Below are 288358 nucleotides of genomic sequence, written 5' to 3' on the forward strand. Positions count from 1 at the left end.
TTGCTTCACTTACCAGACACAGGCACAGGAACGTAGTGATTCTGAGAGCATTGTCAATGATTGATTGATCATTTCAAGCCGCATTGTAAGTCTGCCTCCCAAGTCAGGGTCTCCTGAGAAATCTAAATTATTAGTACATTCATTACACATATCATATCAATTAATATGAAAATCATAATTCCCTTCATACTGCTAACTCATCTCCCCCCCTACCATCCTTGTCATAAAATAAATCAACACATTGACTGTATCTGAAAATGTATATCTTTCTGTACCTCAGTAGATGAATGCCTTGATAATTCTTGTGTCTTCTGTACAAAAGCTCACCATAGACTAGAGGACAGTGTTGGTAGAGAACACACAGAATTTTCAGCAACATGGCACCTAAGGAGATTACCCTGAACCCTTCCATCCCAGGGATGGATCCAGAGTCATTTTATTTTAGAGATTCTCTTGTGTCTGCGGCATGGAAAGATGATCTAAAGTGGGGGAAGAGAAGACTCATTTTTAGGGTTGAAATGCTTTCACTTCACAAACAGGACCATAAGATGGGCTAAGGAGCTTCTACACCCAATCCATCTCCATCCTGTTTGAGAGAAATCTCAGAAATTACTCTGGAAGATAGAAGACCACAGGAATAAACTTATTCATTAATCATCACAGAGTGTCACTGTTGGTTTTCCTGCCCCAAATCTTTCTCTATTCCTATCCATTTTCCATAAAACTGCTAAGATGATTTTCTGACCATGCCATTCCTCACTCCTAACTCAATGAATTCCAGTAGTTCCCTATTAGGATGGCTAGGTAGTACAGTGCATTGTGTCAGGCCTGGAGTCAGGAAGACTCCTTTCCTTGAGTTCAAAATCCAGCCTCAGACACTTACCGGCTGTGTGACCCTGGGCAAGTCACTTAACCTTGTTTGCTTCAGTTTCCTCATCTGTAAAATTACCTGAAGAAGGAAATGGTAAACCACTCCAGTATCTTTGCCAAGAAAATGCCAAATGGGGTCACAAAGAGTTGGACATAATTGAAAAACAACTGAACAACAACCATCAGTTTCCTGTGACAGAATATAAAGGAAAGACAGTCTTCATCTATCCAGTGGGGTTCTTCCAACTTGAGAAAATGTCCCGAAGGGCTCCTGGGTCCCCAGCCACTTCTCAGCAGTCCAAGGAAGAGGTAGCTAGGGATGTGAACTGTTTGGAAGAGTTGGTTTATCTAGATGATCCCATTGCTTTTGTGAAGTTATTGGAAGACCATAAGGAGAAACTACTGAAGATATTAAGCCAAAGCTGCTCTTTTAAAACGAGTAATTAATGAGTGCCAGTTCCATGCAGGTCACATAGCAACATGACAATCAGTGATCAGTGACTGGGTATTGCCTAGTCATATCTAAAGAATTATGAGGGATTTAGGACACTTTGGGCATTTGGTGGCCCTAATTAGAGAGAATTACAGTCCTAGCACTGCAGATATAGAGCAGCCATAAGCAAAAAGGCTAAAAGAAACAGTTTGGATTGGACTCTGGCACTTTTTGCACTTCTCTCTGACAAGTAATGTGACTAGACTTTTAAGGACTCTATTCGAGGCCTCTTATGTACACTAGCACTAGTTTCCATTAGTCATGAGCAAGCTATTCCCATGCAAAATGCAGCCTAGAGAAGCTTGGGGCAATTTCACAAGGGCCAAACTCCTAGAAAAAGTTGTCTACTTTTGGTTCTTCTACTTTCTCTTCCCTTCCTCCTCAAGTCTCAAATCTAGCTCCTGATCTCCTCACTCAGCTAAAACCACTCTACCAATGATCTCTTATTGTCAGTTCTGATGACCTTTTGCCAGTCCTTGCTTCTTGATCCATCTGTGATATCTGATACCATTGGCCACTTCAACCTCCTGGCCACTCTAAGGTTTTGTGACTGCTCTGTCTCGGCTCTCCTGTCTGTCTTCTCAGTCTTCTTTGTTGGAGCATCATCCACAGAATGCCTCTGAACTATGAGTATACCCTAGAGCCTCCTCCTGGCTCTATTATCTTCCTTTTCTATACATACTCTCTCTTTATAACCATATCAACTTCCATGGGCTTAATTATCATCTCTATGAAGTTTATCCCATATTTGTATATCCAGTCCCCATCTTTCTCCTAGGTTCCAGTGTCACATCACCAGCTGCCTATCAGACATCTTAAACCTTAAGAACAAGGACCCTCCATTCCCTAACTGTCTAACCAGTTGCCAAATTCTGTCATTTCTCCACTCACATTTGTTCCCTTTTCTTCACTCAGATAGCCACCCTCATCACCTCTCTCTTCAATGATTACAAATAGACTCATAATTGATCTCCTTCCTTCAAGGCTCTCTCCATTTCGATCCTTTCTTCACACAGCTGCCAAAATTATTCTCCTAAGGCACCGATCTCATCAAGTCAGCCTCCCTACTCAATAAACTCCAGTGGCTTCGAATTACCTCTAGGATGAAGTAGAACTCTGTTAGGCATTTAAAATCTGTCACAACCTGGCCCCAATCTACCTTTATTTTATTATATGTTACTCCTCTTCACAAGCTCTATGGCTGGTCTAGCCAAACTGACTTTCTTGTTTCTCATACATTATATACCCCTCACCTCTGTACCTTTATGTAGAATTTCCAATAAATCTGGAAAACACACCCTTCTCACCTCTGCCTCTTAGAATCTCTGGGTTATTTCAAGACACAACTCGAGCATGACATTATTCATGAAGCCTTTTCTGATACTCCTTAACTGATGGTGCCTTCCAAATTTCCATGTACTATATTGTGTCATGTATCTGTAGATATGCATGGTTGAACTGTAATCCCCCTGAGGTCAAGGACTGTTTCACTTTTGTCTTTGGCACCCTCAGAACTTAGCACAATATCTGGCACATAATAAGCGTTTAGTGGATATGGATTGACTAGAAGCCTGATGCATTTACTAGTAAAGAATTCAGTGACAGTGAAAACCATGATCCCATCCACAAGTTGGAATTCTTGGCTTTGAAGTGAGCTATGGATAAGAAGGGGTGATAAGCAAGGATGTCACCAATTTAGCTCATCAGGATTTGCTGTTACTGGACAACGTAATATATTTAAAGGAAGATGACACATCTCACATTCTATATTTTTGTTGTCAATTTAAAATCTTTTTCTATATTTAAAACCATTATATACTTGAGTATTTACAAGGGAACTGATGTCTCCTTATCTAATATCAGAACACCTTTCTTAACAGTATATTATTTACCCCAAATTTATCATTTATCTTGACAGAGATTTTGTGAATGACACTCCAAATTTGTATGCCATCAGTGTTCTCATATCATAACTGTATTTGTTTTTTTAAAGATTTATTTAGTATTTTACATTTCCCTAGTGACATGTAAAATAATTTTTAACATTGGTTTTTAAAATTTTGCTTTCCAAATTATCTCCCTTCCTTCTTCCCCACCCCTCCCCCATTGAGAAGGCAAGTAATTTTATATAGGTTACCTGTGTAGTCATACAAAATGCTTCCATAATAGTTATGTTGTGAAAGAAAACACAGGCCAAAAAAAATCTCAAGAAAAATAAAAAAAGTAAAAAAAAATGTTTCAATCTGTATTCAGACACCATCAGTTCTTTCTCTGGGGATGGATAGCATTTCTCATTATAAATCCTTCAGAGTCGTCTTAGATCATGGTATTACTGAGAGTAGCTAAGTCATTCACAGCTGATCATCCTACAATATTGCTGTTACTTTGTGCACAGTACATTTCACTTTGCCATCAGCTCATGTAAATCTTTTCAGATTTTTCTGAGAGCATCCTGCTCAGCATTTCTTATAACACAATAGAATTCCATCATAATCACCTACCACAGTTTGTTCAGTCATTCCCCAATTGATGAGCATTCCCTCGATTTCCAGTTCTTTGCCCCCAGAAAAGAGCTGCTATAAATACTTTTTGTACATATAGGTCCTTTTCCTTTTTGCTTTTCATCTCTTTTGGGATACAGACCTAGTAGTGGTATTGCTAGTTGAAAAGGTAGGCCTGGTTTTATAGCCCTTTGGGCATAGCAGAACTATATTTGCTGAAAAAATACTTATACACTGAAATTTATATAGATAAGCTCACTTTTCTCCTATGGGGGAAGAAGTGATTTCATGCTCCTAGACTAGCACCCATGGCTTTCATGAATATATTTCAAGCATAGATCTGGTGATGTCAGTTCTCTGGTCAGTCCTCTTTAGGGACTTCTGGACCATAAGGTTTATGCTTCTACAGTGGGCATTTAAGGTTCTGTACAAACCTAAACCCATCTTTTTCACTCTCAATTCATGTTACCTCCCTGCCATACAATGTTCCAGTCAAACTAGATTACTTTCTGAACCCAGAACAGCATTTCTCAGACATCAATTATTGACTGACAGATTGTTCCTAGAGTTACTGTGGCCCAGGATTTCATTTTCTTTCACCATAAATCATCCTGACTCTCTGTACTCTGACCACCCCCAGTACCCTCAGGACGTGCAGAACCATGGAAAACAGTCAGACAAGCAGTATTCTGGGGGACAACCTTTCCCTCAGGGGATCTCAAAGATCACCTCTGCACAGTAGCTGCTGAGGCCCTGGGAGTTAAGGAAGCAACTAATTATCTCTGCCTTCAGTTATAGTTTAAAAACCTGGCATTTATTCTACCAAGAGTCAAGCTTTGTACTCCTCCCAAGGAGAGGTAAAAATAGACTCCTGAATAATGCTAGGTGGGATGACTATCCAACAAGTCCAGAATCTGGCTTCTCAATATTCAAGACTCCGCTAAATTCCCACCTCCTCCAAGAAGCCTTATAATGAAATGAATGCTTCCTTTTACAAACACCTAGTACTCATTAATTTCTATTCCATGGTATATGATGCTTAACCATATTGTGTCATCTTGCTTTCTATCTTGCATTTTTACTTACTATACGTGATTTCTTTCCTCCCCAAATGGAGTGTAAGCTACTTAAAGGCAGGAGTCATAGGTTATAATTAATATTCTTATGTTTACATTACTTTTAATGGAGAGTTTTTAGTGGTCCTACCAAGCTGGAAGAGTTTCAAGTATGGGCCCTGTAATATACTTTTACATCTGTTACCTGAGGACTGACTTTGCTAAGTTTGAAGAAAGTTGCAACCCTGTAGGATGATAAATTTTCTCTCACCACAGCTCTAGAAGGCCATCTACTAAGTCTTATGGGAATTGAGGTAGATGGAAGAGGTACTGATGTACTGGTGGAGCAAGTGATTTAAAATATAAAATATTCCATATTCATTTCAGTTGAATAAATAGTCCCTACCCTCAAGAGGCCTCTAATGAGGTAAACCATATGGAAATACCAATGTACATTCAAGATATACACTGAAAACGGAAGGTTAAATTCATGAGGAAGGCATTAGCAGTGGGGGTGGAAGGCAAAAATTTCCTGCAAAAGGTGAGATGAGCTACTATCTAGAAAGAATCTAGAGAAAGCAAAAGACAGAGATGAGGAGGAAGAGGAGGGACAGTCAGCAGGGGGGTTAGATAGAGCACTTTTTTTAAAGGAAAAAAGCCAGTATCCCTTATGGAAAGAGGGAAACAAGTATAAGAAGCCTGGAAAGGTGGGAAGGGTCTAGGCTGTAAAGGGCTTTAAAGACCAAAACGGGCATGTTAGGAAGTGATTGCTGGACTAGATAGGATCGGATGGGACATGCATTTGGTCCTCAAAGAAATCCAGAGGCTGGGGAAGAGCAGCTGACCCTGTGGTGCTCCCCATATGGGCACATCCCTGGGTCACTTAGCTTCCCGAAATGAGTGCTAGGCACCCAATGGAGTCTGAAGATCCAAGCTGTATCCCAGCTCTGGGATACTGTGCAAAAGTCCTCTGGGCACCTTTTGCCGCCACCTGCAGTTGGGGCCAAGAATTGCACACGGGCACCTGGAACAGTAAAAACAGAGAAGGGGAAGACAGTGGCCAAAAACAGAGAAGGGGAAGACAGTGGCCAGCATTTGGATGATCTGAATGACTAGAACAATGGCCCAAATCTAATGAAATGGAATTCAACAGAAATAAAAGTCAAGGATTACATGTGGGTACCTAAGAAATCAATGGTAAATAATCAACTCAAATTTACTCCACACCCTCAGTTGCTGATTGGATATTTCAAACTCAATGTCTCAGAGACATCTTAAATTCAACATCTCCAAAATTAAACTCATATTTGTCCCTCAAACCTCTCTTCTTCCCAACTTGCTAATTTCTATCAAAGGTACCACAATCTTTCCAGTCTCCCAGGTTCATAATCTTGGCAAATTCTCATTCTTCCTCACTGCACCATATCCAAACAGTTGCCAAATATCATCATTTCTACCTTAACAATATCTCTTGCATCCAACCCTTTTTCCTCCACTCATTCAGCTACCACCTCAGATCTTAGATTATTGCAGCAAACTTCTAATTGTTCTCCCTGCCTAAAGTCCCTCCCTCTCCTATTGCAGTCTATTCTACATACGACTGCCAAACACACAGATCTGACCGTGTGACTCCCCTACTCAAGCAGTCCTATTTGGCTCTAGGATCAAATGTTAACTCTTCTTTTTAACTTCTAAAAATTCTTCACAATCTACTCTCAACCTTTCTTTCCAAGTTCATTGGATTTACTCAGTCTTCTGTACTCTATGGTCCAACTAAACTGGTCTTCTCTGCTCCTCACACACGACATCCCAATTCCTACCTTTGCCTTTACGTTGGCTGCCCCACATTCCTAGAATGCACTTTCTCTCCTTCTGCTCTCTTTCTTGTTCTTTCCTTTAAGTCATCTTCTAAAGGAAGCCTTTCCTGATCCTGGCAATTGCTAATGTCCTCCCTCCCAAATTACCTTATATTTAAGTCCTTTGCATAAACATATTTATTAACTTTGTATTGATGCTACATATTTTTGTACATGTACTTTTCTCTCTCATTAGAATGTAAGATCCTAAGTGTTCGGTCATTTTTCAGTCATATCTGATTCTTTGTATCTTCTTTTGGGGTTTTCTTGGCAAAGAGATTGGAGTGGTTTGCCATTTCCTTCCCCAGCTCATTTTACAGATGAGGAAACAGAGGCAAACAGGGTTAAATGATTTGCCCAGAATCACACAGAAAGCAAGCATCTGAAGCCACATTTGAATTCATAAAGAGGAGTCTTCCTGACTCTAGGCCCAGCACTCTATCCACTGCACCACCCAGCTGCCCCAAGATCCTGACAAGTAGAGTTTATTTCATTATTTGTATTTATAGCCCCTGTACTTGGCATGGAGTTGGCACTTAATAAATGTTTATCAATTCATTGAACTGGGGAAGGCAGTTTACAGTTCCTGTAAAAGAGATATTGAATTTGGGGGCACTACAAGTCCAATATGGTTCAACTGTATAATATGCCAGCCAAACTAGCTAATGTTATCCTAGACTGAATTAATAAAGGCATGATTTCCAAAACATGGGAGGTGAAAGGCCTGCTGTCATCTCTCTTGGTTGGAATTCCTTTGGAGTATTTTCTTCAGTACTGGGTTCCTCCTTTTAAGAAGGACATTGACACACTGAGAGTACATAGAGGAAGGTGACCAGGATAGTTAAATGATTGTGTACTATACCATGACTGGTTAGTCACTGGAAAGACTTTGTTCTTGTAGAGTAATTTTTCAGTCATGTCTGACTGACTCTTTGTAACTCTATCTGGAGTTTTCTTGACAAAGATACTAAAGTGGTTTGCTATTACCTTTTCCAACTCATTTTACAGATGACGAAACTGAGGCAAACAGGATTAAATGACTTGCCCAGGATAACACAGTTAAGTGTCTGAAACCAGTTTTGAACTCATAAAGACGAATCTTTCTGACTCCAGGATCGGCACACTATCCACTGTGCCATTTAGCTGGAAAGACATGATAGATATAACTGTCACCTTCAAGTATTTGTCATGTGAAAAAGTGATTGTTTATTCTGTTTGATCCCAAAGGGCAGAAGAACTAAGGGGTAAGGGAGGTGCAGGGAGACATATTTAGGTTCCATTTAAGGAAAACATTTCTTTTTTTTCTTCTCTTTATTCATTTTTTTAATGTTCTACAATCAGTACCAAAAAGTTTATATTTTTAACCCCCCACCTGCCCTTCACCAACCCCCTCCCTCCCCAAGACACCATACAACTCTACATAGGATCTACATATACTTTCCTATTGAATACGTTTTCACTATAGTCATGCTGTAAAGATGAACTAAAATAAATGGAAGAAATCATATAACAAATCAAAACATAATACACACACACACACACACACACACACACACACACATACAAAGAAGATCTGCTACATTCTGCAAATGAATTCCATAGTTCTTTCTTTGAGTGTGGAAGGCATTTTGCCTTAGAAAACCATTGGGCATTATTTTTTTTTAAGTTCTTGCATTATTACAAAGTCCAAGTCTGCCAGAAAAAACTCTCGCATGCTGTGGTCATTGCTGTGCACAGATTTCTCTTAGTTCTGCTCCTTTTGCTCAACATCAGATCATATAAGTCCTTCCAGGCCTCTCTGAAGTCTTCTTGTTCATCATTTCTTATGGTACCATAGTACTCGATTACATTCATATACCACAACTTATTCAGCCATTTCCCAACTGATGGGCATCCACCTGATTCCCAGTTTTTGGCAGCTACAAAGAGTGCTGCTATAAATATTTTTGTACATGTGGGACCCTTTCCCATTTTTATGATCTCTTGGGGATACAGTTCTAGAAGCAATATTGCTGGGTCAAAGGGTATACACATTTTTGTACCCCTTTGGGCATAGTTCCAAATTGCTCTCCAGAATGGTTGGATCAGCTCACAGCTCCACCAACAACGAATTAGTGTTCCAACTCTCCCACATCCTCTCCAACATTTATCATTTTCCTGTTCTGTCATGTTTGCCAATCTTATAGGTGTGATGTGGTACCTCAGAGTGGTTTTGATTTGCATCTCTCTAATCAAAAGTGATTTAGAGCATTTTTTCATATGAAATATAGATATTTCAGAAAAGACATAGATATCTTTAATTTCTTCCTCTGAAATTGCCTATTCATATCCTTTGACCATTTATCAATTGGGGAATGACTTGTATTGTTATACATTTGACTGAGTTCTCTATATATTCCAGAAATGAGGCCTTTATCCATGAGATTAGCTGTAAAAACATTTCTAATAATCAGAGCTATCCAAGAGAATAACCCACTGCTTCAGGAACTCACTGGATGTCTTTAAGTAGAGGCTAAATAATTACTTCTCTGGAAAATTGTAGAGAAGATCCCTGTTCTGGTTCGTGTTGGAGTAGAAGGTTTTTTGAGATCTCTTTCAATTCTCAGCTATTGTGAATTTCCCAAGGACACATAAAAAAGCAGAATCAGGATAGTAACCTAAATCCCCCAAATCTATAGCCAAAGTCCTCCCCATAATACACAATTAGCCAGACCCAGCTGGAGTATTGTGGGTGAATTAGCCCCACAAAGCGTCATCCTTTGGAATTAGTGTTATTTCTTTGAATTCACACATTTTTTCTTAAAATGTAAAGAATTGTTCAAGTCTATTTTAATTCCTGCATTTGAGGACAAATGCCTCTCTAAATGGATGCTTCAGCATTGTATGGGAAAGGGAAAAAAATAATCTCCACAAAAGCTACATAATTCAAATGAGATTTAGTAAAGGATATTCTTTATGGCCAAGAGACTTCCAGAGGTCTTTCGGTATATGTCTAGAGCAATTGATTGGACAGGGGTGGGAGGTGAGGAGCAGTTCAGCAAACATAACTTCCCACTTTTCTTCTTTTGTACAAGAAAAATCCCTTCTCTGAAGTATGTTTATTTCACTGGTTTTCTGGGGATTCTAGTAGGACAATGAAGTATTACATAATACCTTTTCTCTTCCACCTGTGCTTTGGGATCTCTGAGAAGTGTGATTGGTTGGGGGCAGGGCGGAGGTGGCATAAAGGAGAGGGAAGAGGGAAGAGAGCTTGACTCATTCCATGGATGACTTTGGGCCTTTTCTCTTGGAGATATTAATGTGCTCTTCATGGCATTGGCTAGGCTTCAGAGAATCTCTCCTCTGCACAAGGGGTCAAGAATTGATACGAAGGCAAAGATGCTGTTTATTAAATACCTCAATTTTTTATTTAACTTAACTCTCCAAACTCTAAAGCAGAGGTTCTCAAGTTTATTTGGTCTACGACCCCTTTAAAAAAAATTACTTAGCATTCCCCTGGAAATCTTTAACCCCTTAATGGTTACTTTTTATTTAATTTGGACCATTTCAAAAAATATATAATTTTTTAAATGACACATTTAACAATTTATTGTAAATTTGTGGGGGTTTCCCTGCATTAAAATTTTGATGATGCAATATTGCTTCATGTGACCATACAGTATTGTATTGTAAACAAGTCATCACACCCTTGTATTCCTGCCAATGCATGCTAGACTTCCCAATAATGTACACTTGCCTACCAACGCTTGCTAAGACTTGTCAGACTTGACCACTGGATCAGTTATAACTTGCATTTTATGTGTTTATTTGGAAAATAATGTAATCACTATGACTTTAACTCTGTTATACAATGCATGAAGTACGAATGTATGTATGAACAGTTTTTCAAAATTTTCTTCTTTCCTTACACTTCCACTGCCCCTTTATTTTTTTCAACACCCCACCAACTGCAACCAAGGCTACTACCACCCCTCCCATCATTCCAGTTCCCCCAGAGGCTCACTGCAATATATAAAGCATACCATACAGGCTGTAAGTCATTCAGGTCCTTTTGCTCAGTACTATATATATTAGGGTGACTTGTATCTATGATAGACCATAAGAAATTGCCTAGAGCCATAATAGCCCCAAGAATTGGTTTTCCTTGTGTCTCAGCATCAAGGCAAAGTCACTTCAGTTTAGTAATGTATAATTTGATCTTATTTTCCAGAGTCAGACTTAGTTTCTGCTATTCCTTTTGTACTTTCTTTGCTGAGGCTAGACTCCTCACTGCCAACCCAGCTCACACATCCGGCAGGATCATTCCTGCCTTCCTACTTCTGTGTGGCTGGTGACTTGCACAGCCCTCCCTCACTCAAAACAAAGTCAAATGCAAGTCATGTCATCATTTCTCTAATGGCATGGTCTTCTTCGGCAACGAAGAATGAAAACACTTCGCGGTAATATTTGGTCTTGCCTGCTTTTCCATTCTTCCCAATCCTTTAAAAGAACTTTTTCCCTGCTGCCTACAAACATGTCTTTGCTTAAAGAAGCCTCACTAGAGACGCTGGCAGCTCCTTAAGTTATCTTACTACCTATGTTTCTCTTCCCACTATTAGTTCAACTCCCAGAAAAAAAAAACTATCTAAACTCATTGTCTGCTTTTTCTCTTCTCTCATTGACTTCTCCATCCTTATCATGTCTTCTTCTTTGCTCAATTAAACCTGCTCTCTCTCTAACTAATCTTTCTTTTTAAAAATTGGTATTATTGATATATTTTGTTTTATGTAACTTTTATTTCCAGATATATCCCTCTCCCTCCTAGATTCATCCCTTATAATATGGAATAAAAGATTTTTAAAAGTTTACCAAAACTAGCCAATACATCAAACAATTTTTACACTCATGCTATATTGCAAACCTATAATCCCTCACCATTGCAATGAAGGGATAGAGATGGATTCTAATATCTCTTTTTTATAACCAAGCTTGGTCATTATCATTTCATAGCATTCAGTTTCGATTCTGAATTGTTGTTCTTTATATTTACATGCTATAACTATCATGTATATTGTTTTCCTGGTTCCTCATCTGTCAATTTATATTGGGTCATACGTCTTCCCATGCATGACAGCATAAAGATCCAAGGGTTTGGGCCTTTTAGCTACTTTCTTAACATAATTCCAAACTGTTTTCCAGAATGAATGAACTCATTTAAACCTCCAGTGGTGTATTCTCTTTCCATAACCCCTCAATATTGACTGTTTCCATTTTTTCATTTTTGCCAATTTGATGGTCATGAGGTAATATCTCAGAGTTATTATGATTTATAATTCTTTTTGCTAGTGATTTGGAGTACTATTTCACAAGTATACTAATAGTGTTATTATTCTTTTGAGAACTCCTTGTTCATATCCAGTATGAAGTGGTTTTTGGTATCATATATTTGTATTAGTTTTCTATATATGTTGATAACAGATCCTTAAAGAAATTCAATACTAAGTTGTTTTTTGGGGGTAACAAACTATTTCCTTTTTTAAATATGTTATGTTGCTTTTATTAGTGAAAAGACTTTTCAGTTTCATGTCACTGAAATTATTGTTTTTGTGAATGCAAAGTGTGGGCTGGATTGGAATATACCTCATGGAGTACTGAATCTCAGACAATTCTAAGAAAATAATTCAATGTTAAAATACTTAGGCACATTGGGGTGACTAAGCAGTACTCTTGCTGCTAACTCAGAAGATTTTTAAAGGATCCTCACCCTTAGTCAACCTCTCTCTTCCACTCTACAGATCTTGTCAGGGTCATTAGAATCTGTCATCCTTCTTGAGGTTGGAAAAATAAAATGGTGCCCTTTCTCTCTTCACCCACACTCCCCAGAAGAAATGATCTGTAAACATGGCTTAGGAAGCTTGACTACCTGTTCTATTCTATTTCTTTCAAGGAGTGAGGCGACCTATCAGCAATCCTGAATGAGATGTGCCCAGTCTTTGACAGAAGCTTGTGAGGTGGGTTTAGCAGCAGTTTTATCATTACACTGCTTTATCTCTCATTTGGTTACAACTTCTCCCCCTACTGAACAAGTGGTGGCATATGATTGCAATGAAAACTATTGTGCTATAAAAAATGATGAGCAAGATAGTTTCAGAAAAACCTGGAAAGGTTAGAAATAGCATAAAAATCTAGAGAAGAAAGAGTATCCAGAAGGATATTGTGATCAACAGTGTCAAATGCTACAGAGAGGTCAAGAAGGATGAAGACTTTTTAAAATGCCATTGGATTTGGTAATTAAGAGGTCATTGGTTAAGTTCAAAATAAACACATGGCCTGAATATTAAAGGGGATGTCATACCCAGGTACCACTTGCAGTTATGACCAAGGACAATTCTTTTTTTTCCTCCCCTTCTCTTAAATGTAGGTAGTCTTTTTAAAAAACATATATTTTATATTTTCCCAATTACATCTAAAACAATTCAAAACACTTTTAAAAAACAATTTGAATTCTAAATTCTCTCCCTTCCTTCTTTCCCTCCTCCCTGAGAAGGTAAGCAATTTGATAATAGTAAATTGACATGTGCAATCACACAAAACTCATATTCATATTTGTCATGTTGTCAAGGAAAACACAGACCAAAAAAACAGGAAAACAAAGTGAAAAATGGTATGCTTCAATTTGCATTCATACTGCATCAGTTCTCTCTCTGGAGGTGGATAGCATTTTTGATCATGAGTCCTTTGGAATTGTCTTGGTTCACTCATCAGAGTAAGCTAAGATTTTCACAGTTGATGATCATTTTAGTATTACTATTATTATGCACAATGATCTGGTTCTGCTCACTTCACTTTGTATCAGTTCATATAGGTTTTCCCACATTTTTCTGAAACCATCCCCCTCATCATTTTTCATAGTACAATAGTATTCCATCACAAATATGTGCCACCAACTGTTCGGTCGTTCCTCAATTGATGGGCATCCCCTCAATTTCCAACTTTTTGCCACCACAAAAAAAGTTGCTATAAATATTTTTGTACATATGAGTTGTTTTCTTTTCTCTCTCATCTCTAGGATACAGACATAGTAGCGGTATTTCTGGGTCAAAAGGGTATGCACAATTTTATATCCTTTTGGGTATAGCTCCAAATGATTCTCCAGAACGGTTGGACCAGTTCATAACAACACCAGCAGTTCATTAGTGTACCTATTTTCTCTTATCCCTTATAGCATTTGTCATTTCTTTTTAATTATTAATTTGTTTTCAGTTTTCTACAATCATTTAAGTCTTAGATTTTTCTCCCCCTCCCTAAGACGGTATGTAATCTTATGTGGATTCTACTCATACATTCTTACCAAACACATTTTCATATTAGTCATGCATAGAAGAAATAAAATGAATGGGAGAAACCATGAGAAAAAACAAACCAAACAAAACATAACACAAGAGAAAACATTCTGCTTCATTCTGTGTTCCAATTCCACAGTTCTTTCTCGAGATGTAGATGTCATTTTTGCTTCAAGAGTCCTTCAGGAATGTTTCAGGTCCTTGCATTGCTGTGATGGGCTAAGTCTACCAGAAAAATTCCTCGCGCACTGTGGTTGTTACCGAGTACAATGATCTCCTGGTTCTGCTCCTTTCATTCAGCATCAGTTCATATAAATCCTTTCAGGCCTCTCTGAAGTCTTCTCATTCATCATTTCTTATGGCACAACAGTATTCCATTATATTCATATACCACAACTCATTCAGCTATTCCCCAACTGATGGGCATCCCCCCTCAATTTCCAGTTTTTGGCCACCACAAAGAGAGCTTCTATAAATATTTTTGTACACATTTTTTGATTTCTCATTTTTGTGATTTCTTTGGGATACAGCCCTAGAGGCAGTATTGCTACATCAAAGGGTATGCACATTTTTATAGCCCTTAGGCACAGTTCCAAATTGCTCTCCAGAATGGTTGGATCAGCTCACAGTTCCACCAACTATGAATTAGTGTTCAACTTTCCCACATCTTCTCCAACATTTATCATCTTCCTGTTTTGTCATATTAGCCAATCTGATAGGTGTGATGTGGTATCCCTGAGTTGTTTTGATTTGCATCTCTCTAATCAATAGTGATTTAGAGCATTTTTTCATATGACTACAGATAGCTTTAATTTCTTCCTCTGAAAACTGCCTGTTCATATCCTTTGACCACTTATCAATTGGGTAATGACTTGCATTCTTGTAAATTTGACTCAGTTCTCTATATATTTTAGAAATGAGGCCTTTATCACAGACACTAGTTGTAAAAATTCTTTCCCAGTTTTCTGTTTCCCTAACCTTGGTTGCATTGGCTTTGTTTGTGCAAAAACGTTTCAACTTAATGTAATAAAAATTACCCATTTTGCATTTCATAATGTTCTCTATGTCTTGTTTGGTCATAAATTCTTCTGTTCTCCATAAATCTGACAGGTAAACTATTCCTTGCTCTCCCAGTTTGCTTATAGTATCAGCCTTTATATCTAAATTGTGTACTCATTTGGACTTTATTTTGGTATATGGTGTCAGATGTTGGTCTATGCCCAGTTTCTGCCATACTATCTTCCAGTTCTCCCAGAAGTTTTTGTCAAATAGTGAGTTCTTATCCCAGAATCTGGAGTCTTTGGGTTTATCAAACAGTGGATTGTTATAATCACTGACTGTTGCGTCTTGTGTACCTAACCTATTCAACTGATCTACTCCTCTATTTCTTAGCCAGTACCAAGTAGTTTCAATGACTGCTACTTTATAATGCAATTTAAAATCTGGAATGGCAAGACCACCTTCCCTAGTATTTCTTTTCATTAATTCCCCTGATATTCTTGATCTTTTGTTCTTTCAGATGAATTCTGATATTTTTTCTAGCTCTATAAAATAATTTTTTTGTAGTTTGTTTGGTATGCACTGAATAAGTAAATTAATTTAGATACAATTGTTATTTTTACTATATTAGCTCAGTTTATCCATGAAGCTCCCAGATTCCTGAATTCAAAGGATGCCACTGAGGCATCATGGCTTGGAAATTAGCTGTTTGATCATCCATGCTCAGGGAAAGAAGGACAAAGCAAAAAAAAAACCAAAAACAAAAAAAACACTGTGAGAGCCTTGAGAGCCAGTTACAGGCTTTGCTAGACCAGCACATACATACCCTTCCTGCTTTGTGTAAACAGTTTCCAAAGCCAAGGGAGGGGATGGGAAGAGAAGGAAGGGAAGGAAAAAAGCACTCCCTCTCCTTCTGAATGAAAGTCCAAAAAAGAGTCCCAGCAAGCTTAACAGACAGGAATAGAGGGAGACTGGAAGTCATCTTCACTTTTCTAGTCTACTCAGTGTTCAAATCTCTTTATCATGGTAGCCCTCTGTTTATGTATTCCTTTCAGCAAAACACCAGGACACATGCTCAGCTTCAGGGAAGGTGTCCCAGTCAGAGCTGAGTGAGGAATTCTTCCCATTGTCCCTTAAATATATGGAAACTGAGGCCAAAGAAGAACCAATGACTTACTCAGGATCACATAGTAAGTAGCAGGAGTGGGGATATGAATCCAGGTCCTTTGACTCCGAATCCAGCATTCTTTTTCCTATACCATATCATAATACAACTCCTCCTGTGTAGATCTGAGGAGAATGCAAAATTCCTTTTCAACAATTATCTTGTACTTATATTGCATATACCCATAAAGGTATAAAGACAGCTAGGTGCCCAGCCTACAGTCAGAAAGACTTATCTTGCTGAGTTTTCAAACCTGGCCTCAGACACTTATTAGCTGTGTGAACCTGGGAAAGTCACTTAACCCTGTCTGTCTCAGTTTATTCATCTGTAAAATGAGCTGAAGGAAATGGGAAACCACTCCAGTATCTTTGCCGAGACAATCCCAAATGGGGTCATGAAGAATCAGGAATGACTTAAAAATGACTGAACAATAACAAATAAAGGTACATGTTGTCTCTCCCCTAGAACATAAGCTCCCTAAGGGCAGGATCTTTTTAATTTTTGTCTTTCTATCCCCAGATCTGGCACAGTGCTCAACACATGTAGATGCTCAATAAATGCTTTTTGACTGATGTACAAATGAAGACAACATTAAAAGTTTAAAAAAATCCATGTCCAATACAACAGACAATATTGGATCCAAATGATTAAGGTTAAAACATAATTCTTCCTTTTAAGAAATGGCAGTTTTTTTTCACTGGCTGTCAACCAAGATTCAGTGTTCTTCCTCCTTACCTTTGCCTCAATTTCCTGAAGATTCAGCTCAAGGTTTAACTTCCGCAAGAGGCCTTCCCTGTTTCCTCCCACAGCTAGTGCCTTCCCTCTGCTATTATCTTCCATTTACTCTTTCTTTTCCTTTTCTTTCAGTCATTTTAGCTGCTATCTTCCTTATTTCCTTCCTTTCTTCCTTATTTTCTTTCTGTCTCTCCCTTTTTTGGAGGCATTTTGTGTTAAGTGACTTGCCCTGGGTCACATACACAGGTATTAAATTTCTGATTTGAACTCAAGTCCTCCTGACTCCAGGGATGGTTGCTCTATCCACTGTGCCACTTAGCTGCCCCATATATATCTTTAATGTACATAGTTATTTGTGTATTTGTCTCCCCAACTAGATTGTGAGATCCTAAAGCCTAGGGACTGCATTTTTGCCTTGTCTTGGCCTTTCTAGCCATTAGCACAGTTCCTGGCACATAGTAAGTGGTTAATAATGGTTACTGACCAAAATAACGAGTAATAGTAGTCACTTCAAAAGAGTGTTTTGCTTGTCTTTTAATGTGAAGTTTACATGGGTATATATAGGAGCGGTAGTCAGTGGAAGTGATTCAAAAATTAAAAAAAAACCCTCATCCCTAGAATGCCCACAATGTCAAGTTAATGCCACTGTGAAACTGTAGTTCTATGATATGAGCACTAGAGGGCACACCTGTGACTTTAACAGAAAAAGCATGCTTCAGGAACAGATGGAGTTTTTCCTGAACCTCTAGTCAAATCAAGAGTTAAGTGACTCACTATGATATATATTAAGTGCAAGAAGACAAAAAGATATGCTATGCTTTTACCTAATTGCAGGCCTTCAAAATCCAGTCTAATTTAGGAATTCTCTGAACAAGCTCACCCCATCAGCTTGAGACATTATTCTATTTCTTGGTAGATATTGTGGCATTTTCTTTTTCCTTGACCCCAAAGCACTTTCTTAAGTAAATGTGCTAAAAAAATTATTCCAATACAAAATTAATCTGAAGAATAAATTTAAAAATCTAAAAGCAGTGAGTCATAATCTGAGTATTATTCTCTTTAGCTCTAAGGCAAGGATGGTCTTACTTTTCTATGTGTCCACCCATGGCTTAGCACAGTTCTTGATACATAATAAATAACAAATGCTTTTTTCCTCTTCCTTCCCTCCTTCCTTCCTCCCTTCTTTTCATTCATTCATTCATTCTAACTGGGTTTGAATTATAGCTGTTTCTTCCTAGCTGTATAATCCTTGAGCAAGTCACTTAAAACCTTTCTTGGAGCTCATTTTCTTCTGCCCTCTGTGTTACTCCATTCCTATGAGCATGGAACAGTGAAGGTGTGCTGCCTAATTCTCATATTAATGTACAGGCAGTACCGCTGCTTCCAAAATGCCAAGGGATAGATCTAAACAGTTGGACCCTGGGGATTAGGAATCTCAACCTGAACTCCTGGCCATTTTAGCTGCTGTCTTCTATCTGAAACCAAACACTCTTGAATAAGATCACAGGATCATAGATTTAGAGTTCAAAGTAACCACAGATGTCACCCAATCCAATTCTCTTATTTTACAGATAAGCAAACTGAGGTCTAGAGAGGGTGACCTGTATTAGTAAGCATCTAGCCCATACAAGATGGTCTACTAGCACAGATTCTTTCATCTGCTTTTATAAAGGAAAGACAGCTTCAAAGGGGTTAACAAACAATGCAGACTTTATTCTATTTAACTTTCTCATAAAGGGTTAACAATCTTTCTTTAATTAGAAAGAAGTGGGGCAGCTAGGTGGTGCAGTGGATAGAGCACCAGTGCAGGAGTCAGGAGGACCTGAGTTCAAATCTCACCTCAGACACTTGACACTCACTAGCTGTGTGACCTTGGGCAAGTCACTTCACCCCAACTGCCTCATCCTGGGTCATCTCCAGTCATCCTGATGAATGTCTGGTCACTGGATTCAGATGGCTCTGCAGGAGAAGTGAGGCTGGTGACCTGCACAACCCTCCCTCACTCAAAACAAAGTCAAGTGCAAGTCATGTCATTACTTCTCATGATGGCAACGAAGAATGAACATACACACAATTAGAAAGAAATGATTATAGAAAATACAAACAGAGAAATTAGCACAGAAAATCAATTCAAATTTAGCTCCTACTGTCTAAACAAAGTAATACAACCCTACACACACCACCAGATGAGAGACCACAAATCCCAAAGTAGTGTGGGGGCTCTTTTTTTTAAATTTTATTTTAGACTCAAATGCCAGAATACAAATACAAAATAGAAAAAAGAACCAAAAACATATCATAAACTTAAATACAAAAATTTTTAAAAATCATGTCATGGGTATAGCAGAACATGAGAGGATTCAAATCGTGTAACAATAAATTTTCATTTCAAGAGAGCCTGTATGATAAGTAAAACTTGTGTTGAAAATTGTCCATTTTTTCTTTGCTTCCTGGTGAGTTCTTTTGTTCTCTGCTATATACTTTTTTACTTTGCTCTTTTCTCCCCTTCCCCTACCCCCCAGGAGGCTATAATAAAATTTAGATATGTTTCTTTATAGCTATAGATACATACATACATACATATGTATATATAGACATCTACTTTCCCATATTTTTTTTTATGTTTGTGTGTATCTCGTTTCCTATCTCTCCTGCCTCCTCTACTTTACTTCTACCCACTACCTTGCCCTGCCCCCCCCAGGATCTCTCCCCTATCCTCCCATTCGCATAAATCTAAACTCCCTCCTATACTCCCCTTACCTATTCCCTCCCCACTAAAGATCCCTCCCTTGTCCTCTCCCCCTTCCTATTTCCTTACTCTTTTATTTATTCTGAATTTAGAAGACTTTTATATTCCTCCAAATATATATGCATTGTTCCTTCTTAAACCCATTCCTGATGAAAGTAGGTTACCAAAACTATCAGCCCTCCTTCTCCATCTAATTCCTTTGCATCAATTCTTCCTCTTGTACCTCATTTGCATAAGTGACTTTTTAACTGTTCCTAAATGGCTTTACTTTAAAAATTCATATCCTACTCAAGTTTTCCATTTTACATTTTATATATATGAAAAATAAAAAGTAAACAATCTGTCCTTATGAATCCTTTATAATCAGTCTTTGGTATGTACCTTATATTTCTCTTGGTTCTTGTATGTCAAATTTTCTATTAAGTTCAGGATTTTTTTTTTTTAAACAAAGTCTTGAAAGTCTGAGAGTTTGTGAAATGTCCATTTTTTTCCATTCAGGATAATACTTAACCTTGCAGAATATGATATTTTCAGCTGGAGGCCTATTCTTTAGCTCCAAGACCTGCAGTCCTTCAATGTCTCTGCTGCCAGGTATTGTGTCAATCTAATTGTGGCACCACCATATTTAAATTGTTTTAATCTTGGTGGTTTTAATGTTTTATCCTTGAGCTGAGGGTTTTGGAATTTGACTATGATATGGCTATGAGTTTTCCTCATAGGATCTCTTAAGTGGTGATCAATGGATTTTTTTCTATTTCTACTTTTCCCCCCTTGTTCTAATGTTTCTGGACAATTTTCTTTAATTATTTCTTGTATTATTGTATCAAGATCCTTTTTTTGATCATAACATTCAGGTAGGCTGATTATTTTTAGATTTTCTCTTCTTTATTTTCAAGTTTATTGTATTTCTTATAGATATTTCTTATCTGTATTTGCTTTCTCTTCTATTTTTTCATTATTTATGTTTTGGTTAATTATTTCTTGATCTCTTATAATTTTCCTGGCTTCACTTTACCCAACTCCAATTTTCAAGATATCATTTTCTTCCTTAAGATTCTGGATTTCCTTTTCTAATTGGTTGACTTTCCTTTCATAACCTTCTTGTTTTTCTTGGATTATTCTTATTTTTTTCTTTAGTTTTTCCTCTATCTCTATCAGTTGATTTTTAAAAGTCTTTTTAAAGATCTTCTAAGAATTTTTTTGGGGCAGGCAACCATTTGACATTATTCTTTGCGAATTTCTTTAGTTCAATATCTTAGTCTGGAGATGAACCCTGGTCATTTCTATTCCAATAACAACTTTCTATGGTTGGAATATTTCTCCTTTGCCTGCTAATTTTTTTGTGGTTATAGCTTAACTTTTGGAATCACCTCTATCCCAGGGGTATGGGAAATGGTGCCTCTTGCCCCACAGCTTCAATTCTCCCCTCCTACCTAGAACCAAAGCCAAACCTCCAGCCTGCTGTTAGTGTTCACAGCCAAGGCCTTTCTGCCCCACCGCTTCTGCATTCATTTGCCATGGGCTGGCTTCTTTCCAACCCCACTGCTCTTCGAAGCACAGCTGCGTCTGATCTTCCTTATCAGCAGAGGTTCCTTCAACCTTCTCAGGCTCAAATGCCCAACTCCCCTATCTCGAGGTAAAGTTCCTGTAGCTGGGGCCAAGGCAGACTCTCAAACCAACTAACCCCAGAACTTACTGCTTGTTGTTAAACTGGACCCTAGCCTGGAGGTGTTTACTTTTCCCAGAAACCAAACCTTGCCCTGGGATTTTTCTTCCGATTTTCCCAAATTGTCCCAGAAGACCTGGGTTGTGCCCCTATTCTTCTGTATTTCCACCCACACTTTGTTCACCCTAAGGTGCTATTTTAACTCTTTTGTGGGGGAAAATCTTGAGAGTTTCAAATTTTCTGACCTTCTCTGCCATCTTCCCAGAATTCTCTCCCTAGTCTAGGGGCTCTTAACAGCTACTCACAGTCCCATCCAGGGAATCAAAAGGTCCTTCTCACAAACAAAACCCCAAAGCAAAATACTAACCTCCCAGTATATATAGTTTTCAACTAATAGGTTAGGAGCCAGAAGACATCACAACCCATGTGACTCAGCACAGTTAGGAATCACTGAGGTCATCCTTCATATGTTTACAATTTGGCCTGAGCCTAAGAAACCAAACTCCAGAAAACAACAACAAAAAATCCCACTTTGCTTGGGTTTAGATGACCTACCAAGGGTCACACAGATGAAAAACCACAAGGCCAGCATTCAGATTCTAAAGGTGGCATTCATCCCACTGATCTTGAGTTCTGTAACAATGACAGGCACTATTTTGTGCCCTCTCATCCAAGCACCCATTCTTTGTGTACCCTTGCCCACTCCCTGGCGGCATGTACTATAGATATGGCTATCAGCTCATCCACATACTTTATTATCAGCTTCTAATTTCCCCAAAGCTTGAAGAGGGAGCAGTATCTTTTAGTTTGTCATGGAGGAGTCTATTGTTCTTCAGGTATCAAGTAAGCAGGTGCACCTAATGTAACTGTTCTCTCAAGTGTTTTCGCCCATCGCTCTAAATGAAATGATGAAGAGGTAGGGCATTCCATTGCTTTGCTGATGATTTTGACATGAATCCAATTCTCTGATCCCTCCATATACACTTACATGCACATCACCACTTGCTCCTAATTGTAGCCCCATCTAGATTTTCTGTCCATTTGTTTCTCTTGCAGTACTTTCCCCACCATGTGCAGAGATTGCTCACGGCTCAGAATTTTGCCAATTAGATAGTTAAACGTGCCAGAGCTGTGACGCCACAAATCCCCAAAGGCTGGTAGTATATCTAGTTCAAAATGTACAAGAGCTAAGTTGGTTACACCAGAGCTTAGAAGAGCACTGTCTTAGGGTTTGAAGCACACCTGTTTCTGTCTGCCTCCCCCTCCCCATATCCACTTTTTCTTTTCACTGTCTTTTTAGAGATTCCAAAATGTCTCATTACTCACACAGCCACACCCTTCCTCAATTCACATCACCATTCACTCAAATGTGCCTGAGGACTCATATACTCCATCAGCTTTTTCACCATTATAGTACTTGTAATGTTAATGTAAGGTTAAGGGGGGAGGGGAGAATTAAAGATCTTTCCTGCCCATTAATAAGCCTCAATCCTCAATACCTTCTGTTAATTTCTATTGAGGCACTGGGTCAGAGGGTGGTGCCATCTGGTTCTGAAAAGCCTATAAATACTCTGAGGTGAGGTTCTGCTTTAGGGGTTATTCATCAGAAGTGTTCCTTTGGCCAGCCCACCAGTGTTCGTGTTTCTCTCTCTGGTAACTATGTATGTATGTAATGGTCAGGCAGCTGAATCTGTCTGTCAGTCTTTATTTTTCTGCTTATATTTTCTGTTGGTATATGTAATCAAAGAAGATTGCTGACCCCTCAAAAGTTGCTTTCCTTTTAGAAAAGCAGATGTAAGAACCTGTACAGCAGGCCCTCCTATGTCTGCCAGGGTCATTGCTGTTACAATACCGCATCACTATCTTCTTCCGTGTGGCACTCAAGCCCAACCTTGTCCTTCTACACAAACTCAGCTGTTATTGTGTCAACAATACCCAGAGGTTCACTTTTCAACATATGAACTCCACTAATCAGCACTATGGAGAGATCATCTTGACTTTTATACAAACCTCATCAACAAGAAAAAAAATTGCTTTGGATTGAGATGGGAGCTGAATTAATGTAATAAGTATGTTTATTTTTAATAATATTTTCTCCCAATTACATGTAAAAAACAATTTTTAACATTGCTTTTTCAAAAAATTTCAGTTTCAAATCCCTCTCTCCTCATTCTCAAGGCCAATATTCTTTCCACACCACACCACATAGTACGCTTAATCAGAGTTTTCTTTTGTAATGACGTCTCGATTCTAACCCTGATACCTACTTAGGTATATGAAAATAATTCCCAACAAATTCTTTTAGCTACAACATTTCTAAGGAAGGCAAGGGGTTAATTCACCTCTGAGACTTAAGATTTTTATAGGATGAGAAGAAGGTGGTGAAGTAGAACTAAATGAAAAAACACTGGAACCTTAATTTGCTTCAGCAGTAGAATTTGAAACTATTTTCAGATTTGTTAGTTTTTGTTTTGTTTTGTTTTGTTTTTATCTAACCCTGTGTGTATAATGTCACTTTGGATCTGTGAAATTCTATGGCGCTAATAAATATAGTAGTTAGCAGGGCATTGAACACAGCAAACTCTTCCAATCATCTCTATGGAAACGAAATTTGAGCTCATAATGAGGAGGCGGCTCTCCTGCCCCGAATGTAGGCAAGATTGTAAGGCAGGCACAATAATGCTGCTTAGATCATTTCTAGGTGAGCAGGTAAGATATTTTTTGGAGGACTTATTTTGATACTGTATTTGTCAGTCTACTTATCTCCTACCCACTACTGGCTCACTGAGAGCTTCCTTTATCTCCTGTCTTTGAAGTATTTAATCCCTCACATTGCACTGGCTTCTTCCCCCTTGGTCTACTAAGTCTTAAAAATAATTTTCTCTCAAGCCCACTCTATCTCATCAGAATCAGCTGGTTCACAACTAAAGTCAAGGTCCTCTTCTCCCCTCTAACAAATCTGGTCCTCCTCCCAACTTCATTCATCACTCTTGTTGCTGGCAAATTAGCCTCTAATCACTCAGGCTTAAAAATCTGGGAGGTGTCATGAATTTTCCCTCTTCCCTCATCAGCCTCCCACCCCATAGCTGTCAATCCTTGTCTGTAAGATCTCTTAAGTTTCAAGTTCACCCTTTTGTCCCTCCTCACACTGAAGAGGAAGATGATATTTGGAGTTGGGTTGTCCGGAAAGAATTCACAGGACAGAGGTTCTCCTAGTCAAAAGGGCTTTATTGATGCGAAAGCAGCAGGTGAGTCCTTAGGAGCACTATCAGTTTGAAATAAGAAAGGGGCTTAACTTTATACACAGTTTTGGGCACTCAGCTAGGGGCACCAGTTAAACACAGGGAAGGATGTTGGGATAGAGGAAGCAGGTGTGTAAGGTGAAGAAGTAAAGGAGAAGCAGGTGTGTTGAGCACAGTTCAGGGATATGGTCACAAAACAGGGAACTTGACTTGCAACATTCAAGGATATGGGCACAAACCCATAGGAATGAGTCAAAAACACTGAAAATAATAAGGTTTTCTTGTCAACAGAGTCCCCCATTACTGGGCAGATTTAAGCAAGGCTCTCACTGCTGCTGGACAGAAGTCAGCCACATCAACACTACCACTACAACTGCTCAGACCCTAAATATTTCTTTTTTGGGCCCAGTTCTGAACCTGAGATAACAAAGAGCTCTTTTGTCAAGTGGAATTCTTATTACACTTCTCATCCAGACAACCTCAGGTATGTTACTTTCAGTGGTGCTGCTCAAATGCTGTTCTCTTCAACCCTGCAGTGTGCCACTGTTCATTATCCAGAAAGGGAATTTAATTAGCTGAATGCAATATCTAAATTATCCAGAAGGTAGGTGTCTTTACCTCTGTTGATTATCTCCAATTTCTTCAGTTTATACATAGTTTGTACATGGTGTCTCCTCATTAAATTGTGAGGTCCTTGAGAACAAGGACTGTGTTCTGCCTTTCTTTGTATCCCCAGCACTTAACAGTTTCCAATACATGACAGAAGCTTTGTTGCTGCTGTTCAGTCATGTCTGACTCTTCATGACCCCATTTGGGGTTTTCTTGGCAAAGATACTAGAGTGGTTTGGCATTTCCTTCTCCAGCTCATTTTACAGATGAGGAAACTAAGGTAAACAAGACCAGGTGACTTGCCCAGGGTCATACAGCTAGTAAGTGTCTAAGGCCAGATTTGAACTCAGCAAGATGAGCCTTTCTGATTCCAGGCCCAGCACAATTTCCCCTGTGCCACCTAGCTGCCAACTAGAAGATTAAACATTGACTTAATAACTTAAAAATAATAATACCTTATTATTAACTATCACTCCACCAGTGCTCTGTATTTTATTTTGCCAGCAGAGAATGCTCAGTCTACAAATGCCTAGGCTGCAGGAAATAAAAAGAAATCTATAAACCTGCTTCATTATGCCTCCCCCCACTCTGTGCCCCCTGTGGTTCACAGAGGAGAAAGTTCATGGGTTTAAGGAAGGAAAGATGGGGAGGAAGATATATATTCTCTATCCCTGTAGCTGACTAGTCCCAGAATTGCAGCAGCTTGGGTCTTCATCTGTCCATGGTACTTATTCAGGTGTGTGTCTCTCTCACGCCCAATTTCTTTGTTCTCATAGCCCTGCAGATTCTGTCTCTGCTTCTCATGGTACTATTTCCCAGAGAAAGTCTAAATTAGAGGGACCGAAGAAGGAAAAGAGGGTGCAAAAAGAGGGTACAGACTGTGTCCTTTATCCCACAGAGTAACTTTTAGCTTCTGCTGTGAATGAAAGTCTCCTTGAGACCTCAGATAAGAGGGCAAGAGTAATCAATTTTCTCCATTTCATGGTCATCAGAAATGGCTGTGCTAGCCTCTCTCACTTTAAGAATCATTTCCCTGGTCTCAGGAAAAATAATTCAAAGTGAGATAAACAGGATAAACAGGGGTGCATTAGGATTACTTTCAAAATGAGGTACTTAGACTCAGTTGCTTCTAAGGTCTCTTCCAGCCTGAAAGCTATAATTCTACAGTCCTTCTCATTCCAGTTGATTCTGTGACATCCAACTTAATCTTCCTAAAATACAAGTATAAGCCACTCTTTTGTTCAACAACCCTTAATGGCTCATTACCCTCTAAATAAGGTCCAAACTCCTTAATATTTAAGGTCTTCTATGACCTGGAACTAATTTGGCTTTGCTGCTTTATCTCCAAGTACTCAGCCTACAGTCTAGGGAAAAATGGCTACTCAATAAATGCAATGCCTATAATAGTGTCTGGAAAGCTGGGTGGCACAAAAGATAGAGCTCCATGCCTGGAGTCAGGAAGATCTGAGTTCATATCCGACCTCAGACACTTACTAGCTGTGTGACCCTGGGCTAGTCACTTAACCCTGTTTGCCTCAGTTTCCTTACCTGTAAAATGTGCTGGAGAAGGAAATGGCAAACCACTCCAGTGTCTTTGCCAAGAAAACTCCAAATAGGGTCATGAAGAGCTGGACACAACTGAAATGACTGAACAACAAAAATAGCGAGATAAGTAAAATACTGAAAGACAATCAAACTCTGATGATCAATTTTTAGGATCAATGAGTCTAGGACAGTGCTTCTTAAACTGTGGGTCTCAATACCATATAAGGTCATGGAAAAACTTTAAGAAGCCCTGGTCTACGAGAATCCATAAGTTCCTATAATTAGTTTTTAACTCTCTTTTCCTTTGTAATAAGTGAAGGTTAAAGGGAAGGGGGCCGAATGGGGTATATACTGATAAGTTACTGTGGACTAAAGAACAAAGAGCAATGTTGTTGGTGTTCACCCTTCATTTTCGAAGATGACCAAGGACACCATGGGGTGATGTTCTAAATTGCTTGTGAATTGGATTTCATTGAAGCAGTTTCACAAAGTGTCGGTCTCACTTTCTCTTTCAGATGCTTAAGTCCAGTGGCAAGACAAAAGTTAAGATGACTGGCAATGACCCCAGATGCAGTGGATGGAATGGTGAAAGCCCAGGTTGCAGTGGATGACCTTGGCATCTTCAATGTCTGACCCAGCTCTAAGCTCCACAGCACCTGCTTCAGTGTCCTTCATCGCCATTGGAACAAATTGTTCTCTTCTGCCCTCTGCTGGGGGAAGTCTTCATGTACTTGGAGTAGACATCCCTCTAACTCACTGACAGTTCTGAGGCCCTTTGATTAACCTCAACCTGGTTTAGCCCATCTGCCAAGGCAGTTTTATAAAGGTGTGGCCACTGTGCATGCTACAGCTTCCTGGAGCCACAGGTGAGAGCTAAGTGCCAGGTAGACCCCAAAGGTGGATGAGCAGCCCTGAAAAGAGCTCTTGGCAAACCCCCACAACAGAGGTTCAGTCCTCCCTCAACACCCCACTCACCCCAAAAGGCAATGATAAAACTTTTTTAAAAGAAGAAGATGGCTACTCATCATTTGCTGGATACACTAGTACTTTGAATTCCACACATACTTATTAACTATCTAAATATATAGAACTATACTAAGCACTGAGGATATGGATATGACAAAGTCTCTGGCCTCATTTTAATGGATATATACAACATGTAAACAAAAAAATCAATATGGCTATCCAGACAAAGGGATAAAAATGTGAGGAATGACCACCTTCTCTCCCAGATGAGAACCAGAGAAGCCTTCATACTGGAAGGAAGGAAGAGAATTTCAACAGGTAGAGATGTGGAAGATCCTAGGCATTCATGGCCCAGATTAATGTATGTGTAAAGGGGGAGGACACTGTGGCCCTTACATTGTATATTAATGTCCTGATGGGAATGCACTTGCTCTACTTGTCACACAGGCTGATGTGGTTACGGACTGAAAATTTAAATAGACAGGTACTGAGATGAATCCAACAGCAATTGGAGGCATGAGACAGCTTCTCTCCCACTGCTGGTGTTATCTTTACGATGGTAAGGCTGTGCCGTATGGGTATCAGCCCCAGGGACACTTCAGTAATACTATTTCAGGACTGGGGTGCAGACAGGCCAAAGGCTGTAGAAAGGTTAATTCAATAAACATTTACTAAAAGTCCACTGTGTGAGGCCTCATGCTAGGTGCTGAGGATGCCAAGATAAAAATTATGCACTCCTTGCTCTCAAGGAGCAGGTTTACTAGGGGCATACAAGTCAAAATCAAGTAAGTGGATCAGGAGATATTGGGAGTCTGGCTAGTGATCCTGTGTGCTTATGTACCTGTGACCACGAGAATCATGATACAAGTGAATCATGACTTAATTGCATGTATCTAGCTCTCATTTTTTGGGAGATTTCAAATAAGACACTGAGAAGGAAGGGCAGCATTTGCCTTGGTTTTGATGAAGTAGATGGGGAACAGGCAAGGAAACTATTTGTTCTGGATATATTAAACCTGCTGGCAACACATCCAGCAGGCAGTATGAATGAGGCACAGATAGACTTTAGTGCAGGAAATATAGATGGAAAGTCATTCAAATAAAACTGAAAAGTGAATCCATGGGAGCAGATGAGACCACTCACTAAAGGAGAGAAAATACAGAAGAGAAATCTGATGATGATAGTGCCTTTGGGGGACAGGAAGAAAGTAAACTAAGGAAGGAGACCATGGAAGAGGAGATGTAGGAGAGAGCAGCTGTGGAAATCATGGAAGCCAAAGGAAAGAATATTCAGAAGGAAGGGTTAGTCCCTAGGCCGGACCAAGGTTAATTCAACGGACATTTACCCAAAGTCCTCTAGGTGTAAGATGCTATGCTAGGAGCAGGGGTGATTCAAAGATAAAAGAGGTATCCTCCTTGACCTTGAGGCGCTTATAGTCTACCAAGAGTATGCAAGATAACATCAAATAAGTACAAAACAGTAAGTGATGGGGACAAGGAAGATGGACCCTGAGAAAAGGCCACAGATATGGAAACTAAGAAGTGAAGAGCAGTTTCTATAGAGGAGAGAAGACAGGAGCTAGACTGCAAGAAGGTGAAGTGGATGGATGGTGACACACAGAAGCAAAAGTGTGTCTACTTTTTCTATGCTTTTGGCAGTAAAGGGCAGGAAAAGAGATAGAACAGTAAACTTGAAAAGTGTGAATGGTGAGGAGAAATTTTGTTTGTTTCTTAGGATAGGAGAGACCTAAACAAAGTGAGAGTATCTGATGGGGGAGGGGGGGGAATAGTCCAGGTGTGAGTAGCTATCTTGATAGGGCTCACAGGGAAGCAGAAATAGACCTGCTTCCTGAAAACTGTTAATCTAAGAGCAATAATTTAAGGGTCAAGTTAAAACCCCTGATTACTGTTTAGTAATGGAGAAAAGAAGGGCCCCAAGCTTTGTATCTGAGGTTTGACTTCCAACAACATACCAGTTCTGCAATGAACACTCACAGCAAATAGCAAAGAAACTCATTTATCCAAGTCAACAGCAAAACAACAGTGAACTGATCCAACTGGTCCACCCCTAGTCCATCCAATCTGGAAAGTAGTTTAGAATTATGCTAAGCCAGTGACTAAAATGTTCATGATTTTTGATTCAGAGATTCTATGTTTGATCCAGAGATACTACAACAACCGTGAGGGGGGATGGATAGTAAAGAACTGGAAACAAAAGTAGATGTCCATCGTGGGGAGTGACTTAACATCATGGTACATTAATATGATGGAATGTTACTATACTATAAAGAGTGATAAATATGATTTCTTGAAATAGGATGTTACTGTTGTTCAGCTGTGTCTGACTCTTTGCTGTGCCATTTGGGGTTTTCTTGGCAAAGATGTTATTTTCCGATAAAGTATCTGACTTCTGGGAAAGTTTCTAAAAATCGCTCCACCCTCCCAGCTTCCAAAACTCTCTCCCTCTCCTCCTCCCAATTTTGAAAGTCCCTAATCTTTCCTCTAATTAGAAACTAGATTACCTCGTCTTACATCCTCCTTTGTACTCTATTGTTTTCTTTTAAAAATGTCTTCCCCTGTACTCTGGGTCCTTGGGTCCATGGAGGAGTCTATTGATTTATTTATGCATGCTTGGCTAATAAATTACATAGCTCAGATTCTGCCACCTCACTTATCGATCACAACAGTTTTTCGTGAGCCAGTCAGGTCAAGACAGGACTTAGACCCCTGAGATGGGCCCTAGAGCACTCCAGGATTTTTACCAAGTGGTGACTTCTTGGGAGATTGCTTCAGAGGTTGAGCTCCTCCTACCCCTTGATCTCAAATTTTTCCAAGCTAAGGTAAACCCGGAACTACTGGGAATGGTTAGCTCCTACGTTATTGGGAAAGCTCCTCTCTGGGAATGATGGGATCTGGTATTACTAGCATACCAACTGAAGCCCCATTCCCTCCCCTACCTCTAGAAAAATTTCTTTTGGTTTGGATCCTGAGGAAGCTCCTGGTTCAATGGGGAAAAACATGTGCTACTGAATTATGTGCACTTTGGTCTAAAAATGCTAGAGACTCAGCAGGTAATTTGTTTTGGTTCCAATTTGGCACCTGTCACTCCTCTAAATTTCAAAAATTGAAGCTGGCCATCGTAAATCCTCATTCTGATCAGATGAGTTATTGGTTTTGCTGTGCCACCTTCTCTGATGTCCCGTATCCCCCACTGTCTATGGGACAGTCTTCTTGGTATCTTTGTCTTATCTGTTCCTCTTCAGCATCTTCCTTCTAGCAGCCCCCTCTCGGCCACTTTGGCTTGTCTACTTCAGATTTGTAGGCAAGCTGCTATGCCAATCTTCCCTTCTCTGCTCCTATCTTACTTCCTTCCTACTGTAACAGGAGATTTAATCTCTTTTGAACACAAGGGACCTACTGCATGTGTTTTTCCTCTCTGGGAAAGAATTGTATGTGATCCTGCTAACCTGGAAATCTTTTTAATGGTAGAAGTCATCAACCTTTCAGCTTCTCTGATCTCTCTACTTGAGATACTTCTAAATTTGATGAAGATTCTGGAGCTGTCATAATCCAACTTTAAGCCATATTTAGGGGTTATAACTCCACCTGAGGAGGGGTAACCGATTTAATGGAGACCAGCTTTCCCTGGGGGGGATAACTGGCATTACATAGAGGCTGCAAACAGACAAGCCCCAGCAGTGGGAGAATCTGAGTGCCTTCCTAATTGGCTGTTGCAAGACCCTTATTGGAACCCTCATGTCCCAGCCGACTACCCTAGGTTACAGCAAACTAGGGAATCATTAATCAGGGGCAACAAAGTGTGCTCTGTGAGATCGGAGACCTGGAGTAAGTTCTAAGAAATTATCAAAGAAGAGAATGAGACCCCTAACCATTTTTATGATAGGCTGCTGCTAAGTAGCATACAGGGTTAGATCCAATCAATCTGATACATGAATTATTAATATAGAGTCTGTTACTCAATCATTAGCCAGATAGAAGGAAATATTTTCAAGAGTTGCCCTAGTTGGCATGGAAAGGGTGTTGGTGAGCTTAAAGGCATCACTCAATATATTCATGAAGGGAGAGATAAAGAGGAGAAACCTAAGCCAAAACCTCAGATTATCTTGGCCGCTGCCCAAACTGCTCTGGCCCCTTCCAAGCTTGGGCCCCTGTCCAAGCAGTTCCTGTTCTCATTCAAGTTGTTCTCAGGATGCTGAGGACTATGCAAATGCTTCTATTGTCACAGAGGGGACCCCGCTGCCAGGAAATGTATAAAGAAAAAGTGGAATTTAAGGTATGGGAATAGAAGAGGCCATAGAGGAACCTAGTTAGTATCTACAGATCTGGGGTGGGTGGGTTCAGGGGAAGATGAGGACAGCAGGGATCACAGATTCTGATGAGGACTTCTTTGTTTTTCCTGACCCTGATATCCTTCCCCTAGCTATTCCAGTCTCTACCTCCCACCCCCACACCACCCATGCACTGGTGAGTCCAATGTCACCCTCAGTCAGTGACACAATTTATAACTGCTTACTAGACAGAGCTTCTAATTCCATGTTAATGAGTCAACCAGATTCTGACTGTTCTTCTATTGAATCTTTAGTTGTTGGGACCTTGGGAAATCTTAAGTATCTTTAGGTTGCTCCTGAATATAACTGTTGGGTCTTCTTTCAGTGGATCATTTGTTTCTCTTTATCCAAGAAATCATAATGAAACTATATGGAACTAAAGAGTTCATTGTCCCAATTTTTTTTTTAAAAGTTAGAATAAATAAGTAGGGAAGAGAAAAAAAAATCTAGCCCATAAATCCCAAGATATCTTGTGAGGTTTCAGCAATCAAAGTTTATATTCCTTTGGACAAAACACCCACAGATATGAGTATGGGACAATTAACTCTTTTGTCCCATGTAGTTTCATTTATGATTTCTTGAAATACAGCACTGGAAACCCAGGCTTTGATAAAGACCATTGGGATTCAAAGGGAGCTACCTGACCATGCCTCAAACTGGAATCACTCTGGCTCTCACTGACTGGCCAACAACAGGTCCCAGCCCAAACCTCAGTTGGTGATTGTTTGGATTTTGAGAGCTGAGTAAATATATATATATATGGATATATACATGGATATATATATATATATATACATACATATATATACATTTAAATAAATAACAATCATTTCTGTTTTGGCCAGAAACTCTGAGGGCCTTCCTCTCCTAAATTTTTTTTTTAACTAAGTAAAAGAGACCACTTTTTTGCCTTATTTCTTACCTAGCTTTAATCACTGAATGGGCATTGCCTCAGACAAAATGAGACCTGGGAAAGACCTTAGTTTAAAAGGGCCAAGGTCTCCCACTGCCTCTAGAGCCATTTCCAGTCATTCTGATTCACATCTTGTCAATGGACCCAGATAGTGACTTTGCACAGCCCTGCCTCACTTAAATCCAATTCGCTTGCAAGTCAAGACGTCAATTCCATGATGTCATTGGTCCTCTTTAAAAAACAAAGGTCAAACACATCAACCTTCCTCCTTATGTCAGAGTCTCCCATTAACCCGCTGGGTCATAATCTCCTTTGTAAACTGCTCCCCTAATCAATCTCTGTCCCTGCAACTCCCTGAGGAGTCATTCTCATCCTTTCTTTCCTTCCTAAATTGGTTCAGATTGCCCGAGAGTCTGGTGGATAGTTCTGATATTCTGTCAGACACCCCTGATTCTCTCTGTGGGCTACTTTATCCTCAGATGTGGGATTATTGAAATCTACTGTCCCAATCACCACCAGAACTAAGGGAGGAGCCCCACCATTCATTCCTCAGTATCCTTGGTTTAGGTAGGTCATCAAAGGTATTACACCCATTTTTTACTCTCTGAGGGATCAATTCTATGTAAATCCTCTCCTAACTTGTCTATCCTCCCAGTTAAAAAAAAAAGCCAGATCCTGATAGTAAACCTGTTTTATCACTGTGTACAAGATTTACATGCTATTAATGCTTATGTTAGAACCAGTATAAGTAAGGTGAATTTTAGTGTAAGGTGGATTTTAGTTGTTTCTTAGAGTTCAGTTTCCCAGGGTCTATAGCCCTAAAAGCTCTTGTTCCCAGGTATTAGATATGAATTCCCACAACTATGGTTCAAAACATCTCCACCACACTTGCATAGCATTATATAAATAATGAAAACATCCACTGTGGCTACGCACAGTGAGATACAGGAATGGGGGGATAAAAATTTTTGAGGCTATTGCTGGCAATATGCCTTCTTTGTCTGTTACCCCATAAAGCACGCAGTCACTGGTCAGTCAATGGGGAACCTTAGGGTTGAATGCACAAGCTGGAATGCCTTGATCAGCCCCCATCAAAGTTTGGGGGAAATCTGTGTTTGCCTCAACTGACCCCCATTGAGGTTTGAGGTGATTCAGGGGGATGAACAACTCATCAAGAGGCAACGGTAGCTGCTCCCATGCCCCCCTTCTTGCCGGCCCCTTCGAGAAGAGTGATCAGGGGATGCTGTAGGAGTTTCTGCTCTCATCATCAGCAATCCTGTTCTGAGAAAACTAGACCAAGGTAAGATTATTAACCCCTTCTTGGTGTCCTTCCTGTCTGACCAGATCGAGAGCGAACTTGAGCTAGCAGCCCACCTGTGCACTGTGTTTATCTGTCTTACACCGAGGAATCCAGTTGTTCCCATTCCTACTACCAACATCTCAATTCGATGTGAGGCCACCTGTTTTATTTTGATGGATCTTTGCCTAGCTTTCTTTAGCATCCCAATTCACCCAGACTCCCAATACCTGTTTGCTTTCACCAGGCACAGCACACAAAGCATATGGACTCATCTGCCTCAAGAGTATGTACAAAGACCCACCCTGTTCTCTCAAATTTTGCCACAGGATTTTGTGAAGGTTGGAAGTTCAATTCCGTGTGGACGGTGTCAGGCGGGTAAAGGTGGGAGCTTCTAAATCTTAGAGTTCTTACGAGGCCCCCCAGGAAAACAGCAGGGAATCGAGAAGGTCAGACCGAGCTAGCTCGGCTAGTTCGGGTATTTCCGCCTCTTCCCGGGAGATACGTGATGGGTGGAGCCTCCCTGCTCTTGAGGCTGTCCCGGATTGGACACACCTGTTGTCTCCTAACAGGCTCGATATTGATATGTAAACTACGCGACAGAGGGCTTAAGTAGGTCCAGGAAAGCCCGAAAAAGCTCTTGGGCGGAGCGGAGCGGTGAGGACAACAAGGCTCCGCTTTTCCTCTCTCCTCTCTTCCCTCCCCCTCTCTCCCCGCTTATACTTCTACTTCCAATCTCTTATTGTAAGATCTTTGCCTCCTTGGGAGATCTTTCTCTTTCCCTCCTAAGGAAGAATTCCCCTGCACTTGTAACTAGACCCTGAAATAAAGCTCAACCCTTGTTCGACTCTGGAATGTCCTTTCTCTCATATGCACACCCGGCGTGGCCAGCCGAAGACCTCGGGAGGTGAGGTAAGAAAGACTCAGGTAGCCCACAGGCCTCTAGGTCTGGCAGGATTTGGCTACCAGTACTTTTAAAGACCCCTCACTGGCTCAGTATGTTGATAAGCTCCTACTAACTGCACCCAGTGCTGAGATTTGCCAGAATGACAGTCATCTTCTCCTCCAGCTTCACCTGAAAGGCCTCAACATTTCTAAACTGTATGCACAGGTGTCTTCCCCTAAGTGGAGTACCTCAGTTTCATTTTGTCTGCTAGCACTCACTCCGTTTATCTTAGGTGTATACAGGCTTTCCAACACTTGTCTGTGCCTATGACCAAAAACCAATTGCATGTTATTTGGGGAGTAGTTGGATATTGCTGACAGTAGAGTTCATCTTTTGGTGAAATCACTAAACCTCTAATTTATCTAACTAAAGACTTGAACTACAACACATGACTGCACTTGCAGACCTCAAGACTGACTGAGAAGCTCCTGAGTTGGGACTCCCAAATTACAGTAAGCCCTTTTCTCTTTGCGTACACAAAAACAAGGAGGCAGCTTCTTCAGGGTCTTGTTTGGGTGTTCACTCGATTCCCTTCTTTGCCCTGTGGGGCATTACTCCGCTCAGTTAGATTCAATAGCAGCTGACATTAGAAGGGTGTGGGTGGCCCCAGTTACATGTATTTGTGCTTCCTGTCCTGCTTACTGGGCATTTTAATCAACATGCATTTTGTGCTATTGCTTTTGGCAGATCGCTTTATATTCTTTTTGGATGTCTGCAAATTGATTTTGTTAATATACCTACATATGGCCACTATAAAGTTTGTCTTCTAATCAAGGGTCAGCTGACTTGCTAGAAGCCTTTCCTAGTGCAAAAGCTACTGCTGGTTTTGTTGCTAAGCTCATCCTAAAAGAAACTGTGCCCCATGGGTTTGTTTCTGGGTTGCAAAGACCCTCAGAAAGAGGGTCTCATTTCATTAGCATGATCCTCTCCCAAATTTATTGTCCTGGGGTGCCTCCTAGATTTCATACTCCTTACTAGGATAGCCCCAGAGTTCAGGCCAGGTCAAGTGCAATTTGAGACTGGTTGTGCTCAGAGAATCACCTTAAGTGGCCTGATGTCCTCCCCCTGCTTTGTTTTATCTCAGGAGCAGACCACAGTGGGAATTAAATGTGTTTCCTTTTGAAATGCTTTTTAGGCACTCTCCTATAAAAGTAAAGCCATTCTCCACAGTCTATACATGAATACTAGGAGATATTTCTATCGATGCTTATATACAGGAACTACAAAATAGACCAAGGAAACTTCATGACCCAGGAGCCTCAGTATAGACTGAGCCCTTGCGCTCCTCTGTTGAATGATTTTCAGCCTGCAAGTAAGATCTACACTAAGAACTTCCTGTGAACCAGCAGAACTCAACCCACTTGGGAAGGCCTGTTCCAAGTACTGGTGACCATTCCAACTGCAACTGAGACTGGAGAAAAGGACTCTAGGATACACTTCTCCCATGTAAAGCCTGCCCCTTATTTACATACAAGATGTATTTTTTGCTTTGTCTAACCTTAATACGTCACACATTTTTCTTTCTTCTTCACTCAACTCTTTCTGAAAGGGTGGGGAAGTGAGAAGCACCCATTTTTCCTGGAAAACTGGTAAATATAGGAAGATGACTGCTTTTTGTTTTACCACTTGCTTAATTTCCTATTGCACTTCCTGTTAAACTATTTCGATCCCGATATTAACTGTTCTTCTCTAGACTCTTGTCAGATGACTTGAGAACAAGAGGCCCTAAAAATAGTTTGCTTTTTCTTTAAGGGCAACTCGGCAAATTTAGGAATTTGGACAATTTTTAAATGGATGCTTTTTAGTGTGCCATCTGTTTTATGCTTGGTAATCCTTTGTATCATGATGTGCAAATCTAGCTGGTCTTGTTCATTCTAATGCTGTTGCCCACTGTGCTCTCCTCTCTGGAGGACTGGAAAAGGCTTTTACACTGTTAGCAACCTTCACAGTGAGGCACAGCATGACTTAAATCACCTCATAAATGGTGGGTGTGTCATCACATACACCAGGGAGCCATGACCTATGGGAAGTTGTCCCTGTCACAAATAATGACACAGCCAAGGTTGAGTTTTGCCCTTATCTATGATAGAACACTTTGAAGTTGTAGTTTAACTCAGTGGAAAGTGGAAGCCCCTAACAGAAAGATAATAAAATGAACCAACTCTAGACAGTCAGGTGGTACAGTGGATAGAGTGCTGGGCCTAGAGAAGGGAAGACTCATCTTTCTGAGTTCAAGTCTGGCCTCAGATACTTAATAGCTGTGTGACCCTAAGCAAGTCACTTCACCCTGTTTACCTCAGTTTCTTCATCTGTAAAATGAGTCAGAGAAGGAAATGGGGTCACAACAAGTCAGGCACAACTGAAAACAACTAAACATCAACAGAAGGAGGAGCTGCATCTTTCTACAATATCCTCTGAGATCCAATGCTAGGCAAAGAGCCCAAGGATGTCAAGAGGTGAAAAGGAAAAGTCCCATCTACACCAAAATATTCACAGCAGCACTTTTCCAAGGCAAGAAATGGAAACAAAGTACATTCCCATAAACTGGGACATGAATATAAATGAAATATTATTGTGCTATAAGAAATTATGAACATAAAGAATTCATTGAATCATGAACAAGATCTATATGAACTGATGCAGAGTGAATTAAGTAGAATCAAGAAAACAGAACTGAAGGTTAAGTTCTTAAATTTAAGATCTCCTGAGTTTGAAATTTTGGGCACCATTCTTCTAAGGACAAGAGTTCTTATTCTTTTTTTTTGTGTCATGAGCCTCTTTAGAAGTCTGGTGAAGACTATGAACCCCTTTGGAGAATGATGTTTTTAAATAATTGAAAGAAATACTAAATTTTAGTAAAAATAAAACTGCAATTTTTTTTCACATCCAAATTCATGGATCACTTAAAATCTAGCCTCTGATTAAGGAGGCTTTTCAAGGAGATTTCTTCAACAGTGTGCTACTGAGTGGAAGAGACTTGCTAGCATGATCCAAGCAACTGAGAATAAAGACATATCATGATATCACATTGAGGGGTGGGGAGAGAGGAAGAGATCTGGTCTTTAACATACCCTATTATTTTGCTGATTTACTTGGACAGTATAGGTATAATGAGGAGACTGCTTAACCAACAACCTCTAAAATTAATTTTCCTTCTAGAATGAGTATAAACCATAAGGGAAGAGATTACAAGTCTTAGGGGAATATGTAGAACTCTGTAGGAAAAAAGAAACTCACTGGAACATCAAAGCGTTGCCCACACAGCAACTCCAAGTTTTGGTCCTTTCTGGGGGAAGTTTTACATGTGATTCAAAAGGCTTCTGTGTTTTATATATCTGTTTCCAGGTTCCTGTAGGAACTTAGCATATTTTGTGAGTTCAAATAAAGGCCATCCTCCACCTGATTTGCAGTTGCTACACTGAGTGATCATATGGGTGCTGGGGAGTCCTTTTACCTACTTTTGGAGAAATCTAAATGTGAGCTATAGTTAAATCTTTATTTACAGAATTTCCTTGAGTAATTTCTCTTGAGGACAATGAGCTAAAGAAAGAAAATTTGGCATCAACTATCAGGACTGAATTTAGTCCAGATGAACACCAAGTCTTGAAGGACAAAAAGCTACAGGTGACATAGCCAATTAACATTAATTTGACAAATCTTGAAAGATCGGCTAACCTCTCAGATGCATGCCTCAGGAAAACAGCAGACTTTATTACTGTTGTCAGATCAACAACTAGTCTTTCTCAGGTGGGAAGTATCAGCTAATACTATTTCATTTCTTCTTCTTCAGACACTGAATGATTTTTCACCTGACAACTTTGGGCAGGTACATCATCGTTTTTTAAAAGATAAGTAGCTGCTTTCACATCTAGTTCCGTTGTTTTAGGAAAAGCCTTGATTCTTCTTTCTTTTTTCCCCCCTACATGTCATCTACTCTTCTACTTTCTAACATTCTAATACATATCAGGATTCCAGTCTGGATTCTTTCAATCTCCTAAGTAAGCCAGAGAGTGGGAAAGTGTTCTTTGAGTCCCTTCATCTTCTATTTTAAGAGGAAGAACTTTGCAAATTGATAATGGTCACTTAACTAGAATCAGAATAAAAACACTGCTCATTTTATGCACATCATCACAAAATTATGCTCGTTCTTCTTACTACAATCTTGATTCTGTTTCTAAACCCCTATCTAAGTCTTTTAGACATTTTCTTTCACTGACAGAAAGTCTAACCACAATGTAATGACATCTTCAAACAATGCAGGCAATACGTAAATACCTGGAAAAATAACAATTGCAAAGTAATGGGAAAAACTATGATTAGTATCCTGGCTACCATCTTCAGCATTCCTGAGTCCATGAAAGCACATCTCATTTTATTTAACAGATGTATCTCAGAAAAGCAGAATGAAAACTCTTTTTAAAAATAAAAGCAGGAATCTTTTAGGAGCTGTTGCAAAAAAACCTGTGTTGAAGCTTTTTCTGAAATAAATAACGATCTTCCACCTTAGACCTCCTGCAGCACTAATGCAATTATTACATAATGTTGTTTATTATAGTGCCATGTCATATCTGACCTTTGGTACTTAGAACGAATAATCATTGTCGTTTATTGGTTTTTCTTTATTTTTCTTAAAGTTGCAAACATTTGTGCTTTTCCTACTAAAAAAAGTGGTTCACAGCAGTGACTTTACCTCATGACTTTTATTGTTGTAACATAGCTACATCAGGTAAAAAGTACTGTCACCAGTATGTGACCTAAGAAGGAGGACCTGAATGAACACAAAGTACACAAAACAAAAGTTAGCCTTAAAAAAAACACATTTTTCTTCCTCACAAAACAAAAATTAGAATGTGCCATAAGCATTCCAGAACTCAGATTTCCCTCCATGACAACCCAAGCTTCATAGGCCTTGTATCTTGAATAATGCCATTAAACTACTGAAATAACAGAAAAATACAACCATTTTCAGAACAGCACATTAGCTACTCTGTTCACCTCATACTATCTGAATTAGCAGCAGAGTATAAAGGAAATAATGAGCTCTTTTTAAAACAAATCTTCTGAATAGCTTTGGCAAAAATGTTATTTTCTACACTGATTCTTCCCTTTTTTATGGAAAGGCTGGATTTCCCATGCTCCCACTATAGCATCCTATTCCCACCCCCAGTCCCTCTTACAAGCTGTTGAAGCCCTTGGATGTTCCTCTTTCCAGTGCCTGAAGGCCCACTGGTTACAATTCTGGGCAAAAGAAAAGTACAAAGAACTTAAAACCCACTTTTACATAACTTCCTTTATGCTGAATCCTGATTATGATTTGATGAAATATCTAGGTACTTAATACAATCAGTTTATGAAGCTGATAGAGGAATGTATGTTTTCCTCTTCCACTCTCCCTGTCAGACTGTTCCATGATCAGCTTTTGATCTACCTAAAAAAAAAAGTACAATAATAAGGAAATTATTTATTACTTACTGATGGTGATTCTAAAATCATGAATATATCTTTGTTTCTTAAGCTATGAGAAAAATGTTCTTGGTCATTCAAAATATTTCTATAAAATTAAATCTTGTTTTTCTATTCTAAAACATTTCTTTGTCATCTTCTAATAGCCCAACTAAGTGTCATCCTATTCTCAGGTTATTCCTTTAGAACAGTGTGCTGACATGGGTATAAATCTAATTATTGAGCATTGAGAACTCCCTAAAAGAAGGTTTTTTCATGGAAAGATGAAGGATAGGAAGTATGATTGTACTCAACATCAAGATTTGGAAATAATCTGAAGGCCAGCCTTCTGACCTAAGCTGCAAATAGGAATGAGAATTAATACGTTAGCCGAGTTCCCTCGAATCAATAATCTTTTGGGCTTAGAGGTTAAGGTTAAAACACCAAATTGAAGCCTGAGTTTTAATAAAAAGGACTGTTTCTGTTACATTTTCTAAGCATTTCAGCTACAATTCCCTGTGTCTGTGATACTGGGAAATCTTAAAATCACAAGAATGAATTCTGCTACAGAATGAAAACTGGGAAACTATACTTCTCAAGTTTCCTTATCTTTCAAATGAGGATATGAGGTCTAGATAATTTCTAAGGTACCCTCCAATTCTAAGATTTTGTTATTCTCTCTATGTAAAGTGACAGGCTTAGTACAAGACATTTTGAAATGATCCCAAGGTAATATGGTAATATATCCCATGGTAATCTGCTTTTCAAAGGTATCAGATTAGTCTAATCTGATCTAGTGTCCCTGCTTATTCCCAAAATATTAAGTACAGAAATGACCTTCCTATGAAGCATCTACTTCTGAGAAGTCTGTAGGTACTACACTCAGTTAATACACTACCAAATCAGCTCTCCAATTTCTTTTCCCTTTCTAATTCCCATTTTCTTACAAATGTTTCCTGACATCTCTGGACACCAGTTCAACCTAAAGTGACTCCTTGTACCCTAATCAACTGGACTCATCCCAACCCTGTCTCTAACAAACACTTCTGAGTTCAAGTCAAGAAGGATCAAGTCAAGCCTATGCTTGTAGGGACATGAAGACTGAAAAAAGAGGACCACTGAATTCAGCAGTCACTGATGACCGTCAGTAGATCAGTTTCATATATGTAAAGGGTATGGCAGCTGACTAAAGGAGTAAATCTTGTAGAAATAGAGGTCATGAGTGTCTTCATTTGTCAGTAAAAGGAAGGAACTAATCAGGGATTGGGATACAAAAAAGAAAACACTTACTTCCACCATATCCCTAACCCTTTTCCAAACTTCTTTTACCTTAACCAATGATCTAATCCTAACTCATCCCTACCATAAGCTGTTTCACTTGTTTAACATCATAGGAGCTTACCTGATTCCAATCATATGTCTTTTCATACCATGTGGGAACAATTATTTCTCTTGGTTTCAATTTGCAGAACAAACTGAAAATTAAAAAAAAAGTTATCAAATATTAACAAGCACTGCAAAACTAAACAGATTTAAGAGTCCTTACTTGTGAAGAGACAGAATGTGTTCTATTCCTCTAAAATGAATCATTTCTATTTTAAAGTATCTGTATCAATCACTTGGGGTTCTCAAAGGTTACAGCTGGAGAGGGCAGGCCCTCTAGGTCTTACCCAATGAGAAAGGCTTAAACACATCTTGGACCTGTCATTGGAAAGCTAGGCTAGTGAAGTTCAGAAAGGCTCACTGCTTAAGAGGTGGGAATTTTTTTGTCCACAGAAATTCATGAATCTTTCTACTAAGCTGTGTTGGAATTTCAATCTCTTGTCAGTTGAGGTGGCATCCACACAAATTAAGCCATAGTTTTGTTTTGTTTCTTGGTGATACTGAAGAATTAAAAGTATGCTTTGTACATCATAGCAGGCAGGAGGAATGAGGACAAGCCTATTGTGTGACAAAGGACAGTAGGCAAGGCAGTGGAAAGAATCGTGGATCTATGCTGGAATCAGAGAACCGGTGTGCAACAGCTATGTCTGTCACTAACACCTAATAAGGGACCTTAGAGAAGTCACAACTTCATCACTTGGATATGAGGGGCCAGAATCCTCAGGTCCCTTCCAGTTCTAAATCTACGATCCCACGTCCCTTTGGAGCATGGACCTTTGTAAGTAGGGAACTCTTGGTGAAGAAAAGTGTTTCCTGTGGTACAGACTGGCAACTTGTTTCCCACTTGTACTCCTAATGACTGGAGGCTTGCCCATGGTCACAAAGCCATTTCATGCAGAAAGTAAAGTTCAACCCAAGTCTTCCTGACTCTAAGGTCCACTATTTTCAAGCTGCCTTTTGCCTTCTCTAATTAATACTTTAAATCGTTTCTGTCTGCATCTACTCAATTACTATGGATTTTCTGCCAGTCCACTGCAAGCCCTCTGAAACACAACCATACGTTTTAATTACTTGTTTCTGAACAGATTTTGCAAATACATACTTTTTGCCTTAAAAAGAAGTAATATGTTATAAATATAATTAGCTTGAAAGCTGATACCTTTATATATGGCTATTCCAAATAGCTTTATGTAGTTCATACTTTTAAAAAAAAGCCATTCCAAAACTGAGCAGTAAGTTGGAAGCAGAATGACTTTATCAGCAGATATTTCACACCATTACAACAGCCAATCCTTAGCAATCAGTCCAGTAAGTGTTCAAAGGCCTTGCTAAAGTCCTGGCCTATTTGACCCAGCAATATCACTCCTAGGACTATATCCCAAAGACAACATGAAAATGGGAAAAGGTCTCAAATGTACAAAAATATTTATAGCAGCATTTTTTTGGGGTGGCCAAGAACTGGAAATGTCCATCAACTGGGGAACAGCTGAACAAGTTGTGGTATATGAGTGTAATGGAATACTATTGTGCTATAAGAAATGACGAACAGGCGGACTTCAGAAAAGCCTGGAAAGACTTAGATGAACTGATGCAAAGTGAAATGAGCCGAACCAGGAGAACATTATACACAGTAGCAACCACGGTGTGTAAGGACAGCTTCTGGGAGACTTAGCCCTTCACAGTAATGCAAGAGCCTAAAACATTCCCAAAGGACTCTTGAGGCAAAATGCCATCCATATCCAGAGAAAGAACTATGGAATTGGAATGCAGAATGAAGCAGACTATTTTCTCTCATGTTATGTTTTGTTTTTTTCTCATGGTTTCTCCCATTCGCTTTAATTCCTCTATGCAAAATGAATAATGTGAAAATGTGTTTATTAAGAATCTATGTGTAGAACCCATATAAGATTGCATGCCATCTCAAGGAGGGAGGGGACAGGGAGAGGGAGAACATTTAAGGCTTATTGAAGTGATTGTTGAAAACTGAAAAAAAATTAATTTAAAATAAAAAAAATAAAGTACTGGCCTATTCATGCTATGAAGAGGGGAAAAGGTGGTGGCTCCATACCTCACAAATGCTACTGGGTACCATGCCCTTCTACATGACCAAACTATGACAACTGATGACAAATGTTATTTTAAATAGCCATAATGTTCTCATATACATATCTACTGACATTATAAAAATATATCCATATTCTTTTTGTTAATTATCTATACAGAGCCTCGATATTTCAGTCACAAATTATGGTAAATATGTCTTAAACAGTTTTTAATAGAAATTTTTGGTTTTTACTTACGAAAATTTGTTAGGAACCAAAACAGCGATTCAAACCCTAAAAGATGAGCTAAGAGATGATACTCAAAATAGGAGAGAGGGAAATATAAGAAAGTAAACAAAACCGAATCAGAAAGATTATTGTAACAGAACTCACCCTAAAAGTTTCTGCCGAGCATTATCTTGTAGCTGTGCAATTCTTTCAGGCCCAAGATACATACATCCATTTGGTCCATCACAAACTATCTTGTTAATAGCTGCCCGAAGAATGTTAATCTGTACATAAATGATAACACAAAAGAATAGTATCAAGATTATACTATTTTGACTTATACCTAAAATTGAAACAGTTCACTTTAAATGTTACTTAATTAAAATTATATAAGTAACATGAATTTTTAGGAAACTTGACAAAACCACAATTCAGGAAAACCTATACATGTTATTATATATGAAAACACTAAATTAAAAAAAAAAAAAACAAAGCACTTTAAGAAACCATCCTTGACTAAAGTTTTCATGGCATTACACTGACATTTTTACATGTCTTCACAGGTGTTCTCCTTTCATCTATTCTTAAAGGATGGGGCTGTCCCTCTACTTGTTAAGGCTAAAGTCTTGATTTGTACCCTTGATACAATTCTCTCTTGTACAATCACTTTTTTCTTTTTCATTATTAATCTCCCTTTCTGCTGATTGTTTTCCCAGTTTCTACAAAGTAAAGAAGTGAAGGAAAGTCCAAATATTCCGTATCCTCAAAAAAAAAAAAAACCAAAACAAACAACCTTCACCAGCAACCTGCTAACACTTCAAAGTTATCATCTTAATATCATCTTAAATTCCCTCTCCTTCATGACTAAACTTCTAGAAAAAATAGTTTATACCAGCCATTTTTAAAGAATGGTCTGAGTGTCCCCATTATGCTTTCAGGGGGTCTACAAAGTCAAAACTACTTTCATAATACTAAGATGTTTTAAGATATCTACCAATACACTCCCCCATAAACACAAGTTCTTTGGAGCAGCAGGATTCTCAATAATTAAGAGTTAAGGAGTACTCAAACCAAAACATTTGTCTACAATCACTCCTCAACCCTCTACAATCTTCACTGTATCCTCACAAATGCTTTCTTCAAGGTTATCAATAATGGCCTTTGGTCAAACCCACTAACTATTTTTAGGTCTTCTTTTAAAGTTTCACATTCTGACATGGTTCAATGCCTATTCCCTGACACTTTTTCCTCACATGGCTTCATGACAATCTTCTCTCCTCTCCCTGTCTTGGTATCTTTTGCTGGCTGTCTTCTCAAACTCTAAGTGTCTCTAGTCCCTTCTTTTGTCTCTGTAGGTATTTAATAAATGCAGGTTGTTTGATATACACCTCCTAGTGTCAATCTTATTCACTCCCACAGTTTTAATTACCAGAGTCACTGAAATCTCTATCTCTAGACTCAATGTCCTGCTATGAATTCTCACCCTATCACCTATAGCTTTGCTGTACATCTCCACCTGAAAATTTCCTTGGTTCCCTGAATTCAGCTGTCCTAAACATCCAAATATGTCCCCCCTTCCAACTTCTCCATTTCTGTTGAGAAAATCCTTCAAGTTACCAGGTAAAAAAGATCAATGATCTTTGCTTCTTCCTCTTCCACAATGATCAGTTGCTAAGTCCTGTCAATTTTCTTCTTTAATACTCTCCAAACTAATTTAAAAGTGTCCTGTTTTCCTGACTTCAGTCTTTCCCCCAAAACCTATCAGATTAATTTTCATGATGTATAGATCTGAACCTGAAACTCTCCTACATAATATGTCCAGCAGCTCTTCAGTGCCCATAGCATAAACTACAAACTCGTTAGCTTGGATTTAAGTCCTTTCACAAACTGGTTCCAACCAACCTTTCCAGTTTTATAACAGTTCTCTTTCACATATACTACTTTTTACCAAACTGAACTACTAGCTAGCTATTCCTTGTTTTTTTTCCTAACCCTGTCCTGTACCCTATGGGTTTGAGTAGTTAGACCCCACGTCTGATATATACTCCCTCCTCATTTGGATCTACTGAAATCCTTTTCCTTTCATTCCCAACTTCTCTGTAGAAGTTTCCCTGGTCTCTTCTGTTCTCTCTCCTCAAAGTTTCTTCTATCACTTCATCTTGTTCTCTCTTTTGTCCTTATTATGGTACACTTTTAATCATATTTTAAATACATGATGAAATTTTATGTTATATATATTTATATATATAAAAATATATATAAATATAATTTCCTCATGCATTCTGAACCCTACTGGTGGGACCATTACTAGAACTAAAGGACATGAAAAACCAGAGACTCCTGATTGGTTAGCAATGGAAGGCTGTATCAAAGACTACTGGTGGTTAAGGCAGGAAGGGTTGCCCATTCAAGAGGCTATATAAGGAACTGAGAAGAAACAACTTCTTTCTCTCTTTAGTCTTTGTTGCGACTCAAAAAGGGCCCACTCTCTCTTTGACTTACATCAAGTGGGAATGGGGAAGGCGGGCAGAGACGGGAATACAGCATTGGTGACTTTATGAATAACGGCAGAGGAATCTCTCCACTGCTTGCTGGAAGTCCAAGAGCTGGTTATGACTGTGCAACATCAGACCTCTTCCAATGAAGAGGTATCTTGAAAGAGAAAGAGGGAAGAAAGTGTTTCTCCTTAGTTCCTCTTACAGGGTATTGAGTAAGTGGATCTTCCTGGCTCACTCTACAGTAATTCATATATATATATATATAATATTCCCCTCCCCCCCCCAAGTGTCCATCACAGGGAGAAATATGACTGATGAGCATGTCACATATGTCCTTTAGCAAGGGATCAGCATGTTTGGCTCACTGGAAGAGGCCAGTATGTATACTCAACCCTATCAGCTCTGTTATAAAAATTTCTTCAATTTCCTCTAACAAACATTTCATAAACATCTAAAATGTGTAAGGGACAATTGCCTCTTGAGAGCACTAACTGGGTCAATGCATTTAACTTCCTCCTGTAAGAGACAGAAAAGAATGGTATCAAAGAAACAAATGAGAAAGTTAGCCTTAGCAAGTAGGAGGGCAACCTCATACTCTGAATAGATGTAAGAGGAAGACATATGAAGACACCGACTGGCATCACAGTTACTCTATGAAAAAAATCAAGAGAGTTTTTAAAGGTTTTTTAAAAAATTAACTATTAAATAATATTAAAATTAAATAAATTTTATGGATTTTTATGCTTGCACTTATAATTTTTATCTTTCTAGCACAGTGTCATGTACAAAATAGAGATTTAATAAAATGTTTATTAAATTGAAAATCATAACAGAACCTGAGAATTCATGAAGGGAATCCAAGATGATATCTAGTCCAAACCATGCCGAAATCTTATATTCTTCTGTTCAGCATGCTGAGCAAGCAATTATTTAGCTTCCACTGAAAGATTTCCATGACAGGAAATTCACTATCAACAAACTACTTTTAGACAGCATTAATCACTCAGAATTATTTCCTTAAGATAGCAGAGTTAAAATCTACCCCTCTAACATGTTCATCTACTGGTTCTGGTAGTGCCTTCTGGATCCAAGAAAAATAAATCAAAGCTCTTATCTCCCTCCCCGCCCAAGGCTATCCAGAATTTCGGGGGTAGAAGGGACTTCAAAGCCTTTCTGGTACAACTCATATCTGAAAAAGAATCTTCTCCATAACATACCTGACAAATTATCCATTTTTGCTTAGAAAAAAAAGTCCTCAGGTGAGAAAGGGATCCACTATCCCTTGAGGTAATCCATCCCACTATTAAAGAGATCTATCAAGAAACTTTTCCTTACATCAAACCTCCCAACTTTGTGACAATTACAAAGTGCAGGAATATTCCACCTATGCATTTATCTAGTTTCCATCTATCCTTGTTTCATCATTTTCTTGGCAAAAGTATTGTAGTGGCTTGCCAGCTGATTTTACAGAAATTAAGGCAAAGAGGGTTAAGTGACTTGACTAAAGTCATACAGTCAATGTCTGAGACCAGATCTGAACTCAGGAACAGGAGTCTTTCTGAATGCAGGCCAAGAGTTCTATTCACTGTACCACCTAGCTGCCACTCTTCCACTCCCTTCTGTCTAAGTCACTGATAAAAAAGATTAGACAGAATAAGGCCCAGCACAGAAAAGAACAGGAGAGGGCACGGGGAGAACAGAAACCTTCTAAGATGACATCAAACTATTAATAAAAATAATTTGGATCCGGTCATTCAAGTAGTTCTCAATCTAACTTCTCTTTATTTTCCATGAGACTAACACAAGAGATTTATCATCTTTTGCTGCCATCTTGGTATAAAATCAACAACACTTACTTGACCTCTCAGTCTAGTTAACATGTCAGAAAAGCAGATGAGGTTAGTCTGAGGTGACTAGCTACTCGTGATGCAGTCCTGCTGCCACACTTTGAGATCACTCCACTGTTTCCTAGCCGTCTCATTAATAACTCATTCTTGGACTTAACTAGTAGCTGACATCAAACTCACTGGTCTGTGTGCGTAAAGCCTGTTCTGAAAACCAGGGCCACAGCTGCCCTTCCCTAATCCGGAGGCAGGAAGGGAAGTGGCTTGCCATTACTCAGAAGTTACGACTCCTCTCAGAAAAGAGCAGTTCAGAATTACAGACCAGATTTCATCCACAGTCCCAAATGAGGCAGCTGGTTGTACAGAGGACGGAGCTTGGAGTCTGCAGCTTCAGGCATTCACGAGCCGTGTGACTTTAGGCAAGTCACTAAATCTCTGTTTGCCTTGATTTCCTCATGTGTAAAGCGGGGATATTAACACCCACCTAGCAGGGTTGCTGTGAGGCTAACATGATACAATATTCGTAAAGCACTTAGTACAGTGCCAGACACAGAGGAAGTACTTGCTTATTCTCTCTCCTTTCCCCTTCCCAGCCACAGCCTACAGACAAGTGCCGCAGATCCATCTACAAGGAAAGCCAAGCTCAGCAGTGATCTGCCACTAAACCCACCATTTTCTCCTTTTCCCAAAAACTGACTTCTAGACTCATTATCTCCAAATGCATATCCTGTAAATGTCTTAAACTCAACATATCCAAAACTGAACTTCTATGTCCCTGCAAAACCTTCTGTTCTAACTTTTCTACTACCAAGGTCCCAGGCTTTCTCCCAACCACCCAGGCTAACAACCTAGGCGCCATCCTACACTACCCACCTCTGCACAATGCCCACCCAGGCCTCCCCAATATCCAATCTGTGGTTAACTCCTCCTATTGATTCTGCTTTGGCAACATCTCTCATGTACATTATCTTCTCTCCTCTGACACAGCCACCACCCTGAACAGCTCAGCATTGCCTACCATAGCTTTCTGCTTCGTTTCCCCATCTCAAATCTCTCCCTACTCCAGTCCATCTTCCACTCAGCTATCAAACTGGCCACTGCCCTATTCAATAAACTTCAGTGGCTATTACCTCTGAAATCAAATATAAAATCCTCTGGATTTTAAAGCAAGTAATAAGTTGTCCCTGTCTCACCCTTCAAGCCTTCTCATACCTCACTTATCCCCCAGTGACACATCGGCCTTCTTACTGCTCTCTGTACATGACTCTCCATCTTCTGACTCCATATATTTTCAGTGGCTGCGCCCCCTGCCCACAATGGCTCTCTCTACTTACTTCCATTTCCTGATTTCCCTTAAGTTTCAGCTCAATTCCCACCCTTTAACAGTCTCCAATTTACCCTATAAATATCTTGTATGTACAAAATTGTTTGCTTATTGGATCTTGAGCTCCCTGGGGGAAGGGACTGTTTTTGCCTTTCTTTGTATCCCCAGTACGGTGTTGGGCATGCATACATACATACATATATATGTATATACACACACATACATACACACATATACATATATATACATATATACACACACACACATATATAGTAAGTACTTAATAAATACTTGTTGACTGACAAGATACATATTACACACACATATAGACACATAGACACATAGACACACAGACACACACACACACACACACACACACACATATATAGTAAGTATTTAATAAATACTTGTTGAGTACAATTTCCTAAATGCAAATTTAGGGAGCTGTACTTCATGATCTGTAGACCTTAAATCAAATAATTGCTGTGGGGAAAAAAAGGATATATCCAGCATATTGAAAACATCCCTCCAAATTTCAGGATAGAGTAAGTGCTTTATCCTTTAGGAAAGGAAATAAAAGGGCCAAGCGCCTCATTATCTTCTCCACAGCCATGTGGGTCCAGTGGCAAGAGAGAGAGACACACACACACACACACACACACACACACACGCCTATGGTCTTAGACTTTCCAAAGTCCCTTCCATCTCCCTCCTATGATCTTACCTCAACAATGTCTTCCACATTTAAATGGACATCAAATGCCAACTCAATGTCATGCTCTGGCAATATTGGTGTTCCAGTACTTGGATTCCATCCCAAACCACAAAGGGCACCAGTGTAACATTTTCCACTCTGATCGACCCTGAAAAATACAGGGAAAATTTAATACTAGGTACTATTTGACAGGAAACTGCAAAAATAAAGTGCTATTTTTATTCTAAAGTACTGTACACATTCCTATTACAACTTCTTATAAACAGCAATACTTAAATTCCAGTGCAGAAATTTAAACTTACAGTGCATAAAATCAGTATAAACTTGGAGAGATCACTAATAATAAAACAGAACATTATGAGAAAGTTGTGAAATGACTAACCTAGAAGACCTAAAACCTGCAAGTTCCCAAGTTTTGAATTTTACGCATTATGATAGTACTTGAGATGATACATGCATCACTTCACATCAAGAACTTGGCCATATATAAGCAGTTATTTCTCTTATACTTTTGAGTTCCATTTAAATAAAGCTTTAATGTCTTTGGGAATTTAATTCAACTGTTTAACTGAATTAAATTCGACAAACATTTGTTAAGACTCCTCTGTTGTACATTCTCTGCCAAAAGCCAGATACAAAATTTATATAAACATTAGTCACTGACCACCTCAAATTACAATATAGTAGGGGAATTTAACATATACACAAACACAAAAATGCCATTCTAAATAAAGGGAGTAGTCTGACCAAGGGAATGGAGATGAGAATTAAAAAGTGCCCCTATGGGGAAAGGAAAGTATGGTTTGACTGTGATGTAGAACACATGCATATATGAAATTAACTCTAAAAGTCAGGTGATGCTAGAATGTGGGGTGCACTAATAACTAGCCTACAAAATTTAAACTTTACTTGCTGAAATACGAAGCTAAAGAAAGGTCTTAAACAGGAGTGAAATGATCATATCTATGCACAAGAAAAGTAAGTGTGCCAGTGCTACAAAGACTGGAACAGAGCATGTAAGAGTGTAGATGGAACAACTTTCTAGGAGACTACTTTCACAGTCCACGTTAACTGGCTAAAAAAGTCTTGGATTAAGATAGTAAGAAAAGAAATAGAAAGAAGACAGGTGGTTGCCAGATGATACAAAGGTATAATAAATAAGATTTAGTAACATATTTGTGGTGCTAGAATGAAAAATGACCTGCATTTAGAGTCAGCGGACCTGGGGTTATATTCCAACTCTACTACTTACTATATGTAAATCCTTAGAAGTTCACTTCATCTTGATCTCAATTACCACCTATATATAAAATGTGGAGGCTGTACAAGCTGACCTCTAAGGCTCCTTCCTGTTCTAATGTCTGTGGTCCTGACTCAAGCTTCAGAAATGGGAGAATAAGCAAATAATGGTGCCACCAAGAGCAATGTAATGAAGTCACAAGAAAGAGCCAACCAAATATAATTTATTAATTATTAAAAGCTTGAAGGTTAGTGAACACAGAACGGATCATATCCCTTTTCATGAAAATTTGTCATACTGAAAGAGTAAAGGAATGCTATGTAACTGTATCTACATAAAACCTACCTAAATTTTAGCAAAAAAAAAAAAAAAGATAAAGACATTCATGTAATTCTTGGAGAAGATGAAGGAATGTGAGGTAGGTGACAGTTCACTTGGGTAGACTCAGAAATGGTTGAATGGCTGGACCCTGAGAGTAGTTTTTAATGATTCAATGTCATTTCCGAAGGTAGTCTCTAGTGTTGTGTCTACAGGGATTTATGTTTGACCTTGTGCAATTTAATATTTTTCTCAGTGTCGCGGATAAAGATACAAAGCCAGGAGTTAACATACTAAATGACAGATTCAGGATTCAAAAAGACAGGCCAGAACAACAGGTAAAACATAGTAAGATGAAAAGAGGCTCAAAAAATGAACTTGATAGATACAAGATGTGAGAAGTATAGCTAGACACAGCGGTCCAACTGGAAAATACTGGTGCTGTTGTTTTTTTAAGCTCAACATTAGTGAACAGTGTTTTATGGAAGTCAGGAAAGTTCACCGACTATTAGGCTGCCAATAAAGAGGCATTCTAGGGAAGTGATAGTTCTGCAGTACTCTGCCCTGGTCATACTACACTTGGAGTACTGTATTCAATTTTGGGCACCACATTTTGGAACATACACTGATAAGAAAGCGAACATTCAGAGGTGGGCAACCACGATGGTCTAAGGTTCTCAAGTTCTAACATATGAAAGAATGTGGGACAATTAGTAAGGAGAAGGTAACCTAGGGAAGACATGCTAGTTATCTTAAAGTAATTCCCTCTTCTGTCTCCGTAACAACCAACATTTATTTGCCCTTTCAATACTCCACATAACATGCATATTTAACCCCTTTATAACAAGAGGGAGGAGTAGGCAAGCTTCAAGCTAGAATCTGGAAGTGCTACTAAAAATAGGCTTCTACGGCTTCTTTACAAATTCAGAAATGAACTTTCATTTAAATAATGGACCACTTCATGAGGTAGTAAAGTTACCCCCACCACTACATGTACAAAGGACTAGACAGTCACCTGTTAAAGCGGTTCTAAAGCAGATGCATCTACCACATGTGGGACTCTGTCATACATCCAATGTTCTTTTTTAATTCCAAGATTTTATGAGGCCAATTTAAAACATGTATTTCTTATAAACAGTATGCTCCATTTCATCCTCTTGGGTTTTCTTGACATAATATGAACTTCTTAAATAGGGTATGAACCACCACAGCCCTCTATGATGGCAGATGAAACGTCTGTTCTAATACAGAGTCAAATTCACAACCAACCCCTGAGGCTTGGTCTCTGCAAGAAAGCAGTACAGGCTGTATAGAAAAAGGAAGGGGAGCTACTTTATACTCAGATGTAAGTCTTTTTGCATTTTTGTCAAGTTTAAATTAACCAGTCTCATGTACAATATTTAGTCCATCTGAGGGTTTACATGGGAGCAAAGGGAATACAGAAACATGAGCCAAATTCTAGTACTCCTAGGGAAATGGGATAGGGAGAGAATCAACAAGTTATTCACATTTTAAGTTCCCAAAATTAAAACTGGTCCACGTAATCCAAGAATGATGGCTCTAAGCCACAGGTTACATCCAGAGAAACTTATATAGGTCGACAATTATTTCTTATGCATCCATACCTCAGTTCCATAACTGGGGCAAACAACATACTAAGTAACGCTGGTAGTCCCGGGATATGAGGCATCAGAGAGGTTTCTCTCAGTAGCATAGTAGATCCTATAACAAGCACAATGACAGCAACATTAGGAGAAAGTAAATGAAATTAGCAGTGTTCTTGTATGAAGAGAAAAGCAGTGGACAGAACTAAATTAGCTTTGCTACACGCTCCCATCTCACACTGAACAAAGCTTGAAAAAGAGATATTCAGCACAGATATTCACTGTTCATAGAATAATTATGCTCAGCAGTTAATGATAAGCATATAAGGAAATACAAGGTATAAAAGGGGTAGACAGAAACATTTAAATTACCAGTTGCATTTACTGAAAGAGAAGCAGCAACCAACATCCTCTGGTGGAGGTCTTCAGGGGCATCACTAATAATAACAGAATTTATACTTTCTTTTTCAATCCATACACATCTAAAATAAATAATGAATACTAATAAATTTCAGTTTACAGATTATTTCTAAGAGAAATATCAACACAAACATCTTGAAAACATATACAGATGATGAAATGCAGTGTATAAGAACTCATAATGCAACTAAATTAATCACCATTCATTACCTATTATTTGTATCCAACTGGATACATTGAGATCAGCCCACGATATTATTCCTACAATACAATAATCAGAAAGGTGACCACACTAGGGCATGAGGCTTTTGAATAAAGCTATCCTGACTGGATTGGGTGAATGATTAGAAATAAAAAATATTTCTGATTGCTTTACTTAATGAAAGTTTGTGGTACTGACCGCCTGGAAAGAACAGCCCTTGAGGGGTGGGATCATATGGGATTGAACAGTTTTAGAAATATGATTCTCCAAGGGCAAGTGAAAGAGTAAGTGATAATTCTATTTAATGAAACAAACCGTTAACTGAATGTTACCTAAAACTGATCAACCCTTCTGTGAAATATTCAAAGAATATTTAAATGTTCAAAAAATCTTATAAATTAGGACTTCAAAATGATTTATAAGGAGACACGTCCAAGGATAGTTTGTCAGTTTAGACACTTCTTACCTCAAGCATAACAATTACTAGATTAGAATAATGATGAATTAATGAAATTGTATCTATCAGAACAGGGTCATAATTCCAGCCTCCAAACCAGTCTGTAGACTGCAATGGAATAGCCAGAGCAGGAATCCTAGATCAAAGGCAAGCCAAAAGTTCTATTGTTCTGAACCCACAAAGCTTCTCAGCTCAGAGTGAACAAGTCCAGCAGCAGTCGATGAGGACTTCCAATAAGGGACAAGCGTACAGGAAAGTTACTCAGACCCAAATCTGAGTCAGTAATTTATGGAACTCGGATCAGGAGAGTGACCATCAGACTGTGCCCCAGATCACAGCACTTTGGGAGCATGGAAAGCTTGCAGGTCTCCTCAGCCTGAGCTGTGTCTGACATCCTAGAATAACTGAATACTAAATTCCCAAAGAAAGCAGCAAAAAGACACAAGATTGGACCAAAGTTCAGTGCAGGTATCGCCCCCATCCCCCCAGTGCCCAGAAGTGTGCAGAACCCAGGATTTAACAGAAAATCCAAAGCTGATCGTTAGACTAGATGTATAAGCAAATGAAAAAAAAGAACCTCACCATAAAGAGTTAATGTGATAGCAAGTATCATCAAAACACAAACCCAGAAGAGGGGAATGCCTTGAAAATGTCTACAGGCAAAGCTCTGAAGAAAAACATAGCTTGGACAAAAGTTTAATCTGAATTCTTGGAAAAGAAACTTTACGAAAAAGAATTAAAATTATTTTAAATACTAAATGAGAGCACCAGAGGAAAAGCAGTCAAAGAAATGAGAGTTATGGGGGAAAGATTTGAAAAGAGAAAAAACAACTTAGAAGAAGAGGTATAAACCTTACTGCAGGGGGAGGGGAAGGGGAGAAAGAAACTCCCCTAAAATTTAGAAACAACTCTACAGAAGTTCAGCAACGACAACAACAAAATCACAGCAAGACAAAAGACTGGGAAAAAAAGGTTATCTCACAGCAAAATCAAGTGACTTAGAAAACAGATGAAGAAGAGATCATTTAAGAATCACCGGATTACTTGATGAAACACTTTCTCAATGGGTAGGGGAGGGGTGAAAGGGATAGAATCTGGAACTGGAAATTTTAAAAATGAGTGTCAAATACATAAATGAATAAAAAAATAAAAATTAAGAAAAAATAATCATTGCTACCTGAAAGGAAAGGCATGACCAAGATGACATATTTCAAGAAATCATGAAAGAAAACTGGCCAAATATTAAATGGAAACAAAAGGATCTACTGGTTACCTCCTAAAGAGAAAAGAGAAAGCAAGAAAGAGGGAAAGGAGAGGAAGAAGGGAGGGACTGAGGGAGGGAGGAAGGGAAAAGAAAGCCTCCCGAAACCTTACAACCAAATCCCACCAAAATCCACAGTTTCCAGGTCAAAGAAAAAGCACTGTAAGTAGCCAGGGGAAAAAAAACCCTCAAATATCCAGGAGCAAGTCAGAATCCTAACAACTTTAGCAGACACCATCATAAAGGACCAAAGGGCTTGAAATATGATATTTCAAAAGACAAAAGATCTAGGTTTATAACCAAGAATAACTTACCCAGCAAAAAGGAATACAATCCCATAGGGGAAAAAAATGAATCTTTAACGGGTAGAGGAATTTGAAACATTCCAGATGAAAAGATCAGAGGTGAGTAGAAAACATGACACGAAAAAACAAGAGTAAAAAAGAAGCATAAAAATCTAAATGAGCAATCTTAAGTTACTAAACAAGGATAAAGTACATTCTTATATGAGGAGATGACATATTAATGCCCTCAAAACTCGACCATTATCAGGGTTTACAGAGGGAGACAAACTAGATGAGAGACCTGTAGTGTTTCTATTATGCTCTGATGATCTTAAAATAACAGTGATCCAATAACTGATGATCTTAAAAAAATAACAAGTAGAGGAATACACTTGGAAGAGAAAGGGAAAGAGAAGCATGAGGAAAATTATCTGACAAAACTGGGGTGTGCCAGTAGAATTCTATACAAAGAAGAGAAGGTAGGGGGAGCAAGTAACACTTAAATCTCATTTATCTGAACTAGTCAAAGGAGGAGAAAATAAAACATAAACTGTAGGTACAGGAGTTCATTTCACTCAACAGCAAAACAAGAAAGAAAGTGGAATAAGAGAATAACGTAAGGGAAGAATTAGTCTTAAGCAAAACAAACTCTTAAAGAGGAAAACAAAGAGAAAGAAATGCATAAGAGAACAGGATGAAGTGAAATAACAAAATTAGCAATCCTAACTATGAATGCAAAGGGTACAAACTCACCCCTAATACAGAAGAGGATAACAGAATGAACTAGGAAGTTGAACATACAAGAAACACACTTGAAACCTAAGGATGTAAAATAAGTTAAAATATGTGGCTGGAATAAAATCTATGACATTACAGCTTAAGTAAAAAGAAAAGGAGTAACAATCATGGCCTCAGGTAAAGCAACAGCAAAAACAGATATAGTTAAGAGAGATAATAAAGAAGACCTTTTACTGAAAGGTACCACAAACAATGAATTAATATAAATACTAAACATGTATGCACCAAGTGGCATAAGCATCTAAATTCTGAAGCGAAAACTTAAATGAGTTATGGGAAGAAATAGACAGTAAAATTATAATAGTGAAGGACTTCAATTTGCCCCTCTCAAACCTAGAAAAATATAACCAAAAAATAAGCAAAAAGAAAATTAAAGGCCTAAATGGAATTTTATTTACTTTTTTGGTGGGTACCAGCAATTTATTTTTTAAAAGACTTCTTAAAGATTATTTTATTCTTTCCAATTACATCTAAAGAATTCATTTTAAAAAATTTGAGTTCAAAATTTTCTCCCTCCTTCTCTTCCCCCCTTCCTAAAAAGGTAAGAATTTTAAATAGGTCATATATGTGCGATCATGTAAAGCATACCTCCATATTAATCATGTTGTGAAAGGAACATAATAAAAGGGGGAAAAGCACACAAGCACACACACACACACACACACACACACACACACACACACACACACACACAAAGTGAAAACAATATGCTTTTATCTGCATTCAGTCTCCATCAGTTCTTTCTCTGAAGGTGGACAGCATTTTCCATTTGAGTGCTTTAGAACTGTCTTGGATCACTGTATTGATAAGAAGAGCTAAGTTATTCATTGTTGATCACAGTACAAAGTTACTGTTAATATGTATGATGTTCTAATGTTCTCCTGGTTCTGCTCACTTCACTCGGTTCACTCAGTTCACACAAGTCTTTCCAGTTTTTCTTAAACCCATCTGTTCGTCATTTTTTTAAAAATTATTTTATTTGTTTTCAGTTTTCTACAATCACTTCCATATATCTTTTTTCCCCTCCCTCCCCATTCCCTCCCTGACATGGGGTGCAATCTTATATAGGCTCTACACATACATTCCTATTAAATACATTTTCACCTTTGTCATGTTGCATAGAAGAATTAAAATGAATGGGAAAAACCATAAAACAAAAGAAAACAAAACATAACACAAGAGAAAATGATCAGCTTCATTCTGCATTCCAATTCCACAGTTCTTTCTCTGGATGTGGATGGCATTTTGCCTCAAGAGTCCTTTGGGAATTTTTTAGATCCTTGCATTGCTGTGAAGGACTAAGTCTACCAGAAAAATTCCTCACACACTGAGGTTGTTGCTGTGTACCAAGTTCTCCTGGTTCTGCTCCTTTCACTCAGCATCAGATCATATAAGTCCTTCCAGGCCTCTGAAGTCTTCCTGCTCATCATTTCTTTTAGCACAATAGTATTCCATTACATTCACATATCACAACTTGTTCAGCCAGTCCCTAACTGATGGGCATTCCCCTGATTTCCACTTCTTGGTCACCACAAAAAGAGTGGCTATAAATATTTTTGTACATAGAGGTCTTTTGGTGTTGGTTAAATCTTTTTTTTAAATTTAATTAATTTGTTTTCAGTTTTCAACAATCACCTCCACAAAGCTTAAATTTTATCCCCCTCCCTCCCTGAAATAGCAATCTTATACAGGTTATATACATACATTCTTATTAAACACATTTTCACATGTTGCATGGAAGAATTAAAACAAATGGGAGAAACCATAAGAAAAAAACAAAACATAACACAAGAGAAAAGAGTCTGCTTCATTCCACATTCCACTTCCATAGTTCTTTCTCTGGATGTAGATGGCATTTTGCCTCAAAAGTCCTTTGGGGATGCATTGCTGTGAAGAGCTTAGTCTATCAGAAATAGTCCTCACATACTGTGGTTGTTACTGTGCATAATGTTCTCCTGGTTCTGCTCATTTCACTCAGCATCAGTTCATATAAGTCTTTCCAGGTTTTTCTGAAATCTGCCTGTTCGTCATTTCTTATAGCACAATAGTATTCCATTACATTCATATACCACAACTTGTTTAGTCATTCCCCAATTGATGGCCATTCCCTCAATTTCCAGTGTTTGGCCACCACAAAAAGAGCTGCTATAAATATTTTTGTACATAGAGGTCCTTTCCCATTTTTTAATGATCTCTTTGGGATACAAACCTAGTAATGGTATTGTTGGACCAAAGGATATGCACAGTTTGATTACCCTTTGGGCATAGTTCCAAATTGTTCTCCAGAATGGTTGGATTGGTTCACAACTCCACCAACAATGAATTAGTGATGTAATTTTCCCACATCCTCTCCAACATTATCATTTTCCTTTTTTGTCACATTAGCCAATTTGACAGATGTGAGGTGGTACCACAGAGTTACTTTAATTTGCATGTCTCTATTCAATAGTGATTTTTTCATATGACAACAGCTTTGATTTCTTTATCTAAAAACTGCCTGTTCATGTCCTTTGCCCATTTATCAATTGCAGAATGACTTGTATTCTTAAAAATATGACTCACTACTCTATATATTTGTGAAATGAGGCCTTTATCAGAGACTCCTGCTATAAAAATTGTTCCCAGCTTTCTGTTTTCCTCCTAATCTTGGTTACACTGGTTTTGTTTGCACCAAAACTTTTAAATTTAATACAATCAAAATTATCCAATTTACATCCCATAATTCTTTCTATTTCTTGTTCGGTAAAAAATTCTTTCCTTCTCCACAGATCAGACAGATAAACTATGCTTTCTCCTACTCTGCTTATGGCATCACCCTGTCTAAATCATATACCCATTTTGAATTTAACTTGGTATATGGTATAAGATATGTTGGTTTCTACCAAGTTTCTTCCATTCGGTTTTCCAGTTTCCCCAGCAATTTTTGTCAAAGAGTGAGTTCTTAGCCCAAAAGCTAGGGTCTTCAGATTTATCAAATGCTAGATTACTAAGATAATTTACTATTGTGTCTTGTGTAACTAATCTATTCCACTGATTCACCACTCTACCAAATAGAATTTTAGAAGAGTTAGACATGATAGACTTCTGGAGAATACTGAATGGAAAGAGGAATATTTCTTAGCTGTGCAATGCATCTTCACAAAAACTGATCATGTATCAGGGCATTAAAAACTTTGCAAATAAATGCAGAAAAGCAGAAATATCAAATATATCTCTTATAGATCATAATACAATAAAAATTCTATTCAATAATAAGCTTTTGAAGAAAAGATTCAAAACTAAATGAAGACTAAATAACTTCATCCTAAAGAATGGATGAGTCAAAGAACAAATCATAGGAACAATCAATTATTTCAGTAAAGATAATGCAATAATAAGAAAACATATCAAATTTCTTGGGATGCAGTCAAAGCACTACTTAGGGGAAAACATACGTCTTTAAACATTTTTATCAAAAAGAAAGGGAGAAACTGCAGATAACAAGTTAGGCAGAAACTGCTCATAAACAAGTTAGGAATGAAATTTTAAAAAGAATAGGAAACTAACAAATTAAAAACCTTCAATTAAATACCAAAAGGAAATACTGAAAAATAGAAGGAGAAATCAACAAAACAGAGAACAAAAACCATCAAATTAGCTGAACTAGGAACTGGGTCAGAAAATTTCAAATGCTCAAGACTTTTCCCCATAAGAGAGATAAAATAGCACCTTAGAGAAAAGAAAGTGCAGGTAAAAATAAATAAGAACGGTAGAACAACAGATGTCTTCCTGAGACAATTTGAGAGGACCTGAAGAAAAATCCCAGGATGAGGTGTGGTCCCTGTGAAAAGTAAACATTTCCAGGCTAGGGTCCAGTTAAACAACAAGCATCATGCCCTGGGGTTAGATTTGGGAGGCTCCCTCAGCCCCAGCACAAGAACTCATATCCTGAACTCATATCCCGATAGTGAGGAGAGTTGGGTACCTGAGCCCAGGAAGACAGAGGTAGCCTCCACTGACAAGGAACACTACATCCAGCTGTGCTGCAAAGAGCAGCAGGGGAGAAGGAAAGAGCACATACCTAGGGAGTACAGAAGCAGTGAGGCAGAACATTCCTGGCTGTGAGCACTGTTGGAGGTTTGGCTTTGCTTCCAGGCTAGAGAGAAGAACAAAAGATCTGGGGCAAGAGACACCATCTCCCATACCCCAGGGCTAAAGGTAATTACAAAAATTAAGCCATTATCACAAAAAATGCACAGGCAAAGGAGAAAGAATCCAACCACAGAAAGCTATTTTGGGAGTAGAGAAGACCAGGGTTCATTTTCAGAGGAGGATGCTGAAGCAAAGAAATCCCCCTTCTATCCCAAAGAGTAATGTCAAATGGTCACCTGCCCAAAAAGAATTCATAGAAGATCTTAAAAAAGACTTTAAAAATCAAATGACAGAGAGGGAGGAAAAACAAAAACAAATCAGAAAAAACCCCAAAGATTATAAAGGGAAAGTCAACCAATTAAAAAAGAAGATCCACAATTTTAAGAAAATGACCCCTTGAAAATTAAAACTGGACAAGGGAAGCAAATTACTAAGACATCAAGAAATAATTTCTAAAAATATGAATAATGAAAAAAATAGAAGAGAAAGTAAAACATCTTCTAAGAAAAACAATAGATCTGGAGAATAGAATAGGAAGAAAAAACATAAAAATAATCAGACCAAGGGAAAGCTATGATCAAAAAAAAAATCTTGATTCAATAATACTAGAAATTAAGAAAATTGTTCTGAGGCAAGGAGGTAAGTAGAAATAGGAAAAATCCACAGATCACTGCCTAAGAGAGAAAAATGAGGGAAAAACTCATAGGAATATTATAGTCAAATTCAAAAACCCCAGCTCAAGGATAAAATATTAAAAGCAACAAGAATAAAATGATTTAAATATGATGGTGCCACAATTAAAATCATACAAGACCCAGCAATTGGGACATTAAAGGATCATAGGTCTTGGAATACAACCTATTGAAGAGCAAAAGAACTGGGGCTGCAGACAAAAATATTATACCCAGAAAAATTAAGCACAATCCTGAACGAAAATAAAAGGACATTTGATCAACTGTCAGACTTTTAAGACTTTGTTTAAAAACAGACATACAAGAGCCTAGAGAAACATAAGGTACATATCAAAGATTAATTATAAAGGATTCAATAAGGACAGACCATTTACTTTTTATATATGTAAAATGCAAAATGTATTATTATGAATAAATGGGTAGCTCATATGAAGACTGGAGAAAACCTATTATGTGAACTTAAAAAGTAAAACCATTTAGGAGCAGCTAAAAAGAGTAATTATTTTATACAAATGAGGTACAAGAGGAAGAACAGATACAGAGGAATTAGATGGGGGAAGAGGGCTGGTAGTTCTGGTAACCCACTTTCATCACGAATGGGTTTAAAAGGGAACAATACATACATATTTAGAAGGACATAAAAGTCTTCTAAATTCAGAAGAAATAAAACAGTAAGGGGATAGCGAGAGGACAACGGAGGGATCTTTAGAAGGAAGAGTAAGGGAATAGGTAAAAGGGGAATACAGAACACTGTTTAGATCAATGGGAGTGGGAGGATAAGAGAGGGATCTCTAGAGAGGAGGTTAAGGAAATAGGTTATAGTGGTTATAGAAAGGTGTTTAGATTTATGAGAAAGGAGGATAGGGGAGGAATCCTTGAAGGGGTTAGGCAAGTAACAGGAGGGCAAGATAGCAGTAGGGACAGCTGTACTAGAGAAGGAAATGGCAAACAATTCCAGTATTTTTGCCAAGAAAAGTGCAAATAGGGTCATGAAGAGTTGGACACAACTGAAATGACTGAACAACAACAACATTTATCTAAAACCAAGTGCCAGTGTTGCGTGTAATGCAGATAAATTAGAATTCTTTTCATAAGTATGAAGGGGTAAGCAAGAATGTTCATTATCACCATTACTATTCATCATAGTATTTTAAAAGCTACTTATAGAATTAAAAAAAAGAAATCTAAATTATATAGATAGATATAGATACATAATACATGTAAAGAGGCAACAAAACTTTTACTTAGGAACACCTTAAAAAATCAACAAAAAAAATACCTGAAATAATTACAACTTCAGAAAACTTACAGGAAAATCATCGGTATTTCTGCATATTCCCCCCTGCCAAAAAAAAAAAAATCTAGCAGGGAACAGTAGTAAAAAGAAATTCTATTTAAAATTATTACAGGTGGGGAAGCAGAATCAAAATAGCAGAGTAACAGCAGGGACTCACCTGAGCTCTTCCCCCCAAATACTTCAGAACATTTTAAAATAATGCCCTAAAATAAATTTCTGGAGTGGTAGAACCCAAAAAAGGGGAAGATAAAAAAAATTTTCAGCCAAAGACAGCTTAGAAGATTGACTGGACTATCTCCAGTTGTCCTGATCTATATCTGGCCACTGGATCCAGATGGTTCTGGAGAGTGAGGCTGGTGACTTTGCACAGCTGTCTCTCAAATCCAACTCAATTGCAAGTCACAGCATCATCTGCCTTATGTCATGGTCCTCTTGGAACACAAAGGACAAAAAAACCAAAGAAGGTAAGCAGAAAAGGTCTTTTCCACCTGAGTGAGAGTGGAACACAATCCAGTGCAGGCCACACCAGAGCAGACCAGGCCCCAGCAAACTAGAAGCAGGCTTTGGGAGTGACTGAATCAGTAGTGTCTGTGGTTGTATCCAGAGCTCTCAGCCCAAATGGTAAAGGGGTTGAACAACTGGTCAGAAGGAAACTACAGGTGTCTCGTTGCTGGCACTGGGGATTGAACTCTGCTGCTTTGTATAAAATTACTTGGATGTAGGTCGCAGTCCTGGGTGGCAGTCCCAAGGAGGAACTCTAGCACACCAGAGCTTGCAGTTGCAGTGGAGCAGGGAACTTCATCACAATTTCAGGGCAGAAAAGGGTGTTTATGGTCACCAGAGCACAGGCCAGGAGAGTAGTAAACACCTCTCCTTAGATCATAACACCTTGGAAGAACTGAAAACTTACAGGTCCCTAAGAGTATCTCTGAAAACAAATGAACAAAACCCTTTAAGCTTGGAATAGCGTACCCCCCACCTTAGAAGCAGAAGTTTAATTTAGCAAAGAGTTAAAAATCAAGGAATAAGCTCAAAAAATGAGTAAACAGCAGGAAAAAAAATCTGACTATAGAAAGTTACTATGATGACAAGAAAGATCAAAATACACACTCAGAAGAAGACTGTTTAACAGAGTTTCAAAACTCCTATATCCAAAGCCTCCAAGAAAAATATGAATTGGACTTGGGCCATGGAAAAGCTCAAAAGGGATTTTTAAAATCAAGTAAAAGAAGCAGAGGAAAAACTGGGAAGAGAAATGAGAGTGATGCAAGAAGATCATGAAAAAAGAGTCAACAGCTTGGTAAAGGAGGCACAAAAATATACTGAAGAAAGGATGACCTTTAAAAACACTGAGCCAAATGGTAAAAAGAGGTACAAAAATCCAATGAGAAGAATGCCTTGAAAAGCAGAATTGGCCAAATGGTAAAAGACAAATGTAAGTTTATTGAAAAGAAGAACTGCTTAAAAAGTAGAGCTAGACCAAAGGAAAAGGAGGTACAAGAGCTCACTGAAGAAAATAATTCCTTAAAATTTAGAATTGGGCAACTGGAAGCTAATGACTTTATGGAAATCAAGAAACAATAAAAGAAAACCAAAAGAATGAAAAAAATAGAAGACAACGTGAAATATCTCATTGGAAAAACAACTGACCAGCAAAAGAGATCCAGGAGAGAGAATTTTAAAACAGTTGGATTACCTGAAAGCCATGATCAAAAAGAGAGCCAACCCCATCTTTTAAGAAATTATTAAGGAAAACTGCTCTGATATTCTGGAACTAGAGGATAAAATAGAAATCGAAAGATTCCACCAATTATCTCCTGAAAGAGATCCCCAAAAGATAACTCCCAGGATTGTTATAACCAAATTCCAGAGCTTCCAGGTCATGGAAATAATAGTGCAAAGCAGTCAAAAAAAAAACCAATTCAAGTATCATGGGGTCACGGTGAGGATAACACAAGGTTTAGTGGCTTCTATATTAAAAGATCAGAGGGCCTGGAATATTATATTGGAGGGAGGGTTGGGAAAGGAGCTAGAATTACACAAAAGAATCACCTACTCAGCAAAATTGAGTATAATTCATGAGAAGAAAAAACAGATATTCAATGCAACAGAGGACTTTCAAGCATTCATGATGAAAAGACCAGAGTTAAACAGAAAATTTAACTATCATTTAACTATCAAATACAAGACTCAAGAGAAGCAAAAAGGGTAAACAGGAAAGAAAAATCGTAAGGGACTTAATAAGGTTAAATTGTTTACATTCTTACATGGGAAGAAGATACTTATAACTCTTAAGAACTTTAGCCTTGTGAGAAAATATTCTAAATCACTACTGACTGAAGAAATGCAAGTTAAAAGAATTATTAGGTACTACCTCACACCTATCAGACTGGCTACTAGGACAGAAAAGGAAAATGATATATATTGGACAGGATATTGGAAAATGAGCCACTAATGCACTGTGGTTGGAGTTGTGAAGTGATTCAGCCATTCTGAAGAGCAATTTGGAACTATGCCCCAAGGGTTATAAAATCATGCATGCCCTTTGACCCAGCAATGCCACTAGTAGGTCTCTAATGCAAGAGATAAAAAACAAAAAGGAAAAGGATCTATATATACAAAACCATTCATAGCATCTCTTTTCTGGTGGCAAAGAATTAGAAACTGAGGTGATGCCCATTAGTTGGGGAATGGCTGAACAAGTTGTGGTATATGATTGTGAAAGAAAACTATTGTGAAATGAAGAGGCAAATGCTCTCAGAAAAACTTGGAAAGACATACATGAACTGACACAAAGTGAAATGAGAACAAACAGGAGGACACTGTACATAGTACCACCAATATTTTAAGATGATCAACAGTGAGTAACTTAACTATTCTCAGCAACATAATGATCCTAGACAACTCTGAAGGATTTATGATGAAAAAATGGTGCCCATCCCCAGAGAAAAAATATGGTGTCTGAATACCTATCAAAGCATACTATTTTTACTTTATTTTTCTTAGCTTTTTGGCTACGTTTTCCTTTATAACATGATTAATATGGAAATGTTATACATGACTACACATGTATAAACTATATCAAATTGCTTGCCTTTTCAATGAGGGAGGTGGGGAAGGAAGAAAGGAGAGAATGTGGAACTCTAAAGTTTAAAAACAATAATTAGAAACTATTTTTACATGTAACTGGGGAAAAATAAAATAGTAAGTAATTTTTTAAAGTTTTAAAAATTAAATAAAATCACTACAGAAAATATAAAGTATGTGGGAATCTACCTACCAAACATAAACAGTAACTAAATGAACACAATTACAAAATGTTCTTCACAATAATAAAGACAGCTCTAAATAACTGTAGGCATTTTAATGCCCATAGGTAGGCTGACAAATACAATAAAAAATTATGATACTACCTAAATTAATTTGTTCCTTAAGTGCTATACCAATCAAACTACCAAAAGGACTAATTTAGAGAAATGGAAAAAAATAATAAAACACATTTGGAAGAATAAAAGATCAAAAATGTGAAGGGAATTGATGAAAAAAGTGGGAAAGGAGGAGGCCTATAAGTACCAAGTTTCAACTATACTACAAAGCTATAATCATAAAAATAATTTGATAATGGTTAAGAAATAGAGAAGTTCATCAGTGGAACAGACTAGGCACATGATATGTAGAAGCAAATGAGTATAGTAAACTAGTGTTTGATGAACTTCAAAATTCTGACTATTCTGGGCATGAACTGGGAAAGTGAACAGAAGTTCAGCAAAACCTAAGCATAGGTCAATATCTTGTATTATAAACCAAGATAAGCTGCAAATGGGTACATGATGTAGACAGAAAGGATAGCATCATAAATAAATTAGGGGAATATGGATGAAATTGCCTGTCAGATCTTTGAATGAGAGAAGAGTTCATGACCAAACAGGAGATAAGAGAGGTTTGTAGGAGGTAAAATGGACAATTTTGATTACATAACATCAAAAAGATTTTGCATAAACAAGATGAGTACAATTAAAATTAGAAGAGAAACAGGTAATTAGGGGGAAAATTTTCTGATAAAAGCTTTATTTCTAAGATATGTAGGGAAATGAGAATCAAATTAAAAGAAGGAGAGTCATTCCCCAATAAACAAATAGTCAAATGATATGAATAGGCATTTTTCAGAGGAAGAAAATCAAGTTATCAAGGGTCATATGAAAAATGAGATACCACCTCATATTCATCAGATTTGCAAAATTGACCAAAAGAAAGAAAATGACAGTTGCTGGAGGGGACATAGGAAAGCAGGTACATTGTGCACTCCTGGAGGAACTATGAACTGGTGTAGTTATTTTGGAAAGCAATTTGGAACTATGCCCCAAAAGCTATTAAACTGCAAACCTTCTGATGGAGTAACACCACTAGTCTTATACCGCAGAGATCAAAGAGAAAAAGCTCTGCCTGTATCTGGCAAATAAATGAGAGAGGGAGAGAGAGAAAGAGGGAGAGAAGGGGGAGGGGGGAGGGGGGAGGGAGAGAGGGAGGGAGGGAGAAAGGGGTAGAGAGAGAGACAGAGAGAGAGAGAGAGAGACAGAGAGAGAGAGAGAGAGAGTGTGTGAGTGTGAGAGTGTGAGTGTGAGTGTGAGTGTGAGTGTGTGTGTGTGTGTGTGTGTGATACAGAGAGCCAGGAGAGAGCACACACCTGTATTGTGGTGGAAAAGAATTGGAAATTGAAGGGTTACTTATCAACTGGGAATGGTTGCACAAGTTATGATATCTACATGTTATGGAATACTATTATATGTAAGAAATTAAGGAGATAGTTTCAAGGAAATATGAGAAAACTTGCTTGAACTGATAGAAAGTGAAGTAAGCAGAACCACAAGAACAATTTATCTACCAACAATATTGTAAAGAAAATTTTGAAAGGCTTGAGAACTATGATCAACACAACGACTACACTTAGAACCTTAATGTTTTCAAGTTTTATTGAAGACTTAAATAAGAAAAACAGGATCTAGGAGTAGATCGGCTATTTTCTGAGGGTTCTAAAGAGAAAGGAAAAGGGAGGGTAGAAAGGAGTAAGCATCAATGAATCTCACTCTTACATGACCTGGACAAGAGGAGGACTGAAAGCAGTCACACGCGGTTTGCTGTGGTTAGTCAATAAACATTTATTAAGTGCCTACCATATGCAGGTACTATGCTTAATGCTGGGAATATACAAAAAGAAGCAAAAGACAGACCCTCCTCTCAAAGAGCTCACAATCTAATGGGTGACATAAATAGGGATAAACAAGGAAGGGAAGAAAGAGAAAATAATATTAGGAAGGGAGCAGTCACAAGAAAAATAAACTTCTTGATATCAAAAGAAAATGTAAAGGGAAAAAAACAAAATCAAAGATCTGGAAACTAAAGGGATGCACATCAATTAGAAAATAGCTGAATGGCCAAAGTATGATAAGTGAACATAACAGAATATTATTGTGCTGCAAAAGATGACAAAAGAGAATTTCAGAGAATCTTAGTAAACAGGAACTGACGTAGGAGTAAATAAGCAGAATCAGAAGAACAATTTATATTAGAACAACAACAACATAAAGAAAAACAACTTTTAAAAGACTGAAGAACTCTGATCAATGCAATGATGTCTTGAGAGGATCCATAAGGAAGCATGTTTCCCACTTCCTGAAAAAGAAGTGAACAACTCCAGGGGTGGAAGGAGACATACATTTTTGGGTATGGCCACTGAGGACTTGAATCTCCTATGTTTTTTATTACAGGATAGTTTTTTCTATTTTTTATTATGGATGTAGGTTAGGGGAAAGGAGGAGGGAGGGAAGGCAAAATCCTTCTGCCCTTAACTCTCTAAAAAAGAGGAAAGTCACTGAAACATTTTTTAAAAGAGCAGGAGTACAGAAAGTAGTTCAAAAGGAAGAATGAATAAGTAGGAGAGTTTTCAAAATAACAGGCAGGAATTTATTATATCTTAAGTAACATGAAAAAAACTCATTTTCATATCTTTAATGAGCCATATTTTGTATATGGAAATTTGGGGGGGGGTTTCTTTGATGCTTGTTATGTTCATAATAAAGAAAAATTAGATAAATCTACAACTCTATCCTTCCGACCCCTCTTCCCCACCTCATCCCCCCTTTTTTAAAACAAACAGCAAAACTACTATCATGTAAGTCTGCCAAGTATCACCAAAGGTAATATTTTGAGGTATTAGACTGACTACCAAACTGAAGGTCTACACAGAGCCATTGTGCTGACCTCATTGTTTGCCTATGAAATGTGGACAGTATATCCGGTGTCATGCCCAGGAAACTGAATTGCTTCCATTTGAATGGTCTTGGGAATATTCTGAAGATCACCTGGCAGTATAAAGTACCAGATACTAAGATCCTTTCTTGAACTAAACTGTGAGGCATTCAAACTCTACTTCAGAGAGCACAACTATGATGGGCTGGTCACAATGTTCAAATGCAAAACATACACTTGCCAAAAACACTATTTTATGGAGAATTCACACAGGGCAAGCATTCACATGGTGGTTAGAAGAAGCAATACAAGGACACTCTCAAGGTCTCTATTAAAAACTTTTGAACTGATTGTGACACAGGAGACACTCAGACAAGGACTGCTCTATGACCAAAGGAGAACTGCAGCAGCTCAAAAGAAATACAAGATGCAAATTCAGAGAATATACCCCAGATGTTGACACAGACTGTTCGTGCCCAACCTGCGGTAGACCATTCCGAGCTCATACTGGTCTGAGCCGCAGTCAGATACGCTGAAACTTGACTCTAGAATAGTTGTGTCATTTTGATCCTCTTCAAGAACAAAGGACAACAACTGACTATACTGCTTAACTGTTTTCAGGCCCTATGTATTGTGAGAAGTGTAACTGTGAATTAGATGGGATTTTATGCTGTTTAAACAAAATTTACAGATTAAAAAATAAAGGAATAATGAGCAAATCAGGAAGAAAAGAACAAAGGAAAATATCACTTGGAAGATTTAATTTTATCATACCTGAACTTAGATATTCGGGTCATACTGTGACACTTGAGTTCATAGGGATTAAAAGGACCATGAAGTAGTACCTTGACATGAAATGATAAAAAGAAGCAGAATGTCAATAAACAAGATCACTTCTTTTCATTATAATTTTTCCCCTCTCCCTATCACTACAATCCAGTATCTCAAAAATATCACTCCCAGAAATTACATTTTGAATTTTCAACTACAAAAGACCCTCACATAAATCATATATATAATAGGAGACAACTAATAATGCATTGTTTGGAGGAAAAAGGCCTCAATTCACCGAATCTTTGTTTTAAACCCTTTAACAAATTACATGAGCATTTCCACACAGGCTTTTTGGGGGATGTAATTGATTACTTCAACACAAATTTTTTGGGGGGAAGATCATTAACCAACATCCCTAACACCTTCAACAGAAACTTTGTTGAAAATATTGGATAATCAGTGAATTTTACATTTTAGTGGAACTAGTATACAAAATGTGTAATAATAATTCATAGAACAGCAATTCCCAGGCCCAACCAAAATCTCAAGGCCATGGAGTTGATAGTTAATTCCCCTGAATACGGAAAGAAGCAGTACTGCTGAGTCCATTTTCCTCATTACTGGAAACCCCAGGAAATGAAAAAAGGGTAGTAAAGTAGCAACAACCAGGCAAGAAATCTTCCAAGTTCTAGGAGCTCAGATTTACTTCTAGATCTCAATCTATTGGTTAAGAACTTCCTTTGCTAAAGAGGAGACAAAACATTTGCTGCCTGGGATGGAGTCACAAAGTTTACTGACTTAGAAAATATTACTGATTAAGCCTGACCAACAAACCATACTTCTTCTGAAAAGATGTTCTTTACACAAACATATTCAACAAACAGATACTATGCTAGAAAGTATGAGAATACAAAAAGAAAAATGACACAATCCATGTGGCACTTGCAATCTAATAGAGAAAAGGAACTGATACAGATTCAAATAAGTATGATACAAAAAAGAAATAGAGGTGAGAAGAGATCTAAAGTGTTCTAGGAACATTTGAGAAGGAATAAATTACTTCCAGCTTGGGGGAAGAGAAGGAGCTGGAATTAAGTAAATCTCCACGGAACTTAGAAATTTCAAAGCAGTAAGTAGCAACTTGTTGCTATAGGCTTGAAATAAAAATTTTTTTTTAGTATATTCGAAAGACAATCTCTAAAATTACCTTACAGTTTGGGGCACCAAGTTTGTTAGCAGAAAAGCTGTCTAACAATATTCGGATCAGGAACTTTTCATCCTCTTTACTGTGAGTACATGGTGGTATAGTTGCACTGGCAGCATTTTCCACTGCCTTGGAAAAGAATTCCTTCAGCATTTCATTGCTTTGCTAAACAGAATTACAAGAAAAGATTACCTTTTAACTGGCATCAAAAGGAAATGACTGTGATCCCTCTATTCCCAACAAAACTCCAGGCCCTGTTCCACAGTGGCCCAGTTATGTGAGACTAAACCAGGCACAGTCACATCAAGCTGGGGAGGGGTGACAACAACACAACCTCATGGGGTAACATGTTTGCAGTGTATCCCTCATATGCTCACAAATTACTGTGCTCAAGGGCCACACTCCCTTGCTGGCTAAGTTGCAGAGGGATTTGACAGTATGCTTATACCTTGGGTAGCTTCATTTTCAGACATATGTGCTCCCTTTCCTATGCTCGCTTCCTCAGGTGTATCAACGTAAACGCCTTACCCTGTGTTATATAAAATGTGTCTATTTTAAAATTTTGTTGCTTTAATCATTACTGGTTGGATTGTTTCTACGGAAGTGAAGCCCAAAAAAGGAGCTGCAACAGGCAGGGATGCCTTCCCCTTCATATCTATTTAGCAAATGGTTTAGAGACACAGGCACATTAATTTTTGTAAACAGGAAAATTTCAAGGAACAATAAAACTCATACTTGCATAGCACTTTTAAAGTTTTCAAAGCCCTTTGTCTATAATAATAATACTATAAAGTTACAATGATTCTATTTTGCAGATTAGCATTACTATTGAGGGGCTCAGAGAGGTCATGAAGACTTATCAATGTCAAAACTGGATTCAATCTTGAGTATTTTGACTCCAACTCCTGTCTTTTAACTACACGGGAAGTATCGCTTCACTTCTCTGGGACTCAGTTTCCCCATTTGTAAAAAGAAGGGCTTGGATTAGAGGATGTCTAAGGACACTTCTAATGCCAGATCTATGATCTTAGGACAAGGATTTACAATCCAGGATTCCTGACACCTTCATGTTACAGACCACAGAATTTTGAGAACTTTAAGGGACTGTGTATGTAGGTCACTATTCATTTTACTTTGTCATTTTATACATGAAGAAACAGGTCTAGAGAAATGCCAGACTCACTGTTAAATAAACTATTAATTACCATTCAGAGTCATGTCAGCTAAGATCATCAACTAAGAAAAAGACACAAGACCAATTTAAATAAAAGTGGCATCCAACAAGCAGTTAGCAGTTCCCCTGGCAACTGAAAGAAAGAATCATACCTCCAGCAAGTCTCATAGGAAAGGGTAATGTTTCAATGACTTGTTTGTTAGTGCTAAGGAACTACATAGGCATAAAATGCAGTTTGGTCTCCCTCAAAATAAAAATAATGAAATCAGAGATATAGGATTAGAACTCAGGAGAGTCTAGGCCTGGTTACACAGATTTAAGAGCCATCAGCATAGATAAGATCATCAAACTATGAAAGCTGATACAGTCAACCAAAAGGGGGAATGTGTGTCCAGGACAGAACCTTGTAGCGTTCCTGCAGTTAGGTGACAGAATATGGATGATGATGTGACAACACTGCAAGATAAAGACAGGTACATGGAGCTAGGTAAGTGGGGCCATTTCTCTTTCTATGAGAGGGCTGAAAAGAATGCCTTCTTCATAGGATGGAGGACCTCTGTTACAGATCATTCATGCTGGGTTGGATACAGTCACTGTTCTCATCCACCTGCAGCAGACTTCTTTGTTTTGGTGCAGTGTTTTGGCCAATGGAAAAACCTCTATTTCTCTACAAAGAAAAAAGCTCTGAAGGTAAAGAAGGAATTTAAATTATAGAATCATAGATTTAAAGGCAGAAGGGACGTTAGAGGCCATGGGATCCAACCTCCTCATTCTGCAGATCTGCAAACTGAGGCACAGAAAGGTTAAGTGATTCACCCAGGAGCCCACAAATTAGCAAGTGTAGTAGGTGCATGAATTGGATTGAATTCAGGTACTCCTGACTTCAAATCCAATGTTCTACTCATTACTTAACACAGCGATTTTGACATATGTGAGGTACTTGGAAAGAAGACTGAAACAGAGGTAAAAGGAGAGAAAGAATCTCATCCAAGGAAATGCAATTGTGATCTGGAAAGGTCAAAACAAAAAAAATGGTGGTAAAAAGTTGATACCCAAGATAAATAAAAGATAGTAAGATAGCACCCAGCTAACTGCCTTTGGTGAATTAAAGTCATCAGACTCCAAGGAACTACCTCGAGGGCAAAAAAAACCTGGCAAATGGGACTGCTGAGCCAATTCTAGTGGTCTCTGGAGTATCCTGAAGACATCCACTGAGAGGTCAAAGACAGAAAGAAAGGTTCCACATATATAAAAATATTCATAGCAATAGGGCAGTGAAAAAATGGATGTCTATCTACTGGGGAATGTCTAAACAAACTGCGGAACATGAATATAAATGTCTATCTGTAATAAACAACAGATATGAAGAATTCAAAGCAGCATGGGAAGATTTATATGAGTTGATACAGGACTAGGAAAATAATATCCACAATGAAAATGATAGAAGTAACATAAAACAAAAAGAAACTGAATGCTGTGTAATTATAATGACCTAACCCAGCCTGGAGAAGAGGTGACAAAATGTAGCTTCCTCTGTTCTTTGTATATGCCATCAGACACTGCTGATGTATTGGTTAATTTTGCTACAACCACCTTCCACTCCCTTTAAAATAAAATTTTTTTGTTGGCCCAGTAGGTAGGGGAAGGGAAATATATCAAAAAATGAAGAGGACGTAAAAACAAAAGATTTCACTAAAAACTTTAAAAAAAGATCGCAAAACCCAGGAGAAGTGACATAGGACTGGATAAGGGTAGAGGTTTTTCTGATTTTCAAAAAAGAAAAGGTAAACAGAGTTTACAAATTATAGACCAGTAGGCTTGACTTCAATTACTGGAAAAATTTTGGAAAATATCATTTAAAGGACAGTAAATAATAAGAAAAGGAAGTGATGATCCCAAAGAATCAGCATCACTTGGTAAGTGTTCTAATATGTGGGCATACCACATTGATCTAACTTTCTTTTTTGACAAGTATCTCGAGACTGGTTGGTCAGAGGAATGCTGCAGATGTAGTGTGCATACTCTATCTCTCTTAATTATAATCTTCCAATATCATATTTCTTGGATTCCTCTCACCTTTTTCCCCCCAGAAAGTCTCAATATTTTTGAATCTTCAAATTTTCATTTAAATCAAATCAAAGATGCAATCCTTCTTGCCTTTTGCCTATCACCCAACTTTGCTGTCATACTCTAGACAAGTGCTAAATAAAGTTCTTAAAAAATATACCTACTTTAGATTCATAGGACTCCTCTGCTAACTCAGCATAGCATTCTTTGATAAGCACATCTCGAATGTTCACCACTTCTTTAATTCCAGAGTAACGATACACATCTACATGTAGAACACTGTGTACAACCGAATAAACCTTCACTATGAGAGCACAGCCATTGACTAACACAGCAAACCTTTGGCTGGCCCCATAACTCCAGTGTTCTCCACATACAAGAGACTTTGCAGAAGGACGCATCTTGCAAATCTTGAATTCCAGAGCCTATGAGACAAATATAGGAGCAATAACATTTTATAAACTCAGTTATTTAGCAAACATTTATTGAAGTTCTGTGTTGGTGCTAGAGAGGGAATACTAAGAAAAATCATGATTCTTTCTCTGTCCTAAAAAAGAATATACAATACCTCAACTGTTAACATCTCAAACAAAGAAATAAGACCTTTCGACTCCTGCGCTACACAAATCTACATTAAAAACATCTGCCTAAAAGAAACTGCTTAGAAAAGCTACGGTTTCACATTTCAGTTCTGCATTTATATTAGTATGCATGGTTACGTTTCTTTAACTTTAAAAGACTCATGATTTCATCAGTGTGAGGACAGCCTTTAATTAATGTGTATAACAACCCCTCTAAGGTTTAGTTTCCTGAATATATGTCCCACTTTCAAACCATTTGATAGCCAGTCTTCTGGTGATGAACCTCTTCTTAATACACAAGGTAGGCCCTTGAATGACAGATAAAACATCCATTGTTAGGTTCGTACTCCATAAGTCTTTGCAGGCATAGACGTGCAGAGAGCAAGCACACCCATCACAGACCTATCCCTGCAGACAGAATCTTCAAGATTCACTGGGTCATACATGCAGAGCTACAACAGATCTCAGAGGTCATCTAGTCCAATCTCCTCATTTACACAAAGCAAAACTGAGCTTTAGAAAAGTGACATGACTTGCCCAAAGTATATTGTGAGATTCAAGATCTGAACTCTTTAACTTGAGAGATACTGCACAGAAGTCATCATAAAGGGGATTTTAGTAGTAGGTTATGCTAGTATAGTAATGAATATAAATGTTTGACATTTCCCTGTAAAGCACACTTAAATGCTGTCTGATTCCAAGATAACATAGTAAAAAACATAAGAACAATGTCAAAGAACATTACTTTGTCTTTAAAAATGACAATTAAGCTGAAGAGTGAAGGCAGAAAATGAACTCCTACATTTGACAAACTCCAAACCTTACCTCATTGATATAAATGGTATGTGAAAACATATCTGAGAAAATTTTTTTAACTGTGGAGAAAAAGGGAATTTAAGAAGTCTTTTCATCTTACCTGAAATGGAAGCTCTAGAAGATGGCAAGGTATTTCCATTAAAAGGTCTAGGCTTACATGAGACCTATTACCATAATCTACAAAAAAGACCTAGACAATAAAGAATGAGAAACAGAAGAGTAAACAAAAATCATTAAAAGGCTGTAATTCAGGATCAAAACCAGAATGCACTATAGCCATAACACTGAATTGTGACAATGGTGATTCAATGACTAAACATAACAGATCAAGAACAATCACAGATTTCTGTAATGACTTACCCTTCCTGTAGAGAGCCACCAACACAACCAATCTAATTTCATTAACATTGTTTTCCAACTAATTTCTGTCACTTGTATTAATTACAAAAGCTTTTTTCTAATGTCAAAATTTTGTCTCATTTAGTGAACCACATACCTCAGCAGAATTTCCAGAAACATATAGGATTTGAGCTCTAAAATAGGTTTCTTTATTCAAATTAGCAAATGGTGCCAGACAAACTAAATCAGGATATGGACGAATCGGCAAAGGCACCAATTTCAGCTGGTTTATTTCCACTGTTAGCTTTTTCAGAATATTTGTGTTTTTTTCATCAATCCTATAACCCCAGAAATGACCAACTTCTACAACCTTAAAAAAAAGGAAAGAAAGTAATCTGAGATTTCTATATCAAACCAAGCGTGTTCAAAAAGCTTTTAAATCACAAAACTTTATGTATCACTATCTTTAACCTAAATATAACTGTATTTTAAAAGTCCCAAATATAAAAATGAAAATGCCAGTACAATACAAGTTTAATTATCAACTTCACTGACAAGTTTATTATTTGACAATGCAAAAATAAGCAATCACTAAAGGGAAGTAGTTATGATCTGTATATTTGGGGAAAGTATTCATATCAATAAAATAACATTATCCTTTGAAATAATATTAGAGTGAGCCACCCTATATTACATATCAATCACTAACCAATTTAATTAGAATCTAGAGCACCTAATAAAATACACAGTTTTCAATACAGTTGATTCAACTCAATTTAAAGAAAAACTATTATAGTCATCTCAGTCAAATTCACCATACCTCAGTGACCTCAATGGTTAAGAGAAGGCTTGTAATTGCTTGTGACTGCTCTAGAGCATCTAATGAGATCTGCATAGTATCAATTGTCTGCTTCTGGAAGTCCACGTTCACTCTAAATAAATACAAAAATTTTTTTTAAAGCAGTGTTACAAAATCATCTTCACATGCTTTAAATTATCATTATGGTCTATACATGTAATCATGAAATGCAATAATACCATTGAATGTCACATATTAATGCCAAATTCTAAAATTCATGGTATTTGAAATATTATTTAAATTTTAGTTTCTTTGTCAAAAAGCCAGACTAAGTCACAGAAATCTAAATAAATTCTTCCAGGGCAACATTACAAGACAGAACCAAGTATTTTCATGCATCAAAACAAGAGACCCATGTGCAGGAATTTGAAAGAGAAATATAATATAAAATTCAACAGTTAGGATTCCTGGTTCATAGCAGGTACATCTAAGCTGCACAAGTGAAATCTTTATCCTGTGAAATTAAATTCAGAAAATGAAAAATAAGCCTACTTCTATTGATCATGCCTTTCAGTCAGAATGTAAGCCAATTAGATTTCAAAGATTTAATATACTCTTAAATAAGTGATTGTCCTCCTACAACTAGAGCTAATTATTAATGGCCATTGTGCTTCTTGGGCATAAAGAGCCTCCAATCTAGAGTATGAATGGACTTTGGTGGTCATCTATTCCAACCCCACTCCTTTTACACAGAAGAAAACTGAAGCTCAGAAAGGCTAAATAATTTGCTGAGGGTTATAAAAGTAATTTGGTAGCAAATTTGGAATTAAAATTCAATGATCCCAAATACAATGCATCATAAGCCCCAGAATATGGTAAGAGACTTAATATCTATTGAAAAACATTAAAACTGTGGTTGAATAGGTTTTTAAAATCATGGTTGAAAAGGTTTAAAAATAATCAAGGGAAGTGTCTGCTAGACCTTAAGCCCCTCCTCCCATTCTGTGTTCCCAGTGATTCTTACCTCCCAGCTGTTCCTCACACAAGACCCTCTCCTATACCTGGAATACTCTCCTTCGTCATTTTCACCTCTAGGTTTCCCTGGCTTCCCTCAAGTCTTAGGTTAAGTCCCACTTCAAAGATTTCCTATCAGACCTTACCCAATTCCCCTTAATGCTAGTGCCTCCATCTACTGATCATCTCCAATTTATCATTGGGTCCCTATTTTATTTGTACATAGTTTTTTGCATACTGTCTCCTCCGTTACATTGTGTTCCTTAAAAATGGTGACTGTTTTTTCTCTTTTATCCCCAACGCCTAGCACAGTGCTTGGCATGTAGTATGTACTTCATAAATGTTTGCTGACTACCTGACCAGTCACATAAAGAGCAAGGTTTAACAACTGGACAGTCTAAAAATTGTACTGGTATTTGAGGTATGTTAAAAGAATTATAGAAGTCCTCTAGTAATTCACTGGCTAATTCTCTATAGAGGATATATGGAAGAATGGGAAGGTGTGGACAGCTTGAGATCTATACCAATGAAGGAATATAGATCTCTTAAAATATCTGAATTCTAAATCACAGCCACTCACTACAATGTTGATTAGTTTTTGAGATTTCCAATATTATATATTACAAACTTCTACTAAAGTTCTCTTCCAAGGCTTTATCATGGCTTAATGATGAGTTGGAAAAGACCTCGGCAGCTATCTATACTAACCTAAAATCAAAAGGAATTCCCACTTAAACATACCTGAAAAGTAGTCATAACCTCTGCCTGAAGAACTGTAAGGAGGGGAAACATACTTCTTAAAGTAGCCCATTCCATGTCTATAGTTGTAATTGCTACTGACATCAAGGCTACATTTGCTGTTCTGTAAATTTCATTGCTACTGGTTCTCCTTTTTGGGACCAAATAGCATCCAATCTGTTTTCCCCAGGACAGTTCTTCAAATAGTTGAACACAACTTATCAAGTGACTCCTGAGTCTTCACTTTTTTAGGATAAACCTTTTCGTTTTGTTTAAACGATCCTCATACAACAAACTCAAGGGTTTTCACTATCCTGGCTGTGATTTTCTGGATGTTCTCTAATGTATCAATGTACTTTCTAAGATGACAGGTAGAATTAAAAACACCCTTCCCACTGGGGTGGAGAAGAGGGGAAGCCTCCTTATTCCATGAAGTCATGCTTTTGTTAATGTAGTCCAAAATCTCATTAGCTTTTTTTTGGCTATTCCATCACATAGCTGGCTCATACTGAGCCTACAGTCAAATAAAACCTCAAAATCTCAAAACAATTTGTGACCTAATCATGTCTCCCCCATCCTATGATTAGGAAATATTTTTTTTTTCAATTTAAGGACAAGACTAGGGGTGTCTTGAGGTACAAATGAGATCATGGGTATAAAGCATTTTGCAAACCTTAAAGGGATATAAAGGTGGACCATGGGGAGCTGTGCTGCGAGTGCAGACCTGAGGTGGAACCAGATCAGGGTTTTCTCCCCTTGGCTGCACAAATGTTTTCCAAGAAAAAAGCCTCTGATTGCTCAGAAAAAAACCATCAAAATATTCTTGAAGGCAGGGAAAACTTATAAATGGTGTGTGTGTGTGTGTGTGTGTGTGTGTGTGTGTGTGTGGGTGTGGGTGTGGGTGTGGGTGTGGGTGTGGGTGTGGCCAAAGTGAGAACCAAACCTACTGTGATGGCTCCCACCTCCTACAGTGAATGGGCCTGTTCCCCCTCAGGTTCAAAGTTGAAGAAAACCATTTGCCTCTTCTTTGCACCTGCAAGGCAACCCTGAAGCCCCTGTACTATGATGGCACTCACAAGAGTGAATGAATACAGAATGCCCAAGAGGGTTCCCCACTCTGACCAGCATACTACCCTGAAGGCCTTGGGTTTGGGCTGTCAGCATTTCCTCTAACATGGGCACCTCCCTTTCTGGTACTTTTGGAGGACCTGACTGCCATCCCACTAGAAGATCCTCCCAAGACCTTTGTATTCCTCCACACCTGAGTCTAGACTCAGCCTGTGTCTCCTCCACAGGTGGGAAGGAGGCTTTTGATGTCACTCTATGGATTTGATCTGTTGGTTCTTATCCCCCTAACCCCCAAACCCAGGAACATGTATTCATCCCTGTCTGGCACCATTAAATATACCTAATATTGATTTTTTTCAACAAAAAAAGTGATATATAAATGTCAGTTATTATTAACAACCTCAAGTCATCAGGCCTCCATCTGGTAATAACTTCATTCCTGAACTCCCACTGAGCTCAAGAAATTGCTTTATATAGAGAGTGCAATATAGAAATGTGCTGGTATATGTTTAATAATTGGGCTCTCTAGGGGAAAAAATGTATACACACTTAAGTTTATTTGCATTAACAACAATTAAAAAAAACACAATCGTGTCATTTCTGCAGAGTGAATGCTCACACTGAAAATTAAATGGGCTCTCATTTGCTGGTTAGAGCTGGCTCCAGCACATCTCTGGATAAGATTTTATGCTTAACTCTACTGAATTCTTAGATTCAGTACAAAGCTATATAGTCTGTCAAGATCTTGACTATGTTATTCAATGTACAGTCTATTAATTATTCTTCAGGGCTCTGTGCCATCCACAAATTCGAGAAGGATGCCATTTATGCCTTCATCTAAAACACTGGTGAATATGTTTAATAGGCACAGGGACAAGCCCAGATCCCTGGGGGCATTCTGCTGCCAATCTCCTTCCGTTGTGATAATGAACCATTAGATCAGTCATCTAACCAATTATAAACCCATTTAATTGTATATTACTATCCAGTCCACCTCTCTGCATCTGCTCCATAAGAACTGACAAATTACATTTCACCATTCTCATTATCTACCAGTTTAATAACCCTGTTAAAAAAGGAAATGAACTTTGGAGGGAGAGTAACCTAAAGGTTTTCAAAGTGTTCTATTCACAACAACCCTATGAGCCAAGTAGTTTCAAGTATTATTACATTCATTTTACAGATGGAGAATCTCAGGCAGAATTCAAACCTAGATCTTCTGACTTAAAAGTTATCACTAGACCATGCTGACTCTCATTTTAAGTAATTTTCTATCACTGTACAACAAGAAACAGCGAAGAGCCTTTCTTCTCATTGGTTAAGGACACAGTCATGATCAACTGATTCAACATGATGAAAATTCCGAAGTCTAAAAGTAGTCTAGAACTTGAGGGGTTTTTTTGTTTTGTTTTGTTTTTTTGCCAAATAAGCTCTTTGTGAGGTCTACACATGGATTTAAGAAAGCTTAAAAAGTTCAAGGCAAAAAAAAAAAGTTCAAGACTGTTTAACTTCTACTGACTCGAGAACACAGGATTTAGAGCAAAAAGAGACTTCAAGAGATTATCTCAAACAATCCTCCTCAGTTTATAGATAAGGAAACTAGGGCCCAGAGAGGTTGAGTGAAAGCTGCCTATTGTCCCACAGGTCTAAAGAAACAAATCCTGAATACTAACTCAGGCCCTCTGACTTTCAAGTAGAGTACCCTATCCATCATACCATATGGCCATTAAGATCTGAAAATTAACAAGCAGGCAGAAAGAAAAATGCCTCACCAACCTTACCTTGTGTTCCTCAGCTTTGTAACTGTGCCTCCTTGCACTTTCCCTTCAATTTCTTCACCAGCATGAACGTTAAGTTCAAGTGGAACTTTTAGCTGAGACATCTTAATTGCCATATATACAGCAGGAAGAGTTTTAAATCTTTCTGTTGGGTTGCGAGAAAATTCCACAAATGCCCTGTTCCCAAACAAAAAAGGAAATAATTATTTATTCAAAAAAAGGATTAATTATATGTACTAATATCAGCCCAGATCAGTTAACTAGTCCCTGATAAATCTTTCTTTGTGAAACTCACAGGAATCTTTCATTCTACAATTCACCAGAAGTATGTACTAAAGCGAGGGTGGGGAGGAGGGGTTGTTAGTGACTGAAAGAGTAACGAAAAAAATTTACCAGGAGATCTAATTACTGTACGTAATCCTTGTGCATTTCTCTGCTTCATGCATGCTATGCTTCTGGATGATCAGTTACACATGTAAACTGAGTTACAGTTTCTACATTTTCACCTTCATTACTTAATCACAACATGTCTGTGCAGGGATGTGGCAGATGTTATCACCATTTGACATCTGAGGAAACTATCTCAAAGAAAGCCAAAACACCAACTTTGAGGTCAAACACTAAGTAAATGCCTGAGCCATGACTACATGGGAAGTAAGAAGGCTCTGTTGTCCACATTCCTAGGTGATAAAGGTTGTGACCTAGCATGGGCAGGTTAGAGGTCAGAGACTAATGCGCAGACCCAAAGAGCTGTCTGAGAAAGAGCCTATCAGAGAGGAGAACATGGAGTCACATGGCCAGGGGACAGTGTGGCGGGAGATTCAAGTTCAGAAAACAGTATAAGAAGCCCCATCTTCCTACAACCTTACCGGGGGAGACTATCCATCCATTCAGGGGGAATGGACGTAAAGATTAATAAAGGCCTTCCTGATTTCACAACAGGTATTGTTCTTTATTTAAGGTGAACATGTTTCTCACTGTTGGGGGCTTGTCAGACAGGTTCACTTCTAAGAACTAGAACCTACATGTTTTGCCTTCTAGTTCAAAGTTCTTTCCACTATAACACACTTACTGCCTCCCCAAAACCCTTAAAGGGATAAAATATTAGGGTTAATGTTTAAAAGGAATCTTTCCTTTACAAAGCAAATGGCAAATTTAGTCTCACAGAAAACTCAGGTAGCAGAGGTTTCTGCTGAGACCTTGTGCCAAGGAAGTTTTGCAACTGAAGTTCTTAGAAACTGCCTTTGCTGTTAAAATGAGATTTTTATTTAAATGAATATACAGTACATTATTTAAATGTACTATAATTGGAATTACTAGTGATTTACAGTTTCACTTTTTTTTTTTAAAGGAATGTAGGCAAAAATTATTAATATAGGCCTTGTAATTCTCATTTCCTGCGATCCCTGGATCATATTCTCAGGGTAGTAAGACTGAGGGGTCATATATCTGAGGCAAAATTTGAACTCAAATCTTTCTGACTTCACATGGGATCTATGCCACATTATCTGCGTAAGATCTGTGTAGGGCTTGTCTGCTTGATCCCAGAAAATAGATCTCGGAACCAAAGGACTGAAATTGCAAAGATAAGACTTACTTCAAGAAAAGGATTGCTAACAATTAGAGCTACAAAGGAGAATGGAATTGCTTAGAAAGCAGTACATTCCTTGCTCTGGTCTTCAGGCTAAAGCTGGATGGTTATTAGTTGGGGATATTCATTGTAGAGAGAATTCTTGTTCTAAGAATTGACTGAAGCTGCTCTGGTCTCCTTTCCCAGGCCAACAAATTGCCTGAGGCTGACCAGACATAGTCACTTACAGTCTCTGATTATTTTGTAGATCTCTCAAACATATCCCACCAGAGATTCTCAAGTTTTCTCTATGAACTTTTGCTTGTTATGCAAAACAACTTGCCTAGTCTACAGAAAGGGTAACATGCCTAACCCCTCCCACCTGCCAGTCATTCTCTCTGTCTTAGTACTTTGTATAAACCCTGTTCCTAGCCCCCTCCTTAGGTACTCCAGCACTTGCTGTGTGGTACCTGAAGCTACAACTCACTTGTCTTTAATAAAGACTTCAATTTTGTTGTATTGACCATTTTCATTTAAAATTCACATTGACAAGTCCCTTCCAACTCTGAGATTCTGTAATCAAGTGTGATCATGTACATGATAAAGGGACTATAGAAATTATCCAGTTATACCCACTCATTTTACAGGTATGGAAATTGAGACCTAGAAAAGTAAAAAGACCTGCCCAAGGTCACACAACAAGTAAATGGTCAAATTATGAATTGAATTCATTTCTTCTGAGTGACAAGTCCAGAGATCCTTCTACTACACAATGCTATCTCCGAATTTGCAAACTAAGTATTATTACCTGTATCAGGAATTAAAACTCATCCATAAAATGAGGCTAAAATTGCTTTTCTTCACAGGTATTCAAAACATACATATGACAATATTCTGCTACGAAAGCAACAATCTCCTAGTAACTAGAAATTAGGCCAGTCATTCTTTAAGGCTTTAGATGTACTCCACTGCCCGCCCCCGCCCCCCTTGCCCCCTCAAGTCCTTCATCCAGAGCTCCTTCCCTCCAGTTGTAAGGGGAGGCCTCCTAGAATCTCCACTGGAGCAGGGACTGTACTAAGGGTGTGTCCTTATCATTCTCCTATTCTGCTTCCCTTTGGGTGAGGTCTTTAACTTTTAGAGTAAAAGTTCCTTAAGGAAGAGAACTGTCTTTTCATACTACTAAGAATGTGTATTACCGAGCTCAAGTGATAAGACTAAATAAATGTTTATTGTCTTTAACTGGCTATTTGTCCCACGTTCTCCCTGAGGACTATGATGAGATTAGGGAAGTAAAGCCAAGGAATGCAAGTGAATTGGATTTAAATAAGGGAGGGCTGTGCAAAACACCAGCCTCACTTTCATCTCTGGAGTCATCTGGGTCCAGTGGCCAGATGTAGATCTGGAGATGGCCCAGATTGCCAAAGAAGTAGAAAGCCCTAAGCCTCAAAAGGAGGCTATTTCTGTCTCCCACTAAAAAAGCCAAATGTCCAATTCCTCAAGAGATGTTCAGATTATTCAAGATTGTGAGAGGAAACATAAGGAGTTGCTAGTTTCCCAATAAAAGGAATGGTACAGTTAAAAATAGCAACAAAACCAATAACTGTTTGCACCAGTCTTCTAAATAAATATTCTGTGTGAAGGCTAATGCATAAAAATATATTCCCTCCCTTCTTCCACTACTATAACATACAGGGTCAGTGAACCTTTATTATTTTCTTATATCATTATATATTTTCATATGTGACTATTATTTTCCTATATAACTATACTATCAAAGACAAAAATAAACACTACTTACTTTGTACCATCAAATACAATGGATTTTACTTGACCACACTGCCTAAAGAGAGACTGAAGTTGTTTGTAGTAGATAAATCCATAGGGAGGAATATGCTTCAGCTGTTTAAAACATAAATGACAACTTCTTTTAAAATTTATCACAGTAAATTTCTCCACTCAACAATTCACTAATATTTATTAAATGCCTACTATGTGCAAAGACATAGTACTGAATGTTTAAAGAATTTAAAAATAAAAGTTTATTTTCAGGTTCCATGAGTAAAAGTTTATTTAATGCAATAATGACTTTTTAAAAATTATAATCAAGTTTCAAATTGTAAATTAAGTTGACTTTTCTCTTTAAAAATTACAGAATTCTAAAACAATAAAATCCAAAATTGGACACAGGGATAGGAAAATCTTGAAATTCTATTTTAAAATGTACATATGGGTAAATTTCACCCTCACACCAATTAATGTGAAAAAACGTCCAGACACCTCAACTAAATCAATTAATGAAAAATCCATTCTGGGTGTAGATTTGTCACTAAGAAGGCTGCCTAACCAGATGGTGAAGAGCCTTGAAACAACAACCATTAGCAGCATCCTATCAGCCAGAAGCCAGAAGGCCCCAAGAAAGGGGGCAGCCAGCAGAACTGGAAGCAGCAGCCTCCTCAGGGCAGCAAGGGGCCAGGCACATGCAGAGCCTGCAAGACTCCGGGCTATATCTACCAAGAGCCAAGGGCTTCCCAAGAAAGGTCAGAAAGACTCAGGATAGAAACCTTGGAAGCCCCAAAGGGAATTCCAACAGGAAAGGATTCTCAAATGTCACTGCCCAATCCAGAGCTCCTATATCAAAAAATATTTTAAGTGTCAACCTCTACAAAAAAGTCGGTCCAACTAGATGGTCAGTAAATAAAGTGAGGCATTTATTCTGGATGAAGGAATCAGAACTCAGGGCAATGTGTTGCCTTTTAGACAGAGACATCCAAGAAGGGAGGGGAGAATGAGGATTCTTATATAGGGTTTAGTGTAGACTGAACACACGAACAGCCAAATTGCAGGAAGATTCTCTCTCTAGGAACACAGGTACTTAGAAGCTTGTGTGGGAGTCTTCTTGGGTACAGTTACAAAATGCTAGTCAAAGCAGAGATTCCCAAGAGTTGAAAGAGTGCACTGATTAGAAACTGCTCATTTTAACAGTAAAGGGACTCAGAGATTTGGTTAAAGCTTCCAAAAGGAAATTCAAGTACCAAGGACCCATAGTCAAGAATACTACAAGACTTGGAAGCTTCTATTATAAACAAGAAATCTTGAGATATAATATTTTAAAAAGCAAAAGATAATGTGCTTACAATCAAGAATGACTTGCCCTGTAAAACAGGCTACAACAAATCATTAATAATTGGACAGAGAAGTTTCAAGCCAACTCTTCCCAAGTATCTGTGTGATATGTGGGAAAGTAAACCACAAGCTGGGGAAGGGAAAGTCAAGACTAAAGCACAGTTTTACAAATATTAACTCATTTTAGACTCACAACAACTCCAGAAGGGAAATACTACTATTAGGATTAGAGTTGAAATTCAAGCAAACAAGGTTAAGTGACTGCCCAGGGTCACAAAGCCAGTAACTGTCTGAGCTGGATTTTAACTCAGGTCTTCCTGACTCCCAGTCCAAACCTCCATTCACTGCCCTATCTAGATACTAAATCCTCTCAGTAAATACCTTTTTCTAAAAGCTGAGTCAAATGGCTGATTTTTAATGGGAAACACAAAGATGGGGGATTGTAAAAGACAGCATTAGAAATCTAACCCCTCAGGGTTATCCCTAGAATTCAATCAGTAATCAGTTGTCTTCTCGGGACACTAAATCTGGAGTGCCCATGCAGGTTATGGGAGTGGCCTAAATGGAGGACCATATCTACATGATGACTTCAAAATTCTCAAACATAATTTCTTAACGCTTTCTTCTAAGGTAAGAATATTTAGAAAAGGGAATGTGATGCTGAGTTACAACCCAGCAATCCCCCAGTGAAAGGGGGAAATTAGCTCTAAAGCCCAGTCTTTCTATGAACCACATTCACCTATTTGCCACAGAGTCAAGAATCATAGCCAAGTATTCGAGAAAACAGATCAACAATCTTCCTTAGTAACAATGCTGAGTAGATACTGAAGGATATTTTTGACACTGACATACCACTACAGTTGTTTTAGGATCTTTGCCAGCAAGCTCCCTTATTGCCATTTCTTCATCAGGTTGTCCAAAAGTAAAGTAATTTGGGTAGAAAGCACCAGCCAATACAACCTATAAAAAATAGATTTCCTTTTGTCAAATAGAGGAATAACAAGTAACGAGCATTTTCTAATCTATTCCTTAAACTTTATAGATATTCTATTAAAGTTTAGAACTTACACCATTGAAAGAAAGCTTCCTATTTCTTAAGTTAAAGATAAAAGTCTTTGCTTTTAAGATTCAGATGAATTATCAAAGTGAAAGAGCTTAAGGAAGCACACAATGATAATAAACTACAAACCGTCTTTCCCTAGAGTTTAGGTCACTGAAGTATGGAAACCAGAGGAAAAGGAATAAACAATACCAAAAAGTTTGGACAATTCTGGATGTGATCTAGGGGTACCAAGATTCTTTCACATCCCTCTCCACCCACCCCCACTCCTTTTAGATCAATAAATGCTATAGGTAAGACATCTCCTCTGTCCATTCTGTTTACAGAATACAAATAGACTCAAAATAAGTAAAAAAAGTTTCTTCTACTCATTTCTAAGAGGCATTTTTGGAAAGGTGTCACCTTTAAGATATTCCTCATTTTTAATTTTATATTTTCTGATCAAGGATCTAGACAAATGCTCTGTGTCATGCCAAATTCCTAGATACCCACTTCTTAAAACCAAACTTTTTGAAAGGTACCAGAGGATACTACTCACAAAGAGAAATAAGCTACATTATTCTTCTAGAATATACACTCCAGTAATGAGACATTTCCAAAAATTCCACATGGTCAAACTTCCTTCATACTCTGGTGCCTAATACCCTAACAATTCCCATCCACTCTGGAATTTCAGTGTTTTATGGATATTAAAAAAAGTATTTACTGTTCAGGTACATACTGAGCACCTGATTAATTATAAGAGTTTGACAGAAAGATGGACAGACAGGTAGATAAACTGTGCAATAAAATGGCCCTGAAATTAATCATTCAATTACAGACAGTTGTGGGATACCTAAGCCATAAAACTTTAATCTCCCAATTATAATGGAAGTTCCTTGAGAGCAGGACTATTTTTGCCTTTCTTTGTATTTCCAACACCTTAGCACAGTGCCTGGAACTCAATAAATGCTGAATAAATACTTGATGACTCGCTATTACTGACCCCCAGCCCTCTCCAAAAATGTTCCACATTCAGTCTCTTTTACGCTCATATCTGAGGGGCAGGTAAAGGGGTTAGAAATTCCACTAACACAAATGCCACAATACGGAAGAAAGCAGTAATGTACTGGAGACAGAGTCCTAGGTGAATACTCGTTTGAGGAATCAGCAATCACTACAAATCAGAATTTGATTTACTGTTTTGTTGACTGCCCAGACTTAATAAAGTGTAAGTGTGTATGTGTAAGTGTGTATGCATACACTGACCTCCCTTCCTTAGTTAAAATATTTATCAGCATACCACTATAAACACCGCATCACCTAAGACTGGAGGTCTGCTAACTGCAGACAACAACAAGAAGCAGCAGCAATTATACGCTGCTTTAAGGTTTACAAAATGCTCTACATCTATTATCTCATTCAAGCCTTACCACACCCTAGGGAGAAGAGGACAAAAATAGGATGCCCAGAACTGTTCCAAGCATACCTGCAGAATGAATCTTTGTTTGTAGACATATTCATGGTCCATCACAGGTCTCTGAGTGTCAACACACATGTTGAACTGTGTGATTCGATTTTTCAGTTCTTCATATAACTCAGCCACCTAAAAGAATAAGGTTATATTTAAGAATAATTTTCTTTGAATGAAAATCCTTAAGATACACAGTTCCAGGGCAGAGCCAAGATGGTGGAGAAAAGACAAGGACTCTTCTGAGCTCTCCCTGAAACCCCTCCAAACACCTTTAAATAATGCCTTAAAACAAATTGTGAGTGACAAAACCCACAAAAGGAAAGGGTAAAATAACTTTACAGTCCAAATAACTTAGAAGATCAGCAGGAAAAGTCTGTAGCAGCAGGATGAGAGTGGAGCACCATCCAGAACAGGCTGGTCCCCCCCCCAAAAAAAACAAAAAAAAAAACTAAGAACAGGCCTTAGGAGCAACTCGATCAGCAGTGCAGAAGCTGCTTCCAGAGCTCTCCCTCGACAGACAGTAAGGGGGCCTAACAGCAGCTCAGAAGGAGAACACAGCATTCTCTCTGCTGGCACTGGGGACAGGACTCATTCATATTTGGATCTGAGCTGCAGTCCTGGGTAAAGAGGAGGCTGCAGGGAAGCAGGGACCCTGGTCACAGTTCCAGTACAAAAAAGAGTGCTTGTGGTCACCCACAGACCAGAACACAGGGCAGGAGAGCAGTAAATACACCTCTTCCTAGATCATACCACCTTTCAAGGTGAACATTTATAGACCTACAGAACTAGCTCCAAAAGTAGCTGCACAACACCCTTGAAGCTTGGGACAATGCACACCCCACCCTAGAAGCAGAGCCCCACTTTAGCAGAATTAGAAGTCAAAAAACAGACTGGAAAAATGAGCAAACAAGAAAGTTCTGACTCTAGAAAGCCACCATGGTGACAAAGAAGATCAAAACACACACAGAAAAACACAACAAAGTGAAAACTCCTGCATCCAAAGACTCCAAGAGAAAGATGCATTGGTCTCAGATTGTGGAAGAGCTCAAAAAGGATTTTAAAAATCAAGTAAGACAGACAGAGGAGAAACTGGAAAAGAAATGAGTGATGCAAGAAAATCAAAGAGTCAACAGCTAAAGGAGGTACAAAAATATACTGAGGAAAAAAACACCTGAAAAAAAGACTAGGTTAAATGATAAAAGAGGTACAAAAATCCAACGAGGAGAAGAATGCCTTGGAAAACAGAATTGGCCAAATGGAAAAAGAAGTACAAAAGCTCACAGAAGAAAATAATTCCTTAACAATTAGAATTGGGCAACTGGAAACTAGTGACTTTATGAGACATTAAGAACAATAAAGTAAGACTTCAGAAAGCCAGGATGGTAGAGTAAGCAGTGAACTGCTGTAATCTCATATATTCACTTCCAAACAACCACAAAATAGTGCCCACGAAGAAATCAAGGAACAGCAGAATCGTAAAAAGACGGGGTTGAAATAATCTTTGAGTCCAAGAAACTTGGAAGTCAGCAAGGAAGGTCTACCTCACTCATGTAAAGGGGGAACACAGGACAAGAGGGGAAGCATCCCAGTAAGACAGTAGCAAGCCCCACTTCAGCAAACTAGCAGTAGATCCTAAGCCCCAGTGCAGTGAAGTAGGCAAACACAAGCACAGGACCTCCCATGTGCCTTAGCATAGGAAGGGGAATGGGCAGACTCCAGCTCAGAGAACTACCAAGTGCTTCAGCATAGCCCCAGACAAATAGGCAACATCCAGCGGCTAGACCTGCATGTGTTTCAACGTACCCCTGGGAAATGCAGAAACACACCACCAGCCGGAACACTAGACATTGGCACTATGACCCCAGCTCAGCACCAGGTAAGCTGTCAGATCCCTATGGTTTCCAGCAGCACCAGCCCCCTACCCCCACTTCACTCCCTCAGCGCCAGCACCAGATAAGAGGGTACCCCTTGGGTCTCACAGAAATTTCAGGGCAGCATCAGGTAAAGAGCCAGGACCTGCAGTCCTTGGCACAAAAAGCCCTTTCCATCCTGGGAACAGAGGGCAAAATTAAAAGAAATTAAAACAAAGGAAAAAGACCAAAAAGGATGAGCAAAAACCAACAACAAAGAATCTGACCAGAGAAAGTTATTAAGGTGACAGGGAAGATCAAAACACAAACTCAGAAGACAACAATGTTAAAATATCCATGGGCAAAACCCCAAAGAAAACTGGGAAGTGGTCTCAAAATCATGGAAGACTCAAAATGGAGCTTAAAAATCACATAAGAGAGGTACAAGAAAAATTGGGAAAAGAAATGAGAGTACTGCAAAACAATTATGAAAAAAGAGTCAACAGCTTGGAAAAAGAAAATAGTTGTTTAAAAAGAATTGGCCAAATGAAAACGAGACAGAAAAATCCACTAAAGAAAACTCCTTTAAAAAGTACAACTGGCCAAATGGAAAGGGAAGCACAAAAGTTAACTGAGAAGGACAACTTCTTAAAAGTAAGAAATTGGCAAGTGGAAGCTAAGAACTCTACGAGACATTAAGAATCAACCAAACAAATTCAAAAGAAAGAAAATGTAAGAAATATGAGAAAATGGAAAATACCTCATAGATAAAAAACTGACCTGGAAAATAGATCCAGGAGAGACTAAGTCAGAATCACTGGACTACCTGAAGGCAAAAGGAGAACCTAGAAAGAATCTTTCAAGAAATTATCAAGGAAAATTGTCCTGATATCCTGGAACCAGAGGGCAAAATAGGCATCAGAAGAATCTACCAATCATCTCTGAAGAGATCCCAAAATAAAAACTCCCAAGAACATTATGACCAAATCAGAGAACTATCAGAGGAAGGAAAAATTACTGCAAGTAGCCAAAACAATTCAAAATATCAGGTAGCCATAATCAAGATCACACAAGACTTAGCAGCTGCAACAATAAAGGACTGGAGGTCATGGAACATGATATTCCGGAAAGCAAAGGAGCTAGGATTACAACCAAGAATCATGTTGTAATACCTCACAAAATTAAGCATAATACTTCAAGGGGAAAAATGGTCATTCAACAAAACAAAAGGATTGCAAGCTTTCCTAAGAAGAAGACCAGAATTGAACAAAAAATTTTACCTCCGATATTACGACTCAAAAGAAGCACAGAAAGGGAAAAGGGAAAAGAGTTCATAAGGAATTCAAGGGAGCTGAACTGTTTATATCCCTACATGGGATGATGATACTTTCAATTCTTAAAAACTGGACCACTGATAGTTGTGTTCGTCCTTTGCCGTCAAAGAAGATCATGCCATCAGAGAAATGATGACATGACTTTCACCTGACTTTGTTTTGAGTGAGTGAGGGCTGATGGTATAGACAGAAGGAATACACATGGACAGAAGGTATGGGTATAAGATACATTTGAGGAAAGAACACAAAAAATAATTAAGGGAAGAGAAGGAGGAGTACACTAGGTGCAGAAGGAAGGGAGAGGTAGAATGGGGTAAATTATTTCACGTGAAGAAGTGTAAAAAACCTATTACAGTGAAGGGAAAGATGGGCAGGTGGGCAACAGACATCACTTGAACCTTACTTTCATCAGTATTGGCTCAAAGAGGGAATAATATACATAATCAGTTGAATATAGAAATCTATCATGCTCAACAGGAAAGCAGGAAGGGAGGAGAGTAAGTAAGCAAAGGGGAAGGAGGGAGAGGAAGAGTGACAGAAGAGATGTTGACAGGACCAGGAGAAGTTGACAGACAGAAGCAAAACACCAGTGAAGTGGGAAAAGGTGAAAGGAAAGAGAAGAAAATGGAGGAACAACAGGATGTAGGGAAATGCACAGTTAGCAATCGTAACTGTGAATGAGATGAACTTTTCCATAAAACAGAAGTGAAGAGCAGAATGTATCAAAAAACAGAATCCTACAATATGCTATTTACAAGAAACACACTTGAAGGAGAGACACACACACACAGTAAAGATAAGGAGTTGGAACAGAATCTCATATATTTCAGCTGAAGTAAAAAAACAAGTATGGGTAGCAATCCTGATTCTCAGAAAACAAAAGCAAAAATAGATCTGATTAAAAGACATAAGGAAAGAAACTATATCTTGCTAAAAGGTACAACAGACAATGAATTAATATCAGTATTAAACATATATGCACCAAGTGGTTATATAGCATCCAGATTCTTAAAGAAGTTAAGTGAGTTACAGATTCATAACCAAATAAGAAACAGTACTACGAAATGTAAAACAGATAATTTTGATTATATTAAGTTAAAAAAAACTTTTGCACAAACAAAACCAATGCAACCAAGATTAGAAGGGAAGCAAAAATATTTGAGTCTACCTGCTAAAACAAACCTGGAAACTATATGAACACAACCACAAAACACTTTTTACACAAATAAAGTCAGATCTAAATAACTGGAAACACATCAGCTGCTCATGGGTAGGCCAAACTAATATAATAAAAATGACAATTCTACCTAAATTAATTTACTTATTCAGTGCCATACCAATCAAACCATGAAAAAATTATGGAGCTAAAAAAATAATAACAAAATTCATCTGGAAGGACAAAAGATCCAGAATATCAAGGAAATTAGGGGGAAAAATGCTGGGAAAGGTGACTTAGCTATACCAGATTTAAATTGTATTATAAAGCAGTGAAAACCAAACTACTTGGTACTAGTTAAGAAATAGCATGGTGGATCAGTGGAATAGGTTAGGTACATAAGACATAGTAGTCAATAAATATAGCAACCTATTTAATAAACCTAAAGACTCCAGCTTCTGGGATAAGGAATCATTTTTTGACAAAAACTGCTGGGAAAACTAGAAAATAGTATAACAGAAACTAGGCATAGACCAACATCTTACACTGTACACTAAAATAAATTCAAAATGGGTACATAATTTAGATACACAGGCTGATATTAGAAACAGACTAGGGGAGCAAGGAATAGTTTGTCAGATTTCAGGGAGAATGGAGGAATTTACGACCAAACAAGAGAGAGAGAATGCTATGAAATGCAAACTGAATAATTTTGATTTCATTAAATTGAAAACTTTTTGCACAACGCCAATGCAACCAAGATTAGGAGAGAAACAGAAAACTAGGAAAGAATTTTTACAACTAATGTCTGTGATAAAGGCCTCATTTCTAAACTATATAGACAACTGAGTCAAATGTGCAAGAATACAAGCCATTCCTCAATTGATAAATAGACAAAGGATATGAATAGGCAGCTTTCAGAGGAAGAAATTAAAACTATCTATAGTCATATGAAAAAATGCTCTACATCACTACTGATTAAAGAAATGCAAATCAAAACAACTCTGAGGTACCACATCATACCTATCAGATTGGCTAACATGACAAAACAGGAAAATGACAACTGTTGAAGATATGGGAAAGTTGGAACATTAATTCATTGTTGGTGGAGCTGTGAGCTGATCCAACCATTCTGGAGAACAATTTGAAACTATGCCCAAAGGACTACAAAAATGTGCATACCCTTTAACCCAGCAATACTGCTTCTAAAGTTGTATCCCAAAGAGATCATAAAAATGGGAAAATGACCCACATGTACAAAAATATTTATAGCAGCTTTTTTGTGGTGGCCAAGAAATGTAAATTGAGGGGATGCCCATCAATTGGGAAATGGTTGAACAAGTTGCAGTATGTGAATGTAATGAAATACTATTGTGCTATAAGAAATGACGAACAGGTGGACTTCAGAAAAACCTGGAAAGACCAGAATGAACTGATGCTGAGTGAATTAAGCAGAACCAGGAGAACATTGTACACAGTAACAGCCACAATGTCTGATGACTAACTTTGAAAGACTTATCTCTTCTTAGCAATATAAGGATTCAAGACAACTTCAAAGGAGTTGGTGGAAAATGCTGTCCACATCCAAAACAAAAAGAACTATGGAGTCTAAATGCAGATTGTATCATATTATTTGCTCTTTCTTTTTTTCCTTTTTGGTTATTTCTTCTCTCTCGTGGTTTCTCCCATTGGTTCTAATTCTTCTTTACTAAAGGTATATGTAGAGCCTATACCAAATTACATGCTGTCTTGGGATAAGTGGAGGGGAGAGATGGGGAGAAAATCTGGAACTCAAAATCTTATGGAAGTGAATGTTGAAAACTAAAAATAAATAAACTTTAAAAAAAAAAAAAAAGGAAGCAGAAAGCTGAGAAACAATCCTTACAGCAAATGTCTCTGATAAAGGCATCATTTTTCAAATATACAGAGAACCTAGTCAAATATAAGAATACAAGCCATTTTCTAACTGACAAATGGTCAAAGGAGATGAGCAGGCAGTTTTCAGATGAAGTAATCAAAGCTATCTACAGCCTTACAGAAAAAAAATGCTCCAAATTACTATAGATGCAAATTAAAACAATTATGAGGTACTACCTCATACCTATGAGACAGGCTAATAGGAGAGAAAAAGAAAATGACGAATGTTGGAGGGGATGTGGAAAGAGTTACTAATGCACTGTTAGGGGAACTGGGAACTTATTCAACCATTATGTAGCAATCTGGAACTATGCCCAAAGGACTATAAAATTGTATACAGTCTTTGACCCGGTAATACCATTACTAGGTCTCTATCCCAAAAGAGACAGAAAATAAAAAGGAAAAGGATCTACATGTACGAAAATATTTATAGTACTTCTTTTCTGAAGTCAAAGAATTGAAATTAAAGGGATGCCCATCAATTAGGGAAGGGATGAACAAGTTGTGGTATATGACTGTGATGGAATACTTACTGTGCTAATCAGAAATGATAAAAACTTGGAAAGACTTACATGAACTGATACAAAGGGAAATGAGTAGAACCACTATACAAAATGAGTGGGATAGGTTTAGTGAAGACTTCTCAGATTGTAATTCTTCTCCCAGGGGTGAGGTAAGGCCTAAAGGCTCAAGGTTACAACATTTTTAGAATAGAATAGTTCCATATAAGGATATAAAACTGTGTGGTGTATTAGGGTCTCAATGATTGGACAAAACTTACATAATTCCTCAATGTCTTCATTTCAAAAGAGATTGGTTAGATTTCGTGTCTAGAATGTAAGATCATATTCTCAGCTAATGAGGATAATGGTCAGTGGGGGGAGGAGGGACTTGCGTTAGGGTCTATATAAATCACTGCCCCCTTCTTTGTCTTCGGCTTTCCTACTCCTACAGGTTAGCCCTGCTTCTCGAGAATCGAATAAATCACTTTTCTGTCATCACTTTGAGAGGCCTCTGAGTAACTGATTTATGTAGGGACCTGAGCCATCCCACACAAACACAGCAATATTGTAAGACGATCAACTGTGAATGATTTAACTATTCTTAACAATATAATGATCTAAGAAAACTCCGAAGGACTTACAATGAAAAATGCTATCCATTCCCAGAGAAAGAACTGATGGAATTTGAATATAGATTGAAGCATACTTTTTTCCCCCTGGGGTTTTTATTTTGGTGGATGTTTTCTTTTACATCATGACTAACACGGAATTATATTATGCATCACTACATACACGTAATTCATATCACACTTATTACTTTCTCAAAGGGGAGTTGGGGGAGAGGGAGAGAATTTGGAACTCAAAATTTAAAAAGAACGTTAAAAATTGTTTTTACATGTAATTGGGGAAAAACAAAATCCTAAATAATTTTTTTAAAAGATACATACTTGACAAAAAAATTGCTTAAAGTTCCCTACAAAATCCTAAATCTTTAGATTCATATCTTATGCTAACAAATGGCATGTAAGTGTGTGTGTGCATGTGCCATCAAAATTTGGTTCAACAAATTCATCAAGACAGATCTCTAATAAAAATCACCACAGTAAAGACAGAGCAAACTTAGAAAGTAATTCTAAGGTAAAGAAAAATATAGACAGAGATTACAAACAAAATAAAATGTCATAAAATATGTGTGTGTAATGTGCTATAACTCTTCCTGCAGCTATCAAATAGGTATGCCTTCCTTTGCGTTAATTAATATTCCTATAATACCTTCCAATTCACTGCAACTTACTAATTAAGTTTAAAAATTACAGAACTAGATGAGACTAAGAAATGTCTACTTTAAAGGAAATGGGTTTCTCCAATGCTAACTCATGTTCTCATAATATCTTCCAAGTCAATATAATACATTGATATGTTTCAAAAAAACAAACCTAGATGACAGTAAGAAAGTCTACTTCAAGTGAAATAGGTTACAGCTAGCCAAACATCAGTTACACCACAGCTCCTTCTTTGCTTTAGGGCAAGGGTTTACGTGGGGTCTGTGAACTTGCTTTATTCTTTAAATATTTTTATAAATGGACTTCAACATGATCAGTTTCCTTTCTAATCTATATTTAATTTTATGTATGTAAAAATATTATTCTGAAAAGAAATACATAGTTTTCACCAGACTGCCAAAAAGGGGTCCAGGACCAAAAAAGGTTATGAACTTGTGATTTAAAGTTTTTAAATTTGGGAGGAGAAAAGCTAAAATTTTTCCATTTGTGGCTTTTCAAGTAAATTTTTATTAAATTTCTAACAAATGATAAAAACATAGACATAATCTATTTTAAAGTAAAATACACAACTTATCTTTTCACATCATTAAAGAATTGGCTTAGACTATTTCACTGAACAAATTATTAAAGGAAAAAGCTACGTACACCTGACATACATAGAACACATAAATATAAACTTATTTATTTGTATCGATTCTCTTTACATGTTTATTTGATGTATATTTGTACATACTCATTCCTTTCATTAAAATCTAAGTCCTTTGAGAGTAAGGACGGCAGTCTCTTCTTTATATCTGCCTACATACAAATGCTCCAATGCCGGAAGCATACATAGCAAACTGTAGAACACAATGCCAGGGAGGTGGTGAAGTGGACAGTACTGGGACTGGAAGCAGAAAGATCTGAGGTCATATCCAGCTTCAGACTCTGACTAGCTGCGTGACCCTGGGAAAGTCACTTAATCACTGTCTGCTTCAGCTTTGCCATCTGTAAAATGGGGATAATAACAGCACATACCTCCCAGCGTTGCTGTGAAGTTCAAATGAGATATTATTTGTAAAGTATATCACAAACCTTAAGGCACTATATAAATCCTAGCTATTATTATTAATAATACATTGTGGCTGATTTGATTCCAGACATGGGTAACAGCTAGAAAGGTAAAGAGACAGAAGAAAGAATGTTAACAAAGAATGTATGGAGCAAATGCCTGAAAAGATCAGCTGTCATCAGACTCAGAAGGCCTTGAAATGCCCAAGGAGTTTGTATTTTATCCGAGAGGCCAAAGGGAGAGATCAGAGTCTCCTAAGCAAGAGAGTGACAGGCCAGATCCAGGCTTTAATAATGCTGATTTCACAGCTCTGTGGGAGAAACACCAAAACTGGGAGAGACTGAAGGGCGGAAGACCAATGAGAAGACTACTATGGTAAATTACAGGCCAAGTACAAGAAGGAAAAGGCACAGATATGAGAGATGCTATGGAGGTAGGATGGAATTAGCAGCCACCTAGAAGAGGGAGTAAGGACAGGAAAGAGCTGAGGACGACCCCAAGACTGAAAACCTGGGTAACTAAAGGATGGTATCATCCTCAAAAAAATTAGAAAGTCAGGGAAGAGATAGTAGATTCTTATTTGGATATGTTAAGTTTGAATTGCCTATAGAAAATCTAGTTAGAAATGTCTAATAGGCAGATGGTGATGTGTGAGTAGAGCTCAGAAAAGAGATTAGGGCCATAAAAAAAGAGATATGGGAACCATCTGTGTAGAGATGAGAATGAACCAATGTTCTCACTGAAAGAAGTGCTAGGAAAAATGGAGGGCTCAGAAAACAATCCAAAGGAAAGCCCACACAGAGTGGGTAAGAAAGACTAGGTCGTCCTTCAGTCTGTCCTGATGTCTACCCTAATACTTACATATTTCTCAATAGCACCTCTGACATGAACACCAGAAAAGATGCTCCCAGTCTCTGGATTAAGTTAATGTACTTAGCTTTAGGACTCCTGCCTTGATACATGAACTGCTGTTGAGTGAAATGAGCAGAACCAGAACACTGCACACAGCAACAGCAACACTGCAATGAGCAGCTATGACAGACTCAGCTCTTCTCAGCAACACAATGATCTAAGACAAAAGACTCATGATGGAAAATCCCACCCACCTCCAGAGAGAGAGCTCTGGAGTCTGAATGTAGATCAAAGCATACCATTTTCACTTTTTTGTTGTTTTAGCTTTCTAGTGATTTTTCCTTTTTGCCCTGATTCTTCTTTTACAATACTACTAATGTGGAAATATGTTTAACATGACTGTACATGTATAACCTATATCAGATTGTTTGCTGTCTTAGGGAGAGGGAGGAAGAAAATTTTGGAACTCAAAATTTTACAAAAATGAGTGTTGAATACTATCTTTACATGTAACTGGAAAATAAAATATTATTAAGTGCAAAAAACAAACAAAACAAACAAAAAAAAGCATTTCTCCCTTGGGCCTAGCTTGAGTGAACACAAGCTCCATTATCCTATTAGATGTAGCTGGTCCTAGACCACAAGTATGCAGAATGTGGGAGTGGTCACTATCAAAGAAATTGAGAAGAATAAGAACTCAAAAAAGACTCTCAGACACACCTATGAAGAAATCACTGGAAATGTGATATTCACCCCCTAGACAGAGAGCTAATGGGCTCAGTGCAAAATGAAGCATCTTTCCTAATCTTTCTTTCTTTTGGGGGGATAGGAGGGGCAAAGTAGAACATTAATAGAGGAATTTTTAGTGCTACATGACTACATTTGGAATGGGTTTTTCTTACCTTCTCAAATGATGGGGGAAGTAGAAGAATAGAGACAATTCAGAAATGAAAATTAAATTTAACGAAAAACATTTTAAAAGAAATGACGAGCCACTTCAGAGACAGTAGTTTCACTAATACAATGAGGTCAGATACCAGACTTCAAGGTGTCAAGAAGTGTGAGGAGAGGATACAGAGGAAATGGGGGGGGAGGGGGGAAGAGAATCACTGTAACAGGAGGAGTCATGACACAACAGCTTGACAGGATGGGAGGTGGAGGATTCCTGAGCATTTTTTAGGCAATAAGGAAAAAGCCAGTAGATAGAAGGTAAATAAAGGAGAGAAGAGGGGTGAGGAATAGATAGTAAGCTCAAAGGTATAACTACAGGGGTTAGCCAAGTGGAGATAGGCCACTTCTTCATCACAGACTAGAGTAAGGGAGGTGAGTACATGGAAAGCTAGGAGAAAAGGAGGAGCTCACAGTAAACAGCCTCTATTTTCTCACTTAAGTATGAGTTGAGGCCCTCTCCTGAGAGGCAGAGGGGAGGAGTGTGGAAAACTTGGGGAGAGAGGAAAAAGTTTAGAACAGCTGCTGTGGGGAGTGTGGAAGAGTTAATCAAGGAAGGATAAGAGGATTGCCTTGCTACACTGAGGACCCACCCATTTGAGAGTCGCAGACATAAACCCGAAGTGGACATTACTGGCACGGTAATGATGCAGTGTCATTGTGTAAGCATGTGAGTAGAAGTCAAAGCAAATCAAAGTGGGACTAACGTAGGATTGGGATTTGCCAAAGCATGAGCACCTACAGGAAAAGGAGAAAAGGGAACCAAGAACAGAGGACAGTGAGTAGTTAAACTTAATAATTATATTATAGTCAAGATAGGAAGGAAAGAAAATGACAGAAATTCAGGCAGAAAGAGAAGACTGAAGCAGTCCTAGTCACAAAGGCCCTGAATACTTCAAGGGGTGGGTGGTTCAGGGCACAGAGCACTACCTGGGAGCCTGCAGATATTGTGCTCTCAGCAGCTCCTAATCACTCCTCTTAGGGTTAATATAAAGTGGTGTTCATGGGTATGGACACATGTGCAGGACAGGGAAATCAGAGGCCTCAGTTAAGCTCTAAGCAAGCAATCTTGAGCAACCTGAGCCAGTAACTTCATTTTTCTGGAATGTTAATTTCCTCATCTTCATCTGTAACATTAGGGGTTTGAACTAAAATAAGCTCTAAGGTCTCCATCAGCTCTAATATTTCATGACTCTGTGATCTCTGCTATTATTGTCTTACATTTTTACTTAACTAAGTCTTATAGTTAATATCTACAATTAGATCATAAGCTCTTTTGAGGGCACAGATCATTTGTTACATTCTTCTATATCTTCCATAATGCCTGGAACAAAGCAGGTACTCAAATATTTGAGAACTAATTAAAAAACTATGCAAGTAGATACCAGCATGAGCGATGGCAACTTACCTCTCTAATTCTCTTGATCTGAATGTAATTTAACCGCCCCCAGTCAAGTTCATCCTTTAAAATTACATAAATGCATATTAAGTTAACAAGAGCTAAAAATGATTCTCTAATTTTGAACTAGTATGACCATATAATTACTACACAGATAAACTAGAAATATGTTAAAAAACAAAGTTTCTATTTTTTAACTGACCCAACAAATTTCTATTTATACCAGTCACATTGACCAATGTCATCAATCATTCAAATTAAAAATGTATTGCTTGTCCTAAAGTCCCAATTTTCCATGAAAGCACAGATAAAATGTGCCTTCATGTGCACAAATGATGTTTTTTTAATGTGCACAAATACAAAAAAATGCAAGGAAGACATTTTGAAACCCCATCTATCAATGTAGATGAACACCTTCAACTAATGGTCACAGGAATGCCTGGGCACTGAGAGGCTCAATGGCTGGCCCAGGATCACACTGCCAGGATGTGTCAGAGGCAAGACTCGAATCCAGGTCTCCCTGACTCTGAGGCAATCTATCCACCACATCTTGGTATGTCCCAGTGATGGAGAACAGTTTAAACAGTGCATCAAACTTGAAATAAAAAATATGTGAAGACAAAGGGTCAGAGATTCCTTGATTTAGTGGCAAGTGTTTTACTAGGATATAGTGTGTGAATTTACTAATACATTACAACTAAATCAGTTTCTGGACCTTACAACCAATAGTTTAGAGAGAAAATATTTATCAATTGAAAATCTGGAACAATTTTAGATGAAGTTGGCTAAATTTGGGTTTTACAACCTAGTGGGAAGAACACTGGACTTGAGAGTCTAAGGACCTAGATTGAAGTTCTGACTCGAATTTCTACTAAGTGGCCCTTAGCTTCAGTTTCCTCAACTAGAAAATGGAGATAATAAATATTTCTACTACTTATGGAGATAACAAATATTTCTACTACCTAACTCCAAAAGAGGGAGATTGTCATAGCGGAGAGTGCTGAATTTGAAGTTAGGGGGACCCAAGTTTAAAAACTACCTCTGACAATGGCTGTGAGACCATGTGTGAGCCTCTCTGAACCTCACCTAACCTCAAAGAGTCTAAATTATACATCAGAATCTATGTTGGTGAAAATTCACACACTGATTAAAATGCAGATGATATACTATCCATCACAAGACTAGTGTGAGCTAAGTGTTTTATACTCTTAGCTACACAAAGATAAGCTGTGAGTATTGCTTGCATCCTAACTGTTAATGTGAGGCCCTTTTAGGACTAACCTCTACCACTCAGTCTGTTATTTATAGCTTAGGATTTTTGTGCCATCATGTTCCATATCTAACGGATAAAAACAGAATGAAAACATTCTGGAATTCCCTCTCTTATTCAATATACATATATTCAATATACAAAAAAAAAAAAAGAAAAAGAAAAATAGCTTACCTTCGGATGACGAAATTCTCCTCTTTGTCTGCAGGTCTGCCAGGTCTAAAAAAATTCCCACAAATTCCAAGTATTTCATTAGCTAATTGTATTGTGCAGAAATTCTATATATATATATATTTTTTTTTTGACTGAAAGGAAAAACCTATATGTAGTGTCTAAGTTAACTCATTGAAAGAAATTACTAAATAAGAACATGTAGTTTATGAAGTTAAAAATTCAATAATGCTGTCATCAATATCTTTACCAAGATTTTATTAATTTAGCAGCTTACAAGTTTAATGGCGTTCTGAGGCCAAAAAAAATTCATTCCCTATCAACTGCTGACAAACCTTTCCATAACTACACTATGCCTTTGATAGCAGACACAGGGTGTTGCTAGAATCCAATCTAAAACCCTTGCAGCATGGGTCAACCTTCAACTATGAGGAGGCATCACAGTAAGATTTCTGAGAAATAATCACAGTGAGCTCCAGTTGGAAAATCTGAGGCTTTATTAGATCACTAAAAGCTTTCAGATCAGAACTTTTTGGAAGTAAATGTAACAGAAAATGTCCTTGTTAAATTAATATTTTTACTAAACACTAGAGAACTTACTTTAAAAGCTTCAACAAGTGCAATACAATCACTTTTACTGTTGCTGGAAAAATTCATTTTATTCCTGTAAATCAAACAAAAAAAAGTCATCTAAAAATCCTTTAGGTAAATGGACACTAAAAAACATGAGCATTAAATACCTATATCCGTCAAGATGCTGTCTGAAAGGCATTGCAAAAAAATTCTTCAATGAGAGAGCTGCAGCTAACAAAAGAGAAGGAAAGAAATGAACTTCTTTAGAGTGGTGTTACCCAAACTACTCATACACAACTTTTTGTTCTTATACTCACCTATGATAAGGCATTCTTCTAGACATCCAAAGACATGTCCAAGTACTATTAATTTACCAAGCTGCTGGTCCACAGGAAGCTGGGCCAAAACCCGTCCTAAGAAAGTCAGTTCACCATCATGGGGATTTTCTTCTTCTCTCTGCCCGCTAACAGCAAGTGCTCCTACCTTTATAAAGTGATTAACTGATATTATGAGCAGTGTAGATACATACATCTTACTTTATAAAGTACAGTAGAAACAGTCCTAAAACTTGTGAAAATACATCGTTTGTCAAGTTTCTGTGTGTCTATGTGAGAGAGTGAGAGAGACAGAGACAGAGAAAAAGACACAGAGACAGAGACATGTGACAATGCAGAAAAAAGGTCTGATATATTTTTTTAAATTCATTCATTTGTAGGTTGGTTGAGTCTTAAAATATTCTCCCATATAAACACTATACCTGGTTAGTTAAGATTCTAAAACAGTTCCACACAACCCTCCCACCTCACCACAACAATTTAACCCAAAACAGACCTGAAATGTACCAGTAACCTTGATACTATAGAGCCTCAATATTATATATTTGTTCCTATGAAAAATGCATTCTGAAGTCTAATTTAATTGTCCAGATGCAAGTTCTCCAAAGCTTAGCAGAGTGCCTTACACAATTTAGTAATTTATTTAGTCCATTTGGAAATGAATTCCTTAAATTCCTCTCTGCTTCAGCCATAGAGGTGAAAGATGGGATTCTCAGAGCTGTACCCTGTCCTGTCCCTGTCAATGGTTAAGAAGTAGAGGCTGAGGCTAAGAGATGACTAGGGAATTGGCTTAAGCAATTTGTGGGTTTATAGCAATGAAGGGATGAAAAATGAAGGGAGAGAAATTCTCAATCAAAGAAGGGCAAGTAAGAGTTTCCTCTAACTTCTCAACTCTGGAGATTGAGAAGCCTGTCCCCACCTTGCAATGCTATGCATGTGGGCCATCAGGATGATGGTGATTATACAAAGAAAAAACGTAAGTCAAACCTCATTATGTGAAGAAATTATAGACTCCAAAAGGTCCCTTCAATAAAACTTTTTATAAAGTCTAAAGGCTTTTTTAAAGTGTAAAGCCTTTTAAAACTATAAATGCTTTTATCATGTAAAAACCATAAAAGCATTCATCATGTTTGAAAGTTCAGATATATATATATCACACCAATACTTTAGTTGTGCAAAAGGACAAGGAAGAAAAGAATATAAGAAACCTACAAAAATGGCCAACAAGATCAGAAGATTATATTACACATGACATATTTTGTCTGACAGCCAGAAGGAAAGGAGTTAACTTCTCTGTGAGTAGAAGACCATACATATCAGAAACTCAGCATGAACACCCAGAAGCTCCACAGCTTCCCAGGAAAGGGATGGAGCTTAGAGGGCGGAGGGATGGCACAGACTAGGACATTTGGCAAACTCCTTCCTTCCTCAGCTGGGTCACAGATCCAGGGTGGCCTGAGGAGAGCACCTGAACCTGAGTGGCACACTGTACCAGGGTAAAGCAAAGTCCCAAGCACTGGGAGGTGGACCCAGAGAAGAGTATGTTCAGGAGCAAGCAGCATTGGCAGGGCTCATAGTCCTGAAGCAGAACAGGATCTCAGTTTTACCATCCAGCCCAATCTGAAGCCTACAGAGGAATAATCAGGGCAGGAATCCCAGACCAAAAGGAAGACTCCTATTAGATAGAGGCTGGGTGGTCCAGCAGCAGTTGCTCAGATCCAAACCCACGTCAAAAACTTGCAGAATTCAGAGGGCAGGGTCAGCAGTCAGATTTTTCTCTGAATTGGACCACTTTGAAAATTCTAAAAACTTATAGGTCCCAAGCCTAAGCTCACCCTGAAAGTCTGGAATAACACACAACCAAAGAAAATGGCAACAGGATGAACCCAGACTTTCCTCTAGAAGTTCCCAGGGCTTGGTCCTAACATCAAGTCAAAGTCAGGAAGCAGAATGGAAAAATGAGCAAATAAAAAAGGAATCCCACCATAAAGAGTTAGCAGGATGCTCAAAACAAACCTCCAAGGAGCAAGTGACTTTAACACATCTCTATGCAAAGCGTCAGACAAAAAAAAAAAAACTCAAAAAAGAAGTCAATGAAATATTAAAACTAAATCAAGATTTAGCTATTCTCGTCAATATAATTCCAAGGCAATTCTGAAGGACTTACATGAAAAACGCTATCCATTTTTAGAGAAAGAACTGATGGAATCTGAATGCAGACTAAGAACACTTTTTCTGTATGTTTCTTAGGTGTGGGGGAGGGAGTTATCTATATTTTCTTTTATAACATGACTAACATGGAAATATGTTTTGCATGACTGCACATGTATAAAATATCAAATTGCTTGCCTTAAAAATGAGGGGGTGAAAGAGGAAGGGAAAAAATTTGGAACTCAAAAAATATTTTTTAATTACTTATTTATTCTTAGTTTTCAACATTCACTTCCACAAAATTTTTAATTTTAAATTTTCTGCCCCTCCCTAAGATGGCACACAATCTGATATAGGCACTACTTGTACATTCATATTAAGCATATTTTCATCTTAGTCATGCTGCAAAGAAGAATTAGAACTAATGGGAGGAACCACAAGAAAGAAAACAAAACAACAAAGGAAAAGGAGAGCAAACAGTATGCTTCCATCTGTATTCAGACTCCAGAGTTCTTTCTCTGGATGTAGATGGCATTTTCCACAGCGAGTCCTTCAGAGTTGTCGTAGTTGCATTACTGTTACAGTAATTACAGTTGCATTACTGAGAAGAACCAAGTCTATCTAAGTCAGTCATTGTGTCAGTCAGTGTTTGATGTTCTTCTGATTTTCCTCATTTCACTCAGCATCGGTTCATATAAGAGATAATATAAATATTTTTATACATGTGGGTTCTTTTCCCATTTTTATGATCTCTTTGGGATAAAGACCTGGAAGTGGTATTGGTGGGTCAAAGGGTATGCACAGTTTTATACTCTTTTGGGCATGGAACTCAAAATTTAAAAAAAAAATGTTAAAAATTGTTTCTAACATGTAATTGGGGGAGAATAAAATATTAAATTAAAAAGAAAAAACTAAATTAAAAGACTGAAAAAATAGAAAACATAAATATACATAATACTGTGTTTATAGCAGAAGAATAAACCTGAAAAGCAATTGCACAGACAACATTAATGCATCCAATATAAGAAGGTAAATAGTCAAATAGGAAAAATATCTTTGCATTAAATTTCTCTGATAAGGGTTTGGCATCCAAGATATAAAAGCAATAAACAAATAAATGAATGAGTGAATAAATGTGTGCATATGGCTGTATATGTATATGTGTATATATGTACATACCTGTATGTATATGTATATGGAGACAGACAGACACACACACACACACACACACAAATAGCCATTCCTTAATAAAAGTCAAAAGATATGAACAAACACTTCTCAAAGAACTACAAGGTATTCACAACCACATGAAAAAAAATGTTCCAAATCACTAGCACTAAAGTTAATGCAAATCAAAATAACGCTGAAGTTTTTACCTTCACACCTTGCAAATTGGCAAAAATGACAAAAATGGCAGCAGTGAAGTTCCCTCTTTCCCCAATCAAGAAAATTTAGACAAAGAATCCTACCTCTTTTAGCAGAAGGATGGTTCGTTCAATATCACCAAGGCTGGGTGGAGAAAGAGCAGTTGCCAACAAAGCTCTTGGCTCACCCATATCAAGCAACTTAACTTTTAAGATTGTGCTTCCTAATGGACATCGCTAAAAATTAGCAAAATAAAAAATTAAATTGAACAGTAGTAACAGATCATTTTCTTCAGCTTTAATATTTATAACACTTTCCTCTTAATACTGTAAGATAAATAGCTAGGATTATTCTCCCACCCACCCATACACACACACACACACACACACACACACACACACACACAACACACACACACACACACACACACACACACACCTCTCTTTCTCCCACACACGCACCCCTCCCCCTTTCTAAACCTAAGAAAAGAGAGTTTTTTTGGTTCTGTGCTGTTAAACAAAGATTCATCAGAAGTTACAATTTACTCATGGTCACAGAGCTCTTACAGGCTGAGTAAGCAATGGGCCCAGGACTCAAACTCCCATATTTCCCTGCTTATTCCAAGACAGCGGCAGCCTCACACAGTCTGCTGTGGAGATCTTTTAACTTTCTGATACAAGTCCACCTCCACTGTCTCTTTTCTTGTTGTGGCACTAGCCTTGTATCTTCAAAGATGATGCTAGTGGATATCACCAGCTTTTCTAACCGATTCTATTAGCAAGCAGGTAAAAGTTCAAGGATTGGTCTGGTGACAAACTGTGTATTTACCTAAACATCACCAAGTTGGCTGTTGTCTGACACACACACAAAGATATGTATGTGTATCTCTATCTTTTAATTTTCAATGCAACAACCATTTATTAAGCTTACATACAAAGTGCAAGGGACTAGGCTAGATGCCAAAGATAGAAAGAAAAAAAAGTCCCCTACCCTTGAGGAACTCATATTCTATCGGAGAGATTTTACACGTATAACAGAAATAACAGCATATAAGAACACAAAGACTGACATATTGTTTCAGCCATTTCAACTCTCTAAGGCAGCCTACGTTACTAAATAGTCCTATCAAATGCAGAACAGTTGAAATCTGCATTTAAGTTTCAAAAGAAAAATTTATATTATTAATATCTCATTAACAAACTAGTTTCATCAGTTTTAGTTAATGCAAAAAATAATGAATAATGAAAATGAATAATGAAACTGGACAAAGGAACTGGTCTGAGGTCAAATTGATAAACCCAAGGAAAGAATCAAGACTTAAGATATTAGTTGAATCTAAAGGTTCAGTGGAAAGTAAAATATGGTTGGCCTTAGATTCCTAAATTTGAGAGGACTAAAAAAAAGCATAACACTTAATAATTCATATTTAATTGACAAAGTTAAAGTACAGTTAATTCTTCAGTTGTCAGTCCATAAGCATTTATTAAGGGTCTACTATGGATCAGGCACTGTTCTAAACGGTGCAGATATACAGAAAAGCAAAAAGACAGCCCCTGACTTTGAGGAGCTCACAATCTAATAGGGGAGCCAACATGCAAACAGTCTTGGTAATGGACAGAGATGACAGAGAATGAGGAATCAACAATGACACGAGGAAAACTGAGAGGATGGAGGTAAGGGAAGTTTGGAAGGGGAGGAAATGGAGGGAAAGAGAAAGAGTTCAGTTCCGGACATGTTGAGTTTAAAGTCTCTGTAGGACAGTCAGTCTGAGATGTCCAATAGACAGCTGGATATATGAGACAGGAAGTTAGGACAGAGATTGGAGGAGAATAGGTAGATTTGAGAATCATCAACATAGAACTGATAATTAAATCCATGAGATCCAATGAACCACAAACCCATTGATGATGGAGAAGGAGGGAAAGAAGGAAAGGGAGAAGGGAGCCTGAGATAGAACCCTTGGGAACATCCACCATTACTGGGTATGACCAGGATGAAGATTCAGCAAAGTGGACTGAGAAGGAATGCTCAGACAGGTGGAAGGAGTACCCTGAGACAACAGTGTCCTAAAAACCTAAAGAGAAGACAATATTAAGGAGATGAGACTGATCAACAGAATCAAAGGCTGCACAAAGTGTTAAAGGCTACAAAGAGATCAAGGAGAAATAGGATCAAGAAAAGTCTGTGAAATTTGCGAATTAAAGAGATCATTGGTGATTTTGGAGAGAACAATCTCAGTTCAATGATGAGGCTGGAAGCCAGACTGTAGAAAGTTAAGAACGCAGTGAGAAGAGATAAAGTGGAGGAGTTGTAACTCAGACTAAATATAAAGAAAAAAAATCTACACTGAATTAAACAACTTTAACTGAACATCCCAGTCCTTCAGTAATAGGTATCATCAAAACATAATGGACATCCTTTTTGACTAAAAAGGAAATGAAGAAATTGAAGCTCATCATCCATTAAATAAGAAAAATCAAACAAAATCCAGGAAGTTTCTACAATCAGAACTTAAAATAACTAGCACATGTTAAGACATCCAATTATACAATCTTATCAATCATAAACGGAAAAAAGCTACTAGAAGTATTTTGTCCGTATGGGTCTTTTTCCTATTTCTTTACTCTTAGGTATAATAGGAATACTGAAAAATTGCCAGATCACAAGTTCTCCAAGTTTAGTGACTTTCAGGTATCATTTTGTAGTATTTTCATAGTATGTATTTGTGAGTTTCTTTTCCCTGAAACTCCTCCAACAATCATCATTTTTCTTTTTTGCTATCTCTGCCAATATAATAGGTACAAAGAGGAACTTCAGCTTTTTTTCTCTAATTATTAGTGATCTGGAGATCTTTTTCATATAGCCACTGATAGCCTGGACTTCTTTCTTTGAAAACTGCCTGCTTATACATTAGTGCACTGCAGACAGAGCTGTGAAGTCATCTAAACATTTTAGAAAGGAATGTTGGGATTATGCACACCCACTGCCTCAGAGATACCTCTACTAGGTTTATATTCCAAAGAGATAAAGAAACAGGAAATTATCCATTTTTATAACAACTCTTTCTGAACTGGCAAAAAAAACTAGAGACTAAGGGAGTATCCACTTAATGAGGAATAGCTAGAGTAAACATGACATAAGAATATAATGGAATATCATCATGGCAAAAGGAATGATGAAATTGAGTTTGAGAGGAATCTAGGAAGACCTGTATGAACTGAGAGAGAAGTAAACAAAACTATAAGAATCATTTACACAAAAAAACAACAAAATAAAGAAAAACGGTTTTAAAAACCTTCAGAAATCTTATCAATGCACTGACAAACCACAATGCCAGAGGACCAAAGATCAAACAGGTTTTCCAACCCTTGACACAGAATCAAAATGCAGAAGAAGACAACACACATTTCTGAACATGAAGGAAACTTCCTGTTTGACTATGTATATTTGCTATTTTTTGTTCAGCAAGAAAAGGGGAGTGGAAGAGAGAGAAAATAAACTCTTGTTAATAGGGGAAACAAAATTATTTCATATTTTTTTTTACCAGAAATTACCTATTTGGAATGGTTTTCATTCGTATAAATTTCAAATATTATATGAGACCTTTATCAGACAAATTTGTTACAAAGATTTGTTTCCCCATAGTTGTTTCCTTTCTCCTTTTAACTGCATTGGGTTTTTGTGCAAAAGTTTTAAAATTTTATATGAATCAAAATTCTTCATTTTATCTTCCATGATCTTCTATATCCCCGTTTGGTCATAAATTCTTACCCTATCAATAAATTTGAAAGGAAATTTCTAAGACAATAACTTTTTCAGTCCTATGAACTCTTGAAGATGAACTACACTAAGTAGACATGGGGTGTCTGAGGAAGGAGGACTAGAATCCATGCAATCCAGACCCTTAAGGTACTGAAGCTTCTAACAGTTCACCTTTCACCAATGCTTTAGAAATTAAGTGCTTCCTTTACCATTACCCTGTAAATGAAGGTAACTTTAAATTAAAATGCAAGAAACCCACTTCTGCAGTGGATGAGAGAGCATGGTCCAACTATCTAAGCATTCGAAGGACCCAAATAGATACACTGTTAACAGTTTTGCCACTAAACTGTTTTTCTCAAATATCCAAGTGAGCTCTTAAAAAGTGTTTGAGAGCAGCAGTCAATTCATTATTACATAGACTAACACATGTTGTATGGTTAAAAAAAATGTTCTTAGATACTGAATGTAGACAGATTGGTACTTTCATTGTGCACATTTAAATACTTAAACCAAAAGTTTAATACTTAAATACTTAAGCCAAATAAACAAACCAAAGGCAAAGCAATGCTTTTAGGCATAAGCACAAGCAGCAAGGGAGCACAAAAGCAATCAATATTTCCTTCCAAACAGAGTTTTCAATATTTTAGAATAGTTAATTTGAGATTCCAGGTTTTTGTACCATTAAAGCATGGTACAAAAATAGGCAACTCATTTTCCAATCTTAAAATTACCCTACTGAACAAAAGCATTACAATGTCTTATCTCAGAGGCACAGAATTAATTTCCTAATTTCCAAATTAAAATTTGTTCATCCTTTACTGTGATAAGACTATATTATTTTCTGATTGTTAATGAAAACTGTTAACAAAAAGTTAATTTTGAGAGAAAAAGACGAAATGTTTACCAGCATCTCAGGAACTACATGATCTGGAATGCAATTGATCCAAAAGTCCTTATGGATAAGTCTGTAACAGTACCCTTTAGAAACACGCCCAGCCCGACCTTCAAATAAAAGAAAAGATTAAAATATTATTTAATACAAATTACTTGCATTTTTGGCTGTAATCAAGATAAATATATATTAGTTTTAGAAATCTGTTTTCCAATTTGATGTGAAATAAAATTAAAAATTTCTATAAATTAATACTTTATATTCCATTAAGTCTGCAGAGATCCTACAAATCAATAAGCAAAATACTTGCTAGGAGGTAATTTACAGATATTTAATAAATGGTATTTCCATGGTATTGCTTATAAAATAAAATTTATTTATATCAAATTTTTCCCGTTGAGTTACATTCTAAAATCATCTATGTGTTCATACCAAAATACATTTGACCCTAAGATAAAGCAAGTGCATCTTAAAATATGTAAAAAAAAACTTTATACAACTATTTTAGAATATAATACATGTATTACTTTTATCAAAATAAATAACAAAATGAAAACACCAACACTAAACATTTCCGTAACGGGCAGTAACTGTTAGATATAATGCTATGTAGTTGTAGGTAAGCCATACATGCTTGTCCCTTTCTTCAAACAATCTCAACATTTTAAGAAAGAGAGCTATCATAACAGGATTGTAGCTTTTTTTCCTCTACAATTTTACCATCAATTATATTTAACAGCCTCTCCAAGCTTCACTGGGTGGATTCAAAACACAAGAAGTAAGCTGGGATGGAATTTTTCCCAATGTGACTCTAGTTACTATATCTTAGATTGAACCTTTTAACTTGAACAAGGATATACACACATACTCCAAAATGCAAATTTATACTTTAACTTCCTTTCACAAATACCCCCACTGAAGACTAGGTTCCTTTATCCCAGAAAGTCTTTCTCCTGGCCGGCTCTCTGCACCTGTATCCTGCATCAAGACAGCTTCAATCACCTTGACTTCCCGTTCTGTGCTCACCCTTAACAAGCACAAGATACTCTAGCTTAATGGCAATGACTACTCCCATGCTCTTACTCATCTCTATCAAGTACCATTCAACAAACATTCTGGAAAAGATCCTGAAATCCAAAAGAAAATAATAGAGGAAGGGAACATCACTGAGAACACAAAGGAAATAAAATGAAATCTAGTGAGGGGCAACAGTCAAGTACAACCGAGATTCTGCAATTTTAGAAATAAATCAAGAATTCAATATGACCACTAGGCTGAGATGAATGAATGTATATTGCTGTCATCTTTATGAACAGCTGCCAGAAGCTACAGGAGCTTAAGGGCCTGGGAAAGATAAACTATAAGAGAGAATATATGACTAAGTGAGTTTGGAGCTAAAAAATAGAGGCCAACATAGTAGAATATGTTATAAGACTACTGTGATACAATAATGAACATAAATAAATCCTTTCAAAATGATGATAGTTAACTTCCTGGCCGATGTATTAATGTTGAGAAAGAAAAATGCTACGAACACATAAAAAATTAAGAGTTAAGAGAAAAAAGGGAGCACAGTAGAAATCAAATGAGGAGAATAAAAGAATCCATAAACTGCTAAGAATGGAGACTAATACAGAAATGTTATGCATGACTACACATGTATAATCTAAAGAAGGGTAAGACTGAAGGAAGTGAATTAGGAACTCAAAATTTTTAAAAATTAAATTTTTTTCTTTACACACAGTTGAAGAAAATAAAATAAAAATTAACTGATTTTTTAAAATGCACTGCATTGGGGAAAAAAAAGAAAATACAGAAAAGACATCAGGAATCAAATGGTCAAGAGAGAAAAGTAAAAGAGGTTCTAGTGGTTGTCTATAATAAGATGGTTTAAAGACAATCTATAATTAGCATGATTTATAGCATATGTATAACCTAGCATGAACACATATGCTAGATTATATGACATATATAACACATTAATAAAGGCTAATGACTAATAAGATTCCAGTTAGAAGCTACAGGTTATTTGTTTAGATCTAAGCACAGTATTAAAGGATAAATTTTATATATATATATATATATATATATATATATATACACATATATATGTATGCATAATTTTAAAACATTAATCAAGTTTTATCATGATCAATTCTAAAAAAAAGGAAAGGAAAAAACAAGGCTGAAAAAACTGGATCATACAACTAAAAAGGTAATCAAGAATACATTAATGACAACTTATAAATCTACTTTCTTATCTCTATAAAGCTTTAAGAATCGTCCATCTACACACAAATTAAGTGTGTAAATAAAAATTATGAAAACATGAGAACATAGATTTTTACAAACAATGTTCTATTTCAACCTACATATTTAAAAGTTATACAATGACTGAAAAGTACAAATGATACAAAACCTCACTGTTTACTGTGTGGTGAAGATGAATGAACATTTGACCACTAGGAAGAAAATACACCCAAAAGATATTTTTTATGTATATGTCATAATGATATAAGATTCCTTAAAAGGGGCAAAACAAAAGAAAAAATATAGTCTTAGGATATTCTGATTAATAAGTAACTGGTAAACTGGGGAGATAAGCCACTAAAATTTTTTCAGTAAAGATGTATAGAATTTATCTGAAAACTGAAATCTTATATAAGGAGGTTGCCCACAAACTGCAGTTTGTGACATTGTGCTAATATAATTCATAGAGGAAAAAAAAGAATACTATTGTCTAGATTAGGACAGGGGTTCTTTTTTGGTCTCAGGCCCTTTACATCCTTTAAGGATTGAGAGCTCCAAAGAACTTTTGATTATGTGGATTTTATGTACTGATATTTATCATAGCAGACATTCAAACAACTTAACATTATTATGAAAAAAGTTTTGACCTCATGGATACACTGAAAGGGTTCACGACCCCCCAGGGATTCCCAGACCAAACTCTAGGCAACACAGGTCTAGAGCACAGGTAGGCAAATGATGGCCTAGGCTGTCTGCTTTTGTGTACTCTGTGGTACAAAAATCAGGCAGCAGGCAGAATTTGGCCCTCAGGCCATCATTTGCCTACCTGTAAGGTCCTAGGAGCATGATATACAGCAATAGCTCATTATTCTGTTGTATGAGCATATATATCTTAGACAGATATTTCAGATAGATAACAAGCCAGAAGAGAACGGAACAAGAAAGTGGGCTGGATCAGTTTTGGGAAATTACAACAATTTTGTTGATCTCAACGTTTAAGATCTTAAAAACATCAACTTTTATTTAAAACCAACGCTCACTAATTGGGGCAGAGTCAAGATAGCAGAGTAGAAGCAGGGACCTGCTACAGCTCTCCCCCAAAATGCCTCAAAAAAACTTAAGAAATGACTCTAAACAAATTGTAAAGAAGAAGAAACCACAAAATGATAGACTGAAGCCAATTTCCAGCCCAAGACAATATGCAAGGTCAACAGAAAGGGTCTATCACACTGGGCTGAGAACAGAATACAGTTGGGTTTGGGTTGCGCTGGTGTGGACAAAGCAAGAACAGGTCTTAGGATAAAGAATCGCTGCTGGCTGCTATGGATTCCTGACTTCTCAACCCACAAATGCTAAAGACAGCTTCAAAGGTCAGTGGGAAGGGTTTCTCACATGGCAGAGAGGGGAGCATGGTCTAACCCCAGCCCTGGCCCCAGGGCAGATGAAGCCACTGCTGAAGTGGAGGCTGCTTCTGAAGTTTTTCATTTAACAAAGCTCAAAAGTCAAGTAATTGGCTGGGAAAATGAGCATACAGGGGAGAGGAGAGAGAAAAACACTACAGATTCTTACTTTCTCAGTGAAGAGGTATTTTCTTATGTCATTGGTTATGAGGATGATCAAAACATACAACCAGAAGAAGACAACAACAAAGTAAAAGCTACTGCATCCAAAGCCTCTAAGAAAAACATGAATTGGTTCTAGGCCACAGAAGAGCTCAAAAAGGATTTTGAAAATCAAGTAAGAGAAGTAAAGGAAAAACTGGGAAGAAAAATCAGAGGTAAGAAAATCATGAAAAATGAGTCAACTTCTAGAGAAAACCCAAAAAATTCAGAAGAAAATAACAGATTTAAAATTAGACTAACCCAAATGGTAAAAGAGGTCCAAAAACCCAATGAGGAGAAAAATGTCTTAAAAAGCAGAATGAGCCAAATGGAAAAAGAGGTCCAAAAGCTCACTGAAGAAAATAATTCCTTAAAGATTATAATGGATCAAATGGAAGCTACTGACTTTATGAGAAATCAAGAAATTATAAAACAAAACCAAAAGAACCAAAAAAAAAGGAAACAATGCGAAGTATCTCACTGGAAAAACAACTGACCTGGAAAATGGATCCAGGAGAGATAATTTAAAAATTATTGGACTACCTAAAAGCCACGATCAAAGAAAGAGCCTGAAACATCATCTTTTAAGAAATTATCAGAAAAACTGCCCTGATACTCTAGATCCAGAGGGTAAAATAGAACTGGAAAGAATCCACTCATCACCTCCTGAAAGAGATCCCAAAACTCTTAGGAATATTGTAGCCAAATTCCCGAGTCTCCAGGTCAAGGAGAAAATATTACAAGCAGTCAGAAAGAAACAATTTAAGTACTATGGGAACACAATTAGGACAACATAGGACTTGGCAGCTTCTACACTAAGAGATTAGAGGGCTTAGAACACGATATTCTAGAGGTCAAAGGAGATAGGATTAAAACCAAGAATCACCTGCCCAGCAAAACTGAGTATAATAGTTCAGGGGAAAAACTGGAACTTCAATGGAACAGAGGACTTCCAAGCATTCTTGCTGAAAAGACCACAGCTGAACAGAAAATTTGACTTTCACACACAAGAATCAAGAGAAGCATGAAAAGGAAAACAAGAAGAGAAACCATAAGGGAATTATTAGAGTTGAACTGTTTACATTCGTACATGGAAAGATGATATTTGTAACTCATGAGACTTTTCTCAGTATTAGGATATTACAGAGAATATAAGTGTCTGTGTGTGCATGTGTATGTAGATAGATATGTGTATGTGTAGATAGATGCATATCTGTGTGTATATGTGATTATATGTATATGTATATATACATATATATGTATATATGGAGAAGGAGAAAGAGGGCACAGGGTGAGCTGAACATGAAGGAATGATATCTAAAAAAGAAAATAATGGGTTGAGAGGAATGTACGAGGAGAAAGAGAAAGGGAGAGGTAGAATGTAGTAAATCATCTCACATAAAAGAGGTAAGAAAAAGCTTTTACAACGGAGGGGAAGAAGCAGAAGGTGAGAGGGAATAAGTGAGTCTTCCTTTCATTGGATTTGGATTCAGGAGGGAATAACATACACACTCAATTGGGTATAGAAGTTTATCTTTACCCTACAAGAAAGCAGGGGGGAAGGGGATAAAAGAAGGGACAGCAGATTGGGTAAAGGAGTAATTGGAAACGAACACTTTGGTAGAGGGGCAGGTCAAAGGAGAGATCTGAATAAATGGAGGGTGGGATAGGATAAAGGAAAATATAGTTAGTCTTTCATAACATAACTGTTATGGAAGTGTTTTGCATGACTACACATGCATAACATATCAAATTGCTTGCTATATCAATAAGGGTGGGTGGGGAAGGGGGAAGGGAAAAAATATGGAACTCAAAGCTTTAAAAATGAATGTTACAGGTTGCTTTTACATGCAAGATATATAGGCACTGGGGAACAGAAATCTATCTTACCCTACAGAAAAATACAGGGGAAGGGGATAAGGGGGCGGGGGGGGGGGGGTAGAAGGGAGAGCAGATGGGAGGAAAGGGCAGTCAGAATACATGCTGTCCTGAGGTGGGAGTAGGGGGGAGATGGGGAGAAAATTTGAAATTCAAAATTTTGTGGAAGTGAATGCTGAAAACTGAAAATAAATAGATCTATATATGCAAAAAACAATACTCTAGAAATGTTATGTAGGCTATCAATTATTACCCACCACAATCTCCAAAGAATCAAAATTACAGATCATTCAAAAGGTAATAAAGGTATGCATCGTTGGCAAAAAAAGAATACAGCTCTTTACCAATGACTATTGGGAGACAAGAAATAATGTAAAAGATATCATCCAAAAGACTGAACAGAAAAGGAGTAAATGAGTCACATAGGCAGAAGGTATAGATGACTCACATATTGGATTGATATATTAGTACCAGTTAAATTGTGAATGACATGGCGTGCAATAAAGTCTGGCTTATAAAACAATATCCATAATGTATACAAGGATACATGTTATCTTTGAACTTTTAAAACTGCCAGTGTTATTCTAGGGAAATAAATGACATTGCTTTTTAAAAATGTTAACAAAGGAAAACTCTTAACTTCTTAAAAGTTAAGTTCCAGGATTTTTCCAGAAACTACTTCAAAGCCTTTTCTACTTGATTCCGGTCAAGAGATATAAGAAGTCTTCAGGATATGAACTGATTATTCCTTTGCTTGTCTTTAGCAATTTTACTTTTTTTGCCTTATACATACAACCTGTTTAAAATCATTCCCTGCTTTCAAAATTTTCTAATACTCATCTCAGCCAAAATGTAGTAGTATTTTTTGTTAGTTCCTATCTATAACAGATTTCAACATTCCAAGTAAACAGAAGGTGAGACCTACAAGTCACTATACCATCGAGTTAAACACTGCCCTAAAATCTCTGAGAATTAGAAAACAGAAATATTTTGGTACATCAGAAATAGGACCTTTTCTATATAAATAAGGAAACCTTGTGAATCCTCTTTGCTGATGGTACCTCATCCAGAATGCTGTGACCACATCTTTTATTCTGCAAATACCACTAGCAATCAGGATAAGTGATGCCACTTTCAAGGTGACAAGACTATACAGTTCATTGTGACACCCACATAGCTGGTGGAAACCAAACTCAAGACCTAGAGGAAGCATAGTACTTCTCCAATCTGACTCCAAGCCTGCTGAGACTTTAGTGAGCTGCAAAGAATATCCTTCAGTAAATTTCATTAGGATATGCATTGTTGGTGGAGTTATGAACTAATTTAACTATTCTGAAGAGCAGTTTGGAACTATGTCCAAAAGGCCACCAAAGTATCCCAAAGAGATCATTAAAAAAGGAAAAGGACCGATGTGAACAAAAATATTTCTTGCAGCTCTATTTTTAACTAATCTTTCTTTTTATTAATTTGTTTTCAGTTTCCAACAATCACTTCCATGTTTTAAATTTCCCCCCACTCCTTACCGTCCCTTCCTAAGATGGCACGCAATTTTATACAGTTCTACACATACATTCTTATTAAACACATTTTCATATTAGTCATGTTATCACAGCTCTTTTTGTGGTGTCCAAGAATTTGAAATTGAAGGGATGCCCATCAATTGGGAATGGCTGAACAAGTTGTGGTATATGAATGTAATGGAATACTATTGTGCTATAAGAAATACAGGCTGATTTCATAAAAACCTGGGAAGACTTACATGAACTGATGCTGAATGAAGCGACAACAACACTGTAAACAGCAAAAGCAACACTCTACAAAGATTAACTATGATAGACTTAGCTCCTCTCAGCCATACAATAATCCAAGACAATTCCAAAAGACTCATGATGGAAAATGCTAACCACAGCCAGAGAAAGAACTATAGAGTCTGAATGCAAACTGAAGCATACTATTTTAACTTTTTTCTTTCTTGTGGTTTTCCCTTTTGTTTTGATTCTTCTTTCACAATATGACTAACGTAGAAATATGTTTAACATGACTGTACATGTATATCCTACATCAGATTGCTTGCTAAATTTTGGAGAGGGGAGAGACAGAGGGAGAAAAATTTGGAACTCAGAATTTTACAAAAATGAATGTTAAAAACTCTCTTTACATGTAATAGGAAAAATACTATTAAGAAAAAAATTCATTAGGATATATTCTGCATATATGATCTACTTCCTCACTGGGTGTGACAATTAATTTATCACAAAACCATTAATATCGAGAAGTAGTATCAAATTCAAATAGAAAGAGGAAGATACTAAGCTATACATAAAGATATATTCAGCATACCCCTAACTTAGAAAACTACATATTCATATTATTTAGTTTAATTTTATCTTTTATTCATTGTTAAATATTTCCCAATGTATTTTAATCTGGTTCAGGATGCATTTGGGAGTGTTATAAGCCTGTGTATCGTACATATCTAACTTAGTGGGCAATTTTTGCTAAATGTATGAAGTAATATTGATAAGAGAATCTGATCATTTTTTCTTCAAAGGATTCATAGAAAAGACAGGCAGAATGCCACATATTATACTTTCATAAACATTACCCTAGGAAAGATAGGAGATGCTCAAAAATTAAATTCTGAAGATGTAATGAAAAACAATTCTAATAAGAACAAATACAAGTTATATGAAGGGACTAAAAATGGATATACAGTACGATAGGACCCTTGTCTTCCTGATGCAACTTTCTTCCACCCAGATTCCGGTTTGCAGCTTCCTAACTGAGAGATATAAAAAGTCTCAGCCATCACTGGGCCCCTCTGCCATGTCGAGTCTCAATCCTCTGATGACATAGAAGCCAGATATATTTCCAGATGCAGATGAGGGAGAACCACTGTAATAGTAATTTAAATGGTAAGATCTTTGCCATTGGTTGATAGGCCCATGTGACCTGCTTAAATCATATGGAAGCCTAAGTCACATGTGGTGGGAGGAGCTTGCTGAAGGGGTGTAAAAAGGAGGGTGGAGCAGAACTGGGAGGAAGTTGGTGAGAGTGCTTATGGGTGGAGGAGAGGGGACACAGGTAGGCACAGCTAGTCTTGTGAGTGTTTGTTTGGGGGAAGGCCCCAGCAGGGGAGTAAGATGGCTTGGAAATGGCTTTGTCCCCTTTAGTGATATTGTATATTGACTTCTTGGTTACTATGACAGATTTGACTTTCTGGTGTTGGGATTTGACTTTCTGGTATCTGAATGTTTTTCTTCTGCCTTACGTATGGAGAGTTTGTTATACTTTGTGATTTAGAACTATGCCAGCATATTCCTAGTCTCCCTCAGTGCTGTGAATATTGCCTTGGTGATACATTTGATGTCACAAACAGGGTTGCAGGGCATAAAATCTCTGTTTGCTGACAGTAAGGCTTTAGAGGAAGAAACGGATATCCCCAGGATGAGATGACTTACCTTATTCCTCCCTAGCAAGGGAATGGGTTAAAAGCACTGGACCTTGTGAAAACTGGGAACCGAGGTTACAGGAGAGGGAATCTACATATTTAGAAGAGTGTTTGCAAGGAAAACCAATAAAACCAGGGAAAGAAGTGGTAGGGGTATATGGGAGAGGCTGCACTTTATTAACAGATTACCCTATTATGGGTAAAAGCAGAGACAAGCTACTAAAGAAAAAAAATTCAATGGAAAAAGAGTTAGCTAGTTTATATGAGAATTCTCAGTGTTTGGGCTCTCCTTTAAAAGAGCAAGCTGGGGGCCTCAGATAATAGAAGAAAAAGCTGTTCATTTAACCCAGAAGAAGAGAAAAGCTGGCAGAAGAAGTGAGCATACAACCTTTATACAGACCCAACCTAGTTGCCATAGTAACAACTGCCAAGAGGACGCATGGGAGGAAAATGCAATGAAGTCAGAGTTGGAAAATGAAACATTAGACAGAGAAACTTCTCAGGCAGAATCATATCCAATAATAAGGTGGAAACCAGAGAACTAGGGGGCACACAGTGTTTAGGGAGATAACTGAGAATTCTACTCAGCAGCAGGTGACAGGTATTTTGAATCGGTTCACCCAAAGGAAGAGAGAACTGTTAATATCTTGGATGGTGAGAATTAGTGAGGAAGGGGTCAAAGGAGTATCAATAGATGGCGTGGACTGCTTGAAATTCTTGGTATGAGAATCCTTTTGGACAGCAAGCTTTCAGAGATTACAATATGCAAGGAGATAACAGTACAACTAACCTCTCAGCTTTGGCTGCATAAGGATGCAGTAAACAGTACCCTACTGACTCTATGTAGCCTAGTGGAGATAGACTGTGGTATTCACTTAGGGCCCATCTGAGAAATTTAAAGAAGAGGGTAATGAAGACTGCCATCATGATCAGAGATGCAAATGCATACTACAATATCCCCTTAGTAGATTCCCACAGGAATATAATAGTGAAGACAAGCACCTAGTTCTGCCTCTAATAAATGAGGAAAATGGGTACCTTCTTTCAGAAGTGCTGGACAAGATTTCACAGTTAAGTGACTTTGGGAACTGAGGAAAAGATAAATTTCCTTGAGAGGGAAGAGTGAATAGCCAGAAGATTCAAAGTCAGAATAGATTGACAAGAAAAGAATTGCTTACTGTTCTATAGAGATTTTGGAAGCACAGATGGTATTCCAACTAATGAACTACACAAAACGTACTGAGAAAAGGGGCTAGATAGAATTGAGAAGAACTGTCTGTACACATTCTCCTGAATCCTTGAATCCAAGTTTGTCACACCTTCAGGGAGAATAGGAAACTGCCTGAGCCCCAGCTCAGATTAAAGAAATACACAGATGGGACTACAGACCCCATATCAATTTGATCATATATCAGACAAATGAATCAAATACTGTTAACTAGGGCATTCATAGATATTGGGGTAAATGCCTCCCTTAAATGTGGAAACCCTGGTAAGTTTAAACATGGAACTCCTGTCACCATCACAGGACTGGGAAGGGCTGAAATATCAGCCAGCTGGGTCAAACTAATGATGAAAATTGGATAACTAAGAAAGAACATACCATAGCAATTGTACTCATTCCTGAATATATCATATTAATAGATATGTTAAGAGCTATGACTATAAATTTACCTGAGGAGAGATACCAATTTGCAGTAAGGAAGGTGGGAATTAATACAGTTTTAGTGGGTAAAATAAAAATGGACCCAATCACTTTACCTGAACCTTCTGAAGTATTCACTTTAAAGCAGTATCATGTGCCAGGTGGGCAAAATGAAATTACCAATAAAGGAATATGTTGAGTTAGGAGTATTAGTTTCCATAACCACTTGATGGAATAATCCTGTTTGACCAGTAGAAAGTCAGATGGAATATGGAGGATGACAGTGGATTACGGACAACTGAATAAGATGATTCCTCCCTTGTATGCTGCTGTTTCAGATACCATTACCTTAATAAAAAGGATCCAGAAATATGATGGGATTTGGTACGCAGTCAATGCTTTCTTTACTATCGCAATAGATTCTAAACAATGGGACCAATTTGCTTTCACTTGGCAGGACCAACAATATGCTTTTACATGCTGGCCACAAGGATATCTGCATAGCTCAACTATTTGTCATAGAATTGTAGCTGAACAGTTAGATGAATTAGAGCTACCTGGTGTACAGCTTAGCCACTACATAGAAGATATTATGTTATAGGAAAAAATGTAAAGGAAGTGGAGAACAGTTTGATGCGTATGAAATTTAACAGAGCATATGAAAAGCAAAAGGTAGAAAACCCTGCAAAGATTCAAGGGCAAGTTCAAAGCATAAAATTTTGGATTACACAATGGAATAAGGTGCTGCATGAGATTCTCCCACAAATTCGCAAAAGATTCAAGATTTTCCTATGCCCACCAATAAGAAACAAACTCAAAACTTTATGGGATTATTTGGATAGTGGCAAGATCCCATACCACATCTAGGACAAACTTTGAAATGCTTATATAAAATTACTAGGAAAAAATATGAATTTGATTGGGGACTTGAGCAGAGTAAAGCTTTTGAAGAAGCAAAGGTTACTATACAATTGGCCTTAAATTTGTGGCCTATGCGAAGTAGCCAGGTGGAATTACAAGCAGCTGTACAGGATCAATATGCAAACTGGAGTTTATGGCAAAAGAACAAAGCTGAAATGTACCCTCAGGATTTTGGTCTAAGACACTCCCTTCACCTGGAATTCAATCTACCCCTTTTGAAAAGCAGTTATTAGCCGCTTAACTGACTTTGGGCCAATAGGTAATATTAAAACCTGGAATCCTGATTACAACCTGGGTAATGAGTACCCCACCTTCACACAGAATTGGACACGCACAAGAGGCTAGCATAATTAAATGGAAATGGTATATTCAAAATAGATCTAAAACAGGCAAAAGAAGAGTTTCTGCTTTACATGAATCTACAGCAAACATAGATAGTGAGGGAAATGATACAAACCCATGTACTAGGGCAGACTTTGGAAACTACTGGGAACAGTGGAAGTAGTCAATATGCTGAACTTACGGCAGTACATCAAACTATCAAAACAGAACAAGGAGGACACTGTCTTATATTCACTGATTCATGGGCGGTAGTTAATGGGTTAACTACCTGAATGCCCACGTGGAAAAATCAAAATTGGGAAAATCATGACAAACAGGTCTGTGGCAACGAATTATGGGAAGATATATGGGACATGTCTTTGGTTACTAATTTGTCAGACTTTCATGTAAATGCTCACGTCCTTCACCACACCAGAACGTCAGTGCAATGCACAAGCTGACTGATTAGTAAAGACTTCTACTTAACATACTGTTACAACTCTGACACCAAATGATGATCCACTACTAGCAAAATAGGTCCATCAGTCAGCCATTTAGGGGTCCAGACCACACACCAGGGGGCACAAGAGAAAGGTATTAGTATCTCATTCATCATTAAAACAAGTAGCAGAGGAATATTATATATGTCAATTGGAAAAGGAATGAACTGCTCCTAGAGTAGGAACTGGATAGGGAGAGGAAAAGTATCAGCCCAAATTTGGCAAATAGATTATATTGGACCCTTACCCCAAGATACAGGATGCCAATTTATAGGTATTTGTGTTGACACCTATTCAGGTGTACTAGTGGCTTGTCCTTATAAGAATATAAGAACATGACTGGGAGGAAAAAGAGGGAAGAAATATATAACCAAATAAAAGCAGGAGAGAGGAACTAATCAACAAAAACTCTGAAGTGAAAGGGGATGACAATAAAACAAGAATGGGAATCAGGAGTAAAGGCAGGAGAACCAGTAAGAACAGGGTCATCTTAAAAAAAGACTGAAGTACAGTAACTGAAGGAATATAAAGCAGAAGAAGGGGGAAAAAACCATAACTTGAAAATAAATTTTAGACATAGATGGAAGAAAACACAAATCTAACTTTCATAACTTTAAACAAGAAAGGATTAAACAACTCAATATAACAAAAAGGAGTGACAGATTGGATAAAAAAACAAAAACTTTACAATGTGTTGTGTTTTTTAAAAAGAAACACATTTAAAAAACAAAAACAAAATAAAACCAAGGTGATAGAAAAAAATTAACTGAGCATCAAATGAATTCAAAAAAGGAGTTTCTGCATCATGCTATCAGGTAAAGCAAAAACAAATATTCAAAAAATAAAAAATGATAAACAAGGAAACCATATCAAGCTGAAAGGAATCATGAAAGACAAATCAATATCAATAATAAATGTATACACTCTCAATGCCTTGGTATATAAATTTATAAAGGAAACATCCAATCGCATGTCAAATTCAGTGATCATTCTTTTTCTTTTTTATTGATCAAAGTACTTAGACACATAATTTCTTGTCTCAAAACTGCTTTGGCTATATCTCAAAATTTTATGGCTATTTCACTGTTATAAATTTTTTTGATAGAACTCCTACTGTTTCTCTGGCTTGTTCTTTGATCCATAATTTCTTTTAATTCCAATATTAAATTCTTTTATCAAAGGCTATTTTACTGAATATAGCTTTTGCTGCATTGTTATGCTGTAAAGGATATGTTTAATATGTCTATTTTTCTATATGTTTGAGGTTTTTATATCGTAGTACATGGGCAATTTTTATAAAGACACGAGATATAACTTTAAGATATGCTTGCTCCTTTCCGTTCCCATCCAGTAATTGCCAAAAATCTATCCTAACTTTTCTAAAAATTATATCTTAGGTTTTTAAACTTCAGTCTTGTTTATCCTTTAGTTATATCTGACTAGCTCTGCAAGAACACTGAGTTTAAACTTTTACAGTTTTACTATTACTTCCTGAAAATCATTTCATGTTAGGACTACTCTGTTCCCTCCTAACAAGCCTCCCTGAAACAATCTGATCTCACTACAGCAAAGGTTTAATGTCATCCCATCCCTCCTTCTCCAGTGGTTTCCATGCTACCTCCAGGATCATATGTAAATTCCTCTGTTAAATAAAGCTTTCATAACCTGTCCCACTCCCTGGCTTTTCAGTCTCCCTAGGCTTTATTCTACTCAATCCACAAACCACCCACACTTACTTGCACTTTCCTTGAACATGACCCTACATTTTCCATCTCTGTCCTAGCATTTGTTGTTCCCTTTGTCTTTAGTGATCTCCCTCTTCAGAACAGCCTCAAACTTCCCCAGCTTCTTTCAAGACTCAGCACAAACATCACCTTCATCAGGAAGCTTTTTCTGGCACCAGCCTATACACACCTGAAGATGCTGCATCATACTGTTAAAATTAACTTCCTTCTACTCTGTATACATCTTACATGTTTTTCTCCATTACAGTGGGAGTTTCTTAAAGGTAGGCAATATTTCTGCCTTTCTTTATATCCCCAGCACTTGCAAAGTTTTTGGTACATAGCAAGCACCTGAATGACTGAAAAAGACTTCTTCAAATGCTGTTTATAGCAATGAGACAAGAAACAAGAAATTTAGGGAATAAACATACCTAAAGCACAAATAAAATTAGAACTTTTGAAGATGATTTAACAGTTTTCTTAAAGAATTCTAAAGATCAACTAAATATTAACCAAAAAAAAAAAGTTAAAGTAAAGCATGTGATTATAAGATAATACTCAAAAAATCATTAGCCTTCTTGTATATTGCCAACACAACACAGGAGGTATAAAAAGAAAAATAAATCCCTGTTATTCTAGTTACAGAAAATATAAAATTTCTGAGAATAAATCAATGATGACACACAACAAAGAATTATGTCAATACTTTTAGAAAGCACTACATAAAAATAAACACATATTTAAATAAGTGAAAAATGAATTGCTTATGGTTGGGTCATACCAATATGAGAAAAACTGCAATACTACCTAAATTGATTTATAAGTCAGTGCTATAATAATCATACTACAAAAGAATTACTTTATAAAACTAAAAAAAAAAAATAACAAGATTCAACTAGAGGAACAAAAGGTTAAGAATCTTAAGTAATTTTTAAAATAAGAATGAAGAAGGTCTACTGATAACATCTGAAATTATAGTACCAAGTAGTATATATAAATATGCTTTGCTCCATTACATTAATTTGCCATATAAAATAGTTTTAATTTTGTGTGTGTTTGTTTTAGGGGAAGGGGCATGGGACAAATGGAAGCATGAACAAGAGAGGGGAGAGACTTATGGGGGATGATTCAAGCGATAGTGATACCAAAATATAGAGGAAAAAAACACTTAATGAAACACTTTTTTATAGAGAAGGGAGCAAAAGGAAGTTCAAAAAAGGGCACAGAATGCAGGGCAGTGTTTGAACCAGTGATGGATTGAATATTTCCTTTAAAAATAATGAGCTGCATATCATAGTTTCACATTCAGTTGTCAAAAACAATCCTACAATTCTCTTTTCTATATTTTATATATGCAGAAATGTCCATGTTTGTTGTTGTTTCATTTCATAATAATTAAAAATATTAAAAAGATGTGCAAGGACTGATTTTGATAGACTTAGCCCTTCTCAGCAATGCAAGCACCTAAAACTTTTCCAAAGGACACATGATGGAAAATGCCATCCACATCCAGAGAAAGAAATATGGAGTTGGATTGCAAGGTGAAGCAGACTCTTTTCCCTTTTGTTTTGTTTTCTTTCTCATGGTTTCTCCCATTCATTGTACTTCTTCTATGCAAATACAACTAATATGAAAATGTGCTTAATAGGAATATATGTGTAGAGCTCATATTAGATTGCATGGCGTCTTGGGGAGGGAAGGAAGAGGAAGGAGGAGAAAGGTTAAAACTTATATAAGTGAATGTTGAAAATTGAAAATAAATAATTTAAATAAACACATTTAAAAGAAAAGAGAAGCAGTTATGCCAGACTAATCTTTTTTCCTTTTAGACAGGTTACTAATTAGTAAATATAAAGAATCCTGTAGATATAGTTTACCATGATTTTGGCAATACATTTAATAAAATATCTCATGTAGTTCATATGGAGAAGACGAAAAGATGTGGACTAGATGATAACATAATTAGATGGCTTCAGAACTAGCTGGATGGCTAAACTCAAACAGTCTTTAATGCAGGCCTGCACAATCTGCCACCTACCAAAGGATTTTGCGGGCTGCCCAAAATCCTTTGGTGGACCGCAGGTTGTGGAGGAAAATCCTTTGGGGGGCCAGCTTTCATGGTGTGGTCTCAATTCAGTAGGAGGTCTCCACGTGGGTGGCCCAGGAGGCTGAGGTTCGCCCTGTGCTGTTTATTATTATTTTTTAATGACTTGGATAAAAGCATAGGTGTCATATTCTTTATATTTGCAGATGACACAAAGCTGGGAAGGATAGCCAATATACTGAATGACAGAATTAGATCTTCACAGCCTAGACAGTGCATTCAATCTAAAAAAATATAATTTAGGAAAAAGTATTAAGTCTTATTCCTGGGTTCAAAAAGTAAATTTCACAAATGTAGGATGGGGAGACATCATTATCAATAAATAATAATGATAACTAATATTTATATAGTGCCTAGTATGTGCCCAGTACTGTGTGAAAGCACTTTCCAAATAATACCTCATTTGATCTTCACAACAATCAGGTGCTATTACTATCCTCATTTTACAGATCAGGAAACTGAGGCCAACAGAATGAAGACGTGTCCATCACATAGCTAGCAAGTATCTTAGGCTGGATATGAACTCAGGTCTTTCTGATTCCAGGCCCATCCATCTATTCACTGTACCATCTAACTGCCCTGGTTAGAGAGCAATTAATCTGAAAAAGACCCTGTATCTTAAAACATACAGAATCTTAAAAGACTGTAGGCTTAACATGGATCAGCAGCACAACGTGGCAATCAAATGGCCAGGAAAAACTTGCTACCAAAGGTAAGATCTAAGCAGAGTCAAAGGCACTAAGAGTCTGAGATGAGGAAGGAGAGGGGGATGGGAGAATGAAAAGAGATCCAGTGCAAAGGTACAGAAATGACAAATGCAGTGCCATGTGCAAGGAACTGAAAGCTTTCCAGTGTGACTGGATTATCAAGTAGGTGGAAAGGCATGAAATGGAGAAATATTTAAAAGGCAGGAAGGGGCCAAGTTATAGAGAACCTTCAAGGCCACACAGAAGTTGATATTTGATCCTTGAGGTCATAAGGAACAAGTGGGGCTAACTAAGAAGGGGCGGGGCCTGATGAGATGCATGTTTCAGATAAATCATTTTGGGAGCTGAGTAAAAGATGACACTAAGTGGGTTTGGAGAAAAAGGTAATGACATTTTGGGTATGGTGAGTTTGAGATATCTATCTAGTTCAAGGTTTCCCAGAGGCAGCAGGTAACAAATGCGTGTAGCTTGGGGGAAAGACTAGGATCTGGGAATCATCTTTGGAAATCTTAACTTACTAAAAAATATAACTGCATGAGGATTTTGTTTTCTGATAGAATTAAGACAAGCAGAAAAAAGTAAAGGGCGGTAGGAAGGATTTGATACAGATTTCAACAGAAACTGGCACTGACTTAAGAGTAAAGATTTTAACAAGATTAAGTATAGAGAATTCACTGACTATCTTTGAAGAATCTCTCTGTATTTTTAACTAAAATCTCTGTAGCCACTACTGCAGTCTCTATTTTTGGTCTGCCTTTTCTAGAAGCAATACCAAAAGCCAGGACCAAACCGCATACAGCACTCAGAAGAAGCCACAGAGGTTTACATAAGCAAAATAAATTTCCATAAGTTAGAATATCACAATAGTAAAATTTCTCATATTAAGATCTCATATTTATTGGGGGGGATTAAACTTGCAAAGAAATTACTGTCCTAGAGCACCAAAAACCCGAAAAGAAAAAACAATCTCCTAAAATTTCTAAATTATTCCAAAGGAGTTTACAAAACTGACAAGACCTATTTTCTGACACTACTAACAAAAATGCCTCTTACCTTTTCTCTGATTACAACTGGTTTTAGAAGCCCAACTCAGTCGGAGACTCTGGTAATTAGTGTCTTCATCACAAACAAGTGTTCTAGTCAAACAAAAATCGATAACTGTACCAAAAAAAAGGGCATAAAAATCACAAACACCATGTCAAAAAGAAACACTTCCACAACATAAGCCTACTAAGGTATGCAAAATTATCAAAGAAAATTATTGAAAACATTTAGCACTTAGAAATAAAACATAAACAGAAGGTGTTTCAGGTAAGTTTGAGTTAGATGACCTGAGGCTCTTTCCTAATCTGAGATTCTATAAATTCATAATTTGTTCGCTGTTGTTTTTTTGTCTTTTTCTTCCTAAAGGCATCACACTCCTTTAGGAGAAGAAATATTATAATATCCCTGGTGCCAAAGCACATAGTAAGCATATACTATTTATTTGTTGAACTGAAATGACTTACTAATAAGAATATCAATAGTATCTGATAACCCACAACACACTTTTAATGGAAAGCAGTCCCATCCAAAAGCTAGCTATTTAAGTACTGAAAGAACATCATAATAAGATGTCATCTAAAAAGTAGTCCAAGGTTCAAACTGTGCAAATAACTTCATAATAAAGTTCTTCTTAGAGGTATAATGTTTATGTTTGATATACTTACTTGGGCAAACAACATCAAATTATTTTGACTTACAATGTTAAAAATGAGAAGGTATATCAACCTGGGGAATATTAAAAATGATTCAAGAGCTGAGTTAGCTATAAGTATGTGATGCTCCTAGTTTATAGTATCTACTCCAATCATGTTCAAATGTTTTTGGGAAAAAAATTCTATTCACTAATTTGGAAATATGACAGGATATTCTTTTTTAAAACTACTATCAAGTAGACAAGCTAGAAACAAAAATTTACTCCTCTGAACCATATTAATCCTTTCACCTGATAGTTTCCCAAACAGGGAAGGAAATATATGAATTGATAAGATGAAATATTACCCAATTTGCCCTTTAACTGCTAATGAAAATTGTCCTGTGTATGATCTCAAGTCTATTTGTTTCAGTTTCCTTTTCCCTATCTCAGGCTTCTCTCTGCTCCATTTTCTTCTCCTGACTAAACATCCAGGCTCCATCCCCCAACCACAAAGGCTTGAATGTATTTCTACCTAATGCTTTCAACCATCCTCAGTGACAGAGGACAGCAATCCATAGGGTCTAATGGAGAAGATGAAAGAATGAGATTTGTTCTCTAGTCTTCAAGGCACAGCTCAATAATGGTGGGAACTTGATCTAAATCATTCACAGGCCTTTCCCCCAATTTCACAAAAGTCATCCAATATCAGTCACTTCAGTTAACAAGTAACTTCAAGTGGGAGATAGGGAAGTAGTTATTTATGCAAAGAAAAAGAGGAAACTATGAGGAGAAATTTTGTTTAATTTTTGCTTCCAATAAAGTATGCTGGCATAGGGAAAAGGGGAGAGGAAAAAGAAAATACAGCAAGATAAATACTTGCAAATGTTTTAACTTCATAAGAAAAACAGATATATCACCTACCATATTTGACATCTGGGACTGTGACAGAGCTCTCTGCTATATTTGTAGATAAAATAATCTAATGAGAAGAAAATATCATATAATGTAAATACTCAATGAATAACAGGTAGAAAGGAATCTCCTCAGTGAGAAAATTATAAAATTCCTCAAATGGTATTTCCAAGGCATAAATTATTTTGAATGAGCAATTGTAAAAACGTAGGTGGCTAAGCCAAGTAAGTTTTTACAAGGTGCCACGATGAAAAAGCAACAATAGCTCATGAAGCACTTGTGTCATAATAATTTTGTGAGAAAGGACTGTTGTTATTGTTCATTACAGATAAAAAAACCACAAGCTTGGGGGAAATTATGTGATCTCTCCATGGTCACACAACTAGTTTCCAAACTGTTATTCAAGGCTCCATTTTTATCAACCTACTATGTCTTCCCCTGAGTGATTTACCAGGTAGGATTTCAAATTCAGCTCCATTCAGTTTGTTCATTCAATCATCATTTATGCAATATATACTATACAATATCAGGTAGTAAAGCTAAGGAAGACCTTGTCCAAAAGGACCCAAATTCAAGACTCATTTCTGATATATATTGGATGTGTGACCCTAGACAAATCACTTAATGTTTAAGTAATCTAGTTTCAGGCCAGAGGTATATGTTAAACATGCACCTGCAACACACCAGAGTGCAGCCCCAAACGGATTAAAATGTAACTCTGAAATATTTAACAAAATATGTAAAATACAATAAAATGTAGATAATGTTAATATGTGATTTTTTAGAAAGTCAGTAAGTATCTACAGGAATTCTTATGTACAAGCTAGTGGCCCCATTTCTATTTCAGTTTGACATCATAACTCTAGGTAATTCTCTAAGCCTATAAGTTGCAGATAGATACAAATCTGAATTAGCAGAAGGAATGTTCTCACCATGGAGCCCCCTAAATGGATGAAAATCACAAGTCTGGACAAAAAAATATATCATCCACATACACTACACCAGACACCATGAGGGGTATAAATTTAAGTTAAGATATGCTTAAAAGAGAAGACTAGCAGGACAGGGGGAAGGGGAAGGATATATGTTTATAAACACCCATCCATGTATATGTATATATATATATATGCTCATAGCATATATATATATATGCTCATAGCATATATATATATATATATATATATATATATATATATATGCTCATAGCATATATATATATATAATGTCTCATGCTATTCTTTTTTTTTTTTCAAATTCAACATGGCAAAAATATCTTTATTAAATGTTAATTATCCTTTATTCCAAATCCACTTCTAATTTCCTTATCTCTGTCAAGGGTACCACCATCCTAGTAATTCAAGTTTACAGCCTGAGCATCATCTTTGATTCTTTAATTTCCCTCAATCCTTATCCAGTGGGTTGCCAAATCTTTTGTTTTTAATTTTTTTTTAATGTTTAACAATCACTGCCATACAATTGCGATTTTATTCCCCCCCACCTACCCCCCACTACCCCCCTCCCTCCCCACGACTGCATAAAATTCTGTATAGGTTCTACATATACTTTCCTATTGAGTATATTTTCACTATAGTCATGCTATGTAGTCAGACTAAAATAAATGAAAGAAATCATATAATAAATCAAAACATGATACACAAAAACTTACACATACACAAACATGATCTGCGACATTTTGCGAATGACTTCCATATTTCTTTCTCTGAGTGTGAAAGGCATTTTGCCTTGAGAACCACCTTTGGGATTTTTTTTTTTTAAGAAGTTCTTGCGTTATTACGAAATTCCAAGTCTACCAGAAAAAACTCTCGCACACTGTGGTTGTTGCTGTGCACAAAGTTCTCCTGGTTCTGCTCCTTTCACTCAGCATCAGGTAATATAAGTCCTTCCAGGCCTCTCTGAAGTCTTCTTGTTCATCATTTCTTATGGCACAATAGTACTCCATTACATTCATATACCATAATTTATTCAGCCATTTCCCAATTAATGGACATCCCCTTGACTTCCAGTTTTTGGCAACTACAAAAAGTGCTGCTATAAATATTTTTGTACATGTGGGACCCTTTCCCATTTTTATGATCTCTTGGGGATACAGTCCTAGTAGCGATATTGCTGGGTCAAAGGGTATGCACAATTTTGTAGCCCTTTGGGCATAGTTCCAAATTGCTCTCCAGAATGGTTGGATGTGCTCGCAGCTCCACCAACAATGAATTAGTGTTCCAACTCTCCCACATCCTCTCCAGCATTTATCATTTTCTTGCTCTGTCATGTTTGCCAATCTTATAGGTCTGATGTGGTACCTCAGAGTTGTTTTGATTTGCATCTCTCTAATCAATAGTGATTTAGAGCATTTTTTCATATGATTATAGATATCTTTAATTTCTTCTTCCGAAAATTGCCTGTTCATATCCGTTGACCATTTATCAATTGGGGAATGACTTGTATAATTATACATTTGAGTCAGTTCTCTATATATTCTAGAAATGAGGCCTTTATCCCCGAGCTTAGCTGTAAAAATTCTTTCCCAATTTACTACATCCCTCTGGATTTTGGTTGCATTGGGTTTGGTTGTGCAAAAACTTCTCAGTTTAGTGTAATCAAAGTTATCCATTTTGCATCTCATAATGCTTTCTATCTCTCCTTTAGTAAAAAATTCTTCCCTTCTCCATAGATCTGATAAATACACTATTCCTTGCTTCTCCAGTTTATTCATGGTATCAGTCTTTATATCTAAATCATGTACCCATTTGGACTTTATTCTTGTGTACGGTGTCAGGTATGGGTCTATGCCTAATTTCCGCCACACTGTTATCCAGTTTTCCCAGCAATTTTTGTCAAACGATGAGTTCTTATCCCAGAAGCTGGGGTCCTTGGGTTTATCAAACAGAAGGTTGCTATATTCCTTGCCTACTGCGTCTTGAGTGCCAAGTCTGTTCTACTTGTCTACCTCTCTGTTTCTTAGCCAATACCAAGTGGTTTTGATAATTGCTGCTTTATAGTACAGTTTGAGGTCTGGTAGCGCTAGGCCACCTTCCCAAGCATTTCTTTTCATTAGTCCCTTTGATATTCTGGACCTTTTGTTTTTCCAAATGAATTTTGATGTTATTTTATCCAGCTCTAGAAAATAATTGTCTGATAGTTTAATTGGTATGGCACTAAATAAGTATATTAATTTGGGTAGAATTGTCATTTTTATTATATTAGCACGGCTTACCCATGAGCAACTAATGTTTTTCCACTTACTTAAATCTGACTTTATTTGTGCAAAAAGTGTCTTGTAATTGTGTTCATATAATCCCTGGGTTTGTTTTGGCAGGTAAACTCCTAAGTATTTTATACTGTCTACCCTAGCTTTAAATGGGATTTCTCTTTCTATCTCTTGCTGTTGGACTTTGTTGCTAATATATAGGAATGCAGAAGATTTGTGTGGGTTTATTTTGTACCCTGCAACTTTGCCAAAGTTGTTTATTATTTCAAGTAGTTTTTTACTTGAATCTCTGGGATTCTCTAAGTAGATCATCATATCATCTGCAAAGAGTGATAACTTAGTTTCTTCTTTGGCTATTCTTATTCCTTCAACATCTTTATCTTGTCTAATTGCTACAGCTAACATTTCTAGTACCATATTAAATAATAGTGGTGATAACGGACATCCTTATTTCACCCCTGATCTTATTGGGAATGCATCTAGCTTATCCCCATTGCATATAATGTTTGCTGTAGGTTTTAGATAGATACTGCTTATTATTTTATGGAAAGTTCCCTTTATTCCTATGTTCTCCAGTGTTTTTAGTAGGAATGGATGTTGTATTATGTCAAAAGCTTTTTCTGCATCTATTGAGATAATCATGTGGTTTTTGTTGGCTTTGTTGTTGATGTGATCGATGATGCTAATAGTTTTCCTAATATTGAACCAGCCCTGTAATCCTGGTATGAATCCTACCTGATCATAATGTATTAATCTCGTGATAAGATGCTGTATTCGTTTTGCTAAAATCTTATTTAAAATTTTTGCATCTATATTCATTAGGGAAATTGGTCTATAATTTTCTTTCTCTGTTTTGTCTCTTCCTGGTTTGGGTATCAAAACCATATTTGTATCATACAAAGAATATGGGAGGACCCCTTCTTCCCCAATTTTCAAAAATAGTCTATGTAGTATTGGAATTAACTGTTCTTTAAATGTTTGATAGAATTCACTTGTGAATCCATCTGGCCCCGGAGATTTTTTCCTAGGGAGTTCATTGATGGCTTGTTCAATTTCTTTTTCTGAGATGGGGTTGTTTAAGTATTCAACTTCCTCTTCTGTTAATCTGGGCAATTTGTATTTTTTAAAATATTCATCCATCTCATTTAGATTATCGAATTTGTGGGCATAAAGTTGGGCAAAGTAGTTTCTAATTATTGCTTTAATTTCCTCCTCATTGGAGGTGAGTTCACCCCTTTCATTTTTAATATAAGTAATTTGATTTTCTTCTTTCTTTTTCTTAATCAGATTGGCCAAAGGTTTATCAATTTTATTAGTTTTTTCATAAAACCAACTATTGGTTTTATTTATTAATTCAATAGTTTTCTTAATTTCAATTTTATTAATCTCTCCTTTGGTTTTCAGTATTTCTAATTTGGTATTTACTTGGGGATTTTCAATTTGTTCTTTTTCTAGCTTTTTCAACTGCAAGCCCAAGTCATTGATCTGCTCTCTCTCTATTTTATTTATGTAAGCATTCAAAGATATAAAACTTCCCCTAATAACTGCTTTTGCAGCATCCCATAAGATTTGGTATGTTGTCTCACTATTGTCATTCTCTTGAATGAAATTGTTGATTGTTTCTACGATTTCTTCTTTAACCCAACCCTTCTTTAGAATTAGATTATTTAGTTTCCAATTGATTTTTGGTTTCTCTTTCCATGGCCTTTTATTACATGTAATTTTTAATGCACTATGATCTGAGAAGGATGCATTGATTATCTCTACCTTTCTGCACTGGATTGTGAGATTTTTATGTCCTAGTCCATGGTCAATATTTGTAAATGTTCCATGTACCGCTGAGAAAAAGGTGTATTCCTTTCTATTCCCATTTAATTTTCTCCAAAGATCTATCATATCTACCTTATCCAGAGTTTTATTTACCTCCTTAACCTCTTTCTTGTTTATTTTGAGGTTAGATTTATCGAGTTCAGAGAGGGGGAGGTTGAGGTCCCCCACTAGTATAGTTTTGCTGTCAATTTCTTCCTTCAACTCCCCCAACCTCTCCTCTAAGAATTTGGATGCTATACCACTTGGAGCATACATGTTTAGTAATGATATTGCTTCATTGTCTATGGTGCCTTTTAGCAGGATATAGTTTCCATCCTTATCCCTTTTGATTAGATCTATTTCTGCTTTTGCTTTGTCTGAGATTAGGATTGCTACTCCTGCCTTTCTTACATGAGCTGAGGCACAATATATTCTGCTCCATCCTTTGACCTTTATCCTATGTGTATCCCCCCGTTTCAAATGTGTTTCTTGTAAGCAGCATATTGTTGGATTATGGCTTTTAATCCATTCTGCTATCCGTCTCCATTTTATGGGAGAGTTCATTCCATTCACATTCACAGTTATGATTACAATCTTTGTATTTCCCTCCATGCTCTTTCCCACCATTTGTGCTTTTAGCTCTCCCGTCTCCCTTCCCCTCCTCAATAGTGTTCACTTTTCTCCCCCTCCTCCTGCAGCCTTCCCCTCCTTCTTTTAGCCCCCCCTCCCTTTTACTCCCCTTTACTCTTATTGTTTCTTCCCTCCCTTTTAGCCTCCCTCCCCTTTCTTCCCCCTTCCCCTCCTACTACCTTATAGAGCTAGTTAGGATTATCTACTTAAGATTATTGTTCCCTCCTTTAAACAAATCAGATGAGAGTACCTCTCAAACAATGCTCATCTCCCTCCCCTCCTTCCCTCTACTATAGTTTTGTACTTCTTCCTGTGACGTAATTTGCCATTTTCTGCTTCCTCCTTTTCACACCTCCTATTACAATCCCTTCTCATACTTATATCATATTTTTGACATGACATCATTTACTTTATATCCGTTCCCTCTATGTATATCCCTTTTACCATAATGGCTACACAGTTCTCAAGATTAACAGGTATCATCTTCCCTTATAGGGAGGTAAACAGTTTGCCCTAATTGAGTAGCAAGTTTTTGTTTTTGTTTTTTCCCCCCTGTTTACCTTTTTATGATTCTCTGGAGACCTGCATTTGAAGATCAAATTGTCTATTGAGTTCTGGTGTTTTGGTCAGGAAGCTCTGGAATTCCCTTATTTCGTTGAATGACTTTCTCCTTGCCTGAAATGTTATGCTGAACTTTGCTGGGTAGTTGATCCTTGGTTGAAGTCCCAACTCCTTTGCCTTATGGAATATTGGGTTCCAATTCTTTCGATCTTTTAATGTAGAAGCTGCAAGGTCCTGTGTGATCCTGACTGCATGTCCTTGATATTTGAATTGTTTCTTTCTGGCTGCTTGTAGTATTTTCTCCTTCACTTGATAGCTCTGGAATTTGGCAATGATATTTCTTGGGGTTTTGAGTTTGGGATCCCTTTCGGGAGGGGAACGGTGGATTCTTTCGATGACTATTTTGCCCTCTGAGTCTAGTACTTCTGGGGAGTTTTCCTTGATGATTTCCTGGAAGATATTGTCCAGACTCTTTTCTTCATCATGGGTTTCTGGCAGGCCAGTAATTCTTAAATTTTCTCTCCTGGATCTATTTTCCAGATCAGTTGTTTTTCCAATTAAATATTTTACATTTTCTTCTATCTTTTCATTCTTTAGATTTTGTTTGACTGATTCTTGTTGCCTCATTGAGTCATTAGTTTCTACTTGCCCAATTCTAATCTTAATCGTATTGTTTTCTTCAGTTAACTTTTGCATCTCCTTTTCCATCTGAACAATTTTTCCCTTTAAAGAGCTAGTTTCTCCATTTAATTTTTGTACTTCTTTTTCCATTTGACCAATTTTCCCAGTTAGGTTTTGTGTTTCCTTTTCCATTTGATCAATTTTCCCAATTAGGTTTTGGGTTTCCTTTTCCGTTTGATTAACTCTTCCTTTTAGGGAATTATTTTCTCCATTTAATTTTTGAACTTCCTTTTCCATTTGTTCAATTTTCCTTTTCAAAGTGATGTTCTCATCAGTGAATTCTTTTTTTATAATTTTAAAATCATTGGCCGGTTTTTCTTCTATTCCCTTCTTCAGCTGTTCCAGGTAATCTAGTTGTGCTTGCGAGAAATTCATAGTCCCTTCTGAAGTTTCAGATGGAAGTACAGTCTCAGCTCTGACCTCTTTGGTGTTTGTGTTTTGGTCCTTATCCCCATAGAAAGATTCTATGGTTTTTTCACTTTTCGTCTGCTTTTTCCGATTCATGATGTTGGCTGAGTGTTGTAGCTTCTGGTTCTTTCAGTCAGAAGGTACAGAACTATGTGTTGAGCTGATGTGTGAAGAAGCTAAAAGCAAGTTTTTGTTTTTTGTTTCCCAGATCAACCCTGGGGTTAGCTTGTTAAGTGTGTGGGAGGGGTGGTCTGGTCACAGGAGATCTCCTCAGCTGACCTGAGGCAAAGGCAAGGTCAGGGGATGGTGATCCCAGCTTCCCTATTGTCTTCCCTTTTACCTTGGAGGGCTGAGGCACGCCTAGATGCTAATGTGTGTTCCCACCCCTCCTGGGGCTCGTCTCCCGGAGCTGAGGCTTGCCTGGGTCTCAGTGCGAATTTTCTCTGCCCTGGGTCCTCTGTCCTTCCGGATTGCCTCCGCCACAGTAGGAAGAATCCCCCTTTGCTATTTTCCTAGCCTCTGGTGTTATGAGACTATTTGTCCCCTTCTGCTGTTCCCGCTGATCCAGGATTTTTCTGGGGAAATATTTTATGGTTCTTTCACGGTCATCAGGGGGGAGGAGAGAGCATTTACTAATCACTCCGCCATCCTGGCTCCCGGAAGTTCAAGTAGGTGACTTACCGAAGTTTAGTCTTCAGGCTGAAGGTTTCAAGGACTGCTGCACTGATATCTGGCACTCAGCGGCTCTCACCAGCTCGGTTTGGCTGGTCTCCTGCTCCGCTGGTTTCGCCCGCCACTCTCGGGCTTCTCAGGTCCCTTCCGCTCTGCTGCGCTGACCGCACTGCGCTGGGGCTCACCCCCGTGGAACAGATCCTTCCCGCGGACCTTCCAGTCTAACCTGGGCTCCGAATCCGTCAAAGTCTGTCACCCACTGGATTCTGCACCTCCAAAGTTTGATCAGATTCTCCTTTCAGAGGTATCCAGAGGAATTTGTCCAGGAGCTTAGGTGAGTCGTTGCTTTCACTCCGCCATCTTGGCTCCCCATCTCTCATGCTATTCTTGTGGAAGGATGGAAAGCTGCAGTGAAGACTACAGGACAATCAAATGGGCTCAAATTTTGATGAACAGAATTGATAGAATAATTTAACTCAAAGACAAGTCATTAACAGTTGAGTGTAAACTTAAAAAAAAGTAGTCTTCAGTATAATTCCTGAGGGTATTATACCTGCCTCTATGCTGTTAAACATTTGTATCCATCACTTTGATAAAGGCACAGAAAATACCTTCATCAAATTTAGATGACAGAGTCTGCATCTAAAGAGGCCTTTACAAGCTAAAACACTGAGCTGAATGAGTTAAGAAGAAATTTAATAAGATAAACACAAAGTCCTATAAGTGGGTTCAAAAATTCACAAGTACAAGTTTGAAGAAGCACAATTAGACATTGCATGTGAACTGCAAGCTTAATCAAAGCTGATAGTGTGATATCAAAATTTAAAAAAGTTAAATATTGTGCTACATTAAGGGAAACACATAAGTATGAGGAGTTTGGAAAGATCTGTGTAAAATGATACAGAGCAAAGAAAGCTTAGCCAAGAGAATAACTTTTTAAATATCCAGAATAATGTAAAGGAAAACAAAATATCAAAATTATTATCACTACAACAACCAATCTTGATACCAAAGAAATGATGGTGGAACATACTTTCTTCCTCCCAACAGGGAAAGTCTGGACAATTACTGATGCAGAAGAGGCATTCATTGTCAGAAATGGCCCTAGTGCTGATTGATTTTCCTTAATTGACCAACCTAATTAGTTTAAAGGAAGAGTCCCTTGGAGATGATAATGAATAAAGAAGGGCATCAACAAAAACGTTTTCTGAGAGGGAGGAAGATGAGACAGAAAAAACAGGTGTCAGTCCCAACCACGCTCTGCCTTGGTTAGAACAAAAGTCAGATGTTGTGAGTCTATGTACCAAGGACAGATGAGCTGGAAAACATCAAAAGAGCAACCTGGATGGTAAATGACACGAAGTCCACTGTATAAAGACTGAAAGAATAAACTGGAGGTGTTCAGCCAAAGAAGGATAAACCCAGATAAAATTAAGTAGGAATAAGATAGCCATCGTTTTCATGAAAAAGAAATTAGACTTGTTTTGCTTAGCTACAGAAGAAAAAGCAATGATGCAAGTTTCCAAGAGGCATTTGAAATTAGGTTTGAAGTAAGGAAAACACTCAATTATTAAATTTAGCCAAAAGTGAAATGGGATGCTCTGAAAGAAAGCAAGTGCTCTAGAGGACTTTTTTTGGATATGCACTGCAAGGTCACTTAAAACTCTGAAACTAGTTTTTATGAGATGGAAGTCACCAAAATGAATGCTGAAAAGATGCCTATTTGGGACAGACAAGGACATCAAAGTGATTAGTGAGATAAAGCTAGTAACAGTAAAGTAGACCAAAAGAAAATTAATTTTATAGACAGGGTTCTTAATTTTTTTGTGCCATGGACCTCTCTGATAGACACTATACTGAAGCCTATGGATTTTTTCTCAGAATAGTACTTCTAAATGTGTAAAAATAAAATACATAGGAATACAAAGGAAACTAAATATAGTTATCAAATATTCAAAGAGTTCCTGGATCCCAGGTTGATAACTCTAGGTTTACTGCCTTAAATATCATAAGAAATTTATGATTGTGGTAGTTCAGAAGAACTTCTCTGGCATTTCAGGCCTAGTCCTTCCTACAGCAGTCTGAGCCAGTTCTAGAAGCATCTCCTCTCTGTGCCTTTTCTGGATTCAACTGTACCTGGAACTTTCCATTTCCCATGTAATCCTACTTCACTGTTGGCTCTCTGACCATGATATCAAAGGTGGGAAACCAGATGCATCTGAGTAAGACCTCACCATGGCACTAGTAGGCATCAGTGAACTACAGATGGCACCCAAGAGAATAACAAGAGCCTCACTTATTAGTCTGAGGTGTCAGGTCTGAAGGGAGGTGCTCTCAGAATCAGCAAGACCTCTCCTCTTCCTACCATAGCCTGGACATTATATCTCATGCAATACCCCCTTACAGACTAAGCAGCAAATCCATCAGTTCCCCAGATGCATCTCTTCCCTTGTCCTATCCCATAGGCCCTTGGGCATCTCACGTTATGAGTTAAAATAAACCTACCATAAGAGTCTTTTGCTTTAGCCCTCCTGACTCATCTGTCTCTTCCATGAAAACTTTAAAGCTTCCCTAAATTAGATGAAACAAAGTGGGACAATACTTTATCCAGTAGACAGTGGGGAACTACTGAAAAACAGAGCAATAATGATCAAAGTAGTGTTTTATGAAGATCGCATAGGCAGAAAATCAAAGAATAAACTAGCAGCAGGAATCAGTTAGGACATTACTACAAAAGATCAGCCCAGAGGTAACGTGGGCCTGGAGTAATTATGGCAACAGGAAAGAGGGAGAAGAGAATACAGATATGAAGGACCTCACTAGTGGAAGAATCGACAATATTTAATAGATGCAAGAATTTAAGCAAATAACAATGAAAAAGTACAGGCATACTAGACCAGCCACACAGCTGTTTGGACAATTAGCTTTTAAACAGAGAAAACTATTTTCTTTTTGGTGAGCAAGAGGTTTGGACTCCCAGTGATTTACAATCCTGAGAGTTACCTGGGGCACTAAGAAGTTAGCTGACTAGCACCCTGGGTCACATAGCCAGTAAGACAAAGACAAGATGAAGCTGCTCAACAGCACCAGCCCTCTATTCATTCAGCCATGCTATCTCATCACAAAATCATAATTTAGGAAATAAGGCAAAAGAGTAATTACTTTCAGTAAGTGCAGTGACGGGGGAGAGGAGGAAATAAGGAGACTGGACTAGTGATTTCAGCAGTAAGCCGGCTCAGCTGAAGAACTTCCTCCAGAAAGCATCTTCTTTACAACTTATATTCTCAAAGAGACACCTGGGGGCACTGAAAAGTTAAGTAACTTATTATATCCTATTCCTCATTATTCCATTTGGGGTTTTCTTGTCACCAATGCTGGAATGGCTAGGCATTTCCTTCTCTAGCTCATTTTGCAAATGAGTCAAACAGGGTTAAGTGATTTATCCAGGGTCACACAGCTAACTCTCTGAGGCTACATTTGAACTCAAATCTTCTACTCTATCCACTATCCAACCTAGCTGCCCCCGAAATCTGCCTAGGGTATTAAACATAAAGTGTTAGGAAAGGAAGACATGAGTTGCTTAGACACGTGTAACTACAGTATCTATCTTTTCCAATTTTCTCACCTTTCTGTACCCAGGGACTGGAGTTAAAAACACATTGTTTTGTTCTTCCAAAGTCACGCTGGAATGGAGAGGATAAACCTGCAGTCTAATAAACAGAATACTGACATAAAATGTCAATGATATCTCACAGTTATATATCATTTCAAGACTGAAAAAAACCTTTTTTTTGTAACTCTGTAAAGTATTGGGTATTGTGAATGTTAAAATCCTTATTTCTGTAAGGAAATCAAAACTCAAGAAAAATTAATGGCTTTCCCAAGGTTACAGAGCTATTAAGCATCAAATGGAACTTAAACCAAGGGTTTTCTGACTCGCATTCATGTTCTTTTTAAACATATTTAACTGTAAATAAATTTACATAAGATATTTTAGAACACAATCAGTTGCTCTCTTTTGATTATGTTTATTTAGAGATGGCTGTGAGATTTATTATATGCAGGAGTAATTCAACTTTTAAAAACTTAGTCAGTTTTTTATGTTTTTAACTACCTTTTGTGAACCATGTTTGTAAGGAGTTCATGCATGTAGTTTATCTCACCTAAACCTGGGGAAAGAAAAAAAGTCAGGCTTAAAATATGGTTGTTAATTTGTCAAAAACCAACTTTAAAATCAAGATAGTGATTTTTCAGGTAAGTTGTATCCATTTTTGCTTCTATTTTCTCTGCAATATTCTACTTCTCATTTAAAAGGTCTATTGGATAGGTCAAAATGTCACTTAGTAGTTATAAACTGAAGTTCTCTTTAAAGTCAACCTTAAAGTGTATCTTCCCAACAAGTTTGAAGACTAAGGCTTTTGAGATTCAAATTTTTAATCCTATAATTTTTTTTTACTAATACTTTGCAAAACAAGGATGTAAATTTCTACTCGCTACCAAGTACACTTCAGCTTCCCCAAGACACATACACATAACAACAAAGAGAATCAACAGATCCAATGACAAAATGAGGACAGAACACTTTTCCTAGCATCTGAATTTGCCTATATCTTACTTATTTGCCATTTTATTTTATGATCATTATTATAATATATTATATTATAAATTATGAAATGCACAATACTGGAAATTTCTGCAACCAGTATTTCCAAATGTTTTTCTTTTGAGATTCCTCCCCCCCCAATCCAAGGCAATCATTTGAAAGAAAGGCTTTATATTGCCTTTCTCTCCTCAAAGACAATCATTTTGAGAGTGGGAGCAAACTCAAGTTCCCTTTTCAAATGTAAAATTCAAAGTTACTTTTTCTTTTTGCTCTGAAGCAATTACTTGAGGAGGGGAAGATACTCAGAAACTAAATAAAGAACTGGCACACTGCTTGTACTTCTCCCTCCAAACAAGAGCCAAAAAGAGAGGCTTGTTAGCAAGATAAAATGTATACCTACATTAGCCTAATTTTTATAAAAGGTACTGCTCATACACCTGCTAACATATTCATTTAAAATTTTTTTCCTTTGATTGATGGTTATTCTTTTCTTTATTTTTCCATACCTGTTGAATAATATAAGAATAAATATCTGGTCTTAAAGAACACCCTACCATCCCTGCAATGAGTTCTCTGTGTGTGGCCTGTACTTTACTTCCCTGATGTGGTTGCAGAGTTTCCATAAAGTCATCCATTTAATACAGCATTTAATGCTAAATAACAGGGGAGAAGAAAAAGTGTGTCATCTCTTTTCTAGTCCTCAAATACAAATTCATGTGTCATTTATTAAATTTCATTTCTCTACACCTTCTGATTTCTTTTTAGGTTCAGAGAAACTATTAACCTAAAATTTTGAAATAGAATAAATCTAAATGCATTGAGTTGTGACGCTATCTGGTGATTTTTTCCTCAAACAGTACATATAGGAATTCAAATGTTAGTAGGATGAAAGAATGTCACATTTCAGATCCATTTTTTTTCCTGCAATATTATCAAATGTACAAGAATTACACACCCAATTATAGTTAAGAGGTTTAAGGCAACAGATTTAATATGTTTTGTTTCCTTTAAATCTTATATTGCATTTGAAAGTCAAAAATTTAAAATATTATCCATACCATCAATAGCAAAACACTCAAACATTAACCGTAGAATGGTATTTTCCAACACTAGCAAATATCTTTGAAGACATTTCATTAATATATTCCAACTACTCAGAGATGATAATTGCCTTGATCTTATCACCACCCAGAGGTATTTCACTTCCACATCCATGAACTCTGAAATTACTTCACCTAATTAAAATCTTTGAACACTTCATCTTTCTACTTGCTCCCTCTCTGATGGCTACAGTCATTTCCCTATGGTTAAAAAAAAATCTACTACTCTGGTTTACTTATAAGTTCCTCAAACACAATGTACCATTTTCCAGCTCTGTGACGTAGTATTGGTTGTCTCTCCTGCCAGAATGTTCTGCCCCTTCATCCTTGCCTTTCGGTTTCCATGGTTTCCTTCAAGACTCAGCTCAAACTCTACCTTCTCAAGGCCTGCCCTAAGCCTCTGAGCTGCTACGGCCTTCCCTTTTCAGAGTATCTAGTCATTACATGCTATCTCTCTTATCAGAACAGGACCTACTTGAGGGAGGGACTTTCTTTTTACTTGCTTTGTATTCTCAGTTCTTAGCATTGTGACTAGCATGAACTAAGTCCTTAAAAAATGGTTATTAATTGACCAAATGCACACTTTCTCCTTCAGAACAAAATGTTTTTAAAATAACTCTTATATTATAAAACCAAAGAACAATTTTTCAAATCTCTGAAAAGAAAGACAACATAAGAGGAATTTAATGATTACTTTAATGTCCTCTTGGGATTGCGTGTTCCAAGGCTGTTTGACATTAATCTATTACATCTAAAATGTATTCAAAGCTTCTTAATTATGTACTATTTGTAACCATACCAGTAAAAGCCTAAATTAATAAAAACAATTTTTTAAATCAATTTACTGCTAATTGGGATTTTTAAATTACTGATACTTTAGGACCTTCCTTCAAGATACATCACCTCCTTAAAAAAATTTGATTACTTGTAAAGTACAAGTTAAAGAATGAATCATACTAAAAATTGAATTTCTGTTCATGTTCTCATTGGTAAGAAAAAAGTCACAAGGATCAAACACTTCTCCTCTACCCAAAGTAAAATGCAAAATGAATACCCACCTGGCAAAAAAACCAACACACTACTGCGTTCTGACACAAAGTTGGTACTCAACAAGGTCTTGTCCCTAAAAGTAAAAAGTGATATGAAAAAATATTACATATCCATTTTCTTCGTTGTATTATTGTTACAGCTAGAAGCAAACTTTGAGATAATTTTGCTCAATAATTTCATTGAACAAATAAAAATATTAAAGGCTAAAGAATAAATAGAAAACAGAAGTGAACCATCTAAAGTCAAGCAATAAAATCATTTGCAGAATTGGAACTATAACATAGTTCTGTAGATAAAGCTGTTGCTAGAGTCAGGAAGACCCGAGTTCAAATCTGGCCTCACGAGCTATGTGACTCTGGGCAATTCATCTAACTTCTATGCCTCAGTATCCTCATCTATATAATGGGAATATTAATGGCACCTATCTCCCAGGATTGTGGTAAGGATAAAACGGGATATTTGTAAAGAACTCTGTAAACTTTAAAGTGTTATATAAGCGCAGACCTTATTATCATCAATATCATCATCATCATCATTTCCATTAAGATGATGATGAACACTCTAAGGAGTTAGACAAATAAATGTCAAGACAACAGGGAAGAGAAATTATCAGAGAAACATATCAGTGCACACGTCAGGGCAAAATACCAAAAAAAACCCAGAAAATTTATTTTTACAGTTTTATAAAGTATTGACCAACTCAGCAAGCTAGAACAAATTCCATCAAGAAATCAACCCAATGGAGTACAATGGAAAGAGTTATTTCTTTTAAGAGACCATAAAAACATTTCAATCTAGTATTCTAAACACTTCACAGTTGGGCTCCAGCCTGCCTTCCCAGCTTTATTTAATATGAGCCCTCTACATTCTAGCCCTACCAGACTACTGAGTTTCCTGAACTCAGCATCCCCTCCTTTTCCCCATGTCTTTCCACAGGGTGTCTCCAATGTCAGTGATATATTCTCCCTCATTTCCAACTCATCTTAGATACCACCTCATGTAAAAATGTTTTTCGATCTGATTCTCTTTGGTGTGTAAACCTCTCCCCCCTCAAATTACTTTGTATTTATTAATCTCTACATGTATTGTAATCCTCAGAAGAATAAAGGGAGGGACAATTATGTTTTTGACTTAAGACTAAGCAACAAATACAATAGTACATAACAGAAGATTGAATTAATGACTTGGGAATTAGGGAACCTGGTACAAGAGGGTTTATGATGCAGAAAGAAAAACCAGAGTTTCTAAACATCTGGAAACTTAAAATATATCAAAGTTGTGCTGCTGGAGACACAAAACCACCATCAGATGTCCAGGGCCTCTGGACGAGTCAGTCAGTCAATTAACCAACAAATATTTATTAAGCACCTAAGTACCAAGCAATGTGCTAGGCAACGGACATTTTTTTTAAACACCTGAGAAAACAGAGATTGTCAAGGCATATGCTGCAAGGGATTGAGATGCACCAGAAACATGAAGTTTATATATCTCATATATGAGATATCTTTAACTGGGTGCATTAGGACCCAATGGCTAGAATTTAATTCATACAGATGACCAAACTCATCTCTTTTCTTCCCCTATATTTGAGAAAAAACAAACTCATAGTATTCTCTTTCATCACTTTTAATGGGGGTTAGAGGTAAATGAACACAATTTTTCTAACCTATGGCCAACAGACTTCTTTCTTAATTCCTGTTACTCGTTTAGCTAAGGAAGGGAAAACTCCTGCTACCACTTCCCATTCTTGAATCCCCATCTACCTTAGTCCTTCCATTGTGCTCACTTGAACCCCCACTCTATTATAAACTAATTACCATTCTAGATCTCTGCCCCACATGCTCTCTCCACCTTCATGCACCTGACCAGTATCTCCAATGCTATGTGAACCTTCTCCCCAAAACACGCTCAGGTACACGAAGCCCAGAGGAAGATAAAAGCACTCTTCTTGCTCTTCTCTAACCCTCCCAGGCCTTCCCTTAGTAACCTCTCTTTTTGAGAAATACTTCATCAATCTCTATTACCCTGTCCAAATCTGAAGTGCCCCCTCTTCTCAAATCATTTCCTCATCCTTTCACAATGGGTTTATGGCCTGGCATTTCTCTCTACTTCAAACCCTGTTCTCATACATAAGAACTTTCAATAAACAAACTGATACCCTGACCTCACAGTCCATTAAAGTCCAAAATTCCCATCCACAAATAGGAGTGGGTCATACCTTGAACCTTGACCATCACGTATGACCATTTTATTTCCATGATTCAGAATTCAGAATTCCTCCTTTTATAAAAGGCCTTATCCTCCCATCTATCTCTCTGCACCACTATTCCTAAACCTATTACCAGACTGTTTCCGGGACTTAAAGGAACCTCACAGAAGAATTACATAAGCCATGCAACACTGAAAGGATTAGGCTCTCACAATTAGTGCACTTAAGGAATAATCACATGGGAGAGACTGAAGACACCCAAAGAAGCAAAGAAGGGCAGCCGGGGCAAGAAGGAAGAGACAGAAGAACAACCGCTCCTCAAACTGAAACAGCAGCTCATGCTTCCAAAACTGGAACAGTACACTGACCTCCTCATACACACCCTCCTCCCCAAACAAAAGGGGGCAAGGACCGGCACTTCCAGAGCAAAAGAGTGAGGAACAGTGAAGAGTTCAAACAAGTGGAGCCCCCAGAAAGTGGTGGTCACAATGGTCTTCAGGCAGGGGCAAAAACAGGTCATCACATAGGCCGCAAGTCTTTTAGCAATGGTTTCCAACGTGTGGATTAAGAGCACACCAACATCTATGGGTACCAATCATTTTGTGCTTTGAACTTTAAGTTCTAACAAAATATACAGCATGACTTAGTAAAATAAGAAAACAAGCTTTCAGGAGATGGAATAAAGTATCCCAAACAGAAGCATTACTACTTTTCAAAAGTGTGTAATCTGGTTACAATTAATAAATAAAATTCATATAAAACTATTACTAAATGTTTTCTACATTTATTATGATGGTATCATAGTGGAGTCAGCAAACTTCATACCTCATACTTCTGATTCTCCAAGTCCCAGGTTGGAACTTGAATAAAGTTTTCCCACAGAGGTTGCTCCCAAAGCTAACAACCATTTTCTAACACTATTTCTATGGGAAATGAATTCTAAATTCCAAGCAACTCAATTTTTAGAGTGTGACATATCCAAAAAAAGAAGACTACTTATAATGTTGAAAAAACTTACTAGAAAAGACAAATCAGAAAACAAATTTCACCAGCACTCAATGGTTTCTTTAATCAACATAATTCTTAAGTTTCATTTAAGTCTAACACAGATATGTAACTTCTCTATCTTTGAAAAGCAAATTCAATACTCTCTCTTTAGGCTATCTCAGCTATCAGTCCCAACTTCCTTTAGAAAAGTAAAAGATTATCAAGGCACACATTAATGTCTCAAGGAAACATTTTAAAGAAATGTTTGGTTGAGAAAGAAAGATATAAATCATGACACATTAATATCATAATAGACTATAAAAATGATTTAAAGCAAGAAATGTTTTTATTAATTCATCCTCCCCCTTTTCTTACCCATTCTCTTTCATATCCAATTCATCAAACAACTGAATTAAGGAAATGGCAACTTCATACATTTCCTTTGTTATCATTGGTTCATCCATGAGCTGTGGAGGAAGCTTTAAAAAATACAGAGAAATTATTTCCTGAGAAAAGAGAGGCTACAATTATTTTTAATTAAGCACATAAATTATTTAAAATCTTCATTCTTATAGTGAAAATGATCAAAAGTTTCTCCCAAAATCCTGACTCATCTTAAATGACAGACTCCAAAAGTGACATAATCAGTGGCTCTGTTAAAAGGACTTGCAAATGGATTTACACACCAATGGGAAAAGATAACCATTTATTTCTTTATTTTCAGTTTTTAAATGCTAAGTTAAGTTGGTATCATTTGTCTAAGGCTGAAAACTTCCGAGGAACAAGGGTCACATGTATATAGTAACTCTACCTTTAGAGCACCAATTATAATGTTTACTACTGACACTATCAGCTACCCAGAGTGCTACCTAATGGAACAAAAATAATTAACTCTCTGGCCAGATGGCTTTCTGAATGGAAGGTGGACCACACAATGTCCAAATTCCATTCATTTAAAAGTATAGCTGCATACATGGTGATCCAGCAAAATTCTGAAATGTACACCAGACTCCATAAGAATCAAGACTTGCAATGAGAATTTAATCACTTCTTCTTCCTAGAACTCTACAATGAGAAAAGGAGCCCCTAGAGCTCAGCACAGCTTCCTAGCTCAACCAGAAAAAATCCAGGAGCACATGCCATAACATAAGTGAACTGGAGTTAAGGGAGGGAGGGCTGTCCAAAGTCATCAGCCTCACTTTCTCCTCCAGAGCCAGGCAAGTATAAAGAGACCAGAAAAGTAGGTCAGATTATGAACGAGTTTTAAAAGTCAAATAGGATTTTGTATTGAATCCCAGACTTAATAGGGAGCCAGAAGAGTTTAGTGAATAGCAGTGTGACCTATTCAAAATTCAACTTTTAGCAAGTTATTTTGGCAGTTTAGTGGAGGATAGAATGGAATGGCATGGGAGTTGAGGCTGGGAGACCAACTACAAGGTTACTACAAGAATGCAGCTGTGACATGATAAGTCTGTCACTGTAGTGACCACGTTAGAGGAAAAGAGAGGATGTCTAAGAAAGATTTTGGTAAGACAGAACCAACAAGTGAAGGAACTACAGTTAGCAGGAACACTTTCTGTATCTGATGTGCTGAAAAAACCTAGTAGAGAGTGTCTAAGATAATACAAAGCACTTTACATACTAACTAAAAGAGAGAAGTTTTAGCAATCTATGAAACAGATATTAGACTTCTCTGAAATTGTCTCCACATGCAAAAAAAGATTTAAGACTCAAATTAAACAAGTTCTTTTGCATATTGCAATTGTATTTTTTAATCAGCATTGTTCTGACTTGGAAAACTAGCTGAAATAAATCATCCATCCTATGCCCTAAAATGAAGTGCTTCACATGTGTTGTATTCCTTATACCATACAGACCCCATGAGAGATTTATGCCCTCTAGGTGACAATAATAATGGCAAATGACACAAAGATATGGACAGGAATACATATATATATATATATATATATATATATATATATATATATATATATATATATATATGGACTATAAATTCATCAATCCTCAGGGAAAGATTCACATTCTGCAATATATTTTCAGATACAGATACACTTTCCAATAGTACAGTGCTTAATGGGGACTAAAAAGTAAGAAAACATGTTGACACATACATTCATCATATATTTCAATCCCAGCAAGACTTGTCATGCTTAGAAAATAGAACATCATAAGCTGCCAGAAAAATTGTTGGAAATACTGTGGAAAATTTTAAAAGGGAGTTTTATGAACAATAGTGGACTTTTACGTAGACCATAGGATTTTACACATGTGATCTCATTTGATCCTCCAATGACGAATGCTAAGTCCTGATTTCACAAATGAGGAAACTGAAACTGAGAACTGTTAAGTAGCCTGTCCAGGGTCTCACAACCAGAAAGACTCAGAGGAGGGAAGGAAACAGTGGTTTCTGACTCTGAGTCTGGTACCCTGACTACAGAGCTCTCCAGCTGTATTATTAGATGTCACATCACAGAATAAAAGCTACATACCTAATGGAGCAAATTAAGCATATTTTTAGATGGAATTCAGGTTCACTAGGCATGAAGTGAATTCAATCATCATCCCTGAAAGGGAAGGCTAAATGTTTGAAAAATCATTGGTCAGATTTCTATCTGGGCAGTTCTACCGTTAAGAAGCTTGGTGTGAAGAGAACATCATTGATAAAGTTTCTTTAGCACAGAAGAGAAATTCCAGAGTAACACACCCTGGAGTTGATCTCTTAATTGCATTATATACTTAAACAACTCTTCTATTTCTTTTAAAAAAATGGGAAAGTAAGATAAAAATTATTTTGCTTTATTTTAAAGGGGGGAAGGGTTGACAGCTTAGCAAAGCCAGTGGTCATATTGATCAAATTTGAAATTCTATGAAATATTGCATTCCCATAGTACCCCCAAATCTGCAAAGAGAAAGGCACATTTTTCCTAACATCTCCCTGGAGCAAAACCAGGTCATTCTAATAACACAGTAACGTCATCTTATTACACTTTCCTTAGACATTATAGTGGTTATTGGGAATAATAATTTTCTGGCTCTCCTTATTTCATTCTGCATCAGATCACAAAAGTCTAATCACACTTCTTTAAATTCTTCACGTTTCACGTTTCTTCACCATGGAAATAACACATTCTCAGAACTCAAACATTGTATCTATGGATCATTAATTTGAATGTTCTCTCGATTGATGCTGATGGCAACTTACACAAGTTTGCCTGTTCTTTTTGATTCTCATCCATAACACCTCCCTAAACTATCCACAGAGGGGTCTACAAAATTTGCAAGAGGCTCTTCCTCACTTTTTTTTTTAGATTTATAAAAGCATTAAAAAAATTTAATATTTTATTTTTTCCCAGTTACATGTAAAATAAATTTTCACATTTATTTTTAAAACTTTTGAGTTCTAAATTCTCTCCCTTATTCCCTCTCCTCCCCATTGAGAAGGGAAGCGATTGAATATAAGTTATACATGTGCGGTCATGCAAAACACTTTCATAAAATGAAGTTGTGAGAGTGTATTGCCCTCCATCCTATCCCATCTCCTGTTTATTCTAATGTCTCTCCTCCAAAGTGCTTTCTCCCCCAATCTGCCCTCCCTTCTGTCACCCCCTCCCCTTCTTATTCCTTTCCCCCTATGTCCCTGTAGCGTAACATAGATTTCTATAGTCAATTAAGTATATATGTTATTCCCTCTTTGAGCCAATTCTAATGAGAGTAAGGTTCACTCACTCTCTCACCTCCTCTTCCCCTTCACTGTAAAAGCTTTATCTTGCCTCTTTTAAGTGAGATAACACCCCCCCATTCTACCTCTCTCCTTTTCTTTCTCCCAATACATTCTCCTCTCACCCCTTAATTTTATTTTTTAAATATCATCCCTTCATATTCAGCTCACACCTACGTCCTCTGTCTACATACTCCTAACCACCTTAATAATAAGAAAAGTCTTATGAGTTACAAATATCATCTTTTCATGTAGGAATATAAGCAGATCAACTTTAATAAGTCCTTTATGAGTCTCCTTTCCTATTTACCTTTTCCTGCTTCTCTTGAAACTTGTATTTGAAAGTCAAATTATCTATTTAGCTCTGGTCTTTTCTCCAGAACGCATGAAATTTCTCTAGTTCACTGAATGTCCATTTTTTTCCCTCATGGATTATACTCAGTTTTGCTGGGTACATCCTTCTTGGCTGTAATTCTAGCTCCTTTGCCCTCTGGAATATCATATTTCAATTCCTCTGATTCTTTAATGTAGAAGCTGCTAAATCTTGTGTTAGCCTGATTGTGACTCCATGATACTTTAATTGTTTCTGGCTGACTGCAATATTTTCTCCTTAACCTGGAAACTCTAGAACTTGGCAATAATAGTCCTGGGAGTTTTCTTTTGGGGATCTCATTCATGAGGTGATTAATGAATTCTTTCCATTTCTTTTTTACCCTATGGTTCTAGAATATCAAGGCAGTTTTCCTTGAAAATTTCTTGAAAGATGATGTCTAGGCTCTTTTTTTGATCATGGCTTTCAGGTAGATGAATAATTTTAAAATTTTCTCTCCTGAATTGTTTTACAAAAGTGAGTTGTTTTTTCAATAAGATATTTCACATTGTCTTCTATTGTTTCATTCCCTTGGTTCTGTTTTGTAATTTCTTGATTTCTCAGAGTCAATTTTTAAGGAATTATTTTCTTCAGTGAGCTTCCAGACCTTCCTTTTCCATTTGGCCAATTCAGCTTTTTAAGGCATTCTTCTCCTCCCTACCTCCTTACTACTAGGTATATATCCCAAAGAGATCATAAAAAAGGGAAAAGGACCCACATGTACAAAAATATTTGTAACAGCTCTTTTTGTGCAGGCAATATTCATCAACTGGAGAATGGCTAAACAAATGGTATATAAATGTAATGGAATATGACTGTTCCATAAAACATCATGAGCAGGTGGATTTCAGAAAAATCTGCCAAGACTTGCATGAACTGATGCTGAATGAAGTGAGATCCAAGAGAACACTGAACACTGTACACAGTAACAGCAACGCTGTGTAATGACTGACTTTGTTAGACTTAGCTATTCTGAACAATGCAATGATCTAAAACAATTCCAAAAGACTCATGATGGAAAATGCTGTCCACATTCAGAGGAAGAACTCTGAATGCAGATCAAAGCATATTATTTTCTCTTTTGTTGTCTTTTGTTTGTTCTTTCTCATGATTTTTCCCTTTTGCTCTGATTCTTCTTTCACCAAATGATTAATATGATAATATGCTTAATATGATCATACATACATAGCCTATATCAGATTGATTGCATGCTGTCTTAGGGAGGGGGAAATGGAGGAAGATTGGAGAAATATAGACCTCAAAATCTTATAAAAGTGAATGCTGAAAACTAAAGATTAATTTTTTAAAAGGATGAAAGGGTGAGAAAGGAGGATACAGTGGAACAAGAGGGAAGGCAAAGAATGAATGGGAAAAATTAATCAACATAACAGAAGTGCAAAGAAGAATTTTCATAATGAAAAGGCTAGTGGCAGAGGGGGATAAGTGGGCAATGCTTGAACCTCACTCTCATTTAAACTGGTTGGGGGCAAGAAGAATATACATACACACACAAATGGAGCTAAGAAAGGGGGAGGTGGATTAAAAAGAGGGAAGTTAGATTAAATATTCAAAAGCAAAATGGACTTCTGAGGAGAGGACAGGGTAAAAAAAAAAGAATAAACAGAAGAGAAGAAGATTGAAGAAAACAGTGATCACAAGTATGAATGTGAATAGGATGACCTCATCCATAAAATGGATGAGGATAGCAGAATGGATTAGAAATCAGAATCCATTATGTTTACAAAAGTCACTTGAAACAGAAACACACAACCAATTAAAATAAGAGGCTGGAGCAGAATCTATTATGCTTTAGCTAAAGTAAAAAAAAAAGTAGAAAAAGCAATCATAATGGTCTCTAACAAAGCAAAAAAAGGCCTATTTAATAAGGAAATATAAATAATGAATATACATGCAATAAATGGCACAGTATCCAAATTCTTAAAGGAAAAGTTAAATGGAGAAAATAGATATTAAAACTATACAAGTAGAAGATCTCAATTAACCCCTCTTAGACCTATATGAATCTAATAATAAAATAAACAAGAAATAAGTTAGGGAGATGAATAGGATTTTAGAAAAATTTATATGATATACCCCTAGAGAATACTAAATGGGAATAAAAAGGAGTCCTAACTTCAGAAACAAGGAAATCATAATGCAATAAAATTACATTCAATAATGGGCCTTTGAAGTACAGTTTAAAAATGAACTAGAAACTAAATAACCTAATTCTAAAGAAGGAGCAGATCAAAGGACAAATCATAGAAGCAAGCAATGGTTTCATTAAAGATACTAACAAGGAGACAACATACCAAAATTAGTGGGATGCAACCAAAGCAGTACTTGAGGAAAACTTTATACCTCTAAATACTTACATCAAATAGAGAAAAAGCAGATCAACAAATGGGGCACACAGCTAAAAAAACTAGGAATACCACAAATTTAAAATACCAAACAAACATCCTAAAAATCAAAGGAGAAATTAATAAAATTGGAAATAAAAACTGAACTAATAAACAGAACTAGGAGCTGAGTTCATGAAAATAATAAAAAAGGTAAACCACTTATTTAGTATTTGCAACAATCAAACTACTGAATAATTATTTTATAGAGCTAGGAAAAATAATAGCAAACTTCTTCTGGAGGAACAAAAGGTCAAGATTATCAAAGGAATCGGTGAAAAGAAAAATGAAGGGGAACTAGCAATACCAAATTTTAGACTATACTAAAAAGTGGTAATCATCAAAACAATTTGGTACTGGTCAAGAAACAGAATAGTTGACAGAATATGCAGAAGCAAATGAGCACAGTAGCAGTGTTTAATACACCAAAAGATCGAAACTACTGGGGGGAAAGAACTCATTATTTGACAAAAACTGCTGGGACAACTGGGAAAGTAGTCCAGTAGAAACTAAGCAACGATTTAGCATCTCATACAACATACACCAAGACAAACTCAAAAGTCTATATGATTTAGATGTAACGGGTGATATCCCAAACAGTTTAGGGGAGCAGGGAAGAAATTACCTGTCAAATCTATAGACAGGAGAAGAGTTCATGACCAAATAAGAAATAGAGAGGATCACAGAAAGCAAAATGGATAATTTTGCATGAAATTAAAAGGGTTTTGCACAAATAAGACCAATGCAGCCAAAATCAGAAGAAAAGCAGGAAACTGGGGGAAAAAATTATTACAAGTTTCTCTGATAAATATATAGGGAACTAATAAGCCAAATTTATAAAAACATGAGCCAGTCACCAATTGCTAAATGGTCAAAGGATCCGAACAGTTTTCAGAAGAAGAAATTAAAGCTATCAACAGTCATATTAAAAAAATCACTAAAAAATCAGAGCAGCACAAACTAAAACAACTCTGAGGTACCACTTAACACCTATCAGATTTGCTAACATGACAGAAAGGGATGTCTAGCTAGAATGTCTAGCACTGGAGATGTGGGGAAAATAATAACATGAATGCACTGTTGGTAGAGTTCTGAACTAATCTAAGCATTCTGAAGAAAGATTCGGGACTATGCCCAAAGACATATAAACTGTGCATATCCTTTTACCCAGCAATACCACTACAAGGTCTATACAACAAAGAGAGAAAAGAAAACGGAAATAGACCCGTATGTACAAAATATTTATATCATCTCTTTCTGTGGTGGCAAAGAATTGGAAATTAAGGGGATATCCAACAAATGGAGAATGGCTGAACAAGTTATGGTACGTGATTGTGACAGAATACTATGTGTGGGGAAAAAAATGTTGAAAATGGTTTCAAAAAAACCTGGTAAGACTTCTGTGAACTGATGAAAAGTGAAAATAATAGATGTAGGAGAATAACGTACCCAGTAACAGCAAAACTATAACAATAATCAACTACAAAAGACTTATCAGCAACTAATCAATATTACTGATATCATTATTAATATAATGATGCAGAATTAAAAAAGACTCATTATGAGAAATGCTATCCACCTCCACGCTGAGAACTGATGGACTCTGAGTACAGACTGAATTAGAGTGGAAGAGATTAGACGTACAATACACAGTAGTAAATGACTATCATAATCTAGTGTTTAGCAACCACAGAGATGCAAGGCTTTTAGGACAAGAACTCACTATCTGACAAAAATTGCTGGGAAAGCTGGAAAACAATTTGGCAGAAATTAGATATAGACTAATATCTCATACTGTATACCAAGATAAGATCAAAATGAGTGCATGTGGGATCTACAGATAATGGAAGTGTTTACAATCAAAGAAGAGATAGAGAGGATCACAAATCAAAGAAGGAATAAATAAATCAGGGGGCCTTGCTCACTAAGTGCCTATTTCTTTGTAAGTCTGCTGTTGTACAGTAGTACTGACATCAATGTGACAACATTAGACTAATTATAAACAGTAAAAACTATGTTTTCCAACATACCTTGATATGATTAATATGTACCAAATCATTAAGGTAATATTCTTCGATTGTGTGTGGCTTCCCTTCCACTTCAAACACATAAGCAGGATTCATTTTGTTCTGAACTGGAACAGCAAAATAGTCAGCAAATTCTCTACAATTGATGGTAGCTGACATCAGGATTACCTATTTTAAAAAGGCACAGGAGAAACCAATTATTAAAATTAATCAAAACACCTATTTCTTACTTCTTGACTTCTTGTTAATATCTTGGAACATATCACAACAGTTTATAAAATGTTTTATATTATTCAAAGTACTTTGCTGTCATATAACAAATTAAATGATTATATGTTTATCAGAAAAGGAAACCATTTATTTAGGTCCACAGAAATACTTTAGAATTTGTTTGCTTTCTCCTTCTACCTATGGCATGTTATCAAGCCACAAAGAAATTAATCTTTTTGATTAATTTGAGTTAAGTACAATTTAGGTTAAGTGATAAACTTCATAGTCTTTAATCGCAAAACATTTTCAAAAAAACAATTCAAAAATGCAACAGTTTTCCCAACAATTAAGTTCAATGTTTCGAGTCAAGAACTAAAAATAAGTATTTTAAGTTTTTTCTGATGAAATTTACATTTCTCTTCTTTAGACCTGTGCTTACACCTAATAGAAAATTCACTATCACCAGGTAAAGATTTGAGATATCAATCTAAAAGGGATTTGCAAAGCTTAAAGGATTTAAATGCTCATAGAATACCATTCTAAAGATGATCAAAAACTGAACAAATGCCTTATATAGTATAACAGCTGTACTTTGGTACAATCTTTTAAACTAAAACTACCAAAGAAAAGTGGTTAAAAAGCCAACTTTTAAGCATATAAATAATATTTTAAAATTCCATTCCCTTAATATATATTCCAATTATTTCATAATATTGCAAAAGGTAATGAGACTAGTTCTCCTGTAAGACAGAGATCAAGTTGACTGCTCATTTTGATGTTCACTAGAATTCTGGTCAGAGCCCTTGACCACTCTGAGATTTTGTTTTCTTTTCTGTCAAATAGAAGGTATGATGTTTGTGTTATCCAACCTCATAGGATTATTGAGAGAAAGGGACTTTGTACATCTTGAAGGATTAAGTAAATGTTTATTATTATTACTTTAGGACATTATAAGTAAGCTTCATTGATTTGGATTCCATTATTTCAGAGTTTGTGGCCACTGTAACACAGTTACCTTATTTTATGAAAAAAAATCACATGCTAAACTAATAGTATCCCTTCCAAGGTGGGGAACTTGTGGCTTCAAGGCCACATGTGGCCTTCTAGGTCTTCAAGTGCAGCCCTCTGACCAAATCCAAGTTTTACAGAACAAATTGTTTTATTAAGGGGATTCTGTGACATTTGGATTCACTGAAAAGGCTGCACTCAAGGACCTAGAGGGCCATATGTGGCCTTCAGGTCACAGGTTCCCCACCCCTAGAATATTTCAAGAGAGAAATTCTAAGTTATTTTTAAAAGAATACTTTTCAAATACTCTTAAATCCCTTAGAAGCATGAGTCTGCATACTGATATGTCAATTATCAATCATTCCAAAATGCTTTCCCCTACAGATCTCTACAAGAGAAGGTTCTAATATAGTAATATAGTAAGTTCTCCCTAAATAAGATACTAGTAAGATTTCAAGTATGAAATCTATATGTCTTTAGAAGTGTTTTATATAATTCAGAGTGGTCACTAATTTAATTATCTCTCATTTAATCAAATAAGATAATATTTTTAAAGCTTAGTACCTGGCACATAAGAAGGCCCTTAAAAAATGCTTGTTCCCTTCCCCCTCCTCACAACAGCCAGTCCAAATAAGCAAACCAGAAATCGTATGAAAATATCCCTGTTATAAACATTTGCCATGGACAAGGCACAGAGACTACAAACACAACATGGTAGTTCTCAGCCCTCAGGGAACATAAATTTCTATTGGGAGGATAACAGCATGCATATAATAGATAAGTAAATATTATGGTCATTTGAGAAGCAAGGAAATAGGAAATGGGTAAGACTTTGTGTAGGAGGCAGCATCTGAGAGATGCCTTCAAGGAAGTCAAAGATTTTAAGAGGTAGATGTAAGAAGGGAATATATCCCAGGCATGAAGGGACAAATACAAAGTTGTCGAGATGAAACAAGGACTTCAGGGAACAGTTACAACTAGGTTAATTTGACTAGAGGACACTGTCCATGAAACGGAATCATATTAAATAAGCAGAAGTGGTATGAAGCCTCTTCAATAGTATCACATTAATAGTTATTTGAATTTAATTATAGTTTGTTGTCATTTAATACTTAATGTTAATCTTTAAATTCATTCCTGAGCCTTTAAATTAAAGCATTCAGTTCAGCAAAGACAAGTCTTTAATATCAAGCATTTCATTACAGTCAACTATCATTAGATTTTTCTACAGCCTGAAGCAAATTTTGGACATTAATGTAATTTTATTTAAAAAGTACTCAAAACACATTACCATGGTCATAGGAAAATGCCCTCTAGCTTGCTTTCTCACAAGAACTAAGATACTTTACATGTTATTGAGTTTGATAAGTCCCCATTTTCAATTTAAATTCAGGTAAAATAGTAGGTAAAGACAATGACACAATCTGACCTTGAGCATTTTATTATCATTCAGAGAAGTCACGCTCACCTTCACAAAACGTGAGTTTGTCCTTAAAAGTTTGCGGACAACCAACAAGAGAAAATCCATTTCCTCTGTACGTTCGTGTACCTACAAAAAACATGAAGATAATAACATCAGGCATCAAGTATCCCCCATGACACTATTAGAAGAACAAAAGGCATCAGTTCTTTTTCACTTTGGTACATTAATTATTTGAGTCCAATCCCTACACCTGTGCTACACTCCATGTATGCAGTATTACTCACCGGACCTGCTAACAGGTTGTAACTGAAATGAAGCCACTGGTCTAACAGGAAAGGGACACCAGGACTGATGTGACATCAGATATTGCCTGCAAAACATCTCTGCCTTCATCCAATGCCTATCACAGTCTGAACACTTCCTTTAAACAAGTATAAACCACGACAGAGTCAGTTTAATTTCAGAACATGAGCAAGATATTTACCTACTTCCACTGTCCCATCCTAAATTGATATAAGGTCATGAAGGATGAGATACAATTTTGTCACACTAACAAGGTACATTACCAGGTAATCTAAATCAGATGACAAGCAGACTTGGAAAGGTTAAGCATGGTACAGTGGAAAGAGCACTACCTCTGGTGTCAAAGGATTAGAGTTCAAATTCTACCATACCTCTTCTACAATATATGCCCCCTCACCCAATCCTTCATACCTGTGTGACCTTGAGCAAGTCACTTCACCTTTTTGGGACTGTTTCCTTCTTTGTAAAAATGAAGGAATTAGACCAAATGACAAACTGAGGTATCTACTATCTCTAGATCTAAAATCCTATAACCTGGGGCCAGAACTGACCAACAAAGACCTCAGGTAACCATGCCTAAACTAGATGAGGTGAACTTCTTTCTAATTTCAGGATTCCATAGCTGTCAATGAATGCACAAGCAAACTACTCAAAAAAAAAAAAAAGGTTTCTTCTAAAGTAAAATCTTTTATTCCTTAGCACTCCATCGAACCATCTGGCCTTGAAAGGTCAAGATCAGATCTGGCAGCTCAGTTTCTCCCCAAAAACTGATACAAGGCTGATGATACCAACCAACTTATGCAAGAAAGAAAAATAAAGAAAACTAAAATCTTGGAGAAAATGGAAACACTGGTGAGGATTAGGGAGAGTGAGTGAGCAGAAAAGGAGAAGGCACATTCAAAGTTGTAATAGTTTGTGAGAGTTAATCATGAACAATTGAAAAAGTCATCCCAATTTAGACAATTATCTCACAGTGAAACAAATGACACTCTAAACTAGTGATTCTTAAACATTTTGGTCTCAACATCCTTTTACAATCTTGAAAATTAATGAATACTGCCAAAGAACTTTTAACTATGTCATTTATATCTATCGATATTTATCATATTGGAAATTAAGTTCAGTGTTTTTTAAATTTATTAATTAATTCTAAAATAATAATAAATTCTTTGCACATTAACATAAATATGTTTTTATGAAGATATAACTATTTTCCAAGACAAAATTTAGTGGCAAGAGTAGCACTGCTTTATATATTTTTGAAAACATATCTGGCTTAATAGAAGACAAGTGGATTCTCATATCTGATCCTACACATAATCTATTGCGGTATTTTATTTAAATCGCATCTAGAAAATCTTATCTCACACAAATATGTAGTTGGAAAAAGGAGAAATATTTTAATAAACTAATAATGACATAGTATTATTATGAATATAGTTTTGACTTCATGGAAAAAGTTGTGGGAACTCTCAGAGGCTGGAGGACAAGGCTTTGAGCACTACTACTCTAAGGAAGCAACAAAATCAAGTGAAAAGGAAACTGGACATGGAATCTTCAGCTCTGGGATTAAGCCCCTGCTCTGCCACTGAGAAGCTGTGCAACCCTGGGGAAGTGATGTCACTTCTCTAAGCCTCAATGCCTCATCTGTAAAATGGGGATAACACTTGCATTAGATATTTCAAAAGGTGGTTGTGAGGAAAGCACTTCATACACTTTGACAATAAGAACAGCATCTAACATGATATAGCTCTTACTATGCACTTTACAATTATTATCTCATTTGATCCTCACAACAACCCTGGAAAGTGGGTAATACCAATAATCTCCAGGTTACAGATGAGAAAACTGGGGCAAACAGGGGCTAAATGACTTGCCCAGGGTCACACAAGTAATAAGGATGTGAAGTCAATTTTAAACTCAAGTCTTGCTGACTCCAGACCTAACACTATTTAGATACCTACTTTGGTACCAAAAAAAAAAACCTCCTCCATTTCTGACAAAAATATTGAGTGTAAAAAGCACTTTGAACTTATAATAAACATTTTAAAGTTAGTTTTATTGACACCTATCATTTTTAAGATCAATCATTTATTCCAATAACATTTTCTAACTGATAAAAGTAATATTAAAAATTTAATTCCAGTCACAGGATGATTATAAGATTTTAGCAAATTTTGTCATTTGAGCTGACATCTAAAAGTTCACTTCCTTAAGAAAAGCCACAAAAGAGATAATGGGAAAATGAGTGGCAAACAAATATTAGCTCTTATATTCATATTTGTTTTTAGGCCCAATATTATTGGTATATCCGCACCACTTCAAATGATGTGTTCATTTTTGTTTATAAATCAAATTTATATCAGGATGATTCATTATCCAAAGATCTAGTAAATTCAAAACAACAAGCCTTTGTTAAAAATTTATTATGTGCCAAAACTCTGCCAAGTATTGAGGGACATAAGGTCAAAAATGAATCAGTCAAGCTTCTCAAGAAGCTTATATTCCACTGGAAGGATACAAAAGCTAAATAAAGACAATATGTATATTCACATATCCATATGATACATCCCACTCTCCCGTTCTGCCTCTCCCAGAACACTATTTCAGAAAAAACAAAACATGAAAACTGTCATGTCATGTCATGTCATGTCAATACTTTTCAAAATAATAAACACTGCAAAAAGTCTCATATCAAGGTCCTTCACCATCCTGGCTCCTCTAGATCACTGTAAAATATCAATGTCCTTCTTAAAATGTGCCTTTTGCAAAGTTTTGTCATATTTTTCCAATCTGACAGGTATGAAAACACTGCAATAAAAGAACACAGAGCCAGAAAAATCTAAACGCTAAACTCTTATCTTTAACAAAGGATAAATCCAAGTTAGAAGTCTACAAAGGTTTTAGCATAGAATAAGAGAATTTGATTGACAGGAGCTTTTTTAAATTTGTGAGTTGGAAGGGACCTCAGAGACCACCTAGTCCAAAAAAATACACAATAGGAAATCTCTTTCATACACATATTCAACAAACAGTTCCTCCAAGTTTCTCCTTTAAGACCTCAACAGGAAAGGGAAATCCTAGAGGCTGAGATATTTTGTAATTTCTACCCACCGTTCCTGGCACTGCCCCCTTGGAAAAGATAAATCTAATTGCTTCTTCATATGAAAGCCCTTTAATATGTGAAGACAGCTACCTCCCCCCGTATTGTCATTTTAAATATACTCAGTTCTTTGAGTCAAGTCTCATATCAAGGTCCTTCACCATCCTGGTTCCTCTAGATCACTGTAAAATATCAATGTCCTTCTTAAAATGTGCCTTTTACAAAGTTTTGTCATATTTTTCCAATCTGACAGGTATGAAATTTTTGCTTTAATTTATATTCTATTTATCATTCAGAGAATGCTTTCATATGGTTGCTAACTTTCATTTCTTCATTTGAAAATTGCCTGTATGTACAGCACCTCTTCTCAGGTCAGTCTCCTACACCTCCTCATAGATTGTGTTCCAAAGAGACTCCCCCTACGTATGATCCCTAGGCTTACTCATTCTCCCCAATGCTGGTACAAATACTTGTGAGAGAGTATGTCCTACGATGATGAGGAGAATGGTTTGTAGCAAATAGTTTTACCATGCTTTCTCATTAAACGCTTTTGCTTTTTTTAATTGCTTCTTTTGGCTGCCTAAAGAAAAATTAAACCATTCAGTGGGGGCTCATAAGCTATTATTTCCAGTGGACATGGTCATAGAAACCACACAGAGTAGTTATTCATACTGGCAGTATGGTTATTCTCTGATTGGGGGAAGTGGCCTAGATATACACATTGATTTCCTTTATTCCTGTTCTTTTTTATAGTTCCTTGTTGCTGCCTACACATATTTAACAATGAAACTTTTCATTGCCCTGTGAGTGATGATGTTCAATTGTAACCTTCAGAAATTGTAAAATTCCATTAATCAAAGCCACACTACAATATAAAGTGAAGTCACAAATATCTACATGCTTACATGACACATAACAAGAATCAAATCAAAATGGAATGAGGAGAAAGGTCCTCTGCACATCTGGGGACTTTAAAAACTATAAATATGAATACAGATAATATGTTAACATGGGCAGCTCTGTGCAAAGGTTAATCGGTTGAGAAGAACATATACACTGACAAAGCCAAAGGCAGAATTTCAAACGGACTCCTATGAGGACATAGAGCAAATATACTTTGTTACTTGCAATTTATTTGATGTCAATTTTTTTTACTATTCAATACAATACATTAAGGGTTTACGTATGGTCTTATTTTTCACTTGGCACATTTATTCCATCATTTTTAGACAAGTTAAGTTTATAAACTAGGATATAAAGCAAAAGTTATTCCACATACTCTAACAATCTGAACCTGGGAAGTAAGTTGGGGCCTTAAAGGAAAAAACCCACCAACATTTAGGAAATATGGCAGGTAATCTGTAGGAAAAAAGTGACTGGCAACAGCAGGGACCCAGATGAGATGATGTACCGGAAACTAACTGCGGATAAAATCAATTCAATTTTGTGGCTTTATCCATCAATGCCAAAAGTGGAACAATCTGACAGAGTCCATTAGTCTCTCCAACATTTTAACCCTGATGAGAATAAGATGGTTGGCCAAATCATCTAACTGGCAGAGCATGAAATTCAACAAGCATTTATTAAGTTAGGACACGGTATATGAAGTCAAGGCTACATATGAAGGAGAAGCCAGTGCACAGGAAAATGGACTATCAAAGTAACCAGTGGTCATTGACAAAGGCAAAGTTCAGATTCTGTGTGAAAGAGCAGGATAGGTAGAAGGGAAAGGATTAAGAAATATAAAAGACTTAAAAAATTATGTAATCCAACCATCTTGATCTATAAAGAAATTGTCTGTGATGTAAATAAATACCCCTTAATTTACCTCTTTTATAAATTCAGTTTTTCACATATCTTTCTTAGAACTAAGCCTACTTAAATTAACTTAAATTTTAAAATTGTTCCCAAATTTCACAAAATTAAGGACTTTTCTAAGACTCAACTATGTAAATATATGTGTATACATGTGTATACATATGTGCATACATACATGTCCATGTATACAAATGTATATGTGTGTGCATGTGTGATATAAAATATATATAAATAAAAACTGGAGTGTGAAAGTCAATTTTTCCTCAAGAAAACATGGTCATTAAGATCTCAATGACTCCTTTACTTCAAAGAAAAAAATCACATTGATTCACATTTTCCAATTCTATCATGGCTTAACACATCCATGTGGTATCCACTGACTCACTTGGTGGCAGGTACCAGCAGGAGCTCAGGTTTATCAAGGGTTCCAGGACCAAAGAAAGAGAGGAGAAAGGTCATGTGTTGAATCATATGGTGCCAGTGTTTTCATCTTGACAATCCTCAAAAAGTGAAATCTAGCTTATCATTTCAATGGGTGAATAGAATTGGCTTAAAAAAAAAAAAAAGCAGCAACAATGTGCAATTAGTAGCACTTACCATATTACAGCTCAAGATTAAAGCTGGCAGCGTGAACAACAAATATGATCAGAACCCTCAAACCCCTTTATCCACATATAAATATATCTTAGAAACATGAGGGAAAAAATTTTTAACTTTGAAATGGTCAAAATACTTTATATGAAACTCAATTACTTCATTTACATTCAAACCCGTAGCTACATTGTATAGCAAGTTACAATTTTACAAAATGCTTTCATGTATTCAATTTGATTCTTTACAAGAAGAACAAATCATTTTTTTTCAAACTTACTTCATCAATAAAGACGTGAGTGAATTCTGCCAAACTTTTGGCACCAACTATTTTCTGAAGCAGCACACCAGTAGTCATGTAAATTAACTTTGTGTCTTTGGTCGCTATTTTCTCTAGTCCAACCTAAAACGGGAGGAGAAAGAAGGAAACGGGAAGTTTATATATTTAAATAGTTCATGTCAATTACTAAAAACTATTACCATTTCCCTTTTTGAGTGAAATAATTATCTTGTGTCTTTTCATCTGGTCTTTTATCATCCAGCATAAAATTCAGTGGCGGGTCAGAATAAAATTACAGTTTTAAAATTCCTCTGTTTGGAGACTGGTTTATGCAACATGCCTTCTTTTGTTGGGGGAAATTTTGTTGGTTTTTTGTATTGTTTTGTTTTGTTTAAAGTCTGGCAACACTGAACATTCGATAACCATTTATTTAGAGAAGAATAAAAAATGTTGATTAAACTTTAATTTTTTTTAAATCTTATATTTCTGATCCATAAACATCTGGTATTCAAAAGTTTACAAAATGTGTGCTATACTATTAGATGATACAGGCTAAGTAATTAAAGCAGAAATAAAAATTTGCTTGTTTTCTATAATAAACTTACCTGATATCCTACCAAACCACCCAAAGTCCAAGATCTCTCTTTGCTAATCCATCTTGCAATGCTACTAGCACCTATTTTCCGTGGCTGAGTAACCACAATGTTGCAGTATATAGAACGGTGAATATAATAATCCAAGACATACTGAGGAAGCTGGGTGCTTTTTCCACTACCAGTTGCACCATGAATAATTACAACTGAATTGCTTTCTATTAAGGAAATAACCTGGAATTAGAAAGGAAAAAAAAAAAAAACAATTTTCTCTTCAATGGAAAAAAAAACTGAGCAGAAATGGAAACTATTATCCATGTAATAACAATTTAAACCTATAAGACATAGGATCATGAGTCCAGAAAGAACCTTAAAAGATGAAAACTTATTTTATCATGGACTCCTTTGGGGATCTGATAAAAGTCTAATCACTTCACAGAATAATGCTTTTAAATGAATTAAATAAAACACATGGGAATACACTGAAAATTAATTATATTTAAATATAGTCATCCAAATATTAAAAATCAAAGCAAGCTCAAATGAAATAAAAACTGAGTTTTAATTATTTAGCTTTATATATCTATATTACAATATCTCTCCACTGGTAAATCAATATACTTAAAATTTAAAATGTTTAATGGAACAAGGGTCTTTAGAACAAAAAATACCTAATATGCAAATATCTTTGCTCTCTAAGTACATAAAACATGTACTTATTGGATAATTGTTTTATAAGAAGATTACAACAGATACTTTACCAAAGAATCTTCACTTTTACATTTACAGATCTTTAGTCATAGAAAGAGTTTTGAGGAAAAGGATGTGTGAGATGTGAAAGATAAAATACAAATGAAAGTTAAAAGTGAAAATTTATAAAAATTAAATGAACAAAAGAAACATATATAGCTTAAGTTCAGAGATTGTGTCTTTTATGTCTTTGTATCCCTTTCTCCTATAATGTGAAAGACAAAGCCTTTAAAGATGGTAGTGGATGCTCAGTAAATGTATGCTGACTAAAGGTATAGCACCTTTATACCGTGTGATTGTTTAGGGAAAAAAATGAGAAACAGAATAGTATTGGATTAAGTGCCAGGCTTGGGAGTTAAGCAGTTGGGTTACACTTCCGTCTCAGATACTTATCTACTAGCTAGCTGTATGACCACAGGCAAGAGAGCTAACCTGTCTGGGCTTCAGTTACCTATAAAATGAAGGGGCTCCTTGACCTCCATGACCTCTAAGGCCCTTCCCAGCTCTACAACTATGATATATCTATGGTTGCTTCTTAATTTAAAAAATAAAGTCACATTTATGTTAAAATAAATTGTTTACCTCTTCCTTACATCGATTTATAGGCAAATCAGGATATTTGTAATTTGTTTCTGTGATAGATGGCACACTGCTTGATTTATATGAAGGCAGCTTTAGACCTGGGAATGGGAGAAAACAGCAATGAAATTTTTAAGAGTTTACATTCTACAATGCAAATTAACACTTTTTCAAGATACAAGACAACTTAGAAAATTCACCTACCATTCTACTTACAATTAAAACAAGATGGCTTGAAAGTTACATATTGCTGGAGGCAGAGCCAAGATGGTGGTGTAAAAGCAGGGACTACCCTGAGCTTTCCCCCAAAGCCCTCCAATTACCTGTAAAAAATTACTCTAAACAAATTCTAAAGCTACAGAACCCACAAAATGACAGAGTGAAACAAATCCCCAGCCTAAAACAACCTTCGCACCAGGCAGGGAGTGGAACGCAGTCCTGAGTGAGATGTACCTGCACAAACAGGCCAGAGCAGGCCTCAAGGGACTGAATCACTGGCAGATGTGACAGTTTCCAGAATTCTCAACCCACAAACACCAAGAAGGTCAGTGGGAAAAAACTCTGTGAGACCTGGGTAAAAGAGGAGCCCACAATCTGGTTGGGTCCAGCCCCAAACCTGGGAGAGGGTGCGGTGGCGGTGGTGGTGGCAGTGGCGGCAGCAGCAGCAGCAGCAGCAGAGGCTGCTTCCAGAGCTCTGGGCCCACAGACAGAATGACTGTGATCAAACAGCTGATACAAAATACCTGAACCTGGGACAGTACTCCCACCCCCACTGGCACCCCTCCCCCCCCAATCAGAGAATTACCTAAACAAAGAGCTAGAAAGTCAAGTATTTGGCTAGGAAGATGAGTAAACATTGTAAAAGAACTTAAACTATAGAATCCTACTTTGGTGACAAAGAAGATCAAAACATACAACAAGAAGACAACAAAGTCAAAGCTACTTCATCAAAACCCTCCAAGAAAAATATGAATTAGTCTCAGGCCATGGAAGAGCTCAAAAAGGACTCTGGAAATCAAGTAAGAGAAGTAGAGGAAAAACTAGGAAGACAAATGAGAGTGATGAAAGAAAATCATGAAAACCGAGTCAACAGCTTGCTAAAGGAGACCAAAAAATAAAATGCTAAAGAAAATAACACCTTAAAAAATAGACTAACCCAAATGGCGAAAGAGATCCAAAAAGCCAAGGAAGAGAAGAATGCCTTCAAAAGCAGAATGGATCAAATGGAAAAGGATGTCCAAAAGTTCAATGAAGAAAATAATTCCTTCAAAATTAGAATGGAGCAAATGGAAGCTAATGACTTTATGAGAAATCAAGAAATTATAAAACAGAACCAAAAAGAATGAAAAAAATAGAAGACAAAGTGAAATATCTCATTTGAAAAATGAAACTGACCTGGAAAATAGATCCAGGAAAGGTAATTTTTAAATTATTGGATTACCTGAAAACCATGATCAAAGAAGACATTAGATATCATCTTTCCAGAAATAATTAAGGAAAACTGCCCTGATATTCTAAAATCAGAGGGCAAAATAGAAGTGGAAAGAATCTACCAATCACCTTTGGTAAGAGATCCCAAAAAGAAAACTCTTATGGAATATTGTAGCCAAATTCCAGAGTTCCCAGGTCAAGGTGGATTTTTAAAAGGATCTTCTGAATTCCTTCAAAGGATTTCAGGTGTAATGAAGTTCATTCTTTGTCTAATATTACTTTAAAATTTATGGATTTCCTGCTCCCTGATACATACATAGGCACAATTAGTAACATTCATGTTTTTCTGCTAAGACAGGGCGCATTTCTTAAATCTAATTTAGTTAGTGAGTTCTATATTCATCCACATCACTATTTAGACAACCATCATTTTCCTCCTCAATGAATTATCTCTATGTATATTGAGAAATTCATTCTTAAGAGTTTCCCACCCCTTTGCAATTCATTTTCCCTGTAGAATTTTATTGTCCATGGGATTCTACCAATGTTCTCTCTGGATCCTTTAAAATCAGTCTGCTTTACCAAAATCAAGGCTGCACTGTCAGACTATGCCCAGTTTTTTTCTCCTTCCTTTAACAAAAAGTCCTACAGAGGCATGGTTTCTTTTCCCAGAACATCCCAAAACTTCTACACTAAGAAAGAAATTCCTTCCTGCTAATGAAAATCACTACTTCTCCCTCTCATTCATTAGTATTCATGCATATTCTATGTATGCACTATGCTATGCTCCCTTCTGGATGCCCTGGATTTCCTCACATAAGTGTACTGCTTAATATATGATATTCCCCTAACATAAGCCCCACCCTCTTTACCTAACCTTTTTCAATATGTTGTGCAAATCCAGAATTATATTCCAGTTACAAAGATCATACCTTACCCCTCTGTTCCCTTAAATTTCAATAGTACCAAAGAGATCAATGTTTCTTCCTCAGGCTGGAGCTTCTAGTTAGCCTTCTCTTGGTTGTTGCCTCACCTTTCAACATGTATATAAATGAGGCCATAAATTTTACCACTAAATACTTTCTTGGATTTTGTTTCTGTGAACTTCTGGTGATCTCAACTGTCATTCTTCCTATTATCTGGCTTGGTAGATATAAAAAGGTAGTTTTCTTCCTCCCCCATCCTTTTGAGTTTAAAAACCCTTTTGATTAGATATACAAGATATGCCAACCAAATGCCCTCTTATAAGCCATCATTTGAGGCACTCTGTCCCTGACCCTCTCATCCCTACATTTTAAGTCATGGCCCAGAAATCCAAACTCCCTTTTCAGTAACCACCTCTCAAGCAGCACTATGTTCTCCATCAATCAGTTCTGCCATTCTGCCTCCCTCATCTTCAAGAAGCACAAATGAGAAGAACAATACTTAGAGCCCTTATTTCTTACAAAATAGTGGTCCTGTTTCTTACCCAAGACTTAAAAGCAATCTGGGCATCACTTTGTAGAGGTTCTTCTTGGTCATCATTCTTTTCAATGAACCATGGAAAGCTATTTCTTTGATGTATGCACAAGAAAAACAGCAAATCTCTTCATGACTTTCTGATCAGCAAGTAACTTTCTTGGTCATCAGCAGAGTCACAAACCATGACTCTTATATCCTCTTGACCTTACTGGACGTTCACATCACCTCATGGTTTCAATGACTCTGCTGCATCATTCCTTGGAGGTACTGCTCCCTCCTCAGATCATCTAGTTCCCTCTTGCCTAGGAAGTGCTTCAATATTATTCTTTAATCCCAAGCCAAAAATTTTATTTTTTCTTCCCACAGCTAAATGATGCAGATGTTAGAGTGCTGAGCCCAGAGGCAGGAAGACCTGAGTCCAAATCTAAATTCAGCCTCAGAAACTACCTAGCTGTGGAACAATAAGCAAGTCACCTAATTTCTATCTGCCTCAGTATCTTGAACCGTAAAATGGAAGTAATAATAGTCCTCACCTCATAGGCTTGTCATGAGGATCAAATAAAATTTATAAAGCATACAGCACAATCCCTAGCACACCACAGGCATTTAAACTCATGCTTACTTTCTTTCCTCTCTCTCTGAACAGTATTCTTCTACTCTCCAACATCTCAACAAATGTCAAGTTTTCTTTCTATTTAGGTCCTTTTCTTCCCCATACCTAAGTCCCATTTCCATCCCTTTCAAGGATAATTTATTGCCCATTTTGACCTGTGATGTGTATAAAGAGGCTTGAGAAACTTGCAAAACTCCAGTTTTCTCCACATGCTCCTCTAAGAAGGGGACTATTACAACATAAATAGCAGATATTTAATTATGACAGAAATGCAAATATCACAAAATCAATGTAAGGCACTGTGAAACTCTACCTGATGGCCAACATAATTGGGATTCTTAGTTACCCTGCCTCTTTCCAAAAGGCAGAAGGGTTACCTTCCTCTAAAAGGATCTGAGGCAAATGAGATTATTTTTTTGTTGAGAGAGAGAGAAGAGAAAGAGGGAAAGGATTGGAGAGGATATAAATGCATATGTGAGAAAAAAATTAAGAAGTTAGACTGAACTGATCTAGAACTAAAGGAGAAAATAAATATGGCACTTGCATAACTCCCTGAAAGTGAAGAAAGGAGATCATGGAGAAGAGCCCCTGGGCCAGACAGGTCCCCATGTTTCAATGTTATACAGCACCAGGGAGCTAACTCTAGAAAGTAGAAAGCTGAGGGACAGGCAGGCAGGTAGGTGGCAAAAAGTAGGTAGGTAGAATGAGTACAGGAATTAGATTCAGAAAGACTTGAGTTATAACCTGCCCTCAGATATTTAATAACTTAAGTGTGTGACCCTAGGCAAGTCACTTAAGCTTTCCATGCCTCAGTTTCCTTATTGCTAAAATGTGAATAATAATAGCACCAATCTAATAGGGTTGTGATGAAAATCAAAGGAGCCAGTATAGGTAAAGTTCTTTGTAATACTTGAAACATTATAGAAATTATTATTATATAAATATTATCAGCAGTAGTAATCCAAAAAACAAGTGTTCAAAACTTGGAAAATAGGTATGTTAGTGATAAAAAATTAAACCAGTGCTTAATAGCTTCTATGAAGTCAATAGCAACACTCTGAATTATCGAGTATTCAAAAACTAAGTGTAGAATTTTAGCTGGTTATCATGCAAAAATAACTGAATTGTGTACCTATATACTTATAGATCATTTTTAGGTTGCTAGTTATGGACACAAATTTTATATAATGAAAACACATTCCATGAGGCAGAAATGTACTGTGTGAGAATTATTTCAACAAAACACAATGTGAAGTTTCCAGGTCACTGACTGAAACAGTTCTAACACAGAGCAAATCTTGTTACCAAACATACCTTTTTTTTTTTTTTTGCCAGGGGGAAGGTGGCAAACATAACAAGCAGAAAATGTCTACATTCTATATCCCTGTCATCTTTATATCATATGGATACAGGGCAAGTAAAATACTAATCCAGAGAAAAGCAAAAAATCCAAAATAATCATGATGATCAGACATATAATCCACTGTAAAATTCAAAAATAATACTTATTACCCATTAAAAGAAATTCCCCAATGACTGAGCAAAGCTGAAATCCTGATGATTCTTAATTAACTTCATTCTCTTAATATTTTTCCTTAAAAATAATTGACAGAAAATTATTCCCTCAAAAAGAGTGGTAGCAATTTTACCATAAGAAAAATTATAAATGTAAGAAATATGACGAGAACATCTGGTCAAAGTAATAAAGATACACAATAAAGACCTTTGCTCTGGCCCTGAATAATCTGCTTATTTTTGGTCTGAACATCCCCACTGATGCTTCATTTGAGACTCTAATCAGATCTTCTTGATGAAGTATAAAGCAAACCCCCTACACTCAAATATGTATTAACCCAAAGGATGATTAATAGTCATGGCAGTAGGGATAATGGCTGTGCCATGGCTGCTATTGACCTGAGGCACAACTGTGGGCTTTGCCTTTAAAAGAAAGGGAACAGGACTATCAAGAATCGAGCATGGAGAGAGACCAGAGAGAGCAGAGCACTGACCAGATACCCAGAGCTGAGAGAAAGTTGTACATGGGTGACAGACTTGGGTCCCAAAGGAAAAAGAGGCTTTATTTCTACTTCGCCAGGCCCACTGTTGAAGAGAAAATGAAAGGAAGTACGAAGAGCATTCAGAAAAAAGTACTGATAATTCCTGCCCTCATTCCCTTGGTACAAGGGCCAGGCTTGACAGCAGGAGCATGAGAGATGTGATGTAGAGACCAGACAGCCACAATGGCATCACATGCTGGTAACAGTGACAAGTAGAGCAGCTGGGGCTGGCTGGGATCCCATTCTGCTGACAGGGGAGGTCAGCATTGCCTGTCAGTGACCAGACAAGTGGGATGGGGAGCCCCAACGATCCAGAGTTCTGGTTTACACAGGGTCACACAATCATTTTATCATTCATGACTCAATAATCATTACTCCTAAGGGAAGAGCAAAGCAAATACAGTTACTAACTGCATTCCCCAGACAATGTTCACAGCCTTCTTCCTTTGTGCCTTGGTTTATTAAAAATCATGCTGCATGCACAACCTTAAGAAGACCAGGTTTTATATTAACTAGGGCAAGCAGAACATTTTCTTTTTTCTTAAGAAATGAAAAAATCTCATCACAAGACCCACACATGTAGACCTAAGGTCACAGCCTTTTAAATTAAAGGAAAATTAGAAGTTAAGTGAAGTTAGTAAATTCACAGAAGAACCTTCCCTGCCTGTCTTTCCAGGCTCCTATACGAACTCTACAATCTTGCTTCCCCCACCCTGGCCTTCTTGGGGTTCCTCACCCCTCCTCTCTGTGTCTCTGCACTGGCTGTCCCCAAATGCCTGGCATATTCTCCCTCCAGCACTTAGGGTAACAAAAAGAGCACAAAAAAAAAAAGGGACCCATATTTACAAAAATATTTATATAGCAGCTCTTTTTGGGATGGCAAAGAATTGCTAATGCCGATGAAATGGGGAATGGCTGAACAAGGTGTAGTATATGAATATACTCGAATACACTAGAAGAAATTACTAGCAGGGAGATTTCAGAAAAACCTAGTAAGACTTACATGAACTGATGTAAAATGAAGTGAACAGAACCAGAACACTGCATAAGCAACACTATGCAATGATCAACTATGAAGACTTAGCTCTTCTCAGAAATACGACAGTACAAGACAATTCCAAAAGACTCATAATGGAAAATGCTATCCACGTCCAGAGAAAGAACTGATGGAATCTGAATGCAGAGGGAACATACAATTTTCACTTTTTTTTTTCCTGGTTCTTTTCCTTTGATCCGTTTCTTCTTTCACAAGATGATTAATATAGAAATAATGTTTTACATGATTACACATACATAACCTATAATAATAAATTTCTGTCTGAAGAAGGGGGCGGTGAGGGAGAGAAGGAAATAACCCCCTCCAAATTTTAAATGAATATTAAAAATGGTCTTTACATGTAATTTGGGAAAAAATACTATTTTTAAGAAAAGACTTACAGTAAATACCACTTTCTGCAAGAGGCCTTTCCAAATTCCTCCAGTTGCTAAAGTTTCCCCTTTCACATTACCTTCCATCTAATCTTTATTTTTTATTTCCATTTACTTTTAAATTTTTGTTTTTAAGTTCACATTCTCCTCATTATGAATACGTACAGTCAAGTAAACCAAATATCCCCCACTGGTCATGTCCAAAAAATTAAGAACACAAGAAAAACAAAATCCATCATGTGGGCACACTCTATCACCTGATCAGATAAGAGTCATCTCCAATTTGATCAAGCTATTAATTATCAAATCAAGTTACATGATTTTTCTGCCTCCTTAAAATACTTCCTCACATCCTCACCACTTACTGATACTATCTGAAACTGACACACTTCAAAGGATGCCCTCATTTTTTCCTTCTATTTGAATTTTTATATGAGGGAAAAAAAAATCCTAGAGCCAAAAGCAGTACAAGGAACACCTGTAGAAGTCTCCAAGTACATGTACAGCAATTCTTATCAATACTAACTAAGCACTTCTAAGTAGTTTTAAGGTATATATGTATGTACGTATATATGTATATGTATATATATATATACACAATTGCCATAATTAAGTACTTAGAATTTTTTATCTTTACAAAGAATGACTACTCGATTTTTAAAGGCTGAAAAGCTTACTGTTTTGAAATATTTTAAACAGAATTTTGTTGGAGTCAGACCAAAAAAGCAACACTGCAATATGTTCATCAGATATAAAAAGTATTTTCTTTTTTAAAAAATTAATAATGATTTTTCTCTCCCTCATTCCCTTACCTTTAAAAAACAGAAAAAAGACAAAATCCTAGTAATATGTGGAGCAAAGAAAAACTATTTATCCTATTCTCACCCTTAAGTCTATACCTATCAAGAGAAAGGGAAGAATTTTGTTTATATTGTTTGGAACCAAGAATTATGTGAGAATAGAAACAGAGGGAGAATTAAGTTGGAATGCGAAAAGTCCTTAGATACAAGGTCAGCAGATAGTTCCAGAGAGATGTTTTTTGGGAGGGGGAAGATTGGCAGAGGCAGAAGCAAAATAGAAGAATCCTGAGCACAGTACTCGAGTAGCACTGTCCCAACAGACAGTATATTACAGATTAAATCACAGAATGGGATACTTTTTCAGGGTGTGGGAGAGTTATAGAAAATCTGAAGTGAACAAGTAAAGATGAAGATAGATGGAGAAGTAAACAGAAGGGACATATAAGAGAGATGAACAAGAGATAGACAGGTGAGGAATGACATACATACACAGAACAAAACTGTGAAAACACTGCTAAGAATTTTTTAACAAATTATTCTCACCACCAAAAACAGTGGAGACAACACACATGGACTCTAACATGAATTACAGAGAAGGTTCTAAGGTCACTGAAGTCAACAGATGTAACTGATCAAATGTATATAAAAATTCTCTGTGCTAGAAATTTTGAGGGCACTAAAGAATCAAGTCTCAAGTCATCTGAAGGAGGAAGAAGATACCAAAGGTGTGGGGAAAACTAGCATCTTAGCACCCCCAAAAAAGGGGCTATTCAAAAGAATATCAATGACTATTTAACTAAATAGTCTACTTTCCCATCTTTACAAAAATTTTATGAGAATAGTCTACAGATGTCATCAAAAAGTATTCACAATAAAGTCACAAGAAAAGAACAAGCAGGTTTTCACAAGCAATTCTATATCAGACCATATTTGTACCATTTATTTGTAAAGGCTATCCAACAAGGTAGTCCCTTGAACATGTCAACACTGTAGAAGTTTCTTTGTAAGATAAATAGGTATAACTTCATTTGATCATTCACTGATGGCTGCTACCAAGAAAGGTTAACCAAAGGTGTTTGCCATTGAAGGAGGAGAGACAGAACAAAGTCCAAGTTGAAAAGGAATTCCTTATAGACGCTAAGATCCCCTCAGATGCTTTTTTTTGGGGGTGACAATTGTGCTGTCTATAGAACCTCTGGTTTAAGATGAATTATCAGTTAAAGGATTTTCTTAACAATCCATAGAGAAAAAGAAATGCATGAAGAATGCCTATTATTCAGAATATGATATACAAAGAAACTACAGCACTCATTCATCCATCTAGAAATACATATACATACATACATAAATACACAAACACATACATACACACTGTACACAAAGTATACTGCTTTTTGGTAACTAGAAAATATTTTTATAACTTCAAGTTTCTTCCATGGCCACTTTTTTCAATGTCAGTAACAGTGATCTTTTTTAACATAAACAGAATCAAAGAATCCTAGAATATTAGTTGCAGCCATGCAGTATATCCCATACACAAAAGGAATTCATACCATATCATATCTAAAAAGTAATCACCTAGACTCAGCTGAAGGCTTCCAAAGAATGGGCACACATCACATCATGAGTCAGCTCATTCAACTTCTTATAAAGTTTTTCCTGACATTATGCATAAATTTGCTCCAAAATTTTCATCAATGCTCTAGTTTCTGCCCTTTGGAATCTCAACAGGTCAAGTCTCTTCCTCTTCCCCAGAGACCATTTAATAGTTGACACAATTTACAACTCTGTTCCATAATCATCTATTCTCTAGACGAAGATTCATTTTTTGGTGATAAGGCCCTAGATTTCACCAAACCTTTGTTATCTTCTAAACCTTCCCAGTTCTATCAAATGATTCTCACAGCAGACAAACTCAGGGTACTTCACTAACCTCACTGTCCTCTTTTTTTAGGGTCTCCAGATTTATCAATTGTCCTTCCTAAACTATGGCCCCCAGAGTTAAACACAATAATCTAGATGTTACCTAAGAAATATTAAAAAGAGATTACCTCTGATTTTTGAAAGTTATGTGTAATCCTCAATGCAACTGTAGTTCCTTACTGCCAAGGGAGCTGATGGGAAGTATAGTTTTTCCTAACTAGAAAGAGGGACTAAAGGATCATGTGAGAAAGAGTCATAGGATGGGTTAAAAGTCAGGGTACTTTTGACCTCAAACTTTACTGGAAAACCAACAATTATTGTGATTATCAGTAATTGTTACAATTCAATGAATTACTAAGTTTCCAAGTTCCCTGCTTGGAAGGTAAGTCAAGCCCACCCAGTTAACACTGGTTTAGAATTAATAAGATCTCTTTTACCAAGGCTAAAGACAGTTCAGCTAAGCATATTTTAAGCTAACACAATTTTAAACTTTTTTAGAAAAGGATAAAAAAGTAATAACTTCTGACCTATCTTGTCCTATGGTTAAAATGTAAAGGAAAGCTGCATAATCTGAGTGATGGGATTGAGAGATTTGGAAAGATGAATAAAGTTTGATTGATAAATGGAAGGCAGATAAGGTCTGGGAATAAATGGGGGTTATTCAAACCCCTTTTGTCCCTAGATAGTTGTTCTGGACCTTTGTATCAGCTTCAGATGGTATCAGTAAGTGGGAAGGATGTGAGGAAGTTATTTTAAGGAGACAGAAAAATCATGTAACTTGATTTGATAATTAATAGCTCGATAAAACTGGAGATGACTCTGTCTGATCAAGTGATAGAGTGTGCCCACGTGATGGTAAAGAGATGAATTTCTGTGCAAGGTGATATGGAAATGCATTCACCTGAATGGGTTAATGGTTTGGTTTTTTTTTTTTTTTTTTTAAGTTTTAAGTAAACTTAAATAGTTTTAAATTTTTAAGTAAATCTAAAAGCTGTTATATTAAAAATGGCATTGTTAAAAAGCTGTTATGAACTCTATGCAAGAGTTTCTGTGTTGCAGAATTCCTATTGAGAAAATGAGAATCTTTGGAAAAAAATACATATACATTTTTATATATGAGTATGATTTTCAACCCTGTTTCATCTAAGGATGTATTAAGTATGTTAAAAAGTTTATTTCTGCTATTAAGAAGGAAGTTTTAACTAAAATTGTTTTTGCTATGAACCAAGCATTTACAAAAGTATGTTTGTAAATGGAAGCTTATGGTCAAATGTGAAAATGCCTTGGTTTTAGATCTTTTGTAATTTTTGCCATTTAGGTTCATGATAAATTGTAAACTGTTCTTAAAAAAGGAAGATATTTGTTGTATGAAGAAATGTTTTGTGAAATCTTTTGTATGATTTTTGAAAGGCCTACCTACCATATTTGTATTTGTTTGCTAATATACATACATACATATATATATATAACTTTAGGTTTTGGGGTGGGGTGTTGAAAGATAAGTGATAAGATAAGGGAGATCTGTAATTTTATGGAACCTGGAAGCTCTGGGATAATTTTATAAGACTAGAAGCCTCCTAGCCCCATCCCCCTTCTCCTTTTGAAGTCCAGTCATTACAGAAGGACTTCTTAAGATCTAATCTGAACTCAGATGGAGTTCCTAAATAAGGAATTTGTTTTGGTGATAAATAATCTCTAATGATGGGTTTTTAGGATAAATTTAAGATCTAAGATGTGAGTCCAGGTAAAATTTTTGATTAGTGAAACCTTCCATCTAATGCACAAGCCTAAGGGGACAATTGTGTCCTCAGCCTTGGATGGGATCCTTCTGGCTCAGTTTCCCCATTGTGTTCCTTTGAAAAGGAATGTGTTCCCATTTGACTATTTCTGAGTCAGACTATAAAGGTGGAGATGATCTCTAATTAGGTTCTTGCTTTTCATCTATATGGCATGTTTCTATAATCAAAGCAGATAATTTAAAATGTAAGCACAATGCAAGTAGTGGAATCTTGCTGTTTTTAATTAATTGGGTAAATGGGTACTCTGATATGGTTTTGTGAAAGATAAAATCCTTGGGAACATTCTTTCTGAATATTATGGGAATAATTACATAAAGGAAAGGAAGCCAAAGTATAAATGTGATGTTATATCATTGTTCCATAGAACAAGACTGGGATTTAAAGTTGACTGTAATTGTATGGAACTGTTGAGGTTTAGGGGTAAATACACTGGGTCCTGCTCAAATGAATTCATCTCAAGGATTCCTGCAGCTAAAGAAGGTCAAAGTTTGTTATCTTATCTACAGAGGGACTGAGGAAGGAGTCCGGGGTTGCCCCAGGTGGTCTGGGGGTTCCAGGAATGGTCCTGATGGGAGTGGTCAATGACCTGGAGAATTAGATTGGTAGGGCCTGGTCATATGCCTCTATGGGTCTCTAGAGAGCCAGTTCACATGGGACAAAGCAGGTTTTCCAGGGCCCTTTTAAACAAATAGGACTAAAAGTTTTGGGGTAACTGACAAAAGTCCCAACTTGGAATAAGGTCTTTACATGTAAAAACAACTGACTGAATTAATTACTGAGACTAAATCAGAGACACTTTCAGTTTGGGGAAAAGAATTTCAATCTATGTTTCTTAGAGGCAGGTAACCTCATGATATTTTGCATTGATGGAAAAGTTAAATGTTTCTGTTTTTGATTTGAATTCCTTTCATGAACATAAGTTGAAGTTAGTGTTTTAACTTGTCATATGTGTAGCTCATTCTTTTAGAATGAGCAGGGTTATAAAGGTATAGAGAAGCTTGGGAAACAAATTTAAATCTATGAGATGGTTTTAATGGTAAATTTGATTTTGATTGTTATTTAGTCAAGAATTAGAACATGTATACATAGAAAGGCATGCAAGCTACTTCTTAAGACTTGCTTCGAAAGATGTTCCTTGGCCAATGTGAAATTAGAGTCATATCTGAAACTGATTATTGGAGCTTGTCATTTTAAGATTTTATGGGGCTATCAACTGACTGTCCTTTTGAGTCTAACTCCAGGTGTGGATAGCAAGAGAGACTGTCTGAGCCATTGATCCATGATGCCAGTGAGCCTGTGAGATGCTGATATGAAAGGCAAAAAAGGTGATCTCATGCAAAGGTTGGGGAAATGACTGTTCAGCCTAGGCTGAGGTAGGATTTTCCTGACTCAATTTTCCCACTGATACTTGGCAGACTTTAAGCCTGACTGGATGACAGTTGACAATTTACTCCTGCCCGGGAATGACATAAAATTAGGAGATGCTCCCCTGAAATGTCCCTACTCTTAATGGCAATTTCCTATGATCAAAAGTTTTGTAAGCATAATACTAGATCTATTAAATAGTAGATTGTTGGTAGGGAAACATCTGAGTTTAAGTCTAAAATTAAGCTATTAGGCCTATGTTTTTAGACCAACAACAATAAGTTAGCATCCTTTAATTCTTAGTAATAGTATGGAGACAATCAGGTCAAGGGCTTGTGGGGTTAGCATACATAGTCATTATTATTTTTACTTCAGTTGGTTAATGTTAAAATAAGAATGGTTTGTGGTCTATATTGTAAATGCTTTAAAAGAAGCATCACATGGCCAGAAGCTGGAATTGCTTTATATGATATGTACTGTGTTAAAAATGATTATTTATTGTATTTATGTTAAGTACTGGAGCCTAGTATTGACTCCTTAGTGAAATCTCATCTTCCTGACAAGGGAAATGTATAGTGAATTAATGTAAAATGCAAAAACTGGGTTCTAATGTGAATTTCTTAAGCATGACAATTGGCCAAAGTTCCAATTTTGATTTTGTAAGAGTGATAAGAGTATAAAGCTTAGGAATGGTAACCTGAAATTTTATCAAGGTCAGTTTTGTAGGGGAGTGGACATTTGATTTCTACAAGAAAATAAAGGGAAGAAGATGCTGAGATGCTGTGCTGAAGACAGCTTGAATGAGTATCCAGACCAGAAAACTGCATCAGATGATGTTCCCCCCCAGATGGCTGTATGAGATGGAACTTCTGAGTGGACAATTCATTGATCTACCTTTGTATTTTGAATCTCTGTGTTTGTACTTATGAAAGGGGATTGCCCCCTTGTAATTTGTCAATGTGCCATCAGTCAACTTTGCTCACTTTCCATATTCATATAAAGAGGAGACAGATGAAGGGAAGAATTCATAGGGGAAAGAATGTGAGGAAGTATTTATTAGATTTAAGTGTGGAGACAGAAATTTTAATAAAGAAAAAGGGGATGTTTGTGGGGAGTTAAATCTCTCCACTGGATATATGAAAATAAATGACAATGGAAAGACAGTAAAAAAAATCACAAGAAATATTAGAAAATTGGCTCATGTTCCAGTTCAAACATAGACATCACCACTCAACACTTCTTGGTGGTCCTGGTTTGGAGGAAGTTGGTGGAAACAAATTCTATGGTTCGTGCTAATTGCTATTAGTGGCATAATATTACTCCCTGTGTGCCTCCACTTCCTGATGCAGCTAATTACCTGAATTGTTCAAGACACCCTGTCTAAAATTATCCAATCAGAAGGAAAGGTGGAGGGATCTGTGCAACTGATGACTTTAAAAATTCAGGGGTGGACTCTGATTGACCCTAGAGATCAAAATGAACTTGAGGGAGGAAAAGACAATTTGATGGAAGAAGCATATAAAGAATGGTGCGAGGAGTCTTCAAAGGGTAAAAGAGGAGGAATTGTGAGAGATGATCTCCGAGGATCTCTCAGGAGCGAAGCCTCCTCAAAGAGTTAATCGTTTTTTGTTCTGTTGAAACATTTGCAGCAGGCTGACCTTGTAAAGAAATGTTTCAACATATTCTGTACTTTCCCAGACTTCCCCCCCTTATTTTTAGGCACATAGCAGAGAGAAATAACACCTCCTGCACCCCCAACTTCCCAAGTTTGTGAAACTATCTTTGTTCTCTGTTGCTGGGGTAGATTGCCATGAATAGATTGTACCCTGAGGGCTTGCACCAGTGAGCCTTGAGGAAGGGGGTTAGGGAGGAGGGGATTGCAGTTAGGACCCATATAATCTGCTGAGCTGAACACACCTCCGCTTTCTTCTGTTGGCGCCATGTTTCTAGTGCTCTGAAGGAGCCCCTTCTCAAGAAAGTCAATAAACGAACTATTCTTTTTGGTAATATCTATGAGTCTCTGATTCATTGACATGAGTCTCTGTACCCCACAGTCAAACAAAACAAAAGGGTTTTTGTCCATGACTCAGATCTCCATTCATTCCAATCCATCCTCCACTCAGCTATCAAAGTCACCTTCCTAAATTGCAGGTCCAACCATGTTAATAAACTCTAATGGCTCACTATTACCTGAAGGATAAACCATAAAGTCTTCTGTTTGGCATTTAAAGCCCTTTAACAAGTTGGTCCTTCCTACTTCCAGTCTTCAGCCTCACTACATTGGTTTACTTGCTGTTCCTCAAACACAACACTAAAATTTCGTCTCAGTGCCTTTGTGCTGGCTATCTCCTAAGCCTGGAATGCTCCTCATCTTCTCTGCATCCTCAGTTTCCTTCAAGACTCAGTTCAAATTCCACCTTATGCTACAGGACTTTCCTGGTCCTGCCCATGGCTAATTCCTTCCTTACTTCCAAGACTATCTTCAATTTATACTGTATATATCTTAATAAGTACATAGTTATTTATGTATTATCTCCAGCATGAGAATGTAAACACCTTCAAGGTACCAACTGTGCTTACGTCTTTTGTATGATGTAACACCTAGATTGCTGTATGACTCTTTTCTTCCTTCTTTCCTTCCTTCCTTCCTTCCCTGCACCCCTCCCTCCCTCAAAGACCAAACCTTAGACCCATTTCTCTCTGGAGCTCATAGATTGGACAACAATAGGTCCCTGCCCAAGAACATTACTTAATGGCTATATTATATTATTATATTTGGACCCTCCTGCCTCAAAGTGAATGTAAATAGTAAGTTTCTCTTTTGGCCAGCAACCCTGAGGATATTTCTTTGTGAAATTAAAGGAGGCATTCCCTGGCTCACTTCATAAAGAGACCTATTCACTGAATAGACCTTATCTTACTGAAAGTGAAAATGTGAAAAGACCTTAACCTAAAAGGCCCAGGGTCTCCCATTGCATCCTGGGCCATTTCTAGTCATCTTGATGAGTTATCTGGCCATTGGACCCAGATGGCTCTGGAGGAGAAAGTGAGGCTAGTGACCTTACACAGCCCTCTCTCACTTAAATCAAAGTCAACTGCAAGTCATGTCATCATCTCCCTGACATCACAGGATAAACAAAACGATTAGCAGAATGCCTGACACACAGTAGATTTTAATAAATGTTTGTTAACTGACCAAGTATTTTTTTTAATTTAGTATTTTATTTTTCTCCAATTACATATAAAAATAATTTTCAACATTAGTTTTTAAGACTGAGTTCCAAATTCCTTCTTTCCCTCCCTCCCCACCTCCCTCACTGAGAAGGCAAGCAGCTTGATCTAAGTTATTAAAGTAAGGTAAGTCTTGCATGACTTGTTCTTGATGAAGCCATGCTGGCTCTTTATAATCATTGTTGCCCTTTCTAGCTATCTACAATTCATCTTTTAATGATTCAATATAAAAACTTACACCTTCCCAGTACAATTCACCAATATTCTGCCTGGATTAGATTCCAGTGGTCAGCATACTCTTATTTGCTTTTCTTCTTGCCATTCCTCTGACTCCTAGAAAAAAATCCTATTCTGTGCTCCTAGTTGTCTGTTCCTTTCATTCCCATCTATCTCAGGCCTACTGCCTTAATAGCCCACTGTGAATCAGCCTGCTCCTTACATTGTGTCCTTTGGAATTACTGCTCCATAATCAAAAAAAACTTCCTTTCATTTTATATGTATTCCTCTCTTGCTCCTTCCATCTACAGACACTAAATGTTGGCTCCCCCTGAAGGAGACTGCATCCCCAATCACCTGCAATCTTATGCTAAAATCCAATTCTTGAACCTGGTAATGTTCAATTTAATAAACTATTAAATGTTTACTAACATCTAAGACTGTATACATGCCTCTGTTTGCTTCAATTTCTTCAACTGGAAAACTGGGAAAATAGGTAGCTGTGAGCTCTTCCACCCAGCCCAGCATGCACTCGCCTCCCCCCTGCCTCCAGGTGTGGCATCACCTCCTCTCTCGCTCTCTTAAGGATTTAAACTTGCTACTTCAAAGTTCACCATGGATGATGACATTGCTGCTCTTGTTATTGACAATGGCTCTGGAATGTGCAAAGCTGGCTTTGCAGGAGACGATGCCCCTTGGGCAATCTTTCCCTCCATTGTTGGACGCCCCAGACATCAGGGTGTGATGGTGGGTATAGGCCAGAAAGACAGCTAGATGGGGGATGAGGCCCAGAGCAAAAGAGGTATTCTGCCCTTGAAATATCCCATTGAACATGGTAATGTCACCAACTGGGATGACATGGAGAAGATATGACATCATACTTTCTACAATGAGTGACCCTGAAGAGCACCCTGTACTACTCAAAGAAGCTCCCCTGAACTCCAAAGCCAACAGAGAAAAGATGACTTAGATTATGTTTGAGACCTTCAACACCCCAGCCATGTACGTTGCCATCCAGGCTGTGCTGTCCCTGTAATGCCTCTGGTCATACCAATGGTGTTGTGATGGACTCTGGTGATGGTAAGACCCACACTGTGCTCATCTATGAAGGTTATGCCCTTCCCCATGCCATCCTCCATCTGGATCTGGCTGTCTGTGATCTGATGGACTACCTCATGAAGATCCTGACCGAGAGAAGGTACAGTTTCACTACTACAGCTAAGAGGGAAGTCGTATGTGACATCAAGGAGAAGCTGTGTTACGTCGCCCTAGATTTTCAGCAGGAGATGGCAACTGCTCTATCTAGCTCCTCCCTGGAAAAGAGCTATGAGCTCCCTGATGGTCAGGTTATCACCACTGGCAACAAGAGGTTCTGCTGCCCAGAAGCTCTCTTCCAGCCATCTCTGTTAGGTATGGAATCCTGTGAAATCCACAAAACTACCTTCAACTCAATCATGAAGTGTGATGTTGACATCTGTAAGGATTTGTATGCCAATGCCGTATTGTCTGGTGGTACCACCATGTACCCAGGCATTGCCAACAGGATGCAGAAGAAGATTACAGCCCTAGCTCCCAGCACAATGAAAATCAAGATCATTGCCCTACCTGAGTGCAAATACTCTGTCTGGATTGGAGGCTCCATCCTGGTGTCTCTTTCCACCTTCCAGCAGATGTTGATCAGCAAGCAGGAGTATGATGAATCTGGGCCCTCCACTGTCCACCGCAAATGTTTCTAAATGGACTGTTTGGTTTTTTTTGGGTTTTTTTGTCAAAAGGGCGTGACATGATAATTGCCAAAAAAAAGAGATGAGACTGGTATGGCTTTTTTTGGTGTTGGGTTTTTTTTTTTTTTGGTTTTGTTTTGGTTTTTTTTGGCGCTTGATGCAGGATTTAAAAACTGGAATGGTGAAGGTGATGAGCAGTCTAAATATGCTGGAGGTAAATGTCCTCAAAGTTTTACAGTGCATCTTCAGGACTCTGATTGTACATTTTTTTAATAGTCATTCCAAATATTGTATAATGCACTGTTACAGAGTTATGCGCCTCCATGAAGGCTGTCCTCTGCTAGAGCAAAGGAGCTAAGTAACAAATCCAGATGGGAAGGGAGGGAAAGGTGGAAGGGACTAGTATTGCTTTACATGTAAATTAATGCAATCCTTTAAAAAAAACTTTTTGTATCTTCCGCCTTAATACTTGTTCTTTTTTTTAAACTGTCACCCCTAAATTCCCTCCCTGCCCCCAACATAGATGTGAATGAAGACTTTACAATCTCCCTGAGAGTTTTATGAGATTAGTGCCAGTACCTGGGGGAGGGGAGGAGCTTTACCGGTACACTGTCTTAAGACCAGTTGAAATAAAAGTGCACATTTAAGGAAAAAAACACTGAGATAATAACAACATCCACCTCCTAGGGCTGTTGTTTAGTAGAATGCCTGGCATATCATAGGTGTTACATAAATGCTTATTTCATTCTCCCTTCTCTTTTTCTTATCTAACTATGAATTCAGTTACAAAAACTTCTGGGTCTACAGAAAAAGATATACCAGCATGATAAGTTCAAATCTTAGGAACCTACTTCCAACGTAAAATGCTTCATTCTTTCAGGATATTTCATCAAGAGAGATTACAAGGAAGAAATCAAATTAAGTACCCTTGCTCATTTGAACTAAAGCAAGTTAGGCATTGAATCCTGCTCCCCTCATGATGGCAATAACTTGACTTTACGATGACAACCACAATGTCTACACGTAACAGATAAGGTGTATTTTTCCAGGGTCCAACATCAAATAAACACAAAGTAAAATGATTGGCATGTTTCATCCTCATTCTTTTGGAATTGTGATCATCATTGCATTCATCAAAATTATAAAGTGCTTCAAAATCTTTTCTTTAATGTTTTTTTCACTGTATAAATTTTTCTCCTTGTTCTACTTCATTTTGCATCAGTTCATAAAGATCTTTCTAATGTTCTGTCAAACTGTCTATCTCATCATTTCATATGATACAATAATAGCACTCCATTGTATTCACATACCATCATTTGTTTATGCATTCCACAATAAGAGGATACACTCTTGGTTTACAATTTTTGGCAGTCATGAAAAAAGCTGCGATAAATGTTTTTGTATATATAGAGCCTTTTCCTCTTTCTTTAAAGGGGTATAAGCCTTATACCTGTATAGCTGGGTCAAAGGATGAACACAATTTGTTAAGTTTCTGGGCATAGTTCTATATTGCTTTCCAAAATGGTTGAACCATTACCACATCTACATCAACAGAGTATTAGTTTAAATGTTTTCCAATATACCCTCCAACTCACTTTTCTCTTTTGTTATCTTTGCCAGGCTGCTACAGAACTTGCTTTAATTTGCTGTAATTTTAATTTCTCTAATTATTAGTGAGTAGAGTATTTTTTCAAATACTGTAAATGGCTTAGATTGTTTTACTTTTAAAGGCCTGCTTATATGCTTTGACCCTTTATTTATTAGAAAATGATTCATTCTTATAAATTTGAATATGTTCCTTATATACCTTGGAAATAATATCTTTATCAGAGAAACTTATTACAAGATTTTTCTCTAATTACTTATTTCCCTTTTAATTTTTACTAGGTTTGTCCAAAAATTTCTTAATTTTACATAATCAAAATATTTCTTGTATGATCCTCTCTATCACGTTAATCATGAAGTCTTCCTCTATTCATAGATCCAAATAACTCCTTCCTTGCTCCTCTAATTTAGTTTATGATGTCACTTTTTATATCTAAGTCACGTACAGGTGGCTCCATGTTTCACTACACTTCACTTTTTTATGCTTCACAGATATTGCAATTTTTACAAATTGAAGGTTTGTGGCAGCCCTGCATCAAGCAAGTCTCTCAGCACCATTTTTTCTGACAGAATATATTCACATTATGTCTCTGTGTCACATTTTGGTAATTCTCACAACATTTCAAACTTTTTCATTATTATTATATCTGTTATAGTGATCTGTGATCAGTGATCTTTGATGTTACTTTTGTAACTGTTTTGGGGTACCACAAACCACGCCCATATAAGATGGCAAATTTAATGAATAAATGTGTATGTTCCAACTGCTCCACCAACTGGCCATTCATTCCCCCATCTTTCTCCCTCTTCTTCAGCCTCCCTATTCCCTGAGACACAACAACACTGAAATGACCCATGGCAACCAATCATCATCAGTCTAGAGACTAGAGACAGACTGACAATGGTTGGCTGCTGTGGGTCACATGACTACCACCAGAAATCCTTTGGTGGGCTGCATGTTGTACCAGTCTATAGAGTGTTTTATAGTTAAGAGTCATATAGTTTCTAGGTTAATCTTGAAAGATACAGTCCAAGTACTTTATAGCTTCTATAGTTATTCTGAATAGAATATCTCTTTCTATTTCTTCTTAATTGGGTTTTGTTGATTAATAAAATGGATGTAATCTTATGTCCTGCAATTTTGTTGATGCTATTAGTTATTTCAATTAATTTTTAGTTGACTCTTTGGGGTTCTCTAAGTACAATATCATGTTATATGCAAAAACTGTTTCTATTCATAAATGTTTCTTCTCTGAATTTCTTTTGATCAGTGCATTGCTCCATATACCGCTATGCCAAATAACAGTGGTGATAATAAGCATTTTTGTTTTATCCTTGATCTTGGAAAAACTTCTAACTGCTCCACTACATGTAATGTTTGTTCTTGGATTTCAATATACATCATTAACTATAGGGAGGAAAGGTCCATTTATTCTAGATTTCTGAAGTTTGGCAAAAGTCCTTTCAAGCATCTACTGACATAATCAAATCCTGACACATAATTTTAAAAATTATTTCTAATAAACATGGCTTACTACATTGACATTCTTCTTTATGCTGAACTAATACTGAACTTCTGGTGTAAGCTCAACTTGGACATAGCATATATTCTTTCTAATGTGCTATTATAGACTACTTGCTAATATTTTTATTTAAAATTTTTGTATCAGTTTTCGTTACAGACAGCAGTCTACAGTTTGCTTTCTCTTATTTGTCTCTGCCTAGTTTAAGTATCAAAATCATTTGTATCGTAAAAGGAGACTGAAAAAGTACTTCTTTTCTTATTATTTGAAACAACTTATGCAGTTTTAAAATTAATTGTTCTTTAATGTCTGACAGAATTCACTTGTGAATCCATTTAGTCCCAAAGTTTGGTTTTTTTGGAAGCCCATTTATGGCTTGTTCAATTTCTTTTTTTTTTTCTGATAATGGGTTTAACAGTTTATTTCTTCTTTTTGTTAATATGGGTATTTTATGTTTTTGGAAGCATTCATCTATTTCCTCTATGTTAATGGCTGTGTTCGCATATAACTGGGAAAAAGTTTCTCATACGCTCCCTGTTTTCCCCTTCACAAAGTCCTTTAACCTTTTGTCATGAACAATTTGTTTTTTTTTTCTTTTTGTTAAATCAGGCTACCTGTTTATTTAAAGAAAAAAATTCTTGTTTTATGTTTCATTGAATGATCTTTTTATTTTCAATTTTATTCATCTCTTTTGAATTTCTGCTATATTGTTGTTCAAGCTTTTTTTTAAGTGTGGGCCCAATTCTGATCGGTTCTTTGTTCTTACTTTTATTGATGAAGATGTAATTCCCTTCAGAACAGTGTTACCTGCATCCTTTACGTTCTGATAAACTGTGTTTCATTATTGTTATTTTCTTTGATAAAATTTTCTATTGTATTTAAGTATTTAATACTACAATTATTTCACATTAAATTAGTAGGAAGTGACCTCTCTGTCACTCAAATTGCTCCATGAAGTTAACCTGACGATTAAATCTTGCAATTTCTAACCTTGTAATTCATACATGGAAAAGTCAGTCTTAATGACTGACTTACCTCACTGGGATCTCATACTCTAACTTTTCAAATTATTAGCACAGTTCTCAGTATATAAGTATTAATAAATTATTTTTGCTTCTTGCCTTGGTCCTTCCTTCCTAATCCCCTCCCTCCCAGAAAGAAATGCATTTAGGTAATAGGAACATGGACTGTGCATGCCCCTAAGTTCACCAATTTAGAATATTTCCAAATGACAGGCAGAATGGTTAAGACCTTTTGTCTAAAATATTATTTCTGAATAACACTGTTTTAAATACTGAATTCTTCAAATAAACAAGATACATATACTATTCTCTATAACATATGAGTTAGGTTCTTTTACCTGGTCCACTGCTTGAATGATCACCGTGGTAGACATCAAATTCTTGAGCTTCTAATTGTCTATATTTGTTTATATATTCCATTTCAGGGCTTTTTTTCTCATGCAGCCTGAAGGAGAAATTAAAAGTTAGTAAATAAGTCAAGAAATTCTCTTCCATTTGGATATACATAGGAATAGCTACATTTTTTTTTGAAGGGGGGTAGGTGAGGCAAGGAATAAGCTAAATCCAAGAATATTAACTCCTATGAATCCAGATACAATGCTTCTAAGACATAGAAACATTGTGTATATTACATTACAGACAAGATAAAAAACAGGCTAGAAAATATGGTACAGTTATTAACATAAAGTCACCTCAAACAAGTGAGGAGATCACAGTGAGTAAGCAGTGTGATGTGACAATTTAAAAAGCAAATGCAATCTTGGGTTTTATAAAGAGAAAAACTGTTTTGAGGAATAAGAACATGATAATATTTCTGTGTTCTTCCCTGGTCAGACCGTATCTGGTACACTGTGTTCTATTCTCAGAACTACAATTTAGAAATACAATTGATAAGCTGTAGAGAATCCTCAAGAAGACACCTGGACAACGTCACATAATGGCTGAAGGAACCATGGGTGTTTACCCTGAGGAGGGCTCAGGAAATGGGGAATGGAGAAGACATAATAGCTGTGGTTCAAGTTATCTGAAGGGTTGTCACATGGAAGAGGGAATACACCTATTCTATCTGGCTCCAGATGACAGATCAGGAGAAGATGTAAAGGAAAGAAGACTTGATTTCAGAAAAACATCCAAAAATGAAACGAGCTACTTCAGGGAGCTGAGGTTCCCCCCTCAATGAAGATCTCCAAGAAAAGCTACTTGTCAGTTATATAACAGTGGAAATTTTCTTTTTAAATATGGGTTGGACTAGGTTACTAAAAGCACCTTCAACTTAAAATTTCTGTAATTCTGTGATTATGCAGTAGAAGCAAGAACATAAAGTAAGACACCTTTACGATGAGGCATACCATAATACTACCCCACCTCCAAGGAAAGGAGCATCTTCCACTCTAGGAATGCCCTTTACCAAAGCCCTAGGTAAAACTTGACAAGGTAAAGACATCCCAGTACTTCAGACCTATACTGCTTCCTGTTAACTGGTAATAATTTGTGTCATATCTATCTTTGTATTCCCAGTATCTTACATAAACTAAGCTCAGTGAAACATTTCATAGGATCACAGATTTGGAGCTGGAAGGAAACTTAGAAACTATCAACTCTGATTCCTCTCCCCTCTTTACATGATAAAAATTAGGAAAGTCCTAATTTAACATCCAAAGATGTTAAATGGCTTGCCTGAGGTCTCCCAGGAAGTAAAATGCATGGCCAAGGCCTATATCAAAGTCCTCAGGTTCCCACTCTGTTTAAATGAATCTATCTACAAATAATTCTAATACACCACTAGAATAATACAAGTAGTGCTAACCTCATTAACTCTGAATAGCCAACTTCATCTTCCCATAAAGTGATTCAATAACCATAAGGAATATGACAAGCTATGCAGCATATGTTTATCAATAGGAAAAATTAAGTCATCAAAGAAAAAGCTAGAATTTCAGGAAGATTACTTGATGTGAAATATCATTCTACAAAATGCTGACACATCCAAATGTGCATGCCAATATGGAATATGCAAAGACATATAAATGCATTGTAAGGAAAGAATAAAGTTACCTAACTTGAAATTATGTTTTAAACTGATCTATCAAAAAGTCTAGGGGCAGCTAGGTGGTACAGTGGATAGAGTGCTAGGACTGGGATCAGGAAGACATCTTACCTGAAGTCAAATCTGGCCTTAGACACTAGGTGGGCAACTGTGAGCAAGTCACTTAACCCTGTTTGCCTCAGTTTCCTCATCTGCAAAATAAGCTGGAGGAGGAAATGCAAACCACTGTAGTATCTTCGCCAAAAAAATCCCAAATGGGATCAGGAAGGGACAGATTTAATTGAAATGACTGAACAACAAATCAAAAAGTCTATATGTCTATGAACAACTATAAAAGTTAGACATAATAGCAAAAATTCCAATATTTTCATCCATATTTCCTATATTTGTTTTTAATCTATATGTATGATTTTATCTATTTAAAGAACTGAAAATGAAAAAAGAACTCTCCACCAAAGCAGACCAACAATTACGCTGTAATTTACCAGCTTAAAGAGTTGTCCCAAACACTGAAAGGTTAAACAACTTGTCAAGGGTGACAAGGTCAGTCTACGTCAGAGAAACAAAGTTAACATATGCATCCCTGACTCCAAAACTAGTGGATTTTCTTGCTGTATATTATAACCACACTGCCTCATATTAAAAAAAATTATGAAAGATTTCAAAGTTGTATATGAATACTGAAAAAAGGCTTCATAAATTTCAGAAAGTTTGATTAAAACTGCATTAGTAAATTATATTTATTCTGTTCCTTTTATATACAAATCAATATTTCTTCTAGGTTCTTCTAGGAGCTACAACAAAAGTATACTTTTAATCCTGAAGGGAGGAAGGGTACAAATTCATTATGCCACAAATGAGAAATATAAATAATATTAAATAATTATTAATAATATTAAATGCATTCTATGTACAAGATATAGTTGTCCCCATTAACAAAGAGAAAAAAAGATATGTAAGTGATTAAACCCAAGTCATTCAATTAGCTTAAGGCCTTTCTCTTACCATCAGTGAGAAAGAGTAAGCTTTACATGAAGAAAAATGGGACGATGACACCAAACCCATGAAGTGGTACGGTAGATAAGAGGTGGAAGACTGCAAGAACATCACTCCTTTCAGGCCATCTCATTAAGAGCCACTTTCTACGATCAGAGCCCTTACTCTTAGTCAGCAGTATGCACAGAACTCTTAAGATGGATGCTTTAAGAAATTCTAGCATCTCTGCTATGTAGGACAGGAATATAGCCTCACTTGAGATTTAGACACAAAGTGCCTGTACAAGAGCCAAAGTTGTAGCTTTAAAAAGGATTGAAGTTAACAGTTGCATATACAATCCTCTTTTCTGTATTTTCAACTGTTCATCATATTTGTTCATTTTTATTAAGTTCACAGAAAAAAAAGATAATGATCTTTGTGATATATTACTGTAGCTTCCTTGTTAGCATTTTACTTAAATAATTTTTAATCAATATTCATTGAGTATCAGTCAATAGTTTTTCTTCTTTTGATTCTCCTTCAATAGCATAGAAGAGTGTATCAAATCTAATAAGATGACATTAAGAGAGACAACTGAAATTCTTAAACTTGAGTTCAAAAAACAACTTCACAAATATAAGGTGAGGGAGGCATTGGGAGCAGTTTGTCTAAAAATGATGTTAAGGTTTTAATGAACACAAACCTATATATTAATGAATAAATGAATATTTGAATGAAGCATTTATTAAGTGGTTATTATGTGCAATACACTGTGCTAAGCCTGAGAATACAAATAGAAAAGACAGTCCCTCCTTTCAAAGAGCCCACATTTAAATGGGGAGATAACACATATGGGAGGTTTGAGTTGCAAGTCAAATGGAAAGGTCTCACAGTCTTCATGGTACAGCACCAACGCATACGATGACAGCCTCTTCTTCAATGTTATTTACACTGCTAAAACATTTGACAGTGTTTAGTAACAACTTTCTTTTCCTGCATCTTCAGTAGATCTAGATGTAATAACTATAGGAGCAGGTGCCAATGTGCAATCTTCCCAAGATGGTGGCTATAGACACTGCTCTTGGGATCATCAGCATCCTAGACTGTCTTCATAAGGGTCCAAGTGGAGATGATGGTCAACGGTGGTGGTTTCACTTGCCTGGCACATGCTCCTTCCTACTTCTCCTTCACCTACGATGCTGGCTTGCATCCCCGCTGATGGTATTGGTGGCCATGGGTTGGGAGCTTATGGGGATAGCTGGTTCCTTCTTCACAAGGTCTGCCTCCTCAGATGATAGCTGTGAGGGCTGAACAAGAAGTAGGATGATCTATGGGGTACTGCCACTCTAACATGAGCCAATGTTACATGATATCCAAAAAACTAAAGCAATTTAAGAGAGAGTAGGTGGCCAAGGGAACAGATGTGAGGAGTCTCACATACTCTACAAATTGATCAGATCACATCTAGAAGGTTGTGCTCCATTCTAGGTGGGAAATAGTAAGCCATAGAATGTTCAGAAAAGGGCAACCAGTGTGGGCTCATTATCAAGTAAAATTAAGGTGGGAAGGAAGTGAGGATGTTCAACCTAAAGAAGAGAAGACGAGACAACACAACAGCTTGCTCTACTAGGTCACAATAAACAGAAATGGAATCAATTGTAGCTTTTAGTTTAAACAAAGGCAGTTTAATGTTGAAAAAGAAAACTTTCCTAACAATTTCAGGAATACAAAAGAAAAATAAGTTGATTTTGGAAGTAATGTGTTCTATCATAAGAAATTTTAAAACAAAGAATGGAAGAACATTTATTAAGGAGATTGTAGATTCTATTTGGGTGGATTAGATAACCTCAAAGGTTCTTTCCAACTGTAAAACTCAATGAAATGCTGACAACACTGCTTCAGGTCTAAAATAAAAATGTCATTTCAAGTTAAGTGCAGACATATAAAATTGTTGTCCTATATGCACTTTTATCATACTATAATAACCCAAATTAAGCTACCTACTTCACAGGAACAATACAAATTTTTTAAAACTACATATATTTAGGGAAGACATTCTAAAGCAACATAAAGTAAAACTAAGACAAACAACATGGAGTTAAAATGGAAGAAAGCTATATAAATTCTCAACATAAAAATATTTTTAGCTACAGCTTACATGTAATCCGCTTTACGAAGTCTTAAAAGATTAATGTGTTCTTCCTCTTAGGATAAATGAACAAAAGCAGATATTTTCAACCAAAAAAAGAAGGAAAAATATATATTAGAAATAAAACATCACTGCATTGTAATTCAATGAATAAAATTTTCAGCTAATTTTCTGCATATTCAAAAATTTAAGTACAGGGTTGAATTTAATTTTACTTTAAATTATACATCATATCTATTATTGGCTATAGAACCCTTCCAAAAGGAATATATAACTTAAAAGGAGAAGAGTAACACACCAAGGTTAATCATATGTCCAAGAAATTAATAACACAGAGCTATGAATAGGAGACCTTTACAAAGCCAAGTTAAAAATAAAAAGATGTTCTCTGACAAATATAGTTTTTCTGTACTAAGCTTTTCCAAAATCTGTTCTTTCATATTGGTCATTTGGAACAAATAATTTAAAAAACAAAAATCCTTTAATGCTACGCCAAACTATATTAAAGGGATACTTTACAAAACTTGATTAAATAACAAAATTCATTTAATGACATACAAAATCTAGACTCTCAAAGAAAAATAATGGAAAGAAAAGAGCAAACACTTCAAATTATATTATAAAGCAGTTTATAAACATATAAACAATCTGCAGAGGATATATATTAATAACAATATATGCATGTATCTATATATGAAATATATAAATGATATAATACATATCTAGAAATAACATATTACACAATTTACATATTATATATATTATATGGATATGGATATAAAAGACCAAAAGCCATTACCCAATCAAATGAGAGGTCAAATGGGAGGAACAGTTTTTGAAAGAATAGCAAACTACTGATGACCATATGAAAGAATACTCCAAAACACAAATAATAACAGAAAGGGAAATCAAAATAATCCTAAGGCTTCTACCTCACGATCTGTAAGTTTGGCAAAAATGACAAAAGATGGAAATAGTCGATGTTGGGGGGATTGTAGAAAGACAACCACACTAGCACATTGCTGATGAGCAGCAATGAAGATGAATGAAGAGTTATGAATCAATACAACCATTTTGGAAAGTAATTTAGAACCACATTAAGAAAGTGATGAAAAGGTCCATACCCTTTGAAGCAGAGATATTATTATTACTGTGTTTATACCCCAAGGAAGCCAGTAATAAGAAATAAATTCCCATATCACAAAAATATAGCAGCGTATTTTGTTAAGAGCAAAAAATTTGAAACAAAGTAGATGTCTACCTATTGGAGAATGACTAAGCTAACTGTGGTACATGAACGTAAAGGAATAATTTTCTGCTACAAGAAATAATAAACATGATGCCTATAAAGATGCATGGAAAGATCTACATGAACTGCTATGGAGTGAAATAAACAGCCAAGCAAACAATATACACAAAGACTATAACAATGTAAATAGAATAATCACAAAAAACAAATCAAAAATGAATGTTGTAAAATTATAAAGAACAAGCCCAGTTTGAAAAAAAAAAGCTAGTATTCTCCATTCTCTGCCCCACTCCCATCCATATGCAGAGATAGGAGGTCAGCAAGTATAGAATATTACAAATATTTTCAGATTTTTAATGTACTGATTAGTTTATGCTGGTTTTATCCTTTTTTTAGTTTTTTTTAAAATACTATTTGTTATACAGAATGGCTCTATGAGAAAAAACAAAAGTGGGGGGAAGACAATGAAAAAAATGATGGCAATATTAAAAAAAGATTCAAAAACTTTTTTTTTATCAAGTATGATCTAGAGGAAGATCCATCAAAAGAAGATGAGGAACAGTCAGATATAAAGAGAAGCAAGAGGTTACTGTCAAGGAAAAACTAAAGAGAATAAAGTACAGAGCAGAGGGTGATCAACAGTGACAAAAGTTGCAGAGAGAACAAGAAGGATGAGAAATGAAAAAAGGCCATTAGATTTGCAATTAAGAGATCAGTGGTAACTTTGAGATAGCAATTTTAGTTGAAGGTGAGGTCAACAGTCACGTTTTAAAGAATTAATTGGAGACTGAAAGGAGGGGGGAAGCACCTATATAGACAGTCTTCTCAAGGAGTCTCTACAAAAGGAAGATGGAAATGAGACACAACTCGGGAAAAATAGCTGAAGTAAGGGTTGTTTGGGAATAGGGAAGACATGGACATGCTTGTAGGTATTAGGTAAGTAATCAATAGTCAAGAGGAGAAAAAAAATAACAGGGTGGAATGCAGAGGGGGCAGCATGCTGGAGAAGACAAAATGGGATCTCTTGGGCATGAACCATTTCTTCATGTGAAATAATGACAGAGAAGAGAACAGCAGAAGGCATCTGAGTGAGGTGAGAGGAGAAAGCCAATGAGAGGGCACTTTCAACAATTTTTTCAGTAAAACATGAGGCAAGGTTCTCAAATGAGAGCTACAGGGGAGCAAAATTATAGGAGGTTTGAGACAGGATGAAAAGGTTTGGAAGAGCCACTGTGGACGCTGCCAAGGAGCAGTGAGGGTCCAGTTTAAATCACATATACGAATTAGTAATGTACCCAACTCAGCACAATTTCATGATTTTCTCCATTTTCACTCAGCAGCAAGTATGGAGAAGCAAAGGTGTAATCCAGGGCTGAGATTTGGCAGGGCAAGATCAGTGATATGAGAAGGGAGCAAGGAACTCAAGAGAACAGGACTGCAGAGTTGAACTGGTTCACTAAAGAGTCAAGTTGGGGAAGTGAAGTGAATGTAGTGAGTGCAGGGAGAATGGCCTGGAATAAAAACTGAGTGGTCATGAGACTTAGGAAGTCATAGTGAGGATGAAAATAGATTTCAGGGTTACAAGACAGAGAGAGAGATGGATCAGATACAGGAATTTCAGAGTTCATGAAGGTGAAAGTGGTGCACTGTCAGCAATGGCAGGATCAAGGGTATGACCATCTTTGTGTATGGCTATAAAGTGGAGTAGAGAAATAAGTAAAGTGATGACTATAAGGTTAGGGTGTGATCGTATCAACCCTAGTATGAGAGCATAAGTTAAAGGAGGAAAGGAAGTCTGTGAGCCAGAAATGAACTCACTGAGTAAAGAAGGGGACAGAGGTTAAGTGACTTGCCCGTGGTCACAAAGTTAATAAGTGTCACAGCCAGTGACTATTTGTAAGGGATAAACAACATACAGAAAGACGATATAACAATGTAAAACAGGGCAATCCCAAAAAACAAATCAAAATCCCATTTGTCAGGGATATGGGAAACAAAGGGTCATCACATCCAACTCTACAAAGTTCTCAGAGTCTATAAATATTGAGTCGTGTTGGCAAACTCAAAGATACTGTCAGGCTCACATAAAGCTCTCCTTCTCTGATTTGACATCACTAGGAACCAATCTTATTATTTTAAATTTATTTTAAATGACCACTTTCTGAATCCAACTGTTATGCTTTATAAAATGTGATGAGAAATATCAATTCACCATACCCAGGAAGAATGTGTTGCTTCAAACAAGTGTCTCAAATTATGGACCACAGTTTGGTTGCTAGTTTCCTCTCTGTCTCTACAAGAAAGAGAATTAAACTAACAACCTGTCTGAAGTCTGTCTGTCTAAGAAAGTAAAAGAGCCTTTCCCCTAAAGCAGCTAGATTTGGAATCAGAAAAAAAAAATCTAAATTCAAATCTGGCCTCAGATACTTACCAACTGAGTGACCTGGACAAGTGAATTAACCTCTAATGTCTGTTTCCTAATCTACAAAATGAGAATAATACTAGCACTTTCAGGGTGATTGTGAGGATAAAACAAGATATTTATAAAGCACTTCGCACATTCTTAAAAGTACTATGTAAATGCTAACCATTACTGTCATTATTATTCTCCTCAAATTCTGCAACATCCTCTTCTTCACCCACCCCTAACCTACCAACTTTTGCAAACTATAGGAGTAGGGGTGTGAAGCACTCCTGCTCAAATCGGGAAAATCTCTGTAAAAATGTTTAGCCCTGCCTTCCTACCGCAGAAAAAGTCTGAATTATTAATGGCATTAAAAGATAAAATGTGTTGATATAATACAATACTATACATACATTTTATGCATTTCTGAGTTTCTAAGCTTTTTCTGTCATCTACTGGCTTCACGTTTTGTCTATGACTTCCACAAAACTCTCAAAAAAATTTCCATTTAATTTCTTCTGATGACCCATGGTATAGTGAAACCGTGATGGGGAAAGTCACAATGTGGAAGAGATAACTGTACTTCTATTCTTATTCCAACACCATTCTACCACTTCAGAAATTTTTCTCCAAAACACTAATACCCTAAAGAAGTTTTCTCTCTTCTCTGCCCTTTGACTTAAATATATCCTTCCTCAAAGGCACCTAAGAAGGAAAGCTAACAAGAAGCTCCTTCTGGAGCCTGCCAATGCTAATGAATGCATTGCTAATGAAAGATCTAAGGATGCCTCCCCTATGCCCCAGAAATTATGTGGACTAAATCCCCTACAGAAATGACTTCTATATTTAGTACCTAGTCAAATGTACTCTAGGGGACTGTTTTTATCAGATGATATCGTATGTGGCCATATCCAGTCACGGCACATTAGTCAAGTGTTTTTTGTAGGTAAATAAATACACTCCCTTAAGCAACATTTTAGTTTGATTTTTTTCGGGGGGGGGAGGTTGAAGGGGGCACTCTAGTATAACATTTATTTTCCAATATAATTGATGGAACAGGTATATAGATAGTAAATGTGACTACTGACTTAATCCAGCAATTTCAAACTTCTCTATTACTGGCACAGAACCTTTTTTAATATTTTAGTTCATTTATTCAACATTAAGTGATTGCCTGATTCCTCCCCCTCCTGCCCCACAAATTAAACAGCAGCAGTGATAGGTGAGATTAATTTGGCAGCTCAGTTTACAAAGTGTTTTACATACATTATATATGTTGAAATTATGTTGTTTCAAAAGAAAGGACTAAAAGAAATCTTGTTTCACTAACGATTAGGCTTTATTTTTAATCCAAAACCATTTATCCAGATGAGGTTAGGTAAAGAAAACACAAAAGGGTCCTTTCCAGCTCTGATTCTATGATCCTAAGTGATTAACTACTGAAAGATACAATCATCTCAATTACACATAATGCTCTTCTACCATAATGACACCACCACCACCATGTCACACCCCAGTCAACCTAAAAATGTTATTTCCTTTTAGAAAACTGCCTTATTCTTCCAGTACAAAATAAAAATTACCATTTATTCCATTTTTTTGGTCTAAGAAATAACAACAGTTTCTGGCAGATAAAAAGTGAAAAGACCTCTTTGTCAAAGATACTTAACATGTCTATAATCTCATCAATTTATGTATTTCTTCAAATGTTAAAGACCAAAACCTATCCATATTCACTTGGCCCTGTATAATTCTTGTCCAAATCTTGGTATAAGACCTCCGTAAGTGAAGCTCTTCCAACATTCTCAGGGTCTTTCTCGAGATCTCAACATCATGTACCAATGAAGCATGGCTAGATTTAAATGATAATGTTAAAATAAGCAGGTAGTGAAGAGAATTCTGGAAAGATGATGCAGTAGATTAGAAAATTTTTGGCTCTCCAAATTTCCTTCACAAAAGAAAAAAGAACATTACTCAGAGCAGCAGAAATAAACAAGGGGTAAAGCAGTTGTCCTCCCACAACAATATGAGAAGATCCCAGAAAAGCGGGGAAGCTCAGCCTGGGTGAACTGCAAACACCTCCAGGCTTACTCTGCACAATCATCAAACAAGCCCTGGGACAGCTTAGTGAAGAGGCAGCCTCAGCCACAAGTTTCTTTCTGCAAACCGTGTCGGGGTCTGACAGCTGAGTAGGAAAAGACTGAAGGACATTCCACTGTCAAAGGACACCAAGCACAGATGTTCTGATCAGACACATCCCAGGTGTAGTTGCAGGGAGAAGGAGCTAGCACACACCTGGTGAGTGCATTGGCTCTGGGTACCTACGATGGCCTGGTTTCAGTTCTGGGGCAGAGAGGACAGCTGTAACTTCAGTTACCAGAGGATGAACAGAGAACATGATCATTTGCAGGACAGTGTAGCTGAGGGCCCTACTCATGGCTTAGGAATAAAGAGGAGAGCCTGAGGTTGGGCCCCCAAGACTGACCTCAGAAAATAACAGTAAGAAGGATCTGAGGCTTAGGGCATCATTCCCCATGCCTTGAGACTACAATTTGATTACACTAACAACTGCTAAAAACAAAATAAAACCAAAAAATTTTTTTAAATGAATAAGCAAAGGAGAAAGAATCCAACCATAGATAGTTACCATGGGGATAGAGAAGATCTGGGTTCATATCTAGAGGAAGATAATGGAGCTAAAAAAAGCCACCCCTTTTTCAATGAGAATTGTCAAATAGTCCTGATGTGGATACAAACAGAGCTGTAAGGGTCAGTAAAGGTCACTTTCCTAGGCTTTCTGAGGGACTCTGAGGCTCATTCTATAACCCATCCTGAAACTTAAGGGTATCTTAATGCCCTTTCCCCCTTATCTTGAAATACCACGCAACTAGTACCAAAAGAATTGCTTTTGTCCCCCTTATCCTGTGTTCCTTACCCTATCATTCATCTTCCTCCTGTGTCATGACAACTCTTCCTTATCTTGCAAGCAAACCACCCCTTCCTCACCTTGTTTATACTTATCCTGTCCCTAAATCTTCAACCCCCGTTAGAAATCCTGAAAATTACACCATCATCCTACAGGTTGTATAGCTTTCTGTCTATATAAGTCTGTTTCTATATCAGTGCCTTTGTTTAGCTCCTTGCTAAATCTCAGGTTTGTATGCTTTTGTATCAATAAAGCTCCCAATGGCTAAAGAGAAGGTCTAAGTGAATTCTCTGAAATCTGAACCAGCTCTCCCAACTCTGACCTCAACAGTCCCAAGCACAAAAAGGCTTTGGAAGAACTTAAAAAGGACTTTAAATATCAAATATGAGAGATTGAGGAAAAAATATTTAAAAAAATTCAAGAAAATTATGAAAAGAAAGTAAACCAACTGGAAACAGAGAATCAAAATACTTAAGGAAGACAATAATTCCCTGAAAACTAGAACTGGGCAAGGGGAAGCTAATGATGTTACAAGACATCAAGAAATTATAAAACAAAATTAAAAGAATGAAAAAATAGAAGAGAAAGTGAAACATTTAGAAGAAAAACAAATGGTAATAGTTGGAACAACTGAAAATTACAACTAAAAAAAGGAATCTTCATTACAAAACTATCAAGGAAAAGTGCCCTGAAGTTCTACAACAAGAAGGCAAAGTACAAATAGAAAAAAATCCACTGATAACCACCTGAAAGAAACCCCAGGAAGAAAAATTAAAGGAATAGTATAGCCAAGTTTCAAAACTCTGAGAATAAAACATTGGAATCAACAAGAAAAAAACCTCAAATATCATGGTGCTACAATAAGGATTACACAAGACCTAGCAGCTATTCCGTTGAAGGACCATAGGTCTTGGAATACTATAATTCTATACAGCAAAAAGAACTGGATTTATAACCAGAGGTAAAACTTATCCAGAAAAGCTAAACATAGTCCTGAATGAAAAAAATGGGCATTTCACGAACTCAAATACTTTCAGGTTTTTGTGACAAAAAACCCAGAACTTAAGGGAAATTTTGACTTCTAACATCTGGGAGAAATATAAGGTAAACATTAAAGACCAATTATAAGGGACTCAATAAGGTCAAATGATTTACTTTGTATATGTGAAAATATCAGCAGTATTCTTATGATTGTCATTATTTGGATAGTTTGAAAGAAAGGTGTTAGCTGAGCTGAGTATGATGGGGGAGTTCTAAAAAATTAAACCTGTGTAGGGAGAAATAAAAAGGAGATACACAAATGAGGCATAAAAGGCAAAATGAATACAGAAGAAGCTAGTAAGGGGCAGCGTGGGTAGTGGTGGAACCTTACTCTCATTGGGAATGGGTTAAAGGAGAAACAACATATATATCTAAAACGGTAAAAAAAAGTCTTTTAAATTCAGAAAGAAATAAGAAGGCAAGGGTATAGGTGAGGAGAGAGGATAAAGGAGGGTTGATTGTTGTCCTTCATTCTCAAAGAGGTACAAAATGACATCACTGTGCTAGCATCAAGTTTCAATGTGTCCAACTGTGACTGATCAGACCAATACAATCTCAGAATGCTCTACCACAGGTGTGGCAGAGTCTGTGTGAAATGTTTGGAGTGGATATTCTAAATTTGCACATCCTACATTCCCTCTGATCTGTTTCAATTCTGGTTTACTCATATAGCATAGTAACTTCTCTGATGTAGGCACACCATGTTGTGCCATACTGTGCCAGTGTCTCCCATATCACATTATTAATTTCAAAGTTCTTAATTGAGACCTTGAGAGTGTCTTTGTATCGCTTCTGACCACCATGTGAATGCTTGCCGTATGTGAGCTCTCCATGAAACAGTCTTTGGCAAGCAACATTTTGCATTCAAACAACTTGGCCAGTCCACTGAAGTTGTGGCTCCCTGAAGCACAGTGTAATGCTTGGCATTTTACTTCACATAAGGACTTCAGTGTCTGTTACTTTATACTGCCAAGTGATCTTCAGAATCTTCCTAAGACAATTCAAATGGAAGTGATTCAGTTTCCTGGCATGGCATTGGTGTACTGTCCAGGTTTCACAGGCAAACAATGATGTCAGCACAATGTCTCTAATACCTGTTCTCTGCCATACTTTCCTTCAGAGCCTCCCAAACGCTGAGCTAGATATGGCAATGCATGCATCAACCTTCTTATCAATGTGTACATTCCTGGAAAGTACACCACCAAGATAAGTGAACTCATCTACAGCATACAAAACTACTCCAGTTGTTGCAACAGATGATTCTACATATGGATGGTGTGGTGGTGGCTGATGGCACACCTATGTTTTCTTGATGTTAATTATAAGGCCAAAATTAGTACAAGTAGCAGAGAACCAGTCCATGCTTTGTATCATCTCAGCTTCAGACACCGCATTCAGGGCACAATCATCTGCAAACAGAAAATCATGCACCAACACTGCCTCCACTTTGGTCTTGGCTTGTAGCCTTTTCAAGTTGAAGAATTTACCATCAGTGAGTCAGCTGACTTTGATGCCATGTTCATCCACATTGAAAGCATTTAACAACATGGCTGAAAACATCATGCTAAAAATAAAAAGCACAGGAGCAAGTGCAGAGCCTTATTTCACTCCATTGGTGACTGAGAGGGCACTGGAGAAGACTCTTCGTGGGGCGAGTAGGTTAAGGAATAAGAGGGCAATGTATTAGAAATAAAGAAGAGGAGTGAAGAGTGATAGGGTAAATAAAGTGAAAAGGACAGTGAGGAAAAATAGAAAGGTGCTTGTAGTGATTGTAGTTTTAGAATGTGAATGGGACAAATTTACCCATAAAACAAAACAGAAGATCAAAAATTTAAATTCAACAATATGTTGATTTCAGAAAAATTATAAAAATGGGAGATACACACAAAGACAAAATAAAGGGCAGAAAGGGAATTCAGCATGCAAAAAAGCAGGGATAGTAATCATCTCATACAAGTTAAATTTAAACTAGATGTAGTCAAAAGTGAAAAACAGAGAAGCTACACTATGTGTCAACAATATTATTCAATATTGTTTTAGGCCATTTAAAATACGTAGACAGTATAAAATGCCTGAGCTTATACCTGCTAAAACTGAAATTGTAATTTTCAGTTGGTCCAACTATTCTCATATTATTTCTCCTTGATCTGCTCTCCAGATTAGTTGTTTTTTTCTGACTAAACATTTCACTTTCTCTTTTATATAAATAAACTCAGATCTAAATAGCTGAAGTAATTTTTTCTGTTCATGGATAATTTAATAAAGCCAATGTAATTTTAAAGCTTACAATTTTACCTAACCAATCTATTCAGTGTTATCCCAATTAAATTACTAAAAAATTATTTTACTGAGTTAGAAACAATAATAAAATTCATTTGGAAGAACAAAAGGTTAGGAACTATGAAGAAACCAGGGGGAAAAGATGTAAAGGAAGTAGATTCAACAGTTAGCAGACCTTAAACTATATTATAAAGTGACAGCATTACTGAGTATAAAAAGGATGATTTTGATTATTTTAAATTAAAATGCTGTTGCATAAATAAAACCTATGTAGCCAAGAGTAGAAGAAATGTAAAACTGGGGGAAAACTTTCATACGCAATCTCTCACATAGGATGTGACTGAGTTAAACTATTGCTGTGATGTAGGAAATAATGAGCTGGTTGACTTAGAAAAACATGGAAGGAAGATGCTATTCATCTTCAGAGAAACAGATGACAGAAGGAAATAAGTAAAGTACAATCTAACATATATGTGTCTGTGTATATGTGTGCATGTTTATAGATATCTATGTATATGTATACACACACATGCCATATAATCTCTCCCCACTTAATTGTAACCTTCTTTGGGGGAAAGTGGGATGGAAGAGGGGAAATATTATAAAAAGTACCAAGCAGAGAACAAAAGAAAACCAACAAGGAAGTCAAGAAAAGCAGGGCAGCTTTGAAAAAATTGTAGCATTTATTGGAATGTTACAATTATTGGAAATGGAAATATATTGTTTTATATTGGCAGTGGGTTTTTTCTTTTGTATTTAAGTTTAAAATTTTAAAAATTAACCAAAACAAAATAAGATGATAGTTCTTCAAAGAGTTCAACTTTTTAACAATATGCAGTTCAATGTTTTTACAATGAAAGTAAAACACCAAGGAAGTAAACTCTAATGTTTTACTTCTGTAATTTATATAAATATGAAAATTAAAAGTTTCTAAATATAGTCTTTTTGCAGCATTTCAACATACATGTTCATTCAGTGGCAGCTATCATCTACAACTTATTTTTACTCCTTCGCTATGAAAAACATCAATCCTTCAAGGTGGAAGCTAGATTAACCAATCAAAATTTGCCATGTAACAAAAGTAAAGGCACTAATCTTTTCATACACACACCTTCATTTAGTATTTTTTAAAAATAGCAACTTTGTTTCAAATACTTTCAAATAACACTTTGAAATACAAACTGCATATGAAGTCAGAGAATCTGAGTTAGATGGGCAGTTATCACTAGATGGCCATAATGGAAAAAAATCAACAGTAGGACAAATAGTTAAATAATTTTTAGCAGACCATGCATGCTTAGGAGCATCCAGTCATACTCCTAAACTCCCTTCCACCAAAACCATGTAAACAATGCCCCTGAGACCTTAGGCTCAAATTAAGTACCTGGCACACTGGTAAGTGCTTAATAAATTCTATTTCACTGATGCATTTCCTCACACTTCTAAATTACAGTAATGCCAAAATTTAAAAAAAACTTTTCCAAAAATCAAATAACATACTAATTAACTAGAAAGAAAAGAAACTGATTATAAAAATTCTGGTATGCTATAGGAGGTAAAGCTATGAACTGGTCAGACATTCTGCAAAGCAATTTGGAAGTATGCCCCAAAAGTTACTAAACTGTACATACCCTTTGAACCAACAATATCACACTCAAAGAAAATCAAATGAAGAGGAAAAGTTCTTTATGTATGGAAATATTTCTTGCAGCTTTCTTTGCAGTGGCCAAGCACTGGAAACTAAAACAGTGTTTATTAACGGGGGATGGCTGACTAAATTATGGCATATGAACATCCTGGAACACTACTGTGTTGTAAAAAATGAAGAGACAGTTCTAGAGAAATCTAGGAACACTACTATGGACTAATGCAAAGCATGAAGCGAGTAAAACCAGGAGAATAATTTATACAATGACAACACTGTAGAGACTAACAATTTTTAAAAGCTTATGAACTCTGACCAACACAATGCTCACTCAGGACTCCAAAAGACTCATGCAACCCCACTCCTGACAGAGAAATGACAGACTAATGTACAAAATTGAGACGTATTTTAGGATGGCCAGTATGAGAATTTCTTTTGCTGGATTTATTTGTTAACTAGGGTTTTGTTTTTCTTTTTCCCTCTGTAGGACCAGGGATGTTGGAGAAAAAAAATAAATGCACGATAAAAATGGGAAAAGTTTTTAAAAGAAATAAAAAAAGGAGAAATACTATGGGACCATAGAAAAGATAACAATACAGTTTTAGTGCTGACTGTAGAATCAAAAAACCTAAAGTCCTAGCTCTGTCACTTAGCATGTACTTGACCTTCATTAATTTTTTTCATTCCATTTACTCATTCATTAAATATTACTCAGTGCCTGCTAACATACTAAGCACCAAGCAAAATGCTAAGGATACAAAGATAAACTATTCCTGCCCTTAAGGAATTTACATGTACTAATTCATTCCAGCCCTCAGTTTCCTCATCTATAAAATGAAGCACTTGAACAAGATAGCCTATAAGGATCCTTCAAGGTCTGAATCCTATTATCCTATAACATATTTTCACCAATCTCCCAAAACTGTCACCAAAAAAGCAAGGATAAATTTAAAATGAAGAAGTAGAACTAGATGCCCTCTCATAAACAAGTCTCAATTTACCAACCTGAGAACACCTTAAACAGGACTAACAGACAGCCAGCTGAATGATGCTCTGGATAACTGACCCCTCCCCTACAGAGGGGTAAGATCCCATGGTTGGAGGTTGGGCACTTTGCTCCTAAATTTGCTTAGTCCACTCTGTAGAAACAACCAAATCTACCTAAAAGGCACAAATTATGAAGCAGAAGAGTAGTAAACTGGAAAGTAAAGACCCACCTATTCAGCTCTTCCAGGCTAAAGGCACCAATAAAGAGCCTGTGCTAAATCTCCTATGTTCTTTGCAGTTATTTCTCATCCCCAGTATATAATTAATGTAATTAGTGGAGGAAGCATGCTACAACATAAAGCATACTAGATTTCAAGTCAGAGGACTCCAGTTTGAATCCAAATTGTGTTGGCTTGTTTTGTGACTTTTCATCTCTAAACCAATGATTCCATGGCATATTTCGAACAGATTTTTGACAGTACTTATCTTAACAAGGGCAGCTAGGTGGTGCAATGGATAGACTACAGGGTCTAAAGCCAGGAAGACTGTTCTTTCTGAGTTCAAATCCAGCCTCAAACACTCACTAGCTGTCTGACCCTGGGCAAGTCACTTAACCCTGTTTGCCTCAGTTTCCTCATCTGTAAAATGAGCTGGAGAAGGAAATGGCAAACCACTCCAGTGTTTTTGCCAAATAAAAAAGCCACCCTAAATGGAGTCATGAAGAATTGGACACAACTAAAAAGGAGCAAAAATTTATCTTAAATATTACTTTAAAAATACTTTAAGGGGGGTCAACATGACCAACAAAATGGAAGACTGGATATTTTTCTCCAAACCTCTCCAACTCTCAAAAACTCTCCCAGAAAAATAATTATGAGTCAGAAGCAGAAAATTAAAGAGGAGAATGGTAATCCCTAACATGCTGTCTTATCACCACTAGTGCCATCATCCCCAATAGTCCTTAAGCCCTGGCAGGGGCAAAAAACGTCCAATGGGTTTGAACTCTGTTATCCATTCAAAAATTCCCCTGCTGTAGTTAGAATCTATGCAAGCAAACAAGAACCCTGCTCTCAACCCAATTTTATGCAACCATTTAGAGAAAGGAGATGATATAGACAGATCAGCAGCATTCAACTAGAGAACTAAGGAAAGGGGAACTGGGAGGGCATCAATGAGGGGAGGGAAAAAAGGGAAGGGTTTTATCAGGTTTAAAATTAAAGGGACTGGAATACAATAAGGGGACAGTTCTATATCCACAGAATTCACCAGAGACCTGTATTGAGTCCAGGGATCCCTACTGTGGGAGACCAAGATAGTTTTCAGGTCCACCTCAGAGAATCCAAAACAAGAGAGGAATGTAAGGGAAAAAATACTAAAACCAACAAAAACCTCACAATGAAGAAAACTCGGCAAAAAACCTACTGCACAAGCAGATAAATGAACCAGAAAAATATTGAAATAGAAGAGAATATGGCTACCAAAACATCCAAAGAACCACAAAAACAAATACTACAAGATAAAAAAACTGAAACATTATCCATTAAAACATAGAATACTGTGGTCTCCCAAGAGACCATGGAATTGCTGCAAGATGTTTGCAAATGGTTTAAGAGAGAAATGAGAGTTTAAGAAATCATTAAAAGGTAATAAATGACAGAAGTTATAGCCTTCATGGAAGAAATTATCAGAGTAGAAAAACGAGTTCATAATGACAAATCACTCCAAATAAGGGAAAGAAAAAATAATCCATTGGGAATACAAATTGTTACGGAAATAAAGGACAATTTGGAAGAGAAGTAAAAACTTGTAAAACATAAAAAACATGTGATCTCCATAGAAGCAAAATATACTGATCTCAAAAGATAGGATACATAAGATAACTTAAGATTCACAAGCATCCCAAGCAGAACATGACATATCAAAGAACTTACTATAATGCAAGAAAAAAACTAAAAGAAAACTAAGGACTAAAAGAAAGAATTCACAGGTCACTTCCAAGATAAAAAAAATCTTATTGTTGCAAACTCCAAAATACGTTAACAGCTAAATTTAATAATTCAATAACAAACAAAATTCTGCAAGTGACCTTGGTTAAAGGTATTCAGATACAAAAGAAAGGAAATTTAAATGACATAAGACTATTCTGCCCCAATGAAAACTGCAGAAGGTAATTCAATGAATATATTCCAAAAAGCAGAAGCAGCTTGAGATGCAATTCAAAGTAACATAGCCTGCAAACCTGAGCATAGTAATTAAAGAAAAACAATGGACGCTCAATAAAAGTCCCACCCTACCCTTCTCCCCACAAAAGAAACTAAACCTGAGCAGATTACATATGATTTTCAAACATCTCAAAGTCAATCAATAAAACTACCAAGGAAAACAAAAGTAACAAAATAAATTACTCCATCTTTAGACACGATTAAAAGGGGGCACCTATGGAATTAAGAATAAAAAAGAAATAACAGGAGGGACCATTAAGACACTGCTTTCTAAAATCTGGAAAGACTTATATGAACCGATGCTGAGTGAAATGAGGGGAACCAGAAGAACATCAAACACTGACTGACACAATGACTGACTTAGATAGACTTGGCCCTTCTCAGCAATGCAAGGATCTACGACAACTCTGAAGGACTCACGATGGAAAATGCCATCTACACCCAGAGAAAGAACCCTGGAGTCTGAATGCAGATGGAAGCATACTGTTTGCTCTCCTTTTCCTTTGTTGTTTTATTCTGTTTCTTCTTTCTTGGGGTTCCTCCCATTAGTTCTAATTCTTCTTTACATCATGACTAATGCGAAAATGTTTGATATGAATGCACAAGTAGAGCCCATATCAGATTGTATGCCTTCTTGGGGAGGATGTAGAGGGAGGGCGTGAAAATCTGAAACTCAAAATCTAATGGAAGTGAATGTTGGAAACTAAAAATATATTAGCAAATTTAAAAAGAGAGAGAAACTACTTTCTAAAAACACACAAGGGGATAAATTTAAAGAAATAGGAACAGACCTAAAATATCATGGACTAAGTCTCAATTCTCTTGCCCCCATATAGGTGAATCAATTTTGTGTCATTAAAATGCAGAAGGGGAGGGTGAACAGAAGGGAAAAAAGGACACAGAAGATCAAGAGGAAATGTGTGGTATACGCTAATCAAATTAACAGAAAACAAAAAGGGGAGGGAGAAAACCTGTAGCCCCTCAGTAATAAAATGGGTGCAGGAGAAAGGGTGAGAGTGACAAAGAGGAAGACTGAAAAACGGGGAAGTAAAAGATGCAGTCTTGACTCAGTAGAGAGGACAGAGTAACAATGAAGAAAACTTTCAAAGAAGCAGAGACATATGCTTTAATAGAATATGGAAATCTTACAATGGGTAAAATTTGTAGATTCTTCTGTAAGTGTTGTGTCTCCATGGACAACATCCCACCTCAAGAAAAAGAAAACAGAGGCAACCCCCACTAAGAAGGCATATTCTGGACACAGAGAGGATAGATTACACGGCAAATCGGGAAAAAATGATCATGGAGGAGGAGGGTTTTGCAACTGCACTGCACAACGAGGACAGGAAAAGTTCAACCATGAGGTAATTTGTTTTTCTTTACCCTCTCCAAAAGAAATTGAATGTTTCTGAGTGAAGCACAAAAGGGGGGGAGAGGAGAGAAGGGCAAGATCTGTAAAGAAATAATGATAATAGTTATTCATATAACACCGTGTGTCAGGCGCTGTGCTTAATACTTTACAATTACTATTTCATTTGATTCTCACAACAACCCTGGGAGGTAGGTGCTGTTATTATCATCTCCAATTTTCAGAAAAGCTAACTTTGGTTGAAAGAGGTTAAGAGACTTGCCCAAGGTCACAGAGCTAGTAAATGTGTGATGTTGCATTTGAACTCAGGTTTCCTGACTCCACAGCCAGCTGTTTTATCCACTACATCACCCACATGCCCTTAATAACAGAAATTGCCTAGAAGAGGGAACTTAAATTGGTACTTTAGAATCTATAATTCCATGTGAAACACAAAGAAACTAAAGAAAGTTATAAATTAGTAGAAAGACCATGAATCAAAGAATAAAAGTTTAGAATACAAAGGGAAGAAATTAGTAAAACAAAACCTTTTTAGCAAAATGAGCAGAAAAATTGAAAAAACCTTAGCTTAAGGGGAATTTTATTTATTTAGCTGAGAAGAGAAAGAAAAGAAAAATTAATAAAATAAAAATAAACAACAATCAGTAAATTACATTAAAACAGTAAAGTAAAAAGCAATGAGAGTGAAGGAAAAGAGGTCAGCCCAGAACAGTCTTCCTTCAAGGAAGCTTACATAAAAAACAATTGCAAAGAAAAAGTATATGTTAAAAAGAGGAAAAAGGAACAAAAAAGTTCCCAATTCAGGGAAAAAAAAGTAATATTCAAAACAAATGGAGGAGAATATAAATCTATTCTTCAACTTTAATGTAAATGGGTTAAAAATTCAATAAAAAAGGAAAAAGACACACTGGAAAAGAAAACAATACCATACCATCAGCTGCTAAAAAGAAACAAATGTAAAAATCAAATCATATACAGACTTAAAATAAGACATGGGGGTAAAAATGCTACATATTGCATGAATACAAAAATGCAGAAATTACAATCAAGCTACCAGACAAAGCAAAATCAAACATTCAAAACAAATATAGAAACAAATTATATTATACTGAACCAGGGAACCAAGGACAACCAATATCAATATTAAAATTTTACATTCCAAATACCATAGTATCTAAATTCATAAAGGGAAAAATGAAGTGAATTGCAAGAAAATTAAACTGTCCAGATGTCTTATAACAAGAGGTACCTAAGTGGCACAGCAATGGGCCTGGAGTGAGGAAAACCTGAGTTCAACTCCACCTCAGACATTTATTAGCCATGTGATCCTGGAGAAATCACTTAACTTGCCTGGCTCAGTTTCCTCAACTGTAAAATGGGGAAAGAAAAACACCTGTCTCCTAGTATTGTTGTAAGGCTCAAATGAATAAATATTTGTAAAGCACAGTTTGGCTTATTCTACCAAACATTTAAAGAACAATTGTTTTCAGTAAGGGGTCTTATTAAATTCTTCTATGATACATATATGGTCTTGTATGTAAACCAAGGAAAGTCAAAATAGATACAGATCATAAATCATTATCGCTAATGAATATTGAAGCAAAAATTTAAAATAAAATACTAGCAAGGAGACCACAGTAACATAAAACAAAGTTTATGACCAGGCTAGATATGAGGAATGCAGGACTGATTAAAAATTGGGAAATCTACAAACATGATTAATCATATTTATAACCAAAACAACAAAAATTATATAAATTTAAGTTATTAACAAGATGCCACATTTGATCCTGTTAAAAACAACAGAAATAAGCACAGAAAAGGAGAAAACAAAACTATCATTTTTTGCAGAAAATATGATGGTTTACTCAGAGACCTCTACAACTAAAAACCTAACAAATCATCAACCACACTTCAGCAAATTTGGAAGGATATAAAATGAGCCCATACAAATCAACATCATTTCTGTCTATCACCACCAATATCTATCAGGAAGAGGTAGAAAGAGAAATTCCATTTAAGATAACTAAAAATACTTGGGAACTTAGCTACTTACTCAGTGTCATACCAATCAAACCACCGAAGAGTTAGAAAAAAATAGATATAGCTATAAAAATTGATAACAAAATTCATCAAGATGAACAAAAGGTCAATAACATCAAGAGAAATGATGGAAAAAAAAGTGGGAAAGTGGCAAGTGAGGTACAGCAAGACAAATACCAGATCTCAAACTCTACTACAATACTAGAATTATCAAAGCAATTTAATACTGGTTAAGAAGTGGATAGGTTGATCAGCAGGAAAGAGTAGGTACTCAATAAGAAGAAGCAAATGAGCAAAACAGTCTAATATCTGAAGAATCCAAAGATTCCAATAATGAGCTAAGAACTCACTACTGAACAAAAACTTCTGGGAAAAGTGGAAAGCAGACGGGCTAAACCTAGGTACAGACCACAATCTTGCAAGGTAAAGCAAGACAAGTTCCAACTGAGTACACGATTGAGACATAAAGGGTGACATAATAAACAAATTACAGTAGCATGGAGGAAATTATCAGTCAGATCTAAGGGGAGGAGTAGAGTGCATGACCAAATAAGAGGTAGGAAGGAAGTAAAGTGGTAAATTTTGATTATATAAAATTTAAAAAGCTTTGCTCAACCAAAATCAATGCAGCTAAAATTATGAGAGAAACAGAAAATGCGGAAGGGAAGATCTTAGGAGCAAGTTTCTCTGACAAAGGTCTTATTTTTAAGATATATAGGGAACTGAGTCAAATTTCTAAGCATAAGAGACACTTCCCAAAAGAAAGGAAAATAAATGGAAAGAAGAAGCAAATAGAACTCACTATTTCATATAATCAAAATATATGAGAAAGACGTTATGAGAACTAGAAAAAAAAAAGCTGAGGCAAACAGGTTATGACATGATCCATGAACTTCATCTATACACCAGCTCAAACCAAGGGGGACTGAAAACACACACAGACACACACAAGGAGAGAGAGAAAGAGAATAATTAAGGGAAAGATTAGGTAGAAACAAAACAATTTTGGAGGCTGCATCACAAAAGAAAGATTAAAGAAAGATTTTTTAAATCTGTCATCAAAGTCTAGGGTAAGGAAAGAAAAGAACAGAGCAGAAACAGATCACCTATTAAAGCAGCACATGCTCTATCTCACTCCCTTTTTCTTTTGTAAAGAGGGAGGCTGAGAAGTAGACAACAACCTCTATGAGGATGGCATAGTGGACCCTAGCGAAAATAACAAATCCCATCAAGTGGTCACGTTATATGAAGTTACTCATGTATAAAATATAGCAAATGGTCCCAGCCCAAAGAAAATGTTTAAAAAATAAGTTTGTATCTGTTTATAAACATAACATCAAAGGGTAAGAAAAATTTCTTTCTGATTCAACTTTATCGCAAAGTTAATAGAAATAGAAAAAAATTTTCAAATTAAAAAAATTACTAAATATTATACCTAAGGCTAAGCCTACAATATGACAAAAACATCACTGTCATTTAAAGTATTTTAGCAGCTTTGACTGAACTTCTCTTTATTCTTCATGCATATGCTGATTGGTGCAAAGAGCTTTATCAACATTTCAGCAGTTTTATTCACATCTCAGCAAATTTGCATGATAACATGATAACCAAATGATCCAAGTATAGTTGGACAACCTGGAAAATTATCTAAAACATTAATGCTTTTTAAATGACATTGCTAGTTTTCTTTATGCTGGCAAAAAACTAGAAATAGCAGGAATGCCTGTCAATTGGGAAATGGCTAAACAAGCTGTGTTATATGATTGTTATGGAATATTATTGTGCTAGAAGAAATGATGACTGATGACTTTAAAAAAACATGGAAAGACTTGCAAGAAATACAGAACAGCAAAACAAGCAAACCAAAAGAACACCATACAATAACAGTAATATTGTTTTTAAGAATAACTTTGAGTAACCAAGTAATTTTGACTATTATAAATTCCCAAATTAACTACAATGGACCAAGATTTAAGGAAGATGCTGTCTGCATCCAGAGAAAATATGTGTGTGTTTATGTGTATATGCAGATATACATACACGTATGTATCTAATGGTAACCTTCTCTAGGGCAGGGTGAGGGTGAGAGGGAAAAAAATTACATGATAACTTTATTTAAAAGGAAAAGCAAGTTGTACATAACAGATTTGCAGGTTCTTGTGCAAGCCTCTTTTTCCTATCCTACTTTGTTATGGAAATGCTTGTTCTATTTATTAAGTTCAGAATTTAAAGATACAAAAAGGACATACCTCAAAAAATTATAATATGCAGTGATTCCTTGCAATATTTTGTAACAGCTAGGCTAAAATAACTTTACAACTACTCTTCAAAAACAGCTTTAGTCACTCATGTTTTCTTACGTAACTGCCAATGAACAGAAAGCTATTCATGTTGTACCCTCAAGAATTTCAAAACAAATAAATGAGCACTGGTTGTAATTTTAAATTCCCTTCTTCATTAATTCCCAGTAAAACTGTTGGGTAATCTTTAAACAATTTAAATTTAAAAGAACTCACACACACAAAAATATTTATAGCAGCTCTTTTTGTGGAGGCAAAGAATTGGAAATCGAGGGAAAGTCCACCAATTGAAGAATGCCTGAACAGGTTGTGGTACATGAATATAATGGAACACCAATGTTCCCTAAGAAATCATGAGCAAGTGGATTTCAGAAAACCTGGGAAGATCTGCATGAACTGATGATGAGTAAAGTGAGGAAAACCAGGAGAACCATACACACTAAAAGCAACACTGCACAACGAACAACTTTGTTAGATTTAGCTCTTCTGACCAATTCAGTAATCTAAAACAATTCCAAAAGACTCATGATGGAAATTGCTATCCACATCTAAAGAAAAAACTGTGGAGTCTGACAGCAGATTGGCACATACTATTTTTCTTTTGCTGTTTTTTGTCTTTTCTTTCTCATGGTTTTTCTTTTTGTTCTTTTATTTTTTTAAATTTGTATTTAGTATTTTATTTTTCCCCAGTTACATGTAAAAATAATTTTCACATTCATTTTTAAAACTTTGAATTCCAAGTTCTCTCCCTTTCTCCCCCACTACCTCCCTCCACACTTGAGAAGGAAAGCAATTCAATATAGCTTACACATGTCCAATCATGCAAAACACTTCCATAATAGTCATGTTGGGAAAGACAAACTATATTTCCCTTCATCCTATCCCCCCCATTTATTCCACACTCTCTCTTCTTTCACCCTGTCTCTCCTCAAAAGTGTTTTGCTTCTGACTACCCCCCCATCTGCCCTCCCTTCTGCTACATCCTCCCCTTCTCTTATTCCTTTCCTGTCCTATTTTCCTGTAGGGGTAAAACAGATTTCTATACCCAGTTGAGTATATATGTTATTCCCTCTTTGAGCCAATTCTGAAGAAAGTAAAGTTTACTCATTCCCTCTCACCTCCCCCCTCTTCCTCTCCATCATAAAAGCTTTTTCTTGCCTCTTTTATGTGAGATAATCTACCCCATTCTACCTCTCCCTTTCTTTCTCCCAGTACATTCCTCTCTCACCCCTTAATTTTATTTTTAGATATCTTCCCTTCATATTCAACTCACACCTGTGCCTTCTGTCTCTATATACTTTTTATAACTACCCTAATAATGAGTAAAGTCTATATAGCAAAGACATCCAAAAAAAGGGAAAAGGATCTATTTGTATAAAAATATTAATAGCAGCTCTTTTTTGTGGTAGCTAAGAACTGGGAATTGAGGGAATGTCCATCAATAGCTAAACAAGTGTGGTATGTGATTGTAATGGAATATTATTGTGCTACAAGAAATGACAAGCAGGATGACTTCAGAAAAACCTGTAAAGACTTATATGAACTGATACATAATGAAGTGAAAACAACCAGGAGAATGTTGTACACAGTAATAGCAATATTGTTCGATGAAAAACTGTGAATCATTTGGCTATTCTCAACAATGCAATGATCCAAGACAATCCCAAAGGACTAATACTGAAGCATACTATCCACCTCCAGAGAAAGAACTGATATTGTTTGAACACAGAATGAAGTATGTCATTTTTCATTTTCTTTTTTTTCTTTTATTCTAGTCTTCCTGTACAAAATGGCTAATATGATGGCAGAGTAACAGCATGGACTTTCTAGAGTGATGCCCCCAAGCCCAGCCAAATACCTGTAAAAAAAATGGCTCTAAACAAATTCTGGAGCTGCAGAACCCACATGATGACAGAGTGAAGCAAATCTCCAGCCCAAGACAGCCTGGAAGGTCACTGGGAAGTGTCTATCATGCTACACTGGGAGTAGAGCACAGTCCAGGATGGGCCATGCTGGCACAGACAGGACCTGAATCTCTTGCACCTGTGGCAGTTTCCAGACTCCAAGACCCCAAAACGTCATGGAAAAACTGGAAAGTCATGGGAAAAACCTGAGAGACCAGTGCAGGAGAGTGGAATGGTCCAGCTCCAGTCCCAGGGTGGCAGAGGTGGGAGGAGATGAGACACAAAGGAACCCACAGCAGCAGCAGAGGCAGCTGCAGCCATTGTTTCTAGAGCTCTAGGCCCACAGATTGTGGGGGGATCAAGCGGCTGACAGTATACCCTCCCTACCCCACTGGAACTAGAGAACTACCTTGACAAAGAGCTCAAAAGTCAAGTAAATGGCTGGGGAAATGACCAAAAACTGGAAAAAGAATCAGCCTATAGAATCTTACTTTGGTGACAAGGAGGATCAAACCATGCAAACAGAAGAAAACAAAGTCAAAGTTTCTCCATCAAAAGCCTCCAAGAAAAATATGAATTGGCCATGGAAGAGCTCAAAAAGGATTTTGAAAATCAAGTAAGAGAAGTAGAGCAAAAATTGGGAAGAGAAATGAGAATGATGCAAGAAAATCATGAAAACCGAGTCAACTGCTTGCTAAAGGAGACCCAAAAATGCTGAAGAAAATAACACCTTAAAAAAGAGACTAACCCAAATGGCAAAAGAGATCCAAAAAGCCAATGAGGAAAACAATGCCCTAAAAAGCAGAACTGGCCAGATGGAAAAGGAGATCCAAAAGCTCACTGAAGAAAATAATTCTTTAAAGATTAGAATGGAGCAGATGGAAGCTAATGACTTTATGAAAAATCAAGAACTTATAAAACAAAACTAAAGGTATGAAAAAATAGCAATGTGAAATATCTCACTGGAAAAGCAACTGACCTGGAAAATAGATCCAGGAGAGACAATTTAAAAATTATGGGACTACCTGAAAACCATGATCAAAAAAAGAGCCTAGACATCATCCTTCATGAAATAATCAAGGAAAACTGCCCTGATATTCTAGAACCAGAGGGTAAAATAAATATTGAAAGAATCCACTGATCACTTCCTGAAAGAGATCCAAAAAGAAAAACTCCTAGGAATATTGTAGCCAAATTCCAGAGTTCCCAAGTCAAGAAGAAAATATTGCAAGCCACCAGAAAGAAACAATTCGAGTATTGTGGAAATACAATCAGGATAACACAAGATCAGAGGGCTTGGACTATAATATTCCAGAAGTCAAAGGAGGTAGGATTAAAACTAAGAATCACCTAAGTACTATCTACTAAAAATGAATTAATTAATTAATACTTCAGGGGATAAAATAGTCATTTTTCAATGCAATAGAAGACTTTCAAGCATTCTTCATGAAAAGACCAGAGCTGAATAGAAAAATCTGACTTTCAAACACAAGAATCAAGAGAAGCATGAAAAGGCAAACAGGAAAGAGAAATCATAATGGACTTACTAAAGTTAAACTGTTTATATTCCTAAATGGAAAGATAACATTTGTAACTCTTGAGACTTTTCTCAGTATTTGGGTAATTAGAGGGATTACATATACATACAGACAGAGGGCACAGGGTGAGTTGAATAGGAAGGGATGCCATCTAAAAAAATAAAATTTAGGGGTGAGAGAGGAATATATTGGGAGGAGAAAGGGAGAAATGGAATGGGTCAAATTATCTCTCATAAAAGAGGCAAGAAAAAGCTTTTTCAATGGAGGGGAAAAAAGGAGAGGTGAGAGGGGAAAAGTGAAGCTTACTCTCATCACATTTAGCTTAAAGAGGCAATAACATGCACACTCAATTTGGTATGAAAATCTGTCTTACACTACGGGAAAGTAGAGGAGAAAGGGATAAGTGGAGGTGGGGGGAATGATATAAGGGAGGGCAAATGGAAGGAGGGGGTATGTAGAAGTAAACACTTTTGTGGAGGAACCAGGTCAAAAGAGAGAATAGAATAACTGGGGGGGGGGGGGTAGGATAGGATGAAGGGAAATATAGTTAGTCTTTCACAACATGACTTTTATGGAAGTCTTTTGCATAACTACACATGTATAACTTATATTGAATTGCTTGCCTTCTCAGCAGGGATGGGTAGAGAGGGAGGAAGGGAGAGAAGTTGGAACTCAAAAGTTGTAAAAACAAATGTTAAAAATTGTTTTTACATGTAATTGGGAAATAAGAAATACAGGTAATGGGGGTATAGAAATCTATCTTACCCTACAAGAAAATAGAGGAGATGGGGATAAGGGAAGGGAGGGGTGTGATAGAAGGGAGGGCAGATTGGGGGAAGGGGTAATCAGAATGCATGATGTCTTGGAGTGCAGGAGGGGAGAGATGGGGAGAAAATTTGGAACTCAAAATCTTGTGGAAACTAAAAATAAATAAATTTTTTAAAATGACTAGTATGAAAATCTTTTTACATATTTGCAATTTATGGCCTTTTTCTGATTGCTTATAGTCTCAGGGAGGGGGGAAGAAAGGGAGGAAAGAAGGAATGGAATTTAGAACTCAAAACTTTACATAATTAAAAAAAAAGAATAAAGGAAAGTATAAAGCTGACCTGGTTAAATATAAGATAAAGATTTTGATGGAAGAAAAATGTGGCCAGGACAGGGAAGATGGACTGAAAAACCAGGAAGGGGATGGAGTATATAGAAATTGTAGTAAAGAAAGGACAGACTTAGAAGGGGTATGTTACAGTGAGAGAGAAAAAAGAGATTAGTATGATCAGCTAAAAGAATTTCAGATTTATGGGCTGTAGAGATTAAACAATTGTGGGTGATCTTGACAGCAAAGATATAATCAACCACACCCATGAGTAGCTGGGGTATAATGAAGGTAAAAATTATACGAATTTCAAAGGCTGATGAACCAGGAAGCAAAAACATTTTTAAAATACTCCACCCAACCAGCACAGGCATTAATTGCTTTTATATTTGTCAATTTGGTGAGTAGGCCTCACTGGTCATTAAAAACCAACAGATTGAATAAAGTTCAAGAAATCTCGTTGATTTTAACATGTATGGAAGACATTTTGTGGAGAAGAATCTTTACAGTAGCATTTATTCTACTCAATCAAATGCTTTCTTGTAGTCAAGCAATAAGGGCAGAGGAGTATCATATCTCTGTACCTTTTAGTCAATTATGAAAACTATTAAGAGGTGCCCTGCTATATAACGTTGTTTGCAAAAGCTTGTCTGTTCCCTTCATCAAAGATGCCCTTGATACAAGTATTGAATGTTTACATAAAAGACTGTAGCAATTAACTAAAGAAGCAAAAGAGTCAATAGTTTAATATATTCTCAATTACCTTTCTTCAGAAAAAGATACATAATTTTTAGATCTCTTGCCATCTCATAGATTATTCGGTACAGCATATACATACATATATACATATATACATGTATGTGTATGTATGTATGTATATATATACATATATCCAAGAGGTAATCCCTAAATATGGTGAGGTTCTCCAGATACTCCTGTTCTCTGGTACTTAAAGCTTACAACTCCAAGAATGTGCAATCTCCCAAATGACATTCATAATGACTCAACAGTCTGGCCCATCAACATAGACAAAGGATATCTAGCGTCCAGATTATGAAATACAGTTGGATAAACAGCCTACATACCTTGGACAGTTACTGCAGAAAGACAAGGTTGTGTTTCTTAGAAAATATTAACAGATCAGGCTAGATTAGACTGTCTCTCAGAAAATGTAGAGTGGTTTTAATAACCCCAAACATCTTCCTAAAACAAAAGCCTATCTCTTCAACATTAATATTGTTCCACTAATGCTGCATGGATATGAAGAATGTAATAATAAGAGTCTCCAAAGAATTAAATTTGCAAGTCACCTGAAGAGCAATGGACAGATTAACAGACATGTAGTGGATATTATTATATACTATGTTACCAAAAAATAACTGTGGAGAAATAGTGTAAAGGTATGGTCAGAAATGTATAATCAGAGAAGTAGGTGGGTTAATTATGAAGATATCATGGGATAACCAATCACATATGCTCTGCTGGTATCTGTGCCACATTGGGCAATCTGGAGAGAAGTCCCCAGACTATTAGAAAAACTCCCAGTCAAGGATTTAAAGAGGGACATGGGCACAAATTGCCAAAGATGAAACAATACAGATGAGTTTTTGAACCTTACTGTTTGAGTGAATACCAACTTCAGTAAGATTAAAGATCTGATGGGGGGTGTTTGGGTACCTGTGCTTGGACCCCAATTCCAAAATCCCATTTCTCCCTAGTCTCAAAACACTGTCCTTGGGAGTTTCCCCCAGCTTTAGGACAGCATGCCCTAGCAAAATATTTCTCTCTCTTATGGTAACCAGCTGTACCTATACAATTTATTAGTATGAACTGTTTGTGTACTGACTCATAAAGATATTCAGTACCCACTAGACTATCTATACCATCTCCCTACCTCATTATGTGCATTCTGGACCCCTCGTTATGTGTATCCTAGACTTAGACATATGCATACTCCCTATATCTATCTTGTCAAATACGACACTGATGAGTGACAGACTGGATACTTCTCAGTTAGCCCTGACCGTTAGTTGATTTAGTGATGTTGCAGGCCTAAAATCACCCCTTCATGTAGCACCCCCCTTCCTTAGGTTGTTTTCCTATGAATTCTGGATAAAATTTTTGTGCAGTAGATACTAAAAGTGCACAGAACCACCTCATTAGCATATTAGACACATTTTACTATAGTTCATCCTATATAAACTTCAACAGCACCCCCTCTAAGGTTGCAGGCTCCCTAAGAATTCTTGCCTGATGAAAAGCATAAAAATCAAGCTTTGCCACGTTGACTTCAAGAATACTTAAGTGTGAATTCATTCCAGACAGCCCTGTCCAGTACTCCAGTCCTTGAGGGGTCCCTGAACCACCCCCCACCTTTCCAACCCCATCAGATCCACTTCAATTTAAAATGATATCACACATATCATATTTCAATGTTATTTTAATTTACATTTGTTGATTTAAAAAGTTGAACATTTGATCAAGTGAAGCAAAAAGGCAGAAATGAGGGGCTAGACTATCCCAGACATGCAGGCCTAAAGGACAGAGCAAAGACAAAAGAGACAGGAGATGGGAGTGTGATGTGCAAGGAATAGCAAGTAGGCAGTAGACTTGAATCCTATGGGGGAAAGCAAAGTAAGTATAAGAAGACTGGAAAGGCAGGAAGGGGACAGTTGTAAAGGGCTTTAGAGGCCAAAGGATAGTTACATTTCATTCCAGAGTAACAGGAAGCAACTAGAGTTTACCAACTGAGGGGAAGAAGGGAGGGTTTGACATGGTCAGACAAGCACTCTAGGAAAATCTCTTTGATTGGCAAGTAGAGGATGAACTGCATTAGGGAAAGGCAACGCAGAAAAATGAATCAGAAAATTAAAAGACTCTGGCAGGAATATTCCAGGCAACAAACTGGCATGTTGGCTCTAGGAGTAAAGAGAAGGCAAGGGAATAAGCATTTATACAGCACCTTCTATGAGCCAGGAACTGCACTTTACAAATGTCATCTCATCTGATTCTCACAACCCTCTGAAGTCAGTGCTGTTATTATCTCCATTTTAAAGTTGAGGAAACTGAGGCAAACAGCAGTGCTTGCCCAGGGTCACACAGCTAATAAGGGATAGAAAGCAGATTAGAACTCAGGCCTTCTTGATTCCATGCCCACAGCTCTATCCACTGCACCATCTAGCTGCCCTAAGAAGATTTATAGGAGAGATGTGAAGACAGAAACCACAAGATCTGTCAACTGATAAGGTATGTGGGACTGGGTGAAAGTGAAGAGTTGAGAATGATACCAAGACTGCAAGCTTGATTACCTGGGAGGATGGTGGAGCTCTCAAGAGTAACAGGAAAGTTCAGAAGAGCGGAAGTAATTTGGGAAGAAAGATGAGTTCTGGTTAATGTTATTTTGAGATGCCTATGAGACAACCAGTTTGTGATGTTAAAAAAGACAACTGGTGATGCAGGACTGTGGCCTGGGAGAGAAACTATGGCTAGATATTACAGATATGAGAATCATATGCATAGAGATGATAAATGAATCCATGGGAGCTGCTAAGATCACCACTTGACATAATACAGAGCACAAAGAAAAAGAGGCCACAGGACAAACTAGAGGGAACCCCCAACTGAAGAAACTCCTTCTACTGATGTAGGTCCACTAGTCAATCAGTCAGTTGATAAGCATTTAAGTGCCTTCTCATTTTCTTTGTAGTACATATAGATTTTATTTGTTCATTTGTTTGTTTATCAGAAACAAGTCAGTTTTAAAAAAGCTGCCCAGAGCACTAAGGGGTTAAGTGACTTGCCCAGGATCACACAACCAGCCTGTGCAAGACACAGGTAGGACCTGAAGAGATAAGTCTTCTTGCTTCCCAGACCACTTCTCTGTCCACCAGAGAAGTTTAATGTATATTAATTTCTCTTTTCGAAGGCTTACCACATTCCTAGAACCCTCAGCCCATCCTCTTCCTCGTCTTCAATCTCCGTATCTACTCATTGATATCACACATTCTCAAATTTTCATTTACCATCCTCTCAAGCTAGTATCCTACATGACTCTTCCCTTTCTCTGCCGAACTCCTAAAAATGTCATCCTCATTTGCTGTCTCAAGCTTTCTCTATCACTTGTCAGCCCTTTGCTATCTGACTTCTGACCCCATCACTTGACTGAAACCTGAATCTCAAAGATTACTGATAATCTAAACCAGAAGTCAGCAAAGTACAGGCTCAACTGTGCCTGTTTTTGTACATCCCATGAGATTTTTTATTTAATTTTATTGTATTTAAAAACTAACAGGGGAAGACCCCTGATCTAAACGCTAAATCCTCTGAACTTTTCTCAGGCTTCACATTGCACAACTTCCTCACAACTTTGTACACTATTGACCATCTCCCCTCTCCTGAACATTCAATCCAATAAACATTTACTAAGTACTAACTACATACGTGGCGCTGTGATAGGCACTGGATACAAAGACACAAACAACTAAAGGGTCTTTGCTTCCACATAAAACACAAGAACACGAAAGTAAACACAAAAGCACATAAAATTAATTTTAGAAGGGGGAGAGAGCACTAACATTTCAGGAGAAGGGGAAGAGAGCTCAGGAAAGGTTTTACGTCAGAGCTTAGCCTTGAAAGAAGCAAGGGTGAGAAAATATTGTCTTCCCCCTTTATTTCTGTGACACTGCTCTGTCCTGTTCTTCCTCCTACTAACTAGTCTCACTAATTCTTCTCTGTTCTTTGGTTAGATGAGCATTACCCACCCCACAAACATGGGCGTCCCCATGACAAAGAAGAAAGCCCTCCTAGTTTTCTCCTCTACATTCAACTCTTTATTGTTCTCATTAATCACTTCTCTCTACATTGAGGGCTGCCAAGTCTATAGAACAATTCCTAATTTCTCCCCAACTTTAATATTGCATCATAAACTGTCTGGTAAATATCTCCACCTACATTGTCATCAGAAACTCAACATGTCCAAAATAAAAATGATGTATCTTTTCCTTCCCTCCCACTCTCCTCCCAAATCACATGTGTGCTTACTTCCAAGTCTCCCTATTTCTGTTCTTAGGGTTTTTCCCCCGAGATCCCTCAAATTCTGAAATTTAATAATTATTTGCCTTAGAAAGTTAAAGTTAGAATTTCTCCATACTAGACTATACAGTTTCTACTTTTGTATTATTGTGCATTTTTGACCATTCTGGATGTTCTCTAAAATCAGTTACTGTATCAAAATACAATATTAATACTACTTTTCTTCTTTTTCAGTTTTTTAATCTATACGTCCAATTACACTAAGGTTTGTGCTTCCTTTTGCTTTACAAATATGTTTGGAAACAGATGCATGACATCTCATGAATATTTATTAGTTGCTTTTTAGGATCTATTACGTTCTAAGACTGTTCTTTAATTTTATTTTTATCTATTTAATGCTCTTCCCTCAATTTTGCTACTTGTTATCCCCACTAATGCTTTTCATTCTCAGGTACAGTATTGATTTATATTTCCTAGCTGTTCTTTCATCTTAGAGAGATATATACACATATGTATATACATACATCTATTTTCTTTTATTGAATTACAGACTTCCTTCAATTCTTTTAACATGCTTATTATCCAATTTATTTTATTCTTTGGTACTTCCATCCCAGCAATGTTTCAACTTGAGAAAGAGCCTTAGATTAAGGAGAGAGGACTCACATACATATATAAACACACATGTGTACATATGTATAGACATGCATGTGTGCATGTACTGTGCATAATTTGTCATGTGTGTACCAATGTATCACTTGTGTGTGCATATACACATGGGTGCAAGTGTGTGTGTCTACATACATGTAGAGATATGATATCTCCCTACAATCCACTCACTTGAGGAATATTCTACTCTATTACACTTATAAGTCACATGCTTACAGGAAAAAATAGCAACAAGCTAGTTTAAAGAAAGAGGTGGCAAGAATCATTTAAATTTTATCAGAATATTTAGTACGACATTTCTGTCATTACAAACTCAACTCCTTTCATTTTTCTTAGTACCATGTACAATACAATGTGAAAGCCTTCCAGATGAATATAATGAATTCTGACATCTGAATTTTCCCAAAGTACAAGTAATATCAGCTATAGTAATGGCCACACACATCATTCTTTATGTTGTATGACATCTAGGTCTGCTTTAAACAAAGCCTGCTGTTTCACAGTTCAATTAAACATGCAGAGGAAAAAAGTAATAAAGAAAAAATGCTTTCAAAAGAAAAGACTTTATCCACAAAGCGGTATCACAAAGTGACCTTTACAACCTACAAAATACTTCCCCCTATAGCAAACAGCAAATATAACAAATGTAAAAGAAAAATCTAGCATTTACCTTTAATTCTCAAAGGAGAAAACAGACTGACAAAGTTTAATATGCTAAGCCTTAATATTTTATTCTGACATGATTTACCAATGCATTTTAAGTTCTAATATTCTGACTCTTAAGTATTATAATGGCCTTACTAGGATCATCTTAACTTTTAAAAGAATTTAAAGCATATGCTCTATATTTCAAAGTTTATATCTTAAAATATTTGCAATGTTAATGAATATTTACAATGGTTTAAATATATAAACAAAAAATAATTAGTGTTTAGAAAAAATGAACACAAGTTGCTAAAAATCATATGAACGGCTGCCTGCTCAGGATTCCTTGACAGTATCTGCTCAATAAAAATGAGTTTTCACAGCATTTCACTGGCAAGGGGACGCTATCATTTAATTTTCAAGTTTTAATAATGAAGTCAAATTTACTTCTCCATCTTCAATTAACGAAGATAGTGACCCGGCTTCCAAATGGCCTGAAAGTTTAGCTACAGAATAAAAGCAACATGGTTATTTTTAGAGCTCTACAGGCATAAAAATACAGCACTAAACTGTGACCTACAGCTATGCACAGCAAAGCATCACATCATGCGACAGTCTTAACTTTAGCTAGGAGCACATCTGTAGTTGCTTCAGACTACTGTTATTCATCTCACTACCAACAACGTATTTGCAAGCATTTTGAAACAAACATCTGCACCTGTACCGGCTTGTTTCATATCGCTTCCAGGGGCAAAACTACATTCCAAAGGAAGGAGATCATGATGGACCTCATGGAGAATAAAGTCAGTTGTATTTTTTAATCAAACAAGATGAATTAAGCAGCAGCCTCATCAACAAAGAAATCAAAAGCATATTCTGAACAGAACAAATAATTTATCAAAAACTCAGTTTAAAAGGTTAATTAAATAAGAAAAGCTGTTTCTTTCAACAGTGGTGTCACATCTCTACTTCAAGCAAAACTCTTCTGAACCACAGCTACCACCACACATTGGACAGTAACAACTTAACAGGTATGTTTTCATTTTTCTCTTTACCAAACATAGATTAAAAAAACCTATTCTCAGAGAATCCTCTCCTGAACGTTAAAAATCTTATTTACTATAGTACTCATGGTAGTAAATATTATGAATTATTTTAGAAGTTGTATAAACTAGAATAATTCTAGTGGGAAAAAATGTTTGGCTGTACTAACAACATATTTATGAGAACAAAATATATTTATCAAGTTTTTAAGCTCTCTTGCCTGTTTGCCAAAACCTGGTTATGTACTGGAAGATTTCATAATTTACTTTTTCCAATTTTATTTTGAATTTGTACAATGAAATATTACTCTATGACAAATTCACTGCAAATATATCAAATACTTCCCCACGTCTGTCCTAGAGTGATTCTAGAGCCTATTACACAATTAATAAATGTTTGTGATTTTTCCAGATTATAAAATGCCACTTTTTAGCTGGATGAAGTGGTCAAAAAGAGAATCTCATAAATCCACACACCATCCAGGCTCAGATATAGTAACAAAGACTCTGCTTCGGGAACTGACATGGCACCTAAAAGAACGTGAGAGATTAATACAAGAGATTGAAAATGAACACAAAGTGAAAAAAACTGGTGTGGATTACAACTGGCTAAAAAACTACCAGAATCCCCAAGCAACCATACCAGCTACTGAACAAAGACAGCTTGAAGCTCTCTGCTCACAAGTTCAACCTTGCCAGACTGGAACTATTCTCAGCAGGTACAAATACAGGATTCCTTTTTTAAGATGTTTACAAACCTTAGTCTTAAACTCCTTATCTACTTAGACTGGAAATTTTAAGCAATTATGTTAATTCTTTAGCTATATTTACCAAACAAGACAGCAACCATAAAGTCCCTGTATTCAAAGTATGTTTTTATGAACTGCATGACCCAAAAGAAAATATGGTTTATTCTTTTTTATATAACAAATATTACCTTTTGCACAAGGTTTCTACACCATCACTAGTTCTGTATTATTTAATATTGATTTCAAGCACAGAAATGACTCATTTAAATCATAATCCTACAAGTGACAATGGTTTTACATTCATTTTTTTAATTTAATCACTTTAATTTAATCACTAATTTAATCACTTTAATCAATGGTCACTACGTTCCTAGGAATAACTACTTTAATTTCAGAAATCTTCCAGTAAAATTTTTGCATGTTTCAAAGACCACATAAGAAGGATGGAAGAATGAACTCATGTCATTTCTGTACAGAAAACCCTTCAGGGTAAAGTCAGTTCATATCAACAAAACATAAGTGAAACTAACAAAACTTTAATGGATTCTAATCCTTCCTAAAATAAAATTAATTCTAAAATATACAAAAATCTCTTTGACAAGTATTCTGTGGATTTTTTTTAAATGTATCTACAAATACCTTAAGTATTTCAAAACTAGATATTCATTACTAGTTTTTCTTCTAGATTTCGAGAAGTTTTAGCAGAAAATGATGTTTTGCCATGGGAAATAGTCTACATCTTCAAGCAAGTGCTAAGAGATTTTCTAACCAATGCAGAAAAACAAAGTCAACAAGAAGAACTAGAAGACATACAGTCTACAAACTATTCTGTCCACTATGGAGTTCTAGGTGAAAGTATCAAGAATTCAGATAAAGAAGAAATTCCCACAATTTCAAGCTACATTGATAAGAACACAAAAAACATGTTTCCTACATTCTCACAAAGAATATGGAATCTGCCATATTACTATCCATCAACTTAAGTCACTCATCATCACTCAAGTATCTATTTGTACAACTTGAAACTTGAACCCACAACATGAAATATAACTTAGAAATGAGAAAAATGTGATGATTTCATGTTTCCCTTTGATATAAGGTAAAAAGTTCACAGTTCTTATGGATGTCCTTATATTTCTATAATTAGAACTATCCTTAGTTATTGTACAAAAATATAATGTTTTCATTTAGCAGTAACATTTAACTAAAATGTATGCTGTGGCTTTCTTAAGTAAATATCTGAAGTATTTCCCTGTTTTTACCATACCTCTAGCATATACTATAGAAAATAAACTAATTTTATGTACTTAAAATGTAACCAACACTTTGGAAAGTGTGGATAGCAAGGACAATTTTTAAAAATAGCTACATGTAGAATAAAATGCATGCATTAAAGTTATCAATTGTACTCACAACATAATAATGATCTGAAACACAAGCAGCATCCTAAAATGCATATATAATCTCCAGATTAACTGAAGGAAATGGTCTGGGTTTTAACAATATTAATAGTTGGTAATCTCCTAGAACAAAAATTATACGCTATTTAACTTCAAATAGGCTTCCCTCTCAGCTCAAACAAAATGTGAAAGTAACCTAACAACCTTTAAGATTATAATTCAGAGATTTATAATGATTCTGTGAAAGAATGAAAAAGCCTTATGAATCTTAACCATTCAAGTACGTACCCAAAAGACAGACTTTACATGAGGCCCTTAAGGGCAGCAAATATGTGAAGAAAATTAAAATTTAAGTTCAATCTCTAAAAAAACATACAAACCAATTACAAAAATAAGATCTCTGTACAGAAAGGGGGAAATGCATAAGCTCCAGTTTCTTTCCCTCTCACCAAATTTCTTTTAAAATTTTTGGTTTTGCTTCAATTAAATCTCAAATCCAATAATATCATTAAATGTATCCACAAGGGCAACCCTTAACAAAAATCAAGATAACTCAAATATAAATAAATCCATCTGTGGATCCAAATAAATGCAAAGGAAATTTCATATTTTAATATCTCATTTTTCTCTTGTATTTGTTTTTTATGACAAATTCTTTCTGGAGAAGCTTAAATCTCAGAAAAACAGAGTCCATGGCCTTACATCAGTAAGTCCCTGAAAAAGGAGACATCATGGAGCTTTTATACCACCTTTCTAGATCTTCAATTCCTCATCTGTAAAATAAGGGGTAGGATTAAAGTGTTGGGTCCTTCCCAGCTCCAGAATAAAAAAGGGGGGGCGGGGTTTGAGGACGGGAAGGAGGATGGAAGAATGCAGCACTGTAAGACTACCCACATAACAAATGTTGAAGACTCAAGTCTGCTGAAAACTCCGGTTGTGTAATGGCACTGAAATTGCTATCCCCCTATTCACTGGGACACCCCAGACAGAAAATGTTCTAGATGAATCCTGAACCACAAGTCTGCTCCCTGAGGAGTTTCTAGGTATGTATTGAAAAAGGAAAAATGACAATTCAGGGACCCAGAAATATTTGCAAACAAGGCTCTATCAATGTTTTCCCATCCCTAAGACGGGAAACAAGATCCCCAGAAACAAGATCTTTTTATAATTAACTATATTCATTTCCACTTGGTAAGACTATAGACCATAATAAGGAGACAGACTTAGCTTCATAAAATGTTCCTCTTAAGCCCAGGAAGGGTAGAGTGGGGAGTGACAAAAAAGATCAACAGAGAGAAATTATAAAGAAACTTGATTCAGGATCCAAGGCTAAACTTCCTAATAACTAAACATGGAATGAGTGTCTTCCATCATAGTGTGTCCTGTTACTGGAGACCTTGAAAGAGAACACACAGGAGTACTTCTTCACAGAAGTCTCCTTTATGATATCCCGAACAAGGTGGAGTTTGGACTAGATGACCTCCAAAGCCCCTTCAAACTCAGATTCTGCAATTATAGTCCTCTCTACTCTCACAAGAATATTCTGCACTAATCAGGTGCCTTTGCATTAGTTGTGGGGGTGGGTCAGGGGAGTTCCTGGTCAATAACTTAAGTTACCCTGTTATAGTGACTTTGCATTTCCTCCAGCATTTAGCGCAGTATTCTTTACACAGTGGTACTTAATAAAAGTCCAGTGAAGTCTAACTACATGACAATAATGTAAAAAGTCAAGTCTAAATCATAGTTAAAATTAAATTTTTGCTAATCAAAATTTTTGGTTGAATTTAAATGAACAAAATTGAAATCAATTTCCTCAGAACACCCAAGATTTTCAAAAATCTAAAGAATGAACAAGATAATCCAAGGATATTTTATAGCCATATTCTCCAACCCCAAACTTTCAGAGAGAAAAAAAGGAAACGATCATCTAGGAAAGCACTGCTTGGACAAATTTTCACAAGAGATGAAATATTTCTCAAATTTTAGGCATTCTAAGGAGAAGCTTACTATTTCTCCAAGCATCCCCCTGTGCAGCAGCTCTTAAACTTTTTCAAAGTGGTAGAACCCTTCAGCTTAAACAAATCTTTAGCAGAACCCTCATGGTAAAATCCTCTAAAATCATTTTTATACCTATTAAATAATATATGGTTCATTTTTTTAAAACTTGAGGTGTGTTTCAGGTTTTCCTTGCAGCAGAATTTGAAAAACATTGCTCTTGCAAGTCTTTTTTAAAGGAAATAATCATTCCAACTTAACTTTTTAAAAAGTTTAGATTTTTATATAATAGGTATGTATACCCACAATTGGTAAAGGATTCACTATCAAAAGGTTACTACATGCTTACAATCAAGTTTTTTTTGTTTTGGGGGAGAGGGGTTGTGATTTTCATTGGGGAACTTCCAGTGAGGAAACTCCCTCTACATATATAGAACTGCAGCTCAGTCTTAAGAGAGGTGCCTAGGGCAGTGAGAACTTAAGTAACTTGACCAGAATCACAACAGCTAGTCAGGTACATCAGTCAATAAACATATATTAAGTACCTACTATGTACCAGGCACTCTACTACAAGCTTCAGGGTATAAGGAAAGGGAAAAGAGTCTGCTCTTAATTCAACATGCAAACCATTATGTACAAACTAGATACAGAATAACCTGGAAATAATCAACAAGAGAATGGCAACAGAACTAGTAAGAATCAGGAAAGGCTTCCTGTAGAAGGAGAGATTTTAACAGTGACTTGAAGGAAGCCAGGAGGCAAATAGAAGGGAAGAGTTTTCCAGGCAGACAAGTAAAAATGCCTAGAGTTAAGAGCCTTGTGCAAACATCAAAGAGGCCAATTTCACTGCAGAGTAGAGTACATAGGGGGAGTAAATGGAGGTGTCAGAAGATTGTAAAGATAGAAAGGGATCAGGCTATAAAGGGATCTGAATGCCAAACAGGAGATTTTATATGTAAGATGACAGAGAGTCAATGAAATTGACTGAGCACATGTGTAAGGGAGGGGATGTCATGGTCAGATTCATGCTTTAGGAAGATCATTCTGACAGCTGAGTGAAGGATGGACTAGGGTGAGGAGAGCCTTGTGATAAGGAGATCAATTCCCAGGCTATTGCAATAGTCCAGGTATAAGGATGATGAAGGCCTGTACAAGCATGGAAGCTGCATCAGAGAAGGAAAGGGGGTTAGATGCTGCAAAGGTTAACATCAACAGACCCTAGTCATTGATCAGATATTGGGGCTTAGGAGGTGAGAGAGAGAGGAGTTGAAGATGATGTCCTTATTAAGAGCCTGAATGACTGCCCTGAAAAGTAATAGGGAAGTCCCAAGAGTAGGAAGGGTTTAGGGGGAAAGATAATAAATGTAGTTTTAGGCACATTGAGTTGAAGACATCTATGGGACATCCAGTATGAGACGTCCAATAGGCAGCTGGAGATGCAAGACTGTATGTGAGTACGTGAGCAGTGAGGTTAAGGCTAGATAAACAATTTTGAGAATCATCAGCATAGAGATAATAATTTAATCCATGGCAGCTGACAAGATTTCCATAAAAAATAGTTTAAAGGGAGAAGAGAAGAGAATGCAGGACAAAGCCTTGGGAGATAGCCACAGTTAGCAGGACTTGACTTGAAAATAAAGATTCAAAAAAGGAGACTGAGAAAAAGCAATCAAATGGGTAAAAGGAAAAACAGGAATGAGTCATTTCATGAAAACCTAGAAAGAAGCAAATATTTAGGAGGTGATCAACAATAACAAGGGTGAAGAAGGATGAGAATTAAGAAAAGGCCATTAGATTTGGAAATTTAAGACATCACTTGATAACACTGGAGACAGCTGTTTGGATTGAATGATGAGATCATAAGCCAGATTAGAAAGAGTTAAAAGGAGTGAAAGGAAAGGAAACGAAGGCACCTATTACAGCTGTCCTTCTCAAAGATTTTATCCACAAGACACAGGAGATGTGGGACAAAAGCTGGCAGAGAAGGATGCATCAAGTGATGATGCGGGAAACACGGACATGTTTATAGGTAGTAGGGAAGCAAGCAGTAGACAGAGGGAGAGGTTGAAGCCCAGTTGAGTGTGAGGGTTTGCTGGAGAAGACAAGATGCAAATAGGCATCTACAGGAGTTTGTTTGCCTTGGCAAGAAGAGCATTCCTGATGTGAAACAGGGGTGAAGGAGGAGAGAGTGGTAGAAAGCATCTGGGTAACATGAGATCAGGAGGAAAAAAAAGGAGAAGCTCTCAGCATGTGGCCTCAATTTTTTCAGGAGGTTTTCAGCTGAAAGGAGAAGAGGAATCATGGAAAGTTTGAAGAGAGATAAAAAGGTGTGGAAGAGTCACTCTGATGAGTAAGTTAATTAGAAAGGTGTAAAAGGACTATCTTGAAGCAGAGAGTCCAAATGAGGTTATTATATAACATAAATTTGTGGTGGACAAAGGAATTTTGTGATGGTCTCCAGCTAAATTCAGCAGCACATGTAGGAGAATGGTGAGAGTAATATAAGGCTGAGGCTTGGCAGGGCATGACTGGCAACAAGATTAGGAGGCAAGGGAGTCCAGAGAAGAAGAAAGTGTACTAACTGTACTCTGGTACACTGGTTCACCAAGGGGTCAAGATGGAGAAAGGAAGAGAGTAGACAGCTAGTGCAGGGCAGATGGCCTGGGAGAGAATTGAGGGATCAAGGAGTTGAGGGTCACAGTGAGGATGAAGATCAGGGTTTTAGAGTTGCAGGGAGAAGGAGAGGAGGACTGACAGTAGATTGTGATCAGATAAGGGAATTTCAAAGTTCATGAACATGGAAGCTAACATGGGCCGGGATCAGCACTTGAACACCAGTCTTCTTGACTAAAGTCAACTATCCACTATTCCATACTAATTGTAAAAGTAATATATTGAAATTTCAAAGCAATTTTAGAGATTCTATAAAGATCTTACCTAATCTGTCATTGTTGTCTTAGGAAAGCAATCAAAATTCCCAATAATTTCTCTGATCTGAAACATTTTAGATGAAAACTATTGACTTTGCCTTCCTGGTCCACCAAAGTAGAGTGCTGAAGGCAAAGGCATCTGCCTTCAAAGCTGAAGCAGTTCAACTAAAGTAGAAGCAGGCTGATGAACATTAAACCTCCATTCAGTGCAAAAAACTTTCATAAAACAAAAGAAATGGAACAGAAAATTTCCCATCCCCAGGAAGCTTTGAATGTAGTAAAGCAAACAAGACAAACTCACACAACTTCAACCTCTGAGGTCCCCCTCCAACTCTACTATTCTGTTATTTGATGAAAAAGTGGGAGCAAAATCAATATAACTATGAAAAACTAACAAGGAGACGAAACAGAAAAAGCTAGTGAAAAAATGGTTTGAACTAGCATAGTTGATTATGGAACTCTTTTTCTGAAGGCCAAGGGGCCTTCAGGGGACCCCCTGAAAGGGCATGGCATGAACAGTTCACAGGGGAAAATGAACTAGCAGGTAAATTACATGCAAGGACAGTTGAGTACTGTTTAAATTAAGAAAATCTCAAATAAAAAACAGGAAGAAATGAAAGTAATGGGAAAAGGGGGAAGGTAAGAAGAAAAGGCAATAAAAATCTAATAATTAACATAAGCATATGACTATGAGCTTGACTTCCAAGGAAGCCAGTACTTAACTCTGAACAGAGAAAAGTCACCAAAACACATTCTTTTTCTTCTCTCCTTGAGTCAGGGAAAGGAACATAAGAAGGTACACAAAGGAGGATATAAAAGGTAAGAGAGCAAAACAAGAAGGGTAGCACACAGAAGGAGGGATCCCAAATGGGAAATCTAGAGAGCAAGCAGTGAGCAGTCCAGCCAAATCTATCATTCAATCACTTTTTAACAAGTGCCAACTCTGTACAAAGTGCTAAGCTAACAGAAATAAAATGAAAACAAGGTACACTACAAAAACTTGTAAAAACTTTTACACATAAACATCTCTCAATGTCTCTAGACTCTCCTTTTATTACACCCTTAAAGAAAATCTTCCCACTTAACCCTTCTGCAATAGCTCACAAGCCTTGTTATTTCTACTTTCAGAAATTTCCAACTATGCCCTGGCCTTTCCTATGAACACTTTTCCCCTTCTCTAGGTGAACTGTCTAAATCCCTTACCTCCTTCAAAATTCTACTAGAAACTCTCCTCTAAATCCAAACCATTCCGATGACTCCTTGAACTTAGTTTATATTACATTAATTTTTACACCAAGTTGCTCTACACAATATGCTCTTCTGGTGTAAGAGAGAGAGCACTGCACCTGCAATCTTCTAACTTGAGTTCCTATTGTGGTTCTAACTTTGTCACTTCAACTCTCCAGACTTCAGTTTACTCATCTTTAAAATGAGGAGGAATGGTAACCCCCCAACCTCTATCCTAGGCTCCATATTCTCTTATTTCAACTGTTCAAAACTGGAGAGCTCCTTAAAATGTCGACTGTCCATCATGATATCCCTGAAACTCAATACTCTGCCAATAAAACTATAACTTATTAGGTGACAACTTCTCTGAACCTCCATTTCCTATAAAATAGTAATAAATATTTGCATACTATCTAAAAGGGTTGTTGTACGGATGTTGTTTTAGAAATGTCAAAGTTTTCATCTAAAATGTTTATTGTTCTCAGTAATGTTGGGATAACTGTTAGTCAATATATTCCAAGTCATAGAATCACCAAAAAAACATACTAAGGAACAAGGATAGCATGTAATCATGGAAAACATGCTAGACTTAGACCAAGAACTGGTGTTGAGTCCTGGCTCTATCCCTTGTCAGACCTGTGATTCTGGGTCTCAGTTTCTTCACCTGTAAAATGGAAATAGGAATGAATACTTGGACTACATAACTTACAGGGTTGTAAGCCATGTTCTCAAACCTTAAAGTGCTATAAAAATAAATAGACATTATAATTCCTATAAAAATAAGCTCTAGAACCAAACTCATTTATAGTTCCAAGGTCACTTTCAGGACATAAAAGGCTATGAGAGTCCAAAGAAAATGAAATACTAGTTTCAACAAACATGAATCCAACTGCACAAGCATAATAGAAGTACTGCTACTGAACTGCAAAGGGAAATTAAGTGTGCTGTGGAAAACAAATAGGTTTTATGTGGTCTTCATTAATACAGTAAAAAGCACACAGAGAACCATCAGATGCAAAAAGGCACAGAAAATAGCCAGTTCTTAGAATGTCCTGAGACCACCAGAAATCTGGCCCTTGATTACACTTAATTAATGCCAAAATTACTTTGCTTTAATCTTTATCAAGTTACAATAATAATTTCCCATATCCTTCACTGATATCTCATTCAAGACAATACCATTTTCTCCACTACTTCTATAGACTTCTTTTAGCAGTTAATATATGAAGTATATTAGTGTGCTTTCAATTAGAAAAATGTTCTGTAGACTTTAAAGCACTACAGAAACATGAGCTAATTCAATTCAACTAATGTGTGTTAAATACGTGTATGTAGCACTTAAAATACTAAGATAAAAAATGACAAAAGACCCTGGACTCAGGATCTAACAGTATAATAGGCAAAAAGATAAATCCCAGTCACATAGTACCTGTGTCTTCTTGACTGGCCTGAGTTTTTCCATCTGTAAAAAGAAGTGATTGCACTAGATAGTCTTCTAAGGATCCTCACGCAGCTTTAATTCCTAAGAACTTGATATGTGTGAAAGTGGTATGTGTCCAAGATCACAAAAGTAGTCAGTCAGGCAGTGGCAAAGACAGTATTCAAACCCAAATCAGACTTCAAATTCTGAGTTTTTCCACTGTACTTACTTCTTTTCTTCTATATTAAACAAGACAGGCATGCCTCCAGTAGAGGAAATAGCTAAAAAGTAAGTGAATGTCAAAGGTGGAAAGTGCTTTTAATTTCAAATGAGCACTAAACTTCAAGGATATAAAAGGCTTTAGGACTCAAAAGTCTCAATTCCAGAAACTGGAATAAATCCCTCAACAAGCACTTTTAATAAGTACAGGTACAGTACCTGGCACAGGAGATAGAATATAAAGAATGAAACAATCTCTACCCTTCAAGGAGATTATGTTCTAATGGGGAAGACAAATTCATATAGAGGAGAAATAACATAAGTAGTTTGGGAAAAAGGGTACTAGCAAGCAGTTGGGGGTTAGTGCAGCAGCAGCAGAGCCTTACTGCAGAAGATAGTACTAGAGCTGCATCTTGGAGAAAGGTGTTGTGTGAAGTGAAAAACATTCCGGACATGGAAGTCAGAATGTCAAGAATGAGCAAGAGCTGGAAAAGGCCAGTTTGGCTAGATCACAGACTGTGGGATGGAGAATAAATACATTAAGGGTGGAAAGATAGGTTGAGGTCAGCTTTAAAAGCTAAGGAGAGTTTATCTTTAACCCAAGAATCTTTATTCTTTGGGGGAAGTAATAGGAAGCCATTGGAATTTTAGTGGGAGAGTGCCACAGTCAAATCTATGCTTAAGAAAAATCACTTGGACAGCAATGTAGCATAGTGATATCCCACTGAAATAGAACCAGAGCCACTAAATCATCCTGGTGGACACATATATTGGATCCTGGTGGAACATATATATTGACTTAGAAAACCACATGTTAATATTATTTTTTAGCATATTTTTATTTTGTTAAATATTTCCTTTAATCTGATTCTAGCTGCTCACTTTGACACCTCAGGTATAAAGAATATACTGAACAAGGAGGAGAGAGACTATTACAGTAAGCTAGGCCAGTGGTGATAAGGGCCTGAACTAAGGTGTTCATTGGGTGACTCCTGAAGTCAGATATAAGAAATATTATGGATGTAAAAATAGAAAGTTTTGGCAAATGACTGGAGGGAGCTCAATCAAGGTCCTGAAATAAGGAGAATGGTGATGCCTCTGACAAAAATAGCTAAGTTTCTCACCACTTTTAGTTTAAGAACTCTTCTATTAAAAAAAAAATACACTTAACTATCTCTTCACATAATCTGCTTATTAATTCACTCTTCCCTGTGACTCTGGCAAGAGCTAATATCCTTCACCAACCTCAGTAGGAGCCAAACTCATCATGAGTAAAAAAGTCTGAGGAACTGGGCTCAAATCCAGCTCTAAAACATACAATTTCTACTTAGGTTCAGTCTCTTTAGGCCTCAGTTTCATCCATAAGATGAAGGTGTAGGACTAGATTACCTCTTGGTCACTTTCAGTCCTGAATCTATAATCCTACAATATGCCCAAAATGTCTTTAGCCAATCAAAGGAAACTGAAGTTCATAAAATAAAAATTAAATTTTTAATGTAATGTAATGTTTTCATTTTATGTCAAGTATATATAAATTTTTTTTTTAATGAAGGGAAAAATAGGGGAAGAGGGGATGCTGGTCACTGTACCAGAGAGAAAGGAGGCCAAAATAAGTAAGTAACGGATACAATGTAGCCTTCTTCATGGCCTTCAAGACTTTTACTAGCTGTGTAACCCTGCATAAATCAGCTTTTGGGACACACTTTCCCCCTATGTAAAACAAGGATAATACTACATACCAACTTGCAGGGCTGCAAGGCTAGAACTTGGCAAATCTCAATACAGTAAGAGAAAAACAAAGCAATTCAACAACGATTGCTGTAGTAACAAGCTAGAAATAAGATGGGTGCTAATCAATTGAAGAAACACATGAATAAAAATGTTCCATGAATGTATTGGTATGTAATTGGTAAGAAAAGGCTAATAGTAATACTCAGAAAAAACCAGGCTAGACGCGTATTAATTGACACTGCTAGTGAAGGAAACAGAAAGAAAAAAACACTATCCACCAGACCCGTACGAAAACTAAAAAAAATACAAGTCAGAATCCAAGTCCATACGGCTGGCCCAGCCTGTGAGGCTGAAACAAATGCCACCGCTTTCCTCGGAAAGACAGAGCGCTAGAAAAGCACGTGGGTAACCAGACATGGTCAATATCTTGGTCGGTTTGTTACAGGGGATTACGAAGAATGGAGGTGAAAAAGAAATGGGGGAGAGGAAGATAATGAATAAAGTATTTTTTTTTTAAAAATGAGGTTGCTCTTGTTTCTTCCCCCCACGGGGGGCGGGGGGCCTTCCCCTCTTTTACGTCTCCCCCATTTCTAAATAAGGGTTAGGAGAGAAGGGTTCCCAGGGCCCCTTACCGGCCAACCACCGAGCAGGCCAAGGCTCGAGCACGGGCCTGCTCGCTGCCGCCCGATCGCGATGCTGCCGGCGCCGGGTCACTCGGGGGTGGTCTCTGCGCCTCTTCTCGGGCCCTCGCCTCAGCCTGGGCTTCGGCCTTGGCCTTGGCTTCGGCTTCGGCCTCGGCCTCGGCCTCCGCCTCGGCCTGAGCCAGGGCCTCCGCCTCCATCTCGGCCTGGGCCAGGGTCTCCGCCTCCATCTCGGCCTGGGCCTGCTCCCCAAGCCCGGGAGTACTAGCAGGAAAAGTGGGAGGCGACCCCAGGAGTTCCACATTGGCCACCGTCTTGCCGATGGTGAACCAGTCGTTGATCTGGTCGAGAGTCAGCTTGCGCAGCATGGTTGGGTGTAAGGGAGAGGGCGTGGGTCCAGCGCACCGAGCACGAGAGCGGACGCAGCCCTCGCTGGCCAGCTTCGCCAAGCGTCTGGGGGGAACGCCTGCAGGAGACAGAAATACCAGGCTACCAGCCCCGCCCACAGGCCCCACCCCTTCCAACGGGGCGGGGCTCCTCCCCCACCCCCGCCCCCACTCCCGCCCCGTCCCCAGCACGTGCGCTGCCAGGTCCCTTCGAGTGCCGTCCTCTCAGACTCCCGGGAAACCTGCGAAATTCTGGCAGTGGGAAAAGCTCCCAGCCCCACTCCTTCAAAGTTCATCAACTGTGCACGTGCGCAAGTGCACATTCATCAGCGCCCCACGCCTCCCTCTCCCCCTCCCGCTCCCTCACGCCCTCTCCCCTCCCCCTCCCTCTCCACACACGCAGGCGCACCCACGCTCCGGACGTCCTTGCAGCCACGTGCCTCTCGTGCCTCTCAATGCTACATTTTGAAACAAAGCCAGAATTCTTGTCCTTACTGGTCGTTGCCGGAGTACGGTAATACCCATGAATAGTTCGGGGAAAGCAATGAGGCTTACCACCCTCACTCACAGTTACCCCAAGAATTTAATTTAATTTAAGTGAATTTAATACACCCCAGGCAACAAGATTTTTTTTAAATTTAAGTTCCAAATTCCCTCCTTTCAGTCTCTTCCCCACGCATTGTAAAGGCAAAAAATATATCAATTATAATATGTAAGCATGCAAAATAGGAGCCATTTTGGGGAGAAAAAGACATGGAAAAACAGTAGGGAAAAAAAACTTCCATCTGCACTCAGAAATCAGTTCTCTCTCCCTACAGGCATATAGCATTTTTAATTCGGAGTTTTTTGGAGTTCCACTGGATCTTTGTATCCATCTACAAGATTCAATATAATTGGATTAAACAAAATTTTTTAAAATTTATTTTTATTTATTTATTTTCAGTGTTCCACAATCACTACCATACAACCTAGATTTTTTTCTTTCCCTCCCTCCCCTAGACAGCATATAATTTTATAAATGTGTAGAACCTATATAGGTTCTACACATACATTCCTATTAAATACATTTTCACCATAGTCATGTTGTATGGAAGAATTAAAATGAATGGGAGAAGTCTTTTCACAAACCAAAACGTAATACCAAAGAAAATGATCTGCTACATTCTGCGATTGAATTCCATAGTTCTTTCTCTGGATGTGGAAGGCATTTTGCCTTAAAAGACCATTGGGGATTTTTTTAAATCCTTGCATTGCAATGAAGTTCTAAGTCTACCAGAAAAAGTGCTTGCACACTGTGGTTGTTGCTATGTACAAAGTTCTCCTGTTTCTGCTCCTTTCTCTCAGCATCAGATCATATAAGTCTTTCTAGGCCTCTCTGAAGTCTTCCTGTTCATCATTTCATATATCACAATAGTATTCCATTATGTTCATATACCATAATTTATTCAGCTATTCCCCAATTGATGGGCATCCCCTTGATTTCCAGTTTTTGGCCACCACAAAGAGAGCTGCTATAAATACCTTTGTACATGTGGGACCCTTTCCCATTTTTATGATCTACTGGGGATACAGCCTTAGAAGCAGTATTGCTGGGTCAAAGGACAGGCACAGTTTTGTACTCTTTGGGCATAGTTCCAAATTGCTCTCCAGAATGGTTGGATCAGCTCACAGCTCCACCAACAATGAATTAGTGCTCCAATTCTCCCACATCTTCTCCACCATTTATCATCTTCTTGTTTTGTCATGTTAGCCAATCTGAGAGGTACAATGTGGTATCTCAGAGTTGTTTTCATTTGCATCTCTCTAATCAATAGTGATTTAGAGAATTTTTTCATATGACTATAGATATCTTTAATTTCTTCCTCTGGAAACTGCCTGTTCATATCCTTTGACCATTTATCAGTTGGGGAATACTTGTATTCTTGTACATTTGACTCAGGTCTCTATATATTTTAGAAATGAGGCCTTTATCACAGACACTAGTTGCAAAAATTCTTCCCCAGTTTTCTGCTTCCTTCCTAATCTTGGTTTGCATTGGATTTGGCTGTGCAAAAACTTTTCAGTTTAATGTAATCAAATAAATATTTCTTAAGGATTTCCTATGTTATGATAATAGGCAGCCATTTATTTTGCTGTTGCTTAGTCATGCCCAACTCTTTGTAACCCCATTTGGGGTTTTCTTGACAAAGAGACTGGAGTGGACTGTCATTTCCCTCTCCACCTCATTTTAACAGATAAGGAAACTGAGGCAAACAAGGTTAAATGATTTACCCAAGGTTACACAGCAAGTAGGTGTCTGAAGCCAGTTTCGAATTTCAGAAGTTGAGTTTTCTGACACTCTACCCACTGTTTGCCAAGCACTTTACATATCCTTTGTATGGCTGACCTCATTTGATCATTGTTATAGGAAAGTAGCCAGTTTCCCCTCAAATAAACCTGGGAAACTCTAAGTGAATACATCATGAGGCTCCTCTGCCCTTTCTCAAGTTCAGGTATGATCTATATGAATCGACACAACCACATTACAAAAGAAGACACAATGCCACCTCCCTCCAGGCAGCCTTGACAAACCCACAGACTTTGTGGATCATGACTTCCTCCCCTCGTTACATTTTCTTTACAGCATACTAAAGCACTTAACAAGCACTACTGTTTAGGACAGTCATCTGTAAAATGAGAATAATCTTTACCCTCCCAACTTCATGTGAGAAAAATTTTTTTGTAAACTTTAAAATTACACTATTAAAAATCTTAGCTAATAACAGTCAACAAACCCTTCAGAGTTCACCTACTATGTTCAAAGGAATGAGCAGGGACCCCAAAATGCGGAGTGCCACAGTCTCAGACGTGATAAATCCCAGTTTAACTATTTAATAACTACACAACCTTGGGCAAGTCATATCCCCTCTCTGGGCCTCAGTTTACCTCTTCTGTAAAGTGGGACTTTAGAATAATACATAGGGAGAAAGAGAAGTCAAATGCTATGACAGATTTAAAGATAGAGATTATGGAACTATGATCCTCTAGTTCCAATTTGGTTTATAATCCCCTTTAACCAGGGAGAAGGGAAAGTTAGTTAAACCTCAAGAATAGATACTCTCTACAAAGTCCTGCTTCATTGATTGATGGGGAAATGGGTCTGGGCTACGTTCACAGAGGATAAACTCTAGAAGGTTCTGCCGTGATGTAAAGGCTTTCAACAATGGTATACTCAGCATATTTGGTGTCCAGAGTAGATCATTTTTAACCCCCCAATACTTCCTAAAAGAAAATTATTTTTGGTAGTAATCATGATATTAGTAATAATAATAATAGAAAAAAACCAGTAAAAATTTACTTTATTGAACTATATATATATATATATATATATATATATAAAATCATGCCAGTAAAAAAATTAAACATTACATTACAAAAAAGAAAAAAATAATGGATTAACCCTTTGTTAATTACATGAATGTATTTTTAAAGGGGAAAAAACCCTATACCTACATAATACTTCCTCCTACACAGAAAAGCCCCACTGTCTAGTTACATATTAGTCTGCCATAGTAATGAATAATTAACATTACAGTTTCTCTTTTCAAACCATAACTTCTGCAAATCTATCAATGACTTTGTCAAAACTCATATTCACATATTCATATTAAATAGTATAACCAAATTTATCAATCTCATTTCACTCATAGTTGATGAAAGAATACTTTTATTCATCTTAATTTAAAAATATTTTTTCACATGAAGCAATAAAGCTAGATGGCCCAGTGGGTAGAGTGCCACGTTCAGAAGACCTGAGTTCAAACTTGGCTTCAGATATTTACTATTTGTGTGACCTTGGGCAAATCATTTAACCCTGTTTGCCTCATTTTCCTCATCTGTAAAAATAAGCTGGAGAAGAAAATGGCAAATCAATCCAGTATCTCTGCCAAGGAAATTAGGTGTCAGTCCTCTAAATGTGATATTCTTTTCCAGTAGAAATACTAATAAAGAAACTGAATGCTGTCAATATTGACATTCTCACTATAAATAAAATCAGAAGACAAAAGGAAGTAGATGATAATAGAAAGAAGGCTTGTAGGTTGTCCTTGGCATGACAAATGAAAGACATGGCAGATCATGTATTCCAAGACAATAAGAAATATTATTTCATGAACTATTTAGTCATCTTATGTTTGAGTGCTTACAAGAAGTATTTGCAAATGGACCACCATGAAAATAATACCAGCTTATACACACACATCTTTTAAAAATAATTGATAATAATTAATATTTACACAGTATTTATTTTTATGGAGGAGAATGGTGGAAAGTTATTAGCAGTATCGCCTCATAAAACAGCAAGAATCAGTGGAGAAAAAAGTGAATTTAAAGAAAGCTTGTTACGACTACAAAAAAAGAGATTAGAAAATGTACCTCCCTCCTTCCATTAGAAAGATGGGGTATCATGGGTACAGAATGTCACTGGTGTTGTCAGAAGTGATCAACATGAAAGTTTTACAAACTTTTCTATCTTTTTTAATCCTTGTCACAAGGAAAGGCTCAGAACTACAAAATGGGCCTTCCACTTAACATGATCACAGAGGAACCCAGCTCTCCCACATAGACTCCAGCCCATACAAGGTATCCTCAAAATTAGTGCAGTTTTCAGCTTTCATAGCTTAAAACTTCACTAAGACATTTGAGACACGCTCTAAAGGACTTGAAAAAAGAATACCGTATTTCACCCCATAATCGTTGCAGATTTTTTGCCAAATATTTCTGCAAAAAAGTGGGGTGTGACCATTATGTGGTGATGCTTCTTATAAATTTTATAAATATATACAATTTATAAAATAAGCCAATATTACTTAAAAATCATTTATTACTAAACAGATAGAACTATATAGTTTAGCTAGTGCCAGATGATGCAAGTCTTACCATATTGCATGACTTACTCATGGCAGCTTTGCCTGCTCACCTACAGCTCTTCATTGGGTTGAGTGACAATGCTGTCAGTTTTTGAAAATACACTGACAATGCCTGTATGCTGAGAATTCTAGGCTTGTAGCTCACAATGCGCAAGAAATAAACATATATCCATATGCCACTGGTAAACACATTGCTGTTCAGTTTACCTTTTAAGTGGCTTGATGAACAGAATTATGCCATGCAACAATCACAAGAAGAAAGGGTATAAATCAGTTTTTGGACTGAAACTAGGTTGCGACAATTACTCAGTGGTGATGATTATGTGGTGAGATATGGTAACCAAAAAGCCTGAAGAGAAAGAGTAGTAAACTACTTTGGGCAGTCTGGAACTGCACAACAAGACAGACAGATGTTTGTTAATGTTCAGAAATGAGTTGTAAAAAGGAGTCAGACGTGGACATAAGCATTAGTAAATGGCCTGAGGTTGCTCCAAGTGGAGATCTAGGACTGAAAGTAAACTTACTGATCATTAGTTGTCCAGACCTGAACAACGTGAAAAAATCTTTTGGGAAGCAGATAGGTCAGACTAGAGACAGACAGACAATAGTTGGTTGTCACAGTTCATGTGACAGACAGGGGAGAGTGTGCAGAGGCAACCCTACATTTTTCATGGGTTGCCTGAAATCCTTTGGTGGGCCTCAAATGGGCCACAGGCCATATATTGTGCAGGCCTGATTTAGCCCAACAGATTCTTCTGACCAATGGAGAAACTGAGGCTCAGAGACTTGCCCCAAATCCATAGTAAGGATTAGAATTTGAACTCAGTTTTTCTAACTCTAAATCCAGGGCTCCTTCTATGCCATTGCTCAAATACTGCCATGTGTCACAGCCCCCAAGTTTTAAATTCATTTAGTGTTGTGGAAAAGGAACTGGATTTGGAATCAGAATTCAATTCAAATCAACAAATATTTGTTAAAGATCTAATTTGTGTGAGGACAGAGACTTTTCCCAGGGTAACAGGGATGCAGGTAAAGTTCCACAGCTACACCTCCCTCCTTTCCCCCTGACTTTTCCTCTCTAGTGTTGCTAAATGCTTCCTCTTTGAGGCTTATGGAAGCTTGGTGGTGATTTGCATGACTTAAGCACCTGCTGTTGCTGCTGAAGCAATGAAGAGAATGGAAGAGGAAAATGAAAAGGAATGAATATTTTTGTACTCATCCTCAGAAAGATTCAGCTGGAGATATGAACTTTGGTGGGGGGCACATGGCCTGCACTCTTGGATGAGGAAGATGCAGAAGAATTTCACTAATTCACTAACCCAAATCCATTCATGCCTAGAGGACTCAAGATGATTCTGGAAAGGGAGTAAGAAAGGTCTAGACAGTCTCTTGAATGGCTCTTACATATAAGCTGGATGAAGTGTTTGCCTGACTAATAAAAGAAATGAAAATATGATGATCACCTCCAAACATACCCCCCAATAACCCCAGTCCAAACCCTGCCCACCAGGATCTCCCCTTCCCAATCCCCAATGACCATGGACTCAGGATCCACCAAACCCATAGCTGAAGGATGAATGTGGTCATTCATATCCTCTTCATAGGCAAGGAATCACCAACTATAAATGTTCCTGAAAAATGAAGAATCAGCAGACTTTACCATCTACCCTTCCACTGAACCTTGAAGACCATCCTTCATTCAATCACCAAAGTGATATTCTTAAAATACAGGTCTGGCCATGTCACTCTCTACTCAATATGCTCCAATGGCTCCCTATCGCTTCCAGGATCAAATTCAAAACGCTCTGTTGGCATTCAAAGCCCCTCATAACCTAGCCTTCCCTGACCTGTCCAATCCTCTTACACCATACTCTCTTTGATCCAGTGTTGCTGGCCTCCTGACTGCTCCATGAATAAGATTCTTCCATCTCTTGACTCCAGGTATTCTTGTGACTGTCCCCCATGCCTGGAATGTTCTTCCTCCTCTGCTCTAACTACTGACCTCCCTGACTTTCTGAAAGCCTCAACTAAAATCCTACCTTTACAGGAATCCTTCCCCATCTCCTCTTGATTCCAGTGACTTCCCTCTGCTAATTATTTCCTGTTTATCTTATATGTAGCTTGCTTTGGATATATTTGTTTGCATGTCATCTCCCCTAATGTTGTCTTTTACCTTTTGTTTGTATCCCCAGACTTAGCACGGTACTTGGCTCATGGTTGGTTGGTCGTTGTCCCAAAATGACATCACTATGCTAGAGTCAAGTTACAGTGTGTCCTACTGTGGTTGATCAGACCAATATGAGCTCAGAATGCTCTACCACAGGTCAGGCACAAATAATCTGTGTGAGCATTTGGAGTGGATTCTCTAAATTTGAGCATTGTGCCTCCATTTCCTTTGAGCTATTTCAATTCTGTTTTGCTCTTAGAGCACAGCACTTTCTGTGATGTGGGCACACCATGCTGGATGGTCCTGTGCCATTATCTCCCATGTTGCACAATCAATTCCAAAGTTCTTTTGTTTTTACTTTTGTTTTTTACAGTGTTCTACAATCACTTCCATGTATCTTAGATTTTTCCCCTCCCTCCTCCTCCTTACCCGCTACCTCTCTACTCCTTCCCTGAGGCGGCATACAATTTTATATGGGTTCTACACACACATTCCTATTAAATACATTTTCACCTTAGTCATATTGCATAGAAGAATTAAAATGAATGTGAGAAATCATAAAAAAAACCAAAACATAATACAAAAGAAAATGATCTGCTTCATTCTGTGATCGAATTCCATAGTTCTTTCTCTGAATGTGGAAGGCATATTGCCTTAAGAGACCATTGGGAATTTTTTAAGTCCTTGCATTGCAATGAAGTACTAAGTCTACCAGAAAAATTCCTCACACACTGTGGTTGTTGCTGTGTGCAAAGTTCTTCTGGTTCTGCTCCTTTCACTCAGCATCAGTTCATATAAGTCTTTCCAGGCCTCTCTGAAGTCTTCCTGTTCATCAATTTTTAAATCACAATAGTATTCCATTACATTCATATGCCACAATTTATTCAGCCATTCCCTGATTGATGGGCATCCCCTTGATTTCCAGTTTTTGGCCACCATAAAGAGAGCTGCTATAAATATTTTTGTACCTGTGGGACCCTTTCCAATTCCAAAGTTCTTGAGAGAGACCTTGAAAGTGTCCTTGTATCACTCCTTCTGACCAATATGTGAACACTTACCCTATGTGAGTTCTCCATAAAATAGTTTTTTTTGGCAAGCATACATTTTGCATTCAAACAACTTGGCCAACCCATCAGAATTGCACTCTCTGAAACAGAGTTTGAATGCTTGGCAGTTTAGTTAAAAAAGGGGCCTCAGTGTCCGGTACCTTATCCTGCCAGGTGATCTTCAGAATCTTTCTAAGACAATTCAAATGGAAGCGATTCAGTTTCCTGGCATAGCACTGGTAGGTTTCACAGGCATACAACAATGAGATCAGTACAAGGGCTCTGTAGACCTTCAGTTTGGTAGTCAGCCTAATACCTCTTCTCTCCCACACTTTCCTGTGTAGTCTCTCAAACGCTGAGCTAGCTCTGGTGATGCATGCATCAATGTCATTATCAATGTGTACATCCTTGGAAAGTACACTACCAAGCTAAGTGAACTTACAGCATTCAGAACTTCTCCATTTGCTGTAACCAATGGTTTCACGCCTGGATGGCTCACAGTAGGCATTTAATAAGTGGTTATCGATTGATAAAGCATTTTGGCACATGGTAGATGTTATATAAATGCTAGATATAGTTGTCATTATTATTCAGAGCCCCAGAGCTTTAGTGGTTACAGAGAAAACATAGAGCAGAAACAATGAGAGAGTTCTAATACCTAGAGCTATAAGAGGTGGAGGAGAGAGGCAATGAGACAGACTGTGACTGGGTTGCTGGGAAACAAAGCCACAAGACAGACATCAGACTGGGGATGGGAGGCCATCTGGACAGAAAGTTTGTGTCAGCCTTAACCCATTCCACACTGCACAAAAAATATATACAAAATATATACATATATATATATATTTCTTTTGTATTATGTTTTGGTTTGTTATGTTAAAGAGCCTACTATGTGCCAGACATTGTGCTAAGCACTAGGGATACAAAAAGAGGCAAAAGACAGTCTCTGCCCTCAGAGAGCTTACAGTTTCATAGGGAGACACATTGCAAACAAATATATTCAAAGTGAGCTATATACACAAAATAAATAGGAAATAATTAAAAGAGGGAAGGTACTAGATTTAAGAGGGGTTGGTGAAATTTAAATTGGGACTCAAAGGAACTTGGACCAACTAATACACAGACAAGACAAGTTGTGCAGTAGATAGAACACTGGTCCTGAAGTCAGAAAGACCTGAGGTCAAATCCAAACTCAGACACTCATTAGCTGTGTGACCCTGGGCAAGTCATTTAACCCTGTTTAAACCCTCAGTTTCCTCATCTGTAAAATGAGCTAGAGAAGGAAATGGCAAACCACTCTAGTATCTTTGCCAAGAAAACCCCAAATGGGGTCACATAGAGTCAGATACTACTGAAAATGACTAAATAACAACAAACATCTTTATCTGGAAATCTCATTCTCACAGCCATGGCACAGACATCTTACCACAGTATAGTGCTCAATATAGGACCTTTAGTTTACGTGACTATAGCTTTTAGAGTTCTCCAATATTTCTATGTGCAATACATTCCTGGAAAAGCAGTTTTAGAAGCAGTTATAAGCTTTTTCTCTTAGGGCTAATAGGAAAATGAACAAGAGAAGAAACTTATGCATTGGGAACAATAAACTAGGAGAAGCACAACATTTCTATTCCTATTTGGTAGTTTCTGAGCAGAGATTATATTAGTAGTTATTGTATGTAGTGAATATGTCCTCCTCAAATCAAGGACTTGATTCAGTCCTTAGAGAGGAAATGTGGCCTAATAGATAGAAGGCTTATCTTGGAGTCAGGAAGACTTGAACTCCAATCCAGCCTCAGACACTCAGCTGTCCAGGGAAAGTCATCTAATCTTCCTAGACTGTAATTTCCCCATCTGTAAAATGAAGATGACAATGTATGTAGCACCTACCTCATGGGATGATTGTGAGGATCGAGTGAGATAATATATATAAAGTTCTTTGTAAACCTTAAAATACTATATAAATGTGATATATTATGATTATTTAGAGCAGCTATGTGGTACAGTGGATAAAGCACTGGACCCATAGTCAGAAAGACTCATCTTCCTGAGTTCAAATCTGGCCTCAGACACTTACTAGCTGTGTGACCCTAGGCAAGTCACTTAACCTTGTTTGCCTCAGTTTCCTCATCTGTAAAATGAGTTAGAGAAGGAAATGGCAAACCATTCCAGTATCTTTGCCAAGAAAGCCCCAAATGGGGTCACGGAGAGTCAAACATGGCTAAAAACAACTAACCAACGACAAATTATGATTATTTTGCTCCTAATTCATAAGCTGTTGTTTTATGCTGTAAATGCAATCGGTAGTAACATTATATCAGATAATACACATGATATCTCCTGGATGAGAGGCAATGATTCTAAATATCCTCTTGAAGCAAGCAATAGCCATTTTATGTTTCCAAAGGAAAGGATAGCACTTGCAGTTACAAGCTACACTTGTAATTGAGTATGCTCTGGACTCACCTAGAGCCAGGAAGGCTACTTTTTCTCCCTCAGTATTCTAGGGATGCCCTGAGAGAGACTTGGGGATATCTCCTTTTATGCTATTGGCTCAAACTTCCACCAACAATGTTAGTCAATGGTATCTAGGGCCCCAGTTCCATTTATCTATTTAATACCAATATTTTTAAAAAGGGATGTTTATTTTGAAGATGTAAAAAGAACAGAAATATGAACATTTCTCTTCAACATCTCTGGGGCACACTTGCTCCTATCCCACTTTAGTCTGTCGAGAGTGTGGACTCAAATTCTTCTCAACTCTTAGATAGATTTGGTCCCACCAAGTTTATATCCCGATGTGACCATTACTGTATGAATCTTTTTTCAGCTACCACTGGGCTGGATCCTAAAAGTCACTCCTTGACCCTTGGGGCATTGAAGCAGAGTTGGTTGTAAAATCCAGATGCTAGAACAATTAGATACTATGATGTCTGTAGACTCCAATCCGTTTAATTTAAATGAAAACAAACAAACAAACAATTAAACAGACGTCAGTCTCAGTGGGGAGAAGGCCAAAGGCTCTCCCCTTACAGTCTCATCCCTCACTAAAAGACAACAATTAGAAGCCTTCTTTTAATCCCTTGTCTAGCCAACTGGACTAGTTCACACACTGTCTATGCATGCTACTTCCATTACATGTCATCACCATTCTCCTAAAAGCAGGTTCCCTAGCCTCTGATTAGGGTGAGAAGCATCAGAGGCATTCTGCCGGTGTGCCAGACTCCTGTTACATAAGTGTATATATTTTTTGTGCAGTGTGCCCCAATTGCCCCAATTACCCCAACTTCCCTAGCATTTCTTTTCATTAGTTCCCTTGATATTCTGAAACTTGTGTTCTTCCAGATGAATTTTGATATGATTTTTTCCAGCTCTAGAAAATAATTACCTGATAGTTTGATTGGTATGGCAGTGAATGTAAATTAATTTAGGTAGAATTATCATTTTTATTATATTAGAAGACCTGAGTTTAAATCCATCCTCAGATACTTACTGGCTGTGATCTTGGGCAAGTCACTTAACCTCTGTTTCCTTTAATCCACTGGAGAAGAAAATGACAAACAACTCCAGAAACTTTGCCAAGAAAACCCCATGATCAGTATTGGCATGATACAGTCCACAGGGTCACAAAGAGTCGAACACAACTGAATAATGACAATACCTTATATTCCTGAGTTGTATGAATGGCCAAACCTTCCTGGACTTATGACCACATAGTGTTTGCCTTTGATAATGTTTAATATAAAATTTTGGAGTGGTCTCTTTGTTCTCTCCGAAGCAAACTCAGAGAGTGCCTCTTCTTATGTCAGCAAAAGCCAGCCAAGGCCAACTCTACACTCGTTAAGGAGACCTTTAACCTAAGACACTATATCTTGAATAATGAGGCTTTCCTTTGTATCTTATTATCTATAGACATATACTATGTTATGGCATATTAATGGTAAAGAAAATATAGACATCTTAGGTCGTAATTTCTATTGAACATTGTTTACCCTTTCCTATGTCAGTTATCTGTTTAGGGCAGGAAGCCTGCCACTCACTAGTGGTGGGATTTCCTTCCTTGTCACCGAGACATACGTTTACCCAGCTGAAATTGCAAGGCCTGACCAACATTACTTTGTTAATTGTCTTGTCTTACTAAATTTATGATTTGTTCAACTAGGAGAGTTCCTTTCTCGCAGCAAAATATATATAATCCAGAAGATTTCTGCACTGGGTAGCCAGAACATTTCTGGCTCCATAATGCATTATGTTACTGTTTTCTTTAATAGGGAATTGATCAATTAATTAATTAAATCATAAAATGTATGCATTTAGCCTGTTGCCTTTTCTTTCAAAGTTTTCAGGTCAACACCTTCAATGCCAGGAAAGGGAGATTCCTGTTTTTCTGGATTTGTAAAGTAAATAAGAAGACCTACCAGTTCTAGGTCTTTTGTTGTTTTGTAAAATAAAGGTAAAAAATTCTCAGTCAATCCTGAATCCAGCTAGCAATATCCATACCAATCACTACTTCAAGAACCTGAAGCAGTGAATACTAATTATTATATGAGAAGTTAGGCTTCTTCTACATAAAATCTGAAGGCATGAGAGGTTTACACTGTGTTGCGGCTTTGCTGCAAGATGTGCACAAAGATGGTGGTAGGCATGCGACTCTATAGCAGGTGGTCTGTATCTTTCATCTGGAAGCACTCAAGGGGACCTGCTGCAGTTGAGTTCTCTGCATCTGATATTTATTTACAATCACATCTATTGTACTAGATTCTTAAAAATAAATTCCTTAGGCTACCATTTTTGTGTATTGAGTTACGTTTTCATTGGTTATAGGTTTATCACATAGCTCTGTATTTGCTATTTAATGTTAGGTGAATAATAGTAATAGCTACTATGTAGTGGCTGGGTGGGGCCATAGTGCATGGAGTGCTGGGCCTGGAGTCAGAAAGACTCATCTTCCAAGTTTCCAATAAGGTCTCAGGCACTTACTAGCTGTGTTACCTTGGGCAAGTCACTTAACCTGTTTGCCTCACTTTTCTCATCTGTAAAATGAGCTGGAGAAGGAAACGGCAAAACCACTCCAATATCTTTGGGGTCACAAAGAGTTGGACACAACTGAAATGACTCGATAACAGCAAAGGCTTAGTGTTATTATTATAGAAAGCTAGTCTGAGGGTCAGAAAGATCTGAGCTCAAGTCTAGACTCTGACATCTAACAACAGTAATGGCTCGCATTTTATATAACACTTTAAGGTCTGCAAAGCACAATATCATCTCACACACTATTTCCAGAGTGGAGTGGAATAATAGTTATATATGTGTAAAACTCTGTACTGGACATTGGGAACATATAGAGTAAAAACAGCCCAGTACCTGCCTTCAAGAAGCTTGAAGTCTGTGGAGGTAAGGGTGAGTAGTACAATCTACGTGTGTCCATCCTTCGTTGCCTAAGAAGACCATGCCATCAGAGAAATAATGACATGACTTGCACTTGACTTTGTTTTGAGTGAGGGAGGGCTGTGCAGGTCACCAGCCTCACTTCTCCTCCAAAACCATCTGAATCCAGTGACCAGATATCCATCAGGATGACTAGAGATGACCCAGGTTGAAGCAATTGGGGTTAAGTGACTTGCCCAAGGTCACACAGCTAGTGAGTGTCAAGTGTCTGAGGTGAGATTTAAACTCAGGTCCTCCTGACTCCTGCACTGGTGCTCTATCCACTGTACCACCTAGCTGCCCCTTACAATCTATATACAAACAGGGCAGAAGGTGATAGGTAAAATGAGATAAGGGAAAATTTTAGAAGAACCCTGGGTTTGGGGCTAAGCTCACCTACTAGCTATGTGACCTTGAATAAGTCCCTCAATTTCTCTCAGTCGACTTTCTTATCTATGAAATGTGGAAAATAACATTGTACCATCTAATTCATAGAATTGTTAGGAGAGTTAAATGAAATAAAATATGAAATTCCTAGCCCGAAACAGGAGACTAGGTAGCCCAGTGGATAGAGGGTTGGAACTATAGTAAGAAGAACACAGACCAGACCCTTCCCGCATTTATTATTAGCTGTGTGACCCTGGAAAAGACATTTAACCTTTCTCAGTATCAGTTTCCTCATCTGAAAAAGGAGGGTGATTAAAGCACCTACCTCATAGAATTCTTTTGAGGATCAAATGAGATCATATACGTAAAACATTACACAAATCTTAAAGCATTCTGTACATATTAGATGGGCAGCTAAGAGCACTGACTGGGCTTAGAATTAGGAAAACTCATCTTTCTAAGTTCAAATCTGGTCCCCAACACTTATTATCTATGTGACCCTGGGCAAGTCACTTAACCCTGTTTTCCGAAAAAGTAAACAACTCCAGTATTTTTGCCAAGAAAACCCCAGATGGGGACATGTTTGAAGCAACTCAAAAACAAACACTAGCTATTATTATATGTTATTATAGAAAGCTAGCCTCAGGTTCAGCACAAACTCAGATATATAATAGTAATAATAATAGTAACTGACATTTATGTAATGTTTTAAGTTTTGCAAAGCACAAATACTATCTCATTTTATCCTCACAATAACTCTGAGAAATAGGTGCTATTTTCACCCCCATTTTTCAGATGAGTAGACAGAAGCAGATAGAGATTAATTGACTTGCAGAAAATCTTTCTGACTCCAGACCCAGCACTCTATTCACTGGACCACCTAGCGATCTCATAATCAATCATGAATCAATAAGCATTTCTTAAGCACTTACTACGTGTCAGAAAAGGTAAAAACACAATCTCTGCCCTCAAGAAGCTCATTTATAATAGGAGAGACAATATGCAAATAACTATGTACAAACAAGATTTACACAGGGTAAATGGGAAATAATCCCAGAGGGAAGTTGGCAGTTGAGGCTGAGAGGGTAGGAGTGGGAAAGTCCTCTTGAAGAAGATGAAATCTAAGTTGAGTCTCTAAGGAAGCCAAAAAGTAGAGGTGAGGAGGGAGAGGGAGAGCATGGGGGACAGCCAAGGGAAAAAGCACATTGGAGAAATGGAGTTTCTTGTTTAATGAATAGCAAAAAGCCAAGGTTTCCTGAAATACAGAGAAGGGGGCATATACTAAAGACATCCTTAAGGTAAAAATGATAAACTAGACAACAGATCAGATATGTGAATTGAAGTCAAGGAGATTGCAATATTGGATGACCAGAAAGATGGTGATGCCCTCAACAGTAACAACTCCCTTTGGTAGAAAGATGATGAGTTTTTGGACATGTTGAGTTTGTAGGGATACCTATAGGACATCCAGTTTGAGATGTCCAGGAGGCAGCTGGTGATTGGAGAATGGAGCCTTGGTAGGAGGCTATGAGAGCTAGAGCTAGAGATCTACATGGAAATGACAACTGAAGCTGATGAGATCACTAAGTGAAAGAGTCTAGAGGGAGATGAGAGGAAGTCCTAGAAATAGAACCTTGGGGGATACTCATGGTTTGTGGGCATGACCTGAGTGAAGATTCACCAAAGGAGACACAGGAGTGTTTAGACAGGTAGGAGGAGAACTAGAAGAGTGCAGTATCAGGAAAATGGAGAAAATAAAAAGTATCCAGGAGAAAAGGGTGATCACTACTGTCAAAGGCTACAGAGAGGACAAGAAAGATGAGGACTGAGAAAAGGCCTTGAGATTTAGCATTTAAGAGACAACTGATAACTTTGAGAAAGCAGTTAATTGATGAATGAGGTAGGAAGTCAGACTGCCTAGAGTTTAGAAGAGATTTAAAGAGGAAGTAGGAGTGGAAACTCTGACATAAACCACCTTCTCAAAGAGTTCAGCCACTGGGGGAGGAGAGATATAGCTATTGGACAGAGTAGAATCAAGTGAGTGTTTTTTAAGGTTGGTGGAGATATGAGCCTGAGAATGATCGAATAGACAGAGATAAAAAATTAGAGAGAGTGGAGATGATAGGGAGGACAATCTGATAGCAAAGGAAATAAAGAATGTAATCAATTGTATCTGTAAAAGGATTTTTGCCTTGGCAAGGAGAAGGAGCCCCCTCTTCATCGGAGATGGGTAGAGAGGTCAAGGAGGATAATGGAAGACATGTAAGTGATGTGAGATGTGAAAGAAGGAAGAAGAACCTATTAACAAATGGCCTCAATTTTTTTGGTGAAGTATGAGATGAGGTGTTTGGCTGAGAGCATGGGGGAGTGCTGCCATAGGAATCTTGAGATGGAAAGGTTTGGAATATCTACTATGGTGAGTGGGAGAGTGAATCTATTAGGAAGTTGTAAAAGGATAGCCTTCCTGCAATGAAGGCAAGGTTAAGATCACATGATATAAATTTGTAGCTGTCCTACTCATCAGAATTTTGTAACTTTCTCCAGCTTTGTTTAGAAGCATGTGAGTGAGAGTGACTACCATGTATGGCGGTAATTATCTAAGGCTGAGGTTTGGCACAAGGCAAGATTGGTCATAGGAAAAGGGGGAAAGACATTCCAGCGTAGAGAAGAGGGTAGAATTGGAGTGATTCACCAATGTATTTAGATAGGGAAGGGAGAAGCTTGTTCAGGAGGAATGGCATGAGGAAAAAACTAAGGAGTGGGGGAACTGGGGGTCAAAGTGAGGATTAAGAATGGGGTTAGGAATGGGAGAAGCAGGGAAAGATGGAATGATAGAAGCTTATAATCATAGTCCATTTGTGAGTGATGACAATAGCAAGGGCATGGCCATCTCTGTCTGTAGTGGAGGTGGAATGTAAAATGAGGTCATGGGACAAACATAGATTGGGGAACTGGGAAGTTAGTGTATTATAATAATGATAATAATAGCTACCATCCATATAGCAGTAAGTGCCAGGCTCTGTGCTAAATATTTGACAATTGTTATATCATTTGATCCTCCCAACAACCCTGGGAAGTAGGTACTACCATCATCCTCTTCTTACAGATGAGGAAACTGAGGTAAACAGAGGCTAAATGACTTGCCCAGATTTGCAAAGTTAATGAGTATATAAGGTTGGATTTGAACTGAACTCTTTCTGACTTCACTCCTTGTGCTCTAGCCACTATACCACCTAGCTGTCCATGCCTTTGATGGAATATCAATAAATATGTATTTTAGAGTCTTCTAATTTGAAGGCAGGAGTTGGAGAGTAGAGGAATGACTATGAGCCAGGTCCTGGATTCATTGAGGAAGGAGGGAGAAAATCCTAGGTGTAGATAATTTCCACTAGGGTCTGGATTGGGTGATAAATTTGAAAAGTGTGAACCTCAAAGGATGAAAGGTGGTTGAGTAATGGTTGTTGGAGAGTCTAGAGTAACTTTCAGTAAGAGTTTGTTTTGATCCTAGGCAAGTCACTTAATCTCAGTGCCCAGATAACTTTCTAAGACTGTCAGTTACAGAAAGGGTACAGACTTGTACTGGGAAAGAGAATTTCCACACCAGAAGCTCCCCATAACAATAAAAGCACAAATTCAATCCAAAAGGATAGTATATAAAGGTCTTGGTAAAGTTATAGCTCCAGAGGGAAAATGTCAGGTAAAAACTGTAGCAGTGCCAGTCCCTAAAAAATTAAGTAATATGAATTTTAGAGGCTGAAAAGACCAAGTGATTTCCTCTAGAATCATTCTGCAGCACAGGAGCAGAATTGAAGAAGGTAGGCATGAGGTGATTAAGCAAGGATGAAGACTGGCTGGGTTTGTTCAGAGGTAGATCAAGGGATCAAGGATGCAGGGGTCAAGGATGCAAGGGTTAAGTGCAATGTATAGCTGAACTGACTAAATAGGATCAAGACTTTTAAAGATGGGGCAGAACCAAGATGGCAGAGTAGAAAGATGCACCTACTCAAGCTCTTCCCCCATAGCCCATAAAATACCTGTAAAAAATGACTCTAAACAAATTCTAGAGCAGCAGAAGCCACAAAATGACAGAGTGAAAGAGATTTCCAGCCCAAGGCAGCTTGGAAGGTTGACAGGAAAGGTCTATCACATGGGGCACACAGTGGAGCGCAGCCCGCAGAGCATAGCCCAGCCTTACTGCACAGCACCAGCAGGAACAGGACTAGAGCAGGCCTTGGGGGCAGAATTCCCAACCACAGCTGGGATTCCCAGATCCCTCAACCCACAAATGCCAAAGACAGCTTCAAAGCTCAGTGAGAAAGCTTTTTCACCTGGGTGAGAAGGGAGTAGGGTCCTCCCCTAGCCCTGGCCCCATGTGGCAGCAGTAGCAGCAGCATCCATTTTTGGAGCCCTCAACCTAAAGACCCTGGGGTAATTGAGCTGCTGATCTGAGTCTCAGCCCTGAGTGGCAGTTCTGCAGTGAGGAAGAGTGCTGTCCGTGGTGAAGCTGGTGGAGGCTCTGGAAAGGGAATTCTACTTGCAGATCCTGGGCACAAAAATTTGGTAGCTCCCAGACCAGAGCACAGGCCAGGAGAGGAGTAAACTCCTCTCCCTTAATTGTGCCACCATGGAGGAACTGAGAACTTACAGGTCTCCAGAGTATACCCTCCTCTTGACAAAGGACTCAAAAGTCAAGTAACTGGCTGGGAAAATGCCCAAAAAAGGAGAAAAAAATAAGACTATAGAAGGTTACTTTCTTGGTAGGCATTTATTTTCTTCCATCCTGTCAGATGAGGAAGAACAATGCTTACCATCAGAGGAAGACATAAAAGTCAAGGTTTCTGCATCCAAAACCTCCAAAATGAATACGCAATGGTCTCAGGCCATGGAAGAGCTCAAAAAGGATTTTGAAAATCAAGTAAGAGAGGTGGAGGAAACATTGGGAAGACAAATGAGAGAGATGCAAGAAAAGCATGAAAAGTGAGTCAACAGTTTGCTAAAAGGAGACCCAAAAAATGCTGAAGAAAATAACACCTTTAAAAATAGACTAACTCAAATGGCAAGAGAGGCCCAAACAGTCAATGAGGAGAAGAATGCTTTAAAAAGTAGAATTAGCCAAATGGAAAAGGAGGTTCAAAAGCTCACTGAAGAAAATAGTTCTTTAAAAACTAGAATGGAGCAGATGGAAGTTAATGACTTTGTGAGAAACCAAGAAATTACAAAACAAAACCAAAAGAATGAAAAAATAGAAGATAATGTGAAATATCTCATTGGAAAAGCAACTGACCTGGAAAATAGATCCATAATTTAAAAATTATGGGACTACCTGAAAGCCATGATCAAAAAAGGGACTAGACATCATCTTTCATCATCTATCAAGGAAAACTGCCCTGATATTCTAGAACCAGAGGGTAAAATAAATATTGAAAGAATCTACCAGTCACCTCCTGAATGAAGTCCAAAAAGAAAAACTCCTAGGAGTATTGTAGCCAAATTCCAGAGTTCCCAGGTCAAGGAGAAAATATTGCAAGCAGTCAGACAGAAACAATTCGAGTATTGTGGAAATATAATCAGGATAACACAATATCTAGTAGCTTCTACATTAAAGGATCGAAGGGTGTGGAACATGATATTCCAGAAGTCAAAGGGACTAGGATTAAAACCAAGAATCACCTACCCAGCAAAAGTGAGTATAATACTTCAGGGGAGAAAATGGTTATTCAATGAAATAGAGGACTTTCAAGCATTCTTGATGAAAAGACCAGGGCTGAATAGAAATTTTACTTTCAAACACAAGAATCAATAGAAACATGAAAATGTAAACAACAAAGAGAAATCATAAGGGACTTACTAAAGTTGAACTGTTTACATTCCTACATGGAAAGATAATATTTGTAACTCTTGAAACTTTTCTCAGTAGGAGGGATTTTATATATATAATTATATATATATATATATATATATATATATATATATATATATATATATATAAAGGCACAGGGTGAGTTGAATAGGAAGGGATGGTATCTAAAAAATAAAATTAAGGTGTGAGAGAGGAATATATTGGGAGGAAAAAAGGAGAAATGGAATGGGGCAAATTATCTTTCATAAAAGGGGCCAGAGAAAGCTTTTTCAATGGAGGGGAAAAGGGGGGAGGTGAGAAGAAAAAAGAGAGTTTACTCTCATCACATTTGGTTTAAGGAGGGAATAATATGCACACTCAATTTGGTGTGAAAATCTATCTTACTGTGGAAAGTAGGGGAGAAGGGGATAAGCGGGTTGTGAGGGGATGACAGAAGGGAGGGCAAATGGGAGGAGGGAATAATAAGAAGTAATTACTTTAGGGGAGGAACAAGGTCTAAAGAGAGAATGGAATAAATGGGAGGCAGGATAGGATGGAGGGAAATATAATTAGTCTTTCACAACATGACTATTATGGAAGTCTTTAGCAAAACTACACATATATAGCCTATATTGAATTGCTTGCCTTCTCAGTGGGGATGGGTGGGGAGGGAGAAAGGGAGAGAAGGTGGATCTCAAAGTTTAAGGAATGAATGTTGAGAATTGTTTTTGCATGCAACTGGGAAATAAGAAATACAGGTAATGGGGTATAGAAATCTATCTTGTCCTACAAGAAAAGAGAGAAGATGGGGATAAGGGAAGGGAGGGGTGTGATAGAAGGGAGTGCAGATTGGGGGAAGGGGTAATCAGAATGCAGTGTTTCAGGGTAAGGGAGGGGAGAGATGGGGAGAAAATTTGGAACTCAAAATCTTGAGGAAATGAATGTTGAAAACTAAAAATAAATAAATTTTTTTAAAAAGAATTTTAAGGAAAGAAAATTAGCCCAGAGCAAGGATAATGGCAGGTATGTGGACAGAGAAAAGAATCCAGAGAAACTGAATATCAAGAGAATATTGAAGGTTAAGGACTGAGACAGAGAAATGGAATGGCAGTTAATGGTCAGAAAACAGAATTTCATTGTTTGAATTATTTATTTTTATTTATTTAAAAAACTGAGTTTTGAATTCTCTTCCTCCCACTCCTCACCCACTCAGTGTGAAGGCAAGAAATGTGATATCAATTATATCTGTTAAATCATGCAAAAATATTTCCATGTTAGCCATGTTAACAAAAAGAAAAAAGAAAAAGAAAGAAAGTGAAAAAAGTATGCTTCAATTTACATTCAGACTCCATCAGTTCTTTCTCTGGAGATGGATAGCATTTTTCATCAAAGATCCTTCAGAACTATCTTGGATCCTTGTGTTGCCGAGAACGGCTAAGACATTCAAAGTTGATCATTGTACAATATTGCTGTTCCTGTGCACAGTATTCTCCTGGCTCTGTTCAATTCACTTTCCATGACTTCATAAAAATCTTTCCAGGTTTTTCTGAAATTCACCTGCTTATCTTTTCTTATAGAACAATAGTATTCTAATACATTCCTACAACTTGTTCAGCCATTCCCCAATTGATGGGCATCCCCTCAATTTCCAATTCTTTGTCACCACAAAAAGAGCTGCTATAAATATTTTGGTTCATGTGGGTCCTCTTTCCTTTTTTATGATATCTGGGGGATAGAGGTTTAAAAGTGGTATTGCTAGATCAAAGGGTATGCCGCTTTATAGCCCTTTGGGCAGAGTTCCAAATTGTTCTCCTGAATAGTTGGGTAAGTTCACAACTGTACTAACAATTCATTAGTGTCCCAATTTTTCCATATCCCTTCCAACATTTGTCAATTTCCCTTTCTGTCATATTAGCCAAAATGATAGGTGTGAGGTGGTATGTCAAAGTTGATTTAATTTACATTTCCCTAACCAGTAGTGATTGAGAGCTTTTTTTCATGTGATTGCAGAAAGCTTTGATTTCTTTGAAAACTACATGTTCATATCCTTTGATTATTTATCAATTGGAGAATGACTCATATTCTTATAAATTTAACTCAATTCTCCACATATTTGAGAAATGAAACCTTTATCAGAGAAACTTTCTGTAAATTTGTCCCCCTAGCTCCCCGCTTTCCTTCTATTCTTGACTGCATTGGTTTTCTTTGTATTTTACATCCTGTGATCCTTCTCTTGTTTGATCATAAATTCTTCACTTATCTATAGATCTGACAGATAAAATTTTCCATGATCCCCTAATTTGCTTATAATGTCACCCTTTATGTCTAAATCAAGAGCCCATTTTGACCTTATCTTGGTATTCTGTGTGAGATACTGATGCATACCTAGATCCTGTCAAACTGCTTTCCAATTTTTCCAGCAATTTTTGTCAGATGTTGAGTTACTGTCCCAAAATCTTGGATCTTTGAGTTTGTCAAACACTGGATCACTATGATCATTTACTATTGTGTGCCTAATCTATTCCACTTATCCACCACTGTTTCTTGGCTAGTACCAGATTGTTTTGATGATTATCACTTTATAATACAGTTTGAGATCGGGTCACCTTCTTTCACAGTTTTTAGGTTTTTTTTTTTTTACTGATTCCCTTGATATTTTTGACTTTTTGTTCTTCCAGATGAATTTTGTTACTATTATTCTAGCTCTACAAAATAAGTTTTGGTAGTTTGATTAATATGGCATTGAATAAGTAAATTAATTTAGAATTGTCATTGTTATTATACTGGCTCTGCCTACACATGAACAATTAATATTTCTCCAATTGTTTGATCTTTGTGTGAAAAGTGTTATATAATTACTAGGTTTGTCTTGGCAGGTAGACTCCCAAGTATTTTAAAGTCTAAGGTTATTTAAAATGGAATTTCTCTGTGTATTTCTTTCTGCTGGACTTTGTGGGTAACATAGAAATGCTGATGATTTATGATTTATATGATTTATTTTATATCCTACAACTTTATTGGTTATTAATCGTTTCAACTAGTATTTAGTTATTTCTCTAAACATACCATCATATCATCTACAAAGAGTGCTAGTTTTGCTTCCTTATTGCCTGTTCTAAAACCTTCAATTTCTATTTCTTTTCTTAGTGCTATAGCTAACATTTCTAATATAATATAGAACAATAGTGGTGATAATGGGCATCTTTGTTTCACCCCTGATCTCACTGGAAGGGCTTCTAGCTTATCCCCATTACAGATAATGCTTAGTGATGGTTTTAGATGGATACTACTTAATTATTTTAAGGAAAGTTCTATTTATTCCTATGTTTTCTAGGAAGTATACAATTTTAATAGGGATGTGTTATCTTTCATCAAAAATTTTTTCTGTGTCCACTGAGATAATTTTTTGATTTTTGTTGATTTTTTTTATAGATATGGTCAAATATGCTGACATTTTCCTAATATTGAACCAGCTCTGTATTCCTGGCATAAATCCCACCTGGTCATAATGATCTATGTGATATATTGCTGTAATCTCCCTGCTATTATTTTATTTAAAATGTTTGCATCAATATTCATTTGGTAAATTGCTCTATAGTTTTCCTTCTCTGTTTTTGGTCTTCCTGGTATAGGTACCAAAACCACATTTGTACCATAAAAGGAATTTGTTAGACTCCCTATCTGCCTATTTTCCCAAATGATTTATACAGTAGTGGAATTGTTCAAGTTCTTTATAACGTCTAATTCAGCTCTCAGGAGAAATACAGATTATAGGATCAATCAGGAGATTGATACAATAGGATAGTTTTATATGGCGTAGTACAGAAGAGTGCAACATAGTATCTTGCTCAGTCTTTTCTTTGTGACACCACATGGGGTTTTTGTAGCAAAGATACTAGAAGGATTGGCCATTCCTTGCTCCAAACCATGAAGGCAAACAGAATGACTCGCCCAAGGTCACACAGCTGCCAGGTCTCTGAGGCTACATTTGAACTCCAAGCCTTGTGCGCCATCCACTGAGCCACCTGGCTACCTCCATGGTGTAAGTAGATCAGAGCAGAGCAGAGCGTAACCCAATAACCAGAAGAGTCCAAAGGGCTCCTCTAGTACTTATTCATCTCCTGCTTATGTGGTCCGGATGGTGCCAGGCTCTGGGAACTCAAATGCAAAGAATGAAAAAAAACATCTCTTTTCTGCAAACAGTTTACGTGAGAGGGGAGGAGAGCGCGGAAGCACACGTACATACGTAAGACTTATTAGCATAAATGTAAAATGGCTATATGCAAAGCAGCCAGAGTGCCGCTAGATGGCGCAGTGAGCGGAGCGCCCGCCCGGGAGTCAAAGGTGGCTTCAGACGGTGACTAGGTTGTGAGACCCTAGGCAAGTCACTCAATCCTTTGCCTCAGTTTCCTCATCTGTAAAAATTTGCTGAGGAAGGAAATGGAAAATACCACTCCAGTATTTCTGCCAGGAATATTCCAAATGGAGTTAGGACGAACCGGACACGACCGAAAAACGACTGAACAAGTCAAAGAGAAGGGAGGGGCGGGGAGGAGGAGACGTGGGGGGCAGGGCGGTGACCAGGGCGGGGGGCGCGCCGAGGAACGTAGCGGTCGCGCGGCTTCTAGATCCTGCCTGTGACGTAGCCCACCTCCCCTCTTCCCCTCCCCCCGCCCCCATCCCCGCCCCGCTCTCCGGCTCTCGGCTGTGCCCGCCCATCCCTCCTCCCAGGACAGTGGCTCTCCCGAGTCCTGCAGCGCCGGCGCGCGCCGCCTGGAGGCGCTGTCGCGGGAGGCCGACGCTCTGAGCAAACGGCGAGGCCCCGCCTTTTTGGGCGCTCCGTGGGCCGCTTTTCCCGACACTCCCCGCGAGGCCCCGGCTTTCGGGGTCACCTTTCCGAGTGTTTGGCCTTCCGCTGTTCCCTGCTGCCGGCTCAGGTTCCCGCGCGCAGAAGCCAGCCACGGTGAGAGAGGATCCGACTCGGAGCCGGCGCGGCCCGAGGCGTCCGGGACGGGGGCGTCCTCCTGCGTCCCCGGGCTCGGGGGCAGGGCAGAAGGGGGGAGGCCGGGACCTGCACGCCCGGGGGAGGGCGCTGGGCCGGAGCGCGCTTCTGGAGGCCTGTCTCAGGGCCTGGGCGTGTGTGGGGAGGGGGGATGTGTTAATAGTCATCACCGGTGTTGTCCCGTTGGGTCTTCACCACAGCCTTAGAAAGCAGGCCCCGCTATTGTGCCTATCTTACAGAGGAGGAAAAAGGAGACAGGCAGATTAAGGGACTTGCCCGGGTCTCCCAGCTGTTAAGTGTCCTAGACAGGATTTGGTCTATAAAGGTCACTGAGACCAGAGAGGAGGAGGGAGGAGCAGAGAAGGCGAGCAGGGAGAAGGAGGGCAAGAATAGGGCTCTGTGCAGTCGGGATAGGAAGGAGGGGAACCAAGGTGAGCCGGAGGTGAGGCAAGTGATGGGTGATGGAAGGGGGCCAAGATGTGGAGGAAATTGGGAAGAAGGTGAGCAGAGATAAGAGGAAAAGGAGGGTAAAGAAAGGAGAGGAAAAAGGGAGAGCTGAGGGGCACCTTGGCCCTACCTTTAACAAACCTGAAACAGTGGCCTTGGGGTCATATTTATCCACACTGAAAGTTGAGCCTCTCCTTTTTACAGAGAAGGTATGGAAGGTCCAGAGGCAGAGACATGCCCTGAAGGTTACACAGAAATTGGAGAGACCTGGGACTACAATCCATGCTATTCAAAATATAATAAGTATTCCATTAATTCAAGAGCAGTGTGGTAATGTTGGTGTGCCATGGTCTTCTTACGTGATTAACTGGCACCCATTCTGGTGGAGCAGAAAGATGGGCTCTGGAATGCGTGCAGATCCCACCCTGAAGCTTACTGCTTAACTAACCATAGGCAAAGCTCTTGCCTTTACTGGGCATCAGTTTTCTCTTTTGTAAAATGAGGGAGTTGGACTACATGACCTTGGAGATCCCTTCTAACTCTTAACTCTTTGATTCTGCCATTGACCTCTTTCACCTAATAAAAATAATGGGTGTGTCCATAGAATTTACATGTTTTATTTCATTTGTGGAGAAGCAACATAAGATGTCTTCAAAAACATTTATGATCTGGAAAGGAGGTAGGCCTATGTTGTAGCAGCTTTGACTAAAAATAGACTTCTAGTTGGATTTAGGGAAAGATATTCAAGAATCATAAATGTTGAGATATCCGATGAATTGTAGCATATGGCAGTAGAGGGAATATCTAAATCAATCAAAGTATCTCAATACTCCCCAGCCTTTCTCCTTTGGTTTGGAAGACTCGGGTTTTAATCCTTTCCCTACCATTTACTGTCCACTAGTCCTTTAAGGTGTCATGTATCTGCCACCTTTTCCACAAAGCCTTTCTGGATCCCACTGTAGTTATCATCTCCTTCCTTCAACTGCCTTATATTTTGTAAATTTATCTCTCCAATAGAATACAAGAATACACCCTCTTTGAGAGTAAGAACTACTTTTTGTTTTGTCTTTGCATCCCTAGTTCCCAGCACTAGATTTGGTAAACTTAGGAAGGCCTGGGCAAATCACTTAATCTCTCTGTGTCTCAGTTTCTTTATCTGTAAAATTTCTAGGGGGGAGGTTTACTTCCAGCAGAATCTATGATTCTATGAAATTCTTCTCGAATGAATGAATGTATGGCCTTGAGCAAATCTCTTCTTTGTATCTCAGTTGCTTTATTTACATGAAGGGATTGGACTAAATGATCCCTTCCAGGTCTAATCTATGGTCCAGAGATCCCTTACTACCTGATCTTTTTGTTGAAGGCACCTAAAGACAAATATTTAATTCATAAATTTAGGACTAGAAAGGATTTCCATATCATCAGGTCCAACCCCTGAATTTTGCACTTGAGGTGCAAACATATACATATACATACAAACATACAAACAAATATATACAAAACAAGCTGTATTATTAAAAGAGGGAAGACACTGGAGGTGAGGTTTTAGTTGGGACTTCAAAGAAGCCAGGGAGGTCAGTTATCAGAGTGGAGGAGGGAGAGCATTCCAGGCATGGCTGGGGAGCCAGAGAGAATGTTCAGAGCTGAGGGATCTGGAGGATTCATGGAACAGCCAGTAGACCAGAGGCTCTGGATCTAAGAGTTTGTGTCAGGGAGTACAGTGTAGGAAGACAGGAAAAGTAGGAAGGGGCTAGGTTATGGTGGACTTGGAGCATTTTTGGAGACAATAGGAAGCCACCAGAATTTATTGAGTAGGGAGGTGACATGAGCAGATTTGTCCTTTAAGAAAATCACTTTTAGTGGCTGATGGAGAGTGTATTGGGAACACTTGAGGCAGGCTGACCCACCATTAGGCTCTTTCAGGAATTGAGGTGTGAGGCAATGAGGGCCTGCACTAGAGTGGTGGCATTGTCAGAGGAAAGAAGTGGGCATATTGGAGAGATGCTGTGAAGATGAAATGGACAGGCCTTGGCCACAGCTTGAATATTGGGGGTGGGGCACAGAGCCTAGGTGTGTCCAGAGGAGAGATAGTGAAGAATTCTACACGACTCCTAGGTTGTGGGCCTGAGGGACTGGCTTACCTAAAGTTAGACAATGAAATGGCATTAAAACCAGTCTTCTGACTTCTATTTACAAGTCTTTTCACTGCCTCATAATAACTGCAATACCATGTTTGAAGGGTTCACCATTTTCCTCACTGTGGTACTCCTTAATAAATTGTTTTATTTATGCTTTAGTGGATTGTAGTGAGTGACAGTGGCTGAAAAACCTTCACCTGTAGGCCAGCCTTCTGATGATGTCTGGCAGTAGTGGCTAATAGACTTTCCTCACACATACAGTAAGGCTGGTGGTGTGGTTATTTCTGTTTTACAGATTAGGCCACTGAGGATTAAAGAAGCTCACTGACTTTTGGGTGGACACTAGAAGCTGAGTCTCCCAACTCCAGATCGAGAGTTCATTCTGTTATACATTGTACATTTTATTGTCCTGATAATGAAAGGCAGAAGATAATGGGAGAATTTGCATTATATTCTATAATAGTCATCAGCAGCATGTAAGAGAAGTGGTGTTTTGATGTCTAAGACTGCACAACACTACTGCAGTGTACTAAATATTAATAAATAGAAAATGCAGTTGGGATAAAGGGTAGATTTTGATATCCCACCAAGTGGGGTTTTTCAATATTACAAGAAGCTTTATTTAGAAATTCAAAGGAAAAGAGATTTTTGTTTCTTTTTGCCACTTTCTGCCTGTTACACCTTCCCCTCTCACCCCTTCTGCCACCGCTTTCTCTTCTCTCCTCAGTTACCCCTGGTCTTTCTTCTGGAAATGCCTTGTGTTTGAAAATTACCCCTCTAGTTACCGCACCTGCACTATAAGTTAGCATGAAATCTGATGAAAGTAATTAATACTAAAATGAGTGGCACTAGATGGAGAGTTTATTTGCATTTTTAGAGTTGAGCTGCTTTAATGAATCTCAGTGGTAAACTATGTGGACTATCTTTCCCATTGTAATTTCCCAACAGCCAAAAAAGTTTTGATTGTTTGAACTCTGAACAGAATATTTGAATAAAGGTCTCAAAGGACCTGATATTCACTGGTGTGAATGAATATATAAATTGGAAAAATATGAAGAGCTTAATAGTGAGGGAACTTTGCTAAATTGAGGATACAGATATAAACAGGGAAGTTGGAACTTACTTTGTAATTGGAAAAAAAAACTCACACCACTAGGAAAATGGTGGTCAGAGAATAGGGTTTTGTACTGGGAATAGTGAAGGCCGGAGGGCAGATGATTGTTTAGTCTTTTCTAGCCCTGGTAGTGTTGGTTTGATTATTTCTCAGAGCTAGAGTAAGAAGGGGAGAGGGGATAGTTACACCCCTAGCAGGATGGCATGGGGATTGCCATGCAGTTGTGGTAAGCCCAAGACCAGTAAGGTGCAGTAGAACACGAAGTGCTCAGAACCCTGGGGGCCTGTGGGTGGGAGCTCCAGTTCCTGGTTCTTGGTTGAAGCAGATGGAGAACAGGCTGTATGGCATGGAGATGGTCTGGGAATATCTTTGTTTATTATCCTCACCCCATGCCTGAAAACAGGAGGCACTCAGCACTTTAGAACCAAAAGTGGCATATCTGTCCAATCCCCTGATTTATGATGAGGCATCTAAGACCCAGAGAGGAGTGATTTGACCAGGGTCATGTAATGAGTTGAGATAACTCTGTGAGTTTCTGATCTATGATAGTTCTCCTATCAACTCACTTCCAAAAAGTATTAATTAAAGTTATCAAGTCACAAAAATAACTGAATTGTGTAACCTAAATAAAAACTAGACAATAAATTGACTTTCCCCAAATAAAAAAGTATTATAATTTTAGATTGTCTTAGTAAAAGTATTTTCATAACAAGGAAAGTAATCATAGAATTTAGAATTGGAAATGGATCTGAGATTTTTTACATCTTTCATTTTATAAATGAAGAAACTGAAGAGGTTAAGGTACTTGATGTAGATCATACAAAGATCACCAGGGTAGAGAATCCAAGTTGCCTCACTTCAAATCCAGGACTCTTTCTGTTATGCATTACTGTCCATCCTGTACTCTCCCTGGTCAGACCATAATCCAAAGTATTTTAAGCAGGATTCATGCCCCAGTTAAGACTTAGACTACCTCAGTGATCTGTCCTTTCTGATTCTGGAATGATATGTATGATTCTATGAAACAACAATGCAATACTGCATATGTTAAATACCACTATGTATGATAGAGATACAAAGTGCTATTGAGGATTCAAAGGAGGGAACAATGGGGGGGAGCAGGGAAACTTCCATAAAAGAGGGAAAGCTCTACCTCGATCTTATGAAAGAACAGAAAGGATTTGGAACCCCAGAAGGGAGACAAGTCAGAATATGGCATGGGGGGGGGGGGGGGGGGGGAGGTGAGGAAAAACAGCCTAGAAGGGTCAATAAATATTTTTGAACAAATAATAATCTGAATTTTTAGTAGTGTGAAATGCCTAAATTTACTATTCACTAAATTTACTGTTAATTTTCAGATGTTACAGAGCTTCATTAAAAATATTTGGACTCCACTGAAGCCCTACTATACCCAGGTTTACCAGGAAATCTGGGTAGGAATGGGTGTGATGGGATTGATTGTTTACAAAATCAGAAGTGCTGGTAAGTTGCATTGTGTTTGGTTCTTGAGAGATAGGAAGGGAAAGAGAAAAGGGTTTGGGGAAAAGGGTTCCTGTGGGAAGTCAGGGATTGGCATAACTAAGTCTCATACAAACCTTGATTTTAGTAATTTGTTTCAGATTAAATAGGGGTATCTTTAGCATACTGGACAGCTGTATCTGTCTTAAACATTGTGTTGGAAAACATTTTGCTTTGGGACCTTTAAACTATTAGATATGGCTAATTGGGAATAAAGAAGACATAAACCTTTCAAAATACAAAATTTGGAAAGCATTGTTTATAGCTTTTCTGGTTTTCCTGTTTTGGAGCCCTTTTGGAAAACCTAGTAATTTTATGTATTACATTAGTTAGTGAAGAACTCAACTAGATATCACTCAAAATAATTCTTGAGTGGTATATCTTCCGAGACATTAAATTATGTCACATGTTGTTACTTAATTGGATATAATGGATAAAAAAAATTAGCTTATAACAGAGACTAATAATATGTTGTTCTAATTTTTAGATAAAAAAAGCAAAGCTTTGAAAGGTAAGTCTTTTGGGGAAGGGAATGGGATAGGGATGGATCTTTTCTTTTTTTTTTTTTTTTTTTTGTAAGAAGTTCTTGTGTTATTACAAAAATTTAAGTCTACCAGAAAAAACTCTGGATCTTTTCTTAAAATAACATTTTTAATACTGTAGAAGCAAAACTTTTCAAAATAATATGTAAAGTGCAAAGGGAATATTTCAGAATATCATATTTGAGTTATACACATAGTTGCAGTAAAGTAGTATTCTCAAAGCAATTTTTGCTGTTTTTTTGTCCTAAACATTTTCTTTGAAAAACTATCAAAGAAGGTTATATAATAATTTGAGTGGTATCCAAAATGTTTGACAACTTGACAGCAGTTGGGGAGGTGAGGGTGGGTTTGAGAGGGCAGTCACAAACCAGTAGTTAAATCATACTATCACTTTTAAATAATGAAGTGTATTTAATTCAAAACTTGGTGATGAAATTACACTCATTTTATTGGAGCCAGGTTCTGAATATTTTCTTCTTTCCCATTGTAATTTCCCAATAGCCAAAAAAGATATGATTATTTGAACTCTGAACAGAATGTTTGTTTTAATAGCAAAAGGAAACTTTGCAGAGGAGCTAGATAAATTGAAGTGGTTTTACTTTGGTGACAGTTATGACTATTTCATTACCCTGGCTGTCTCACATAGGTAAATGTATATGGAAATAAGATGTTTTTAGAAAAAAAACTTTTAATATTTTTGAAATTAATATAAAACTTGATTTTTCTAATAGGAAATTAACATTTATATTTCCTGTTTTTTCTCTGTCTCCTTTACTAGCAACTTGCAGTCTATTGTTTGTTATTTTCTAAATTATAGTATAATTCCTACTGTATTTTTATTTCCAAAGGTTCAGGTTCAGCTGCTTCTGCTCATGGACATCATTAACAGGATTTACCTTAGGATTATGCATAATGTGAAACATCAGGCCGACTATAAATTTTGGACATTTGATGATGGAAGAATGCAAGGATTTCCCATGTTAACTTTTAGGCTTTTATTCATACGATGAAATAAAGTCATATATATATACAAGGAAATTATTGTGTTCCAGTTCAATTAAGATATCATCCCTTTTTTGTTTATCTGGTTCTCACAACTTTGATCTGTATATACATTGCAAATTCAGCATTTGTTTTGTAATGTATCTGGTGGATTAACTGTAATTACCTCAAATAAAATGATTAAAACTTTTGGAACTTTCAAATTTTTAAGTCTAGTGGAGCTGAGTGATGTCAGTAAGTACCTTGACTTGCTTAAAACTTGGTAATGGAATTTACCCCAGGATTCAATAATTGAGTTTCTAATAAGGTTTGGTCTTCAAGGTTTGAGGAGGGACAGAAATTTCTCAGAAAATATGTTTAACTGGCCACACAGAAAAAAAACCCCATGAACCCTCAAATTTCATTTCCCATAATTCTCTCTCCCCCCCATATGCACACATATATATGTTTTATAATTTGTTTAGTTTACTCTTTAGCTAATATAGGAGACATATAAATGTTGGAGTGGAAATAAACATTCACTATGTCATCCAGGATTACAAGATTATTTCTTTTGCTTTCATTGAGTGAATGCATACAGTTCTCCCAACTTCTTCACTAAATAACAATTTAATCTGTTTATCTGAAAAAAAAAGTTTATTGATGCTTTTATTTGCATTGTCCTACTAATTTCTTTCCCACACACCCCTCCCAAATTGTGACAAAAAAACCATCAAAGCCAATCAATACAACTATGTTTATCAATATCCTGCACTTTTTAAAAAAATTTTATTTTCCATTGAGAAAACAAGAAAAAAACTCAAGCAAAACAAAATTTCTCATTGGCCATTTCTTTTTTTAAAAAGCACCTCTTGTTCTGCACTGAGTCCATCATCTCTCTGTCAGGAGGTGGGCTGCATGTTTTATCCTGTCTTCAGGAATTATAGTTGTTCCTTGTGTTGGTCAGAGTTCCCAAGTTTCCTTTCTTTTTTAAAATATATTTTGTTTTAATTCACCAAGATCTGCCTTGCTACCCTAATCCTGTCCCCCTCCCCCCAGCTGCAAACACAAGAAAAATAAAACCCATTACACGCATGTATAGTCAGCCAAAAGAAATTTCCACATTATCCATGTTATAAAAAATATTTGTTATCTTGCATTCTGAGTCCTTCCTCTCTCCATCAAGAGGTGGGTAGCAAGTTTGATCGTTAGTCCTTTGGAATCCTTGTTGGTCATTAACCCTGGTAGGAGTTCATCATATTCATGTACTGTAACTTGTACATCCTATCCCCAGTTATAGGCATTCCCTCAGATTCCCATTCTTTGCCCCCTTGGAAAGAGCTGTAAATATTTTTGTAAATCCTTTAGAGTTTGGTTTGCTTAGGAATAATAGCTCTCTTAACCTACCTTTCTTTTGATTCCTGCCCTTTCCCCACTTGTCTTTTCCGATTTCACTGTTGATTGAAAAGTATTTCTGTACCCCACTTTGTTTTTTCCATCTTTTTGACCAGTTCAGATGAGTGATGGTAAAATGTGTGCACCTCCCCTACCCTCATTTGTGCACGTCTACTTGTATGCCCCTGTTTTGTGAGATGTTTCTTTAGCCTTCCTTTTCTTTCAATATATCCTCTTCCCCTTGCTATTATTACAATCATGGGGCAGCTAGGTGGTGCAGTGGATAGCGCACCAGTGCAGGAGTCAGGAGGACCTGAGTTCAAACCTCAACTCAGACACTTGACACTCACTAGCTGTGTGACCTTGGGAAAGTCACTTAACCTCAATTCCCTCATCCTGGGTCATCCTCAGTCATCCTGATGAATATCTGGTCACTAGATCCAAATGGTTCTGGAGGAGAAGTGAGGCTAGTGACCTGCACAGCGCTCCCTCACTCAAAGTCAAGTGCAAGTCGCCATCGTTTCTCTGACGGCATGGTTCTTCGGCAACGAAGGACAAACACCTCACAATCGTCAAGATAGAACTACTCCCAGATCTTGGCTTACTGGGCTCTATGAACCCTAATGATAAGGATCAGAGGAAACATGTATCATCTCTTTAGTTCTTTATTATTGTTCATTAACATTTACTTATGTTTCTTCATTCTTTTGTACTTGAAAGTTTCCATGTAGCTCTGACTTTTTCATAAGGAGTTCTTAGAAATCCTCTCATTCAAGGTCCGTTTTTTTACCGTGTAATATACCCAGTTTTTCTTGGTAAATGCTTTTTGGTTGTAAGCTCATATCCTTTGCCTTCTGGAATATGTATTCCAAGCTCTCTGTTGCTTTATTCAACACTTATGTTGAAGAGCAAGGAAGTGTATGAGCTGCTTTTTAGTGGTGGTTGTTTTATTGTGTTTGGTCTTGAATGTGACTGTGCTTCAATTCTTTCTACTTGTATTTTTTATTTTTCACCTGGAAGCTCTGGGATTTGGCTATGATGTTCCTGGGAATTTTCATTTTGGGATTTATTTCTGGAGGTCACCAATGGATTCTTTTCCCATCTATCCTGTTGGTTCTAAGAGATCAGCAATTTTCTTTTGAGATTTCTTGAAACAAAAATATGTAGGCTCTTTTTTTTTTTTTTTTTGATCATGGTGTTCAGAGAGTCCAATGAGTCTTAAATTTTTTCCTTGATCTATTTTCCAGGTCAGTTGCTTTTGCCATGAGGAATCTTACATTTTCTACTATTTTTTTTGGCATTGTTTTGACAATGTTTTGACATTATTTCTTGTTATCTCGTGGAGTCTTTGGCTTCTATTTGATCCATTCACATATTCAGGGAGTTTGTTGTTTGGGCAAAGTTTTGTATATCTTGTGCCAAGATGTAATTCCCTTTCCAGTTCTTACATAACTCATTTCTTTTCCAATTTTTATTTTTTCCTCAAGCACTCCCATTTATAAGAACATTTTAAACTTTTTAAAACTCTTGCCCCATCTAGTTGAGTTTGTGCCCAAGTTGTGGTTTGGAATTTTTAATGCGATGTTTGTAAATATCTTAAAGTCATTTTGTTTTGCATTTGTGTCTTGGGGATCCCTGCCACCCTAATAGCTCATTCTCTTGGGATCTGGAGGTGGCTAAGTATGGGCCTGAGACCTTCTGGGGTTCGGTGTCTTCCTGAGCTCTGCACTTTGTGTGCCCAGTTTAAGACCTCCTAATACCAAGCTGGGCTATGGACTTCCTCTGACCTTTTCTGGATTTCCCCATCAGGATTTAGTCTAGTGCATTTTCTAGATCTGTGAGAAGTTCATTGAGGGGAACTCATTGCTCCCCATCACTCCACAATCTTGGCTTCACTTCTGCATACAGCAGCTTTTAGTATCTATGACAACTGCCCACCTCTTCTACCAAGACAATGAAAACAGATCCTCTGGAACCATCATGGGCCATTGCATTTAATTTGTGTTGTTTCGATTTATATTATTGTAGTCATATTTTTCCCTGATTCTGCTTTCTTTTTTCAGAGTCAGTTCATGCAAATCTCATCAGTCAACAAGTATTTGTTAAGTACCTACGATGTGTTAGGCACTGGCGATACAAATACGAAAATGAGAAAATTCTTAACAGATTACCTTACCTTTTCTGATGTTTCTTTGAATTCTTTCTTACCATTCAATAATATGTTCCTACTTACATATCCTGTGGTTTGTTCATGTGTTCCCCAGTCAATGGGACACTTGCTATTTTGCCCTCCAGTTTTAAGCTTTGCTGCATTTAGCCAAGATAGACAATAGTCTGTTAGGGGTCCTTTGCCCAAAGCGTTTTTAGCTTGGTACAGCCTGCCATCACTTGTACCTTCCGGAATTTCCCTGCCACCGAGAGGCATGAGAGCAAGATGCTAACTAGATATAGTTATCCCTTTCACATCACAGGGGTTAAGGACTCAGTGCCCTTGTGATTTGGAAAATCCGAGTAAAAGTTTTTGGCACTCCATAACAGAATTATGGTATTAAAAGATAAAATATGTTGACATTATACTATGTTTTGTGTATTTCCGAGTTTTTAAACTTTTTCTATGTTGCCTGTTGACCTTTGCGTGCTTAATGGTCAGCAGCTTCCATAAAACTCCTCCCAAAATTCCCATTTAATTTCTTATGCCCACCTGTAATATATCAAAACCCCCATGGGGAAAATCATAATGTGGAAGGCATAACTGTATGATGTTTATAACTTATCAAAATCTACACCCTTCCCAACTCTGCATTTTCTACTCATTAATATTTAGTAATTGCAGTAGCGTTGTGCTATCTTACACATCAAGACTTCTAATCAAAGAAAGTATGTACACGTTTGTTTAACCAAAATAACGTACAGTTACCTTCCCAAACCAAAAAGCAAGTTTATGAAACAAGTCCACCTGGTTTTGAACAGGGTAGTACCTTATCCTACTGATCGAATATAAAAGTTGTACCTAGTTTTGCTGGAGATAAAGATAGAAATCAGCATTGAGAGAAAAAAGGGCAAACGGTATGCACAAGTTGTCTGCTTGGACTGCCTTCTCTTTGCCATTGAGAAGAATCTTAAAGATTATAGAAAATCTCTAGGTTCAGGGCAGGAGGAAGAGAGACTACAGGGAAGAATAGGAATGATTTGAGAGAGCTGACTCCCCCAGAGGCTAACTCAGCAAAGCTAGCGTCCTTAGGGGAGGGTTTAGAATCAGTATGTCATATTTCAGAAGAATCTTCGAAATCCTTCTCCAATCCAACTCCCAGCCCAAAGAACTAAAGTGACTTGATGAACACAGTAGAGTGTAGAGCTGGGACCTGAACCCAGATCTTTAGACTGTTGAGACTCTTTAGATTCTAGGATAAATGATCCTATCTACCTCACCCCTGAAAGATTCACCCCCCACACACATACACACTGACTTTTCCCTTTGTTAACAAACTTGCTCAAATTCCACCAATTAAAGCCTAAAAAGTCAAGTGTTGTCTTTTAAGATGCATATGCTTCTGGTATTGACATTCATAAACTGGCATGAATTAATTATTTTGGCTGAACTTCACTAAGTTTCTTTGCTCAGGGTGAAAGAATTCTGTTGAAATAAGGACCACAACCAAGGAGATAATTCTGGTATATGAAATACTTGATGGGGTAAGATGGCATTTGGGGGAGTTGGGAAGCCCAAGGAGAAGGACAGTAGGAGGTGGGCAGCTACCAACTAAATGTCTCATTTCAAAATAGAGCATATAGTCTGGCATCTATCCAGAAAAAAACTTCTTAAATGCAGGGCTCAGATTTGGATATATTGGAAATAAAATGGGCTTATAAAACTCAGCATTGTCAAATCTAGAAAGTACATAGAGGTCATCTGGTTCATTTTACAAAGGGGAGGACACTGAGGCCCAGGAGAAGAAACATTAAGTGACAGAACCATGATTCATACTCAGGCCTTCTGGCTTCTTTCCTTTTTACTCTGTGGCACTTAAATTTTGATCATTTGAAGAATATATGATTTTATCAGCAATACAAAATTTGCCTTTTCATAAATTGTCCATGGAGACTTTTGCGTTATGATGAAAGGCTTCAACCTCTTGAATAAGTATTTCACAGAAATACTTACCACTCAGGCTTTCTATATTTATATAAAAATATAAATTCCAGACTCCAAACCACCATTCTCCATATTGTGATAGTTCATCCCATTTTCTTTTTGGAGAGAGGAAGGCAAGATAGTTGGGATTAAGTGCCTTGCCCAAGGTTACACAGCTAGTAAGTGTCAAGTTTCTGAGGCTGGATTTGAACTCAGGTCCTCCTGACTCCAGGGTGGGTGCCCTATTCACTGTATTACCCAGCTGCCCCTGTTCACCCCATTTTCATAGAGAAGGGAGGGAAACCCTTTTTTCTCAGTCAATAGTTTCGAGAAGTTGTTACCTCATCTTTGACAGCACTAACTCAAAACCTTCCCAGGAGGTTTTACTCCCATTATCTATGCTACAGCAATATTTGACAGCCTCCCTTTTTATTAAATACAATATTTAATTTTTTATAGAAATTTTTTATACTAGTGAAGGTGGTATCAACTGGTCCAGGGTTCTTCCATTATGAACATGAATGCCTTCCTTTCTTAAAGACCAACCTTAAACCCAAATCACTCTGGCTCTCATTGATTGGCCAACAATAGGTCCCAGGCCAAGGCCCATTTGGTCATTGTTTGGACCCTGATTTACCCAGAGTGAATGTAAGTAGCAATTGTTTCTGTTTTGGTTAGAAACCCAGATGGTCTTTCCCTCTTAGATTGATTTTTTTTTTTTTTGATTAGGGTAAAAAAGACCATTTTCTACTTCATTTCTTATTAAACCTTAATCACTGAATGGGTGTTGCCTCAGTCAAACTGAGACCTGTTAAAGACCTTATCTTGAAAAGGTCAAGGTCTCCCACTACATCCAGGGCCATCACCTGTTGTCCTGATCTATATCTGGTCATTGGGCCCAGATGGCTCCTCCACTTACATCCAATTCACTTACATATTGTGGCATCACCTCCCTTGCATATCATGGTCCTGTTCAAGAATGAAGGACAAGCTGTAACAACAAAATGCCTGAAAATGCTAGAAATGCTCAAAACTAGGGTCCTATAGATTAAAACAAAACTATTTGCAGAATGGCTCAGTAGAGTCTAACTGAGCTGAGCAATTTTCATTGCTCTGGTAATGCTGGGCTTTATTAGCTTTAATAGAATGCAGATGAAGAAGATTTAGAACTCTTACTGAACCTGAGAGTCAGGAGATATCTGGGTTTGCTTCTCAGGTGAAATGCTTAGTTGTTGCGAGTTAGGAAAACCCCAAATTCTAAGCCTGTTTCCTCATCAGTAAAATGAGTGTAACACTTGCAGCACCTATCTCATGGGGTTATTATGAAGAAGGAATTTTGTGAGCCTTGAAACAACCAAAAAATGTGAGTCATTTGCTTCATGACGAGGAAGCAGAGCCCTACTGTGTATCAGGTAGGATATACCATCGCCTTTATTCCCCAGATCTGCCAATACTAAGGGGGAGGTAAGTGGAGAGATTTCTTTTGTGTGTTTTTTGGCTTGATCAGTCATCAGTATTTACATGTATCCCCTGGTTGCCTAGAACTGTACTATGGCCCAGTAGCGTCAAACTCAAATAAAAATGTGGCTACTAAACCATACTTAAAGATCCCTGCATTAACTTAGAAAACCTTATTTCAACATTGTCAATGTTCTTTTGTATTTTATTTTGTTAAATATCTCCCAATTTCATTTTGATCTGGTTTTGGAGAACTTGGGTTTCGTTGCAGGGCTGCAGTGGACCATGGACAACTTGTTTGGTGCCTATAGTATGGGAAGAGGAAGAGAAATCGTCTGCCTTCTGAATCTTTCATTTTTAATCTATATGTCTCTGGGTCCTGCAATAGTGAGGACAATGTTATATGTTTGGGTGTGGGGTAATAAGGGCAGGTGAAAATTTAGGAAAATTTGGGTAATCAAAATGGGCAATCATCAGTCACCTATTAAGAGTGCCAACTGACTTGCGAAAAAGTCACCAATAACATTTTTTGGTCAAAATACTCATCTTTTGACAATGATCAATGACATGACTAAAATGGGCATTTGTTTTGTTTGACTATATATTTGTTCCAAGGCTCCCCCCCGCCCCATCTCAGTTCTGAGCAGGGGAAGAAGAGAGAGACAATACATTTTTGTTCATTTACATTTTTTAGAAAGCTATGGCCAAGCCTGAACTATATATGTGTGAAAATTCCTTCCATCAATGGACATTATTAACTTGTCTATGACCTAGTAGACGGATCTTTGAGCGATGTACAAGGCTCAAAGATTAGACATGTGTGTTCATTGTTCATTGCCAAAGAAGACCATGCCATCAGAGAAATAATGACATGACTTGCACTTGACTTTGTTTTGCGTGAGGGAAGGCTGTGCAGGTCACCAGCCTCACTTCTCTTCCAGAACCATCTGAATCCAGTGACCAGATATTCATCAGGATGATTGGAGATGACCCAAGATGAGGCAATTGGGGTTAAGTGACTTTCCCAAGGTCACAGAGCTAGTGAGTGTCAAGTGTCTGAGGCGAGATTTGAACCTCAACTGTCTGAGGTGAGTGACTCCTGCACTGGTGCTCTATCAACTGCACCACCTAGCTGCCCCACAAGGCTCAAAGATTAAGTGACTTGGCCAAGATCACATAACTAGTATCCGAGAAGAACCCAGGTCTTCCTAACTATAGCACTTTCTCCACTGTGCTGTTCTGCCTCTGCAAATCTGATCTCAAACAACTTAGAAAATGTTTATGATACTTACAGTAACATGGTTTTGACTTTAATCTATGATGTTGTATGTCAAAAAGTTGTTTTCATGTAGTAACTGGCCTCTTCAGCTTCAAGGAGATTTCACTGAACGATAGTCAATCTTAACTTCAATAGAGTTCACAGGTCATCCTTAGTCAAATTCCTTCCCTTTTGACAGTCCTCTGGTAACCAGCTGCCTCAAGGACAGACATACAGTCTCTCATTGAGCCTGTATTTGAAGCCTTTCCAGAAGTTAAGATTTGCTAGAGCTTGTTCTATGTGGGAATAACTTCGGAGACCTTTGGGTCACCTGCCATGAAGGAAGATGGGAGTAAAACTTTTAATGGAGGAGTGGCTGGTCTGTTGTATGTGTGATAGGGTGGTGTTGGTGGGAGGTGTGAAGTTTTCTGTTTCATTCTGGTTTTTGTAATTGACTGTTAGAATATTATTTGCCAATATTTTTATTGTTCATCTCATTTTTATAGAAAAGTGAGGGGAAGTAAAATATTTTCATTTCTCTTATGATAATAGTGTATTGAGGAAAAATATCCCTTACAAATTGCCTTTATAGTTTATTTTTCCCCCTACACTTTGGAAGAAGTCTATTATCAAGGAAGCACTCCCTAGAATTGTAGCCCATTTTTATAATACTCTATTCGTGTGTACTGTTTAGCCATGCCTGAGAGCATTCTGATCAGATTGGTACCAGGTATGTTTTTAAAAGGGTAACATTGCCTCATGCCTTCAATTCAGATTGGTTGAGAGACCTAGGAATGCTTTTTTTGGGGGGAGGGGCAAGGAGTCTTAATCTTTGTTTATGGATTTGCTTAAATGAAGTGAAAAGCCCTCAAAGGCTGAGTGCTTCTTAATGTTCATGTAACAGATCTGTTGTTTTTTCAGACTTGTAGGCTTCCTTTATTTATTTATTTTTAATTATCCACCCATCTCCAGGTACATGTAAAAACAATTTTTAACATTAGTTTTTAAAAATTTTGTCCAAGTTCTCTCTCTGCCACCCATCCCCCCACATTGAGAAGACAAGCAGTTTGATATAGGTTATACATGTGCAGTCATGCAAAACATATTTCCATATTAGTCATATTGTAAAAGAAAACACAGGCCAAAAATCCCAAACAAACAAGAAAAATAAGGTTTAAAAAAGTATGCTTCCATCTGCACTTAGACTCCATCAGCTCTTTCTCAGGAGGTGGATAGCATTTTTCATTGTAAGTCCTTCAAAATTATCTTGGATCATTGTATGGCTGAGAATGACCAAGCCATTCACTGTTGAACATCATACATTATTGCTGTTACTGTGTATAATGTCCTCCTACTTCTACTCATTTCACTTTGCATCATTTTATATGAATCTTTCCAGGTTTTTCTGAGACTGTCCTACTTGTCATTTCTTATAGCACAATAATATTCCATCACAATCATATACAACAACTTTTTCAGCTATTCCCCAATCGATGGGCATCCCCTCAATTTCTGATTCTTTACCACAACAAAAAGAGCTGCTATAAATATTTTTATACATTTAGGTCCTTTTCCTTTTTGTTTTTTTATCTCTTTGGAACACAGACCTAGTGGTATTATTGGTATTTCTGGGTCAAAGGATATATGCATGGTTTTACAGCCCTTTGGGCATGGTTCCAAATTGCTCTCCAGAATGGTTGAATCAGTTCTATAACTCTACCAACAATGCATTAATGTCTCGATTTTCCTGCGTTGCCTCCAACATGTTTCATTTTCCTTTTCTGTCATATTAGACAAACTGATAGGTCTGTAGTGGTAGCTCATAGTTGTTCTAATTTGCATTTACCTCATTAATAGAGATTTAGAGCATTTTTTCAAGCAACTACAGATAGCTTTGATTATTTTGTCTGAAAACTGCCTCTTCATATCCTTTGACCATTTATCAACTGGGAAATGGCTCTCATTTTTATAAATTTGACTCAATTCTCTATATGTTTGAGAAATAAAGCCTCTGTCAAAGAAACTTGCTATGAAATTTTTTTCACAATTATAATTATTGACTATATTTCCCTTCATCTTATTTCCCCCCACCTCTGTTTATCCCACTCTCTCTCCTTTTATCACCCTATTCATACTCGAAAGTATTTTGCTTCTCACTACCATCTCTCTCAATCTGTCCTCCTTTCTATTAGCACCCCATCTTCTCTTATTCCCCTTTCCTCCTACTTTCTTGTAGGGTAAGATAGACTTCTATACCCAGCTGAGTGTGTAAATTATTTCCTCTTCCAATTTCCAGTGTTGATAAAAGTAAGTTTCAAGCACTTTCTCCACCCACAACCTCCTTTATCTTCCTTTCCAATATAAAAGCTCTTTCAGATCTCTTTTATGTGAGAAAATTTACCCCATTCTACCTCTTCCTTTCCCCTTTTCCCAGTGCAACCCTTTCTCACCCCTTAATTTTAGTTTTTAAGATACCATCCCATCATATTCCACTTACACCTGTGCCCTTTATCCTATATACACTCCTTCTAACTGTTCTAATAATGAGAAAGTTTTTTTAGGAGTTACAGGTATCATCTTTCCAAGTAAGAAGGTAAACAGTTTAACCTTATTAAATCCCTTATGATTTCTCTTTCCTGTTTATCTTTTTATGTTTCTCTTAAGTCTTGTATTTGAAGATCAAGTTTTCTGTTGGTTGTTTCATCAGGAATGCTTGAAAGTCCTCTATTTCATTGAATGTCCACTTTTCCCCCTTGAAGAATTATACATAGCTTGCTGGGTAATAATTCTATCTCCTGTGCCCAGTGGAAGATTATATTCCAAGCCCTCAGATCCTTTAATGTTGAAGCTGTTAAATCTTGTATTATCCTGACTGTGACTCCATGATAGTTGAATTGTTTCTTTCTGGCTGCTTGCAATATTTTCTCCTTGACCTGGAGCTCTGAAATATGGCTATGATATTCCTGGAAATTTTCCTTTTGGGATCTCTTTCAGGAGGTGATCAGTAGATTCTTTCTACTTCTATTTTACCCTTTGATTCTAAAATATCAGGGAAGTTTTCCTTGATAATTTCTTGATTTTCAAAATCCTTTTTGAGCTCTTCCATGGCCTGAGCCCATTGAATATTTATTTTGGATGTTTGGGATACAGAATCCTTGATGTTTATGTCTTTCCCTGATGGTAAGCATTGTTCTTCCTCATCTGAAAGGAAGGGAGGAGATAGCTGTTCACCAAGAAAGTAACCTTCTGTGGTCTTATTTTTTTTCCCTTTTCTGGGCATTTTCCCAGCCAGTGACTTGACTTCTGAGTGGCCTCTCCACACCCACCTCGCCTCCAGATCTGCCCAGCCAGAGCTTGGGGTCTGAGATTCAAATGCTGCTTCCCAGCCTCAGAGCTTTTGGCAGCGGCAGGGCTGCTATTCAGTTGAGATTAAGTTCAGGCACTCAGGTGGGGGCAGGGCCGCCACACAGGACTCAGTTCCCTCAGGGGGTTTATGTGGAGACCTTCAATAACGGATCTGAGCTCCTGCCTGCTTTGGGAGCCCCTGTCTGCTGCTGCCTCTGCTGCTGCCTCCTGAGGGGTCCTGAGTTATGGGAACACCCCACTCACCTGTTGGCCACCCAAAAAGACTCTCTCACTGACCTTTGTCACTTGTGGGTGGAGGGACCTGCAGGGCCACTGGAAATTCCATCCCTGAAGCCTGCTCGGATCTGCTCCTCTTGGTGCCGTGTGGCCAAGGCAGGGCTGGGCTCTGCTCCCGGACCTTTCTGGTCAGTTTTTCAGGGCTCTCTGCAACAGTAATCTCCTCCACTCCATTGTTCTGTGGCTTCTGCTGCTCCAGAATTTGTTGGGAGTTCTTCTTTACAGGTAATTTATGGGCTGTGGGTTTGGAGCTAGCATAGTGTATCTTTCTACTCCACCATCTTGGCTCCTCCCCCCCCCCCCAAGACTATTTCAATCACTCTTCCTTGATAATTTCTTAAAAGATGATGTCTAGGCTTTTTTTTTTTTATCGTGGCTTTCAGGTAGTCCAATAAGTCTTAAATTATCTCTCCTGGATCTATTATCTAGGTCAGTTGTTTTTCCAGTAAAATATTTCACATTTTCTTCTATTTTTTTCATTCTTTTGTTGTTTCATTGTTTCACAATGTCTTATGAAATCATTAGCTTCCATTTGTCAATTCTAATTTTTTAAGGAAATATTTTCTTCAGTGAGCTTTTGGACCTCCTTATCCATCTGGCCAATTATACTTTTTAAGGAGTTCTTTTTTCTTCCGTGACTTTTTATATCTCTTTTTCCACGTGACCAATTTTGCTTTTAAAGGAGTTCTCTTCAGTGAAGTTTTTACATCTTTTCCTATTTGACCAATTCTGTTTTTTTTTTTTAAGGCATTCTTTTCTTTTTTTTTTTTTATTTTTCTTTTGTTTTTTTTATTTTTCTTTTTTAATGTTTAACAATCACTGCCATACAATTGCGACTTTATTCCCCCCCACCTACCCCCCACTACCCCCCTCCCTCCCCACGACTGCACACAATTCTGTATAGATTCTACATATACTTTCCTATTGAGTATATTTTCACTATAGTCATGCTATGTAGTCAGACTAAGATAAATGAAAGAAATCGTATAACAAATCAGAACATGATACACAAACACATACACATACACAAACATGATCTGCTACATTATGTGAGTGACTTCCATATTTCTCTCTCTGAGTGTGGAAGGCATTTTGCCTTGAGAACCACCATTGGGATTTTTTTTTTTTTGTAAGAAGTTCTTGTGTTATTACAAAAATCTAAGTCTACCAGAAAAAACTCTCACACACTGTGGTCGTTGCTGTTCTCCTGGTTCTGCTCCTTTCACTCAGCATCAGGTCATGTAAGTCCTTCCAGGCCTCTCTGAAGTCTTCTTGTTCATCATTTCTTATGGCACAATAGTACTCCATTACATTCATATACCATAATTTATTCAGCCATTCCCCAATTGATGGACATCCCCTTGACTTCCAGTTTTTGGCAACTACATAGAGTGCTGCTATAAATATTTTTGTACATGTGGGACCCTTTCCCATTTTTATGATCTCTTGGGGATACAGTCCTAGTAGCGATATTGCTGGGTCAAAGGGTATGCACAATTTTGTAGCCCTTTGGGCATAGTTCCAAATTGCTCTCCAGAATGGTTGGATGCGCTCGCAGCTCCATCAACAATGAATTAGTGTTCCAACTCTCCCACATCCTCTCCAGCATTTATCATTTCCTTGTTCTGTCATGTTTGCCAATCTTATAGGTGTGATGTGGTACCTCAAAGTTGTTTTGATTTGCATCTCTCTAACCAATAGTGATTTAGAGCATTTTTTCATATGATTATAGATAGCTTTAATTTCTTCCTCTGAAAATTGCCTGTTCATATCCTTTGACCATTTATCAATTGGGGAATGACTTGTATGATTATACATTTGGGTCAGTTCTCTATATATTCTAGAAATGAGGCCTTTATCCCCGAGCTTAGCTGTAAAAATTCTTTCCCAATTTACTACATCCCTCTGGATTTTGGTTGCATTGGGTTTGGTTGTGCAAAAACTTCTCAGTTTAATGTAATCAAAGTTATCCATTTTGCATTTCATAATGCTTTCTATCTCTCCTTTAGTAAAAAATTCTTCCCTTCTCCATAGATCTGATAAATACACTATTCCTTGCTTCTCCAGTTTATTCATGGTATCAATCTTTATACCTAAATCATGTACCCATTTGGACTTTATTCTTGTGTACGGTGTCAGGTATGGGTCTATGCCTAATTTCCGCCACACTGTTATCCAGTTTTCCCAGCAATTTTTGTCAAACAATGAGTTCTTATCCCAGAAGCTGGGGTCCTTGGGTTTATCAAACAGAAGGTAGCTATATTCCTTGCCTACTGCGTCTTGAGTGCCAAGTCTATTCCACTTGTCTACCTCTCTGTTTCTTAGCCAATACCAAGTGGTTTTGATAATTGCTGCTTTATAGTAGAGTTTGAGGTCTGGTAGCGCTAGGCCACCTTCCCAAGCATTTCTTTTCATTAGTTCCTTTGATATTCTGGACCTTTTGTTTTTCCAAATGAATTTTGATATTATTTTATCCAGCTCTAGAAAGTAATTGTCTGATAGTTTAATTGGTATGGCACTAAATAAGTATATTAATTTGGGTAGAATTGTCATTTTTATTATATTAGCACGGCCTACCCATGAGCAACTAATGTTTTTCCACTTACTTAAATCTGACTTTATTTGTGCAAAAAGTGTCTTGTAATTGTGTTCATATAATCCCTGGGTTTGTTTTGGCATGTAGACTCCTAAGTATTTTATACTGTCTACCCTAGCTTTAAATGGGATTTCTCTTTCTATCTCTTGCTGTTGGGCTTTGTTGCTAATATATAGGAATGCAGAAGATTTGTGTGGGTTTATTTTGTACCCTGCAACTCTGCCAAAGTTGTTTATTAATTCAAGTAATTTTTTACTTGAATCTCTGGGATTCTCTAGGTAAATCATCATATCATCTGCAAAGAGTGATAACTTAGTTTCTTCTTTGGCTATTCTAATTCCTTGAATATCTTTATCTTGTCTAATTGCTACAGCTAACATTTCTAGTACCATATTGAATAATAGTGGTGATAATGGACAACCTTGTTTCACCCCTGATCTTACTGGGAATGCATCTAGCTTATCCCCATTGCATATAATGCTTGCTGAAGGTTTTAAATAGATACTGCTTATTATTTTATGGAAAGTTCCCTTTATTCCTATGTTCTCCAGTGTTTTTAGTAGGAATGGATGTTGTATTTTGTCAAAAGCTTTTTCTGCATCTATTGAGATAATCATGTGGTTTTTGTTAGCTTTGTTGTTGATGTGATCGATAATGCTAATAGTTTTCCTAATATTGAACCAGCCCTGTAGTCCTGGTATGAATCCTACCTGATCATAATGTATTAATCTCGTGATAAGATGCTGTATTCGTTTTGCTAAAATCTTATTTAAAATTTTTGCATCTATATTCATTAGGGAAATTGGTCTATAATTTTCTTTCTCTGTTTTGTCTCTTCCTGGTTTGGGTATCAAAACCATATTTGTATCATAGAAAGAATTTGGGAGGACTCCTTCTTTCCCAATTTTCAAAAATAGTGTATGTAGTATTGGAATTAACTGTTCTTTAAATGTTTGATAGAATTCACTTGCGAATCCATCTGGCCCTGGAGATTTTTTCCTAGGGAGT

General features: G+C 37.2%; 3 protein-coding genes and 1 long non-coding RNA gene across 5 annotated transcripts; 3 read left to right on the top strand and 1 right to left on the bottom strand.

Annotated features, from left to right (window-relative positions):
• The first annotated feature begins 21259 nt into the window (after nt 1-21259).
• LOC140518187 (uncharacterized) lies at nt 21260-28704 on the top strand. Of its 2 annotated transcripts, none has more exons than XR_011971847.1 (3): nt 21260-21381; nt 24945-25137; nt 27323-28453. It is a non-coding gene; the product is annotated as an uncharacterized lncRNA (long non-coding RNA). The 2 variants fall into 2 exon arrangements; XR_011971846.1 differs by lacking the exon at nt 21260-21381 and adding an exon at nt 24466-24659 and having other exon boundaries at nt 27323-28704.
• An 11255-nt stretch (nt 28705-39959) lies between these two features.
• Nucleotides 39960-241479, bottom strand: TDRD9 (tudor domain containing 9). The gene is made up of 36 exons (XM_072630074.1): nt 240960-241479; nt 191432-191538; nt 168899-168996; nt 167579-167800; nt 166974-167096; nt 160924-161004; nt 158241-158405; nt 150075-150178; nt 146512-146576; nt 143865-143919; nt 143376-143460; nt 131776-131833; nt 130230-130334; nt 112087-112184; nt 107525-107656; nt 103887-104052; nt 103737-103800; nt 103597-103660; nt 103000-103044; nt 101565-101618; nt 89278-89394; nt 87602-87709; nt 85425-85525; nt 82060-82233; nt 77480-77591; nt 76817-77029; nt 76421-76510; nt 75088-75348; nt 71686-71847; nt 70479-70549; nt 54289-54398; nt 53938-54034; nt 50764-50902; nt 44539-44657; nt 42123-42195; nt 39960-40706 (listed from the first exon to the last, which is right to left on the bottom strand). Exons 1-36 carry the CDS (start codon nt 241334-241336, stop codon nt 40605-40607), a joined length of 4317 nt encoding a protein of 1438 aa, XP_072486175.1. The 5' UTR covers nt 241337-241479; the 3' UTR covers nt 39960-40604.
• RD3L (RD3 like) lies at nt 229077-230491 on the top strand. Its single transcript, XM_072630073.1, has 2 exons — nt 229077-229375; nt 230091-230491. The coding sequence occupies exons 1-2, from the start codon at nt 229077-229079 to the stop codon at nt 230386-230388; spliced, it is 597 nt and encodes a 198-aa protein (XP_072486174.1). The 3' UTR covers nt 230389-230491.
• A 24492-nt stretch (nt 241480-265971) lies between the features above and the next one.
• ATP5MJ (ATP synthase membrane subunit j) lies at nt 265972-273093 on the top strand. The gene is made up of 4 exons (XM_072630075.1): nt 265972-266090; nt 271187-271310; nt 271834-271857; nt 272737-273093. The coding sequence occupies exons 2-4, from the start codon at nt 271187-271189 to the stop codon at nt 272772-272774; spliced, it is 186 nt and encodes a 61-aa protein (XP_072486176.1). The 5' UTR covers nt 265972-266090; the 3' UTR covers nt 272775-273093.
• Nucleotides 273094-288358: the final 15265 nt, after the last annotated feature.

Source organism: Notamacropus eugenii, chromosome 1, assembly GCF_028372415.1.
Source record: "Notamacropus eugenii isolate mMacEug1 chromosome 1, mMacEug1.pri_v2, whole genome shotgun sequence".
In the NCBI taxonomy this organism is placed as follows: domain Eukaryota; kingdom Metazoa; phylum Chordata; class Mammalia; order Diprotodontia; family Macropodidae; genus Notamacropus; species Notamacropus eugenii.

What these genes read in the sequence shown, in the direction of transcription:
- RD3L (XM_072630073.1), top strand. Translation starts at nt 229,077, where the DNA reads ATGCCACTTTTTAGCTGGATGAAGTGGTCAAAAAGAGAATCTCATAAA. An exon ending in ACTGGAACTATTCTCAGCAG is followed by an intron (nt 229,376 to 230,090) that starts GTACAAATACAG and finishes TTTTTCTTCTAG; the next exon opens with ATTTCGAGAAGTTTTAGCAG.
- TDRD9 (XM_072630074.1), bottom strand. Translation starts at nt 241,336, where the DNA reads ATGCTGCGCAAGCTGACTCTCGACCAGATCAACGACTGGTTCACCATC. An exon ending in CCATCCTTCTGCTAAAAGAG is followed by an intron (nt 104,053 to 107,524) that starts GTAGGATTCTTT and finishes CACTTTATAAAG; the next exon opens with GTAGGAGCACTTGCTGTTAG. An exon ending in TTGGTGCCCCAAACTGTAAG is followed by an intron (nt 70,550 to 71,685) that starts GTAATTTTAGAG and finishes TTTCATGTCAAG; the next exon opens with GTACTACTTCATGGTCCTTT.
- ATP5MJ (XM_072630075.1), top strand. Translation starts at nt 271,187, where the DNA reads ATGTTACAGAGCTTCATTAAAAATATTTGGACTCCACTGAAGCCCTAC. An exon ending in TTACAAAATCAGAAGTGCTG is followed by an intron (nt 271,311 to 271,833) that starts GTAAGTTGCATT and finishes TCTAATTTTTAG; the next exon opens with ATAAAAAAAGCAAAGCTTTG. An exon ending in AAAAAGCAAAGCTTTGAAAG is followed by an intron (nt 271,858 to 272,736) that starts GTAAGTCTTTTG and finishes TTATTTCCAAAG; the next exon opens with GTTCAGGTTCAGCTGCTTCT.